The sequence below is a fragment of the Lissotriton helveticus genome, chromosome 2_1, assembly GCF_964261635.1.
Source record: "Lissotriton helveticus chromosome 2_1, aLisHel1.1, whole genome shotgun sequence".
Lineage (NCBI taxonomy): Eukaryota > Metazoa > Chordata > Amphibia > Caudata > Salamandridae > Lissotriton > Lissotriton helveticus.
Window position 1 is genome coordinate 1,572,812,088 of NC_136059.1, and position 288,358 is coordinate 1,573,100,445.

At 45.1% G+C, this 288,358-nt stretch overlaps 1 protein-coding gene across 1 annotated transcript; it reads right to left on the minus strand.

Annotated features, from left to right (window-relative positions):
• Positions 1-29,242: 29,242 nt before the first annotated feature.
• LOC144818791 (N-acetylneuraminate-9-phosphate synthase-like) lies at positions 29,243-222,523 on the minus strand. The gene is made up of 6 exons (XM_078676547.1): positions 222,305-222,523; positions 184,223-184,438; positions 149,852-149,951; positions 105,543-105,697; positions 55,014-55,280; positions 29,243-31,575 (listed from the first exon to the last, which is right to left on the minus strand). The coding sequence occupies exons 1-6, from the start codon at positions 222,434-222,436 to the stop codon at positions 31,381-31,383; spliced, it is 1,065 nt and encodes a 354-aa protein (XP_078532673.1). The 5' UTR covers positions 222,437-222,523; the 3' UTR covers positions 29,243-31,380.
• Between the last annotated feature and the right edge of the window lie 65,835 nt (positions 222,524-288,358).

Below are 288,358 nucleotides of genomic sequence, written 5' to 3' on the forward strand. Positions count from 1 at the left end.
ATTCGGGCTAATGTCCTTGGTCCAGCCTTCAATACTCTTTACCTCTGAGACTCTCCCTCATACCTCTTGCTCCTTGCCAACCTCCTCTTGGTGCCCTTTCACCTACGCCATTACTGCTTTTGCTCAAAATAAGTGTCTTTGGGAGGACCTTAATATAGGTTCTGAGTAAAGGGGTGACCTTAACCCTCTGCTCAGGAAAATGTTTTATTTTCACTACCTTTTTGTGACTTGAAACAGCGCAAGGGACTGGTTTCTCCCTTGCTGGAGGTCTTGCTCTTTCAACTCCTTTTACCTCCCTCCCTTCCTCCTCCTCCACCTTAAGTGCAAAACCACCTAGGACACAGGGCTTGCCAGCCCTTTACCTCTCCCTGCACTCCTTAATGTATACCTTGAGATCCCTCTGTTCCCCTTAACACACACACTCACACCCTCCACTCTCCTCTTACTCTTGCCCACCTTTGACTGTGTATGTTCTGTTGCTGCGCATCCTTCTAGGAGCTGGATCTGAGGTAATGGTCGAATTTGCTGACTTGAAACTACCGTAAAGCCAGACTCAGGCTCCTCCTTGCCCCTGAACGCTTCTCCGTTACCGCTACCACTACCACTTCCTCCTTTGTCCTGGAAGGGGATCCTCGTAGTTGCACTGCGTCCTCTGCACAGATCCAGGGCCTCCCTCTCCCATGGCTGCTCTGCTGCTGTGTTTGCTGCCTCTGTCACCCTATCCGCTCATAAGACGCAGTGGAGGCTGCAGAGGTAAAGTGGTTCACGCTGAAAGTGCTGCTTTCTTTACCCCAAATATGCAGGCGATGTTCTGGCAGTTTACAGGCTGTGTTTTTTAGTATCTCATGCTCGTTTATTTCACCACACACTCCGGGCTCTCCCTTGACCCGCTACTACCCGCCTCCATGTTTTCCTCCTCAAGATTGTCCAAAACGTGCTGGGTATTATCTTGTGATTACTTTGTAGTGCCCAAATAGGAGTCTTTACAGTCCAGACTGATATGCAGAGAGTCCAAATCTAATTTTCCGTGCATTGAGGCCAAGGAGACCATCTTCAATGAAAAGAAACCTTGAATAGTTCAGGAGCCGGTAAAATCTTAGGTACTTACATTTATTCTGAGGTGGGGATCCAAAGGATCTCTGAGTTTAGGTCTGTACACACCAAATTCATGATGACTCATCACACAGCTGCAAATGCATTAGCAAATCTAAAAAAAAAAATTTCTATGGACATCTCAAATCTGTGATATATATTACCTACTGGCGGTCGCCAGTAGGTATATATAGTTAGGATTTTTTCTCTATGGGATTTTTGAAAATTCTATGTCTAATAACTTTGGCGTTTGTGGACGGAATTGGCTGAAATTTTCAGGAAAATGAAACATTTTGTTTCTGAGCAGCCACTAAAAATTTGGGGGGGGTTCGTCAAGGGGGGGCTGAGAAACAAGGGGGGTCCCAAAACGTGTTTTTCCCATGTTCATTTCCATAGGGCGGTTGGCCTCACTTTTAGCCCGAACGGCTGAATGGATTTGCACGAAACTTGGCAAAATTGTAGGGACTGTTAGCCCGATGTGCCTTTGCTAGGTCTCAAGATATGTGCTCCAGTGGATTTTGAGAAATTAACGTTCAAAAAAAGATATATATCTGTAAGCGCGCTCCAGGCAGCGCCCCGGTTCGCGTACCTGACGCGTAACGGAACTTCGCGAAGCGAAGCTGATTGGCTCTCCGGTGTCTGTCAACATTCTAAACAGTCCGGAGCGGCCGCCATCTTGTCTCTCGGTAGGATCGAGAGACAAGATGTGGTGAAAAACGAAGGGGAGAATGAAGGAAAGGGGGCAAGGTAGACCCCTCCTGACCCCCTAGGATTGATGAGGGGGATATTAAAGTCCCCCGCGGGGCAAAAAAAAAAAAATTGCGATTTTTCGCGGTAGAGGCGCTTCCCGGTACGCGAACCGGGCAGCTAACCGGCAGCGTAACGGGAGTCCGCCATCTTGTGTTTTTGGAGCGTCCGGTTCGCGTACCGGGTAGCGTCCTGGTAAGCGTAACAAGAGAAACAGTAAAAAAAAAAATAATGGAATAGATTATCAAGAAAACTTTGAAAAATTGTAGGGACTGTTTGTTTGATGTGCCTTTGCAAGGCCTCAAGATATGTGCACGTGTGGATTTTGGCTAATTAAGGTTAAAAAAGATATATATATCTGTAAGCGTGCTCCGGCGCGCTTACGTTACGGGTTTTGTTTGCGCTGCAGAGCCGATACGACACGGTTATGCGACTGTAAGCGTGCTCCGGCGCGCTTACGTTACGGGTTTTGTTTGCGCTGCAGAGCCGATACGTCACGGTTATGCGACTTGTCATGAGGCGTCTCACGTGGCTACGTGATACGTCACGTAATAAAGAATATATTTTACAGATATAGATATTAGCTTTTAAAAAACCAATGAAATTCACTGAAAAAACCATAGGTTATAGACCATATATAGTTAGGAATTAGCATTTACAAAACCTTCAAAATTCACTGAAAAAACCATAGGTTATAGACCATATATAGTTAGGAATTAGCATTTAAAAAACCTTTTTTTACTCACACAAAACCATTGAAATTCCATATATAGTTAGTTAGTTGCACTAACTATATATCGCGCACCCGCAATCCACTGCTGATCATGTCACATATTACATCATTCATGACATGGTCAGTGACATCACTGATGACATCACTGATGACATCTCAAATGACATCACTGATGACATCACTGATGACATCTCATTTGACATCAATGACCACATTACTGATGATATCATTCATGTGACAATACAATGCATCTCCTCACATTTTAATATAACCTCTGTTACACCCAGTGTTAAATACAGAGTATAATTTTTGAAACCATTGACACACCAATACTAGTTACTACATACGCACTCACTGATTCCTACGTCTACACACACATTCACTCATTCACCCATACAATCATTCATACATACCATCACTCATCTTTACAACACTATCATATGCACTCATACACCTATACAGACACTCAGACTCTGCCACTCATCCATGGAGTTACTCACACACCTAGTCAGTCCTGTAAAGAATCAATCACACTTCCATTTTCTTGTCTATACAGTTAAACATAGAGCACCTTACATTTTCAAACATATACTAACACATACTTACTCTCTTATACAATCATTGATACAAGTACACATTGATCTGCACAGAGTCACACACCTCCCAGCCAGCCACACACACACTCAGTCTCCCATACAAATACTTGGACAATCAATCAATAACCCATATAGTTAATCATATAGCTACTGATCAACACATGCAGCAGTTTACAGAACAACAGACATAATGATGCACAAATTAAGACAGTTTAGTCACTAACCCATGCACTCAGTGAGACACATTTAATCACTCACTCATACATTCAGTCATGCACCTACTAAATCCTTCGTCCAGACACGTATACTTCCACTGTCATTTGAGATGTCATCAGTGATGTCATCAGTGATGTCACTGACCATGTCATGAATGATGTAATATGTGACATGATCAGCAGTGGATTGCGGGTGCGCGATATATAGTTAGTGCAACTAACTAACTATATATGGAATTTCAATGGTTTTGTGTGAGTAAAAAAAGGTTTTTTAAATGCTAATTCCTAACTATATATGGTCTATAACCTATGGTTTTTTCAGTGAATTTTCAAGGTTTTGTAAATGCTAATTCCTAACTATATATGGTCTATAACCTATGGTTTTTTCAGTGAATATATATATATATACATATATAGGCTTGTGAAGAAGAGCTTTTGTTCGAAACGCGTCAGCCAGTAAAGTAAATTGATGTTTACGGTCACCATGGAGTGCGAGTCTTCTTTCCGTTAGGAACAACCTATCACAGGAGCTTACTTTCGTATATATACATATAGTGGAAAAAAGGCGCATATGCCGAAACGCGTCCTGTGCACTTTTGTCTACTGAAAAAAGACTTACTTTGAATTATAAACAACCACGCGAGTGCGGCCATTCCTTCGATGGTGGGGAGGATAATCTGAGCGTATATATATATATATATATATATATATATATATATATATATATATATATATATATATTGTTTTTGTTTTTTCAGTGAATATATATATATATATATATATATATATATATATATGTATACTAGCTGTACCCGGCCACGCATTACTGTGGCTCATTCTGGTCAAATCGAAGAGAAAGAAAAGAGAAAGCACACGTTTCTAATATGTTTAATTTCACAATGCTTGTGGGTAATACAATATGTTTTTGTCCATCCTAATATATGTAGACTATTGTCTATATGCGTCCCTTGTATTTGTTGCGCAGCAACCAAATCGAAAGGGTCTGTTCGGGTTGCAAAGTGAACCAAATTCTCCCCCTCCCTCCACCCACTTCCCGGTCTGCCATCCTGACACCAACTATCCATCCTAATATATGTAGACTATTGTCTTTATGCGTCCCTTGTATTTGTTGCGCAGCAACCAAATCAATAGGGTCTGTTCGGCCTTTCGATTAAAAACACACACGTATTGGACACGCGCGTATTCGAATCCAACGTTGTATATATATAAACACGCGCTAATGTTGCAAAGTGAACTAAGTCCTCCCCCTCTCCACCTACCTCCCGCTCTTCCATCCTGACACCAACTGTCCATCCTAATATATGTAGACTATTGTCTCTATGCGTCCTATCTTAATGTTGCCAAGTGAACCAAGTCCTGCCCCCTCCCTCCACCCACTTCCCGGTCTGACGCGCTAATGTTGCAAAGTGAACCAACTCCTCCCTCCTCCCTCCACCCACTTCCCGGTCTGCCATCCTGACACCAACTGTCCTTCCTAATATATGTAGACTATTGTCTCTATGCGTCCTTTCTTAATGTTGCCAAGACCACTCGATCTGAATTGTGAACACTGCTGTCTGCAGTGATAATTGTAGACAGTACTCACACAGACATCATGAATACTTTCTGTCACTTCCACTTCACAAAAGACAACAACATAAATTGCAGAGAAATCTGCAATAATGAAGGATAAAAATCTGATTTCCTCGTGCTCATGTATAAAATATATTAACCCCGTACTGTCGATATATATTGTATTAGCATGATGTACCAATAAGTATTTGCCTTTGAATTAACAGAATGTATCTTGCATTTATTCGTATTTAAAGAAGTGTATCGATTGTTCTTGTACATAGGCTAGGCCCTCGCAAGCGCCATGTTGATATGTGGTTACTTAAGCTTCAGCGGTGGTCACGTGTTATTCCTTGCACGAATATAATGAGTTATAGTGGACAGCTGAATGTGGGGTGTTCTCCTTTCTGTCCTGGGAACCAAGGTCGCATCTTGCTGCTAGTGCGATAAGCACATTCCTGAAGGCGCCGTTCTTGCCCTCCCTAGCACCAAGACGAAAGGGAGTCACCCCTACTGACCTACACCCACAAGAGCCGTGACTAATAATGAAGCCAATTATGTGTGCCATATATGGTCTTTCCTTGGAGCTCGAGGGTCGGATGGTACTTTTCCTATTATAGTGTTTCATGTGTGTAATGAAAAGGTATATATGCCCTGTTTTGAACATAAGCCAACAGTCTTCTCTGCGGACCTCGAGGGTGGAGGCCGTGGGGAGACTCCTCTGCGTAGAGTGCTTTGCTAATAAATGATTGAATTTCCCCACTGCCAACTGACTGGTTATTGATAATTGGTATAGGGGCTATTGGTAAGTATAGCTCTATAGATATATAATTGTACATACAACAGTTGGAGACTACGCTGGGACTCCTTGCAGGGGTTGTCCTCCCGTAAACGGATTTGAAGAGTACATTGAGGGGGTAGTCTTGCTCGCGGGGGTGGACCGACCTGAGACTTTTGGGTTGCTCTGCTCCCGTGATCAGAGGGCCCCCAACTGCTATTGGCCGCTCACCGGAGTCCTACGGGTGTAACCCGGGAAGGTGACCGTGTATGGGTCACAGGAGTTGGCAGTGCGGAAATCTGCAATCAGACCTGCGTGCACCAGGTGAGTGGATTTGTTTGTTAATTTAGGAAGGTACCTTTTGGAAAACCATTGGAAACGGTTAACCGTATTTGGCATTAGTGGTCAGGAGGACACGGAAAACTTGGAGATCCGACGGGGCGGCAGAGTGGCTGCACGAGTGGATGCTCCACAAGCTATTTGGTGAATTGTAGAAACTTGCTCGGACGCCTAGGTGTAGCACTTGTGGTGTACACCCGGCCAGACTGTTATCGGAAACGCCTGTGGCTGAACCTGGGTAGGCTTCCTAGCATATCCGAAGCGACGCTAAGGCAGCGGGCTTAGTCGGGATAGCTTTGAGGGTGAACGAGGAAGGTCAGAGGATGGTCTGTAGGCCGGTCTGTGGCTGAAATAGAGTCCCTGATACAGAAAAAAATGCTGTGTTTTAGTAAATCATGTTTTGGATGTGGATGTCGACGAAAAGAAGAACGGTTGAGCGAAAGTCAACCAGCCCCAACGGAGGGCAGCCCAAGTCATGATGTGTATGTAAAGCATGGTATTCCCCCTATTTTATTTAATACTTTATGGCACCAATATACCAAAGAAAATGTGGAATTTCAGTGGCCCCTAACTGGGTCCTTTGATGAGAAGAAAATTCAATGTTTGCAAGACTGTTTGTTTGCTAGAAGAAGTAGGCAAGCCATGTTCGATTCTTAAGGAATGTGGCAAAAAGAAGCAAAACAAAGACGCATGCGCGAGTAGAAACTGTACAAAATTAAACAAGGGCAAACAATTACACAAAAGGCTGTCGCCCATGACAGAGAGCAGGTAGAGAAAGGCATTGAAGCTTCTAATAGACAGTTTAGATTGCATGTAGACAAGAGTTATGCCACACGTACAGAGCCTGAGGATGAAATAGAGGAGCTTTTGGATATACGCCCACCACCTCCTTATGCACCGCAACGCGTATATCCTGCTGTCCCAAAGGCACCTCCAGCTGCCCCCGCAGCCCCTGTTGCCCCGCTGCTGCAGCTGACCCTGCTCAAGTGGCAGCTACTTTTAGATTACCTCCCCCTGTAACGGAAGTACGCACCTTATTACCCACAACAGCTATGGGGCCAGGATTATCCCCAAAAGTAATGCCTCCACTAGCTAGTACTTTGAATCCACGGTCCCTGGCAGCGACCACCACGCTCCAAGGTGGCACCCCTATTTTGGAAACCGGAAATGTAGTACCCCGGAGGTTGTTTACGAGATCGTCTGCAGGACAGGAAGAATAGATGAGAATTATAGACCAGGCATCCAAATGGATGCTGAATCCTATCTACACCATTCCTGACGTGTGGAGCACTCTTAGGGATTATGAAGCAATCATGCAACAGTTAGCATTAGAGCAAATGGCAACTTGCTTAATTTCCCGATGGGAATCTAGTTTCCCTGATGAACGAGCACCCCAGGTAATATTTGATGTCTTGGACAGTGTGTATAGGAATGAGATGGGATTGGAAGACGTATATAAAAGAGTGACCACTTTGATAAAGTATCGAGACCGATTACACTTAAAGTCCCTGTTGTTTGATTCCCAACATCCCATGAGAGAAGTGCACCCTATTTATCACCCTGAGGTCCCGGAGGTGAGGGACGGTAATGATCAAGTGACCAGGGCAAGGGAGGAGTTCCAGTTCCAAGAGCAATGGGTATACACCCCATGGAAACGAAGTGAGGTTCTCTCTTTAAAAACACATCTTCCCGACCCCCGAAAGAATCCAACTGCATACTGTAAAGAACTCACTGAGGCTGCAGGATCAGCCGTAATGACTTTAGCAGATATCGAGTTATTCTTTGGACAATTAGTTCCTGTTGATGTATGGCGTCAAGTGCTTGACACGGATCATGCCGCCGAGTTAGGGGGAAAATGGGAACAGCTCAAAGATTGGGAAAAGGAATGAAAACCTAGAGACAAGCCTAGGGCAGAAATCCTGGCTCTTCCAGGGCGAATAATTACCTATATGCATTCTTTAATCCCGCCCCAAAAAGTAGATTGGGATAAATTAACAGCATGCAAACACAAGAAAGACAAAAATGTTTCAGACTTTTTCACCAGGGTTGAGGGTGTATCTGTTGATTTCAGTGGACAGGATTTGTCAGTGGAAGGTGGAGTAAGATTATTTGTAAATCACTTTGTTACGAATCTGCTCCCGTAGGTTTCGGCTCGCTTACAGGCAGCCGAGAGCACTTGGACAACTTCCACTCCCTCGATCATATTAAGTATGGCTCAGTATTATGAACATAGGGAAAATGAGAGTAAGGATAGAACAGAGAAAAAGACTAAAGATCTCAAAACCCGAGTGTTGTTGCAGCAAGTTATTCGTGGACGTGGAGCTGGAAGGGGTGGTAGAGGATTGTTCCAAAGAGGGGTGGGTCCGAGTCGAGGAGGAGGCCCATCCGCCATACTGGGAACAAACCAGTGTTCGTATTGTAAACAGGAGGGGCATTGGTGTGCTCAGTGTCCTCTATTATTAGCCCGAAATGGGACGGAGAGGGTAAGAGGACGAGGTCGAGGAGGTACGGATCGAAATAGCATATATCATGAGGACACTGCCCAGGGTGGGACCGGTAAGAATTACTTCGATAACCCGCAAAGCAGACAATACTATAATTAGAGTTGTAAGTTCGAAGATGATGGTGGGTATGGATATGCATAGGATAGCCAAAGACAGAGAAGGGGCCAGGTGTTAGTACCCGTTGATCAGCAAGGACCTTATGTGAAAGGGCGATTGATGGGAACTTCTGAAAATTTTCTAATGGATACGGGTGCGATGAATATGTTCCATTGCTCATTCACTGGTCCCGGGGGCTAGTCTGCCTGGCCATAATAACGTTTCAGTGGTAAGCCCCATCTTTGCTCCTATCCCAATAACCATAGGCCCTGTGACTGTGGATTCTCAGTTTTTGTTGACATCAAGCTGTGGGGAAAATTTGTTGTGTTTGGATTTGTTAAAAAAGTTAGATGCTAAAATTCATTGTTCCCCAGATGGTGTGTATTTGATGATTCAATCTCCGGAAAATAATACTAAACAATGTTTTACTAAAAATGACCCCCTTCCTCCCGAGTTGGCGGGTATCCCTCCCACTTTGTGGGCTATAGGGGACACTGATGAAGGACTGTTGAAAATCCTGTCCGTTTCTATTACATTAAAACCCAATGTTTGTTTGCCCCGTATTCCACAGTATAAGATTTCGGCGGCTAGTGAACAGGCTTTACTAGGTATTATACAGGATTTCATAGACAAAGGAGTGGTGGAAGAAACAGCATTGAATATTTGTAACAGCCCCATATTACCGATTTTGAAGAAGGCCCCTCAAAATAGTGATAATGATCACATCGATGCCTATCGTTTTGTAATTGAATTACGGGAGATTAACAGGATTGTGGTCCCTCAGTACCCGGTGGTTTCAGACATTACCACCATTCTGACAATGATTCCTCCCACCACAAATTATTTTTCGGTTATCGATCTGAAGAATGCTTTCTTTACCATTCCAATACGCCCCTAGAGCCGACATATTTTCGGCTTCTCGCTATCTGGACGCAGCTTTAGATTTTGTCGTGCTCCCCAAGGCTACACCGAAAACCCAAGTATATACAGTCAAACTCTTAAAGCTATTTTGGATGAATTGATCCTCCCTGCTGGTAATGTGCTTCTCCAATATGTGGATGATTTTTGGTGGCCTCAGACACTCAAGAAGGTTGCAAGGAGGCTAACGTTAAATTACTATCTCATTTGGCTGCTAATGGTAATCAGGTATCACATTCTAAATTTCAATATTGTCGACAGTAGGTGACTTATCTTGGTCATCTACTGTCGAAAGAGGGGAGGAGACTAACCCCTGAACGAGTGGCTACTATTGCTAATATGTCTGTACCTCGTACTCAACGTGATGTTCGTGCATTTCTTGGCATAACCTCTTATTGTCGCCAATGGATCCCTAATTTTTCTTTGCTCACTAAACCTCTCCTGTTCCTAATTACTAAGGAAGTGCATGTACCTTTACCCTGGACGGATGAATGTCAGATTTCTTTTGATGCTTTGAAATCTGCACTTTGTTCTGCACCCATCTTGGGTACTGCTGACTACCGAAAACCTTTTGTACTCTATGTGCACGAGGTGGACGGTTGTTCGCTTGCTGTGTTGACATAAGGATTTAGTGGTAAGCAAAGGCCTTCTGCGTATTTGTCAGCGGAATTGGATAACGTCGCCAGAGCCTTCCCTAGCTGTCTGCGAGCAATGGCTGCTGTAGCGGTCGCTATCCGACAGTCGGAAGGGCTCGTTTTGAATACTGATCTCACAGTCTTGGTACCACATGCTGTGGACACATTGTTAAACAAAACCAACACAGCACCTGATGAGTGCACGATTAACTGGATATGAATTAACCTTGTTTGCTCCACATATAACTATTGAACGATGTGCTACCTTGAATCCAGCCACGTTACTACCCCTCCCTTCGAAAGCACCAAGTAATGATGTACACGATTGTATATTTCGGACAGAAGAGGAAACGAAGGGACGGATAGACCTCACAGATTCTCCTCTATCTGACCCTGAAGGAGAATTGTATGTGGATTGCTCGTGTTTCAAGCTACCAGATGGCACCACAACAGCTGCTTATGCGATCACTACCCTCCGTAGTATAGTAGAAACTGCGCGAGTGCCCTATTTATCAGTGCAAGCAGCTGAGTTAATAGCATTGCTTCGAGCATGCGAACTGAGTGAAGGATTGGAAGTAAATATTTACACAGATAGTCAATACGCCTTTCGCATTGTGCATAGCTTTGGCCGCCTATGGGCGGAGAGAGGGTTCCTCACATCCCATGGTCAGAGAATACAGCATGGTGCTTTAATTTTACGATTGCTGACAGCCCTAGCCTTGCCCAAAAGGGTTGCAGTAATTAAATGTACTGTGCACAAATCAGTGGTGGATGACGTAGGTGAAGGGAATGCGTTTGCAGATCAGGTTGCGAAGGAAACTGCGAAATCCAAAATGTCCTCTATGTTCGTGACCACATCAGCTAGATGGGTAACAGAAACAGGAATGTTCGATAATACGATGGAGAGTGTCCGGGTCATACAAAAGGAAGCAACTCCTGCAGAATTAGACCGTTGGGAGAAAGAAGTAGGGAAATTGGATGAGAATAATTGCTGGGTTGATTTGTTAGATAAACAGAGTTGGTTATTACCAAATGCATTAGTCTATGCTGTAGTCACCATGGCCCATGGGACGGCTCACATTGGGGTGAAAGGAATTTGTGCTCTGTTAGATCCTGTATGGAATAATCCCAATATTACAAAAACAGTGGCTCATTTGGTTAAATATTGTATGGTTTGTTTACAACATAACCCAGGAGGGAGGGAAACTGTGCTTACCGGAAGCTTTGCACAACCCTCCTTACATTTCGAGGTCCTCCAAATGGATTATATTCAGTTGGAGCGAGTTCACAATCTGAAGTATGTCCTAGTGGTGGTGTGTGCTTTCAGTAAATGGGTGGAGGCTTACCCCACCAAAGAGAATACTGCTTTGGTTACAGCAAAAGCTATAGTCAAGGAATATTTCCCTAGATACGGAATTCCTTGAGTGATTTGGTCAGATAACGGAAAACATTTGAATGCAGAATTAGTGAAACACATTTTTAATTGACTGCATATCACACAGAAATTTCATGCAGCCCGACACCCCCAGTCAGCAGGATTAGTTGAGAAATATAATGGATTTTTCAAAATGAAAATGGCCAAAATACAACAGGAAACCCGGTTAAAATGGCCTGATGCGCTCCCTTTAGCATTAATGTCTGTACGAGTTACACCACACTCTCGAGCTGGACTGTCCCCCTATGAAGTTATTTTTGGATGACCAGCTAATGTATGGGGTGTCCCTAGACCGAAATCTTTCCGTGATATCGAGTACCCTATGATGACAGATTATTTGTATACTTTGACTAAAGATTTGCGTTCCATTCATCAACAGGTGTCAGCAGTATTGCAGCCGCCTACAGAGGGTCCTGGACATCGTTTGGAACCTGGTGATTGGGTCTTAATCCGGAACTACCAGCGGAAATCTAGTCTGGCGCCTCGCTGGACTAAACCCTATCAAGTTCTCCTGGCAACCCGAACAGCAGTAAAGGTGGACGGAAAGCGACATTGGACGCATGTGTCGCATACAAAGAGGTTGCCACTTCCGCTTCCGTATGATCAGCAAAGAAGTGGAGACATCCTGACTCAGGAAGGAGAGCGGGCGATACGCTTTGTTCCTTTCTTTGACACCCTCCAAATTGGAGAGGGGCAAGAGGAGGGAGCTGTGGAAACTTTGAGAGCTCCGATAACCGCACCAGCAGAGTTAAATGCTGAAGCTGAAGCCCGTCCTAATCCTGTTGTAGGGAACGCTCCTTTGCCTGTTTTGTTCTCTGATCAGGAGGAACCTGGTCATTTGCGGTACAACCTGCGTCCCAGAAAACAACGCGATACCTCAGGTGAAGGTGTTAGGAGATAGGTTTTATTATAAGATATCTGATATTGAGCGAGACACTGGACTGAACTCTATGAGAGCTTGGAACATTTGATTTTGCTCTGTTCAGAAAGAAAGACAATATTGCATCATTAGGGCCCGGGTCATAAATTCTTCAAGGGTTATATTGCCAAAATAACTCCAATGCCAGGATTGCTTTGAAATTCTTTTTTGATGAACGATAGGAGCCTGCCTGTGAGTCTCTAGATGGACACAGGGAAGAAAAACCCTCTGGCAGGCCGGACTGCACAGCCCGAGATTAGTATTGGACTTTTAGCTATCATGTATCCCTTTGCTCGTTTCGTTCCCGAGGAGGAGCGCCCTTTTGTACCCCGTCATCGACTTGATTATATACCTATCTTTTTCACTTGGACGTCATGTGTAAAAATATGCTTTGTAATCAGCCATTTTAATGAGTGTCTTTGTATATTTAGAATTTCAATATCCAGCGCATAAGCTTATAGGGACTACCATCCCGCCACCTGAGCATATGTTTTATACGATGGCCCCACATAAATAGAGACATTGCCAGACTTATAGTAAAAATGCTTTCATTGAAATGTTACATCAAACTCATAATGCTACCAACACTACTAATTGGTGGGTTTGTGGGCTCTTACCCTCTGTTATGCATCGGCAGGATCAGTTCATTTCTTTACCGTTATCATGTTTGGGAAGTTGCGAATCTTGGTTTAAATTGTTTTCCATAATATACATGCACTACGTTGTAGATCCGCAGCCATATTCTGAAAAGGACTATGATATGATCCTACCGTATATAGAAGTACATCAGGGATTCAACCCTAAGGGAAATGGAGGTCAGAGGTCCTTGGACCCAGAAGCTTGCATGAACGTGTACACTGCCAAAGTGAATTCTACATGGTTCAAAAACGAATTAATGGATTTTGAGGAATTCAACCATACCCAGTATTTTCGACAGTTTAGGGAACGGAATGTCACCAAGGATGAGGCACTCCCAATACCTATTTTAAACCATACCTCACCCTTTTGTATTCAAGGAACTGGTCATATCCCAGTAGGGAGGAGCATATGCAATTATACTTATCGGATGTTGACTTATAGTAGCCCCTCCTTGCTCACTCCTCCCAATGTATATTTTGTGTGTGGAGACTCTGCATATACTTGGCTACCCCGAAGGTGGTCTGGGCGCTGTTATCTGTCTTTCTTGTACCTTCCAGTATATATAGCCCCCTCTGATTATCATAAACATCATCGACTGGAGAAACAAAGTTTGTTTTTGCATAGGTTACCTAGAATGATAGACACTACTGACACTGATCAAACTGATACCCCAGAACAACATTTCGTAGACATTGTAAAAGAGGTATTTCCCATTTGGGGACCCATTATAACCAGCAAAGAAGTACGACGCCTGTCAAGGGTAGTGGAAACGGTGATCAATATTACGGCAGGTATATTGACTAATGTAACTGTAGAGCTTCAAGGTACAAGGCTTGTCTCGCTCCAAAATCCGATGGTTTTGGACGTTATCCTAGCTGATCGAGGAGGAGCATGCCGCATGATCGGCAGCTCCTGTTGTGTATATATCCCTGACTCCGCCCCTTCCGTTCACTTAGCCATTCAGAAACTACACCGTTTGGCGTCAGAAATTCATGCAGATACTGGGACTTGGTCATTGACTGGCTGGTTTTGGAACCTCTTTTCCACTTGGGGATGGAAAATCTTGATGATTCTAGCAGGGATAGCGGCAGTCTTGTTTACCTATTGTCTTTGCATACAGTGCAGACCAGCCTGTTGTTCATGCCTTGCTTCTAGACTTGCTTCTACCATAAAAACCCCTTCACCCACAAAACACAAGGCCCAATTAGTTCTGCAAGAAATAAATGACCTAATGCAAATCGATGAAGGAATTTTTGAGGATTGAGAAATTTGTACTTATTAAATACATCAGGCTAAAAAGGGTGGACCTGAAGGATAAAAATCTGATTTCCTCGTGCTCATGTATAAAATATAATAAGCCCGTACTGTCGATATATATTGTATTAGCATGATGTATCAATAAGTATTTGCATTTGAATTAACAGAACGTATCTTGCATTTATTCGTATTTAAAGAAGTGTATCGATTGTTCTTGTACATAGGCTAGGCCCTCGCAAGAACAGCGCCATGTTGATATGTGGTTACTTAAGCTTCAGCGGTGGTCACGTGTTATTCCTTGCATGAATATAATGAGTTATAGTGGACAGCTGAATGTGGGATGTTCTCCTTTCTGTCCTGGGAACCAAGGTCGCATCTGGCTGCTAGTGCGATAAGCACATTCCTGAAGGTGCTGTTCTTGCCCTCCCTAGCAACAAGACAAAAGGGAGTCACCCCTACTGACCTACACCCACAACAGCCTTGTCTAATAATAACGCCAATTATCAATTATGTGTGCCATATATGGTCTTTCCGTGGAGCTCGAGGGTCGACTGGTACTTTTCCTATTATAGTGTTTCATGTGTGTAATGAAAAGGTTATATGCCCTGTTTTGAATGTAAGCCAACAGTCTTCTCTGCGGACCTCGAGGGTGGAGGCCGTGGGGAGGCTCCTCTGCGTAGAGTACTTTGTTAATAAACGATTGAACTTTCCCCACTGCCAACTGACTGGTTATTGATAATTGGTACAGGGGCTATTGGTAAGTATAGCTCTATAGATATATAATTTTACATACAACAATAAATAAAACAAAACAATTCAAATACCATTTAAGCTATCTACAGTGTAGACTATTCAGTGTTCCTTTGCACTCGCAAATTAAATTTGGTCATTGAAGTAAACCTATAAGTCATTTCATAAAATGTCTTCAAGCAAGTATACTAAAAAGATAACATTTATATACCAATAGACGTTGTAGTTACTTGACTACTGGATTCTATAATTAAATATTCAGCACTCGATGTCAATTGTGAACACTTCTGTCTGCATTGTAGGCCAGACTCACTATTCATTAACGCCTGACAGCCATGTACCGTTCAATTCGAAAGCATGGACTTGGTTGCAGCAGATCAGAGGAGGTACACAGACATAGTAACAAACGAACTTCTGACATCCTCAATCATAGAATCAAGACCCTGTTTCACTGTTTGAACCTGCTGTACCACGGTGTACTGCACTGACTAGTGTCAACCAACCACAATAATCATGTGCAGCAGTTAGCTATGCAAGCACAACGGAGTGAGTTCTATCAAAACTAAGCAGCAAGTATTATCAGACATCTTCCATTGTGGAATCAAGTCACTGTTCCACTGTTGGGACCTTGAGTTGGTTGCACCTGGTCAAAGGGAGTACCTCCATCTCCACTCTCAGATGCAGTTCTAACATCATCCATTGTGGGATCAAGCCACCGTTCCACGTTTGGTACCTAGAGTTTGATGCACCTCATCGGAGGGGGTACACCAAAATCGTCACAAACTTTAACTTCTGACATCCTCAATCATAGAATCAAGACCCTGTTTCACTGTTCGGACCTGCTATACCATGGTCTATTCCAGCAACAGCAGTCAAGCAAGCCCAATAATCATGTGCAGCAGTTAACTACAGAAGCACAAAGTGTGATGCACCTCGACAGAGACAGTTCTGTGAAATCCAAGCAAAAGGTTGTATCGGACATCATACATTGTAGGATCAAGACACCGTTCCACTGACCTAGAGTTGGTTGCACCTGGTCGAGGGGAGTACCTTCATCTCCACTCTCAGATGCAGTTCTAACATCCTCCATTGTGGGATCAAGACACCATTCCACTGTTGGGACCTAAGGTTCGTTGCACTGGATCAGAGTGGGTACACAAAAATCATCACACACTTTAAATTCTGACATCCTTAATCATAGAATCAACACCTTGTTTCACTAGTCAGACCTGCTATACCGCTGTGTAGTCCACCAACTGCAGTCAACCAAGGCCATTAATCATGTGCAGCAGTTAGCTATGCAAGCACAACGGAGTGAGTTCTATCAAAACTAAGCAGCAAGTATTATCAGACATCTTCCATTGTGGAATCAAGTCACTGTTCCACTGTTGGGACCTTGAGTTGGTTGCACCTGGTCAAAGGGAGTACCTCCATCTCCACTCTCAGATGCAGTTCTAACATCATCCATTGTGGGATCAAGCCACCGTTCCACGTTTGGTACCTAGAGTTTGATGCACCTCATCGGAGGGGGTACACCAAAATCGTCACAAACTTTAACTTCTGACATCCTCAATCATAGAATCAAGACCCTGTTTCACTGTTCGGACCTGCTATACCATGGTCTATTCCAGCAACAGCAGTCAAGCAAGCCCAATAATCATGTGCAGCAGTTAACTACAGAAGCACAAAGTGTGATGCACCTCGACAGAGACAGTTCTGTGAAATCCAAGCAAAAGGTTGTATCGGACATCATACATTGTAGGATCAAGACACCGTTCCACTGACCTAGAGTTGGTTGCACCTGGTCGAGGGGAGTACCTTCATCTCCACTCTCAGATGCAGTTCTAACATCCTCCATTGTGGGATCAAGACACCATTCCACTGTTGGGACCTAAGGTTCGTTGCACTGGATCAGAGTGGGTACACAAAAATCATCACACACTTTAAATTCTGACATCCTTAATCATAGAATCAACACCTTGTTTCACTAGTCAGACCTGCTATACCGCTGTGTAGTCCACCAACTGCAGTCAACCAAGGCCATTAATCATGTGCAGCAGTTACCTATGGAAGCACGAACCCTGATGCACCTCAACAGAAGGACCTTTGTGAAAATTCACCTGCACGTTATATCGAACATCATCCATTGTGGGATCAAGACACCATTCCACTGTTGGGACCAAGAGTTGGTTGCAGCTGGTCGAACGGAGTGCCTCCATCTCTACTCTCCGATGCAGTTCTAACATCGTCCACTGTGGGATCAAGACACTGTTCCATTGTTGGGACCTAGAATTGGTTGCACCTGATCGGAGGGGGTACACTGAAATCATCACAGACTTTAACTTCTGACATCCTCAATCATAGAATTAAGACCTTGTTTCACTGTTCAGACCTGCTGTACCACAGTGTAGTCCACCGACTGCAGTAAACCATGCCCATTACTGATGGGCAACAGTTAACTAAGGAAGCACAAAGTCTGATGCACCTCAACAGAAGGACATCTGTGAAAATCAACCTGCAGGTAATATCAGACATCGTTGTGGGATCAAGACACCGTTCCAATATTGGGACCTAGAGTTGGTTGCACCTGGTCGAAGGGAGTACCTTCATCTCCACTCTGAGATGCAGTTCTAACATCGTTCATTGTTGTATCAAGACACCGTTCCACTGTTGGGACCTACAGCTGATATCCTCATTCATATAATTAAGACCCCGTTTCACTGTTCGGACCAGCTGTACCGCGGTGTCATCCAGTGACTGCAGTCAACCAAGCCCAATAATCATATGCAACAGTTTACTACTCCATCACCGAGTCTGATGCACGTTAACGGAGGGAGCTTTGTGAAAAGCAAGCAGCAGGAAATTTCAGACATCGTCCATTGTGGGTCAGGACACTGTTCCACTGTTGGGACCGTAGAGTTCATTGCACCTGGTCAAAGGGAATACCTTTATCTCCACACTCCACACCCACTATGGTATCAAAAACACTGTTACACTGTTGGTTCCTTTCACACTACCGTGTTAGTAGTATACAGAGCACTCCACGCTCCTGGGCCTCAGGCTGGGCGCTGTGTGCCTGTGTCGCAGTATCCAGCGTTAATCTCAGGAGCCTTCCGAGCTCGCAGACCTCGGCCCAGGAGCTTCCGCCGGCACGTGGTGGACCCTCTTTCACATATGGCGGTGTCAAAAGGTGAACTATGCGGCATATATGTGTTGCAGCGGCCATCGCGCTTTCTAGACACCAGCACACTGAAAGCATAATTCACGCAGCCACCTTCGCTCACGGCGTCAGCCTCGTAGCGGTGTAAGCTGCGCAGACCTGACAGACACATTCGCCATACCGGAAGAGAACCACACCAAGAGAAATGTACCTTTTCTACAAACCCATACGCTAGCCTTGCCTACGCCGAGCCAGCCCACTACGCTAAACATTTGGAGGGGGGAGGAGGCACGTACGCGCTACATTTCCTTAATCTTCCCTACTGACTGTACTATCATGGTTGCGTCCACTGTCCACTACACTCAATAGACCATCAGTCTATGTTGACATGTACATCTCATCAAGACTTTGCATTATATACTTTTATAATCGATAATTACATGCCACCTTCGCACATACTTTGCTCTCATCTCTCCCCGCATTCTGCATTGTGAGGCAGAGGTGCCATGCCATGTTTAGTTTGTGTACATAGCTAGCCAGGTTTCCCACAGTATGTAGTCTTGTTGTGTCTCCTAGGTGCACATGTTGTTTGTCATGTTGAATGTGATTATATAAGGTACCGCGTTTATTCACGAGCAGTGGTTTCTCCCATTTACATATCGCTGTCTTAAAGAGCATACAGAAGTTTTTTTTTCTCACATTTGAAAAGTGCGACCACAATGTCAGTCATTCATTACTATCCAAGAATGTCCAACTACACGGTGCTTCTAAGCTTACAGCCCCCAATCTTGCATCCTTATAAAAAGGACGTCAACTCCCACAATGAGACCAACGTTCACACAGCTTTCTAACGGCAGTTATCTGCTTCTGAATAACATGCACTCCTACAGAATGTAAGCTGGCACACCACATGCCCTTACTGTTTCAAACACAGTATTTTTCTGTGGCAATGTCTATTCCCACCCACACAAACTAACTCCCAAACTTCAACTTGCCCTTCAATTCCTAGTTTGAAAACAGTTTAAAAAAACAAACCAAACTAAAAGCGCTTTTGTTCAGAACAGAAGTCTCCCTCACTTCTGCCAAAGAAATGTATGAACTACAGATACCACGAGCTTCAAATAAAATACACTCCCTTTTAAATACGAACCGCCAATTACACTTTGTGAATTGTTACACTATTTTCAACACATGTCACAATCAAAGTCTGGCACACTATTTTAACACGGTCTCCTACAGCTTTCTAAAACGCTTTCAAAGTGTTCTTCTTTTAATACCAGACTACATTCATTCGATCATCTCTGGAATAACAGGAACAGTGCCCATAATTTTCGCTCTCTTTGCGGCCATCCTATTACTAATTCTACTTCTAGAAATGGCTGCGCTCTCTATGTCCGACAGAATACGACTCTACACCAAGCTACATCAATACTGTACAAAAACGGAAACACTTTTCGGCTACCTGCCTCTATCTATTATCCAAGCTAGCTACAACATAACATTTATCTACATGTATGCAATATGCGTACAACCATCGTTTGATTGCAAAACTTGACCATTTGACTGGCGAATGAATGTATGCCTTGCCAACATCCCAACAATCTCTCCCTATATCCAGCAGGTAATGCATTATCTTGAAAACCATGAACTTGATTGTTCTGGCAGTGGATCAATGGCGACTGCAATGCAAAAAGGAATCTCAGCGGAATGGGATTTCTGCGCAGCCGTGAAAGATCTCCTGCGACTTGCGACCTTTCACAACATCGCAGATTGCCTGCCAATTCAAATTGCCACTCCAACATTCGAGGAACATTACTGTCCCTTCAAGGATATGAATTTGATCGCTTCCCTTTTCTCACACGATGGCAACAATAGCCTCTTGGAACATTACGCATCTCAAGCCGCTGAAGAACTTCTGGACTGGAATCTCCAAGACTTGTAAGAAACTCATGTTATTCTTGAATGGATTTTTTTCCATCTTTTATTACTTTTTCCTTTACATTTTTTATAATACACTTCAAACTTACTACTTTGATATAATAACTTTCTAAGTATACTCAGACATTTGAACTCTATCTTCATTATTGCCCCTCACGTCTCCACTCTAACCAGGGATCGAGGATGTCTGGCCTATGCAAATACGCTATTTACTTCCTAAATTAACCTAAACCCGACACCCATTTAGAAACTACGTCTATTCTTTGTACACCCGCCTCTCCGCCTGCCTGTTATTCACAAAGCCCTTTCACACAAATTTACTCAAAGTCAGTCTCTGCTCAGAACCTCACGATAACAATGAAAAAAGATGACTTTGTTTAGGAACTGGTTGGCGCAGTGTGGTAATTGTAAACTACCTTTATTTTCATTATACAATTTATTCATTCATGTCTATTAGCTATTGTGTATGTCACATAGAACTGTAACATATAATGTGCAATTAATTGATGCAGGAGCTTCGAATTGACTACAGCAGAAGTGGTTGGAGTTTGTCTCAGCTCGATGCCTTAGCTCTCTACACAAGAATATTTTTCTGAAACAGCTGAAGACAATAATGTATGATTTGACTACAAAGGTACCGAATGTGCTTCTCCGAAGTGCAATGTTTGTATTCATCCTCAAAGTTCAAATGTGGGTAGAACTAGTACCAATTCTGACACGCACCCCATTGAATCAACTGTACAACAGATTGCTAACTGTTCTACTGTTCATAATTTTCTGTTACTAAAAAGCACTGCCAAGGTACCTAAAAAGTTTGATTAATACATTTTGCAATTTCTTTTTTATTTCCTTCTTTTCTTAAAGGATACATTTGGTAATCGTATCCTACCTTTACTTTCCTTATAGAATGTAGAGTCATTCAAGTGTAATGGCTATTGTTTATGTCACATGCAACTGTAACATGTAATATGCAATTCACTGATGCAGGAGCTTACGTTTGAATACAGCAGAAGTGGTTCAACTTTGCATCAGCTGGATGTCCTAGCTCTTGCACCAGTGGGTCCAATTATGTCACTTAAATAAAGACACTTTTTATATAATTTTAAAACTCCATCCCTTTATTACACACAGCCACTCTCTTAGACACACCTCATTTCACCATTTTTCTTCTGTGGCATTGCAACATTCTGCATTACATTCTTCACGATTATTTCTTTATTCCTGCTTCCTAAAACACTTCATTTGGGCCTTCAGACCGGTAGGGGTGAGTAGTTTGTTTCCCACTCTCTGTATAGGATAAATGCACACTAACACTACTTACACAGGTATGCTACAGCAGCCAGTATCCTACAGCACCCACAGCACATCACTTTACAGCAATCAGCTCACAACTTAGGCTCACGGTTTCATCCCAGAGTCTTCAGACTAGTACCAGTGAGTAGTTTGCTTCCCACTCCCGCTATACTCTAAAGGCATACTAACACCACCTGCACACATATGCTACAACAGCCGGTATACTACACCGCCTAGAGCACATCAGTTTACAGCACTCAGCTCACAGTTTAGGCGCACGGTTTCATCCCTGAGTTTAGCGGTACCTCAACTCTGCACCATCTCACAGTGGGCAAAACAGCACTTTCACACCGGTAGGGGTAAATACTTCGCTTCGTCCGGTATGCTAGAGCGCCCAGAGCACATCACTTTACAGCACTGCACTCACGGGTTACATGCACGCTTTCATCCCGGAGTGTACCAGCACCTTACCTCCTCTCCATCTCACAGTGCGCAAAACAGCACTATCACACCGGTAGGGGTGAATACTTCGCTTCACACTCCCTCTATAGCACACCCGAACCACTCTACAGAGCTCACAGCGCTCAAACCCTACTCTTTACCACTTTTTTCTCCCTTTTTTCCCCTTACTCGCTTCAACTGAATCACAAAACGGCAGCCAACACTTCCTAGTGGCAACCGCTCGCAGCACTCGCAGCCAATCAGCAGCAAGCTCGTGCTTGTAACGTCTCAGCCAATCAGATTGCAGAATTCCCAAATATCGATATCTGTATATTTTGATATTTCTCAAAAACTACTGAAGGGATTTACACCAAATAAACAAAAGTATGCTTTCTAGACCAAGACCATTCTCCCTGCCAAATTGGGGGTAATTCCCGTTCGACCTGTAGTCTTGTCTAAAGTTTTCTATGGAAATTAACATGGAGAAAACACGTTTTGGGACCCCCCTTTATTCTCGGCTCCTCCTTGACGAATCACCCCAAACTTTCAACATAGGAACTAATATTAACAAAGAATTCGTTTTGAAAATTTCCCGAAGATTCGTCTATCGGCGCCAAAGTTATTGGGAATAGAATGTTGCGATTTTCCCATGGTAACTAGGTCCTAACTATAACTACCTACTGGGGACCGCCAGTAGGTTATAGCTATATATCTATATATCTCTATATCTCTATATCTTTATCTCTCTCTCTCTCTCTCTCTCTCTCTCTCTCTCTATATATATATATATATATATATATATATATGAGCTCAAGTGTAGAAAACACCGACCACACTCACGGGGCTTCTGGTCAAGGCGTTATTCTCCCAACAAGTTGCTAAATAGCTTGAAAACAAAGGAGCAAAGTTCATGATAAATCCTGATTCGTCTTATGTCCTGACGCGTTTCGAAGGCGGCTGCCTTCTTCTTCAGAGGGTGACGAAATGATTTTCAGGGTAGTGGCAGGAAGGACCTTTCTTTATATTCATGACACGCCCCTGGATGGGCGCCGTGCCTTATGGTACTTGTATTCCTGCATGTGATTCTTATCGCGTATTGCGTCTAAGCCCTGAGTTTTCGGTTGCGGTGGAAAAGCCCTGGCCTGGAGACCCCTCGCCAGCCAGGCGGCGTCATGGTGTTGGAGCAAGGGATAAGTATATGTCCATATCCCAACAAGCTGGATGCTCGCCGTTACGGGACTCATTCCATCTCGTCGCGTGGCGGTGCACAGCGCAATGCAGTTCCTCTGCGACGCTCATTCCCCATCAAAGCGCTGTTCACTCTTCTGTGGCGGGTGCAGCGAAGAAAGGTGATGGGACCTTTCAAAATGTGTGAGCTCAAGTGTAGAAAACACCGACCACACTCACGGGGCTTCTGGTCAAGGCTTTATTCTCCCAACAAGTTGCTAAATAGCTTGAAAACAAAGGAGCAAAGTTCATGATAAATCCTGATTCGTCTTATGTCCTGACGCGTTTCGAAGGCGGCTGCCTTCTTCTTCAGAGGGTGACGAAATTATTTTCAGGGTAGTGGCAGGAAGGACCTTTCTTTATATTCATGACACGCCCCTGGATGGGCGCCGTGCCTTATGGTACTTGTATTCCTGCATGTGATTTTTATTGCGTATTGCGTCTAAGCCCTGAGTTTTCGTATATATATATATCACAGCTCCAAGTTACACCAAGAAAACGAGTCACTCTTAAAAGGGGGTGCTTTGCCGCGATGGTGTCCGCGTTAACATAACAGCTCCAAGTTCCTCACAATACCCAGCCGGGTTAAGGAAAACAGCACTCACGGGCACAGCAGTATCTCAGCAAGGGGTTTATTTAGAACAAACGCGTTTCAGGAGATAAACTCCCTTCGTCAGTATTCACATCGGAAGGCAAAGTGCGGCACCATTATCTATGTTTGTGAAAGTAGTCAAAACAAACAATGGACTTAGCCACAGACACAACATTACGCGCCATCTTAAAGTGTATAATATTAACACATGCCCAAAGAAATAGCTAACTGGTCAGTTATACCCAAAAGAACACCGTGTATCGGCACAATTATATTCTCAAAAATCAACCACATATAATATATAATCGGAAAAACTTTAAATCCGAACCTCGTGGCCTAGAGAATAAATCGTTGTAAACACAACGCTGTCACCCGACAATGGTCACATATTCAGTGTGTTCAAATCGGGTAGATCTTGCCGTGGATCGGCTATTGCAGCCTCACAAGGCAGCTCAAAAAAGGGGTTTAAACCAAACAAAAGCAATTAATGAAGGCAAATGTAAACAGTTCAGTATGCGCAACTTCAATCATAAACCCGTCTTCTCTCAGTCATAATATATACATCAAAACATCATATTGTACAGTTTAACATTCATAACACTGATATCCATATTTTCAACCCAAGTGAGAAGCCAGGTCTTCCCCCATATTCAGACCTCTAGGTGCCTTGGTCTCTAGATCGATAATGTATCGAGACTCTAGTCTCCTGAGTGTTAGCAGTCTGTTTCCTCCTCTTGGACTCTCATCAACATGGTCCAAGCAAAAATATCTTAGGAGACTCCTGTCACTGTTATGTTTAATGGCAAAATGCCGGGCCACCGGATACGAAAAGTCTTTATTCGCGATGGCCCGCATGTGCTCAAGTATCCTCAACTTGACAGGATTAATAGTGCTTCCGATGTACCTTAACATGCAGGGACATACTAGACAGTAGACCGCATGGTCAGTGTGGCATGACATGAATTTATTGATTTTCTTGCCACCTCTGCAGCCTGTAACCTCATATGTTAGTGTTCTTTTACTGGCTGAACATGCTTTACATTATATATATATATATATATATATATATATATATATATACATGTGTGTGTGTGTGTGTGTGTGCATGTGTGTGTGTGTGTGCGTGTGTGTGTGTGTATATAAATATACACAACACACTCTCAGGACCAGGCAGGATGTGTGACAATCCATTTATTTTCCATGACTCATTTCAGCTGCGCAGAAGCCTTGATCACATGCAACATACCCAAGTGTCCAGAGCCCTAATCACTTCCTAAAGTGAAATAAACAAGGGACTGGTAATGCAAGGGAGAAAATACAGTAAGTAACTGTTTGGGTCATTTTGAAATGCAGTAGAGATCACAGTGTCAAGGAGTTAATGGCCAGAGAGGAGCACAGAATTATACATATGCGCCAACCAGACTATGCAGAAGTGGAGCATACATGCTGTACATTGCCAGCAGTGGTGCCACACATCTCCTGATTTTTTTTGTTGTCCTCATTCTGGCAATACTCTTGTTGGTAATGCTCTTATAACTGTTACCAACCTTGGAGTAGAGCCATTTAACACAAGAACACAGCTGTTCCCTCTTCCCACCTCCTCATGGGTAACCCCCCCCCCGAAACAGAGGGACCAGGACTGACAACTGTAATGGCTTAATCATCGGACCCTCTTTGTCTGTGGCTCCACTCCACCAGCGGCTTCCATACTTTCTCCTGACTCTTAAATTCCGATTATAAGATTTTTTCCGGGATATTAGCTGCGAGGGTTGCCCAGGTGGTTCAGGGGGACATACATCAAGATCAAAAAGGGTTTATCCCTGGGAGACAGCTCAATGAGCTTACTTTCCTGATGATCGGGGTAATCGATATGGTGGGGGTACAGAATCTCCCGCTGTCCATAATTGCGGTAGACGCCGCTAAGGCGTTTGATCGAGTACATTGGATGTACCTTTGGGAGGTCCTTAAATCGTTTGGGTTCGCACAAAACATGGTAAAAGTGATCCAAAATGTATATTAGTTCTCTCTATCCCTCCAGATCTGACATATTCAACATGTAATTTTGCTTTACTGTTTTTAAATTATATGTGATGTCATGATTAGCACCCTGACTCGCTTCTTTTTTACAGAGGTTTATATAGCACAAACTTGACCCGGTAGCGGGTATCAGAGCGCTTTACATAGCACCAGTTGTGTTACATGAGGAAACCTTCATTTTTTTTAGGCAGGGGGCCGATTCACAGAACTAATCTAAGATAAAATCCTTTACTAAATGTGAATACCAAAAGTAGTATGTTTAGGATTTTATCCAACTTTAGTAGTTGTAAAGTTAGGAGTCCTAACTTTACTACTACTAAATGCCTTCTGTGAATACCAAAAGTAGTACATTTTGGATTTTATCTCAGATTAGTTCTGTGAATCGGCACCAGGGAGATTAAGTGATTTGCCAAGAATCACAGGATGTTCAGCGTCATTGCCGAGCATCGAACTCTGTTCCCCAGGTTCAAGGTCGACCGTCCAAGCTGTAAGGCCAACTCATCTTTGCTTCTCTTCATTCCACGGGAGGAAAGGAAGGGACCCACTCATTCCTGAGAAACACCAGCATTGGTTCCCTGCCCTTTTCTTTGAAGGCACCCATGGAACTTTCTTCTCATATAAGATTCACACCATTTTCTTTTTACTTTGTTTTTTTCCAGACATTATGCACACGACGCAGGTGCACTCATCAATTTGACTTGTGCTACCTTTTGTTTTTGTTTAGGATCAGGGGACATGTGAAGTGTATTTGTTCCATACCGGAGGTTTTGTGCAGCAACAGGGCTGACACCTTGCAATTTACTAGGAGGGTAGTATTATATCAGGCACTTGCCATCACGTGCCTCCCACGACCGAGAACAAGACGCAGCAACACGCTATCACCATCATATAAATTTTTCCAATGCAGGACCACTCCGAAACTATGTCATCACCTGAGGTTTTGCTAACCAGCTGCACTTACATTGCTTCATATACATTGTTATGGATGCAAGACCACTCTGACACCACGTCATCACCTGAGGTTTTGCTAACCAGATGTATCTACATTGCCCATAGACTGCTCCTGCAGTATATCTATAGTGAAATGCATTTCTCTGAATTTGGTTTGGAATCTACATGTATTTTTGTACCATATGTATATTTTTGGGATTTTCAAATGTGATACTTATGTCTATTTTGTCAATCAGGAGACGTGTGGCACCACTGCTGGCAATGTACGACATCTATACTCCGCTTCCGCACAACAAGGCCAGCGCATTTGTTTAATTCTGTGCTCCTCTCTGGCCATTCACTCCTTGACACTGTGGTCTCTACTGCATTTCGAAATGGCCGAAACAGTTATCTACTATATTGTTTCCCTTGAATTACCAGTCCCTTATTTATATACTTTTAGGGAGTCATTAGGGCTCCGGGCACTTGGTTATGTTGCATGTGATCATGGCTGCTGCGCAGCCGAAACGCGTCATGGAAAATAAACTGATTGTTGACAACATAAGAGTTTTGACCTAAAAAACACAAAGCTAACTATAAATTGCATCTACCATGCACTACTTACATATGATATCACTCATGACATGTTCTATGACATCTATGACATCAGTTATGACATCACTGCATCTCAAATGGCAGTACCCTTAAGGACAGCCAACAACCACAATGTGCAGGGCCTTTGGTCATGCACGGAAGAGGGTAGAGGGTTGGCCCCAGCCTGTGACTTATATCCCACATGCAGTCAGCCCCATGCTGCGCACTGCAGGTGGTGGGGTGGCCGTAAGGACAGGCCTGTGGCCAGCACCCTTGGCCAACCCCCCCAAAACACAGCCAACCCCACACTGCACACAGCCTTCGAAGTGCGCTGCAGAGAGTTGGCTACAGGGCCTGGAACCGGGGACCACGTCCCCCAGTCTTTTTTTAAAGGGAAGGGGGGACATGTGCCCCCCCGCACCAGGCCTCATTAGGGCTTCTGGACCCCATCCTCCTTTAAGTTTTTGCTGTAGCCAGTCTTCAAGAAGTCCATCTAAAATGCATGGGGATTTGATGTTTTGGGACCCCTCTTTTTTTCTTGGACAGATCTCCCCTAAACTTTCCAGGAAAGAGGTGAGGTGGAGGAACTATTTTTTGGAAAGCTTTGTGAAGATTCGTCTAACACGACTCCCATGCTGTGAATTATTCCCTGTTATCAGAAAAAGAATCACAGAATACTTAAGGTTATATTATTACACTTCATTGAGCCAATGCAGTGGAAAGGATTAAACTTGGCTGTGGAGTATATCTTTACATTCTATCAAGATTTCTTAAGATATTCTGCTGTAACAGATTTCTCTTACACTAAAACTGCAACATGTTCTGTACCTGGGGGTCTCGTATTACCACTTACAGAGTTTTTGTGCTCCCTTCTCATGGTGTATCACTGGATTGGTACTACATGGCAAAGATTGTTCATTCTTCTCCAGTTTTGTTTTTATTTGCCTGATCATGCCCTGCACCCTTCACGTTAGGTAATCACCCTCTAAAGTGGTATAACCCTTGGCCAAAATAATAAAGTAGCCCGAATTGCGGATACTTCTACAGGATGGCTAAGTATCTCATTTTATCCTGATTTATAACTTTTTGATTAAGATGTTTGCTTCAAGAAGTAAATGTACTAACCAAATTCCATCCCTTTTGACATCCTTCAAGTGCCCCGTCCACTTGTTTAGCCATGCTTTGTATGATTACCTTAGATAAAAAGAATCACATCTCCACTAAATTCACTCACTTGCATACATACAGTTTACTCTCACCAACTGCTCTATCAGGAATGTGAATACAATATTACAATAGTTAATATACCAAAAACTGTTAGAAAAGGAAGCAATCATATGAGAATGAACTGTCAGAGAAAAACTGAAAATAAAGATATTCTTGACGAATTGTAAATACTTTATTTATTAGGGAAAAAAAGAGGCTCAAACAATTGCGAAAGGTATTTAAAGAATATATGCTCAGGTGCCTGGCAGCTTCAACCATCAACTTGTAAGCGCTTTACTAAGGAGAAAATTCAGTGACCATAAAGCATTTCGGACGCATCTAATTTCCAAGCCTAAGGGCCTGATTTAGATCTTCGCGGACTGGTTACTCCGTCACAACGGTGACGGATATCCTGTCTTCAGAAATTGAAATCTCGTTATATCCTATGGGATATATATTTTGGCGGGTGGGATCCCGTCACCGCTGTGAAAGAGTAATCCATCCGCCAAGATCTAAATCAGGACCCAAGCTTGGTCAACAAAGCAAAATGCATTCAATAATATATGAAGCACATAGTGCTCCACAAAAAACGAAAGAGCTTATTTAGTTTCAAACGAAGAAAGTTTATTAAAGTTAATTGATTACAGAAGTGAAGAGTCAAATCAGGTTATTGGCAAATCATAATCTGGATGTGTAAGCTTTGATTAATATGCAGTAATAGGCAAAATAAATTATTAGAGTCTTTATAGATGAGAAGACAACCCAGTTAAAGATGTCTCAACGTAAAGAGAAAGGGAAGTCTAAAACGTATTCTATCCCGTTCTCAGGTCTGAATCAGTTTCAAGGTACTCTAAATTTGAAGTGTTCAGTTCAGCTTTGGACTATATTTAAAGCATAATTTAAACATTTCACACACCTACACACTGTTCTCAGGAAACCTATACAATCAGAATAAAACAAGATGATACAATTGCACAGTCAACAGATTATCAAGACGTTCTCAATAGCAAACTTGTTCGACAGCACTGGAAGTTCAGCTTAAAAACATTCATGTGTCATTAAGCAAGATGGCAGCCAACATTAGCCTTTTAAAAGTTCAGGCTTACATTGACTAATGCCAGTCTAGCTCGAATAAACAGGATTACATTCTTCAAATAACGTCTGTATGTTAATGTGTTAATATTATGTAAATGCAAAAATATTGTTTATATAAAAATCCATATCAAACTCACTAGAATGTAGTGTTTTTTTCCTAAGTCATCTAAGATGAATAAGAAATGAATCCAGCAAACTATATGACTCTTCCATACTATCTTCATCTCATTATGGATAACTGCCTCTGAAGAATCTTAACAAGATCCTTTTTCCAAAAGTTCCGAGGAGAAAACCTTTAAACTTTTACAATGGATGAAACTTTCAGTACTTTTAAGTGGGAATTATTTGGACATGTTTCATATTTTTAGCCAACCTTTTTCCCCCACCCATTGGACATGATCTAAAAATATAATTTGGATAGGTGTTTCATTGTTTGATCAAATAGGTTAATTCAAATCTTATTGCAAATTACCAGTGAACAATTATTATGATAGTCATGTCCAAGTTAATCTGGGAATTAATGGAGTCCAAATTGACTTATGTTCTCCGTTCTACAGCACGTTGTTGTCAGATTGTTGATGTTCTGTGCCACAATGTGTCTGTGCTGGAATAGGGCCAGGTAGTCTAGGGTGATTGTTAACTGACAGCTGTATGTCTTCTTGACTAGTCTGCAGTTCTTGGCAACCTTGACACAATCTACTAGAATGTCGGATTGTTCATGTGGGCCACGAATTATGGATTTGGATGTTTATGGTGCTTCTGAAATGAATATAAAATGGGGCTAATAGAGGAGCGGTTTCTTTATGGTGGAATCATTTAGTGAAAAGGCCCTCACGGTTTCACTTTTTCAACTGGCTCGAGTGTCATTGTATGTTAACTCAGCCAATCACATCAACTGCAGGATCCGCATTTGTATGTGAACAACACAACACACAGGCACATACACATTTGTTCGAGATGCCTGTTACATCCCACAAGTTGAAGTCCTGTTTAATAGTGTGGTCTTCTGAACAGCATCCAGCAGGGTTAAATGGACATAAGATCAGCGGATCTTATTGTCTTCTCAGTTCCATGCTACCATTTACGCCTACTTTATTGTACCATCAAAAATTATAAGACAAAAATAGAAAATGCCTGAAATGTTGGTGAACAGAGGTATATTTGTTGAAGCCCCCAATAAAGAAGTGTTTACACAGTTCTATTACTTGAGGATATTACTTTAATTGTCCCTCCCTGCAAAACTCCTTCATCAAAGAGCATGGTAGAACAACTGTGTCCTCTGCCGTTGTCATCTGAAGTCTGCCATGTCCTCACATCATTTCAGATGCAAAACAAAATGACAGTTACACTGCAAAAAAAACGAGAATTTTGTTTTTAGCCCCTGATTTTAGTTGAAAACCTTGACAATTGATCATAACAGTGACATCCATCCTTTTATCCAGCAATCCATTTGCCTGTTGATCAATTAATCCATCGATGCAGCCACTCACAAATCTTTTTTTCTAGCATCATAAAGAATGTCATTTGACAAAAACAATTATCTCCTCAGAAACCCACTTCAATAATATGTGCAAGAATGAACTCATTCAACAACATGTAGCAGAGATGGTGCACTCTAGTCCATTTCCTATTCTGGATATGTTCAAATGTCCTCTACTATCAGTTCCTCTGTAAGAATCTCATCTTCTTCGATGTCCTTCTTGGCTGTTTTACCCTCTAGGTGGGAAATCTGCTCTGGATGTAATCCATGTGGTTCAGCCACTTTCACTGTCAGCATATCAAGAGTCATCACAGTGCCCGCAGGGATGCAAACCTTCGCCACCACTGACTTGCCCAGCTATAGATAAAAAAAACAAAAGCAACTTTAATTCAAAAAGAGGCATGCATTTTTGACAAAATTTTGAAAATGTTACCGTTGTCAATTTACTGTATAGTAAGGAACTGAAAATTATATGTTTTTATCGGCATCTGCATATGGTGCACAAGGGTTCTTCCCTTCGCACTATGACAATCTATCGTAGAACATGGGAACTTGTTTAGATGAGTGGATAGATAGAGGAGTGAGTAAATGGAAAGATGGGTTGGTGAATGGATCAATGGGCAGGTGGGTAAGTGGATAAATGGTAAAGAGGGTGAATGCATAGAAATGTTAAGTGTAAGTTAATAAATAAGGGGCATATTATCAAGAAACAGCATTAACATTATCGCCGCTTTTTCGGCACAAAAACTGCCGCTAAAGTGGCGATACTGGGCTTGACCACAATACGATGCCTAAATCCTTTCAACTTCCCAAGCATATTTGTGAAAACATTTTGAAACCCATCTACATTCATCCATATTGCATACCTCACTGTTGCACAATTCTAATAGGCGTTGTCTAGACAAAAGTAACTCAGGCTGGTTGGGATCAAGAATTTTATCTAGATCCCCTTGCTCATTCCACCCGAACAGGTTTAAACCACCCTTCATAACAAACACAGTTCCCATAGCTGTTTTGCCATCAACACGCAATGTAGCTTCAAATCGACCCAAAACCTCCACCTTTTTACCCCCATATGATTTTTTTTTTACCCGTGACTCACTCAAACCAGGGACACTCAATCTGGCAAAATCATTTTCACGAATCAACATGAATGGTAAACCAGAATCAGCCATCACTCTCACTGTCCCATTGTTAATGGCAATGTCACAAATGGGAGATTTCCTTTTTCTTAACACTATACGTAGATGACACTTGTTTGACCCCACCTTCAGAAAATGGGGATAACATTAATACCACATTTTCATCATTGTCATACATATCTTCCTCAATGGACCTTACCATCCCATGTTACTTCGTCCTTTCTGGCCTTTATATGACCTAGACACTCCGGTGAAATGGCCCCTTTTACCACGTTTGAAGCACACAATATCGGTAGTAGGACAAAACAGTACTGCTCACATGTACTTTGCTTCCACGTATGAAACATAACAATTCAGCACATTCTGCATACTCTCAAGCTGTTTTGACATTACCCTGACCAATATTCGTACAAGGTTTTTCAATAACTTTTTCACTTCCTTTGTTCGCTAGTTTCTCTATCTGATTGACCTCACTCTTCACACCAGTTCCACTCATCTCCTTCATACAATATTGAAAATGTTCTATACTCCTTCTGATGGCTGGTGCTGCTTCCAAACTAGAATCTTATGTACCCAGCAGACGTTCCTGTACATTTTTGTGCTTGTTTTTTCAATGAACTTGTCACATATGATTTCATCCCAGAGGTCACAGTAGTTGCTGGTTATAGCCAAAGTACGTAGTGCAGCCACAAAATCATCAACTGGTGCGCCAGGAGCCTGACGGCGCTACTAAAACTTGTGACAGTCTAATACCACATTCATTTTGGGATTAAATCCTTTATTCAAAGTATATTCTACGGAGGCATACTCATCAACTACAGCAGCATCTCCATTACCCCGAGAGCCAACATTAATCAACACTGTTTCCATAGGAAGAGTTTTGACCCTACTTCTGGCTTCAGCACCCAGATTGTGTACCAATAACGCCCAATTCTTTTTTGAAGGAAAAGTATCCCCATCAATGGCTTCCAAGTAAGCCTCAAATGCATCCTGCCATCCTTCCCATGCCATAGGTGGAGTACCAGGAACAGACAAAAATGATGGAGGTGGGGATACTTTTTCATATTGAAAAACTCTGCAGAAAACTAGTAACAGTGGCCAAAATCTGTTACAAAATTAAATATACAAGATGAGGCCACCGACCTTATTTGCACCGGTTTGTCATAACCAAATTTTAGCACTAAATTACACTCGAATCACGCCTTTGATATAAAATAAACTAATGTACACAAAATCATTTAGGTGTTGACTGTCACCGTTTGGACAAACATTTCTTGTTACTTACAGGTAAGCTTCATTACCCCGATTAGGGTCCTACCCGTCCCAGTCCTTACTACGTGAAAGCAGTCATGCCTCCACCAAGCCAATCAAAATGCCAGCATTCAAAAGTTTACATAAGCCCCTCCCACCTACCGCCATGCCTGTTATCAACAAGACTCTGACACAAACACAGCAGGAGGGAGGGAAGAGTACTGGGATGGGGAGGACCCTAATCGGGGTAATGAAGATTACCAGTAAGTAACAAGACATTACCCCCGCATGGGTCCTCCCCATCCCAGTCCTTTCTACGTGAGGAACTCCCAAGCAGAGAACCAAGAAAAACACAGGACCCCAGGCATCCATGCAAAAGTACAAAACTTTAATCAACAAATGATCAACGAATAGCAGTGTGCAAGACGCCAACAGAAAAACTGTCAGCAGAGGCATGTAAAACATCAAGCCGATAATGTCGCACACATATAAGATAAGCCTGCCAGGTGGCTGCCCTACAAATCTCCTGGCTAGAGACCCCCGCCGCCTCAGCCCAGGAAGCAGACACAGAACGCGTCGAACGACCCTTTACCTGAGACGGAGGAGGGAGATCCAAAGACTTATAGGATTGGCAGACAGCCAAATGCACCCACTGACTGATCGTAGAAGTGGAAATCTTCTACCCCTTAGCCACACCCCCACAAGAGACAAACAGGGCCGGAGAAACCCAAAACTCCAGCAAACGTGAGAGGTAAATCTGGAGAGCCCTGTGAACATCCAAGGAAGGGGGAACAGAGGAATCCCACTCAGCAGGCAAATCAGGAAGAATCACCTCCAGCTGCAAATGAAACTGGAAGAAACCTTAGGCAGAAAAGCAGGATCAAGCCTCAAAACAACCCGATCCTGCAGGAACTGCAAATAAGGAAACAAAATGAGTAAGGCACTCAACTCACCCAACCAGTGAGCGGAGGTGATAGACAGCATAAAAGCCACATTAGCAGACAACCACAACAAATACCCCTCCATCAATGGCTCAAAAGGGGGAAACTGCAGACCCCGCAAAACAGTAGGCAAATATCAAGAAGGCACGAGCACGGGAGAGATCGGTCGACGAAGCTGAAAGCTCAGAAGAAGCCAACTCACCAAAGGAGCAACAGTGTCCAAGTGGGCCCCAGGAACCCGACAAGCACGAACTGCCGCCCACTAAGCAGACAAAATGGAAGGAGAAAGGCCCTTTAAAAAACGATCCCTGAGAAAATCCAAAATAGAAGCATGACCCCAAGCACAGGATCTACCCCATGGGAAGAACACCAAGAGACAAAGGAGCCTCAATGACGACCATAGCACTTAAGGGTTGAGGGACGACGTTACAACTGGATGTCACGAGCGACCACAGAGGAACAGCCCAAAGATTCCAAGGTCAACCGCTCAAGAGCCAAGCTGTCAGCTGCAAACGATGAAGACAAGGCAGAGACAGGAGCGGAAACTGAAGAGGAGGCGGAACCAAAGGAAGCCAGACAAAGCGACTCTCCGCCAGCAGCAACAGGAGAGGAAACCAGAGATGGCGAGGCCAGAAAGAAGCAATCAGTAGGATGACACCCTCTCCCCCCGAATCTTCTGCAGCACCCTCGGGAGGAGGGGAATGTGAGGGAAGGCATATAGAAGGCCCGAAGGCCAGGGAATCAAAAGAGCATCCACAGCCCAAGCCTGAGGACACATCACCACCGTACAAAACCGGGGTAGAAGAGCGTTGTGAGGAGAGGCAAAGAGATCGATCCAGGGAGTCCCGAACCAAAGACAAAGGGCCTGGAACAGAGGAAGAGAGAGATGGTACAGAACAGATGACCGAAGATTGCGGCTCAGAGCGTCCGCATGAAAATGTAACTGCCCCAGAATGTATACTGCCCTCAAGGCCAACAGATGAGATTCTGCCCAAGCACAAATCATGGAGGCCAGCAGGTTCAGAGACGCACACCTGATCCCCCTGACGGTTCAAGTTACAATGAGCCACCTGATTGTAGGTATGAACCAACAGATTCGCCCCGTGGAGGTGAACCTGAAAGAACTGCATCGCCTCCCAGATGGCCTCCAACTCCTGCCAGTTCGAGAAACGGGCGCTGTCCCCCCAAGACCACTGACTCTTGGCTTCCAAGGACCGCAACGTGGCCCCCATCCCCAAAGTCTGGCATCTCTTGTCAACAAAAGGGGAAGAGGAAGACAAAACTGCACCTCTTTCTCCAGATTGGGAGTGCAAAGACATCAGTCCAAGTCCCAAACCAAAGCAGGAGAGAGAGGAACCAAAGTCTCGTAATCCGCCCGGGAGGAGTCCCACCAAGCCAACAGATGAGTCACCAAGGGCGTGAGATGGAGATGAGACCAAGGAACCACAGCAGTTGTGGCAGCCTTCAACCCCATGACCCACAACCAAAAACACGCCGGGGCAGAGGGATGACTCAACAGATCCCACAACAGAGTCTGCAGGGAAAGGATCCAAACAGGAGGGAGAAACACCGCCCTCAGAAAGGTGTTAAACAGACCCCCGATGAACTGAAGTCTCTGAACAGGATCCAGATCAGACTTCACCAGATTAAATTTGAACCCCAGATCCTGGAGCAGGGTCAATGTAGCCTCCACCACCAGAAGATCCCTAGGAAAGGAGGAAGCAGAGATCAAACAATCATCAATATAGGGAAACACTGAGAAACCCCGATGCTGCAAAACCCCCACAGCAGCAGCCAATACCTTGGTAAAAGTCCTAGGAGCAGTGGAGAGGCAGAACGGTAGAACCTGCAACTGGAAATGCTTCCCCTGGACCACAAACCTCAGGAACCGCTTACTGGCAGGATGGACCGAAACCTGAAAAAAGCCGTCTTCCAAGTCCAGAGAAGCCAAAAAAATCGCCCTCCTGGTTAAGGGGAATGACAGACTGTAACATGACCATCCGAAAATGATCCAACCGCACCACATTGTTCAGGGATCGGAGATTCAGCATGGGGCGGAAAGAACCATCCAGCTTTGGCCCTAGAAATAGATGGGAATAGAACCCCAGGCCCATTTTCTCCAATGGAACTGGCACAATTGCCCCCTTCTGTAACAACATGGCGACACCAGACAACATGGCAGACCGCCGTACGGGATCTCTTAACAACGGGGTAACCAGAAAACAACCCAGAGGAAGAGGGCCCTGAAAGGGAATCTGGTAACCCCACCTGATGATAGACAAGACCCACCGGTTGGAAACCAGAGCTGACCAACAGTCCTGAAACAAACGGAGTGGAGCCCCTACAACGGCATAGTCACTTCTGTCCGGCACCAGAGGGAGGCTGCTGCTGAGGCCGGGACTTATAATGGAACACGGTGCCCCGACCATGGGACCGACGACGAAAGGGCTGAGAAGTCAAAGCCCCCCAAAAACCCTGCTTATGGAAAAAAGACTTTTTCTTACACACAGGCTGAAAAGGCTTCAACAACTACTTTTCCTCCTCAGAACATTGAATCATAGCATTCTAAGCGTCCCCAAAGAGACGAGGACCCTCAAAAGGAAGCTTATAGATCAAAGCCTTTTGCGCAGCCTCAAGATGCCAAGGCTATGTCCAGGGAGACCTCCTACCAGCCACCGACGCCCCAGCAGCCGAGGAGAAGGCCCACAAGGAATCAAAAGTCATATTCGAGAGGAATTGTGCCAAGACCTCCATTTGAGCCAACACAGGAGTAGGGTCCCCCTTATCCTAAAGACAGTCGAACAACTTCTCAAAATCCTTCGGCAGGACCTGCGAGGCATTGGCCACATAAGTGCTAGCACGCACCCCAAAGTGAGAAGCGGCGTAAGAACGCTTGAGAGCAGACTCCACCTTTCGCTCCACCAGATCTGACAGGTATGCATCCCCCGATGACAAAGAGGAAGAGGAAGCGGACGCCACAGATGACAAAAGAGAATTGGCCTTTGGAACCGCAGGAAACTGGGAGTAAAAGTCCGCCAGGCGATACTGCTTCCCTAGAAAGCGAGGAATACCCTGCTTATCCACCTCAAGCTATTCTTTAGTCAGGATATACTTCAGGACATCATGGAAAGGAAGGTTATACACCACAGAGGAACTATACTGTGTGTAAAACCCCTCATCAGCCAGAGACTTAGGGTCATTCCCAAGCACCTCCCGTATATGGACCAGTATATCAGAAAAAGCCTTGCCCTGGACGTAGTTCCCTTTAGAGGAATTGTCCATGTCCTCCTCACCATCCTTAGCCCTTTTTGCCGCAGGCTCCAGCAGCGTAGACTGGACAGCTGAATTTATCAAGTCATGTAAATCAGCCCTAGAAATCTGCAAGTCATCGTCCTCTTGCAGGTCCAGGACATTATGCTGCTTGGAAACCGCCTTTGCAGGCATAGGAGAAGAAGCCCCTTCAGTCATGATGAGCCGAAAAGAGTAAACCTCATGGGAAATTGTAATATACAAAAAAGGAAGTGCCCAGCAACCTCTATTAAATACTGCCCCTTAAACAGCAAGTCTCGCAATGTGAGACCTGGAACATACAAACAGGGCTGCCCTGCAGTCTCCACCTATAGCCACGTACTTCAAACATGGCGGCCGGACACTGCTCATAAGCCCCAGCGCCGGAACGACCCGAGGCCAGGACACCAGGAGAGCTCCCAGCACCAGCCCAGCACATGCGTAGGGAGCTTCCTGACCTCAGCTCAGGAGCGCGGCTAACCGGAGCACCGGAGCGGCCGTGCCGACAGAAATATTCCAAACATGAAACAGATTTCAAGAAAAACAAGAGAAAACTCTCACAGCACCGCAACCCATCTGGAGTAAAACCGGAAACAGAGACAGGAACCCGGAGCACCAGTCTTCCAACAGCCATCGGAGCAGGCAAAAAACAGGCATGGCGGTAGGTGGAAGGGGCTTATGTAAACTTTTGAATGCTGGTGTGTTGATTGGCTAGGTGGAGGCAGGACTGCCTCACATAGTAAGGACTGGGACAGGGAGGACCCATGAGGGAGTAATGAAAATGCACTTTAATAGTGATCCTGCCCACAAAATGACATGTGCTCCAATACACGTTATTTCCATGAAAATGCTTCACAAACAAAAATGGCCACCGTCATGCTGGCGTGATGACGCACGTGCAGGTTGGTTTCCAGCTGAAATCACTAAACACAGAAGATGTGCTGCTCGTGCTCTTTACCACTGCTCTCCGCTACTCTCGCTCGTTCCTGCTCCTCACGCTGTAGGAGGGTTGCTACTGCTCGCACTCTACTCACTGCGCCACTCAAAATATGAATGCCACAAACACAGCACAGAAAACAGGCTCTGGTGCTTATCGATTGTTACAGCAGGGGAAAGGCTCCAATTAGGTGCACAGCAAACCGTTTTCCACAAGAGATCTGAGAGAAACTGCCTCCAGTACTCTTTGCACGCAATAACAGTAATAGTAAAAGACTGTCACACACGGGTTCCTTGATGTTGTCACTCATCGCCACTGAAAGGATGACATCAAGGGGCATATTATCAAGAAATGGAGTTAAAATTATCGCCACTTTAGCGGCAGGAAACTGAGGCTAAAGTTGCGATAATGGGCTTGATAACATGCCCATGTGAATTTCCATAGAAGCCCATGTTCTGGTGTGAATCTGGCTTCTATTGGGATTCTTCATGCCTTATTATCAAGCCCATTATCGCCGCTTTAGCTGCAGTTTTCTGCCGCTAAAGCGGCGATAATTGTAACGCAGTTCTTGATAATATGCCCCCTGGTTCCGCAGGTAAGTTTTATGCCTCTGACAACACTGGAAGCAGGCAGCAACTGCCGATCCCCAGAATGTACTCTTTCTCCTCATGAGCCAGCATTCTATCCAGACCACTCTGGAATGTAAGCACGCGATCCCCACACCCTGGCGTTTCAAATCTGCTCCAGACAAAGAATTTGCGATTTAGGGAAGCCTAAATAGATGTTATTAGTGTCATATCATCACAAACAAGACCACAGTAGATATTATCTTGTAGGGAGAAGTCAGTGGCAAAAAGGTTCTACTAATTTGGCATGGTAGAAGCATGACTTCAATTTAAAATGTTATCAGACTCTATGGTTCTGGATTGAGTTATGAGTCAGTAAGAGTATGGGCATAGGGAAGTTCTGGGAATTTCAGGCCAGATTGAAGAAACCCACTTCATGGCACATTCTTCCATTACTATAATTTCAGTCTGGTCTTTTCTTATTTTTAGACTATTTAAAGACATCCATTACAAACAGCCATGGGCTATTGTGAAAATGAAAATGTAACTTCAGATTTTGAGTGAGATAGGCTCAAATTAACCAGCAACTGTACATTGTTGAAGTAGCAGTAAAATGGTATGCCCTACAAATGAATATGGGCAATAAGTGACACAGTGTGGAGAGTAACATCATTGGCAACATCAAAGGAGCTTGCTTATAATGGAAAACACATCTTCAATGTTGATTGTAACTTTGTGAATGGGTGAGGTGGTATTGTAGGAGGCAAATGGGTGAATCCAAGAGTGAATCAATGGATTGATAAATGAAAAAATTGTAAATTGATACTTGTATAGCGCACTACTCACCCGCAAGGGTCTCAAGGCGCTTGTACGAATACCGCTGTGGAACCCATCCTGGCTTTCCCTGTGAGGTGTCCACTCCTGGGCACCCCCAAGGTGGAGGCCAGGCATCCTTAGCATTGTGGGGGCCGTTGTGGAGATTAAGCAAGCTATTGCCCAGAGTTGCAGAGTGGGACTCCATGATTGGAATAGGCACCGAGGCAAGAATTATCAGGTCTGTGCAATTTTTGAGCCCAAGACCCGCTGAGGCGGGGAATGGAACCCTGGTCCTGGGCTAGACCTCTGTATCAGGGTCTGCCACTCTAACCATTGAGCCACAGCCACAGATCGAAAGCGTTGATCCATGCACTGAAATACTCCTCATTCAGGCACTCTGTTATTCATCCCTACACTTCCATGCCCATTCTATGGGGCATTCTTCATACTACCCACTTTCCCCACTACAGTAGCACAGATAAACTCACCAATCAATGAAAAGGCATTTTCACTTTTCCAGACCTACTGTTAGTCACTGCACCCAATACACAAAACACACAATACTCACAATAGTAAATACAACATCAAAATTAGGCTTTAGCCTAGTTCAACCCTGCTCAGACATTGGCAAATCAAATTCAGGTCAGCCCCTCCAGGCTTTGGCTCAATGGGTTGTTCATTATAGTTTGGATCAGTCAACAGCACTTTGCAGATGTGTATAAATATATGTTGTTTTTTACAATGTTTCGACTTTGAATTGGTGATTGGTGGTAAACTAGTCAATGTTTCTTTCTTTTTCATGCTTTGTGGTGCTGCAGTGTGAAGGCAGCAAGAGCCACAGATGCGGCCATGTTATCCCCACATAAGGGCCATAGACTACAATCTAAAGCACTTTTGGGCGACTGCCCCACACTCTGAGAGTGACTAGGGGAGGACTATGAACTCAGGGGTGCTTAGAGCCAACCAGTCTGTATTTGCATCACAGCTCACAATGACAGCCTTCATTGGTTGGTGCTCTTCCCCACCGGAAGCCTACTACTTGTTATTGGGAAGAATGATCACTGGTGTCCGCTAATGCAACCTTTACACAGTCCCATGTTGCATCCCACAGCCCGCACAGCAGAGCTCCATGACAGGTGACCGCAACAAACTCAACCTGTTGCATATCATTTTAGTTTTCATTTGAATATAACAATATTGATGGAATATAAACATGCCTCAACTCGCAATTATGAATTGCTTTAATTGCTGGTTAAGCAAAGGTGCCCAGAATTGGTATCCTGCTGCCGCTCACATACTGTTGGTAACTGAATATATATTATGATTGTTAGAAAATAGGTCCCTATTTGGCAGATTTATGCACCCTGTCACAATCCTAGTCAGGCTAAATCAGATACACGCCCTAAATTATGTGTGCTTACCTTCTCGTACCTTGGCACAGAGCAGTCAGGCTTAACTTAAGAGGCAATGTGTAAAGTATTTGTGCAACAGTAAATCTGTGAAACTACCATATAAAAAGATACCACATTCGGATAGAAAAATAGAGTTTAATTTATTGAACACAGCAAGACCAAAATGGAAAAGATCCAATAAGTAGAAACAGAGTTATGAATTATTAAAGAATATCTGCAAATATAGTGCTTTAATCATAAAGCGCCAACCAGGGATATCTGGTCGTGCTTGACCGGGGTGAATCCATAAAGTTCAGGTTGACCATAATGGATCACAGGTAGGTTACAGGGACCAACCTTGTCTTGCTGAAAAATTACATTTGGATGGAGGATGCATCATCACCGAAGACCCAATGCGATGAGCAGAGGAGACAATGCATCATAGTTGAATTGGCTGGATATAGACAATGAGTTAATTCTGATCCACACAGTCGGAGATGCGTCATCGGCAAACCTTTAATGATGAAGCCGATGCGTCGTTGTCGAGCCATGCAGCTGGCAATATCTTTGTCCTCAGAGGAGATGCTTCGGCTTCGAGGGGACATTTTGACAGGGAGGACTCACATTTGGCAGAGTCCATAAGCTGTAGAAGGGTTGTTGGAAATCTATGAAGTCCCTGAGACTTCAGAACAAGATGCAAACCAGCAAGCAGCATGACAGGCACAGCAAAGAAGAAGTCCAGCAAAGTTCAGCAATATCAAGCAGAGCAATCCTTCCTGGCAAAATGTCCTCAGGTCCAGAAGTGTACTGGGTTTATGGTGTCAGAGGTCCAGTACTTATGCCCAGTTGTGCCTTTGAAGTCAGGGAGACCTCAAAGAAAGACCTTTGAAGTGCACAAGGTCCCTGCCCTTCCTGTCCTGGCTCCAGACTCACAACAGGGATGTGTGGAGCTCTTTTGGTGGGGATAGACACAGCCATATTCAGGTGTAAGTGTCAGCTTCTCCATCCCATCCTGCCCAGGATGGCCCATAAGCCGGGTGATGGCCCATCAGAATGAGAATGGCTCATCAGTCACGCCTAAGCTCTCTTTGAGAGTGGCTGTCAAGAGGGAATGCATAAAGCCCAGCTGTCACACACCCCAGACTTGTATGTAGAGACAGGCAGAGACACAGAATGGTTAAAGTAAGAAAATACCAACTTTCTAAAAGTGGTATTTTCAGACATGCAACTTAAAATCCAACTTTACCATGAATTGTGATTTTAATTGTGAGTCCAGAGACGCCAACTTCAAAATGGCTATCTTTTCCCAATTGGAAATTACACTTATAACATGTGATAAGGTAATCCCAATGTGAACCTGTAGGTTTAGTTTATTTTATTATGCTTGATTAATTAAAACCATTGCATACACCAAAGAATAAAATATCTTACAGTTTTTGTAAAATCATTATAAAAATTCCCAACTTATTATCAGCAACAATAATTAAAATGATTTGTAAAATTTTACAACATGTTAAAGAAGGTGCGCACATTTTTGAAACATTCTGCACGTTAGTCATATTGACTGTAAGTATTGTTTCGACTGTGTCCGTTCTTGTAATGATTATGTCAGTTCTTGTAGTAAGTAGTCATTGGGCCGCTCGGTCCGGCGTTTCAATCTTTTTGCAGTTATGTCAAGGTATTTAATTAGCTGACAGTTTAGCTGGACCAGCTCAGGGTTGAAACACAACATTGGCTTTAGCAGGGTGACCCTTATACATTTTAGCTTATTACAGATGCCTATGGCGTAAATTGCGTCTTCGACACCGCTGCCGCATGGACGATAAGGCTGGTCTCCTCCCTTTCACTTCCAAGGTGGCATGAATTGATTGAAGGGGCCAACCCCCAGCCGGAGTTTTAGGAATTTTTCCTTAGTATTCATTTTTATTCCCATTTTCAGGTAGAGCTGGGGTTTTAGCATTTTGTATGTGTTTAGGACCATCCAGCCGTGTGATCGTTTAGTTAATTTTTTTTATCCTCTATTGCGGATGATAAGCGGGTTACCTTTGTTACGTTTTTTTGATATGTGAAATGATTTGCTTGGACGTCCCACAAGTCTGTTAGACCTAGATGTATAATATATTTCTGGGGGTATTGACTAACTGGTGATTTTCCTGATTGGGAAAGTTCCATCCAAAGGTGGTCATTCAGGGTTCTTTTTTCATCACCTTTGATTTTGTGCCAACATTTCACATATGCTCCCATGCGTTCCAGTGACTGTTTTTGGAGCCCGAATTCCAATCGTATTTGGGCCAGGGATACCATTCTATGGAGCTGAAAGATCGCTTGGTACGAGTTGGATATTATATTGTCAAGGGTTGCTGTATCTTTTTCCTTCAGTGCTTCACTCCCATAAGTTATTGTTGGCTGGAATTTAGCTTGCAGAACCCTTAGCAAGGGGTCAAACGTCATATCTGGTAAAAGCTTCTTTAGGGGCTTTATGGCTAGGTAGGTCATTACTCCCTTTCTCCGCAGGGATTCTATTTGCGGTTGTGACTAATTGTGTTGATCCAGTATTACCCCTAGGTATTTGTACCTTTCTGCTTGCTCCAAACGATGGCTGTCGTAGAACCAATTAATATGTTTCTTCTTGCGATAATTGACTGCCATAATTTTTGTTTAATTGAAATGTATTTTTAGTGAGTTTCCTTGTGAAAATTTATGAGTTACGTTCAGTAAGTGCTGGAGTCCAATTGGGGTCCTACATATCAAGACTAGGTCGTCTGCGTATAGCAGGTTTGACAGAGTGGAATTCCCTAGTTTTGGTGCGTGGGCTACACAGCTGTTCAGCTCCCCCGGAAGATCTGCTAAAAAAAGATTGAATAGCTGGGGGGCTGGAACGCATCCTTGTTTAAGCCCTTTTGTAGTAAGGATTTTTTTTATATATGTAGTCCTGCGCTGAGCTTTATCCTGACTCATTTATTGGTGTGGAGGTTCATTAGTTGGTGTAAGAGAGTTGGAGGAATCCCCCAGCCATCAAGTTTTTGCCAAAGTTTTGTTCGGTCGACGTGGTCGAATGCTGCAACAAAATCTATGAAGCAAAGAAAAAGCAGGTGTTTTCCCTGTTTAGCTGCATCCATGAGCAAGGTCAGGGCCGTTATGTTGGTTATTTTACCTTGCCCTTTCTGGAACCCTGTTTGTGTTGGCGGTATTATGTGTTTCTTTCCGGCCCAAGTGGTTAAATCGTTTAGGAGGAGCCCTGCAAAGTATTTTGCCTCGATGTCAATCAAGGTTATCAGGCGGTAATTTTGCAGCACAGACCTCGCCCCTTGTTTATAATTTGGGCTTATAATTGAGCCTCTCCATGACTCAGGAATTATAGAGTTTCTGACTGCATACTTGAAAACAGGTTCAAGTGCATTGCTCCTGAAGTCCGGGTAATTTTTTAACAGTATTGGTGGAATGCCATTGGGGCTGGGGGCTCCAGCCAGTCGGCCCCTTGCTATTTGTTTCTTTATCTGTTGGGCTGATTGGGAGTTGTGCCCCTCCACTAGTCTCTGTGTTTCATTTTGTGCAGAGGTTAAAGTTGTTACCCGCTGTTGTTGGTATGGCACTGTTCTTCTGCTATCCTCAGAAGAAGGTGGGCAATGTAGTGTTGGCTCCTTTGCAATCCTGCTGGAACTCTAAAATCCTAGGCGTTTGGGGTGTGTGGGTATTTGTTCCGTGCCATTAAAATGGTTAGAGAGGAAGTCCATCCAGGCCTCCTCAGTGATATGAGAGTTGATTACATGGTGATTTGACCGATGTAATTTGTTTACGGATTGCCAAGTTTTGACGCTGTTTTTCTGTTTTGTGTCATAAAGAAGTTTACCCCAAAATGTATTATTCATGGTCGTTTTCCTGATCCATCTTCTTCTCTTAAAAAGGGCCTTTGAATCACGGTGAGACTGCTGCACACTTTGATTTCACGGTGTTCTCCGCAGTTGTCGTAATAATTGGTTTATTGTTAGTTTCAGTTTCTTAGAGACTGGGCTCTTCACTATCGTCATTGGTGGATCGTTTGCGTTCTTTCGTTTTAGGCCTGTTTTGGTAGGAAATTTGTTGCCAAGGGTACAGATGAATTTTTCCCAACTTTCCAATGGTTGACTTAGGTTATCCTGTACTTGTATAGGATTGGTAGGACTTATAAGTATTAAGAAGGACGTCTTGAGCCTCGCAAGAAGGTTACCACACCAGGTCAAAATAGCAGTTTAAAACTGCACACACAGACTCTGCAACGGCAAGCCTGAGACATGTTTAAAGTGCTACCTGAATGGATGGCACTATCAATGGTGTAGGCCCACTAGTAGCATTTAATTTACAAGCCCTGGACACATGGTGTGCACTTTCCTAGGGACTTATAAGTAAATTACATATGCCAATTGTGGATATGCCAATGTTACCATTTTTTTAAGTACAGAGCACATGCACGTTAGAAAAGGTTAGCAATGTAATCTGTTTGGAGCAGATGCAATACATATTTTCTATTTCTGTACTAAACTAACTGCTATACTGTCAGGCATTCAGAAATGTATCCAGAATATATTGGGAAGTAAAGTAAATCTTACCCCGGAATTGATCTTATTTGGACTATTATCAGACTCTCTGGAAAAAGAAAAACGGTATTTGATTTTTATTATGATGTCTGAGTTTCGTGCATGTATCACCCAGGAATGGATTAGTCCTGATCCACCTTCTTTTTTTATGTGGAGGGCTCGGTTATTAGCTAAATTTAATTTTGAACGTGCTATTTATGCAACAAAAGGATGGAAAAGAAAGCAGTTGGGGTTGAAAATTTGGGCGCCAATTTTACAATGGATGCAAGGGGAAACGAATGAATAGACATTTATGAGACTGTTAAATCTCTTTTTCTTTTCAAAAGTGAAATGGGACTATTTTTAAGGGAGAATCTCTCCTTTCTGCTATGTATCATATGCTGAATACTATGCTTTTCAATGTAATCAGATTTTGTTTGTAATAAAAAATAAAACCTTAAAAAAAAAGGTTAGCAATGTTAAGGTGCCCAGACTCCTAAAACCAGCAAAAATGAATTCAGCCAAAAGATGAGGAGGAAGGCAAAAAGTGTGGGGGTGACCCTGAAGAAAGGGCCAGGACTAAAAGTGATACTTCTTAAGAAAAAATGCTGGATCTGTTGACATTGCCAATGGTTGTTTATAACTAGTATGCGAAAGATTACATACCTTTCAGAAAAAAAAAACTTAAATTCATTGCAGATGTTTGGCTTTAGGGCATACTGAATGCATAAACAAATGTAAACTAGCAGAGATGGACCCCACTCCCTCATGTACAGTTTGTATCAGCAGTGATTCTTACATATCCATTCTTTAGCCAGTGTTGTTTAACAAGCAGTATGATTAGTAAGCATTTGTTTATTATTGAAATGTTGCTTATCTATAGTTCCTTCAATATATATTTATCTGCGCCAAGTGTCAGGGCTAGGGCGGGCCGCTGCTGACTGACAGCACCAGGGAGGTGGGTGGGCAATGTAATGCACTGTTTAAAGTGCACATGTCTTTTTGGCTGGCCGTAGCCGGCCATCTTGCGACGGACAGCCACACATATGATCTTTAAACCGCTCTTAAGACAGCTGGGTTGACAGTAAGTGCAGGCCTCCGGGGCACTGAGGAGCGCTGAGTGAGGCCTCTCTCTCCAATCTGGGTGCTGCTCACGTGCTGCATGTGAACAGCACCAGGATTGGACAAGGAAGTTTCGGCATCCAGTTCCAGTTCCTGGATAAAGAGGAGGTCCGGAGCGAGGACGTCGTTTTATGTGAGTTTGTTTTGTTTATTCATTATAATATTTTGCGCTTGTGCGCCCCGCCCCCTTTCCCCGTAGATGCCAGCCGTCACTGAGAGTAGTTTTTTTTTTTATTAGATAGTGACAAATGGCAGCCATGATGTAGTTATGTAGCAGGTTGCAGGCATAACCCATTTTCTGAGGTGACTCGTATGTAGTATGGAGGTGACAGGGAAGATACTTTATCCTCCAAAATATTTGTCCTGGCATGTCACGATTTCTGGTTGCAGTATGCATCACAACATCTGTCTAGTACGCTAGGGTGGCAGATGTCACACTACTCACTGCCCCTTGCCGGAAAAAATGTGCATTAGGTGTTTGCATGATGAGAGCATTGGGCATTTCTCAATATCTACATTTTTGATCTTCTGTTCCTAAAATTATATGAACCTGTGGAATCTCTGCATTACCCATGCATCCTTTATGGCAACCATTAGGCAGACACAGAGATATATTGATCATATTGGCCCTAATTACTAGTGGCCGGGAAATTGGGCTGGGATTTACCCATCCCAGAGTCACTGATACCTTTGGTACTGGTAACCACAGGGATGGGGAAAATCTACCCCAACAAAAGTTGAACCATAAAGGTCTACAAGTAGAAGGGGAGTTACCAGAGGCATAAGTATATCTAGGCTACATTCCTCCAGTAATTCCTCATTTTGACCCAGACTTTCAGATGGAAATTTCAGGTGCTGAAAAGAGTTCATTACATCGCCTTAAGGATGAATCTGCCTTGTCTATACCCCAAGCACTCCGCTACTTGCAACTGAAATACTTTAGCATCTTAAGGTGCATTGCCATTAGTTAAACTGCAACTGTTGCCTTGTTGGTTGTGACAGATCCCACGTGTTTAAAATTACCCGTGCAGACAAGATAAGTGGCTGTGATGGTGTCTACTTAATCTCATGTGATTTATTAACGTCAGTTTATATTGTAAACACACCACAACATCTACGCATATTGACATGGTGGAGGAATATTCTAGTGCGATGTACACCATTCGGCCTCTCCTTGGGGTTTCGTCCAGATTTGTGAAACCTTTTTGGATGTGCAAACACTCCAATTCTGAGTTTGCAACTGCAAAACATTTTTGGGCTATGTACCCCATCCCATTTTAGGAGTTGATAAAGTTTTACCAATTCCCAAAATGGGATTGTGACTGGATACTAGCTAGGTATTTGGAAGGTACATGTTGTGGGTGTCTCTTTCAAATATCGAATTGGTATGGCGCCGCGGCCAGGGTGACTGACTCCGGAATCTGGGGATCAAGGTTTGATCCCCGGCTCCGGCGGCAGATTAGCCCAGCACCATGTGACTCTGGGCAATAGCTTGCTTAATCTTCCCGACGGCCCCCAGCGCCTAGAGACCCTTACGGGTGATTGTGCGCTTTACAAATGTGGATTATTATTATTACCAGATGTATCAATGATTTGTAGCCGGAATCATGTATGCAAACCACTATAAAGTAACCTACTCCCAAGTTTGGATAGTTGCTTATTCACAAATGGGAAAGGGTCCCTTTGAATCATTTCTTCTTTGTGAATTTTTGAAAAACTTTCAGGGGAATACTGCCAACACGCACAGAAAGGAAACGGGGTTGTATTCAAAACTAATTTGTCTTTTTGTAAAAGCAATCATGGACATGGTGGTCTACTGACCATTGCAGGACACCATTCTTGTGATTGCCATCAATCGGAGTAAGTCACAATTTGAGAGCTACCTTATGAATATTAATGAGGGACGGCAAACTGCGACCAACTCCAATTGAGAATTTTGTGAACCTATATGTCGAGTCGTTACTGACTCAATGACCACGCGGACAACGGTTTCTGGGGAGCTTCTTTATTTAGGTCCTGCAGCTATGGTGGTCAGTGGTGAACTGCCCCTTCTTCCCCCAGCTCCTCCCTTTCCTCCCGCCCTTGGCTTTCCCTGGGGCTGGTCCTAGTGCCTGACCAGTGTGGTCACTGGGCACTGTCCATTCCTAGCCATTCACAACATTACATCTCCCCCCTCGGTGGATGATGACACAGTGGCATTGTCCCTGGTCAAGTCACGAGTTCGTTTCTTTACGGTTCTTCAATCAGGCGCGATGGTTTCTTGATCACCCGTCTGGGGCGTACTTGGGGGTCGGAGTTGTCACTCTCATTCTCGTCAGTGAGTCCACTGGGCAATGGGCTGTTGATTGTCAGTGTCTCGCAGTCTTCTGGCTCCGCTTTCGGATCAGCCAGCAACTCGGTGACATTGGGTCCGCACTTTTTGAAGTATGTCACGTTTCTGGTGAGTCGCTTCCCTTCGGCCTCTGCTGTGATCATGGTTCCTTTCTGTTGGATCACTTTGAGGGGAATCTCACTGTATCGACAGTCTGTCTTCCGGTGTTGCTCTTGTCTCGCTAGCACCCAGTCTCCTTCCTTTATTTGCAGGGGGGCCGCGTGGCGTCGCTCATCCGCATAGTCTTTCATCTTTTCCTTCTTTTCTTTGTCTCTTGCCGCGATCTCTTCGTGCTCAGAATCAGTGTCCAGTTCTGGCGCCGTTGGGGTCATCATTGGTATTCTAGTGCGCACCGGGCGTCCTAGCATGACGGTAGCGGGACATTTGCCCGTGGTAGAATGGGGCGTGTTTCTATATGCCCGCAGCACTTCGTCAAGTGCTGTCTGTATGCGCCTCCCGGTGATTTCTGCTTGCTGGAAGGTCCTCTTGATCGTGGCCATGAAGCGTTCAATCATTCCATTGGCTTGTGGCCAGAGCGGCGTGATCTTGCGGTGCGTGAAGTTGAGGTGTTGTGCGAACTCAGCAAAGTCGTGGCTATTGAACGGTGGTCCATTGTCCGACTTCACCACTAGGGGGATTCCCCATGCGGCGAAGACCTCGTCTAGGATGGGTATGGTACTTGATGCTTTTGTGGAACCGCACAATTGGGCGATGGGGAATCTAGAGTACTCGTCCATGATGACTAGGACGTATTGGCCCGATTTGATTGGCCCAAAGAAGTCAATGGCGATGTGTTGCCAGACGCCCTCCGGTAGTGGGGACATTTGCAGTGGTGCAGGGGGGTCCGGACGACTCACGAGTTGACATTGCGGGCAGTCCTTCAATGTCGCCTCCACCATTTGGTCTAGGGTTGGGAACCAGACTCTTTCGCGGAGTGCTCTTTTTGTAGCTACCACACCCCGATGTCCTTCATGCGCTAAGTGAATGACTCCTTGTCTGAGTTCTCGTGGTATTACTATTCTCTTGTCTCGTAGAATGAGTCCATTGGCAGCGATCGACAGGTCTTCATGGACGTGTTTGAATGCCGCCATGTCCGTGTCGTTTTGTCCATTGCTTGGCTGGCGTCTCCAGCCATTGGTTTGGATCAAGTTCTTTACTTCCTGCAAAGTGGCATCCTTTTGGGTCGCGTCGCAGATGGCATCCAGGGGTACCGCCGGAGGTCTCGCTTGATTCACTACGAAGTGAATGTATTCGTCCGCTATTGATTGTTCTGATTTGTCATCTTTGATGGCGACGAAGGTGGGATCGCAGCCTGCGCGTGTGGACCCCTGCAGTGAAAGCCTACCGAGTGCCCACCTCGGCGGCAACAGCGGACCGGAAGCGCCCACCGAGTGCCCACCTCGGCGGCGAAATCAGATAAGAAGCGCCCACCGAGTGCCCACCTTGGCGGCGGAAGGCCCACCGAGTGCCCACCTCGGCGGCAGAAGCGTGGCGAGATCACCACCCACCGAGTGCCCACCTCGGCGGTGAAAAAAGTAAGGAAGACGGACTGTTACCTGTCTCCAGCGGCCCCGGTGAGTGAAACAGCCGACCCAGCCAGACTCCCGGCAGCCAATTGCCTGAGATCGGCCGAAATCCCGCCGGAAACGAGATTCCCGGCGGCCATCTTGAAGTCAGGCGGCTTCAACCAATCCCCTGCGAGGGATTCCCGGCGGCCATTTTAGGGTCAGGCAAAGGCCCTAAAGCACCAAACAAGCACTGGTGAGTGCATAGAAGAGGATAAACAAGCACTGGCGAGTGCACAGAAGAGGATAAACAAGCACTGGCGAGTGCAAGAAAAAAAAACCGGAAACACCAAACAAGCACTGGCGAGTGCAACGCAGCTCATTAACAAGCACCGGCGAGTGCATAGAAGAGGATAAACAAGCACTGGTGAGTGCAACGAGACCGAATCAAAGAGGATATACGGACTGAAGTAGGCGGCAGACACTACGAGCAAACAATGCCCGACCCTCTACCTGAAAGCATGTCGAGAGCATCTCTCCTGCGGCGCCCTGAACCCCTCATTATCGAATCCGGCAGGAGCATGAGCCTGCGGTGGCAAGAATGGATTGAAGACTTCGACGACTTCATAAAAGCCTCCAAGATAACTGACGAGGAAGGACAACTACTTTTCCTCAGGAACCTGATTGGCAGGGACGGAGGCCGGGTCCTGAAAGAACTGCCAGAAGAAGCGTTGGAGTCCTACACAAAAGCACGAGAAGCGCTGAATGGTAAATTCCTGCACAGAAAGAACGTCGACTTTGAGAGGTACACCCTCAACAGAGCGGTGCAAGAGCGCGGGGAACGGATGGAGGCGTTCGTGACTCGTCTGAACCGCCTAGCGAAACACTGCGAGTTTGACAAATTTTCAAAGGAAGACGCTCTGCGACTAAGAGTCATCGAAGGCTGCCTCTCCGAACCATTAAGACGCAAGCTACTGAAGAAAAGCTACACACTAGCACAAATCGTGGACATGACGAGAGTCGAGGAGCAAGCTGACGACTACGCCAAAAGCATGGAAAGCGGGAAAAGCGAGAGACCGGAACAAGCATTCAGGATGCAATCTCGGCACGAACACAGGCGGTCTCCGCCACGTGACCGCTCGTCCAGGTCTAACAAACACCACCACCAGTCTTACAGAGGGCACAAAGACACGAGATACACGAAAGGACGCTCGGACAAGCACAGCAAATGCTTCCGATGCGGATACGACTATCCACATGCAGATGCATGCCCAGCGCTGGGTGAGAAATGCCGGAAATGTGGGAGAGACAACCATTTGGAAAGCATGTGCGGGGCAGTGCCGAAGAGTGATCACAAGGGAAGTCACCGACGATACCCAGAAAGTCGCCATCATGCCAGAGCCGTCGAAGCCAAACGCGACTCATCGTCGGGGTCGTCACAATCAAGCGACCGCTCCTGCAAGACCTGTCGGTCTCGGCGATCCTCCTCCAGAGGATCTCAATCTCCACCACCCGCTCCTCGAAAAGAATACCTCAATCGAGTGGCAGACCTTGACCAACTAAAGGAATACCCGCGTCTGGATATCAACATTGGCTCTCACCCCACGCAGTTCGTGCTCGACAGTGGGGCAACGTTAAACTATCTGCCAGCCGCTGAATATCACCGGATGAATCCCCAACCCGAACTAATGGAGGCCTATGTGCAGGTGTATACATACATGGCCGAAAAGCCACTGACATGCCTGGGGAAGTTCGAAACTGACTTGTCATATGAAGGTCAGACAATACCAGCATACATCCACGTCATTGAAGGGCCCGAGGCTGACTGCCTACTGAGCCTAGCAACAGCCGAACGTCTGAAACTGGTAGACATCCTATTCAGAGTCACTGACAAACCATCACTCATCCGAAAGTTCCCAAAGCTGTTCCAAGGACTAGGAAAATTGAAGAACTGTCAAATAAAGCTACACATAGATGACCAAGTCACGCCGGTGGCGCAACACCACAGGAAAATACCATTTCATCTACAAGAAGCCGTGGAGAAGGAACTCAGCGACCTGCTGGAAGCAGACATCATTGAGAGAACGGAAGGGCCGACGCCGTGGGTCTCCCCGGTCGCGGTAGTCCCAAAGAAAGGAGAAACGAGTCAAGTTCGTCTGTGTGTAGACATGAGAACGCTTCATGGCCACGATCAAGAGGACCTTCCAGCAAGCAGAAATCACCGGGAGGCGCATACAGACAGCACTTGACGAAGTGCTGCGGGCATATAGAAACACGCCCCATTCTACCACGGGCAAATGTCCCGCTACCGTCATGCTAGGACGCCCGGTGCGCACTAGAATACCAATGATCCCACCCTCGTCGCCAGTTGTCGAGTCGTTACTGACTCAATGACCACGCGGACAACGGTTTCTGGGGAGCTTCTTTATTTAGGTCCTGCAGCTATGGTGGTCAGTGGTGAACTGCCCCTTCTTCCCCCAGCTCCTCCCTTTCCTCCCGCCCTCGGCTTTCCCTCGGGCTGGTCCTAGTGCCTGACCAGTGTGGTCACTGGGCACTGTCCATTCCTAGCCATTCACAACATTACACTATATATTAGAACAAAGTTTGGTTCACAAAATTCAATACTGGTCACCAAAAACTGGCTGCAACTGAATCCACTTTTTATGACCAATATATTGATACATCCTATGTTCGGACTTTAGAAATATCCACACTAATGTAAATAATGCTGACCATTGGCCATCGTATTGGTACATGCTGTGCAGGTTGACAAAGCTTTATTACAAGCAATGTCACTTCCCTTTTTAGGATAAAGTTTATGCTAACATCATCAACTGCCCTTTGGAATTTTAATGAGGTTATTTATTTTTTTTGCCTTTCAAATGATTTATTCTGTACCAATTGAAAATGTATACAATTTTGCAATTCCTTATCACCACATATGGGGTATTATGTATTTGCCCTTGCAATAAGCAACATTGCAGTGTTCTTTTTTTACGAGCGGTTCTAACAGGGTTGTATTTAAATACGTCAAAACGAGAGTGCCTATTTTAAGTCTGGAGTTAGATAAGACCTTTAGCTTTTACTAAAACTAGATATAAAATACTTACTTACAGAGGCTTTTAGCAATCTTCATTCTCTAGTCTCTTATTGTGTCCTTCACATTTGCTTTCTGCCCACTACAGCAAATAGCAAAGGGTAGTAGGTCAGCCCACTTCAGCCATTGGCATTCCCGCTCCCCAAAAAGTAGTCCCCATTAGTACCATGGACTGCTATGGCAAAGGGTATTTTGTGACATTAGAACATTTTTTTCATTTTAACCATTGTAAGGGCTCAGCAGCTCTTCAAAAATAAGGTTTTTCTAATACCATTACAAAACAAAACAAACTTTGACAAAGCCAAAAGGCTGGTAGTCAACGCCAGACCTTTTGTCTTTGCCAGTGCTTGTTAAATTCTGGGGTCACATGAATTTGCGCAGCACAGATGCCCCTTTAAATAAGGTGTTATTTGCATGTAGTGTTGAAAGGAAAGACTCCTGAAAACACAAATTATTCTCCTATGCCTCACTTTAAACAAAAGCTTTACCTGCTGATGTTCATATTTTGGCAGTCAAACTGATCATTTATGTAGATTTACAAACCTAAAGTAAAACGAATTGCAGAACATAGGTGCAAAGCATTGGGCTAACTGCTCAAAAGATTTCTCACAGGGCACTTATTTGGAAATAGGATGAAGTTAGAAGGAAAATGCTCAACAAAGATTTTGTAGCAATTAAAAGATAATTTCTACGCATTTCATATTTACATGTGTATGACAATACAATACTCTGACACATTTGTCTCTATTTTTGAATTTTTAAGAACTAAGTGAAAAGTTCAAATTTTGAATTCCTAAGGACGAAGGTGAAAATACCTTGTCATGGCATCCTTTCTCACATGGCAAAAAATGTTTAATCGGAGATCCCATGGCCATTTCCACAGTGCGGATTGATCGTACAAGCTCAGCCAATTCGCTTGGCTCCAGAGATGCCAAGTGGTCACTTCCTCTCCAAGTTTTGTCCAAAGTGACGTGGCGTTCCACTACCTTGGCCCCCATTGCTACTGCTGCAATGGAAATGGCGATGCCACCTTCATGGCCAGAGTATCCAATTGGGATGTCAGGAAACTCCTCTTGAAGCGCCTTGAAATAAACATGTGAGAAAGTGGGTTGTTAGTTGGGGTGGATGGTAGTCTGCCACAAGTAATAATGTCACTCTTCTTATTAGGTCCAGTAAAAGCTTCAGTAATTTAAACTTAGGTTCAAACCCTGGTCGGTAAGGCACAGAACAAACAGGCTTAATTTAAATGTGCAAAGCATTTAAAAATACTAAAACAGTTAAAAAGTTGGAAACACAACAAAATAAAAATGTATAAACGTATTAAATATTTTAACGAACCAAATGACACTGAAACAACAAAAATCCAACATGGGAACAAAAGATATGAATGTTTAAAGGTTTAAAAAAAAATAGCACCAAAAGCTCAAAACGCCAACCGCTGGCAATTGTATGTATTAGCCTCGAACAAGGGTAAGGTTTAAGGCTGACCGAGATAGAGCACAGGGTGGATACATTGGTTGGTTTCACCTTCATTGCTTAATTCCCTTCACACTTAGAACATTTTCAAGATGGTTGAGTCCTCAGATGGGCAAGGCTGCCACTGGATTGGAAAATGGGCTCATCAACAATGGTTTGATGAACAATGAGGTCTCAGTAAAGCTGTAGTTGAAGGCCGGAAAATCTCTGAGATAGAAAAGTCTGGAGTTTACGCTCAGGAGGTCATTAACACTGATTGGATGGGGCTTGAAGTCTGGCCAAGTGAACATTTTCTATAAGTGAGATTTCCTTAGTAGGCCAAGGCTGCGGGCTGGGGCCAAAGAGGATTCAACATCATCATTTGCTGTTCAGTGTCAGACCCGCAGAACAGGATTGGCTGTTGCAGAGAATAGCATAGGGGGAGCTGCGTTGAAGTCAGGCCCACTGACAATGCACCCCCAGTAGATTGGGTCCTGGATAACACTGAATATAATACAGACCTGGTTCCACAACAGTTCTCCAGGCATAATTTTGGCAAAATGTTTCTAAGTCCCAGCTTTTAGGGTTAGGAAGGATGAGTACACTCTGACACCAGCCAAGGGTTCCAGGACCTTTGACAGAGTACTTGGGGGCGGGGGTTAGGACTCACTTCAACAGAAGTCAAAAGCAAGGTCCTGGGAAGATCCAATGGAAGCTGTTGAGCTGGGCTCGTCCCGGAAAATGGCTTCTTACAGCTGTTGTGTCCCTATAGCTTAACAGGAGGTCAGCTCACTGACCCTTGAATTCCACTTCTTTGTCTTGGGTACCATTGGGAGCAGCTCTAGCCCTTAGGGGTTGCCTAAAAAAGTCTCAACAGCAGGTGCAGTCCTTCTTCTGGCTTCCACAGGTCCAGCAGTGATCTGAAGAGGGTGCCTAGGGGTGCCACATTTATGTCTGGTGGTAGCAACTGGGTGGGGTGTGACTCCTAACCCTTCCCTAACTAACAGGGAGAAAGGTCCCAGGGGTCGCTCTGCCCACTTTTGTAGCAGTTACTGTGTGACCTACTGCAAACAATCCCACAGTGCTCCTTTCTAAATAAAGCCAAGATGCAAGAACCTTTCTTGCCACGTTTAGAGCTCCTGTGTTCACCCTAGAAGAGTGGCCATGGAATTGAGCAAACCCTCCTCTGTGATCACTCAAAACTGTTTATTTATGTGATTGGTGGCTGGCTGGCTAGAAGGACACAAGATGTGCCAGGCCCATGCAGGAGCTATACATGTGTATGACAGGATAGGCCTCTTTGAAAATAATTAAGTTGCTGAGCACTGCTTAGATGATCATCCGGTCGCAGAAAAGAACACCTCCCACATCCAATGCCTTTATCTCAACTCTGCGCGCAAGTTTACATTGCATCAAGGAGCTCCTGCAAATGGGTTTCTAGAGGCCGTAGGCAGACAAAAGTTGAGTTTTCAAAAGTAACTTTTGTAAAATATTTAGCACACATCTAACTTTACCAATGAATTGCATTTGTAATGAATATATAAAAATGACCAAAACTGTGATGTGTAGCTGGTTACTAGATAGAGATAACTTTATTTAATTACATATCCTGCTTATTAACCCTATACACCCAGCTGTATTGGGCATTAGGCCTACTTATGAAAGACATTAATATTTAAAAGGATGATTTTGGTGTGTCAAAAGTTGTTATTTTAACAGTCTGAATGTGCAGGTTAAACTTGCACTGGTAGGTTATTGGTGGCAGGGCTGCAGTCATGTTTCGTACTGTCACTTTAGTGGTGGCACTTTGCACCACACACTATAGACTTTCAGATAAGCTAAATATGCTAATAGACAAACTCCACGTGTCTTAGACATCAGAGCACATGCACTGGGGCCTAGTTGGTTTTGGCAAAAGGTCTCGCCTACGAGAGCTATTGGTTTTGTCAATATTTGTTTTGCTATGTTGTGCAGTATGGCTAAAGTTTTTTTTAAAAGTCCTATCAGGCAACTACGCGCTGGCCGCATCAAGGCCGCAACAGCACCAACACCAACACCCACCGACCATGCACGCAACCTAGGATTCATCCTCGACTCCTCCCTCTCCATGTCCAAGCAGGTCAACGCTGTCTCCTCCTCCTGCCACAACATGCTCCGCATGCTACGCAGGATCTACAAGTGGATCCCGACCGAAACAAGAAGAACTGTGACACAGGCCCTCGTCAGCAGCAGACTGGACTACGGCAACACACTCTACGCAGGAATCCCAGCCAAACACCTATGATGACTACAACGCATCCAAAACGCCTCCGCCCGACTGATCGTCAACGTCCCCCGCCGCAGCCACATCACCCCCCACCTGAGAGACCTACACTGGCTCCCTGTAGACAAGAGGATCACCTTCAAGCTCCTCACCCACGCACACAAAGCACTCCACAACGCCGGACCAACCTACCTGGACAGCAGACTCAGCTTCTACACCCCCACCCGCCAGCTCCACTCCGCCAGCCTTGCCCTCGCCGCTGTTCCCCCGCATCCAACGAACGAACTCCGGGGGCAGATCCTTCTCCTACCTCGCGGCCAAGACCTGGAACACCCTCCCCACCCACATACGGCAGACCCAAGACTTACTCGCCTTCAGAAGACTCCTCAAGACCTGGCTCTTCGAGCAGTAGCAGCACCCCCCCTCCCCTCAGTGCATTGAGACCCTCACGGGTAAGTAGCGCGCTCTACAAGTACGCTGATTGATTGATTGATTTAAAAAACAATTGTTGATGAGGCCAGAGAGATGAAAGGATAGGAGGAAACACCAATGGAGGGAGGATATGTGGAGGTGGCAACACCCTCAGCAGTGGGTCAGTGGAAAGAAAGGGCTATGGTGAAGTCAGAGCTGACCCAGTCATATCACTTTTGTTGTGTATTGCTCGAAGGGCCATGAGAAAGGAAGGGGGCAGGAGACTATGGAGTGAAGGAGGTTGCTGGGAGGCAACACAGAGGGTGGGAGGGAGAGAGGCAACAAAATATACAGCAGGAGGATGGCGAGGTGTAAGTGATTCTGCACTATGTGACAGGTTCTGTTGTGCACCATGTTTCATCGGTAGCTTATAGAAAGCTGTCTGTAAAACGAAGTGCAAAAACAAGCATAAGAGAACAGTTTCCTCACAATAAGCAATAGATGGAAGTATAAAAACATGTGCAAAAACAGTTTGTTCTCTTTTTCCATTTTATTGTGACCTCTAAATTTGGCCCACAGCCTGAAAAATATCCAATTCAAGCTTGTGCTTGAAAGCGCACAAAATAAACATAAATCTTCAACGCCGTGGCACATATTTTCCATTTTATCACGGATGATACCTCATTGTGACAGTTTTTTAACATCTTTTTTCTAAATGCACCTTAAATTATTATTCAAATGTCATGAAAAAACAATTAACTTTTTGCAGTACCATCTTCCTTTTTGTTTAAAACTGTGCTGACTATTTTTCACATTGTAACAATTGAGGGCGCTTGGAATCTCATATTGAACAAGAGAAACTAACGCTAATACATGTACTTAACCCAATGTATATTTTTGCATTCTAATAATAATTTAGTGCTTGTTGTCATTCTTTATTAACGCATAAAGCATGAAAAGAAAAAGAAAATATTAGACCTGGCATCCTTGTTGTGGTTCTCCTGACTTTTTGCATTCTGACCCATTGTTTTGTTGACTTCATTTTTGCTGGCTTTAGAGCTCTGGGCACTTTACCAATGCTAGCCAGTGCTAACATGCATATACTCTGTAGTCTAAATATACTAAAATTGGCTTATTCACAATTGGCATCTTTAATTTAATTAGTAAATTGCATCACAAGAGCCCAGGGACTGTAAATTAAACACCATTAGTAGGCCTGCAGCACTGATTGTGTCACCCACTTCAGTAGCCCTTCAAACATGCCTCAGCCCTGCCATTGCAAAGCCTGTGTGTGCAGTTTTAAACTGCCATGTCGACCTGGCAAGTTAACCTTCCTAAAGCATAGGATACGGAGAACCTCCATTCCAGCTCACAGTGCACTGCAAAATGTCCCTAAGGTTTCTATAATAAAGTACACATTTCAAATCTTTTGAAAAAATAATACCAAATTATACACATGTTTAAAGTAGAAGTCAATTATTTCATTAATTATTTTGTATCAGAAAGACTTTTGAACTTAAAACTAGCAATTCATATACATTACAGTGCTTGTTGAAATTCACAAGATTCACAGTGTGCTTAATGTCAAGGCAACCAAACTTAAAGCAACCCCAATGCATTTCGGGTTGAATAACCCTTCTTCAGGGGAAAAGTTTATGCGAATAGTAATACAATAATGCACAAGTATATATCAGTCTTCAGTAGCCTCCTCCAGAAATAAAAACGCCGGAACTTCGCAAAAATGCAAAGATGACTGTTGTACTCAGGAATCCTGAGGATGCGGCTCTATCTTATGCAGTTATCCCCCTTGGTCACAAGCACTGTAATGTATATGAAATGTGTACGTTATCATAGAAAACTTAGGGACATTTTGAAGTGTGCTGTGAGCAGGAACGGATGTTCTCCGCATCCTATGTTTTAGTATTTCAGTTTGCAGGGTCATAGGCAGATTCCTCAAAACGTTTATCGCAAAAACGTAGTCATATTCATTTTAGGTAGGTGTGCAGGTACACTTTCTCATAACAAGTTAGCCTTTCTGCCAGGCCCAAACCGTCCTTTATAACACATATAGGTCACCTCTAAGGCAGGCCTTAGACAGCTCTAAGGGCAGGGTGCAGTGTATTTAAAAAGTAGGACCTGTACATTTAAGTTTTACATTCCCGGGAAGTGAAAAACGATTACATTTGTTTTTCACTACTGCAAGGCCTTCTCTCCCATAGGTTAACATTAGGATTACCTTATTACATTTTATAAGTATAATTTCCAATTGGGAAAAGAAGGACATTTCAAGTTTGGTATCTCTGGTCTCACAATTTAAAACCACAGCTTATGGTTAAATTGGATTTTAAGTTGCAAGCCTGAAAATATCTTACTTTGGCCATTCTGTGCCATCTGCCTGTCTCCGAATACACATCTGGAGTGGCTGACAGCTGGGCTTTAGGCATTCCCTGTACAAAATAGTGGACAAGGGTCTGAAGGGTGGAGATCGTCCACAATATTGGAAGAGGGAAACGTTCGCCCAACTAAATACCAACAAGTCAGAAAAGTATCCTGCCCAGTAGAAATATCAACTAGGCACAGTTCTCTAGTCAGGAAGTCTCTTCAGATGTTACTACTATGCATGGGAGCAATTACTTTTTGTAAGGCAACCCTCACACACTCAAGTTGTGACATGCTTCATCATCGTGTTCACCCTGGCACCTAAAGGCCAGGTGGGCTCGACCATATTCGAGGGAGCCCTTTAGAGAAAAAGGCCAGGGGGGTTAGAGATGAAAAATTCTCCAGGTATCCGTTGAATATGGAGTATTGACAGGATATTAAAACAAATCATAGGGTGTCCCAATGATACAATGGTCCTAAGACCCTACAAACGTTGCCAACATATTTCGGTCAGTGAACGGCCCCGATGGGTCCATGGCTTTCATCAGAGAAAATTCCCTGCCTTGATCCAATGTAAAATCAAGGTTATAAGTAGTGGAACAGAAAACTGTTACACCTTGTGGATATACTTATCCTAAATGAGGGCGTTCAATCTTGTAATGAGAAAAGGCACAATTTGTGCAGTGACTCTAACAAGAGCCTATGTGCCTGCCTCAATGTGAACGCCCACCCATCCAGTGTATGTATAGGGAGCTGTGCACCAATAGAGTACTTATGGGTATGTTAAATTAGCATACTCCAAATGTCATGTATAGAGAGATTGAGAAGGAAACATTACTCCAATGGAATCATCCATATAACCAGTTTTCGTGACATGCACGTATCAATAGGCACACCCACAGTGAAATAAGAGTCCCTCGTTTATCGCAGGACATGTACACATATTATTAATCACACACAATCACGCATGATTTAATTCTTAGCAAGCAAAAATGGAGAACACCCGCCATGGATTGAAGCCCAGAGCCCATTGTGCACAGTAGGACGAAATTATTAACATAGTTCTTACCCAACTTGGACTGACTACAGAAGTCTCAAAGAGTGCAGAGAGGCTGGGCAGTCCTGTAGTCAGACACTATGCACAAAGAATAAAAAACAAGGTAGAAAAGCAAGGAAAAGTTATACTATCAAGGCACGTAGTGGCCAAGTTTCTCATGTGCGGGCCAGACAACATCGTATTCCCATTTATGCTTTCTTACAAACTCACCTCATCAAGGATCCTGGCCGCGCGACACTCGGTTCTGCATCTCCCGGCGCGTGTGCCGGTGATGGGGACTGCGTCAATTTAAAGGGATCCTACGGGTGACCGGGCCCGCGTTTGCAAGTCAATTGGGCCGCACCCATTAGGGTGCACGGGAAGCACATTATGTTCAAACCTTAAAAAACTACAACAACTACACCAGAGGATCAGGGGAGTTGTGGTTTCCTTGTAGCAAAATAATAAACGTTAGGTTAAAACCTTCCAACAATAACAGAGTTTCCCCAAAGTTAATGGGAGACGTGGGGAATACTTGAAAAAATACAAAGGCCTGTACATACCGCTTAGTGGCGTCATGTTTGCAATTTACAAAGTGAATGAGCCATTGAATTTGTATAATAGTTTATGGGGCTTCCGATTCTGCTGAGCTCCCCAGGAAACATGGGACTTGTGGTGTCCTTCACAGGAAAACAAACCTGTTAGGATGCCTGGCGTGTTAAGGTCATGAGGACATAGTGAACACGTTGCTAGATAATATAATAGTTTGAGGGAGAGGTTATCCACATGATTAAGGATGTATATGTGAGGAGTATATCTAGTGTGTTATATTATAAGTATGTGCCTGCCAAATAAACATCTAGCGCAACTTTCTAAACTCTAAATTCTGTGTTGATGTAACCAAATACGTTTCGTCCTTCACGGACTTCTTCAGGGCAGAAAAAGAGCTTGTGCTATAACATTATCATGTGGCAATTTCAGTACATCCTCTCTCAGATTCGGCTTGATCATAAATATCTTGACAGTATTCTCTTCTTTTCTTTTTATTTTCTCAACACAGATGATGAACTGCTCTCACGTTGTGGAATCACTCCTGATTTGTATTTTGCATTTAATAGTGTATTAAAAGTGGGTTACGGCTGGCTCCATGGCGTGGTGTTCTCCGTAATGGCATTTATGAAGAAGAAGTCCGTGAAGGATGAAACGCGTTGGCTACGGCTACAGTCTTTTACTGAAGAATAAATAAAGAATGAACTTCAAACAACACTACTGATTCTGCTATGAATGATTTATATCTGTACACAATAATTATGGTTATTATTGAATAATTGTGACAAAATGAGTGTGCTGGACCAATTTGTGTCAGATCTTCCAAAATATGCGAGGTTCATTGTTGACCAACAATTCCCGCTGGTGCTGCATTGTCACGCAAATATTCGGTCATTATCGCTCCGTGGAGGAGGATTTTCATTTGATTCCTTTTGAGCTCCATTAATTCATCCCAATTCTAAGACTGGTTAAGGCATTGGGTGATGTTAATGTCTGGTAGCAAGGACATGCTGCCAATATGGCTGATGCCATTCCGTCAGTGTACCCAATCCCCAGCATTTCCATAATTTTCAAAAATAGATGGAGTGTGTATATAAATAGAACTGTGTGTATTAAAATTTCAGATGACATAAAAGGCTCCCACTTATATATCTTATGGGTGTGTATTGGAATTACCAAATCATAAATACCCTGCATCTGTGCCCTGCACTAATACTGTAAAAAATAGTGGCCAAGGGCCTGAAGGGTGGAGAGGATCTTCTACAATGTTGGAAGAGGGACGGAGGGGATACGTGGCCAGGGTGGGCTCAACCATATTCCAGGGAGCACTTTAGGCCTGGAGGGTTAGAGATTAAAAAGCCTACAGGTACTCCAGGTATCCCATTAATACGGAGTACTGGCAGGATATTAAAACAAATGATAGGATTTCCCAAGGATACAATGGACCTAAGACCCTACAAACATTGCCAACATGTTTCAGCCAGTGCAAGGCCACTATGGGTCCACAGCTTTCATGAGGGCAAACCACAGAGAAAATTCCCTCCCTGGATCCAATGTAAAATCAACGTTATAAGTAGTGGAACATAAAACTGTTACACCTTTTACGCCTCATGGATATACTTATCCTAAATAAGGGTGTTCATCCTTGGTTCATCCGACCTGTAATGGACGAAATGCGTTGGCTACCAATCTCATGCTGTGATTTTAAAGAAAAACAAATGAATAAAGAATAAAGGGAATTTTGGAAGAAGGAACAACCCTACACTTGTCCAACATGATACTGTTCTATTCTATTTATTTGCATAATATGGACTGAAAGAACATGTGTCACATATATTAGTGACTGGATAATTGTGCACTGAACCATTTTTGAGCATTTTGTTTAGCAAAATGTTTTTCCTATATGTAGGTGTAGGGGGTCACATCTCTGGTTGTTTGCACCACTGTATAGCTCATCATCACTTTTAGTACTCCGTGTAGACAAGTGCAGGACTACTGTGCCTTGACCATTTATTTTGTTGTTAGGTTTGTTACATTTCACTGATGTGACTTAGGGCCCGATTCCCAGAACTAACTCAAGCAAAATCCTAGACTTACTACCATTTTGGTATTCACAGAAGGCACTTACTCCTTTGGTATTCACAGAAGTTAGAAGTCTTAACTTTAGGACTCCTAAATGCCTTCTGTGAATACCGAAAGTCTTAAAGTTAGGATTTTTCTCAGTTTAGGAGTAATAAAGTTAGGACTGCTAAGCAACTCCTGTTTTAAGTGGGAGCGGCATTGGCTGTCTGCATATTTGCTTCAGCGAAAAGATGCAACATATTAAAGATATCGTCAGATTGTTGATTGTTGTGTTGGCTGGTGTTAAGCCTAGACAAAGCGAGCAAAGGCAACGTCAGAGGCAGGGGGAGACATGAAAGACACAGAGTTAGCCCAAGTGGCTTGTCGCAAACCTCACCAGGGATGAAGGAGATGGTAGAGAGGCCCTCCATGGTTTCTATAAGGCCAAAATACTCTCCCGCGGGGAGCATCAGGATGTCAGTCGCACCATCCCAAAATAAGTCCTATTATAAATTTATTTAAAACAGTGTCTGTGAACGCAGGTTCTACGCTAATTCTGCTTGATATACTTAATGCTCCCATAGATATTACTGTCTCAAGTGAATAGACTGATTCAAGCGCTCCTGGTTCTCTAGCTACTTCAACTGCTCCTACAGTTGGGTTACTGAGCCAAGGCCTCAATGAGTCTAGTGTGGCTGGAGCTTCTCCTGGAAACCTAAACCCTCAGCGCACCTCTCAAGGGTCGCCAAATCAGTTAGTCACCATTTCCAAATATATGGTGGCAATATCAGGAGAACTAGATGCTCCTGGTTAGCTGGTGATAACAAACGCTAATAATAATATTGCAGCTACGTCCACTTTGGAGGCGCAGCCAGCGGTCTCCAGGAACACAAAGCCACAACAGCTGCTGTACTGCCCATCACTGACTTTTTCTGAGGGGGAGGGAAGTCACGGATAACTTAGATCATTCAGAAGCTATGGTCCCTCATGAGCCTAGACCTACTGGAGGCATCGGAAGTACTAATCTTCTCCTGTTGAGACATAGCTTGCTGAATCTTCTGTGCTTCACTCTGGAAGAGATTGAGAATTCCAAGCCATGCACTCAGAGATCTCTTTATATCCTATCTAAAGCCAAAGCCCAGGAGACCATGATCTGGATGCGCCAGCACCAAGACACTCAGTCAAATTCAAACACCCCTGTATGTTTTGCAATCTACAATCAGCGGGCCTAATTCACAAAGGTAATATTAGACCAAAAGTTTACGTTTAGACCTGAAGTCTAAGTTTAGACCTACATTCTAACTTTACTACTAGTAAAGTTAAACTTTTGGTCTAAATTTGGACCAAAAGTCTAATTTAGACCAAAACTCTGACCTTACTACTACCAAAGTTAGACTTTTGGTCTAAGTTTAGACCAAAAGTCTAACCCTAGACCAAAAGTCTAACTTTACTACTGCTAAAGTTAGTCGTTTGGTCTAAGTTAGACTTTTGGTCTAAACTTAGACCAAAGGTCTAACTTTACTAGTAGTAAAGTTAGACTTTAGGTTTAAACTTAGACTTCAGGTCCAAACTTAGACTTCTGGTCTATGTTTACCTTTGTGAATCAGGCCCAGCATTTCTTGAACCAAGGTCGAAACTAGCTGGCCTTTACCAGCCTCTCCCCAAGTGGCATGTGCTGAGAGAAGTAGACTTGAGACTGATCAAGATAGGGATTCTCGGCAGATTAAGCCCCTGTCTGCTACGCGTACCTCCTTCACTTCACTTTAATTACAATGCAATTGCTGCATGGCAAACAAGCAAATTACTCAACTGGAAGGTGGCAGGAGGGGGATCAAATTTCTGGGATTATTTGATGACGAGTAAGCATTGATACTCCCACTATAGCCTGGATGTCAGATGTGACATCTCAAGGGTCTGGGTGGTCTCCATTCCCTAGCTGTGCCAGGCTAGAGGTTGTTTGGTGGCCCAGTGGGTTTTAGGGAGGGGAAGAAAGAGTGGGTGGGGGAGGTGGATAGCGGGAGGCAGGGAGGGAGGAAGAGGAATGTGAAGAAAAGGGTGGGAATCGAGGAGGACCAGGGTTGAACCAAAAAGCAAGAGTGAATACATGCTTTATGTTTGGGAAACTAGTCAGGAGTAACAACAAGTAAAAAAAGAATAATTGTTAACGGTATATCATGGAATATAAAGGGTTTAAAAGGGAGAAGGAAGAAGACCTAGATATTCTAGGACGCTGTTCTATGTGGTCCAATGTGAAACCTGATATTTTGGCTCTTTGAGAGATGCATCTCACCAAAAAAGATGCCAATATTTATTGTATATCTAAATGCTGTCAATGGTGAATCACACCTAGAATACTCGATCTAATAAATGCCATGTACTGTTCAGGCCAGCGAGGAGTCTCTATCTTTATTTTTAATGAATCACTTAGACTCATACTATCTAAAGTTGATCACAAGAGCGGGTGGGCAAGGGTGGAGATGACCGACAAACAAAGTAAAAGCCATTTTGTCTTGGTTAATGTTTATGCAATGAACAATCAGAACCTACACTTTTTTGCCAATATGGTGCAGAACTTAGCCATATTAATTTACCTATTAGTATAACTGGCCATTTCAACTGTATTCTGAACCCAGCTCCTAATAGGACCAATGCTTCTCATATAGTCTGGATGGGCAGTTCTAGAGCTAGCATATTAGATATGATGGCCAACCTGAATTTGCTCGATATTGGAGAGAGAAAAATACTGACCGTTGGAATTATACATTTATAATTCAGCCCCACTGACAATATTCCCACATAGACTTCTGCCTGAGCAGTGTCCCAATTTCCTCGATATGTAAAACTGAGATTTTACATTTATTACATTCTGATCATTCTACCATTTAACCATAATGGGAAGGCAATTGCTGTTCTAATATCAATCCACTCAGGTCTTCTTTTCCCATGTATGTGTTAGATTGTGCTGATTATATCGAATATCTGCTTACACTTATGTAGGAATGTCTTGCAACCAAACAATGGTCAGCCCACCCCTTTGTGACATTGGACACGCTTAAACCAATAATAAGGGAATCTCTCTATCATTTGCCATTCATATTTCAAGGGCATATAGCAAAGAAGAGAGATCAATTAGAGGTTAATTGAAGAATTTAATTCAATTGCACATGACACAGATTACATCTTGCTCAGTGCCCGCTCAAGCCACATAGTTAGAAAATGTTGGGTCTATGAGACTTAATTTCTGCCTTACTAATGGCTCATAGAAATAAAAAAGCTTTTCAGTCATGAGTCATGAACTGTGAGATAGGCATTGAAACTGCAGGCTTGTCTGTGAAGAGCTGATATGCCAAGAACTGCTATCAAATGAATAAAAGAAGCCTCCGAATGGGTCCATATTTAACACTCCGAGATCTTATGCACCTTTATGGCCTAATATTCTGAGCTGTACCAAGAGGAGCTGGAGTGTAGCCCTGATAACATTAAGGATTATCTTGACCCCTTAAACTTCCCCAAACTACCAAGGAGTAACAATGACATGCTGGATGATGAATTCCCAGCAAATTGACTTAGAAGGGCCATCGTTAGTTTACCAACAGGAGAAGTTCCATAATCACTCCACTTCTTTTGGAAGAGTTCAAAGAAATACAGATTGCAGGTGGGGTTTCAGCCTTCTAGAAGTAAGGCATTATCACAATATTTCTCAAAAAAGGTAAAATTCCAACAAAACGGAGCTGCTAAAGGGCAATATCATTTTAACACCAACTCTAAGGGCCCGATTCACAGAACTAACTTAAGACAAAATCCTAAACTTACTACCATTTTGGAATTCACAGAAGGCACTTACTCATTTTGGTATTCACAGAAGGCACTTACTCATTTCGGTATTCACAGAAGTTAGGAGTCCTAACTTTAGGACTCCTAAATGCCTTCTGTGAATACCGAAAGTCCTAAAGTTAGGATTTTTCACAGTTTAGGAGTAATAAAGTTAGGACTTCTAACTTTAGGACTCCTAAATGCATTCTGTGAATACCGAAAGTCTTAAAGTTAGGATCTCAGTCATAGTTCATGTGATAATTACATTTGTGTGAAAGGTCATATCCTTCAGTGGAATGAAGCCATGATGTTTGGGCAATTCAAGCTTAAAAATAACTGTATTGACTCAAATGGCCACGGGGTCAATCAATCAGGGATTTGTGAAGTGCACTACTCACGCGTGAGGGTCTCAAGGCGCTGGTGTGGTTTGGTAAATATTTTAGGGCCCGATTCACAGAACTAACTTGAGACAAAATCCTAAACTTACTACCAATTTGGTATTCACAGAAGGCATTTGCTCATTTTGGTATTCACAGAAGGCACTTACTCATTTCGGTATTCACAGAAGTTAGGAGTCCTAACTTTAGGAGCTGAGACTCTCCAGGAAACTCTTAACATCATTTTACTTGATGCTGAGAAAGTCTTCGATTGTTTATCCTGGAAATTTCTTTTGGAGTTATATGTGCAGTTTAATTTTAGCTCCAAATTTATTGATATGGCTAAAGCCATCTACAGGGCTCCTAGAGCTCAGATTAACATACCACAGAAATTAACATGTTATATTCCTATTTCACATGGCACTCGAAATGACTGGCTGCTCTACCTCGCTCTGCATGCACTATATATGGATCCTTATATTAGGCATTTCACGCAGAAACATCCCCAGTAATCCAAATCTGTCACCTGTCTCTCCCATAGCTGTCTATGTAGACAACATATTAATATTCTATCAATGCTCTGAGCCAATGATTAAGTGTGTTTAGCGTACTGTGTTAGACTTTGGCCAGGTTTCAGGGTACAAAATAAATGCTCATAGAAAACAATTGATCCTAGTGAGTGGAGCGGTTAGTTGTGATCAGAGGGTGGCAAATTGAGCAAGGTATTTGGACATTATTTTGCCACCTACAGTAAATTATGGTATGAATACAATTAAACTGCACAACTACGGCAGCCAAGATCATTGTTGGATACATGGATGCACTTACCCATCTCCCTAGTTGGGCGTATTAATTTATTGAAAATTAATATTCTTCCGAAAATCTCGTATCTCTTTTGATCATTACCTTTGTAAATCTCTTTTAGGTAGTTTAAAATGCTGGACTCCATAATTATAAGATTCATATGTCAGAGGAAAAAAGAGTGGAGATCTCTAAAACCTTTAAAACTTTCAATAATTGAAGTTGGATGGGCACTTCCTGATTGCCATTTTTATTAAGGGGCTAGCATGGCTCACTGTATTCATATGTTGTGTGATTCGTTCCCAGATAATTGGCTTCAAACCATCTCAGTCATGAAGGATCCTATCAATAGCAGTACTACATTTAAAAGTAGTTAATTTTTCAAAAAAGTTAGACTAAAGACCTTGGTAGTTCTTGAAAAGACCGGGACTTATATGAGGTGGTTTTTGAAAATTCAATTTTTCCACGGCTATACACTGCTAGATACATCTGACTTACATGAATGTCCTACCTCTTCTTATTTTGGTGCTTGGTCCTAGGCTGGAATTAAGCGGCTAGGTGATCTGATGTATGATTTTGGGCTTTTATCTTTCTCGGACTTACAGGCAGAATTCGGGATACACCACAGTGATTTTTTTAATTGCTTAGAGATTCAGATCTTTCTACTGAGCGGGAATATAAACATCAGTACTCCACTAGCCCAGCCTGATTTTGCACATTTGATATTCTGCAATCATTCATCTCGGATCTCGGTAAAGTACAGCTGTCTTGTTGAGTATTCTTCCAATCATCTGGGAATGTGGGCTGATAAATGGACACGCAGTGTAGACGAGGTGGTTACGGTACAAGAAATCTCCAGTATCCTGGCACAATTCTGCAAGGTTGTCACTTCTACTAGATTGAGAGGCAGATTTATTGCACAATGTTTGATTTCCATATTAGTCCCTCCAAACTGTGCAAATGGTATAATAGATCGTACAGCTGCCAATGCTGCCTAGTTGAAGCAGTCGATAATGCCACTATGTTTGCTACATGCCCTAAACTCATACCATTTTGGTCTTCAGTCCAGTGACAAATATCTATGGTACAACATCACAAAGGGATACTTACTACAAAAATGATGCTGCCTGGCACAGGGACTAATGATTGGGTCTTTTGCATTCTTTGCATTGCTAGACTGAATGTTGCCAGAAATTGGAAATCCACATCCGTCAAAGTATGAGGAATTGTAGAAAGAAGTAATGGAGACATACAACATGGAAGCCCAGATAGCTAAGGTTAGGGGATCTACTTTGAAATTCAATTGCATATAGGAGAATATGAGAGATTATTTGGCGTCAGCGTAGATATGGTTGATTATTTTAGTTATGTTATTTTTAATGATTTATGTGAATTTTGTAAAGTGTTCATGATATAAATAATGAATTAACGTTCTCCTGATCTATGTAATATGATGAGGTTTTTTCGTATTCTATTGCTTGCACTCTCAATAATATAATTTAAAAAGTAAATCAGCAGTGCATGGCGGGAGCGCAAGTTATAGTTAGCTCTGTTGGTGAATTTCTGTGTTTTGTTGAGTTCAAAACATTAATGTTGTCACTGACATATTGACTGAAGGAAAGTTAGTTTAAGCTTTGGGGTTTTCAGTGAATTTCTAAGGATTTTGCTTTTTTAACAAAAACAGATGTTTCATCACACCTAACTATAATGTTACTTTAACATTTGTTTTTTTCAGTGAATATATGTATATATATGTATATATATATATATTCACTGAAAAAACCATAGGTTATAGACCATATATAGTTAGGAATTAGCATTTACAAAACCTTGAAAATTCACTGAAAAAACCATAGGTTATAGACCATATATAGTTAGGAATTAGCATTTAAAAAACCTTATTTTACTCACACAAAACCATTGAAATTCCATATATAGTTAGTTGCACTAACTATATATCGCGCACCCGCAATCCACTGCTGATCATGTCACATATTACATCATTCATGACATGGTCAGTGACATCACTGATGACATCACTGATGACATCTCAAATGACATCACTGATGACATCACTGATGACAACATCCAGTGACTGTATTTTTCTGTAAAGTTAAAATATGTCTTGAGTGGATGTATAAGTGTCTGGATGAAGGATTTAGTAGGTGCATGACTGACTGTATGAGTGAGTGATTAAATGTGTCTCACTGAATGCATGGGTTAGTGACTAAACTGTCTTAATTTGTGCATCATTATGTCTGTTGTTCTGTAAACTGCTGCATGTGTTGATCATTAGCTATACGAGAGGCTATATGTGTTATTAATTGGTTGCCCAAGTATTTCTATGGGAGATTGAGTTTGTGTGGGGGTGGCTGGAAGGTGTGAGACTCTATGCATAGATGTGTGAGCAGTTTATTCACTAGGTGTATGAGTTCAAGAGTGCATGTGGAAACAGCTACATGGGCAGTTGACTGTGTGCATGAGTGTATTGATGAGTGAATGGATATCTCAATGCTACATGTCATAGTAAGTACATATGTAAAACACAGTACATGTGAGAGTTGGCATATATAAATAACTGTGCATGAGAGCCACTGAATGAGTGAGTGGTTGTATCGATCATTGTGAACTTGTATCAGGGATTGTATAAGAGAGTAAATATGTGTTAGTATATGTTTCAATAAGTAAGGTGTGTTTAACTGTATAGTTGAAGAAATGGAGGTGAGATTGTTTCTTTGCATGACTGACTGGGTGTGTGAGTAACTCCATGGATGAGTGGCAGTGTGTGAGTGTCTGTATACACTGAGTGTATCTAAGGTTATATTAGAGTCTGAAGAGGTTTATCGTATTAGCACAAGAATGATGTCAAATGAGATGTCATCAGTGATGTCATCAGTGATGTTATTTGAGATGTCATCAGTGATGTCATCAGTGATGTCACTGACCATGTCATGAATGATGTAATATGTGACATGATCAGCAGTGGATTGCGGGTGCGCGATATATAGTTAGTGCAACTAACTATATATGGAATTTCAATGGTTTTGTGTGAGTAAAATAAGGTTTTTTAAATGCTAATTCCTAACTATATATGGTCTATAACCTATGGTTTTTTCAGTGAATTTTCAAGGTTTTGTAAATGCTAATTCCTAACTATATATGGTCTATAACCTATGGTTTTTTCAGTGAATTTCAATGGTTTTTTAATAGCAAATATCATAAGCTGTCGAATGTCAAGTACGTGGTAAGTAAAAACATTTTCGTGTTTATGCACACTGATCTGCTTTGAATGCTGCCCCCCACCCCTCATTTCTATTAGGAGTACTCTCTCTTTGCAGATAGTGAAGGGTAGTTAACGCAGCCCTTTGCCCCCTTTGTAATCCGTCGTGCCTGCTTCTCTCTCCATTTGATTGATTGTTCTCTTTGGTTCATTCTCTATTTACAAACAAGCACAGAGTCGCAATACTCTGTTTAGTCTTTGCAGATAGCGAAAAATCGTGTAAAAAAACAAAAGGAATCGAGCAAAATCAGTAGGCCACTAATGGGATCTCTTTTTGACCTCGCTAAAATAGAAACATTAGGAACAACCTGTTGAAAATAGCAATGCGTATGTACATAAGCGGCGTTCATTTGTGTTCACAGTACCCCTTGTTGATTGTTTCAATCGAGCATTGAATTGTTCGAAGTTAATTCTCTTAAGGATCTTCTCTACCTGCAAACGAGGAAGAATAGGAATATTCTCTCTCCCTTTGCAGATAGTGAAGGGTAGGTAACGCAAGCCTTTAACACGTCGTACCTATTTCATTCCTCATTGATTGATTGATTGTCCGAACATTGACTGTTTGGGAATTAGTTCTTTTTGGAGGTATTCCCTGTTTGCAAATAAACGTAGGAAAATCTTTGCAAGTAGTGAAAGGGTACGTAATGCGGACCTTTCTCCCCCGTTGTAATCTGTCATGCCTATCTACTCCCCACTGATTGATGCACCTTTTTCACCCGGACCATTTACTAGAGATACGTCATCTGGCCCGACCAGAGAGCACCCCTAGTGAAAAGGACATATGCAATAATAACGAAGTGATCACTGTATCCTGTTAACAGAAACTTTACCATGAAACAACCTGGAAAGAAAAAAATAGGAAAACGAAAATCAGTAGGCCACTGATGAACATGAACTTTTATTAAACAACGAACAAAGAAACGATAACATAACGTAATGATAAAACCTATTAATGTCCTAGAAACAAGAAAACGTTAAAATATGCCAGTGGTGAGAGACCAGAAAAACAGTAAGAGAAACCAAATCACCCCTCGCTGTCCCACCGCCTGCCACGCCAAAAAAATCGATAGACTAGGGAAAATGCAAGTCAGTAGAACATCCACCCCCACTCTGGAAACTTCCAAGGTGGGGCAGGGTTCCGGCTACGCCCAGCCGGGAGCAGCCCATATAAGGCAGGTCCTGCTGCCACGCCTCGGCCAGGAGATCCTAACGTAGGGTGTAGCCGGAGGAGAGGCCGAGGCCAGCGGGACCCGGCCAGGGGATTGCCTTTACAATGCTGAACAGTTGCAGGGGGGGGGAATGTCTCCTCGACCCTCCCCTCTCTCTCCCAGTCCGGCCGCGGTGGCCCTTGAGAGTTGCAGGTAGTCCCGCCACATGCTCTTCCGGTCCGGCCACCAACGGTCGGGGGGCCGAGGCCGACGGGATCCGGCTGCAGCCGATAAACCAAGAAACCCGTTCATGGGGCCAGAGCCAGGGGCGTCCTGCCGACATCCACCGGAAGCCCGGCCCGAAGACGGACGGGACACTTCTTTCTTTTATAATGGCTGCGACAACACTGGGGGGGGATGTCTTGCACATGCCTCTGACCCCCCCCCCTCGTCCTCATCGCCTGGTCCGGCCATAACAAATCTCAAGCGAGACGCCGTGGGGTGCACTGGGAGGGAGAGACGGTGCGAACAGGCCTCTCCTGCCTCCCCAGGTGGAGGCTTCCCAGCTGCACCCTCAGCGCTCCAGGCGCCCGGAAAAGGGTTCTTCCACTGTGGCCATGCTGCAACGTCTCGCCCGGCAGGGTGGAGCCCGTCCGCTCATGTGACCCCGCGATCGCCGGTAGCTGCCGAACTCTCAAAATGGCGGTCGACCTGGCAAGAGCGGGCCCAGCATAAAGAAATGGCCCGGTCACTGGTTGACTCCACCACCGTAGTCCTCCACGACCTTGAAAATTCTAGAGGAGCCGCGGGAGTCTCCGACCCCCGATGGGGAATGACTGCCATGATCGCCCGTGGAGTGACGAAACTGTATCCGCGGGACGTCGGCGCTCCCATGCTGGCGCCAGCCTCACTTTGAATTACTAGAATCCTGCAGACCTCACTTCCGGTGAAAGCACAGTGTGACCCGGTAGGAAAAATTACTGCACCCCCTCCCCTTTTTGACTGATAGTTCAAACCACCGATCCTTTCCTTTGCCCTTTTAACGGAACTTTGGACTGCCTCCCCCTCTTTTACATTTTCTAGAGAAAACAAAACATTAACCACTACATTAGCATAGCAGTTGACACCAGAACTGTTTTCAAATTGAAAACCAACAACATCTTCAACAGAATCCTTTTTGTTTCTGCTGTGACCCTGCTACAGCACAGGCATTGTCCCCAGCAGTAATTCTGCAATGCCGGTAAGAATAGCTGTGGTGCCTACTGGACTCACTCACCCCCGCGGCGCCCCACGCCGTTTTTTGCTGGGCGGCAACTTACTAGACATCACTTTCGTGCCATCTAGATTTCAGCGCGTTCTGCTGCCTTGGAACTATTCGCACAACAGACCGCTACTGACAAGAATATTTCATTATTGGTGCTGTCAATTTCAATAAATCTATTGGATAATTCAAAAGAAATTGCCACGGTCTCTTCGTTGTTTAAATGTTTTTACTGTTTTTGTTTTCTTGTATATATTTATATGTTATTAAAGTTTTATATTCCTACTACTTTGTTGGAGTGCTATATATTTTTAATGTGACACATAATTGTAAAAACTTTGATGTACAAAGAGTCATTCCTGGAATTTTCCGCTTCAGGCTCGGTCCCCTCCCCAATCACAATACAGGATGGTTTTCAGATAGTAGGAACACGTGTGGTGTGACGGATCTCATCGGGTGTGGGCCTTGATCTACTATAACTCCTTTGATGAGGGGTGATTCTTTACAGCTGGGGCCATAAACTACATCTGCAGGGCTAGCTGATAGCCTGGACAATCGGACACAGAGAAAGAGGAGTGTCAGAGGGTGCGGTAGTGAATAGGGCGAAAGGGAGGTGTCGGGCGGGCACAGAGTGTGATTCTCAGGGAAGAGCAGCGCAGATGGGGGGAGGTTTATTGCCCATGCATAAGACAGAGAGCGGTGGTGACCAGTGCCTAGGGAAGATGCTTGCGTGGGTGAGGAGCCATGCTACGAATCGACAGCGTGCAGAGAGTGGGTCTGGTCAAGACATCTAAAATGGCTGCCGTGCACGACAAAAGTGTGGCATTTCAAAAAAGGCAAGATGGCGCAGACAATGTTTTTCAACACTTCCTCATTTCCTTCGAATCGAACGTTAACAGACGTTGGGGCATATTACCAAAGTTAAGCGATATTTATCGCTAACGATGCTTACCAACCAATTTTTTACCACTAAGCATCGTCAGAAATTATCGAAGATAAACCTTGCTATTATCAAGGTTTATCGCAAATGCGATAATAAACGGCCGCAATGCATGAATATCGCTAAAAACTCAGCGATATTCATGCATTACCGAGCTAATGCTCTTAGCCATGTTATCCACCTCCCATTGGATAACATGGCTAAGAACTGCTCAGGGCAGGTGTTACTTTTTGGAGATATTCGCGCTTAGCGCGAATATCTCCAAAAGTTGGTAATAGGAGATAGATATCTTGCATGTTGTAATGCAAGTTATTGTGGTATATGGAACTCATACCATAATCTCTCAGGAAAGCAGAAACTGATGCTTTTGGGACCGCCTAAAAAGGCCTAGGGGGTGAGGAGTACTCTACTTTGCCCCCTTTTCACGTTCCGAACTATTTTATTTTACTCTCTTCTGTAATTACACAAAATAACAGCGATAAGATGCATCGGAGACACACAGTGAGAGAAAGGAGGCCGGAGATGAAGAAGAGATGTCAAATACACATTGGAGATAATATAGTGGCAGAAGGCAAGTAAATATGAGTAAACTTACCATGTAACATAAAAATGTTGCACTCTATACTATAAGTCTCATTTTATACTACAATCACTTCGCTACAACCTCATAAATTAAAAATAAAAATGAATAATGTCTCAAACAATTTTTGATTTCTAAATATAAATGTATTCTTCAGAATTTTCTAAATTTGAAAGAACTAGTAACATGTCCTCATCAGCAATGTCCTCATTAAAAGTCTCCAATGATGATTCTTGTAACTCTATGGTCTCCAAACACTCGATAAATTCGCCATCAAGAGATTGATCAAAAAAATCATTCAAGTCATCTCCTCCTTGTGACAATATTTCATTATTGGTGCTGTCAATTTCAATCAATGTAGTGGAATCATTCAAGTCATCTTCTCGTGACAATATTTCATTATTGGTGCTCTCAATTTCAATCAATGTAGTGGAATCATTCAAGTCATCTCCTCCTTGTGACAATATTTCATTATTGGTGCTGTCCATTTCAATCAATCTAATGGAATCATACAAGTCATCTCCTCCTTGTGACAATATTTCATTATTGGTGCTCTCAATTTCAATCAATGTAGTGGAATCATTCAAGTCATCTCCTTGTGACAATATTTCATTCTTGGTGCTGTCCATTTCAATCAATCTAATGGAATCATACAAGTCATGTCCTCCTTGTGACAATATTTCATTATTGGTGCTCTCAATTTCAATCAATGTAGTGGACAATTCAAAAGAAATTGCCACGGTCTCTTCATTGTGAGCCATTTTATTTTGAAATTGCTTGCTGTAAATTGCAGAAAAAAATAATCACTTTCATTTATCGTTTTTAGTAATACATAATATAAAACTAACTTCATCAAGTATTTAGTATAACAGAAGGACTGCAAATAAATAACAGAAAACATTTTTCAAATTATCTTCAAGTGTACAACATAGTTCCCCTTACAAATTAACAACTCACCTTTTTAAAAGTAGCAGAAGTGTTAGTACTGTGTAAATCAAACACCAGAAATTCACCACCAAAAATTCCTCACAAATGTACCTCAGACAGTAGTATCACAAAATGGCTGTGGTTTCCTCTCATTTGACATATATACATAACCAATTAACTTTCATCACACACAAATACAAAACCAAAGTAACATTTTAATTGGTTCTAAATTTCAACACTTTCAAATGTGTTTTCCCCATGCAATTTTCCATAGGACATTTAGATACGTCTACAGCCTGAATGGCTGAACGGAATTACACCAAACTTGACAAAATGGTACATCAAACCTAAGAGGTCAGGAAGGATCTACTATGCCCCCTTATGGTCATTTCCCCCTTCGCTTTGGCCTCCTCTTGTCTCTCAATCCTACCGAGAGACAAGATGGCGGCCGCTACGGACTGTTTGGAATGTTGACAGACGCCGGAGAACCAATCAGCTTCGCAAAGCTCCGTAACGCGAAAAGTACGCGAAGCGGAGCGCTGTTACAGATATATATCTTTTTTTGAACGTTAATTTCTCAAAATCCACTGGAGCACATATATTGAGACCTAGCAAAGGCACATCGGGCTACCAGTCCCTAATATTTTGCCAAGTTTCGTGCAAATCCATTCAGCCGTTCGATTATTATTATATATTTTTTTTTTGCCCCGCGGAGCCCTTTTAAAACCTCCACATCAAACGTAGGGGGTCAGCGAGGATCTACTATTCCCCCTTATGGTCATTTGCCCCTTCGCTTTGGCCTCCTCTTGTCTCTCGATCCTACCGAGAGACAAGATGGCGGCCGCTACGGACTGTTTGGAATGTTGACAGACGCCGGAGAACCAATCAGCTTCGCTTCACAAAGCTCCGTTGCGCGAAAAGTCCGCGAACCAGAGCGCTGCCCGGTCCGCTGTTACAGATATATATCTTTTTTTAAACGTTAATTTCTCAAAATCCACTGTAGCACATATATTGAGACCTACAAAAGGCACATCGGGCTACCAGTCCCTACAATTTTGCCAAGTTTCATGCAAATCCATTCAGCCGTTCGGGCTAAAAGTGAGGCCAACCGCCCTATGGAAAACTCAATGTTAAAAACACGTTTTGGGACCCCCCTTTTTTCTCAGCCCCCCCTTGACGAACACCCCCCAAATTTTCAAGGGCTGCTCAGAAACAAAATGTTCCATTTTCCTGAAAATTTCAGCCAATTCCGTCCACAAACGCCAAAGTTATTAGACATAGAATTTTCAAAAATCCCATAGAGAAAAAATCCTAACTATATATACCTACTGGCGACCGCCAGTAGGTAATATATATATATATATATATATATATATATATATATATATATATATATATATATATATATATATATATATATATATAAATATTTGATGAGAAAAACAAATCTTAAAGCTTAGTTGTAGTTCTTTTTCCCTACACAAACAAAAGTTAAACTACACAAACTTCAGAAATTGTAAGGTTATTATTAGAACTTTCATTTACAATTCATCTACGACCTTCAAATTATTACAAGTAGCGTACCTCCATAAACACTGTTTTCAGCTTGCTAACCAGACAACACTAAGGGCCCAATTATGATTCTGGCGGTTCGAGGACCGCCAGACTTGTGGTGGCGCGGCAGTGTCGGGTCCATCCAGCGCCGCACTGGCAGTCCAACTGCCCCATTAGGAATGGTCAGAGGCGGCAATATGCTTGGCGGGACCATTATGCTTGACGGGACCGCCATAGTCCCGCCAAGCTTATTATGAGTTTCCTTTCCTTCAGGGTTTATATGGAGGTTCTTCCTCCATGTAATCTTTGGAGGAGAGGATACAAAGAGGTCCTACAGGGCCGAATGTACCTCAACCGCCTGTGGATGCAGACAGGGAGGGGTAACATGTGCCCCCTGTGTGCATGCCCATAGGTTCCTGCATGGCATGGACTTTCGAGTCCATGCTGTGCAGGAACCTTTGGAGTGCGACCCCCTTGCTGTGTCTTTTCCAAAGGCACTGCAGCCTTTAGAAGAGGCACCGCCATGGGACCACCTGCCAGACTACTTAAATGTAATAATCTGGCTGGCAGGCAATGGCCACCTTCATCAGAGCGGTGGCGTGGCAGTTTGCACCGCCGAGCCACCGCTCCACCAAAAGTCTTAAGCGGGCCTAAATATAATCGCCACACTACCATGCACTGTGTTGTGATACATGGTGACACTTGTTGACAAGTATTGTTATGAATGCTATGATTTCACATGCTATATGTTATGCAGTATGCAAGGGTATAACCAGTGCATGGAAAAGGCATGAGTTATAGTTAACGTAGTGTGGCGAATGAGGTAGCAAGACTGTGTTCGGAGGTGAGCAACTTATAGAAATTTGAAGGTGGTGTGTAATTTATAAATTGAAGTTCTAATTATAACTTTGTCATTTTTAATGTTTGTGCATTTTAATTTGGGTTTGTATAGAAATAAAGTATTTCTAACTATACATTATATTTAACCTTTTGTTTTGTTCATTGTATGTTAATGGTTTTAATTTTTAATACAAAATTGTTTCAAATCGTAGTGTGGAGTGTTATTCATTGGAGTGTCCTTAAGTGGAGTGCTGTACAGTACAGTGAAGGAGCTTGTTATAAAGTCTAGACTCATAGAGCAGAGTATTGTAGAGTGGAATAGAGTGGAGTTGAGTCAAGTGGAATGACGTAGCATACAGTGGAGTTAAGTGTTATACAGTGGAGTGGCATTTTGTGCCGTATAGTGGAGTGGAGTATCGTAGAGTGGAGCGGGGTGTAGCACAGTGTTGTGGTGTGCGACCAGTAGAGTTGAGTGTTGTACATTGGAGTGCCATTAACTGAAGTGTCGCAAACTGGAGTGTGGTGAAGTGTCATTGAGTAAAGTGCCATACAGTGGAGTGTTGTAGAGTGTAGGTGCACAGAGTGGAGTTCAGTGGAGTAGAGTGACATACAGGTAAGTGTTGTCGAGTACAGTGTTGTACAGTAGAGTTGCGGTGAGTCTGGTACAGTGTAGTGTCATACAATGGAGTGTCATTATTTGTGAGAAGACAGTGCATGGTGTAGTGGCGTGTTATACTAAGTGTTGTCTGGTTAGCCAGCTGAAAGGAGTTTGGAAGGAGGTGCGCTACTTATAATAGTTTGAAGTTGGTGGATACATTGTAAATGAAGTTCTAACTATACCTTTATAATTTCTAAAGCGGTAAAGTTTTCCTAACTGTAACTAAGTTGTAACCTTGTTTTTTTCACTGAATTTCAATGTTTTTTTAAATTTTTATTAAAAATGTGCTTCAACTCGTAGAGTCCGATGTCGTTGAGTGGAGTGTAATTATGTGGAGTATCGCACATTACAGTGGAGGAGAGTGTTGTAAAGCCTGTTGTCATAGAGTAGAATACAGGGGACTAGAGTGGAGTGGAGTAGATTTGCATAGAGTGTAGTAAAGTGTTAAATAGTTTAGTGGCATGTTGTCTCATGTGGTAGAGTCAAGTATCATAGAGTGGAGCAGCAACTTGTGCAGTGGACTGGCGTGTCGTACAGTAGACTAGGGTGTCAGACTGTTGTAGAGCGGAGTACAGTGTTTTGGAGCAGAGTGGGGGGAGTAGAGTGTCATACTGTGGAGTATTATTTAGTGGAGTGTCGTAGATAAAAGTGGAAGAGAGTGTCGTAGAGTGGAGAGCTGTGCCATATATTGGAGTGGCATGTCATAGAGAGGAGTGGAGTGGCATGTCATTGAGTGTCATATGATTTAGTACAGTGCCATAGAGTGGATGGGCATAGAGTGGAGTTGAATATCATAGAGTTACATAGAGTGTAGTACAGTGGTGTGGTAGAGTGCAGTTGCATACAGTGGAGTGGAGTGTCGGACAGTGGAGAGACATGGAGCAGAGTATGGTACTGTGGCTTAGAGTGGGATAAGGTGTAGTAAAATGGAGTATAGTGAAGTGGAGTACACTGGAGCAGGGTAGTGTAGAGTGGAGTAAAGTATCATGTAGTAGACTATAGTGACGTGAAGTGCAGTAGAGCTGAGTGGCATAGCATAAAGTCAAGTACAGTAGAGTGCAGTGGTGTTTTACAGTATTGTAAGGTGCTGTAGACAACAGCAGAGTAGAGTGGCATCCAGTCAAGTAGAGTTTGGTACAGTGGAGTAGTATACGGTACAGTGTTGTAGAGTGTGGTAGATTGGATTGGCATACATTGTTATAGAGTACAATGGCATAAAGTGGCTTAGAATGGAGTAGTGGAGCACAGTACAGTACTGTGTCATAGAGTACAGTAGAGTAAAGTGGGGTGCAGTAGCAAACAAAGAGTTTCACACGGTGTGGTATAGTGGACTATAGTGGCATAGAGTGGAGTAGAGTATTGTACAGTGGCATAGAGTGATTGAAAGGGTATAGACTGGGATAAAGTGTTGGAGAGTGGCATGCAGTGTAGTAGAGTGTTGTAGAATGAAATTGCACTGAGTACAGTAGTGGGTCAAACAGTGGAGCTGAGTCGAGTGGATTTTTGTACAGTAGCGCAGAGTGAGGTAATGTCTACTACAGTGGAGTAGAGTGGGGTGGAGTGGCATAATGTAGTGTGGAGTATAGTATAATAGAGTGTATTGGTGTGTCGTAAAGTGGCATGGAGGGGATTGTAGTGGTGTAGTGTAGGTAGTAAACTGTTATTTATTGGAGTGCGGTCTTATACAGTAGAGCTGAGTGATGTGTCAATGAGTATGGAAAAGTGTTGTATAATTCAATGGAGTATTTTACAGTGGAGTGTATGGGCACAGATTGGAGTATAGAGTTGGACAGTGGAGTGTATGGGGATATAGTAGAGTAGAGCTTTATCCAGTGACATAAAGTGTAGTAGACATTAATAGAGTGGAGATAAATAGAGGGAAGGAAAGTTTTGTACATTGGAGCTGTGTTGACTGTAGAGGCGTACACTGTAGTGGCCTAGAGTGGATTACTTTACAGTGGAGTAGCATACAGTGGAATAGCCTACAGTGGAATACAGTACAGTGGTGTAGAAGAGTAGAGTGGCATATAGTGGTTTACAGGAGAGTGGAGCGGTGTACATTCAAGTGGCATAGCGTAGAGTCAAGCAAAACTTTAAAAATTAGAGTGGCCTCTCATACAGTAGAGTGCAATGCTGTGTTGTACAGTGATGACAACTATTGCAGAGTTTACAATAGAGTGTATGGGCATAGAGTAGATTACAGATTTGGACAGTGGAGAGTAGGAGGATAGAGTGCAGTAGAGTCTAGAAGAGTGGCATACAGTGTAGTAGAGTTTTGAAGAGTAGAATTATATGGAGTGGAGGAGGGTACACTAGAGTGACATAGAGTGGAGTAGCATACTGTGAAGTGGCATATAGTGGAATAGCGTACACTTGGTGTTGTAGAATAGAGTAGCATATTGTGGAATAGGTAGAGCGGAGTGGCATAGAGTGAAATAGTGGATAGTGCATTAGAGTACAGTGGAGTAGAATATCCTGGAGTGAAGTTGAGTGGAGTAGAGTGGAGAGGAGTATTGTACAGTGGAGCGACGTACAGTTGAGTGGGGTATCATGTACTAGCGTACAAGCGAGTGGCATACAGTGTAATAGCATACAGTGAAGTGACGTACAGTGCAGTGGTGTAGACTGAAGCACGTACAGTAGAGTGGAGTGGCGTAGAGTGGAGTGCCGTCCAATGGACTGGAGTATGGCGGAGAAGCATACCCGGGAGTGCATTGAGTGAAGTAGCATATAGTGTAGTGGTATACAGTGGATTAGTGTAGAGTGAAGTGATGTACAGTGGAGTGGCATAGAGTAAAATAGTGTAGATTGAAGTAGCATGCATTGCAGTGGCTTTCAGTGTAGTGGTGTCAACTGGAGTGGGGTAGAGTGTAATAGCATATAGTGGAGTGGCTACCACAGGGATAGTGTAGAATGGAGTGGCGTACAGTGTAATTATATACACTGGCATGGCATAGAATGGAGTAGCTTACAGTGTATGGGCATACAGTGAAGTGTTCTAGATTGTATTGGCATACAGTGGAATAACATACAGCGGGGTGGTGTAAAGTTTGATGGTGTATAGTGGTGTAGCATACAGTGGAGTGGCATATAGTGGAGTGGTGTGGTTTGTAGTGGAATGCAATGGAGTGGAGTACAGTGGAGTGGCATCCAATGGAATAGTGTACTTGGAGAATGGAGAATGGAGTGACTCAGAGTGAAGTAGCATACACTGTAGTGTCATACAGTGGATTACCATACTTTTGATTGTGGTACAGTGGAGTGACATAGAGTGGAATGGTGTAGGTTGGAACGGTGTAGAGTGGAATAGCATATAATGGAGTAGGGTATAGTGGGGTGGCATACAGTGGAATGGCATATACTGAAATGGCATAGAATGAAGTTGCATACAATGTAATAGTGTAGAGTGAACTAACATAGAGTGGACTTGTGTACAGTGTAATAGCATAGAGTAGAGTGGCATACAGTAGAGTGTTGTCCAGTGGATTGGTGTAGAGTGTAATAGCGTATAGTGGAGTAGTGTATATTGGAGTGGAGTACAGTGAGGTTGTGTAGACTGAAGTAGCATATAGTGGAATTAGGTGGAGTGTTATAGAATTCCGTGGAATGGAGCACATTGGAGTGATCAAAGATATAACTAAGTTTAAATTCCTTGTAACTTAAAAAATACTTACCCTACTTACCTGCAGTACCCAAAAAGGATCATCTGTGCGCCATAATGTATAATTCTGCCAAATTTCATGCAAATCTTTTCAGTTATTTTCAGACTACGTTGATTAAAATAATCAATGGAAAATGCTTCGGTGGAAAAATGCAGTTTGGGATGCTCTTTTATATTTGCACCCCCTTAACGAATCACCACAAAAGATAACATCATAAAATGTAGAAAATGCTATAGGTCTTTAAAGCTCTGTGGTGATTCGTCAAATTGGTGGAAAGTAATTAGGAAGCAGAAATCTGAGAAATTCATTTCCCTGGGAATCCTAGCTGTAACCAGAGTGGAAATCAGGTTTAATGTGACTTTGTTCCTTTTATCTATTGTATTTGTTCTGTATTTGCTCATTGGTTTACATAATCATGAGAACATAAATGTGTCTCAGTTGTTCATGTAGTAATTCTGAAATTCTACATATGCTGACTAGTTTATTTTGTGGGGTTTCCTTGCAACTTATAGTCATATAATGCCACATATGAAGTCCAAAGTGAATGAAAGCCAATGGTTGGTATAAAAATCGTGTATAGTGTTTCCCTAGTGGTCAATTATCATGTCCTCCATACAGTAGTTGTGTAGCTCACTGATAGGTCACATTTACATTTTGTTGCACAGGAGTGCATAAGGAAGATGGTCTTTGATTGGCTTGTTGAGCACAATTTTTGTTTGTGAACCAGAGATTATGCAAAGAAAAGTTATGTAGATTAAGATGTATTCTATTTGTTATGCATTTGATTATTGGCTTCCATTAGCATGTAACCTTAAATGGGTCTTTCAGTTGTCCATGTAGTAAATCTGAAACTTTACATATGCAGTTTAGTTATTTTGGGCTTCCTTGCTACTTTTAGTAGTATTGTGCTACATCTTTCACTAAGATTTGACCCCTATTACTTCATAACCACTTCATAACATCAATTGCAATAGCAAGAAGCATTGGCATAGCCAATAGGTCTCGCCTTTGGGACCTTATACGTGGTTAGTTCCAAATTATAATGCCGTAGTCGGAGCATATTTGCTTCCGAAAGATAAGAGACACAACATTCTAAAAACCTGAGCTTAGGCAAACAAAGTAAACTGTGTGTTTATAAACTAAAAATAATGTGAGTGGTTACAAACATCAGCTGTGCGAGTCTGCTTTCGAAAAGCCATCAAACACAAAGTAAACTCTGTGTTTCTGCATGTTTTAGAGATAACAATATAAAAACATCTTCCAGCGAACACACCAGCACTGCTCTGCGCAGGTGCCTACTAATGCCGGTGGGAACGAGTACCCAAAGAGCCACCAGCGTCTTGCACATCATTCATCTGAAGTGCACCTTAGAGAACAGTTGGCAGCCCGAGAAAAGATGTGTGTAACCGGACACTGGGGCTTGTGGGTCACCAAACCATAGGAAATTAATTAAAGAAGGCCTGACGGCAGCAGCGTATGCTCCCGCCCTTCACAGGCCCCTCGACTCCCATGAAAAATACACGCCAGCTCCTCTCACAAGGAAATTTAGTTTCGCAGGTGAGCAGATCCACGACCTGCAATAAGAACTCGAAGGAAGAGGAAGTACGTTTGTGGGAACAAACTCACCCAAACAAAAGACGTTTTTCAAACCCGCTGGTTGACACCGGTGCAATTATAACACAAGCAGATTCGTGTCTATGTGAGGAAAATCAAACAGGAAACAAAAAAAGGAATTTGTACTATATAAAAAAATCTGTGAATTAAATACCAGGTGTTGTATTAAATATTTTCATTGAACATGCTAAAATTAATTCCATAGCGCTATAACAAAAAGGTAAATTTTAGATATAGTTAAAACAAATAAACACTTACAGTAAATGTACAGAAGCGCTTTTAATGCAACAGTTTCTTTGCGTAGTGCGAGCTGTGAAATGAAACGCCCCGAGGTACCCTGCACATGTTTTCTTGGCCAAGTAGGGACAAGAGTCATGCAGAGGTCACCGCTCAGTTATAAAGCAAAAGTAAAAGCATTTGATCCAGGAGAAATGCAGCTGTCACCCTGCGTGTCCCTGATTGCTCCCGCGAGCAAAATGCAGTGGGAGTGAACAGTTGCCAAAGCGGTGGGGCATGCGCCTGCCTTTAGCCATTTGCAGCCTTTTATTTCAAATTGACACAGCCAACCAAATGCGTGGGGGGAGTTAGGACCCACACAGAAAAGTTTCGAGTGATTATATGAAGCCTCTCATAGTGCAGCGCATGCGCGCTGCGCTAGGCTTGACATAAAATGGATAATCTACCCTGTCTAATGTAAACTGCTGTGAATTTTCATGACAATCTGTTCCTCTGTTTTGTCTCTACTTCCCAGAAAATAGTCTACATAAAATGGATTGGGGTCAAAACCTGTTTTGGGAACCCCTTTTTCTTTGCTTCCCCTCGACCAATCACTGTGAAACCTTTGATCACCCATCTATGTAGAAGGAAAAAAAGGTCTAGAAAATTTCGTGGAGATTTGTGAAATGGGCGCAAAATTATTAAGGGTCAATCATCTGAGGAATTTCTAACCCTAACTATAACTATAGAGTGGCTACAGCTACTCTGTAATATACATACATATTACCTACTAGTGGTCACCAGTAGGTTGTTGTAGTTAGAATGTAGTTTCCATTGGAAGAGTGTTTTTTATTTGCCAATAACAGAATCCTTACAAAGTTTTCAAAGCTAGTTTGCCGCTCACTTCAGCTGCTGTCTTGAATGTTTCAGGATGATCCGTCAAACAGGGGTCGAGAAAAAGGGGTGGTCCCAAAATGCGTTTTCCCAGGTCAATTTCTATAGGAACTTCAGGCACCCCTATCGTCAGAACTGCTGAACGGAATTACCCCAAAGTTGGCAGAAAGGTAAATGTTGGATCAGGGAAGTGCCTTTTTGTGATTTGGTGTTAATCTGTTAAGCAGTTGCAGAGGTATTTAAAGAAATGTCCAACTGTATATATAGGTAAGTGGAGGATACATGACCCCCGATCTCATGCTGAGATCTGATTGGCAGCAAACACAAAAAAATCAGGAAGTGTTGACAGCTATCTTGAGACTCAGCTTGAGCTGACCCCCTAGGCCTATTGTGGGGGTCCCACACGGACCATGTGGGGCATAAACAGCATTTTTTTAAAATAATTCAGCGGGAGACATGGTACATCCGCAGCCCTCACTGAAAATTAAGAAAAGAAATGAAGTTGGGGCTCCCACTCATCATTAGTAATCGACACCCAGGTGTACCAGGTCCTGGGCCATTTTTATAATAAAGGAGGGGGTGCATGGGCCCTCGCTCCTGGGGCATATTAATGCCCTGTGATCACTATTTCCTCAGGGCTTATTTATTTTAAAATGGGGGCCTCCTGGAATCCCTGGCCTGAGGACCATCACTTCCCTAGGGTACATGTCAAAAACACATAGGGGGGGCTCTTGGACCCTCCCATGTGCCATGGACCACCACCTCCACGGGGTAATGCATTGTTTTGAGAGGAGCTCTTAGATACCCACTGGCCCCGGGGACTACCCCGGGCCCTGGGGACCACCACTTCCCCAGGATAAACTTTTTTTGAAAACATTGGGGAGGGTGGCTGCGCGGCCCCCCTCAAAGCATGTTCTCGGCCCCGGGGACCACCACCTCTCTAGGACAGGCCCTACAAATAAGAAAGGAGGGGGGCACTATGTCCTCCTCCTGGAGCATTAGATGGCCTTGGGGCCACCCCCCAGGGCTGGCTCCTGTTATGTCCCAGGGTGCCCACCCACGGGACATAGATGTTTGCTGTGGATTGGTGGGAGATTAACCACTCCCACCAAACCTCAGCAAACACTCCAACTTCAGCAAAAAAAGCATTAAAAATGCCCTCCTTTGCTGGAAGCTGAGCAGAATTGCTTTCACACTCAAGGTGCTGCCTTTCCAGCAGTTCCCTGAGTGTGAAAGCAATGTCGGCTCCCGCAAGAGGAGAGGAGCTGGCAGTGACCGTGGGGGCCTTTGTTGAACAGAAATAATAAGTACTATGATACTCTTGCATAATTCCCCAGTTTGGGTTAATTATGTGTATGTACGAACAAATGTTTTGTTTAAACAAGTACTGTATTTGCTTTTGAAGTACTTCATCTGCAATATGGCAGTTATCTTGGATTGAGTATTCATACCAGAATGAAAGTCCTTTGTCTGTTTTCCACAGAATGATTCCACCAATGAGTATAATTTTAATTTTTAAAATGATTTTCATGTGGGGCTGCTTTTTATATATATGAGCACTGAGAAAGGCATCAGCCGAAACTAGTCTGCTCTATTGATTTAACCGCATCGCTGAGGCGGCTATTCCGCCGTAGCGCTAAGGGGGCGGGGCGGCCGCATGCTGGTGACGGAACCGCTCCGTCACCAGCCGCGGTTGGGCTGTGCTGACGACGGAGCAGTTCCGTCATGGCCCCGCCCGCTCAATAGAACGCCCAGCGCAGGCGCGGAATACGCGCCGCGCAGGCGAGGCAGCCGGGCCATGACGGAACCGCTCCGTCATCAGCACAGCGCCACCGCAGCTGATGACGGAGCAATTCCGTCATCAGCATAGAAAGGGCTAAAAGTTAGATGTTTCTTTTCAGTGCAAATCCGTTCAGTAATTTTTGTGAAATTAAATCCGGACAGTATAGTGATATCTCTGCCCATGGATATTTCGCTATGGTTTCTCTGTGAAATCGCAATGTTTTAGCGGGAATTTACGAATGCGTGTGCATGCGGTAATGCTCTAATTGGCAAGTCTCAACCTGCACAGAAAGTTGCGGCTGCCATTTTATGTATCGGGGACGATTCCTGGGGCTGAAATGTTATGTTATATGACTTTTATATAGCGCAAATCACCTACAGGTCTCTAATCGCTTAAAGAGAAAAGTGAGCGAGTCACTAAGCAGCGGTCTAATAGCAGCCACAGATAGCAGAGATTATGCGGAGGTTAACACCGCTCTAAACAGGAACGTTTTAAAAAGCTTTCTAAAGGTGAGCAGAGCCGGTTCCTTACGTAAGTACTCCGGCAAGTCATTCCAGATTTGCGGGAGACACACAGAGAACGCTCTACCCCCTAAAGATTTAGAGGTTTACCTAGGGCGGCTAACCTACAGTCCTCAGACGATTGCAGAGACCGGCCAGGCACATATTTCACCAGGCGATCTTTTATATACTTAGGAGCCTGACCATCGATTGCCTTATGAGCAATGCAGAGACCCTTGAACTGTGCTCTCTGTTTAATGGGGAGCCAATGAAGTCTGTATAGCAGAGGAGTAGCGTGTGTCTTTCTAGGAAGTCCAAAAATGAGCCTGGCAGCATCGTTCTGCAGCCCCTGCAGCCTCCTAATGAGCTTCTGGGGGAGGCCAATATAAAGGGCATTCCCATAATCCAGCCTGGAGATGACAGTGGCGGAAATAATTGACTGAAGTGCAGATGATGACAGAAGAGGAGCAAGCTTCCGCAGCTTCCTAAGTGAACCAATACAAGTTCCCACAACGGTGGTGACCTAGAAAGACATGGATAATTCAGAGTCGATTTTCAGCCCTAGGCTTTTTACAACCGGGACTGGAACGGGAGCTACACCTAGTTCTGAAGGCCAAAAAAGTTCAAACCATGGGCTGTTCCTTGTTGGGATGACAAGCACTTTGGTCTGAACCGGATTTATTTTCAGTGAATTAGCTGTCACTCAGTTCACCGTGAGCCTAAGCAGCTTTTTGGCCGACTCCTGGGCCTGAAGGGAGTTATTTAGCCGGATAAGAAGTTGAGTATCATTGGCGTAATTAAACACCTGACAGTCCATATGAGTCAGGGTCTCTGCCAGGGGTTGCAGATAAACATTAAAAAGAAGTGGGGAAAGTGCCGAACCCTGGCGAACCCCGCAAACCAGGGAGCCCAGGTCGGATATCTGCTCACCCAGACGAGCTCTCTGAGTGCGGTCACACAAAAATGATTTTAGCCATTGATGTACTTGGCCACAGATATCCAGATTGGTGAGACAACTCAGCAAGATATGATGTCTGATCGTATCGAATGTCGCTGACAGATCTATTAAAATCAGGGCACTTGGCTGTTTGTTTTCAGCCATAACTCTGAGCTCATCCAAAACAGACACCATCACTAACTCAGTGCTATGATGCGCTCTGAAGCCCGCCTGTCTAGCTTGGAGTAGCTGGTGGTCCTCCAGATACTTTGAGAGTGTCTTTAACACTTGCTGTACCAGCACCTTTGCTAGAAAGGGGAGCTGATAGATGGGTCTGTAGTTCTTTAAAGTCTGAGAATCCGCACCCGGCTTTTTCAACAGGGGAGTGACCCTGGCTTCTTTGAAATTTAACGGCAGATAGCCCAAGTCCAATGAATTATTTATTAGTTCCAGGACCTGCTTCTCCAGCCCAGGCAAGGCCATTTGAAAAATCCTCGGCGGACAGGGGTCTGCTCGAGATCCAGATTTGGTATGATTTACTAATGACACTAAGGTAGTAGTGTCAATTTTAGGAAAACTAAAGAGATGACTGCTAGGGCAGGGAAGGGAAGTAATCTGATGAAAGGAACTGAGGTCAATGGGGGTTCTAGCAAATTCAGAGGTAATATCCTTGACTTTCTGCAGAAAAAAGTCCTGAAATGAGTAACTATCCAAAGATGCCTCTGCGGATTTCATTCCCGTTTTCTGACTCAGTTCCTTTAAAATAGCGAAAGTCTCTTTTTGTTTGTTCTCTGCCCGAACAATCCTCCCCTCATAATATTCAGCTTTCCTAGCTAGAATGGCTATTTTATAGGCGGAGAGAAGAGCTTTGTACGCGGATAACTCTGGTGGCTCATAGCTTTGTCACCACCGCCTCTCAGCTTTGTGAAGGAGTTGTTTTTTTTCCCCTCAATGGTTCGTTGAACCACGGGGTCCCCTTTCCTTTATATCTAACTCTTTCTTTCCACTATGGTGCCACTATATCTATAGCCTGCCGTAGGTGAGACAGTAAGGCTTCACTTTCTTGGTCCAGGTTAGCTATTTCCATAATAGAGGGCAGAGTTGAATGCAAGGTATCTATTAGATGATCAGCCTCAATATTTTCCCAAATTCTTACCCTTCTCCACAGAGGTAGGGGCTGCACTAATTGACTGTCACTCGGGACCCAACATCTAAACAGCGAATGGTCGGACCAAGCACAGGGGCTAATATCTGTTATTTTTGCCTCTGGCTGCGAGGTCCAGATAAGGTCAAGAGTATGGCCTTTTTCATGGGTAGGACTATTGACCAATAGCTGAAGGTCCATTGCGAGCATGGCGGTCTCAAATAGACCTGCTGCTCCCTCTCTCTGTATTTTATCCCAATGGCAAATAAAATCCCCCACTACTAACAAGCGCTTATATCTGGAGCATAGATCAGTGTTGAGTTCCAGAAAGAGCTCATTAAAGCTAGGGATGGTCCTTGGGGGGTGATGGACTACCATGAGGACAATGAAAGATGATTTAAAGGAGATTTTTACCCCCAGAATATCTGCATTATCGCAGCTTTCTGCTAATATTTTAGTAATCACTAGACTCTTTTTAAACAGGAATGCCAACCCCCCCTCTAGTGTTCCCTGGTCTGTTTTGCCAAAAAGCCTCAAATAATTCTGCTGGGAGTGCTGTAATTATATCTGGGGCTGACGCGTCCCCTAGCCAGGTTTCCGTAAGTGCCAGAATGTGAATGACTCCATCTTGTAACAAGGAGAACACCTCAAGATGGTGCTTTTGTAAAGAGTGTGTATTTAATACTGCTACCTTTAAACGCCGTGTTATAGGAACAAATGACTTTTCCTGAATCATCAGAGGGGATGGCCTGCCCCAGGCCTCCATGCTATTTATCCTCAGTAGATTTTCAGCTAACAGCCTCCCCTGAGCATTGGCTTCTAAAGTGTGCTTACCCTCAGAGAATGACCGCAACAATTCTGCAGTATAGATCAATGGGGGTACAGGGGTTCTGGACCTGGCCGGGCGCAGACGGGCTTGCCTTTGGCGCCTCTCTCGCGCGCCCACTGTGCGTCGGCCCCTTCTGCAGTTTTTTAAGCTGCGGTAGGCAAGCCAGTAGGAAAAGCTTGAGCGTGACCGGAATATGCTGCCAAAAGTAAGGATTCCAATGCGGCTGTAACCTTCACCCGTGCTCCCTCCACTCAAACAGCACTCTCTAGCTGTGGTGAACTGGGGAGAGGTGACCAGCACACGGTAACAAACGCAGCAGAATTTAAAAGGATAAAATTAGGCAAATTTCCCCAAAGTAACAATTTCACGAGTCCCCCGAAGTCACAAAAGCCATCCACTTATGCAGATTGTGAAGCTACCTGTGCTTTTCTCTACTAGGCGTCAGCCCCATCAGCTGTTTTTGAAGCTGCAGTGGGTGAGCCAGTAGGAAAAGCAGGAGCCTGACCTGAATGTGCTACCCGAAGTGAGGATTCCAGTGCTGCCGTAAACGTCACCCGTGCTCCCTCCACTCAAACAGCACTCTCTAGCTGCGGTGGACCGGGGAGAGGTGACCAGCAAATGGTAAGGGGATGAGCAACACAAATTAGTGTATGCCCCGGAGTTTATAAAAATCAAATAGTAACAACAAACGCCGCAGACTTTAAAAGGATACAATTAGGGCTGATTTCCCCAAAGTAACAATTTCAGGAGTCCCCCCAAGTCACAAAAGCCCTCCGCTTATTCAGCTTGTGAAGCTACCTGTGCCTTTTTTCATAGTGACTTAAGAGGTCAGGGTACCGTGACCAAGACCTGTGTGGTTGAAATGAGTAGGTGGAGCAAGATGGCTTGATAATTAAACAAGTAAAGAGAACTCCTAGAAGAGTGCTGCGTTATATTTGAATTAGGTGAAAAATATATATATACTGGCTGTACCCTCCACCACTTCATCCTACATAGTACATAAAGAGTTGGATATGCCATTCATAAAATATTTAATCGATCAGAGCTCTGATATCTCTTGGTACAGCATATGCAGCGGGCAGCTGTGACAGCACCTGCCAAGTGGGAGCAAACACTAACTTTGCTCCCAGCAAGCAGGATCTGTCAAATTGCTAAGTGGAGTTTTCATCTGCTACCCTGCTTGCTGCCATGCGGGCAGGGAAACAGATTTCAGAATTGCTTCGGCATGCAGGGAACTGCATATTTAGCAATACAGGCTTCTGCAGGAGGCGGGGATCTGGAAAGGATCGCAGGGGCATTCAGGCTTCCCCGTGGTTCCCATCAAAGCACACTTGGTGCCCTGGGTGGGGTTAGGGCATCCAGGTAAATTTGGATGGGCCCCAAAGGATGGGGTCCTGGGGCAGAAATTGGCGCTGGGAGGTGGCCACATAACCTCCCTCCTCCTTTGAAGTTTGGCTGGGCTCCAGTGGATGGGGTCACCAGGGCCAAAATCAGCCCGGGCAGGTGGCTGCGCGGCCCCTCACAGTATGATCTTTTTAAATAGGCTCTATGGAGTTGGTTGTATGATGGCCACCTGCTTGTTTTACAATTTAGGCCCAGGGAGGTGGTGGTCCCCTGGGCCTGTTAAAGCTCCCCTCAATTTATAAAATTAAGCCCCAGGGAGGTGGCGGCCCCAGGAGCTCAATAAGCCCAATGGAGTGGGTCCTCGCGGCCCCCTCCCATATTTTCTAAAAAAGGTCCTGGGAAGGTGGTGGCCCCTGGGGCTAAAATAGCCCAAGGAAGGGGGCCTGTTCACCCCCTCGATCTTTTTTTCATGCCCCTAGGAGCTGACCCACCCGGGGGCAGTAGTATAAAGAAGCACAGGAGACTGTGCTTGGCTTTATTTTTCCAATTTTGATGTGAATTTGCGGATCCACCTGCAATTTTGCGGCAAAAGTGAAAGAATGTTATTTTGTCCCGTGGGACCCTACCACCAGACCTACGGGGGTAGCATATTCCTACCCGGCCCTTTTATTTTTTTTCTCAATGCTTTTTGAGGAGCTCTAGGAGGGGGACTTCTTGTGCACCCTCCTTCTTTAGCACACACCCACTGACAGACCCACTCATACATTCATGCACCCACTCCTAGATCCACTCATGTACCCACTGACAGATCTCACTAACAGACTCATGCACCCACTGACAGACCTACTCAGACACAGATGCACTCACTCACACATCCATTCTGGTGCTCATGCATCCACTGACAGACCCACTCAGAGACTCACACACCCACTCACAGAACCATTAAGAGACTCACCCACGCTCTCACAGACTCACTCAGACACTCATGCACCCACTCACAGACCCACTCAGCGACTTGTGCCCTAACATTACTTGACACGAGTTATAGTTTCTTCAAATAAGTATACCTATAGGTGCTCAGATAAGTACAATTGCTAAATTTCTATGACTTTATGTGTGTGAAATGTGAACCTACCTATAACATCCCTGTAACATTTGTTTTTTCCAGTGAATAGTTCCCTTTATCTATCTATCTATCTATCTATCTATCTATCTATCTATCTATCTATCTATCTATCTATCTATCTATCTATCTATCTATCTATCTATCTATCTATCTATCTATCTATCTATCTATCTATCTATCTATCTATCTATCTATCTATCTATCTATCTATCTATCTATCTATCTATCTATCTATCTATATATCTATCTATCTATCTATCTATCTATCTATCTATCTATCTATCTATCTATCTATCTATCTATCTATGTATCTATATTACCTACTGGCGCTCGCCAATAGGTACTTATAGTTAGGACCTAGTTTCCATAGCAAAAGCGTTTATTGATTTGCCAATAACTTTAGCGCCATTTGACGAATTTTAGCGAAATTTTCAAACCTAATGGGGCAGTCATGTCAGCTGCTTCCTTGAAACTTTCAGAGTGATCTGTCAAGCGGTGGCCGAGAAAAAAGGGGGTCCCAAAACGCTTTTTCTCCATGTTAATCTTTTTTGGACACTGTTGACGCAGCTACAGCCTGAACTGCTCAATGGAATTACACCGAATTTGTCATAAAGGTAGCTCTTGGTCCAGAGTGAACTCTTTTTGTTAAATAGTGTATTTCCATTAGGTTTTGAGAAATGTAGAGATTTATCAGATATACAAATATGGCCGCTGTGGATCCGTGAACCCTCCTGATCTCGTGCCTGAGATCTGATTGGCTGCCAAGACTTCAAACCAGGAAGTGTTGGCAGCCATCTTGTGACTCAGAAAAAACGTGAAAAATAAATTTTCTGCAGTATTCGCGGTGGATTCGTGAAGGAGGCTGTAAAAAAAAGCACAGCCTCCCGCACTTTGCTTCCTTTAGGCCCCACCGGTGGGCCAGGTCCCGGGGCTATTAAAAATAGGGATGCAGGGGCCCCCACAGCCCCAGGGACCGCCATCTCCCCAGGGCTAATCTTTGGAAATGCAGGGGGCCACGTGGCCCCCTTGCAGCTCCGGAGCCGGCCATCTCCCTGTGGCTATATTTAGTTAGAGTCCATGGGGGCTCAAGCTCCCCGTGCAGCCCCAGGTACCGCCACCTCCCAGGAGCTAATTGTTTTTATATGTTATTCGAGGAAGACATTAAAAATCTGACTCTTTGCTACAATATGCTCCCTTTTCCAGAACCTGCAGAATCTTCCTTCTGTATTCCTCTAGACACTGACAGCATAAACTACACTGACACATTTGATCTCATACAGGTTCTGATGACCTTTTCTACCATCTCTTGAGTAGACAATTCCTCTCTTAATTGCTTGCCATATTCCCGTAACTCAACAGGCAAGCAGCGATTATTTGAAATTGCAGAAACATTCCAGTCTTAAAACCTAAGCCTGCTATTCCTGACAAGGACTAGGCTTTCTGATTCCTCCAGGATACACAATCATTTGCCACAACTGTGAGGGGAAACCAAGTGGTGGAATTGCTTTTATCCACAATTTTTCCTTATCTTCTAAAATCATAAGTATAGCTCAACCTTCCTCCTTTGAATTTCTTTCAGTTTAAATCAACACATTAGATTTGAAGACCACCGATGTTCACACAATTTCCTGCATGCCTGGAGGTAATCTTCTCTTGTTGAAGAGCCCATGGAACTAATATCAGGAAGATATAACTCTAATAACATCTTCTTGTGAAATTTCAATATTCACTGAAGAGACATGAGCAATACAGTTGCATCACAGATGTATTTTTCTGATCATTAATATTGTAAGGCATTCTATTCTTCACCCACACACAAGAAGGACTCTATCCTTGGCTCTATCCTTGCCTTTCAGAGAGCCTGTCCGCCATACCTTTGAATTGGTCTGCCCATATCCTCATACCCTTTTCTCTAATCTTACTGAAACCTACACTTGGAGACTAACAAAGAAAGTAACGTTTTGGGAAATGGACTACAGAGACATTGATCATATGCTAATAAAAGCTAAAATAAATGCAAAACGAACAATGTGTTTGACAGAATCTAATCTAAACTTCTTAGCAGAAAAATACAACTTACTCTCTGACAGAGGTGGCAAATTACCTTGCCCCTTTAAAACTAAAAATGCACAATACCAATTAGTCCACACAATGAAAAACTCTCAGAACGATAGAATGAACATAGTGCCAGAACCCATCAAAGCAGGATTTTGAAACGTTACAAATCAAATCCATAGAGTACAACAACACATCTACATGGCAAAGCAATTTTTTCATAAAGAATTAACATTGCTAAATATCAACCTAGAAACATTTTAACCACATCAGGAAATTCACCAACCCTGCAAGATCTCTGGATTTCCTAAACACAGGAGAACACTGGAAAATGTCCCACATTTTTCAAATAGGAATTAAATTATTACCCTACCTTCCTTACCTAGCTTAAGTTCTTGAAACCTGTGTAGCTAACAACTAAATAAAATACTTAAATGAAAAATAACCTTCCCGATGACCACCAGTCAGGCTTTAGGGCCGACTGCAGCACAAAAAAGAAAGGTCACCCGTAGTGGATGATACAGTGCATATCCTGGACAATGACAAATCCTTCTTCGGCATTCTTCTTGACTTATCATCTACATCTGAAACATAGTCAATCACTCTCTCTTTCAAAAACACTTGAAGAACAGATGGGCTTCAATGGATCAGTTTGAGTCCTATCTCATAAATCACTCACAGCAAGTAAAGTTTCCAAACTCTCTCTCCATTGCTTTACCTCTTCACCATAGAGCACCCGGAGGTTCCATCCACTCTTCAACACTTTTAAATTTGTACATGGAACCTCTCAGCTCTCTCATGAGAAACTCAAACATATCTTTTTATCTTCACACAGGCCAGATACAATTATACCCCAAAGTCTCAGCAACAAATTAACTCAAACTGAACAAAAAAAAATGAAATTTGAATTCCTTCTGTTTTTTTCACTAGACTGCCCCATCAAAGAACAAGCCTGGTTGTATATGTATATCTTGCAAGAGTGGAACCGTACATTACTGAATTCGCTAAATTGTTAGGATATACTCTGGATAAAAAAAACTAATTGAATGCCTGCATTAACACAGAAGAACAAGGTTGCTCAATACCACATCAGACTCCTCAGAGGACTAAAGTCTCTTATCCCAGCAGATAACTTCAAAACAGTGCTTGAATCACTAGTTCTCTGAATACTTGATAATGCCAACCACTTATTCATTGGAATTTCCAGTGTTGACCTGACTCCATTGAAGGCTGCCCTCAACTCTACAGCCTGACTTGTCTCCGGATCCAGAAGATCAGAGCACAGCACCTCAATTCTGATTTCAGTACAATGGCTATCAATTAAGGCAAGTGTTGTCATTAAGTTTGCCTGCAAAATCACAAGGAAATCCATGTGAGATCTGCTAACTATGTGACACACAAACTAGTCATTCAGTCCCAGTGAAGGGAAGACTGTGTATGACTTGAAATCCCCTCAATCAAAAAAGCAAAAACGCTGAAGCATGCCTTCTCCGGTAATGCTCCCAGAATCTGGAACACCATCCCTCTTGTCGTTTTGATGAATTCCCCATATAAGACCTTCAAGTGAGAACTTAAAGCCCTACTTTTCCAGCAAATTCTCCCACTGTGATTGGGATTAACCCTCCTTATACATTTCTCTTGAGCCAGCAAAACAGAAAGAGACTTTTAAACTAGGGCTAATTCTGTTGATGTCATAGATATTTCACTTTAGGTCAACCTATATATTTCTGTCTTGCTGCTATACTGTGATGAGATTGTTCCTCTTAATCCTGTGTAAAAAGTTTTGACGCTGTGGCCGTCTAGTTCATGCTATATAAAACTGCAAATAAATAAGTAAATAAATATCCAGAAATTACTGAACATTTGAACGTTACCATACTTGCTGTAATATGTGTGACATTTGCTTTACCGTCAGGGAGGGCACATACTCAGAAATGGTGGGGTATGCAGTCAAAATATCGATTTTTTTATATCGACCTACACTAATATCGATTTTTTAACATCGCAGGGACACACTATTGATGTCAAGAATATCAGTGACCTGAATATTGACCTTAAGGTAAGTAATTTTTTTTTTTTTTAGCGAAGTAAGTAATATCAAAGTAAGTAATATCGAAGTAAGTAATATCGTTAGCAAAAATATTGTTGGTAATAATATTGCTATTTTAATTAGTGTTATGTCTTTTAGTATGTATTTTATATGTATGTTTAAAAAATGTTGTAATGTATTTTTATTCTTTTTAAATATATGTATGAAATGTTTAGAAATCAGTAATTTTTTTTAAGTAAATTTTGCGTTTTAGTATCAGAGCGGGTTGTGGGTTTATAGGGTAATAGGGCGGGACATAATTTAATTATAATTAATTAATTATTATGTTTTTATTTATTGTTATTTATTATTAATTTATTGTTAATTAAGTATTAATTGGTAATAACCCCTACGCTATCCAACTCATTCCCCTACAGTTGCACTCACTGGATTGGGAATAGTTATTTGGTACCCCTATGCTATGTTATGTTATGTTAATTTAATTTGTATAGCGCACATATACCCTTAGGTGTCTTGGTGCTACATACTATGCTTTGAACTACTACTTCTAAAAGAGCCAGGCCTTCAGTTGTTTTCTAAACTCAAGAAGAGAGGGAGTTTTCCTGAGATATAAAAGGGAGTTCCATTCCTTGATGGTCTTGTAGCTAGAACTCCTCCCCCCCAGTTCGACTTTTTAATTCTGACGGTAGGCATCAGATTTGCATTGGCTGAACGCAAAGGTCTGGTATGGGAGTACCATCTAAAAAGGTCCCATAAGAATTTTGGACCTTCTTTATGTAGTGCTGTATGAGTGATACAGAGTACCTTAAACTTTACCCGCTGACCAACTGGCAGCCAGTGTAGGTCCCTAATTGCTGATCTAACAGACTGATGTTTAGGTATTTCCAGAATAAATCTTGCGGCAGCATTCTGTACTGCCTGTAACTTTCTGAGGTGAGTAGATTGAACATTGATATGAAGTCCATTACAATAATCAAGTTTAGATAAAACTAAAGAGGTTACAACCAGCTTTCTGGAAGTTTTGGGAATTAATGTAAAAAAATTTCTTCTGGTTTTGGTCATGAAGTACATGGAAGACACAACCTTGGAAACTTGAGATTTAAAACTGAGTTTCTCATCTATGATAACCCCAAGGTTCTTAGCTTTAACCACAGGAGTAGGGGGGGCCAAGATTGTCTGCCCACCAGGCTGGGGACCATGGTGGGAAAAGATTACCGAACATGATCACTTCCGTTTTTGCTTCAATTTAATTTCAGGCAATGAGTGCTCATCCAGTGACTCAGAGGGAGCATACAGTCAAGCAGTTTTAGGGAGTGATTGGTATCCTTATCCACTGTTGAGATTACCAACTGGGTATCGTCTGCATAGGAGGTGGGAATCAGATAGAAACTTCTTATCAGTGGTACCAATTCCGCCACATAAATGTTAAAAAGCGTAGGGCTCAGTGAGGAGCCCTGCTGGACGCCACACGGGAGGGTGAAAGGTGCTGACTTGAACTTGCCAAGATGGACTGTTTGAGTTCTCTCTGATAGAAAAGATGTTAAAAGGGAGAGGGCTTTCCCTCCTACCCCTATTGATTTTAGTCGATGTACCAGAAGGGTGTGATCCACAATATTGAATGCAGCGGATAGGTCAAGCAGAACAAGAGCTGTCGACCCTCCGCCATCCAATGAGGAACAAATTTCTTCTGTTGTTTTAATCAGAGCCGTCTCTGTACTATGATTTGTTCTAAAGCCAAACTGACTGTGATCTAAAATCTGATTATCAACAACAAAGGCAGAAAGTTCTGCATTTATGGTTTTCTCAATTATTTTCGTAGGTATTGACGGATTAACGGAAGCGTCTTTTGTAATTGTAGTCAAATTTTTCACGCTTCAAAATAGTTCTTTGCTGGAATTACCAGCTTTTACTATCTGCGCTGTGTTGTAATTACTTTCCTCCAAAATCAACTTTTTAAAAAAAATCTGTAAGCATGGATTTGTACCGATTTTATTTACCGGGCTTCATAATTTTTGCGCCAGATCTTTTCTTGCCTTCTGCAAGCCTGTTTATCTACTCTCAGGGATCTGAGAACCACGGGGCTGATGGAGTTTTTCTATTTTTATTAGTCCATGTAGTAGGAGCAAGCTTTGCGAAATTAATCTCCAGCCATGTAGTATAGTTTATGACTGAGGTTTCCGCATCCTTCTCCAGGTCCAATTGGCTTTGTGCTAACTGGTTGACCAAAGCCGTGGAGTCAATTTTGTGCCATGCTCTACCAGTGGTCTTGGAATCGACTGTTGGGTCGAGGGAGCTTATATCTAAAAAGAATGGCATGGTGATCACACCAGTTTAGGGGAAGGGTATATATATTGGAGATGGCTGGGTTGTTAGTAAAAAGACCATCCAGAGTGTGCCCTGCAAGATGCGTAGTTTCTTGAACAAGCAATCTGAGGCCTAGTTCTGATGTCATTTCGAGGAACTCCTCGGTATTCCTGTCTTCGTTTATTTCTAGGTGAAAATTCATGTCTCCTAAATTCGTAAAAAAATTGGAATGGAGACTGAGCTCTAACAATGAGTGGAAGTTAGCCAGAAAATTGTATCTGGGGCCTGAAGGGCGGTAGATCAGAAGGCCTGTAAAAGTATCTTGGTCCTAGGGAGTAATTTTAATGAGAAAGGCCTCACATTCAGGCATGGGGGTTATTGAACAGTGGGCACTTAATTCAATCCTGTGTATCAATGCAAGTCCACCACCTATTTAGTTGTTTATCGTGTCTAAACACTTTGTAGCCATGCAGAACAGCGATATTAAAGTTGGAGTCAGATGTTACATCACCCCAGGTTTCTGTTACAAATAGTGCTTCGATTTTGTTATCTATGATAAAGTCAGCTATTTCGTATTTGTGTTTAATCAATGACCTAGCATTGACAAGGGCTAACTGCAAGTCGCTGTACGTTTGATGTAGAGTCATGGATTCTCTCTGTAGATTTGGCAACAAATCTAGAATAATGGGGAGTTTGGTGTCGCAACCTGAACATTGAAGGTGGTCCGGACTTATTAGGTTTTCACAATTGAGAAAATTACAGTCCTGACGCGTCGGCGGGCATAAGGCTTTTAAGCTTTCACCTGAATAGTATAGAGTAGGTTTACATGCGGTGTACGGGCCAGGATCCTTGGCCCTGGGCCTGGTCCAGGCATGGAAGGACGCAGACGGGTTTGCCTTTGGCGCGCCTTCGGTGTGCCGGCGGCGTGCACGCTGCGTGTCCGTTCCAGTGATCACCTAAATAGGTGCCTCTGGAATCTGGACCGCTAAACAGGCCATAAGTGAGTGCCCAGAAGTAATGCCTGAAGTGAGGTCTTCCCTCTGCAGCAATCAGCGTGAATCCGCGGCAGACCGCGGAAGCATAGCAACAGCCAAAAAGTCTTTTTACTTCGCCCAGATTGAGCAAGCTCAACACTCCAGTAAAAAATTGTATGAAATTACCAAAATTTTGTCCGGTAATCTTCCCGACCTTATTCCCCCTCCATCCCAAAAAATGTGTGATGAGCTTGCTAGTTTCTTTTTCTCTAAAGTAGACGATATTTACCAAACGTTTACGTCCAAGTCCAACACAACTAACCTCCCGCTCCCCAATAAACATACAACCCTCTTAAATAGCTTCAATCTTTTAACCGATAACCAAGTAAAGACCATTGTCACCTCTATTAAAACGGGATCTGCTTTAGATCCCTGCCCGGTATCAGTCCTTCTCCCTGCTGTCGACGTCTTAATACCAGTAATTATTCAGGTATCCAATGCCATCCTCAGTTCAGGAACCTATCCCATTGTTTTAAAAAAGACACTTCTGAAACCCCTTTTAAAGAAACCGGGCCTTGATAAAAGTGACCTGAAGAATTACAGGCCCATTGCCAGTCTCCCCTTCATAGCAAAAGTGGTCGAAAAGGCTATGAATTCACAACTGTCGGAGTATCTTGAGAATTATAGACGGCTTGATGACACACAGTTCGGATTCCGGAAATATCATGGGACCGAAACAGCCTTAATCAAGGCGGCAGATGAAGTGCGAGCTATACGAGACCAGGGTGGGACAGCACTCCTGGTAATGTTGGACTTGTCTGCAGCCTTCGACACGGTCGATCATAAGATCTTGATCGACCGTGTCGGTAATATGGGCATTGGACAAACGGCAATAAAATTGCTCGCCTCATTCCCCAAGGACAGAACCCAGGCTGTCGCCTTGGGGACATACCAATCTGCTCAGTTGTCTCTGCCGTGTGGAGTTCCTCAAGGCTCATCCCTAAGTCCGACACTATTTAATATCTATGTGTCGGACCTTGCTAGTGTCATCAAAAGCCACGGGATGAGCCTAACTTCATACGCAGATGACACGCAACTGGTACTAGCCATTAAAGGCGATGGTCTGGAGGTGGCTCAACGCTTTCAAGAAGGAATGTTGGCCATAGAAGATTGGATGGCGATAAACAGCCTAAAACTTAACTCTGAAAAAACCGAGGTGGTCATTTTTGGACCACTTGAACCACCTTGGTCCTCAGCCTGGTGGCCATCTACTCTCGGAGCTCTCCCAACTCCAGTGGCTAAGGTTAGAAATTTAGGAGTCACCTTCGACGATGCTCTCATTTTCATAGACCATGCGAATAAAGTAGCATCAACGGCACACTATAAGCTACGCATGATCAAGAAAATAAGTCCGTTTTTACCAGCAGCTGCCATTAAAACTCTGGTTAGCTCCCTGGTTCTGTCGGCCCTTGACTACTGCAATGGTTTATTTTTAAACACTCAGGCCAGGGTCCTTAAAAAGCTGCAGTCGATACAAAATGCTGCTGCACGTCTACTCTCCGGACTTCCAAAATTTGCGGCAATATCAGGAACAATAAAAGATTTACATTGGTTGACCATCCACAATAGGATTAAATTTAAATCCTTATGTTTAGTCTACAAGTCCTTAAACAATAGAGGTCCCCAATTTCTAAAGGACCAGTTGGTTCGATACCTGCCCCCTAGACAGCTCCGGTCCTCCAATCTCAACCAACTAATGGTCCCTCGGTCCAAAACTGTTTCATGGGGTGATCGTCGTTTCCTCACAGCGGCACCTAAACTATGGAACACCTTGCCCCAAGATATTAGACTAAGCCCATCACTCCTGCAGTTTCGCAAGAAACTAAAGACATGGTTGTTTAACCAATAATTGTTATCTCTGATTCAATTTGGACACTACAGGCCGCACCGACCAATAATTCTGCAAATCTCAGCGCCAAGACGCCCTCGGGTATAAGCCGCGCTTTATAAATGCCAAACATAAACATAAACATAAGCCTCGCTAATCAGGTGGGTGCAAAATGCGAGAAGAAACACAATTATTACAGTAAAGAGCTTAAAACAGTTGATGATTAAAAACACAAGAAATGCAGAGCAATTTTAAAAACCTGGGGCGATTTTAACCAGAGATGTGCTAAATAGCGAAGTGGCAGCGTGTTAGGAGGTTGAAAGGGTCAGGGAAAAAGACCTGTGCAGGTTTTAGAAGCGTGTCGTGGTCTTGGCAGCAGCAGTATGAGACTGCTATCCAACACTTTCCCTACTGTTGCACTCACTGGGTTGGGAATAGTAATTTTTACTCCTACGCTATCCAACACTTTCCCTACTGTTGCACTCAATGGAGTGGGAATAGTAATTTTAACCCCTACGCTATCCAACACTTTCCCTACTGTTGCACTCACTGGAGTGTGAATAGTAATTTTTACACCTACGCTATCCAATACTTTCCCTACTGTTGCACTGTTTGGAGTTGGAATAGTAATTTTATTTCCTCCGCTTTCTAATATATTTTGTATTATTTTAGTTAATGTAGAATATAATTAATTTTTTTGCGAAGATTAAAAATAATTTTAATGTTTTAAATGTATTATATATATTTATTCAATTTTTATTTATATTATTGTTTTATGTGTATAGATGTATTTATAATTTATAAGATATTTTTAAACAATGTATAAGTTATTAAAATAATTGTTACAAAATATTTATAAGTATATATTATAAACTATATGTATATGTTTAATTAAATTTTATATTATATATTACTTATAATTTTTAAACATTTTGGAATATTTTTAACTATGTTTATTTTAATTATATGTATTATTTACTTTATTTTACATTATATTTTTACTTATATAAAAACGATATTTTTAACAACAATATTTTTGACATCAATATTTTTTTTCTCGCTATTTTTGTACTTATCATAATGTAGATAGGAGGTAGATGAGATATTCTTGACTTCGATATTCTTGCTTCGATATTTCTGTAGGTCGATAGTCTGTCCTTCGATATTCTGTCAGTGATTCATATCATCTAAGTTGATTCAACCAATGCCCCTATCCACTGCACAAAATGTTCATGATATCAGCAAGGGGCATGCAAATATGTAATTTTGACAGACAAGATGGGCAAATTACACAACATTTGTATTTAACGAAGTTGCAAAGTTTGTGTATATTTCCCACATTTGCTTGAGACAATAAAACATTTTTTTAACACAATTTTTTGGGGAAAAAGCATTTTATGGGGTGTGGGACGGAGTGGGGTTCCAGAAAAAAGGATCTTACCAAAATTATATTTTACTGACTTTTTCACGCTAAAATTACTTTTTACTTTCACCAGTTAGTTTTTTAACCGCCTTTGTAACCTCGTGGTATTCACAATGTTTACAATAATGAAACAAAAGTTCAAAAAATTTGACGTAGCCCTATTGCTTAGACTGAGATGAAGAATTTTGACTAAAACCATTCCCCCCTATAGTACCTCTGCATATGCATCTATTATTGCTTTATTATACAGTATCTTCAGTTCACTGACCTTTATCACTCGGAGGTTGACATGTGCGGGATCTAAGGGGTATGCGCTGGTGCACTGGAGGATGCAAAAGTTTGGATTGATCGGTTTCACAATCTGGTAAACTCGACGCATTGTGTCCATCGACTGCATGCCACTAGAGATTACCATTGGACGTCCTGAGCAAAAAAGGAAAGAAAGATGAATGCCCTGAGTAATAATCATTCCAGATGTTATAGTGGTGTTTGTGCACAAACACATAACAACAATATTTTCAACACACATTTGACACAATGCCTAATAGATGTTGCACATAACCTTGCATTGAAAGCCTGTAGCTATAGGCCCATACTTACTAAAAAAAAGTATGTTTTCAACTTACCCTTAGTAAAGCAAATTATTATTTGTCACTTTGTTATTTTAAGACATTCTAAAATTTTGATAGGATATCAAAGCTGATAGAGGTGAGAAAAAGAGGAGGCATTTCTGCACTTATATTCTCCTTTCCTTTAAAACGTGTATGGTGATTAGTAGAGTATAGAAATCAATTACATGTGCAAATTAGAGGAATGAAAACAGTTACTTTCTGACTTTCCGGTTTCTTCTGCGTAACAGACTGGGAATGGGGATTGAGACGTTATGTTACTAATAAGAAGATGAACATATGGTAAGTTTAAATTGTGATATTCTTTAAATAATTCTCATTCTTTCCATAAAAATAGTAGTTACTTGGTAAAATTCACCAGGACTATAAAGATCAAAGCTTCTTTGAATTGCTAAGCAATCGGTTATGTTTGAATGTGCGTGGTGTGTTTTGTTCAGCCCAAACCTAACCAGAAAGCAATGCCGCCCATGTATGCATTGAGCTGTTGACTATGCTTTGTTGTGTTTTGACAGGTGTCGATTATGCTTTGTGGCTTTGCCTAAGTTGCCATAGTGAAATGAGTGCAGCCTTCTGTGGTAATTAATTACCACTTTGGATAATGAGAGACTCACTCAAAGAATACATAATGCTATTTCTATGCTACGCCAAGGACGGCTCCTCCACGTGGGCGGAGGAGCGTCTCCCCACTGCTTTCTCGCAGTGTGAGAAGCAGAAACATAAAATTGTGTTTTAAATACCATTTTATGTTTCTGCTTCTCGCACTGCGAGAAAGCAGACGGCAGGGTTTGGTTGGGGACAGGTAGGTGGGCGTTGCTGCTCCAGGCAGGGGAGGCGTGGCTTGCCCAATGTTTTGCATGCTGAATGTTTGGTCAGCCCCAGGGCAGACGAAACCAGTCATGCACACTCTACATTTTCTCTGTGTAGGCTGCATGCGGCCTACATAGATAAAATGGTCTCCCCATAAACGCCTGTGGGGTCGACGTCCCAGCTAACCACAACGCTGCCATTGCAGCGTTGTGATTGGCTTCAAGGGAGGAGAGGGAGGCGGCCTGCTTCCTGTAGAAAAATAAAGAATGGTCGCAATAGCAACATTTACGAACAAAAAAGGAATATTAGCATTCATGAGAACTTGCTTGCATGAACTGCAAAAAATGCAATATTTTCCAAGTGATGATTGCCATCTAATGCAATTATTATTCAAAGCATTCATCATTTAAGGCAACACAGTTGCTCATACAACTGACAGTGCGGTTTGTATTTACATTGCTCTTAGTGTGGGTAGAGGGAGGTATGTGGGTTGGGGTTCTAGTGAGTAAGTGAAGGTGGTGGACAGGAAAGAGGTAGCATGACATATATACATCAATTGTACAGGATATAACATTTCCAGCCTAAATCAGGTCAATTGTTCCCATATTTACACATAACCCTGAAGGACATCAACTAATGAGAATTCTGTCATCAGAGGTTGTGGAGTAGATGTGTATAGTCAACGTTCCGACCCCTGGGAAGAAGGGTAGGTTGAGTCCTCAAGATGGGGTCTTCATCAGGACAAAACTGAGAAGAGCACCTACTCCGGAAAAACAGCACATAGGCTCAGCTGTACAGTCAGAGGAAGTGGGCTCATATGAGCTCTAATTAACCCCATGAATGCGTCGAACGGCCCCAGGCCATCCAACGCTGCGGTGGGTGTGTGCGTTGGGCGGCAGGGAGCTGTCTAATCTGCGCACGCGTGGAATTTTGACGCACCGCAGCAAAATTCCAGCAGCGCCCAAGGGGTTAAGGAGAAAAAAGAATCAGCATCCGTTGTGTGGACTGTGGGTCAACCAATTACTCGCAGTCAAAGGAACAAATCCAAATGTATTCCTTGCTGCACTCCGAGAGTTGATTCTTTCTTCTCCTGAATTAGAGCTTGTATGAGCCCACTTCATCTGACTGTACAGCTGAGCCTACCCGCTGTTTTCCAGAGTAGGTGCTCTTCTCAGTTTTGTCCTGATGAAGACCCCTTTTTAAGGACTCAACCTACACTCCTTTCCAGGGGTCAAAACGTTGACTATACACATCTACTCCACAAGCTCTGACGACAGAATTCTCATTAGTTGATGTCCTTCAGGGTTATGTGTATGTGTATATATGGGAACAATTGACTTGATTTAGCCTGGAAAGGTTATGTCATGTGTAATTGATGTATATATGTTGCGCTACCTCTTCCCTGTACGCCACCTTCACTTACTCACTTGAACCCCAACCCACATATCTCCCTCTACCCACACTAGGAGCACTGTAAATACAAATCACACCCTCAGTTGTGTGAGCAACTGTGTTGTCTTAAATGATCAATGCTTTGAATAATAATGGCATTAGATGCCAATCACTTCGACAATAAATTGCATTTTTTGCAAGCAAGGTCTTGTGAATGCTAATATTCCTTTTTTGTTTGTAAATGTTGCTATTGTGACCATTCTTTATTGTACTGAAACTGTAACCCAGGTCGGGTAGCGTTTTTTTGGGGTAACCCCATTAATACTTAATGCTTCCTGTTGAAGCAGAGGGAGGAGATGTGAAGCAGAACCGGAGGACAAGGTAAGTTTAAATATTTTTATTTTTTATTAACTAGACGCGCAACCCTCCCGCCCCCTACCCACGAGTCATGCCGGCTGCGACTGCGCTACTCACTGCGATAACCGCCCATTGAACGGGTGAAACCTAATTATTAGAGATGAAGTCGAAAGCTTTTAGGCATTTGGCCAAACATGAAAGCTACATTGTAGCCTCTTACTGTCATTACATTGCAACTTATTGTTTTAAAGCACATTTGTGCTGTATTTCCATCCGGAAAGGTGTTTTTAGTTTTGGGGCCAGCAGCTCTGACCACAGCACCCAGTATCTGCCAGTAACTGGGACAAATATTGCAGTATTTGGAGTGGTTGCTCTTCCAGGTTTGCACTATTTTCTCTTGTCCCAAAATACCATCTGGAGGAGCCGCAGACCTGCAAGACTCGCTGGCTGTACCGGGCTTGGGCGTTTCCCCGAGAGGCTAGCAGGGTGAGGGGCTGGGTTTGGAGCAGTGCAGCTGTTTCAAAAACACTGCAGAGTTCCTTGTATATCCAGATGTTTTTGAGGTAAACAATAAAAGTATCAGTTTAACTCTGGTGATTAATGTACCTGCTGGACAGAGATTTGAGTGTTGCTTAGTGACAGTTTTGACTCCTCTAAGGTAGCTCAGAGGGTTAAGCATACCTGTTGCAAAGAACATGTACCGTGCATATCAAAGAACAATATTTTTTATGTGATAGCTCAGTGGATTACTGATTTTCTCACAGTGATTCTTTTGTGACTGCGTAGTTCATAAGTTAAAATCGTAATCTAGCACAGTGAGCTATGAACTGCCACTAAAGAGCTGCATGCAAGCTGCATGGTGCCGGTTAGAAAGTTATGTTTTTTCCCAGTCTTTCATTATCCTTATGTTGCTAAAAAAATGTTCGTTTGGGTATAAAAGCATTCTTATTATTAAAGTCAACCCTAACCACTGTGTTAAGTTCTAAATCCAGAGTTTGTGCTTCTTTAGACCAAGCACACGTACAATGTGCCTATATGGATGGCATGTGAATCTACACCTTGTAGTCCCCTGTTCCTTAGTACACACTGATTTACACATGTATGATTCATTCTCTCTGAATGTGTGTGTGATCTAAAGTGCTCCAACACCCTACACTGGTATAAGAGGTGCTATAAAACAAATAAAATACATGTGAGAGAAGGGCTATGGAGAGATGAGAGGCACTGTTGGTGGGCGATAGTCCCAACAAAGATTGTTGGAACCTGGTGCATAGTAAGGCCATCATTGACTATGCTTTAATAACTAATACAATTGAATACATCAAGACAAATGTGTTGTAGAATGCACCATTTTATCCACATTTTTCTTGGGGGGAGAAACCCCCTAAACCCTGCTTTGTACTTGTCAGGCTCGCTAGCTGCACTCGCTATACCCCGTACATTGGCTGGTCTGACAAATTTGGCATTGACTGCTTGGGTTCCGAGGCCGGCCCTGCAGACCTGCCAACTTCCAAACCTTTTTCATGATGTGAGATGAGGGGGTGGGGACTCTTTGGAAGGTGAGCGCTTTGTGCCTTGCTCTGCGGTGGATACTACTGAACACCTGCTCCACGCACAAACACGCCGTCGAGCTCTGGAACCTTCTCGACACAACATCCCCAGACGTTGCCTTCCTTGCCAGATACCTGGTTGAACGACTCCTCTGCATCCGACATCGCCATAGCCATCCCAGACGGCTACAAGATCACCCGCAGAGACCGCACCAACGGATTTGGACGAGGAATCACCGTCACCCACAAGAACAGCATCAGGGTCTCGACTAGCACCGACAACTTGCTCAGCACCGCTGAACACATGCACTTCCAGATCCACACAGACCCCAACTCCACCCTCAGAGGCAACCTCATCTCCTGACCCCCCGGACCCCACCCCCAGTTCAGCGACTCCATCGCAGACTTCATCAGCACGCACGCCCTGACCTCCACTGACTACATCCTCCTCGGAGACCTAACCTTTCCCCCTGAGAACAACAACAACTCCACAACCCTGATCGATAACCTCGCCAGCCTCGGACTAAAGCAACTCGTCACAACGCCCACCCACTCCGCCGGCCACACGCACGACCCCATCTTCTCCTCAAGCCGTGTCCGGCAGCCACACCACCGAACTCCTCGGGACCGACCACCGCTGCATCTACTTCATCTTCCAGAAACCCACCACACACCACCGCACCCAACAGATCCCCCACCGCTGCTGGAGCAAAATCACTAAAGATCAACTACATGAAAACCTCGCTCTCAGCCCACCCACTGAATCCTCCAACACTGACGACGCTGCCCACAGCCTTAGACGCTGGATCGGAGACTGCGCCAAAACCCTCGCCCGCTGAATAAACCCCCCCACAGAGACACCAGCAAGAGGGCCAGATTGTTCACCCCAGAACTCCTAGCCTCCAAGCAAGCCTGCCGGAAACTAGAGAAGAAATGGCACAGCGAACAAACTCCGGACAACCGCGCAGCACACAAGAACGCCATCCGCAGCCACCACCACCTCATCAGTGCCGCAAAGAGAACCTCGTTCAAAGACCGCCTCGACAACAACGCACACAATAGCAAGGAGCTCTTCAATATCGTGAAGGAACTCTCCAACCCCAGCTCCAACACCAACGACATCCTGCCGTCACAAGCCCTGTGCAACTCCCTCGATACCTTCTTCCACCGCAAGATAGCAGACATCCATGACTGTTTCAACACCCAGGCAGACCCAACAGACAGCAACACAACAGACCCTCTGCACACCATCGACCACGACCCCCTGCTAGCCTGGGCCAGTGTGAGCACCGATGACACCATCAAGACCATGAGCACAATCCACTCCGGTTCTCTGTCAGATCCCTTCCCGCACCACATCTTCAAAAAAGAAAGCAGCTCCATCGCACCCCACCTGCGCAACGTCATCAATCCCTCCCTCAAGACTGCGACCTTCCCAGAGAGCTGGAAACACGCCGAGATCAACGCCCTACTGAAAAAACCCAAGGCTGACCTTAGAGACCTCAAGAACCTCTGGCCCATCTCTCTGCTCCCCTTCTCGGCCAAGGTCATCGGGAAAATCGTCTACAGACAGCTAACCTGATACTTTGAAGACCTTTCCCAGTCAGGGTTCCACAGCAACCACAGCATCGAGAACGCCCTCATCGCCGCCACCGATGACATCAGGACCCTGCTGGACAATAACGAGACCGCAGCACTAATCCTCCTAGACCTCTCCGCTGACTTTGACACCGTCTGCCACCACACACTACGCGCAAATGACCACAACACGGCAGCAGGGATCCGAGACAAGGCGCTGGAATGCACCTGCTCCTTCCTCTCCGGCGGAACCCAGAGTGTCCGCCTCCCCCCATTCCGGACTGAAGCCTCCGAGATCATCTGCGGTGTACCCCAGGGATCCTCCCTCAGCCCGACACTGTTCAACATTTACATGGCTCCGCTCGCACACATTGCCCGACAGCACAACCTCAGCATAATTTCCTACGCCGACAACACTCAACTGACCCTCTCCCTCACCAAGGACCCCACCACCACCAAAGCCAACCTCCACGAAGGAATGAAGGCCATCGCCGACTGAATGAAGACCAGCCATCTGAAGCTGAACTCGGACAAGAAGGAGGTCCTTATCCTTGGCTCCAACACTTCAGCCTGGGAGGACTCCTGGTACCCGAAGGCTCTGGGAGCAGCCACGACACCCACCGACCACGCATGCAACCTGGGAATCAACCTCGACTCAACACTCTCAATGACCAAGCAAGTCAACGCCGTCTCCTCCTCCTGCTTCAACACCGTCCGCATGCTCCGCAAGATTTACAGATGGATCCCAACAGATAAAAGAAAGACAGTCACCCGAGCCCTCGTCAGCAGCAGACTCGACCACGGGAATGCCCTCTACGCGGGAGCCCCGACCAGGCTCATCAAAATACTACAACGCATCCAAAACGCCTCTGCATGACTGATCCTCAACGTACCACGCTATGGCCACATCACCCCCTACCAGAGGGACCTGCACTGGCTCCCCGTCAGCAAGAGGATATCCTTCAAGCTCCTTATCCACGCACACAAGGCACTCCACAAGACCGTCCCAGCCTGCCTCAACAGACGGCTCTCCTTCTACTTCCCCAACCGCCAGCCATGATCTGCCGACCACTCACTCGCCACCGTCCCGCACATCGGAAGAACAACCACCGGCGGGAGATCCTTCTCCTACCTCGCCGCCAAGACATGGAACACCCTCCCATTGAGCCTACGACAGACCCAAGACCTGCTGACCTTCAGGAGAATTCTCAAGACCTGGCTGTTCGATCAGTAGCGGCCCCCAGCGCCTTGAGACCCTCGCTGGTATGTAGTACGCTTTACAAATGACTGATTGATTGATTGCTTGTGAGTCTCTTCATCACTCCCTCACAAAAATGGCTTCTTCCCAATCTGCCACCAATGTCCTCAGGTCTTTCCACATCTATTTATACATCAGCTTTGCAGAAGGTACAAATATGAGAGGAGAACCCTCTCTGCTCAGGAACTTCCAGCCCACCTTTTGATCCACTGTGTTATGTCGGCAACTCACTGCGTGACGGTGAGAAGGGAGCAAACGGTTTGTGAAATGCAGTGGCACAGTGAGTGTTGGCTGATCTGCAGTGGTTCTCCATTGGCTGCTCATATTGCCTGTATAGATCATCTCCGCTTCTCCTGCTGCACGATAAGTTCTCTGCTACAGTACCTTGGCCATTTTCTATTCAAAAGGCTGGTGAGCCTGCAAAGATCCTCTGCGCAGAAATCAGATGATTGTGGTTCCAACAGTAACCTCAGTGAAACGTCCTACTTACAATGGGTTGATGCAAGGTTATGGATTGCTGTCTGCAGTGGCAGTATTGCAGGCTGTTGACCTGGAACACTGAGGGTTATGGCATTGAGCTATTCTTTCTCATATGACTAAGTGCGGGTTCTAGTGGTTCAGACATAGACACCATTGTGCATTTAGGTACCTGCACAAAGACAGGATGGCAGTCATTTTTGTTGCATCAAACATGAGAAAACAGAAATAGAAAAATGATTGTGCAAGCTGTCTGTAAGCCATATTGGAGTACTGTTTCAGGCCATTCAGGTGCACTGTGCAGGCACTTTGCAGGAACACTACATCTATAATATGGAGTCCAGTTGGTGGGGCAGGGATACGTGCGTTCAGCCTTGTGAGAAGTTAAAGTTGAGATAAAAAAAATAAAAAGGAATTATTATCTTTTGCTGTCAACTTTCAAGTATTTTTTTTCCAACTTGCCTACTGCTATGCAATACGCTTTTAGCATTAGTATGATAACTCCGCAGTCAGTGCGGAGAGCCCCAAACGCAAGAAGATAGGCACGTAGTTTGTAAATATAAAAAAAATAGTAAACTTACACAAAAGTGCAAGTTTACCTTTGTGAATCCAGACCTCTGTCTATAAAATCTCTCTGCTTATGCGATAATGACCAAGATTTGAGTAAAAAAATGAAGACAGGTAGAACAAACAGTCGTTAATGTTATGTTATGTGGCTTTGTAAAGCACAGCTAACGACCTATGAGAGTATTCAGGCACTGAATAATAATAAAGAGAGGATGAATGCGGAGAATTAAGCTGGTCAAAAATAAAATATCAAGTTGCTAAAAAGATCTCCAGAAACTGTCCAGACAAACAATATTTACCTGTTGAGATGAACAGAGAGTGCTGAAAAGGGGCACATTTCCACCTTTCAGTAGATCTTCATATCTCCTCGCTTCACTAATCTTAAATTACTTAAACACACAATGTTCAATAAGACATATTGAACTCATTCTGAGATGGTAAGCATGCTCCATCCATAGGGCAATAAATATTTACATGATTTGCTGTTTAAGCAAGATCAAGATCGTCCCTATTGCAATAAACCAGAGAATTATAATGTATGTGAAATAAAACTATGGTTCTATCCTGATTATACGGTTGATACACAAAAGAAAAGAGAAATTGCACTGTGTGGAGCACAAAACCATTGACAGTGGCCTCCTGGAAGTCTTCTTCTAAGTCTTCCGAGAAGATGTCCTTATAAAGACACTGCTATTACTAGAACCCTGAGCCCACAATGTAGAGTTCTTGGCTGAAAAGCCTTATTAATGGTATGAGCAAGAGTTAATAGTGGCAAATATATTTATGGTGTATAAACAGCGCATTCCTTTTGTTTTCTATAATCATGTGTGCCTGCCACTAGTTGTGGTATTGGCAACATAATTTGCACTTTGAAGTAGGAATGTGGCTTTGTGCCCAACTCCAGATAAGTTGTTACTAGCTGTAAACCCCTACCTCTTTGGGTAGTGTGGTGCAGAAGGGGTACCATTGCTCTGGATGGTATCTGGTAATTTGTAGGGCTGGGCGGAATTTGCATAATCGTGTTACGCAAATCTCCGCAAAATGGTGAAAAATCTCGCAAGCACGCAGAAATTCCGCGAACACGCGGAATTGCTTGTTCGCGATGCTTTTTTCCTGTTCGCAATTGCTGTTTGCATGCTCGAGGGGAAAAATCTCACGAATACGCATTTTGAGAACGCAAAAAAGCAAAACATTTCGCGAAGTCACAGAACGCAGAATTTTGGGCAATTTCGCGTTCTACGCGGAACGCAAAATTACCCAAATTCCGCGAGCGGAACGGAATTTACTGCCCAGGCCTAGTCATTTTCTCTATCAGTGCATAACTTATAAAAGTCCTGCTGCCTTAAAAAATACTCATGCCCAGCAGCAAACCTTCTCAAGCCCTGCTTCACTTCTGTGGAGCTTACTCCCATGCGTTCTGTGACTTCTGACGTCTTTTACCAAACATCTGAAAAAAAAATCTTTTCGGACTGTATCTGTCAGGCTAAATCAACCTATCTGTGCATGCATATCTTACCCGCCCCTACAAAAAACTGCTACGATTGCTCTTCAATAAATAGCGATTGCTGTGTTTCTATCGTATTCTATTCTTATTATAGTGATGCTCTCTGTAGAACTTACATCTTGTTCTTCTCATAAGTGATGTTCTTTGAAGACTTCTCACTTTGTTGTTATATGCAAATTGCTCTCATAGCTGTCGGTGATGCATGCTATCAACAACTGTTAAATAAATAAATAAACAAGTATTGCAATACCCTTGTGGGTGTGATTAACAGCATGCTGATTCCAAGATGCAGACATGATTTGGCATTTATGGACTTTTTGAGGTACTGATTTATTACTGTTTCACCTATCACTGTGGCCATGTGGGCTTGAATTATACTCCAGATATGAATAATATATGGGGCGGCAACTTAACTGCGTTATTAAAATCCTGAAAGACAGCACTGCCAAAAAAGTTAGACAGGTTGGCATATGTTTTTTTAGAATTACTCATTCCACAGTGAGGGATAGGTCAAGTTGTGGATGGCCATACAAACGAATAATATACTAGTATGAATGGTCGAGATACTTTTGTAACTATTGTGTATTAGATTATCGAGTGAGGATCAAATACTATTGCTCAACTGATAGACAGGGATGTATTTCAAACAACGGTATCTCGTACACTAAAACCATGGTAATAGTTAGGACAAAGGTTTATTGGACACTTTTGTGATAGAGGGTAAGAAAATAATGTATGGCAGTCCACATGTAGAGGTCCCAGTGAAATAGATGTGGGGCCTACAATATCATATAACCAACAGAGGGTATAGAGTCAGTGAAAGCATGTGCGAGAGGTAAAGTAAAGGAAACGTGAATGGGGATGTGTGAATACCCTCACCAGGCATATAGGAAGGTTCAGCGGTCTTCCAGTCCAGGGAAAAATGTACAATGGGCAAAGGGTGTGTTTCAGGATTCACTTGACATACTGAAGCTCAGCATTTTAATGATGAAGACATGAGGCATTAGTTTATAGTGTATTATAGCATAATGTGTGACCCAGAGGAGGAGATTCTAACGAAAGTATATGGAAAGGTAAGAGATTTGCTGTTTCCGGGAGTCATCAGAAGCCTATGACTTGGTGCCAAATGTGGTTAAACATTGTCAGTTGGGCCATAACTATATTGGACTGTCTCACAAGCCGCATTGCTCTACATGTCTGTTAACCATTTCTCATAAGGTTTATGTTCTAAATTAGACATGTTTCTCACCAACAACAAAAGATCTCATAGGATTGTAGATTCAGAGCTATCCCTTTCTGATTATTCCAAACCAAAGTATTCAATCATTTTGTAGTCACCAAGGCCCATGGTCCTGAAGGAGAGAATGTTGACTTCTGTGCACCACTGTTTGCCATTTACTGTTAATTTTACCTAGACTAGAATGAAATTCTGTAACACAGAAAAGTCAATGAGCAGCGCATGTGAAAGATTTAACATGCTGGTGTGGAATATTTTATGTCAACTACTTGGGGCATCAGCAAATCATTGCTAAACAAATACCAAATAATAATCAAGGTGTTGTGTAGTTCCTAGGAGTCCCCCGGGACCTGTGTATTTTGGATGCCCTAAACTGAGGGCTTGGTATCCAAACCGACTCTGGACACGCCCACAGGATATGTCAGCCTTTACACCAGCTAGCTCTACAGTGCCACTGCCACCCCCTGTATTCTACAGTAGTGTAGGTAGTTTCTGGCAACCACTGAACATGACAACCCTGATTCCTCAGGGATCATGGAAAACAGTACAGTACGTTTTGCTCAGACACTGGTGCTTGCTTTCTCTCATAAAATACACAGGTTGGCAATTAGGACATTTCAATAAGTATTTATTGGTGCAGCGACAGCCTTCTCTGAAGCATATGTGCGCAACAATCAGGAGACAGAAGCAGATGAAAGAGATTGCTAAGTACCAATATAGTAAATAGTAGACACATTTCTACCATAGCACTAATAATATGACATAAGCAGTTCATATAAAAACAGAACCATTTGCATTTTCCTAAAATGTGCGCCCTAAGTAATTTGCCTAAATGTACCTAGCCTAGACCTGTATGTGTATCATGGATATGTGCATATGTGTATGTAGCCAAGAAAACCCCTAGGGAAGCTCCAACCTGCTCACCTGATGGTTGATAATGAAGGATCCGTCTCTGCTTTGTGGTTGACACCCCGCAAAGGATGTCAGACCGCTGCGTGTCGAAAATTCAGCATGCAAGACCCCGTCTCAGCTTAGAAGGAGATCTCCTCTTCTTTGTAGGGGGGAGTGAGGGTCTTTTATACTAAAGTGGTCACTCCAGGTTTTTTTAGAAGCAATATGTTTTCAAAGCACTCATAAGTGTTTTGAAAATAATCACCAATGTTTTTCCAAACAAATGTGATTGTGCACATCTGGCTGTTGGCCAAGGATGAAAAAATTGGTGACCCTTATATAGGCCTTGTCTAGGGACATGTTTATGTACGTCAGGTACAGAGATTATGATTGTATACTAAGAGCCTGGTGTCAAAGAGAGAGGAGCAAGCTACTAGGTAATAAATAAATAAGTTAACAGTCTCGACAAATACAAGTATAGGAAATATAGCATTGTATCAGTGAGAAGCCACTGAGATCTTAAGGGGGCAAAAGGAATACATATAGAACTAGAAGAATAAAAGGCTTGCCCATCATTTTTTGAATTGGAAATAGGGTATTAAGCAGAAGGTTGAAATTGTAAAAGTCTTTTAAAAGACTTGGAAGTGAAGAAATTGAGATCTAGAAATTTCAATATATGTCAATATGTGGTCATTTAGTGGGACAGTGAAGGATCAAACCATAGAGGAGAGTTTTGGCTTTCTGAATATAGTTACCTGTTTACTTTGAAATATCCATGGCGCTCATTTAACTTGGAAGCCATTTGCAAGTAGTACCTGAAAATTCATCATGTGGTAGCATTCATTTTAATGGACGCGCATGTAACAAGTAGTAAATAATTTACCCTGATCTCAACCCTTAGCAGTTATGGCGCAGAGCAAATAGGCTTAGTTAGAGACAATGTGTAAAGCACTGTACTAAAACAGGTAAAAAGTAAAAAACAAAACACAATAAAAATTTCACACCAATTTATACAAATAGGGAAATTTAACAAGCCAAACATAAAAAATCCCCATAAGGGGATCCGGAGATATGAATTTGCTAAGATTTAGCTGGAAATAGTACCAAAACACACTAAGCCTGTAATACTCTCTGGAACTGTAATCTAGGCACGATTTAAGGCCACCACGACAGAGCCATGGTCGGATACACCAAGTGGATTGCTCCCATTGAATAGTATGGAAGTCAAAAAGTTCATAAAGCTTCTAAGTTCCACTAAAGGAAATAACTTTGTCACTTTTTGAAGAAAAGCATTGACATTTCTTCTAAGTCCCAATACAGAAAGGAACGTTGTCACTTTTTTAGAAGAACAGTTCTCCCTGCTGAAATTGTAGCCACCACCATTGAACCCAAGGCCAGATACACGAACCAGCTTGGTTCCACTGTGACTCTGGAGCTTTGGAGATTTCTAATTGAAAATGTGCTACATTCCAAACTAGAATGGAGTATAGTCCTTTTTTCAGAGATGCCGGGAGCCTTGAGCGGGACACAGCTGAAATTTAGCACAATGCTGTGGAACAGCTAGTTGGATGCTTTTTACGGTGGATTCAGCTGGAACTCTGGAGGAAAAGACCAAACAACCACATGAGCCTTGTAGCCCACCTTTTTGACATGGATACAGGAGAGAGCAGATCCAGGCCTCCAGGCCTCCTCTCAGGTCATAGACAGCAAGTCCGTTCCTCTTCTGGAACCTGTTCTGAGGAGGTGCCTTGGAGTGCATAATTTTTGCACGGCACCAGCTAATGGTTGGGAATGACTCATGGAGAAGTGCCTAACCAATGGACTAAAAGTTGAAAGGGCATCCCTCTCTACTTTTTCAGCAGTTCCTGTTTTCCCCACTTCAAAATATCTCACAATGCCCCTCACACTCGAAATCCAAAATGGGGAGGCTCTTCTCTCCTTGTACAGAGCCTGTGTGTTCCCACAGACGTGTGACAAGGGCAACGAGTTGTCCCCTCCTGTGGCCCCTGAAGTCCGTTTCTGGGGCTGGCTTTCCTCCCACTAAGTTTAGAGCCAGCCTGATTATGGCTATACAGTCTGAGACTTTCCAAATGTCACCTAACATTTGCTTGTGACATGGCCATTTGAAGTTAATTAAGTTTCTGTGCCCACCCCAACTGGTTTTCCTGCTAGGGGAAGAAACCACCTCTCCACACTCAGACCAATGTCTCTACTCTAGACGCAATTTTCACACATCTTTCACACCTAATTTGAGCTAAGTACCAGCTGTCCAGTTGCTGGAGAGCTAATGCAAATTAGCCTCCAGCAGCATCAGACAGAGTAAAGGTAATGTTCTAAGAGTTACATATCCAATATATTTAATAAAAATTCAACTTCACGTCTAGGCTGGGTTATTATAAAATATATATACAAGTCTTTGAATGGAGTCTGTAACTGGTAAAGTTCAAAAGTTATAGATGTAAATATAAAATCTTCTTGAAATATCTTTATTCGGTTGTATTGTTTAACCCCAAGCATGCTGCACACATTTTGCCCTTTGCAGGCTTTTTAAATAGTGGGCTGGATTTGGATGGCCCCCGGCCATCCTCCGCACACACCCACCGTGACACATGATGGCCGGGGCCGTCCGAAGCACGCGTGGGGTTAAACCATTAAAATATACAAGGATAAAAAGCTCCGTCATTTTTCAATGGAATTGATTTTTAGAGAGTAAGTTTAAAATATGCAATACAATGATAAGATAAAAAAATGCATTAAAAACATAAAAAAACAAGGTTCTGATTAACAACCTTCCAGTTAGAATCACACCACATACAAAGGTATTAAACAAAACTATATACAGTACACAAATTCATTATTTCCATTAGCCAGCATATCACAGTCAAGGAAGATTTGTTTTCTATTACTGGCAATCAGTGCAACCTAGGGTAAAATCTTCTGGCGAGTGATCCAAAAGGAGAATAAAAAGCAACTAACAGCAAAAACTATTGGCCCAGATGTATCTGTTTTTAGAATTCTAAATGCAGTCTTGTATTGTCTAGCTTCAAGATTTTGAGATATCGGTATTATTCACCTCATGCGTATCAGTTTGTATGTGGCTCAAAAGAGGAATACGTGTTCTTCGGTCTCTTTAGTCCTAGCACAGGCAGGACATAGATCTGGAAATATCCCAGTGGTCTCCTTGCTGGGAAACTTTAGGAGCAGGTTGCCATATCTAAATCTGGCATGTAAACTTTTGGCAAGTGGTGGTGTGATTTGATCCAGGAAAGGTTCAAATCGCGGCATGGCTAAGCATTTAGGAATAACGTTGTTAGATGGCCATTTGATGATCTAGTAGCATAACGCTCGCCCCCTACCTCCCAGTACCTGGATTCAATTTTTGGTAGATCGCCTCTGGTTGCCTTCTCTGGGTGTTCCCATAGATCCAACATATTCATTAATTTGCACCAGCCTACGATATGTTTGAATCACAGTCATTTTTTGGCACCGCTGGTCGTCAATACCTCCCTCATAGAGTCACAATAGTCAGAAAGCTGGGTAGTTGTCCACATACGTAACCAATAAATAGGAGGTTTCAGTAAGGCCATGTCACCTATTCTCTACATCCCTAAATCACAAAACAGGGGAACCAGTGGGGTGGTAGTAGGTACCGAAAATAGTGACCTGACAAAAATATTTTCGCAGATAGTTAGTTTATTAACATTTCTGTGGCCCCATATCTTTGCTCCAAATAGGGCACCACTTTGGGCTTTAGCATGGTAGACTTCCAATGCTGGAGTTACGGTTTGAGTGTAAGACTGTTTGTGGAATCTCAATATTGATTTGGACCTGTGGCATAGGATAAGGTAGCTCTTGTCTGTTGGTTGTTCCCATCGCTTAATCTTATCCCAAGATAATCAAAGTTTTTAGTCCGATCGAGAGGTTCACATGCAATCCTAACCACGCGTGGTTCTCCCCGTACTTTCCCAAATACCATGTATTAGGCTTTGGCAACATTAAGTTCCAAGCTCCTGTCCCTGCATAAATCTAATAATGTATCCACAAAAATTTGTAAACCCATCGGTGTTGTGGATATAAGTAAAGAATCATCTGCAAAGAACAGGATTGGGACTTTCGAGCCATTCATGGTGGGTGAATCATTCCTACAATCCAGCAGTCTACACGCCACGTCATTAATAAACAGAGAAAATAGTGTGGGGGCGAGCACACACCCGTGGCGCACCCCACGATGTATTGGTATCCTCTCTGTCAATTCACCATTTTTCCCCCACCTGACCTGGGCATAGTTATCCTCATTCAGTCTAGCTATCAAGGTTACCAGATCAACTGGGTGCCTAGATCAAGCTTTGTTTGCCATAGCAGTTCATGCGGTACTAATTTGAATGCAGCTCTCAGGTCGACAAATGCTACATAGACTTAAATATAAAATATATGTTTGACTCTTTCTGTGTACGAGTTACAGCCTAACTAGTGATAATGTTCTTTTGGGTCTAGCCATTTCTAATGGTATACATGGTCCACTCTTAAATATTATACACACTACCTTAAAGATACAAGGTGAGCTTACAGGTGATATTTAATATATAAAATCAGGGTTTTCTACCTATCAAAAAGTGATTTTGACATGTTTAAGCTGCTGCTGTTAGGCTACACATGGTAGGCCTGCAGCCATATTTTCACACCTAATGTAGAGGATGGCACAGTAGGTGCTGCAGTCCACAAGTGGCTTTTAACTTTCCATGCCATTGGTGTAATTCTGAAGCAAAAAGTTTAGCCTTAAAGGAAAGTCAAATGTGCCAGTCAGGTTTTAAGCCAATTTCAACATGTTAGTTGCCGGATGAAGATCCGATGTATGACTCAAGCACACTGGCCTTGGGAAAGCAGTGTATCAGTGTTCAAGTGCAAGATTCCAGCAGGTCAGTCCCATAAAAATTATGAAAACTGGGGGTGACCAACCAAACTTTGCAACAAGACCCCATCCCCCAGAATAAAAGTGAGGAGCAATTATCTAACCCCTGGCAATTATCATCCACTGTGAAGTTCATAACATAGAAATGGACCCCCTCACAAACTTTAGGCCTATGCTCTGAAAGCCTATCCAATGTAGACCCCACTTGCTACAGACCTAACCCTAGCCTTCGTTCAGAGGCCCACCTGCAAGTAAATAGTACGGGAGGGCATAACTTGTGGAGTTTCACTCTGTGGAATTCTGCAGAGTTACCTAAAAACACTGCAAGATTTTGTGGAGCTCAGTGAGCGGCAGAATTTCAGCACGTCACACTGCTCACACTAATTCTTTTGTACCAGGAGCCTGTTTTGCGGGATTTACAGCACAAACTGCACCACGCTGTGCACTGGAAGGCACTGCTTCTTTCTGCTGCTCGAGTCGATTTTCTACTTGAGTTTCAGCTTTCTCAACGTGAATGATGGTGACCTGCTGCAACTGCCCGCACTGAAAAGTCTTGCCAGAAGTTGTTCTGGTGCTCGAAAATCACGCTAGGGGCAAACATTCTTGCCTGCCAACTTAATGTTGGCGAGCCGTGCACAAGAAAAAAACTCAGCCACTCTTCATTGGAGTGCTGAGTGGCCAAAACCCTGTGAACTCCGCCGCCGGCAGCGGCATTTTAAGCCCACTCCTAGTGAATAGGACTAGCATGGCCAACAATGTGGTTTGGCTCATCCTGCCACCTTTGTTAAGCTTCTGTCCCCAAGTGAGAGTCAACTCTTCCAAAAAACAAGCAACAAACACAGGCCACTGACAGTGTCAGGAAACAGGTCCCTAGTAATCTACTGATACGTAGATGCTCTAATCTGGTGCTTGGAGAAGACCTTACTTGCAGCCATTGGGCTGGTAAGGAGTCATCCACTTGGTCCTGAGGTTTCTTTGACCTCTTAGGTTATTCATAGTGTGGGGCTACAACCTCAAGTAGAAGACACCCTTCTTCCAAGCTCATGTCTGCAATCTCAGGGACTGTACTCTGAGATTGACCATGTATATGGCAGTCCAGGACTTCTAGGTTGGACACACAGTCCCTTTTAAGAATGACACACACTGTGTTTTGTAGAAGTCTGTCTGGTACAGTTCCCCAGTCTCCTGTCACTGTAAGAGTACAGGTACTACCTTTAAAACAGAAGTGGCCTGACCAGTGCCAGTCTTGAGTCCCTCTCCCGTCAAAGAATGCATCAATTGGCCATCAGGTCTCACCACTCTGGATGGCATCCACCTTCTACCCCTTGATATTCGACAGGGCCTCTTTATATTATGCTTAGGGACAGCGCCCCTAGAAATCTTTGATGTTGGGGTTGCTTGGGTTCTGCCCCTCCTGGCTCTTTCTTTGCTTAGGATGCAGGCTATGGATACGTGGGGTCTGACAATTACCATTCTCTGGGCCAGTAACCTCTCCCATTCTAAGTATAATATGGCCATGGGGCAGACAGATTACATTTAAAAAAAAAAAAAACGTTAAAAAAATTTACAAAAAAACCCATCCCAATTTCTAAAATAGATAAACATATAATAAGCAAAATTACACAAAAAGCACCAAAAAAACACTAGCGCAATGATAGTAATTGAAAGTGGTATATTGGGATTTAGGCACCATTTGAGGCCGACCATGATGAAGCTCTTGTCAGATAAACAGTAGTGGTTAGTGGTAAACTCCATTCCGCAGGAGGAGTTTTCCCCCTCCGCGTTCCACTTGGCGCAAGGAGTTAGGCAAAAACTCTGCTTCTTAAAGGCTCCCACCTATTTACGAAGTCTATTATTCTATTGCAAGAAATTTGTTTGCAGGTCACATTACATCTGGACAACGCTTGATTCTGTATTTGTTTGTAGAGTTTTGTTTCTCTTAGCATTGTGTGCTCTGCTAATGGATTTCGGTTAAGAAGCTGGGCATTTATTCAGATCCCTTGCAACGAGCTGGAAAATGTGTTGCCAGCAATCGAGGCCTCTGTGGGGTGCGGGAGCACCCCCTGGCTTCCGTACACAACTGCCTGACACATGTCCATGGCTCTGGGTTTTATACACCCACTGCCCTAGTAAAATTAACGGGGAAGCTTTGCATGACCCATCTGTTTCACTGATTAGGAAAGTGGTGGCAGTGGGTGGATTCATATACCCCTGGTAAATGCCCTTGTTAAACAAATTATGCGATGTTGAGAAGATATCAAGGTCTTTAGCATTCCCATTTAGGCAAACCTTTACACTAGAAACACTATTGTGTTCCAGCTGAGAACTGCTGGTTCTCTCCCTCTGTACCGGACAGTACTTGACCATATAAAGCACTTGTTATGTGTGACTGACGATGTTTTCCCTCTGCCTGTAGTGCTGTATGTCTATGCTTGCACTACAGGAAAGCTAGACCGGTTTGCTAATAGTTGTTTTCCGTGTCACTTTGAGGGTACGGACCTGCACGCGTGTCACTTATGACCTTTCACACGTGCACGCTGCAGTGGCTTCAAGCCCAATGTAACCAGGAAATATTGCATTGCATTTTGTTACATGCTGTTTTACTTAAAACTGATTTGCATTGAGTCGCCGGCATTATATAGCAGTTCTGTGCCTTTTTGAGATGTGCTCTAATTTCTGTGAAACATTCGTAATATCTGAATTAAAACCGGGAGCCATGCCAGCTGTCTTATACTAATATGACCGTTGTTTTATTTATTCATTAAATATAAATATTAAGGAGGGGTGTGTCACTGTCAACTCAACATCACAGAGACGCACAGGAATGATTAATTAAATGTCCCCATTGCATCTGTTTTTATAATTTACCACGAGAAATATCAATAGTGAAACAGCCATTTGCCCTGCTTTACAATAACATATTGTATTGCCATCTTTTACACACATAGGATACAGATTGTCCTGCAAGATCAATGAAGCTGCAGTCAGTATATCTGTAGAAGCATGTTAAAGGGTATAACACACAAGTCCTCCATAGCATCATAAAACCTGATATACTAAAGTTGCATTTTGGACACCTTAAGTTACAATTAGCCCTATGCCAAGGGTGAGTGTCAGTCTGTGGAAAATAAAGGAGTTATAAAGCAAATAGACACGATTTTCCAAGGATCACACAATTTATTCAAAGGGGGAAGCCGAGATTACTTTATAGGTCAGATAATTCCATATCCGCACATCTCTTTATATCAGACACTGGAGAAACAGCAAAACGCCAGAAGACCACACCACCTACAAGAACGCCATGACGGAATACCACCAGCGCATCAGATCCACCAAAAGACCTTCATCCAGAACAAGATCCTCGCCAACACCAGCAAATCCAAGGAACTCTTCAGCGTCATCCAGGAATTCACCAAAACCCTGAACGAATCCACAGACATCACCCCCTCCCAGGACCTATAAGAAAAGCTCAGATCATACTTCCATCTGAAAATCAAGGGCCTCTACGACAGCTTCAACGGCCAGACACCTGACTCCGAAACCATCCGCTCCTCCAGCAACACCAGACAGCCCACCGTTTTCTCCAGGACCCCAGTCACCACCAAAGACAACACCTCGACCATGAAAGGCACACACTCGAGGCCTCCACGGACCCCTGTCCACCACACATCTCCCACAGGGGCCGCCATCGACCCTGACCTACGACGCACCATCAACAACTGCTTCAAGACTGGCACCTGCCTCAACGACCGGAAACGTGCAGAAGTCAAACCCTTGCTCAAAAAATCCTCAGCAGACCCCACGGATCTCAAGAATTACAGACCCACCTCCCTCCTCCCCTTCACGACCAAAGTCACAGAGAAGATTGTCAATGTCAAGCTAACAAAATTCATCGAAGAAAATTCCATCCTTGACCCCTCCCAATCTGGATTCCGCAGCAACCACAGCACCAAAACCGTCCTACTCGCCGCCAAAGATGACATCTGCACCCTCCTCGACCAAGGACACACTACAGCCCTGATCCTACTCGACCTCTCGGTAGCTTTTGACACCGTCTCCCACCGCAAACTCACTGCCAGACTCCACGAGGTTGGCATACAGAGTACTGCCCTCGACTGGATCCGCTCATTTCTCACTGGTAGAACCCAAAGGATCAGCCTACCACCCTTCCTCTCCGAATCCACGGACATCAACTGCGGAGTACCCCATGGATCATCACGCACCCCACGCTCTACAACATCTACATGGCCCCCTTTGCCGCCATTGTCAAACAACACGGACTCAGCACAGTATCATATGCCGATGAAACCCAGTTCAACCTTTTCCTTACCAAGGACCCAGTCAATACCAGATTCAACTTCCAGGAAGAGATGAAGGACATCGTATCCTGGATGAGCAACAGCTGCCTGAAGCTCAACTTGGAGAAGATAGAGGTCCTCATCCTCAGACCCTCCCCCTTTGCATGGGACAACACCTGGTGGCCCACCGCCCTCGGACCACGCCCAAAGCCTCAGCATCATTCTCGACTCCTCCCTCTCCATGACCTGACATGTCAACCCCGTCACCTCCAGCTGCTTCCACACCCTCTCCATCCTCCAAAAGACCTTCAAATGGATTGCCCCCGAATCAAGGAAGACTGTCACCCACACACTATACATTCTATACATTCGTAAATAAAAAACATCAAGAGTATACCAGTGTGTCCTCATTAGTAAGTTTCTTGCGTGATTTAAAATGTTTTAGTTATTAAAATGATATCTTCTCCATCTGGTTAATGGGGCGAGTTGGGTTATTGGACTGAAGTAGCTTTCATCATGCCTGACCCCTCGTCTTCCATAAATCTGTTTCGAAGCTTGGCCATATATTTCCCAAACCTGGCCAGGTCCGATGGAAGAGTACAGGAGAAAAGTACTGAAACGGCTTCTTTTACTGTTCGAACCCCGTGTCGTAACCAAATTTGTTTTAACAAGATCTGTCGGGGCAAGAGCATCGCAGGGCAGCAGCAAATCATGTGTAGCAGAGATTTGTGTTTGTAGTGGCAGAGTCTGCATCTTATTTTGTGTTCAAGGGACCTCCACCCAGGGTTTAGCTCTTTGATTTGAAGGGGCACTAGTCTGGCCCATATAATGTTTTTGAGTGCTTTCCTTCCTAGTGCTTGGCTAAGATAGGGCTGTGTTTTATGCCCTATATATGATGTTGCCAACCCAGATGGCCCTCTTCCTGCTACAAATTCTGCTAGGTCATTTGTGTGTGACAGATGAAGACATTATTTGTTTATTGCATTGTTAATCCACACACTAATAACAAGCAGACTGGACTACAGAAACAGCCTCTAAGCCAGGATCAAGAAGCCTCTGCTCCACAAGCTCCAGACCATACAGAACACCACAGCCAGACTCCTCCTCGGCATCCCTCAACACGAACACAACACCCAACACCTGCGTAACATACACTGGCTCCCTGTCGAAAAGAGAGTCACGTTCAAGTTGCCCACCCATGCCTACAAATGTCTCCACAACACTGGCCCCCGATACCTCAACATGAGAATCTCCTTCCACGTACCCAAGAAAAACCTCCAATCCACCAACCTCGCCCTCGCTGACACCCGCACATCCGTAGGGCCAGAGCAGATGGAAGAGCCTTCTCCTACATCGCAGCCAAATCCTGGAACGGGCTCTTGATTGACAGCAGGAGCCCCCCCTCCCTGAACATCTTTAGTAAAGCACTCAAGAACTGGATTTTCAACTGAGCGGAGCTACTCCCCCCAGTACTTTGAGACCCTCATGGGTGAGTAGTGTGATTACAATTCCCTAATTGAGACACAAGGCCAATTCCACTGTCTACTGTAGCGAGAAAGAGAAGTGAGAGAAAAGGTTGGATGACACCAATTGCTGAGGCCACTCTTGTGAAAAAATGCAGTGAAAGAGGGCCTAATTATTCATTAGTTACCCCCTCACTCCTCATCACCCAACTAGAGAGAAAGAGCCTGCACCCATTAACAAAATTAGAGTAGATAGATTAGGCTCAATTGACGAAGGCACTATTCAAGTATCTGATCTTCTTGTTAAAGACAGGTTGGTGCAGCAGGCGCTGAACCCACACAGATTCCATTTGTTATTTTAAGAGGCTAGGGAATGGTTCCATTCATCATAGCACATCGTGACTCCAGTCACCCGAATTCACCCAACACACCCTGCTATTTCAGACTGTGCCCTTTAGTTTGCTACAAAATCTTTCCAGACGCACAAAGATGGTAAAAACTAACAAGCATTGGTAAATACATTAGGTTTCGCCTGTATGATTTATAATACGCTGTTTTTGTCGTAAGTTGTAGCTTGCTGAATAGTTGTACAATATAAGTTACAGAAATTCTGTTAAAGTGTTAGGACTTGTTTATGTACTAAAAGGCAATATGTTGTTATGTTACTTGTGGTATAGTGTGGGTAAGTTATAGCAACATTTTGAAAAATGAAAGGAAAGAGGGAAATAATAAATATAATTGGTGTAATATCAATATTATGTGTTTAGAGGAGTTCTGACACCTTGTGGGCCTGGTGCCACTGCACCTGATGCACCATTCCAATCATGCACCTAGTGCCTGCAAGATAACTGCATTTGTGACTGCCTGTATAGCAGTAAAATACAGCAATATTTAGTGTTTAGAGGAGTTATAACAACTTTTGGCCCCGGTGCCACTGCAACTGCTGCACCATTCAAATTATGACCCTATTGCCTGTACGGTAACCACACTTGTGCCTGCCTGATTGTTAGTAAAATAGTGCAATATTTGGTGTTTAGCGGGGTTCCTAGAGCTGTGGGCCCTGGTGTCACTGCACCTGCTGCACCATTGAAATCATGACCTGAGTGCCTGCAAGGTAACTGCACTTGTGGCTGATTATTTAGTAGTTAAATATAGCAATATTTAGTGTTTAGAGGAGGTCTGACAACTTTGAGCTGCGTGCCGCTGCATGTGCAGCACCATTGAAATCATTGCCCTAGTGCCTGCTAGGTAGCTGCACTTGTGACTACCTGTTTAGTAGTAAAATGTAGCAATATTCTGCATTTAATGGGGTCCATGGAGTGTTTGGCCCCAGTGCCACTGCACCATTCACATAATGACCCTGTTGCCTAGTCAAATACAGCGATATTTAGTGTTTAGTGAAGTTATGACAACTGTTTGCCCAGGTGCCACTGCACCTGCTGCACCATTAAAATCAAACCCTTCAACTGCAAGGTAACCACAATTGTGACTGCCTGTTTAATAGTAAATTATATAGCAATATTAGGTCTTTAGAGGCTTTCTGACAACATTTTGGCCTAGTGCCACTGCACCTGCTGCACCATTCAAATTAGGACCCTTGTGCCCGAAAGAAAACTGCACTTGTTACTGCCTGTTTAGTTGTAAAATATAGCAATTATCGGTGTTTAGTGGGGTGCCTGAAGCTTTTGGTCCCGGTGCCACTCAACCTGCTGCACTATTCAAACCTGGATCCTAGCGCTTGCTAGATAACTGCACTGCCAGTTTAGTTGTAAAACATATCATTAGGTGTTTAGAGAAGCGTTGATAACTTTTGGACCTGGTGTCACTACACCTGCTGCACCATTCAAATAATAAACCTCTTGCCTGTAGATAACTGCACTTGTGACTGCCTGTTTCGTAGTAGAATATAGCAATATTTAGTGTTTTGTTGAGTTATGACAATGTTAGGCACAATTTAAATCAAGCCCCTTTTAACTGCAAGGTAACTGCAATTGTGACTGCCTGGACTGTAGTAAAAGTTAGCAATATTCGGTATTTAGAGGAGTTCTGACAACTTTTGGGCCTGGTACCACTGTACCTGCTGCACCATTCAAATCATTTGATGTTTAGAGGAGTTATGGCAACTTTTTTTGCCTGGTGCCACTGCACTTGCTGCGCTACTCGAATCATGACCCTGGTAGTGCCTGAAAGATAACTCTATTTAGTTGTAAAATATAGCAATAATCTGTGTTTAGTTGGGTGCTGGAGCTTTTGGTCCCGGTGCCACAGTACTTGCTGCACCATTGAAATCATGATCCTGTTGTCTGCAAGGTAACTGCACTTGCGACTGCCTGTTTAGTTATAAAATATAGCAATATTAGGTGTTTAGAGGAATTCTGGCAACTTTTGGATCCGGTGCCACTGCTCCTGCTGTTCCATTTAAATAATGATCCTGTTGCCTGCAAGCTAACTGCACCTGTGACTGCCTTTTTAGCTGTAAAATATATCAATATTTGATGTTTAGAGGAGTTATGACAACCTTTTTTTGCCTGGTGCCACTGCACCTGCTGCACTACTCGAATCATGACCCTGGTAGTGCCTGAAAGATAACTGCACTTGTCACTGCCTGTTTAGTTGTAAAATATAGCAATAATCTGTGTTTAGTTGGGTGCCTGGAGCTTTTGGTCTTGGTGCCACTGCACCTGCTGCACTATTCCAATGATGACCCTGTTGTCCGCAAGATAACTGCACTTGTGACTTCCTGTTTAGTATAGTATAGTTTATTTGGTGTTTAGTGGGGTTATGACAACTTTTTGCGCCACTGCACCTGCTGCACCACTCATAGCATGACCCCAGTGATTGCTAGATAACTGCACTTGTGACTGCCTGTTTAATTGTAAAATATAGCAATAGTAGGTGTTTAGAGGAGTTCTGATAAATTGTGGGCCCGGTGTCACTGCACCTGCTGTACCATTTAAATGATGAACCTGTTGACTGCAAGATAAATGCACTTGTGAATGCCTGTTTATTAATTAAATAGAGCAACATTTGGTGTTTAGAGGAGTTATGACAACTTTTGGCCCCGGTGCCACTGTACCTGCTGCACAATTTAAATCAAGCCTCTTTTAACTGCAAGGTAACAGCATTTGTGACTGCCTCTAAAGTAGTAATATATTGCAATATTAGGTGTTCAGAGGCCTTATGACAGCTTGTGTGACTGGTGCTACTGCGCCTGCTGCACCATTCAGTTAATGACCCTGTTGCCTGCAAATTAACTGCACTTGTGACTCACTTTTTAGTACTATAATATACTAATATTAGATGTTTAGAGGAGCTATGACAACTTTTTGGCCCTTTGCCCATGCATCTGCTGCACCACTCAAATGAAGTCCATTTTAATAGCAAGTTAATTGCAATTGTGACTGCCTTTTTAGTAGTCAAATATAGCATATATTATGTGTTTAGAGGAGTTCTGAATTTTTTTTAGCTCGTTGCTACTGCACCTGCTGCACCATTCAAATCATGACCCTATTGTCTGCAAGGTAACTGCACTGTTTAGTAGTAAAATATAGCATAGCTATCTATATTGACTTTATTTTTAACACGCAATGTGTATTACAGCATTTAGAATTTGATCATAATGACCAAATAGATCACGTTGAAAAACTCAATCTGATAATGCCTACAAAGTGCAAAGAAAGGTACTTAGGCATGAATCGGAAATGCCACAAACGTTCCAAGGCTAAAGCATCTGCTTTACACAACTAAGTAATACAAGGCAAGCATTCCAGCATACTGTTTGAAGCTGTCTGCCTTTTCCATGGGAAGATATCTTATCTTGCCAGTCAATGGGGCTTAAAAAGCGTGAACAGCTTTAGTTTAAGTATCGTAAATGCATGCATCCAGGGTAAGTTAACAAAAAAACAGTTCCACACATAAGCTAATGAACGTAGTAATTCACTAATGGAACTGATAAGAACCCCCTTTTAAGATATATGAAATAGAAGAGACTTCATGCAGGTGAAACCTAAAAAGGACAATAAGTTTCGAGAATATGCTGGTCCCTTTTCCATTCCATGTGTCTGAAAATACAGGGCCATCTAAATTTTGGCACAGCTGGTGTTTTGTTCTCTAAAGACTCAGCTCCCCTGACATGGGAAGAGGTTAGCACAACTGGCAAGACTGGTCCTTTTGAAGAACTGAAAACATTCCTCTCTTGGCGTGTGGGCACCCTGGGTGGTGTTTGACAGCCGGGCCCCGCTTCCTGGTGTCACTGTCAGGTCATGGAAGACCTCTGCAGGTTCCTTGAGTTGAAACCTGACACTAAGTCAGGAAGTACTGCGAAGAAATGAGAGACAGCACAGAGTTAAGTAGACATCTTCATCTCTCAGGGCTCTGACAACATGTAAGACTTTCTGGGCCTCGTCCGTGGTGTTTCCATTTCCTGCTGTTCAGATGGAAATGTGCTCTCTGGTGGGTTCCGGGGCACCGACGTGCAGGACCTGGCACCGGGGATAGCGATGCACTCGCTGGCGGGATCAATGCCCAGAAGCAGCAGAACGCACCCTTCATCTGGGCCGAGGCGTGGCATCATGAGGGGGTCAAGGCGCACCTCAACAGGCTATCTCGACTGGTGGAGAGGGTGGGGAACCCTCAGCTCAAGGTGTTCACGAAGAGCTCACAGCTCGGGTATGAGGTGAGTGCACCTGCTGCTGCTCTGATTTGCATATGGCCATGTCTGAACTGGGGTGGCGGAGTGAGCTAAAGAACGGTGATGGATTAAACCCAGATCAGTTGACTGGAGGTGAGTGTTTGTATTGTTAACGCTCCGTCCATCATCCCCTTTGGTTTTTCGCTGCTCTGGGAGTAGCAGGTTTCACAGTGAGACCTGCGAGCAGTTCTGCATTTGCTGCTTAGTTGCATCATGTAGTACACTGTGTTTGTAACCCTGTCCTTGTTCCCACACAGCTGTGGATGAACAGCACGCTAATCAGAAAGGATGGCAGAGTAGCAAAATGAGTTCAAGTGCAGCTTAGACCCAGCATCCCACGCCCCGCACTTGTGCCAACACCACTTGCTAGGGGCGGCGGGACAGCATGACATTTTGCAGAGTTTTAATGTAACTCCGCAGAATTCCGCGGAGTAAAACTCAGTGAGTTCCGCTCAACCCTAATAAACACCAGGGTGATTGATTGGTCCTGGTGAAAATTTTGGAAGTCAAAAAGTTACAAAAAAACTTTCCAAATCCACTACAGAAAGGAACTTTCTCACTTTTTTCAACACAAGTAGTAAAATATCTTCCAATCCCAACAATGAAAGTGATTTGTCACTTTTTGAGAAGAACAATCCTCCCATAATGGGCTGCCATTAAAATTGCAGTTCCTACCATGGAACCCAACGCTGGATACTTGAAGCAGATTGGTTTGGTCCCATTGGCGCTCTGGAGCTTTAAAGATTTCTAGCTGAAAATGTTCCAAGTCCTAACGCAGGATGGGGCTCACTCATTTTTTCAGTGCTGCTGAGAGCCTTTAGCAGGAGAAAGCTCAAATTCAACCTGATGCCATGAAACTAATGGTCAGATTATTGTTCCCACAGTGCCGCTGGAGCCCTGGGTGAAAAGTTACTAAAAGATTCTGTAACACGGCAAGGTCCAGTTGAGGTCTTGTTGCTACTCGTTAGCTGAGCCCTTCAGGGTAGAGGCCTCCTGTAGCTTGTTGTCTCCTTGTAGACACACAGTATGGCAGCCAGCGGACCCTTGGAGATCACGTCTATGTCCTGGATACAAGCCAAAGACAGTCATTCCTACAGAGCTCCTCTCAGGTCACAGACAGCAGGTCCAGGCCTCTTTTGATCAAACAGTTTGCTTTGTGGAGGTGGGGTCTTGAGATTCAGGGGTTCTGGCCTAATGATTTGGAATGGTAGAAATGGGTGTGCATTGCCAACCCCTTGGAGGAATGCCCCCTCCCCACTATTAATAATGGTACGTTGTAGACATGAAAGGAAATGCTTGCACTATAGGAGTTAGATGTGGGAATAAAGCCTGTTTAACTGTAGTAACAGTAACATTAAATAATGTAAACCATAGAAGAGAATAGCAATACGCCTGCAGATTTGTTGCTTGAGTTATTTTAATTTTGTTCTTTTCATATCAAAAGGTCACAAACAACAATGTTTCACATGTTCGGTGAGCAGGCCTGCCGGCTTTTTATAGACTACAAAATAACATTGGAACGTATAAGGAATGTTCTTTGAATAATGCACACACATTTTTATCAGATAAGTGGAAGGCCATGCTCCTCTTAAAGGCACATGCTGTGATCTGATTCTAATCGGACTGCTAGCACTGCTCAGAGGCACAGCAAACTGTGAGATACTGCAAAATGTGAAATGCAGGTCTCGTACAAAAAGTGAAGGCACACTGTGAGAGCAAACCAGTTGAGGAAGGGAACGTTGGGCGGAGACCACATATTAAATAGAGTAACAAGTAGTGTCCCTATGGTCAAATGGAGCCAATATCAACTCAGACGCAAGATGTTTAATAATAACATTTCAAGTAAAAGTAGATCAATAATGGTTAAGGAAATTCAGTCTGGTCATTATCAAGTCAATCTGTGAGAGAGTTAAAGGAAAAGTTTCGTCTTTGGTAAGATTACTTTAGCAATGTATTTCTTGGAGGAGTGGTCAAGCATGGGCAAAATGATAGAGTGGGTGGGGTTCTGTAAAGAAAAAGTAGGGACCCCACGGTAGTGGTTGGGATTTTCAGGATCTATTTTGTAGGAAGTCTATTGTGGCCAGTGATTCATGGGATCTATTGGGTAGGAATATAACAGTCAAGGCAAAGAATTCATAAACAGTGCCCAAACATATGGTTGGTGGTGTTCTATAGTTCTATAATATCTAAACCCGGGTAAACTACTTTTCAGAGGAGAGTGGATAGTCTAATTGGTAAATATCTATTAGTAGAGAGTAGGGTAGCCAAATACATTTAGTTGTGGTTCCTGTGTTCTATGAAATTCTAAGAGTTAGAGAATGTAAACAGTGTAAGCTGGTGGGTACTAGATAAGCAGGTGGCAGGTTGGAAAAAAATGTTTTCAGCCCTACTAGGTGCAAATTGTGAAGAAAGTCCTAACATGGAAGAATGGACATGCAAAATGTTTGCATGCAATAAGTGGTGCCTCTCAGCAATGTAGACTTAAAGCTAGGAGGTCAGAGATAGAATTAGGGATAACTATAGAGAATGCCTAGGTCGTAGTGAGCATAACCATTAATTAAGTGCCAAAGCCTGAATCGGTAAGGGAGACCATACCTCAAAAATTAAGCTAGTGATGTCCTTTTTTTGTCAGTGATTGTGGTGATGATCCAAAACTTCCAATTTGGTCTGTAAAGTTGGTCTGGGGGATATCAGTGAACATAGCTTTTACGTTTCCAAACCAGTCAGTGACCCGGAAGTGAAGTTTCAATGGGCTGTCCAGACGGTAGATTGTAGACAGCAATTTTGTAGTGTAGTTGTCTTAAGGAAGCTCAATTAAAGATTAGTTAGGTAGAGAGCAAGTTGATTTCCATATGAATACATCCTTTGCGGGTGAGTTGGGGCATATGGTTCAATCATGTGCTTGAAGGTCGACTTAGGGATAGTATTACCAGCGGGCATGTTGAAGGATGATAGAGCAATAGGCAAACTATCTTAATCAGTTCAGGGGTAAGCAGTTAAGCTGTAGTTATATGTGAAGTTCCACTCAACAGTAGGTAGGGGTGCATGCATCTGTTATGTTTCAAATGTGTCATCCTGTGTGATTAGTGGGATGATACTATCTCCTGCTGACCTTCACACACACGATTGAACCATACTGCCAACTCACACAAAAGGGACATATTCATACAGAAATCGACTTGATCTCTAACTTACTCATCTTTCCTTGACTTCCATTGAGACAACTACACTACAAAATTGCCTCTCTAACTCTAAGCTCTCACTAACCTCATTTCTACTATCAAGACAATCCTCCTTTTTTATTAATTTTGCTTATTCCTGGTTGAGACCTATTACCCACCCTCCTGCTCAAATTAATCTAGTCTTTGCATGACTTCCATTGAGACAGCACACTACCTACAAATGGCCGCTGACCATCTACTGACTGGACGGCCATGGCAAGTTCACTTCTGGGTTACTGCCTGGACTGGGAACTTAAAAACAGCAATAACCACCATTCCCCAGACTGACCAGACCAACTTTACAGATCACATAGAAACTTTTGGATCTTCACCATGACTGCGGACCACAATTTGACATCACTGGACTCATCTTTAGGGTACGGTCTCCCTTACTAATGCAGCCTTCACAACTTAATTAGTAGTTTCCATCTGCCTGATTCATCATTCTCCCGTTTTGCGAGGCCCTAATAGCGATTCATAAGGAATCGCTATTAAGGACTTGCAAAACAGGATTCATGTAGAAATTGCATAAAGAAATGCGATTCCTACACATTCCTTATTTGCGATTAGCAAATTGCTAATCGCAAATAAGGAATAACTCCCCATTCATTCCTATGGGCCTAAAGGCTCATAGGAATGAATGGGGAGTTATTCCTTATTTGCGATTAGCAATTTGCTAATCGCAAATAAGATAGCGATTTCAAGGGTGCCAGGGGTGTCCACAGGACACCCTGTAGCACCCCTGAAATGTAATCTACATTGGTGTTGCGCACACACTTGTCCAAAGGACATGTGTGTGTGTAACATGCAACTTAGAAAAATGCATTTAAATGCATTTTTCTAAGTTTTCGCTATTTACCACGAGGTTTGACCTCGCGGTAAATAGCGGCCCAAAATAGCGATTTCGGTATTTTAAAATGGTTCATGAATTGCATTTAAGGAATCTCAAATAGAGATTCCTTAAATGCAATTCCTCACACATATGCGAATTCTTTAATAGCGAATTTTGCATTTGGGATGATGAATCCCAAATGCAAAAATTGCACTCGCAAAGGGCCAGATTCTCAGAATCTGGCCTTTTGCGAGCGCAATTAAGCTTGATGAATCAGGCTGTATGTCTTAGTGGTTAGGCTTAGTACGAACTTTGCATTCCCCATACTTATTTATAATTCTTTTCCTTTCCTCTTAACCTTAATTCTACATTACAGAGAGGTAACACCTATTGCATGCAACCTTTTTATATTTCCATTCTTCCACATTAGGACTTTTTCTCCAAGTTGCCCTTAGGGCAGACAAAATGTTCTTCCATCCTGCCACCCCCTTACCTAGCGCCCACTGGCTTACATTGTTTACTTCCTCTGACTCTTAGATCTTTATGCAACTCAGGAAACCTCAATTAATACTTTGTGATTCCTCACAATGTATCAGGCTACTGCACTCTCTACTAATTGATATGTATTACTTAGACTAGGCGCTCTGCTATGAAAAGTAGCTCACTCTAGCTCTGATATCACAGAACACCTCTAGCCATAAGCTTAGGGCTCAGTTTCTAAATTCCTCACCTTAACTCTAACTTCTTACCCAATAGATCCCATAAATATCAGGCTGCAATATAATTCCTACAAGATAGATCATAGATACATTTCAGGCCACTACCATGGAGGCCCTAATATTCCTTCCCACCACTCTTTCCGCTCCATCACTGTGCCCATGTTTGACCACACTCCTCTAAGAAATAGCTTGCTAATGAATACCTCTCACAGACTGACTTGTTAATGACCAGACCAGATATCCTTAACCATTATTAATCTACTTTTACATGAAAGGTTGTTATTACACAGCTTGCATTTGAGTTAATATTGGCTCAATATGATCACAGAGCCCTACAATACGACTTGTAACCCTATCTCGTGTTTGATTACATGTGCAGTTTCATCTTTTTGTGTTTCATAATTACTCATACGTTTAACACTCATTTTGCAGCCTTGAAAAAGCCCCAAAGCGATACAAAAGGGGAAGATGGATGGAGCGTTTGAGCAAATCAAACACTCACCCCCAGTCAACTGATCTGGGTTTAATCCATCTCCATTCTTTAGCTCACTCCGCCACCCCAGTTCAGACATGGCCATATGCAAATCAGTCTGACCCTGTGCCTCATGGAAACAGTCAAGCTTGAACTGCCAAGCCATGTCTTCCCTGGACCGGAAACAAGCATTGGAAATACATTACCATAAGGAAGGGCAGCCTCTATATTGCTTTTATAGATCTGAGGGCTGCCTTCGATCTAGTCCCTTGAACCCTACTCTGGGATTCTTTAAAAGATATTGGGGTCCCTGGCGAATTGCTTGTTCAATTGATTAGACTCCACACAGGGAATTACGCCAAAGTGAGATGGGGACCAAGGGTGGAATTATCTAAGGCCATACCAGTGAGACGGGGTGTACGACAAGGATGCGTGTTGGCACCAACTCTCTTCTCACTGTATGTAAATGATATCCCCAAATATTTAGAAAATTGTAGACATGACTCCCCAAAACTTGGGGGCGAAGTTATCACAGAGTTATTATTCGCTGATGATACTTTTCTCATTTCCCTGACCCCCAAGGGCTTACAATGTTTAGTGAACTCTTTCTATAATTATTGTACAGAGAAGGGGCTTGAAATTAACTCAACCAAGACCAAATACATGTCCGTAAATCCATAAAAATCATTTAGGAAGAATCTAGCACTAAATAATCAAAAACTGGAATACGTGGAAAGTTTTAACTACTTGGGAATCACTTTGGACAGCAAATTATCTTGGAAGGGACACTTAGAGAAGAAAAGGATAACGTTCTGACAAAATTTGCAGCCAATACTGAAAAAACATGGAGACAGCCAATCCAAGGCTATCTCACCAGCCCTCGAAGTGTTTAAAGCTAATGCCCAATCAGCGGTACTTTATGGGGCAGAGATTTGGGGGCCATACTGCAAAAAGAACTTTGAACGGGAAGAAAACAATTTTATTCGGAAATTGTTAAAAATGCCGACCAGGACACCCCTAATACCGGTACTTTTGGATATTAATATCAAGCGTGCCGATCACCAAGCAATTTTAAGACCCCTGTTATATTGGGTTAGGTTATGGACTACTCCAGAGCTGATTAATTATAGAGATGGCCTGGTGGAGATTATGCAGATCGATGGATATAAGAATATCCCCTGGCTAAAACATGTTTTATCTTGGGCAAATAAGTTAGGCCTATCTTACTACTGGGAAGAGGCCTTAAGATTGACACCCCTCTGTAAAAAGCTATTAAAGTCCACCTTCTGGTCTTATATGAATAATAATATGCTACACAGCTCAACTACGGGGTCACTCACCCTGAAGTTCCTATCTTTCAAATATGCCGTCTCTTTTGAACCTTTTATGGATGAGATAGGCCCCCGCTAGCGAAATCCCTATTTTTACAGTTCAGATATGGAGTGTTGCACACAAATGTAACTACGGTTAGATGGGGGGATCTAATGAAAATTATTTATGCACTCTTTGCACGCAGAAGGTTAAAGAAAATGACGTTCATATATTTTTCTTTTGCCCGGCCTATAAATTAGCCAGGGAAAGATGGATTAGACCTCTGTGCAGGAACTTGGGTGTAGGGATTTGCAGTGAAGCAGAACATATACTGAAGTCCAATACCTCACAAATGGTGTTTTTTTGTGTAAGTAGATTATTATCTACTTGATTAGAAAGAAGGTTGGACTAAAATTTTAGTGCCATAAGTTTATATTATACTGAACCCTAAGCTTAGGAACTACCCATCTGTATTTTTTAAACTTGATTAGTTACTGTGATTATATCCCTATTATATGCTAAATCCCAATTTTTAGTTTATCAGTTTTTAACATGGTATAGATGTCTAGCTTTCAAATGTTTTTTAATGTATTTTATGATATTAGATGGTAGGTTTTATGGCGTAATTTGCACCTGATCACAAAAGTTGTATAACTATTTCTGTCCACTGTGCATTTTACCTGCTCTATTGGATTACTTGTTATGTACAAAATGTATTTTAAAATGTTTTTCTTTTATGGCTAAAAATAGCCGAAATAAAGACTAACGAACGAAGGATTTGCTCAAAGGCTCCGTCCATCATCCCCTTTTGTATCGCTTTGAAAAAGCCCCAGACCTGCACACCATGAGGGAATGATGGAATGAAACAGGTGTTGTCTGTGACCTTTTGTTATGGAAAGAACAAGATTAAAAGAACTCAACCGCCAAATCTGCAGTAAAATTGTTATTCTTTTCTATCATATACGTTGTTTAATGTTGCAAGCGTTAACTGGGTTTTATTTCAACAAGTAACTCCTATAGTGCTATCATCTCCTTTCTTGTCTGATCTTACACCACCAGTTAGTGAATGGGGGTTACTCGAAGGCACTCACTAATAAGTATGGGCGAATTTTGCGAATTCGTGGTTTGCAAATTCGCGCGAATTCGCAAGTAAATCTGCGGATTTCCCCGCGAAATCGCAGATTTTTTTGCAATTGCACTATACTCAACTGGAGTACTTTCTATTGGCTAATCAGTAAGTGCTACCTCTTTGGGTAAATGTATCGTGCTTTTCCTACACTACAGCTGCGTAAAGGCCCAGAAGAGTTGTCTCCAGTGACCCCGTGTGCCTGTAACTTTGCCACCGCGCCCATAGGCGCCGAGGTCCCTCGAATAAGCAGTCCATCACAGTGGGGGAAAGGGCAGGAAGAGGTTGCATAGCCTAGTGTGTGTGGGGCTGGGCTTCTGTGCGAGTTCACATGCCTCTTGTTTATAAAGGTCAGAGACCGATCAGCGCAGCAGATGAGGAGAAAGCAGTAAGTGCTACCTCGTTGGGTAAATGTATCGTGCTTTTCCTACACTACAGCTGCGTAAAGGCCCAGAAGAGTTGTCTCCAGTGACCCCGTGTGTCTGTAACTTTGCCACCGCGCCCATAGGCGCCGAGATCCCTCGAGTAAGCTGTCCATCACAGTGGGGGAAAGGGCGGGAAGAGGTTGCATAGCCTAGTGTGTGTGGGGGCGGGCTTCTGTGAGAGTTCACATGCCTCTTGTTTATAAAGGTCAGAGACCAATCAGTGCAGCAGATAAGGAGAAAGCAGCCTCCTGGTCACTGGAAGTACAGGGGGATTGCGCTCGAGAAACTCGTGGATGCCTAGACCTTCATCACGGATTACAGCTATTTGTAGGCGGTAGATTTGGGGAGAAAGTACACCTGCCTAGCATCGACCGTGCTCACTAGATTCTTGGGCTGATTATCAGTTTCAGTTTCAGTTTTTAACGTCTTTATTTCGAATTTTCTTCATAAAAGACATGCATAATAAACAAAACATATAACAGAAATATTTTTACAGACAAAAAACCAATTTGTTTAAAAACTCAATTAAATGTACATATAAAGACGTCTATAAGAATGCTAAAACTTGAATTTATGAGAAACAATACATTAATACTGCCCAAATATGATAGATAGGCTATAGCAGACTATTTTGGGTTTTTCAACTTGAAGTACTACGAACATACCTAGTTCTAATTAACCAGGCCCACCCTAGGAATTTTGCCAGCCCTATGGATAACCATTCGGCTGTGTTAAATCTCAGGATAATCAGTGCTTCTCTGCTCGCCCGGGTGTTTAATCTATTACAAATTGGTTTCAGCCACTTATATCGTGGTTCGTGGTAAGCAGTACATGCGAATAAGAAATGACCTACAGATTCATTGCTTACAGAACAGCAGGGACAAAATCTGGACTCCGACTTCTGCCAACCACTAGTAAATTCCCTTAGTGGCAAAGTACCTATACGGAACTGATGGTAAAGTTTCCTGTCTAAACTTTTTGGGATAATATCCCAATAGGTCTCTGTGTGTGGAACTACTTTGTGAATCAAAAACAAGCCTGTCAGATTGGGTTTCGCCGAAAGCGCAACGTGCTCTTCTTTGACCATGGACCAGAAGAGAAGTTTAAAATCTTTCTTTGATGGGAAAGTGTGGGAACCCGGCTCGGACCAAAGCAATGGAAGGCCCATTCTAGTAAGAGTGTTCTTAATAAGCTTAAACCAGGGTATTTCTCCTGCCCCTTGTTGCGCTCTATATCTTGGGCTGATTATAATAATAATGCGTTACTGAATTTGAGCTTCAACTCGGGCACCTGCTTGATTTATATCTGTAAGTGCTTCCTGCTGAGGTTTAATTTTTGTGACAAGAGCCTCGTTGCCTAATTGTAACTATTCTCTGACCCTGCTTCGAGGCTCAGAGCAGGGTCAGAGAATAGTTGCAAGTAGGCAACGAGGCGCCGCTCAGGAAGCACTTACAGGGTTACAGCAGGTGCCCAAGTTGAAGTTAATTTCTTTGTAACCCTTTTGTAAATGATTACAAAGAAATTAGCTTCAACTTGGGCACCTGTGCTTCCTGAACAAAATTCGTCCCGCTCGCGGATTCGCAGATTTTGCTGCAATTTCGGAACAAATTTTCGGCCCATACTTACTCACTAACCAATATGGTATAAGTTCCTGTGGGCAACTTAAGCCACCTTTTCAGCAGTTTCTTTTTGCCCTGCTTCAAACAATCCCACGGTGAGCATCACTCTTAAAATCCAAGGTGGGGATACCCTTCTTCCCTAGTGCAGAACCTGTGTGCCCCCTGAAGGTGTGGCCGGGATAAATAGAAGTTCCTTACTCTGTGGTCACTCAAAACCAGTTAGTGAGACAGCTTTCCTCCCGCGGGGTTGGTGCCATGCTCATTATGGAGACTAAGGCTGGCATTTCCAAGTGGCTCCTAAAGGTTACTTGTGACATGGCAAAATTAATTAAGTTCCTTGGCTCATCCCAACTGGTCTTCCTGCCAGGGAAATAAAACTCCTACCCACTCCAGGAACATTGTGTTTGATTTGGGAGCAGTTTTCACACCATTTTCATACTTGAATCATGCCAAGTACAGACTTGGGGCCAGATGTATGACCAGTTTTTGTGTGTGCAAACTGGTTTGCGACCCATTTGCGCACACAAAAACCTACATGGCCATGTACAAACATTATTTTCGAACTTGCAAAATAGTGTTTTGCGACTCACTATTAGGAAGGGGCGTTTCCTTCCTAATAGTGAGTCTCTAGCCATATATGAATGTTTTGCAACCGTAATTGTGGTTGCAAAACACTTGCAAATTACCGCTCTCTTCAAGAGGGTGGTAATGGAGTCGCAAATGGAAAGGGGTCCCCAAGGGACCCCTTCTCATTTGTGAGTGGCTCTAAAAATATTTTTTAAGGACAGGAAGTGTTTCCAGGGACCACTACCTGCCCTTAAAAATTGAAACGAAAATGTTTCATTTATTATTTTTTTTAATGCATCTCATTTTCCTTTAAGAAAAATGGGCTGCATTTAAAAAACTGTTTTATTGACAAGCAGTCCCAGAAATGGAGGTCTGCTAAGCCCAGCAGGCCAACATTTATTCCCAATGGGGTCGCAAATTGCGAGTGGCTCATTAATATTCATGAGCCTCACATTTTGCAACCCCATTGGGAATCGCAATCAGTGTCTCTGACACTGTTGTACATTCCAAATTGTGACTCGCAAATGAGTGCAAGTCGCAATTTGGAATGGTCGTACATCTGGCCCCTCGTGATTGCTGGAGAGCCAATGTAAATTAGCCTCCAGCAGTTTGAGGTATAGTAAAAGTAACTTTTTTCCAGTTACCTTTCCAATATATTTGATACAAATCCAATTTTTATTTAATATACAACTAATTCTGTAAATAGAGTCTGCAGCTGGTATAGGTTAAAAGCTTTATGTTCAAGTATATAAACTATACTTTGACTATTCCTATGTACCAGTTACAGCCCAACTAGGGACAGTGTCATTTTGTGTCTAGTCACTGGGGCAACATGCCATTTCTAATTTTATACATGTTTCACTCTTAAATATTATGCACTCTACCTTGTGATCAGAAAGGTGCTCTTAGGTGTGACTTACTTAATATTCAAACTCAGGTTTTCCTACTTGTCAAACGGTTGTTTTGACAGGTCTTTATGGTAGGGTTCAAGCTGCTTCTGTTATGCTGCACAGGGTAAGCCTGAAGCCAGGTGTTCACTGCCACTGTAGTGGATGGCACAATAGGTGCTGCCGTCCACAAGTGGCATTTGTCTTTTTAATGCCATGAGTGTATTTCAGTGGCCTTATAGGAAAGATAAATTGTGCCAAAAGTTCTTAAGGCAATTTTGACATGTTTTAGGGGTCAGAGCATGTACACTATGCACAGGATAGCAGTGTGCCAGGGTTATAGGTGAGTCTCAGAAAAATGGCAATGTTGTGGGGACCAGCCAAAAGGGGTCACCCTGCAACACTAAGCACTATTTTACTTACGTTAACATGCAAGGCTACGGCAATGCTAATTTATGGAAAGGGGCTACAAACAAGTGGTAACCCTCAGATTTCTATAGGTGTAATTGGTTTACTATACCTAGGCTAACATTCTCACTTGGATCTATGTTCCAGACGTAATCTAGCAAAGTATGTATATCAGACCCTTAAATTTCTGGCGGCAGCTATGGGCGATTCCGGAATCGGCCATCTATTAATGGGAGCTTAGAGAGTTCCTGAGCTTCCCAGACACTACAAAAATACCTTGGTTTAAGCATATAAGGGACCTTTGTACCAAACTGGGTAAAATAGACTTATGGAGCTCACCAGAGTAATCATGTCCATTGATCTCAAAGCTGGAATTAGTGAGATCTTACAGAACATATAAACTTTCAGCCACTCAGGAAAGCTTGTCTTACGGACGTTTGACAGACGAGTATAGCCTGGAACCTTTCCTGGATGACATCCAACCAAATATGGCCAGGAAACTGTATGTGCAGTTTAGACTAGGGACCCTACCACTCCTCGCCTTTACAAACAAATGGTCCAATACCCACTCTGGTGGATGCCCTGCTTGTAATTGTAAAGAAGAGACAAAGCTACATGCTCTTTTCTTCTGTCCTGCCTATACACTACCTCGGCAGCACTGGCTCATCCAATTATGTAGGAATCTAGGTTTTGTGCACTTCGCTGTGGCATTGAGAGTCTTAAAGTATGACACTCATGCCCCCATTGTTTTCGCCGTATCTCGTTTTTTAAATTCGATGTGGCATTTACGGCGGACCTTTCTAAGCTAATGTTTATGATTGCAGCATTTTAATCCCATTCTCCATTCATTCTTCTCTGGTTTTAGTGCCTCAATTTTAACTGTTTTTTGGGAAATTAATTTTTGATGATGATCTTTTAACCACTTGGATGCTAAGGCATGTTCATGGGGTCAATGTAATTTCCATTGAAATCAATGGAAACTCCATGACGAGCTGGGCTCGTCATGAGCGTCGAAGGGGTTAACAGATGAATGTACTGCACCTTACTACCGGCTCGGGACCAGGTCCAAGAAGAATCAAAAATGCACTTTACTACGGTCAATATGTTTTTAAATATACATCTTATTTTTAATTGTAAGGTCATGTATTATCCATTATTCAATTGTACATATTTCTTGTATTTTTATGACAATGCACTTTTTATGGTCTTTTCGATCGAAATAAAGGTATTTAATGAATGAATATATATCAGTCTTTTAGTCACAACTCTACATAACTCTGGGTTCAAGCAAGATAGCTCAGCTTGAATGTGCCAATGCTTCCGTGATCGACCAACACCAAAGATTTCATCAGCCAAAGGTGAACAAGGTTTGCCAAACAAGACAAGAATGGGTTCTGGTTTAGTTGCAGGAAACTGGGCCGTCTGCCTAGCAACCATTGTGGACAAGACGTCCTATGTTAGTTTAGGGTACCGCTGGACATTGAAACCATGATGATGTGAAAGTGGTGAACCGTATAAGAATAATGCTAATCGATCAGACCACGGCACAACCATTCCCAGTGAAGCAATTATAACGCAGAGGTCTTGACTTGGAAATGTAGAGGAAGTAGCCTTACGGATAGAGCGGTTGACCTCAGACCTGCGGAACCGGGTTCGAGTTTAGGCAACGACTCTCAACTTCCTGTGGTTCTGGGCAAATCACTTAATCTCCCCGTGCCTAACAAAGAGGAATGTGTGCATCTGTAACGAAACCGGTGCTCAGGTAAAGTGCTCAGATACTCGATGTCTCCGGTCTAGTTGGGGCTATTTAAAGCACTAAAAAAATTCAAAGTCTCACATTTTATCCCAGGCTCAAGCATTGGTGATACAGGTTGACACTAAGACGAAAGGAAGCTTCTGTGACCTTTGTGCTTTACTTGTTGTGACTCATTGGGTCATAATCCCAGATGTTCATGTAAGTGGAACCAATATGGTAAGTCAAAGGGCACAGTCCTTGTCTCTATATTACATTTTTAAAACTCTTATGAATCCTGAGAAAGAAACTAGACATGGGTAAATATCAATATATCAGAGTTGCAGGCCTTAATGGCAGCTCGAAGGACTGGGAATCTAAAATGCCCTATTATTCATGCTGGGAACCACCATTTTGTGCACCATGCACCGTATCCTTGTAGAGGACACTGCTCATACTACGTATTGTTGCATGCAAAAATCACGTGGGCACAATGACACCGCACATACTTGGGGGGAGCACAACGTCCACATTAACGGAAGACTGCACATACAATTACAAAAGGCTGAAAAATAAATCTTCAGGAAAAACGTGAAAAGAAACCCTCAGCTGTAAATCTCCTATATCCAAATAATAATCTCCTCATATCCAGGAAATGAGACACTAGTCAACCTTCACCATGGGTGGGTATGTGTTTTTTTTAACCTGTGATTTACTAGCTTCAATCTCTCTGTTGTGGAAGCGACTACAACTAATGTGAAGCATGTCCCAGTAGCTTTGAGATGTCTGGCATCTAGAAAAAAAGACACACAGGCTCGTCCAGAGTGCATAAAATAGAGGGAAATGTGACCCCATGAATAATGTTCATCGCAACAACCAATCTATGAAGTTGGATTAGCTAGGCGGCACCAGTTTTGTACTGTGAAATTTTAAGAATCAAACCAACAGTGGACACAAATCTTCCTGAGTGCATTGTCTTCCAGGAAAGCCTGAATCTAATAAATACAACAGCTTGGATCTGCTTGCATTTTTATTGGGTGCAGGTATCCTCAAACTGAGTCTATGCTAATGGTCTGCAGTGAAGTATAACAAATCTGAAAGAGGGCAGCGGAGTGTTTTTTGATTTTAGGAAAATGGAAACCCAGGAAAAGATAGACTCTCTTTCTTGGGAACTCAATCATAGTGGTAGGCAACTCTGTGGGGAGATAACAAGACTGGAATTAATATTTCATGGAGGTACCTAGCTTTGTGTTTATGGCAATCCGCACGTTTCATTCCCTGAACTGGGCAATAGCTGGATGTAACATGCATGTTTTCCTTATGCCATGTGATGTCTGAGCCCATATTTACCATCTGCTCTGAAAAGGTAGTGAATGAGAGGGGGTGGGTTAAGGGTCACAGTGGGTCACTCTAACGGTGTCGTAGAGTAGGGAGAGTATAAAAGGGTAAGCTCTAGGGATACTGGAGGGAAACTCCCTTGCTCTTCTCATTGTGTTGGTACGGGCTGGACAGTTTCTCAGCTCTCTTTGGTCTACCTCTATGTCCCTGTGACTTTACCAGATGAATTTCTAAACCCAGTAAAACTGGGCCTGTTATTCCTGCATCTGAAAATTTTGAGAGAGGAAACATGGGGCCACTTGTAGTTGGTGGAACAGTGTCTCTAGGGTGGGATACTGTTCCATCTGACTCATAATCAGCCCATGAATGATGTAGCATACATTAAATTATACCTATACTGAATGAGGTAGTGGCGTCAGTGTATATTTTATCATCATATACTCCTTGCTAATTATAGCCTTTCCCATTTTTTTGCTCAATTGTTCAAGAAACCCCACAAGTCTCTCTTGTTTAATGTAATCAGGTTTTCATAGATGCTAACTTGACAACAAACTTATGTTGGCCTGTTGCTTCATCCCCAAGAACTGAGTATACTTATTTGAAATGTGATCGTAGTAACAACCCATTTTTACTAGTGCCCCCCTATTGACAATATTAAAAGCTTACATAAGCCAAATTACAGAGCCTCTTAGTCTTTCTGTTTGACTTGTATTGACAGGTTTTAGCACACAGAGATTGCTCAGCTGGAGGCTGCATCTTGGAAGGAGCTAGACCTTCAGGCTTTCTTTGTAAATCATTTTTCTATGTCCTTATGTATATTCAAAACTATATATTTTATCAAATAAATATGTGGCTGAATTGGCAAAGTTATTGAATGGAATGATTGTGTTATCTGTGTTCTGAATGTCTAACCAACATCCCCTCCATGAGTCAGCCTTCACCTATGCTTCCTCACAATCCCGTGTTGAAGGGTAGTACTTGAGTATCTTGTTTATGGTCCATTATTGCAGTGACCTCAGGACACCAGTGGTAAACAGTGTCAATGTTCATAATTGACCCTACTTATCAAAGACATTAACTATTAAAAAACTGTTACCCAAATAAACAGTGAGAAAGCAGAATACATGGGAAACTTTCCTCTTACAGGACTACCACTGAATTAAAGAGATATTTAACAGAATCATATCATATAATTCACTCAATAACCAAGCTTTGAGTGGGGCCTGGTTAGTTGTGGATGTTGACAGTCCATTTATCTAATTCTGAGACTTTAGGTGATGGTTCATGCAAGAAGAAGAACAGGAACAGCTGATATATGATTGTAAATGCTTATACTACAGTAATTCAAATTCCACGTGAGGACAGCATGTGATCATCAATGATTCATGGCTATTTGATCAATCATCAAACACACAAAATGTGATGGAATCAATGTTTGCAAGAAGTCTAACCACTGGCTATGGCTCTAGGTGGCATTCCACCCAATTGCTCTTTCACCCACCTGGCTACCTCAGATTACACCCATCCATATGCAAATCAGTTTGGATCCTACTCCTATAGGAAAAGTCCAGCTCAAACTGCATTGGTCTTGTGTTTCTTGTGTTCCAATTCAGAGAGGACCTGGCTTTTCAGTTTGACTGGACTGTTCCTAATGGGGGCAGACCAAGAATGATTTGCATTTAGCTGGGTCTTATCTAAGTTTGCATGGTGGGCAACAAAACAATGAGTTGGAATGCTATCCTGAGTGATTTACAGTGGTTAAAAATATTGCAAGCATTCCTCCCATCGCCTTATGTGTGTTTGGTGTAAAGCACTAAGTGGCTAAGGGTACGCCCAAGCATGGATCCCTTGCTCACTGTGTCACTGTAGCCATGCTAGACCTGACTGAAGAGGCTGATTCAGGTTGAAATTGGTCCTGGGTTGCTTGTGTTCTATTACATAGTGGGCCCGCTTTAACAGTTCATGCTGGACTGTTCCTATTAGAGCAGGACAAGGGCTGATTTGCACATGTCTGGGTCTAATCTGAGGAGGCATGGTGGGCAGAAGGATGGATGGGAATGCTACCCCGAGCAATTTCAAGTGATTAGACTTATTGCAAGCATTCTTCCCATCACAGTTTGTGTGTTTTATTTGAGCAATCATGCCAAGACAAATCTCACCGAAGCCCATCCGAGAGTCTCTGGTTCATCGGAGTTCGATTCAGGCTTGATACAGCATGTTGAGGTTTTGTCCATAAACAAAAAAAGAGCAAGAAAACTAGATTTCATTTCATTATTTCTGTTGGAGTAACCTCATCAAAAAAGGATCACTTACCTTTCCTTGCTGTCTTTTCTAAGTATCCAAAGTTGCTTGCATCCGCTGATGCTACTTTAATAAATGGGACTCCTAATTCATGAAGAAACTCAACTGCCATCTTCAAAGAAAAGAGGAGAAACGTGTTATAATAATAAAACATTGAAGGCAATCTTAAAATTATCCTAATTTCAAACTAGCAATAATTGGTGCTTGGAAAAATTCATTATTTTGTACCTCAACGTTTGAGTGGCCTGCTTTCTGTGTAAAGTGGTGAAAAATGTTCTTTTGTTCAGTGCAGAGAGCCATCCTCATTAGTTTGGGTATTAAAACTGTTATATGTAGCTTTTGGAAATAACAAACGTATACTATTAAGCACTATGTACAAATGTATAATAAATTGAATATTAGAAGTCACCTGCACTCAATTCATAAAAGGCCTCTCTGGATAAAAGAATAATAGTAATACAAAAGTGTCCATTGGTTTACTAAGCAATGGATGCTTGTATTGTACTCTTGGACCTCATCCACAAAGCCCTTTTATGCCCAGTGTACTAGGGAAATGATAATTATCAATCCATAATTTCTTGTTATAGTGTAGTGTTAAAGGCATATCTGAATAAAGGTACTTTTCAGTGTAAAACAGGATTCACTTATACTCTGCACATCATTCATTCAAATCACAGTACAGATTAATCTTTGCTCATTCGGCATGTGGTATTCACAGAATACTTAATTATTTTCTTCAATTTCCCCTCTAAAGGATAGTGACTTTTTATGAGAACTGACCCAAGTCTTACCCAAATCAGCCAGCATCCTCTTCCAAGGAAAACTGCATTCCTTCTGGATTGATTACCCCAGAACATCTGGAATCCATTAGGCATTGTAAAACAGAAGGCCATTCGGAATCAACCCCAGAATGCCTGCACTTTGGATGAGGTCAGACTATATCTATACTGCTTGCTATTTTCCAGAAATCCTCAATCGCTAATTAGAAACAAGAAAGAACCATTGAAAATCAACTGTACATGGTTGATCAGGATATAAGTGTGGATTCAGGCCCAACATGATGGAGTAGATGTTGGATACACCAAGTGGGTCCTCCTAGTCAAAGTTTTTACTTTGGGACTTTGTCTCTGAAATGAAAGTCAAAATCGTTCAGTGGGCTAAGTTTCAATGTTGTAGGAGATGAGGGTCCCTCAAAATGTGATATGTTATTATCATTAAACTCCTGGAACTGTTGGTTTGGTGCCAAAAGCTTTGTATGGAACAAAGCTGAATTTTATGGCTTCCGACGGTGTTTTGCTGGTAAATAATATATGCTGATTGCCCCAGCTCCTAAATTGGGAGTCAAAATGGATATTGATTCCATATCTGGAAGGCACATGTTGTAGGTATCCATTAAAAATACTGAATCGTTAGTGTTAATATTTTGAACTGAAATCAAGTCGCAAAGCAATAAAAATCTTCCTACACCTCAAAGCAATGGATAACCCTTTTATAAAAGATTGTGAATGTAAAATGTAACTCTTTGTGAATGTAAAATAAAGTTTGTTGAAGAATAGACAGTGGCCCAGAGAACCACTGCCAATTATGAAATGTTAAAAAAGCAAAACACTTTTTAACAAATTCCCATTTCCTTTAAGGAAAATGTTCTGCAATAAAAAAAAGTTCACAGGTCTCAATTCCTGGGACTTTAGTCAATCAGATTGAGTCACAATTTGAGACCTACCTAATAGTTATTAATTAGGAGGATCAAATTGCAATGCTGTTTTTATGAGCCAACCTAATTGTACATATGAAGGTTTGTAAAAATGTGTATTGGTCAGAAAAATGTAATTGCAATTAGTATTTTGCACGCTGCAACGGTACATCTGTCCATTAGTCACCTGTATGGAAGTCAAAATCCTTCTGCTGGGCAAAAATAGAAACTAGCCAGACAAGGCTCCATAAGGCAGGATGCCTTTACAATGAGGCCCCACTGAACCTGTTTTCAGTGTAGCAAAAAGCTCCCAGTGGTGTTTGCTTAGGGTGCCACCTTTCTGTCAAGCCTGTGCACCATGTTCTGGTTCCCCAAAGACGGGTAAAAATGACTACGTCCAACTTTTCTCCAACTGTTGGGAAAGTTCCTTATGATCAGTCATGTAGCCCCCAGTTCCTTGGGGCAGAATTCTCTGCACCATACCTCTTTCCAGCAAGGTCTCATGCAGGGCACAGTGCTCTTTAGTCAGATGGAACCTCTAAGATTCAGGAGTCTTTCCGTTTTTTGTGTCCTGAAGCAGGAACATAGGAGAGCCGTTCTAGTCACTGGGTGGCAGCAGGAGTCAAATGTCCTTAAGTCTTGACTGAGTCCTCTTCTTCCAACAGGAGTCAGTAGTCTTCTTTCTTCCTGCAGGGCCTTTTTTTCCAGATAGAGATTTTCCAGGTCAGGATTGTTCTGAGGAGGTGGGGAATGGGATTCCAGTGCACTAGTTTGTGATTAGAGCAATTCCTTTACCCAATCCTAGCTATTTTCTTAAAGTTACCACATCCACTTTAGCTTACTGTAGAAATATCCAGACCACTTTTCAACATTGCCGAGCCCTTCTGCCACCATGGAGGCCTGACTTCAACTCCTCAGCCATTCCCCTATTTAGATGAGAGTTCCTCCCACCTCACAGGGTCCAAACCTCTTTGGTGTCTCAGACACTCTTGTGCATCCCAATTTGCAAGTCTCAAATTGCGAGTCGCAAATGCGATGCAATTTGCGACTTGCAAATTGGCGGGTCGTGCATCTCGCCATTTACTGCTCCTCCTGCTGTGTGGTGGCTCACACAAGGAGCAGCAGGACTCTATGAAGGTGAGTGAGTTTATTCTTTTTTAAGTATTATTTGCAGTTATTTACAGTTATTCATAATGTCTTACATTTTAGTCTATAAATCTACACCTCATTAATCCACGCATCACGGCATCTGGACTGTATATCGACAGTGTAGCCAGGAAAACCCCCAATTTATTTCTAAACAAAGACAATGTAAGCTAACGATATATGATGTATCTACCAAACATGCTCTAGAAATTGTGAGATGATTGTTTTTGATTATGCGTAAAACTCCATAAAGATAATACAAATAAAAAAAATCTTAGGTCTTCCCAGTAGCAGTGCCTAGCTGCCAGAAAGGGTATACATCTGATGCTGAATTTCACTTCCAAAAAAATTCAAATTCGGTCATCAACTATCATCCTTCAGTAACTTATTGTGGTCAGATCAACAGAGAAATGTGCCATCTTTGCAAAGTTCACCAAACTGCCTTTTTGCAGAGCACTGTTCAGACAGGATACTAGAAATCACCATATTACAGAGTCTCCGATCTGCACCATCACTGGTAACTGGCATTTTCACCTAAAGAGACTGCAGATTTCCCAGATAGAAAATTTCAACAGCTCTGTAAGTTTCAGTGGCTCTCACTGGTGTAGCAAGACACATTTCAGACACTTGCTCTGTTAACTATTATAGGGATTTGAAACATTTGAAGGTCAAGCTAAAATTCCACAAGCAGTGCAGGCCTCTATTATCTCTGGTCAAATAATGGTTGGTCGTTCCAAGTAACCATAGGACTATTTTTGGTGGCAAACTTCACAAAGTGACAGGTTTTTCGTTGGTTTAATATTCTTCCTTCGGGCATAGAGAAATCCTGTAGCCTTGCCCAATTCAAAAATAGTTTGAAGATATATTTATTTTAAGCTAATACCTCCTGCTTATGATCTCTGGATATCTTTTGGACTGGCACCTTATACATGCTTTTGAGTTTGTAGGTTAATGTTTGCATCAACTGGAACAGTGACTGTCTTTTACCATTCTGTGGGGTGATCCACACATTTCAACAGGTCTTTATGTCTGGCTATGATTTCTAATCTAAATGATAATGACAATGCTAATTAGCTTTGTGAGAATCTGTGTTGTTGGTTGACTGGGGTTTTTGACCTGGTCAAGCAACAACCACAATCCCTTTCAGCAGGAACCTCAAAAACGCGCTAAATTAACACATGCTTATCCCTGGTTAACTTGGCACAAAAAGCAGTCAGACTTAGCTTAGGGGCAATGTGGAAAGTATTTCTGAAGCACACAAACAGTAATAAAGTGAAAACACAACACAAGAAAAACCCTAAACTAATTTTGAAAAATAGAGTTAACCGTAATCATCTATTTGATACCAAAACAACAAAAATACAATCAGTAGGACAGGAGTTATGAATTTTAAAAGTTTTAAGTGAAATCTAGTGGCTAAATATTCAATTTCTAGTTGTGCGAGACTGGGTCAAAGTCAAAAGTAAAAGCCAAGAGCAATAGAGCTCAGTTTGGACAGAAGAAGCGGAATGACCCTTTCAGCGTTTGCCTTTGACAAAGAACATTTCTTGACGGAAAATATCTGAGAAAGTAAAATTCAGCTGGACAAGGCTGCAGAAGGTGTCTGAGAAGGAAGCGTCATCATCAGATGGCCTTGGGTTGAAGCCATGGTCAAGATTTCTATGTTCGAACTTAGTCACTGACATTGAAGTTGAAAAATTCCAGCGTGACAAGGCTGTAGCCGTAGTCAATTCCATGAGGTCCGAGACCCCTTTGGTGAAAGACCGCTGAAACGGATTTGCTGAGATGGAAAAAACTTTTTTTTTAAATAGAGCTACAGTGGGTTTTATTAGGAAGCCCAATTTCTTTGCTTAATTATAGTGCTCATGTCATACACCAACATATAGACCAACAAATGATCAATATAGCTCCTACAAGTCAAGGCTAATGCCAGTTTTATGTGAAAGAGACCAGTTAATCATTTGACACAACACTCAAAAGTCTGTGATTACTCAGTATATTCTTAATCATGTATCCAAGTTATACACAAGATTGAGAATTGTAGTCTCATATGTGGCTGTTATAAAACGATAAATGAACTAGTGCACAAGTAGCAACACAAATCAAAAAAGAACATAAAGATAGAACAAAAAATAATCAAGATGCTCTGGAAAAATGTCAGTTTTTCAATCTAATCAGATCAACACAATAGAGCCAAGGGTGTAGATACTTAATGTTATTGTCGATGGTTCGGCCCTGTAGGTATGTGTTTCTGTAAAATCTTCACAACAGGTTTTCCTTGGGACGATAACTATGTGAACAGCCTATGTAAAAAATAAAATTCAGAGTCAGACTGTGTGTAATGTTCACTATATGTGAGTATCACAGAACAGCAGACTGGGACTTGCCTGGCTAGAGAACGGCCAATTGATGGGTGTTTAGAAAGAAATGGACCCCTCCTGGGCTAGATGGAGTTAGGAAAATGGATCAAATGTGTACACATTCCTGCATGGGAAATATTATGCAATGGTTCAGTGTGAGACGTATGACATAATGAGGAAAAGAAAAAGCACTAGTGGAAAGTGCTCTGACCTATCCGGGACTGCTTGTATGTAACCCAAGCAGCTCACCTCCAGGATGGCTTGTTGCAGCGTAGTCTTCCCTCTGCGTTTCAGAATCGAATGTGGCAGAGAAGACACAACTAATAAAGGCAGGAATTAATTAGCAGCCACTGCATGCACAACTGCACCCATCTTTGAGTTTACTGTAAGATGGCTGCACAGAGATTTGCGGTATAGTCGGGAAACATTTCTTGTAACCAATAAGGATACACAGTAATCTTGTGTGATGCACAGTGCTGGAAAAAAATCCAGGCGTGGGCCATTATATGAAAGCCCTCAAAAGAGCCAAGAGATACAAAAGTATAAAAGCGGATAAATGTGTGGTGTCATAAATCAACAGTGAAACATTTATTAAAACTTTCGGTGGGCGATGTGTAATGTAAACAAATTCCTGTGGCAAAAAAGGGAGACAATTTGACAAGCTATGCCGAGGTGATCAAGGTGCGGAACGTCATGCGGAAACCCTTACGGGAGCAGAAAAGTGTCAAACATGGTTTGGAAGCTAACTGATCTTAGCTAGCTTCTACCATTATTTCTAAAGCCTAATAATGTATCAAATGATGAGTATGCATATTCCGATTACAGCATTAATTTTAAATGGTCTTATATACATATACCCACACTTCAAAGGACAATGACCCATACCATAAAGATTAACCGTTGTTCAGTATGGCTGCCTGTCTGTTGATCTCCTCAAACTTGTTGAGACCATGATTTACAGTATCCAGTGTATGCATCCATTTTCATTCCTTTAAACTCAGAGTGGATGAAAGGTTCCCACCCCTGGGATTGCGGACTACTTTCTGCCGGCTCCACCATCTCAGATTTTTGGGAGGCAACCTGTACCCCACGTTTTATCCTGCTACAGTTCTGGAGGACCCTGGCGTTCACCTTCTGGCAGATTTGACTCAAATACAGTCTGTCACACAGACACTTAACCCCTTCGATGCTCATGACGGAACGGTTCCGTCATGAGCGACGGTTGAGCTGTGCTCATGACGGAACCGTTCCGTCACGACCACACCCGTTTCTTAGAACGCTCAGCACAGCGCGAACATTCGCGCCGCGCTGAAGCGGTTAATTACATAAATCACATCAGAGCTGTGGCAGTTTGTGTGATGCTTCAATGTGTACTTGTGATTGGAGTGGGTAACGTTTTTTGTCTCTATGTAGAGTTAACAGGCCTAACAGTGTTCACACTTATAGTGTCCCAACAGTTGTGGTAGGCTCAGTGTGCTCTCAAGTGAGGAGCTCACGGGGTTCTCAGGAGAGGACTGATCACATAGTCTCTGACATTCCATCCTCTTTTGAAAGCTAAGAGTCTTTTCTCATCCGAGTCCACTTCATCTGGTACCAAACCCCAATACTTGTTGGTCACCTTTTAAATCTCGTGACTTCTCATGCAGAATGTGATGACACAGATTAATCTACTCTCAGTGGCGTCTGTTCTCTCACGTATCTCAAGCAGGGCATCATGGGGCAGTACCATGCTCTTTCTTGCTCTATACAATAGCTCTTTGTGGCACCCTCTCTTTCTCAGTCTACCAATCAGTAGATCAGTTTCCCTGAAGAACTCCATTCTCTGGGAGCAATTTCTAAGGAGCCTGAGAAATTGTGCATACAGTAGGTTGTCCTGTACGTTCCTCAGGTTGTGGCTACTATATCTGAGAAGCTTGCTGCATTCACTTGGTTTTTTGTACTGACTGGTGTACAATTTTATGCTTTCTACTTTGCGGGTAAGGTCAAGGAAACTGATCTCTTCCTTGCTATGTGTGATGGTAAATTTTATATCTGGGGATCTCTTATTGAACCACACAAAGAAATCCGTGAGTCTTTCTTCATTGCCAGTCCAGATCATTAGTACATCATCAACGTAATATTTCCACAGTGCGTGTTGTTAAGAAAAGTGTTGTCTAGATTATATATGTTGGCATCCTCATGTTTCTCGGTGAGTTTATGAATGCCTATGTTGGCCCTGACGCATTTTTGCGTGGTTTTACTCTCCTGTTGTGCATGTGAGCACTTCCCTGACTAGTCCTTCCCTGTAAATACCCCCATGTCTCTATGCATTCTATTAGCGGATTTATTTATGACATCCCAAGTGTTCCATGGACGGCATCTTTTCCAACTTCAGATAGCCGCTATGCAGGACTTTCACGATTCCCTCTTGGAATCGTCATTCTGAGCAGTTATATCCGTACCCAGCTAGCGGTTTATCCATGCTACATATTTAACCTCATCCCCTATTCAGGTCATTGCGCTTCGTGGTAGAGTAATCATAGCCTATCAGTCTTGTAATTAGGTTGAGGCCTAATGTGTGTCACTGCCTTGACCTGTTTATTTATTTTGTCTGTATCCTTTTGTATGTTAATTTTCTGTGATGTATTATGACCCCTCTTCCCCGTTTGACGTCGTAGATCCTTTTTGAAATCCCGTAATAGTCGCTGAAAAACCCTGTGACCCTTGGACCTTGGATATGAATAGCGGCTTGCTTTCTCTGCAGCTTGATCTTTATTTGCGCTCAGAAACTCTGTTTCTGTATCAATTCCCAGGTAAGGTCCTTGTTGGACCCGGCCTCGTGGCGTGGTCCTACCCCTCCCGCATGGCGGGCCCCGGACGACATCGGCCCTCCATCCAGCCTGGGTCGGCCTCGGGCACACCTCTGCAAGCCCTCCAAACCACCAGATCCGCCACCCGGCGGCCCACAACCACTGACACGGCACCCTCGGGCCGCCCCAGCATTACCGGTCCGGTGCCCACCCCGGACTCTCATTCCAGGCCCGACGCCATCTTGGGCCCATCACGTCACAGACACGTGGTCCCGGACCAGCCGCGGCCACGGCCCCAGCGAGCCCGCCATCGAGGCACCAAGAACCCTCCGGGTGGTAGAGTGGCCACTCCACCAGAGACAAGGAGAGGGGAGTTTCGATGGCTCTCCAACTGTCCCCGGATGCCTGGTTTCGATCGCCCTCCGGCCTCCCTGGGCTCTGGCTCCACCCCCCTGCTGGGTGTCTGGACACCCTCATCCCGGCCCCTCTGACCCCCAGGCGAGAGGGTCCGGACATCAAAGGACTCCAGAACTATATCTGGGCCAGCCCCGGAGTAGGACGGCAGTTGTATCCCGGAGTCGAGAAGCCCTGCTGATGCTATCGCGGCTGACCCTGAGACAAACTCCCCTTGCTGTTCTCCCTGGAACCTGCTGGCGCTGCCGCGGTCCATCTTTGCTGTAACCCTCTTGGAGCCTGCTGGCGCTGCCGCGGTCCACACTCGCTGAACCATCTTGGAACCTGCTGGCGCTGCCGCGGTCAACACTCGCTGAACCATCTTGGAACCTGCTGGCGCTGCCGCGGTCCACACTCGCTGAACCATCTTGGAACCTGCTGGCGCTGCCGCGGTCCAAACTCGCTGAACCATCTTGGAACCTGCTGGCGCTGCCGCGGTCCACACTCGCTGAACCATCTTGGAACCTGCTGGCGCTGCCGCGGTCCACACTCGCTGAACCATCTTGGAGCCTGCTGGCGCTGCCGCGGCCCAACCTCCCGGAACTCCCCAGCTCGAGGATTGAGAGCTGTGCGTAGAGTCTCCTTGCCACCGACCATCTATAAGACTGTCCCGCTACCTTGCCCCTTTGTCACGAGACTTTCCAGATCTCGGGATCTGCTGTATATATTGAAACGATACTTATTGCCAGATAAAGATTGAAAACTCTATCTACGTGTGGTGTATATTTGTAGTGGTGTGGTTACTCTGCTGTACGATTCTAGGAGAGGGCCCTCCCGTCGGAGGCCTCTCGACCTCGCTCAGTCCCTTCTCTGAAGGAGGGGTAGACCTAGGGGTGGTCAGTCAGACACCTTCTGCCTCCCCCGGGTTCGCCTTTCTAACATTGGTGGCAGGCGCTGCGATCCGAGCCAACGCAAAATCGTACAGAGAGTGATCTACCCGCTACGACGGAAAAACACACAGAGACCATGACGACCCAAGGAACCAACCTACCTGCCGAATTCCAGAAAGAGAAAGAACTAAAACAATTCTGTAAAGACATGGGTATCGCTACCACTGGCCTGAGCACAAAAAGGACTTCAAATCGGCCCTACAAGCCTGGGTGGAAACCCGAGACAGACCACCCCAAGAGGAGAATAGCCCGAACGGGCAACAGGAAACCAGCGCACCCCCGACGGGGGAAAGAACCGCAACACTAAACGTGGACCTCATCAATGAAGATGCTCGAGAACGAGTGCGCAACCGGCTACACGAATTGGAGCTTGCACGACTCCGGCTAGACGGAGAACTCCAGCTAGCGGAGAGAAAGATAGCCCTCGAGCAACTACGGCTGGAGGGGGATCTAGAAGAGAAACGGAGACAACGTGACCTCGAAGAAAAACGACTAGCATATGAACACGAACGAGGCCTGAGAGAACTAGAAATCAAGGCCAAGAGCAACGAAGATAGCGCGGCCGGGGCCAAGACCTCGGCCCCTCCCGTGGACACCAAGGTTCACCTACCGAAAGATGTAGTCAAAGAATACTACAAGAACGATGATATCCAGCAATGGTTCAAAGCCTACGAGGTGGCCATGACCGCCCATCGGGTGCCCCTGAAGGATTGGGGCGCCGGCCTGTGGGGAAAGTTCGTCAACGAAGGGAGGGACGCCCTGCTGGAACTCCCTGACACCGAAATGACCTCCTATGAACACATGAAAACGGCCCTACTCACGCGCTACGGACTCACCCCCGAAATGTACCGGCAGAGGTTCCGAGACTGTAAAAAAATCCCCGGTACCACATGGGTAGAATATGTGAACTTTTTTAGCAGAGCCTTCGAGGGGTGGGTCAAAGGCAGTCAGGTCACTACCTACCAGCAGTTGGTCGACCTTATGTTGTGGGAGCACCTCTCCAACAACTGCTTCATTGAACTACGACAGCACCTCCTCGACAGCAAGTTGACCGAGCCGCGAAAACTAGCGGTCGAAGCAGATCGGTGGGCGAGCAACCGCGTCCACCGGAACACCACATGAGAATACGGACGAGGGTCCCCGGGGAACCACCGGCCGCGATGCGGCGGGTCTGGCATCAGCCGATGCCGAGACCTCCCGCCGGGGTCTTCGCCCGCCTCCTCTACACCAGCCTTCAGCCCGAGGGAGGCCCATCCAGCACGACCGGGGCCACGCCCCAACGTTACGTGCCACAGATGCCAGCGGCTGGGTCACTATGCCAATGATCCTCTCTGCCCCATGAACCAGCGGCCCGGCACCACCGGGCCCCCCGGTCGACAAATCACTGCAGCTGCTCTGAGCGAAGAAAAGGAGGAAGAAGAAGAGGTCCCTATGGAACCAGAAGAATGGGAGTCCGCGGCCATGTGCCTCGCCTCCCTGGGCGACAAAGACATGATCCCCCGAGACCAGATTCCGATCAACACCCAGAAGTACCGCCAGTGGGTCACCATCAACGGACGCCGGGCCGAGGCTCTCCGTGACACGGGGGCCAGCATAACCGCCGTCCGCTGCCATCTGGCGACCCCAGAACAAATCTTGCCCCACGTTCTGTGCCCTGTCCGGTCAGCGGACAATTCCGAGAGCCTGTGCCAGATGGCCCGCATCCCCTTCGAGTGGGGAGGAGTGTCCGGCATGCTGAAAGTCACCGTTCGAGATGATGCCCCGGTGGACTGCCTCCTAGGGAACGACCTGGAAAGTTCCCCTTGGGCACAGATCGAGCGAAGAGAGCATCTGGGGATGCTAGGCATTCCTGAATGGGTTTGCGTAATGACCCGATCCATGTCCACCCGGGACACCATCCCAACCGAAGACAAACCCGAAGAACCTGAATGGCCGGCACCTCCGCCACCCACCACTGCCACGGCCGAACCCGAACTGGGGCCGCAGAGCCCCAGCCATGAAGAACTTCCCGAGCTCGGGCCCCTTCCCGAACTAGCCCAGTGGCGCCAAGAAGGGGGCCCCACCCGCGAGCAGTTCCGGCGGGAACAAAAGACATGTCCTTCCCTTAAGGGACTCCGACAACAAGCCGCCACGCAAGCCACAGGAGACTCCTCGGGGTCCCACTGGATCTATTGGGACCAGGACCTCCTGTACAGTGAACAAAAGATCGCCGAGCTGGGGGCCGGCCGAGTGCTAGTCGTCCCCCTCCACTTCAGAGACTTTCTCTTAAACCTGGCACATGACGTGCCCCTCGCCGGGCACCTGGGGCAGGACAAAACCTACAGCCGCCTGGTGACCCACTTTTATTGGCCGAAGATGCGCCGCGATGTGTACAACCACTGACGAACCTGTCCGACCTGCCAAGCCAGCGGAAAGAGTGGGGGGAAAATCAAGGCCCCACTCCAACCGTTTCCCGTGGTGACCACTCCCTTTGAGCGGGTAGGGATCGACATCGTGTGGCCCCTGGATCCTCCCACCTCTCAGGGGCACCGCTTCATCCTCATCCTGGTGGACCATGCCACCCGCTACCCAGAAGCTATCCCCCTCCGGACTATCACAGCCCCGTAGTGGGTCGGGCGCTAATGGGGATCTTCTCCAGAGTCGGCTTCCCCCGATAGGTCGTCAGTGATCGGGGCACAAACTTTATATCGAAATATATGCGGTCCCTGTGGCAACAGTGCGGGGTCGCGTATAAGTTCACCACCCCGTATCACCCTCAAGGGAATGGACTAGTGGAGCGATTTAATAGGACCCTGAAAGGAATGATCAAGGGCCTCGAAGAGCCCCTCCGGCGCAAATGGGACGTTCTGCTGCCATGCCTCCTGTTCGCCTACCGGGAGGTACCCCAGAAGTCCCTGGGGTTCAGCCCCTTTGAACTATTAGATGGACACCCGGTGCGAGGCCCCCTCAGCCTGGTCAAGGAAGGCTGGGAGCTGGCCGCCTCCGATACTCCGCCCGATGTTTTCCGATACCTCTTGACTCTCCGCAACCAGACTCGGAGGTTCCGGGAGCTGGCCGAAACCAACCTGAAGGCCAGTCAAGAGGAGATGAAGCGCTGGTATGATGAAAATGCCTCGTCCATTGAATTCGAGCCGGGCAGCAGGTCTGGGTCATGTCCCCGGTCGACCCCGGCGCCCTCCAGGACAAATGGACGGGGCCCTTCAAAGTGGTGGAGCGCAAGAGCCCCGTCACCTACCTAGTGGACATGGAGTCCCCCCGGAACTCCCTCCGGGTCCTACACGCCAACTGGCTCAAGCCCCACTTTGTCCGCACCGAACTGAGCCTGTTGTTGGCTACCGATGACGGAGCAGAGGACAACCCCGAGCCTCTACCAGACCTCCTGGGCACCTCCGAGAAAGATGGCTCCGTCGAGGGAGTCTCCCTCTCTCCCGCGCTGACACCCAAACAGCGCCAGGACTGCCAGAACCTGCTGGGTCAATTTGCGACTTTATTTTCCCTCACCCCCGGAGTCACCCAGTGGTGTGTTCACGACGTCGACACCGGGGACAGTCCGCCCGTGCGGCACCGAGCCTACCGAGTCCCCGACTGAGTCCGGGCCTGCATCCAAGCCGAAGTTTCCAAGATGCTAGCCCTAGGGGTAGTCGAGCCCTCAGACAGTCCATGGGCCAGTCCCGTCGTCCTGGTCCCTAAGGCCGCCGCCCCCGGGGTGCCTCCGGAGCTGCGGTTCTGTGTCGACTACCGGGGACTGAATGCCGTCACCAGGACCGACGCCCATCCCATTCCCCGAGCGGATGAACTGATCGATCGCCTGGGAGCCGCCAGGTACCTCAGCACCTTCGACCTCACGGCCGGATACTGGCAAATCGGCCTCACGCCAGGGGCAAAAGAACGATCCGCTTTCTCGACCCCCGATGGCCACTTCCACTTCAACGTGATGCCCTTCGGCATGAAGAATGCTCCGGCCGCCTTCCAGAGACTAGTGAATCGGGTGCTGGCAGGGCTGGAAGAGTTCAGTGCCGCCTATCTGGACGATATTGCGGTGTACAGCCTCTGTTGGGACGAGCACCTGACCCACCTCTGGAAGGTCCTGACGGCCCTCCAACGGGCCGGCCTAACAATAAAAGCCAGTAAGTGCCAGATCGGTCAAGGGTCCGTGACCTATCTGGGACACCAAGTGGGGAGCGGCCAAGTGGCTCCCCTTCAACCCAAGATCGACGCCATCCAGGCCTGGGAGCCCCCCGTCACCCAGACCGCCGTCCGAGCCTTCCTGGGGCTCACTGGATACTATCGGCGGTTCATAAAGGACTATGGGAGCATTGTGGGGCCCCTCACAGAACTAACCTCCAAGAGACTACCCCCGAAGGAGCACTGGACCCCCGAGGGCCAAGTAGCCTTTGAGACACTAAACACTGCCATGTGCACCCGACTACAGCCGAGAGTTCATCGTCCAAACTGACGCCTCGGAACACGGTATTGGGGCCGTACTGTTCCAAATGAACTCTGACGGAGTTGACCTTCCTGTGGCCTTCATCACCTGGCGCCTGCTGGCCCGAGAACAACGATGGAGCACCATCGAGAGGGAAGCATTCGCCGTCGTATGGGCCCTAAAGAAGCTCCGGCCCTACCTCTTCGGCACCCACTTCCGAGTACAGACCGACCACCGGCCCCTGCGGTGGTTGATGCAGATGCGGGGCGAGAACCCGAAGTTGCTACGTTGGTCCATCTGCCTCCAAGGGATGAACTTCACCGTGGAGCATCGCCCTGGCAACGACCACGCCAACGCTGACAGCCTCTCCAGATTCTTCCGCCTTGGCGAGGAGAATCTCCAAGAAGATGGGTGACTCTCCCCTTCCTTCAGCTGGGGGGGACGCGTGTTGGACCCGGCCTCGTGGCGTGGTCCTACCCCTCCCGCATGGCGGGCCCCGGACGACATCGGCCCTCCATCCAGCCCGGGTCGGCCTCGGGCACACCTCTGCACGCCCTCCAAACCACCAGATCCGCCACCCGGCGGCCCACAACCACTGACACGGCACCCTCGGGCCGCCCCAGCATTACCGGTCCGGTGCCCACCCCGGACCCTCATTCCAGGCCCGACGCCATCTTGGGCCCATCACGTCACAGACACGTGGTCCCGGACCAGCCACGGCCACGGCCCCAGCGAGCCCGCCATCGAGGCACCAAGAACCCTCCGGGTGGTAGAGTGGCCACTCCACCAGAGACAAGGAGAGGGGAGTTTCGATGGCTCTCCAACCGTCCCCGGATGCCTGGTTTCGATTGCCCTCCGGCCTCCCTGGGCTCTGGTTCCACCCCCCTGCTGGGTGTCTGGACACCCTCATCCCGGCCCCTCTTACCCCCAGGCGAGAGGGTCCGGACATCAAAGGACTCCAGACCTATATCTGGGCCAGCCCCGGAGTAGGACGGCAGTTGTATCCCGGAGTCGAGAAGCCCTGCTGATGCTATCGCGGCTGACCCTGAGACGAACTCCCCTTGCTGTTCTCCCTGGAACCTGCTGGCGCTGCCGCGGTCCATCGTTGCTGTAACCCTCTTGGAGCCTGCTGGCGCTGCCGCGGTCCACATTCGCTGAACCATCTTGGAACCTGCTGGCGCTGCCGCGGTCCACACTCGCTGAACCATCTTGGAACCTGCTGGCGCTGCCGCGGTCCACACTCGCTGAACCATCTTGGAACCTGCTGGCGCTGCCGCGGTCCACACTCGCTGAACCATCTTGGAACCTGCTGGCGCTGCGGCGGTCCACACTCGCTGAACCATCTTGGAACCTGCTGGCGCTGCCGCGGTCCACACTCGCTGAACCATCTTGGAGCCTGCTGGCGCTGCCGCGGCCCAACCTCCCGGAACTCCCCAGCTCGAGGATTGAGAGCTGTGCGTAGAGTCTCCTTGCCACCGACCATCTATAAGACTGTCCCGCTACCTTGCCCCTTTGTCACGAGACTTTCCAGATCTCGGGATCTGCTGTATATATTGAAACGATACTTATTGCCAGATAAAGATTGAAAACTCTATCTACGTGTGGTGTATATTTGTAGTGGTGTGGTTACTCTGCTGTACGATTCTAGGAGAGGGCCCTCCCGTCGGAGGCCTCTCGACCTCGCTCGGTCCCTTCTCTGAAGGAGGGGTAGACCTTGGGGTGGTCAGTCAGACACCTTCTGCCTCCCCCGGATTCGCCTTTCTAACAGTCCTCATTTGGACTACCCTTATAACTAGACCCCTGATACCCTCACAAGTATTCTGATTGATATCTACATCTATTCTCATAGTTATCTGTTGTTGAGCTGGACTCAACATGGTGTTCTCCCAATTGCCGGGATAACCTACATTAAGGTAGATTTTGTTCACATGTACATATGTATATATTTTTTTCTCGGTTGCATGGTCACCACTGTATGTGATTTTAGGGTGTCTTCACACAATCTCTTGTGCTCTTTCTTTCTTTAATGTTGGCATTATCTTACTCTTTTATTATTCTTCTGGTTTGATTGTTCATGTTGATGCACTCTCCCCCAACTCATTTGTTGAAAATGTATCTCTAATCCTTACCATATTTATTATTACGGGCATTCATGTGGCTGACATATGCACCTCTTTGAGACATTATGTGTTGAAAAATTATGTTATCTAAAAACAATGTATACCGTATACCCTTTATAATTTGTATTGGACATGTTGACTGTAATTTTATACAAGATATATATTGACTGTGTGTCTATTTTTCATTTACCTCACCGTGCCCCCACCTCATCAGGTTGTTGTCCTGTGTGTCCCACACTATATATCTGTGCTGCCCTGATGAAGGTGTAGCCCACATTGGGCCATACACCGAAACGCGCGTTGGTGCCGAATTAACCTTGTGTGTTTGGATTCTACTACTATCTACAACTGGGAGAATACGCAAGAGCCCCCCATGCCTACATCATCTGGCTGTATAGGATTTTCGATTGTTCTGTGAATGTATGGATTAGTATTTTCTGCCTGAATGTGTTTGATTGTCTAGTGATGCCTGTGTATGTATGTATCTTTGGAATCTTGAATGAGTGTTGGTATTGAATGTATTTTTGTGGTACCCAGTCTATAGGTTTTGTTTCATATATGTGTTATATTTATCTTTTCTTTGTTTCTTTGTTAACCCTGATAAAAACCAAATGAATTTCAACAATGATAATAAAAATCTATATATATAAAACAAAGTTTGTATTAAACATTTTCAGTAGGACCTAACCTCATTCATATGACTATGTCACCCCAATGTTGCTTGTTATTTATTGACTCTATATAGGGCACCATAGATCTTAAATATAGGCAGGTTGATCTTCTCTGTATTGGCCTGGCATCCTCATGTTTGTCCATGTAGATGTTTGCCAAATCTGGTACGAACCCGGACCCATCACTAATCCTTCTGGAATAAGAACTCATAGCATAATACAAATTAGTTTTTACTCATGGCAATGTTTATTAGCTCCACTATGAAGTCTGTAAGGACCCACATAGAGTTGGCTCTCTTGTTAAGTACTTCATGTATGACTTTTAGTGCTTTATCTTGTGGTATGCTGGTGTATAGAGAAGCCACATCTAGGTTCACCAAGAGTTGGCTTGCTGGATCAATTGTTTGTTTTCTATCATCTGAGTGATTCCATTGTATCCCTCACATATGATTGTGTTTCGAGTACCCATGATTTGAGGAACATTTTGATATATTTACAAAGAGCCTCAAGTATAGTGCCACAACCAGACACTATGTTCTTCTAGGTGGTTGTTCAAGGTATTTATGTAATTTGGGGAGGATGTGGATCATAGGTATTCTAGACATTTCTTTTTCAGAAATTCGTAATCATGTTCTCTGAGACAACCCTCAAACAGTCCCTCTTGTGGCAGTTGTGAGATTAACTTTGTGACGTCATGTGTGGGATCCCGCTGTACCTTACAAGTACTCTCCTGTACACTCAGTTGGGTTAGTATTTCTTTGGTGTAATCCTGAGTGTTTTGTATGACTATTGCTCCACCCTTGTACCGCAGCCTTTATATCAATATCAGCATTTCTTTTTAGAAATTCCAAACTCTGTCATTCATCCTTACTGGTATTGTACTTAATGTACTCCGTGTTCTTCATAAGGTCCATTACATCCCTGAGTATCACATGTTCAAAACCCAATATCTTGTGTGACATGAGATGGGCAGGGGTTGTGAACATGGATGGGGATTTTAGGTCATTTGTAGTGAAGGGTTGGGGTTCTTGGTGAAAATGTGCCTCAGGTGTACCTTTCTAAAAATTGCTGTTGTTCAACCTTAAAATTGAAACTATTGGATTGTAAGATAGGCACATATTACAGCCCTATTGCCAAAGTATCACGTTCACCCTTAGTGAGCATGTAGTTTGAAAGACTGATGACTGGATTGTTTAGGTTGGTGAGTGAGGTTTCCATCTGTAAACCTGTCTCCAGGTTTGTATTGCCATATATCCAATTGAGATATGTCAGAAAAGAAGATTTAGCGTATAGTGAAGAATACATCAATAAACTCATATAGGGCCGGGGGAAACTCTGTTTTCTAGGTTCCACAACTGCACCCTTGGGCACTACTCTAAAAGAGTAATTGTTAAAACTTGAGAAACAATTGGTACAAACTAGGCTACATGGACACTTATTAACTAAATACTTAAAATCCAATATCATTCCTATAGGCATCCACATTAGAAACAAACCTGCAATCTTTGTCGATGATCCCAGGTTCTATGAGAATATTAGTTTTGTTATGAATAACTACCCAGCGCATTGAATGGTTCTGGGGGTTGAAATGGCCCTCGAGTAGATAAAGAGCAAGTGGTTCAGAAAGTGACACAGAGGAACCTAGTACTAGCACAGGGGGACAAATGTACAATAGGGTCCAAAGGACGGGGCAGAGACAGGGGCTGGAACAGAGGGTGGAACTTGCATAGAGGGAGGAGCGGTTTCAGATTTTTCCCTCAAGAGATCCACGGGCGATACACACCTGGAGACAGGTTTACAGATGGTGACCTCACTCGCCGATTTAAAAAATCCAATCCCTAACCTTTCAAACTACATGCTCATTAAGGGTGAACAGGATATTTTAGCAAAAGGGCTGTCCTATGTGCCCACCTCACCACCCAATAGTTTCAATATTAAGGTTGAACTACAGCAATGTTTAGAAAGGTACACCTGAGATATTTTTTTCACAAAGAACCCTAATCCTTCACAATCACAGGCAAACACTGCAACTGACCAAAGACCCCCATCCACTTCACGCCCCCTGCCCATTTTATGTCACACAAGATATTGGCTTTTGAACAAGTGGTACTCAGGGATGTAATGGACCTTATGAAAAACAGGGAGAATGACTTGCTGAACAAGAAAAGTGCTAGAATACTTATGATCTACACCCTCCCCAAAGTATATAAAAACCTTGAACATGCACCTGGAAGACCAATGGTGTCTGGCTGTGGCTCTATACTTGAGCCTCTTTGGAAATATATAATCATTTTCCTCAAGTCATGGGCACTTGAAACAAAATCATATGTGAGGGATACCATGGATATCATTCAGATGATAGAACATCAACCATTTGATCCCACAAGCCAACATGCGCTAACCCTCAATGTGACTTCTCTGTACACTAGCATACCACAAGATCAGGCACTAGAGGTCGTAGGTGAAGTCTTTAACAAGAGCGCCAACCCTATATAGGTCCCCACAGACATCATAGTGGAACTACTAAATATTGCCATGAATAAAAATGGTTTGGTATTCCACAGTGAATCCTTCTTCCAAACAAAAGTAGTAGCAATGGGGGCCTGGTGTACTCCAGACTTGGCTAATCCCTGCATGGACAGGAATGAAGGTGTCCACATACACAATCTGGTCAACCTTTTTCTTGACAACATCACAATGTGAAAATGTAACATTAATGATGCACCAATGATCTGGCCCAGCAATGAAGAAAGACTCACAGATTTATTTGTGTGGTTGAATGGAAGATCCCCAGATATAAAATTTACCAGCACACATAGCAAGGGAGAGATCGGTTTCCTTGTCCTGACCCTAAAAGTAGACTACATGAAATTGTAAACCGCTCTGTACAGAAAACAAAGTGAATGTAGCAGACTCCTCAGTTACAGTAGCCACCAACCGAGGAACTTACCTGACAACCTATCATATGGACAATTTCTCAGGCTCTGTCGAAATTGCCCCCAGAGAAAGGATTTCTTCAGGGAAACTTATCTACTGACTGGTAGACTGAGAGAGAGAGGGTACCCCAAAGGGCTATTGCATACAGCAAGAAAGAGAGCATGGTACTGCCCCATGATTCCCTTTTTGAGATATATGAGAGAACAGATGCCACTAAGAGTAGACTAGTCTGTGTCACCACATTCTGCATGAGAAGTTGCAAGATTAAAAAGGTGATAAAAAAATATTGGGATTTGGTAGCACACGAAGTGTACTCGGATGAGAAACCACTCTTAGTTTTCAAAGGAGGAAGGAATGTCAGAGAATATGTCCTCGGTCCTCTCTTGAGAACCCACAGGCCCCTCACTTGAGAGAGCATTTGATCCTACCACCACTATTGGGACACTATAAGTCTGGACACTGTAAGGCCTGTGAACTCTCCATAGAGAGAAAAGCCTTAACTCACTCCAATCACAGGTACACATTGAAGCACCACACAAACTGCAACAGCTCTAATGTGGTTTATGTAATTAAGTGTCCATGTGACAGACTGTATGTGGGTCAGACATGCCAGAAGGTGGAGGCCAGGATCGTCCAGCATTATAGCAAGATAAAATGTATGTAACAGGGTACCCCCTTGGTTGAGCACTTTAATGCCATGGAACACCAGGCCAAAAATCTGAGATGTTAGGCCCTAGAGAAAGTAATCCGCAGTCCGAGGGGTGGTAACCTTTATCCACTCTGAGCTTAAGGTATTACAAATGGATACCTTCACTTGATACTGTAAATCAAGGTCTCAATGAGTTTGAGGAGATCAACAGACAAGCAGCCATACTGAACAATGTAATCTTTATTGTATGGGTCATTATCTTTTAAAGTGTAGGTACCGATATGTATATAAGACCTTTTAAAATGAACGCTGTAATATGATTATGCATACTCATCATTTGATACATTATTGAGCTTTGAAAATAATTGCAGAAGCTAGCTAAGATAAGTTAGCTTCCAAACCAGGTATTAACCACAATGAGCGGTTTACTGGATGGATACATAATTTTGCCATATATTCAAGTGCTGTAATACCTCTCAGACACCGCAAGTAGTACAAATAATGACTTTGAGTATGTTATACGTGGTGTATACAATATATGATGCAATCTTGATGATTCCGGTTTAATTTATAAGCAGCATTATGCTTCAAGTATGATATGTCTAAGCTTTTGAGTAAACCGTTTCTATAATACACGTGTTACATCTCACATCTGACTTTTACCACAACTGTTCGCTTCAGGTGCTCTACACTCACAAGACCCCCGACCCCAGGGTGACCAATTATTGAGAAACATTCAAGCACCCGACCTTGTGCTGCTTTGCTATCTTTATTTTTACTTTTGGAAATCAAATCCTACCGCTGTGCGCCTTCCTTCACATGTGCGGTCTCCAACACCGGCAAAGCTTTCTGATACACTGTATCTTTCAGGTGCATTGCCGTCACACCAGTCCTTGAGGTATCTTTTTCCAAATCCGCCAACTTTATTGATTTTAGGCACGACATGTTTGATGATTTTCTGCTCCTATGAGGGCTCCTACATGATGGCCCGCACCTTGATCACCTTCTCACGGCAAGTCATCTTGTATCCATTGTTTGCTACAAGGATTCATATACATGACACCACTTTCCATGTGGGGCATTTCCAAACCAGCATACTTGACCGTCGACAGTTTTATTAAATGGTGCACTGTTGATTTATGACACCGCATGATACACACCTTTGTATCTCTCAGCTCCTTTGAGGGTTTTCATATGACGTCCCGGCCTGGATGTTTCTGGCAGGGTGCATCAGACAAGATTACTATGTATCCTCATTGGTTACGAATAACTTTTCCCAACTATACCAGTAATCCCTGTGCGGCCATCTTAAAGTAAATTTGTAGACAGGCTCACACAGCAGCCGTCAGTTCATTCCTGCCTTTATTGATGATGTAGTCCCTTCCACATTTGCTTCTGAAACATCAAGGGAAGAAAACTCTGCAGCTAGAAAACCTGTAGGTGAGCTACTTGAGTTGCTCTCACTTTTGGCATTTATGCTTGGTCTAACAATTTTTTTTTCTAAAACAAACATATTTATTTATTTTATTCCTTAGGGAATCCCATGGAGGTTGTGATGAAACTTTGCCCTCGTCGCAGGTTTTATTTTAAAACAAGGAATGTTGGCAGCTGCATGTTAAGGTGAGCAACATGTCTAATTTCCTTGTATGTGACTTGTATACCACTTCTGGATCACAGAATGTGCACATTTTTTATTTAATTAATCTCTTAACAGGGCATCCCTTTGAATTTCATTTTGGAATTTTGCACTCTTGGTAATCTCCATGCATCTATATTCTTATGACTTACATTCAAGCAGTCTTGGATAGGTAAGAGCGCTTTCCACTAGAGCTTTTTGTTTTTCTCATTAAGTTACATTGAACTGTTTGAATAATATGTCCCATGCAGGACTGTGGATAAGTTTGGTACATTTCTCCGACTCCATCCTGACCAGGAGGGATCCTTTTCCTTCTAAACATCAATTAATAGGCTGTTCTTTAGCCAGGTGAGTCCCAGTTTTGCTCTCCTGTGATTCTCACATATAGTCAACATTACACACAGTCTGACTCTGAATATTCTTTATTAAACAGAGTTCTTAACACACTTATAGTCCTGAAGAATATACAGTGATGATTTTACAGAAACACATACTTTCGGGCCGTAACGTTGACAATATTAACATTAAGGATCCTTACCCCTTGATATCGCCCTATATCTAGGGGATCCCAGCATCAGCCTCAACCCAATTCTTCGGGAATTTATAAGGTTTGGCAACATTTCGGGTATAAGACAGAACTGGAATAAATCTCAAATATTTCCACCCACTCCTACCACTGTACAATTTATCCCTAATTTCCCGCTGAGCTGGTGTGATCAGTAAATAAAATACCTAGGTGTGGTCATCACCAGAAATGAATGAAATGAAATGAAAAGAAAATTTATAAAGCGCTAACTGCCACTCCTAACGGAGTCTCCTGGCGCTATGAGACCACTAGTCGGGAGGTAGACAAGAGTCTAAATGAGCTTTAGGCAACAGGCCAGTGGCAGATCTAAGATCCACGTCTTTAGCTGTTTCTTGAAATGCCCCTCATGTTCCAAAGTTCTAAGTTCCTTGGGCATACTGTTCCAGGCCTTAGCTCCCAAAACGGTCGCTGATCTTCCGCCTCTGGTAACTAGCCGATTTGCTGGAACACTGAGCAGGTTGGCCTTGGATGACCTTAGAGTTCTTGCCATGATATAAGGCCTAAATCTTACTGAGAGATATCCTGCGCCTAGGTGGCAATGGGCTCTAAAAGTTGTCAATAAGAGTTTGAACAGGACCCTTTTACAGACTGGGAGCCAGTGAAGGGACTCCAGTGCGGCCGAGGCCGATGCCCTGCGTGGTAGTCCTAGGACCAGTCTGGCTGCAGCGTTCTGGACCACTTGAAGTCTCCTCAGGATAGACTTGTTAGTTCCTGCAAGAAGACTATTACAGTAATCCAGTCTGGATGATATAAGTGCCACTGCTACCGTTTTTTTGGCTACTAGGGGAATCATATTAAAAAATGTTCTCAAGGTTTTTATGAAACCAAAACAGGACCCGGTCAGTTTCAGGACATGGGGCTTGAAGGAAAGGGAAGAGTCAAACCACACAACTAGATTTTTGGCCATCTCTACCGTTGATGGCGGTGCTGTGGTGTCATCTGGCCACCAGTCCTTTGGGCAGAAGGGGTTGTCTTTTCCTATCGGTAAGATTTCTGTCTTGCTGGTGTTGCAACAGAGATGGTTTTCCTTCATCCATTGCAACCCAGCCGTCAGACAGGCTTTACATTTTGCCTCTGCATTAGTAGAGGCCTTATCCAGGGAAAGAATCAGTTGAGTGTCGTCAGCATATGACGTGATCTCAATCCCATAATTCGCAATCAGGGTGACAAGAGGGGCCATATATACATTAAACAGCAAGGGACTCAATGAAGCCACTTGCGGCACCCCTGTGGTGATAACTTGTACTGGTGACGTGAAGGGTCCAGCGCAATTGATTGTGTCCTGTTTGTCAGAAAGGATGTAATTCATGCCAAGGCCCGATCCGATATGCCACACAATCTTAATCTGTTAAGCAACATTTTGTGTGAGATCGAATCGAACGCTGCTGACAGGTCTAAAAGAATCAGTGCTGCCCTCTTGCCCTCGTCCAGGATGAATTTAATGGTATCTGATATTTCCAGTAGTGCCAACTCCGTAGAGTATTTTGAACGGAAACTGGATTGGTGGGGATGGAAAGCCTGAGTTGCCTCTAGATAATTGGAGAGCTCCTTGTAAACAATTTTCTCTGTAATTTTACCCAAAATGGGCAGCAGAGATATGGGTCTATAATTTGTAAGATCTGATGAGTCAATGTTTAATTTCTTCTTTCAAGGTTTTACTATGGCGCATTTCCTTTCGTCTGGGACTGTCCCTGTAGCTAAGGAAGAATTCACAACTTCGCTTATCACCGGGCCCACAATCAATATCTACTAAATGATGTAAGAGCAACGGTGGGCAGGCGTCCAAAGGGGAGCCGGATTTACAGGACAGGAATGCTTCCTTAGTTTGGAGGAGAGTGGCCACTTTGAAGCCTTGAAGGACAGCACCATTCTCCTCATTCGGAGTTTCCTGCACCTCCAAAGGCCCCAGATGATCGGGAATCACAAAATTCTTTTGGATAACCTTGATTTTTACTTCAAAGTAAATTGCGATGTCTTCGCATAACTTTTGGGAAGGGAGAATATCAGCATGTAGCCCCTCAGGATCAATGAATGATTTTACGATTGTAAAAATGTCCTTTTCATTATTATTTGCCTTGGTGATTTGGGCATGATAAAAGGACTTTTTTGCTGATTTGATGGCTATATGATATTTTTTCCTACATTTTTTGAAAATAATGCGATCGGATTCCTCATAGCCCCTTCTCCATCTGCGTTCCAACTGCTTGGATTGCAGATGGAGTTCTTCTTATTCTTTCAAGAACCAGGGGTCTCTATGGGGTTTTCGTTTTCTTAAGCCGGTTGGGCGACCGGCTGGAAGCAATTCTTCCCCTATTTAATACATCCAGTCATGAAACCTGCTGGAGATCTCCCCTGTTACACCTATAAGGGTAGGAACCTTATCTTGTACCACCGCATGCAGCGCATTATTTATGAGCAGAAGCTGCCATTCTTTCCTAGGGGGACCTATCACTGACTTACCTTCTCTAGGCCCCTTCCCTGGGATCGGAATGTATAGTGGGATGAAACTGTGGTCGGACCAAATCTGAGGGGCTGGCTTACATAACTGGAGCGTACTAAGGTTGGATCAAACTACATCCAACGTGTGACCTGCCCTATGGGTTGGACCCTGGACCAGCAGTTCCATGCCCAGCAGCTGTATGGTCTCCACGAAAGGTGAGACCCCTGGGCTGTCGCTGCGTTCCAGGTGGGGATTCACATCCCCAAGGAGCGTAAAGTTGGCGTACCTGAGCATGGCCTCACTGAGCGCATCACCGAGGGAGTCCAGGAAGGCCTTGCTACTGCCTGGAGGGTGGTAAACTAATACCCCTGAGAAGGAGAAGGTGTGTGATGTTACAGCTGAAGCCCATATGTTCGGCTCCACTGATACCTGGGAGTGAAATTACTTTCCACGGCAGGGTCTTCTTGCGTAGTATTGCTATCCCTCCCCCTCTCCCATTTTTCCTGTCCACCCTACATATAGTAAAATCTGGCGGCAGAGCAACTGCAATGTCCGGGTTCGAGCCTTCTTTTAGCCAGGATTCCGTTATTCCCAAGAAATCCAAGTCATTGTCTGTAATCAGGTCCCTGACTTCTAGTGCATGAAAGCCTAAAGAGCGTGTGTTTATTAAACCACCCTTGATGATGTGCTGAGGGCCATCTCCCTTAACTTCCTCTACTGTCTTCTGCTTAGCCCAAACAGAGAGCTGAGTCTTACATTTTAGGCATATCAGTGGACCCCTAATTATGTCCACCTCCAATGAGTGAGCGCACTTGGTTTTGAGACATAAATCTAATAATTGTCTGGCTGAATACCTCCTGCCTGGTTCTGAACGGGCAGGGTGGCTGGCGCTGAACGTGGCACGAGCGCGGACGGGCGCAGATGGGCTTGCCTGCGGCGCGCCCACTGCGCACGCCCGCTGCGCGTCCGGTCCAGCGTGGCTCTAAATAGGCACGCCTGGCCACTAGAGAGCTAACCTGGGCGGAAGAAGGTGCCCGGAAGTGGAGTTTTAGTGAGGCCTTCCCTCCGCATTAATTGGCAAAGCCGCGGCGAACCGGGGAAGCCTCTGAGCAAGCCAAGGTAGGTGTGCAAATAACAAGAAATAGCAGCAGCACATAAATGAAGTTAAAAGAATTTCTTTTTTAAAAATCAAAATCTTTTTTAAAATCGAAGGAGCAGTAAATACAAAACATTCATCTATTTCATGTGCAAGATTTAAGCAAGCAGCTTACAGACAGCTTGTAACACCTAACGGTAGTCTGACCAGCAGTAAAGAACCACCGCGCGTCCGGTCCAGCGTGGCTCTAAATAGGCACCCCTGGCCACTAGAGCGCTAACCTAGGCAGAAGAAGGTGCCCGAAGTGGAGTTTTAGTGAGGTCTTCCCTCCGCAACAATCGGCAAAGCCGCGGCGGACCGGGGAAGCCTCTGAGCAAGCCAAGGTAGGTGTGCAACTAACAAGAAATAGCAGCAGCAAGTAAATGAAGTTAAAAGAATTTCTTTTTTAAAAACCCAAAATAGTTTTTAAATTCGAAGGAGCAGTAAATACAAAACATTCATCTATTTCATGTGCAAGATTTAAGCAAGCAGCTTACAGACAGCTTGTAACACCTAACGGTAGTCTGACCAGCAGTAAAGATCCGCCGCGCGTCCCGACCAGCACGCCTCTTAATAGGCACGCCTGGCCACTAGAGCGCTAACCTGGGCGGAAGAAGGTGCCCGGAAGTGGAGTTTTAGTGAAGTCTTCCCTCCGCAACAATCGGCAAAGCCGCGGTGGACCGGGGAAGCCTCTGAGCAAGTCAAGGTAGGTGTGCAAATAACAAGAAATAGCATCAGCAAGTAAATGAAGTTAAAAGAATTTCTTTTTTAAAAACCCAAAATCGTTTTTAAAATCGAAGGAGCAGTAAATACAAAACATTCATCTATTTCATGTGCAAGATTTAAGCTAGCAGCTTACAGACAGCTTGTAACACCTAACAGTAGTCTGACCAGCAGTAAAGAACCGCCCAGAGATAGAGAACAACCCTCTGAGCCAATTATGGTTCAGCGAATGAGACTATTGATCATGGATAGATAGGTAGATCACGCTGCCACTCTCCCTATCAGGAAGGGTGGCGCTAATGAAAATGAACATCTTACACAATTAATTGTACTTGCTCGTCAACATTCCCTATAATCCTGACCATCCCTTTTTCAATACTATCCAATCCTTGCTCATTAAACTCGCATGGGGTGGAAAGCAACCAATAGTGGGATAGAAAGTCCTGACACAACCATTCTCTAGAGGGGGTTTTGAGGATCCGGACATAGAGCTGTGTTTTCTTGGCGGGCAGGCCCATTATGCTACTTATTGGCTTCATCCCCCCCTTACATGCTGCATCTGGCTACTGAGCAGGGGTACATGTGGCCCACACCTCTAAACTCCTTCTTTGGAAAGGCAGTTCCGGGCAAGCGGGTCGCTCACTCTACTGTTAGCTGCACCAACCCTGCATTGAAGAGATTGTCCAAAATAATGGGAAAATCCATACTATACTCCCCATTGTTGCCACTCCCGGACTTGCACATCGCGCTGGTCACCCAGGAAGCTGCATCCCGGGAAATGTTCCAGAAGAAAAATCTTACAGTATGGGGGCACCTATACCGTGAGGGGCAATTTCAAACCCAGCAGGAATTGCTAGTGTAGGTAAGGACTTCTCCCTTGGAAGTGTTTCTATATATAAGGCTCAAATACGAGATTTGGGCCAATGTCCCTGGCTTCCCAATAGAACCGCCCACACTGGAAGTCCCCACTCAGCGTTGAAAATGTTGAGGCCGGCACATGCTGTTTCCCATATTTACCAAACTGCGTTGACTGAAAGGTCACAAACGATTCACGGCGCCAGAGAAGAGTGGGATATTGACTTGGGGAAACGACTTAGTGATGAGCAATGGGTTTACTGTTGCTTGCAAACAGAGGCTATCACTGCAAGCAGCCGACTACACATAATCCATTTCACATTCTTGTAAATAACCTACTATACCCCTACAAAACTGCACAAATTCAAATTGAGGGAGGATGATAGCTGCTGGAGATGCCGTTGGGAGGGTACAAACTTTCTGCACCTCTCATGGCATTGCCAGGCGTTATGCAAATACTGGGGAGAGGTGCTGGAGGCGATATCCAAAATGGTTGGCGCTGCTATTCCATTCACCCCACTGCTGGCACTCCTGGGGTACACAGCTAATATACAACAATCCTGCAGGAAATTGGTTGCATTGGGCCTACTATTGGCTAAGCGCAGACTGGTGTGCAGGTGGGGAAGGGTGCGAGCTCCCACATTTAACGCCTTCAGTGCGCATGAAGGCCCCGGCTGTCATGTGTCACGGTGGGCATGTGCGGAGGACGGCCAGAGGCAGTCCGAATCCTGCCCACTATTTAAATCGCCCGCACAGGGCGAAAATGTGTGCAGCGCCGAAGGGGTTAAGGAATGTCTCTCTGACTTTGTATACTGCAGAGACCAACTAATGACATATGCTGACCTCCTGCTCATCATCATCATCCTGTCCTAGAGACATTTGGGAGTCATTAATGGACTACTTAAAGGACACTACTGAATGATGTCATGTTTAGCTGTGTACACTTATGCATACATACTGGGGAATGAGCTGCTATAAAAGGCGAGATGGGCATGGGGCAGATGATACCCCCTTCACTGACTTGTGTTCCATGTATCATTATACATAAAAGTCAAGGATATGTGTACTGTGTACTATTTCGCTTTACATTATGTGTTATATACTGAAACTTGGGCCAATACATAACAAGCAGACAAATGTGTCGAAGCATATTATGATTTGACCATTTTAGTCCTCTTTCAATATGTAATATGCAATGTCTCTCTGTTGGACCTGGCCCTCTTTTAAAGGCTAACGCCTAAACTTTGCGAGACATTTACCCTTTTCTCTAACCTATTTGGGTTCCTTTAATACATATCAGGCACCCCTATGGTCGGCCCTTGGGCAGGGTGCATTGGCAGCTGAAGATAGGTCATGCCTGATGTGTGTGGCATGACCTAGTAATGAATTACAATCATCTTAGTTTTATTATTGTAAGGATACCTGTCTCCCTTAGGCCAGAATAGGTAGCTTTTGATTATTACCTCTTATTATGTATCTGACCCAGGGAACATGGTAAAAATATCAGACTTGAGAGACCCTTGCACTAGAGGGGCGGACTACTTTTGGAAACTCAAGAAGACTGCCGGACGGCAGTAGGGGGGAACTGTAAGGCGAAAGGCCTTACATGGAGACTTGAGAAAAGGAAGATCTCCCAGGGCCTGGAACTGAGCTAGTCCCCTGACTGAAGTCTCAGGAAAAGTAGACTTGACCTTCCTACCTTCCCCTGAAACCCCTTTCTGTGGGGGTGGAGTGCCAGAAGCCGCTAGACCACTTCCCGATGACCCCTCGTCACTGGCAGACTGGAAGCTCAGAACGCAACAACTTCAAGAGCCCTGCTAACTTCGTCGTGGCTCCCAAACCTCTCAACTTCAAGAGCCCTGCTGACTTTTTTGCGGCTCCCAGACCTCGCAACTTCAAGAGCCCTGCTGACTTCGTCACGGCTCCCAGACCTCACCCCTTCAAGAGCCTTGCTGTCTTCATCACGGCTCCAGACCTCGCAACTTCAAGAGCCCTGCTGACTTTGTCGCAGCTCCCAGACCTCGCCACTTTAAGAGCCCTGCTGACCTTGTTGCGGCTCAAGCCCATCGTCCTCATAGAAAGTATCAGCGTGCGCTTCGCATATTATCGAAGACGTCCCCTGTACGCACCGTACTCTCATGGCAACCTAAACTATCAGCGTGCACTTCGCACCTCACCAAAAGCATACCCTGGATCAAACTCAAACTCAAACATCAAACTCTTATGGCAATCTGAGCATCAGCGTGCGCTTCGCACCTTATCAAAGACGTCCCTGGTGCGCATCATACTTCAGCCTGCCAGTAGCACCAGAGTACGCCTCGTACTCACTGCACGCACCAGCCGGTGCGCTTCGTATTCCAGCCTTCTCCATCACCAAGTATGCCTCCTACTGACTGCACGCACCAGCGGTGCGCCTCGGATTTAACTATATCAGCCTGTATGCCTTGTATCGGCCACCAGCACGAGCTGGTGCACATCCTTGCTTCTCCATGTCACCCCAGTTAAACGGGCCTTGCTTCTCCATGTCGCCCCAGCTGAAGGGGCCTTGCTTTCCCACGTCGCCCCAGTTGAAGGGGCCTTGCTTCTCCACGTCGCCCCAGCTGAAGGGGCCTTGCTTTCCCACGTCGCCCCAGTTCTTCCTTATTCCACATTTATTGTAAGACACAGTGAGTACAAGTGGCGCTGCTCAAAGACTTACCCTACCCTGACCTGAACTAAACCAACCTAAGCATTTTTTTGTATATGACTCAACCCCTTTTAAATTAATATTGTGGATCTTCGTTCACGTGATTGGTCTTGTGATAAAGTTAGATAAAGAAACAGATATTTTTACATAAAACCTGTGTAGTGTCCATCTGTAGTGGGTCTCTTGTATTACTGTATGTGGTCATAAATGCTTTATACACTGCCTCTGAAGTAAGCCTGTCTGCTCGTACTACGTTACCATAAGGGTGCGCAGGGGTTATTTTGGGAGAGTACCTCCCCCCTTTCCTTGGGAGTGGGGGTTCCTGCTTGGCTTTGGTGCAAACCCCAGGCAACTGGGAATCCCATTTCCAACACTCTCCAATGTTCTCTCCTCTCGACTGTATGTTTGATTGAAAATGTCATAAATAAATTTAAAAGAAAGGATCCCTACCCTTGGCCAACAAGCCTCAAGAAAGTGCTATTATTACAATAGACTTTATCGTGTTCAGCTGATTAGATTGAAAAAACTGACATTTTTCCAGAACATCTTTATTTCTTTTACACTTGTGTAGGTCATTTGTTGATTTTTGTTCTTAAATGTATTTGTTCACTTTGTTTCACCCTGTCACAAAGTTACTTATCTTTGTATTACAGCCACATATGAGTCTACAATTCTCTATCTTGTGTATAAATTGGATCTATGATTAAGAATATACTGAGTAATTGCAGTCTTTTGAGTGTTGTGTCATATCATTAACTGATCTTTTTCAAAGTCAGTCAGCACAAGCCCTGAATTGTAGCTGTTGTATTGATCATTTGTTGGTTCATATGTAGGTGTATGACATTATCACCATAATTACGTTAATAAATTGTGTTTCCCAACAGACCTCACTGTAGCTCTATAAATTGTATACCCAGGGTATGGGGAACACAGGGGAACCCCATTATTATTAATAGTGAAGAAGAAAATAGCAGTGGAAGCTGCAAAGTCAATCTGACCGGCGATGCACCTCAGGCGGATAGGCGAGCAGGTTTGTCCCAGTACCTTCAAAGCTTTCATAGCACTTTCTGGCCAAGTTTTGTTTGTCCTCAGTTTTTTAAATTGACCATCTGTGCACCTTTAGCACTAGAACCAGGGGTCCAGGATTGGTGTGACACATCTTGGGGGGTTCAAGGCTCATTCAGGCTGGGTCCAGGTGAGGGTTTAAGATGGTTGGAGTCTTTTATGTCCCTGCAGCTCTGAACAGGAGGCCATCAAACTAGATCTCAGAGGTACTTCTGGTAATCCTGGGTGCAGGTGAAAATGCAGGGCTCAACAGAAGGGCTGGCCTCTGATGGCTCAAGGCAGAATCCAGGCATCAAAGCAGTCCTTCCAGGTACCTCGGCAGTCTGGATGAGCACACAGCAAGTCACAGCAGCAGGCAGTCCTCTGAGAGTCCTCCGCCGGCCCAGTAGTGAGCAGAAGAGTGAGTCTGAAGGTCACATTTTTAAAACCCTGGTGTCCTCCTTCTGGGAGGTAGGAGAAGCTTCTGGAAAGGTTATTCGATGTGCAAGGAATTTCCTGACTCCCCTGCCCTGGCTCCAAGCTGGCTGCACTGACAATAAAGGGTTGTTAGGCCCTTTGTGTGAGGGCCGAGCACAGGCTATTCGGCCGAATGTTGGTCTGTGCTTAACTCTGCCCCAACCCCCATCCTGCCAGCAGATGGCCCATTGAGTTACAGCTAATCCCTCTATTGTGTGACTGTCTGGGAGGCACTCCCAAAGGCTAACTGTCAGCTGCACCCAGTCATGTTCCCCAAGACAGGCTGCAGGCACAAAGGGCAGGAAAATGGCAACTTTCTAAAAGTAGCATTTTTTTAAAATGTAATGAGAAATCTGACTCTACCATTAAAGATGGTTTATCACTGCGATTTCATAGGTACCAAACCTGACATATCTACTGGATCCCAATTAGGAATCACAGCTTACTAAACATAAAATGTGATCTATAATTTTATCCTACTAGAGGGTTAGACCTTACAGTAGTTTTTCACTACCAGGACATGGAAAACGTATAAATACATGTCTAACCTTTTAATTAGGGCAAACCCAAAGGGGATTATGGATGGAGTGTTGAACATTGCAAGCACTCACCACCAGTCAACTGATCTGGGTTTAATCCATCATCATTCTTTAGCGCACTCCGCCACCCCCAGTTCTGACATGGCTATATGCAAATCAGTCTGACCCTGTGCCTCATGGGAACAGTCCAGACCAAACTGCCAAGCCATGTCTTCCCTGGACCGGAAACAAGCATCCTGGGTATTCCTTAAATGCAATGCAAGAACCATTTTTTTAAGTAGTGATTTTGCTACTAGGGTCGCAAATTACCATAGAAGTTGAACTTCATGGTAATTTGCAAAAACTTTGAAAAATGCCTAAAGTGCATTGTTCAAAGTTGTAGGTTACACACACACATGTCCTTGGGACTTATGTGTGCACAACATTTGTGCACAGATCAGTTTCAGGGGTGCAACAGGGTGTCCTTTTGACACACTTGCACCCTTGAAATTGCATGCACAATTTCCTATTAATTCCTCTGGGCCTGCATGCCCATAGGAATCAATGGGAAGCCATTCCTTATTTGTGAATCGCACTTTGAGACCCGCAAGTAAGGAATGTGTAGGAATCGCTATTTTAATAGCGATTCCTACATGCATAGGCTTTTGCGAGTCCTTAATTGCAATTCCTTAATAAACGCAATTAAGGACTCGCAAAATCCTAGCTTGATGCATGTGCCTGTGTTTCTGTGAAAAAGCCACTACATTCATACAGTAAAAAAAGCTTTTGGGACAAGACACCACTGAAAAATGCCAACCTTAAATTCTTATATGCTCCATGGTTAAATAGTAGGCACCCCATCTTATGGACTGCAAGGCATACTGACGGACGACTTACTTAATATTCTAAAGTAGGTTTCTCTCATTTCAAAAAGGTATAACTGCAGATTTAAAAGTTGCAGTGGTTAGGATACAAATGTAGGCCAGAAGCCATATTTTTCTTGTCAGCCTAGTGGATGCCGCAACGTGTGCTGCAATCCACAGGTCAATTGATCAAATGCTCAACCTGTTCTTTTCCATAGGTTCTGTTTGCTATGGCTTGATTCTGATGCTTGTGAGGAGATTAATTTACCCTGTGGTTTCATGGGGGATGTTGCTTGTTCATACTGTGATCCGATGGCCTATGCCTTACAGTGTTTGCACCCTTTTAAAGGCTTGCCTAAGCAGTTCAGTTTTAAGGCCATTTCCAGAGAACAGATGGCTTATTTACAAGCCCTTGCACTGCCTGTGAGTCACGTTTAATATGGAAAAAAGTGACGCACAGCGGCGCACGGAACTTGTAAAAAAGCCCCAGAGTGTGTTCTGCCCTGAAGGTTGATTTGCGTGCATTGTAGAGCATTGGACCTTGCACATGGGGCATATCTACATGTGATTCTGCTGCTTAAGATGTGTTCAAAATGTTGTATGTACCTTGTCAAGTGAAGGTCCTTAGTGAGTACATACGATCTCATTTACGAGAAGTGGCACAGCGCTGCATGAAAGCAGCGATGCGCGACTTCTCAGTGCGCCCTCCTTGCGACACTAATGATGCGTCATATTTATAATATGACACATCATGTCGCAAGGAAGGACAGATACGTCAGTATAACTGACGCATCTGTCAGTGCAAAAGTGGCACATTGCTGGAGTTGTATCTGAAGCCTGACACAACTCCAGCAATGTTCCTTTCACATGGGGCAAGCCCCATGTGAAAGGGCCTGCGTCACCATTGGCGTCCTAGAAGTGGTGCAGCAAAATTTCATACATTTCGCTGCGCCACTCCTACGACCCTTTCTTGCGGGGGTACACCCACCCTGCATACATTATACCTGGCGCAGGTATAATGCAGCGGAGGGGTTTACGAAGTGACGCATCTACCTAGATGCATCACTTTGTAGATATGGCGCAACATGGCACATTTTTTAGGCCACTGGTGCGTCAAAAAATGTGACGCACCAGTGGTGCAAAAGTGACACAGGGGTTCATAAATATCCCCCTTAGAGTGCAGCCAGATTCTGTCACAGACAGGACATTTACTCCAGTAGGCCTTTTTAGAAAGATTGTCACGTAGAATTCAGTGATAGCATGTAAATACAATCTCAATAACTCACCTCATCCATTCCAGAAGCTGTGAAGTAAATCCCAATCTCATTGGCATATTTCTGCAGCTCCCTGTACTGATCATGGCTGAACTCTAGGTGACGCTTGTGATCTCCATATGTCTTCCCCCAAGAGTGTTTGGATGTGTATGGTCTCTCCAAGGCCGTTTTTATGAACCTGTGTTCAAGCTCACTCTTCTGGAACTTGGCGCAGTCTGCACCACAATCCTGAAAAAAAAGTAATACTCCAATTACATAAGGTTTCATTCAAAAGCGTTAATACACATCTTAAAATGTCCTCTTGATAGAGATTCCTGTCCTTGACAATGCCACATATACGTCCCTTCACGTCTCAAACTTTTGGTTTTAAAGAGATGTTGACAAAGTAATTTCTACTCCTATGAAAGAAGCAGAATTCTTGTCTGTGCGCCGGTCCACAGGAAAGAAATAATTATATTAAAGACACAGAGGCACGCCCTAGAAATTTTCCATCTACTTGAGGACCAAAACCTTAACATCCTTTTCCTGACGGAAACCTGGCTAGATGATTACTCAGACCCGGACATTATCCAGGCCATGCCCCACGGCTACTCCCTTTCTAGATTGGATAGGAAAGACGGTAGAGGAGGCGGCATTGCCATAGCTACGAAAGCCCCTCTAGTCTGCTCCCTATCGTACATACAGGTTGATCACAGTGAAGCCGGATCTTTTACAATCAACACCGGTCCCAACCATTCTATATCAGGCATCTTGATATATCGACCACCTGGTAGACTGTATGACTTCACGTCTACCCTAATGGAAGCTATTACTCATTTAGCACTTAGGAAATCCAGAGTATTAGTGCTAGGAGATCTCAATGCTCATTTTGAAGATCCCTTAGACAAGGACGCTACTGATATTCGAATGGAACTTCTTTTGGTTCAGCTCGAAATAAAGAACAAAGAACCATCACATCAATTAGGGCATTTATTAGACCCCATCTTTGGGAACTGGCAGGGAGTTTACACCTCAGATCCTATACCCATACCCTGGTCGGATTATTATATCATCCCCATCACGGTTCAACTTGACAAAACCGAGCATTTCCGACATCAATCCCTGCGATATAAACGCAGAAAATGGAAGAACTTTTCATTAGATTCTTTCATTCAAATTGCCCAGGACGAAGGCCCTCCTAAAGGGGACGACTGTGAGGCAGCTAACAAGAACTTAAATAATATCGTCACTAAGGCTCTTGACATTACTGCCCCCAGTCGCACCCTGACCAATGCTAGGAGATCAAAAAAAGCTGCTCCCTGGTTTGGCCAAGCACTGCAAACTTTGAAGACGGCATGTAAAAAACTTGAGAGAGCTTGGCGCCAGAACTTCTGTGCAGATACTAAAATGCAGTATAAAGCAGCACAGAGAGAATACTATAAATCAGTACGTCTGGCCAAGGCAGAACACTATCATACTCGTATCATGGAAGCAGGCAACTCCTCTAGGGAACTGTTTCAGATATATAAAGAAATATCTATAGTGGATGTGACTTCCTCCGCCCAAAATGATTCTGTGGAAACTTGTAATAAAATTGCACAATACTTTTCAGGCAAAATTAATAAAATCTATACAAGTTTCTCCAATCAGCCAGAGCCGGCCACGGACTTTACTGAAAATGACAACCGTGTAAATACACCTGAGTGCCTAAAATCTTTTGAAGTTCCCCCTTATGAAGTCCTGTCTAAATTGTGCAATAAAATCAAATCGGGGTCTCCCCGAGACCCGGCGCCTCCTAAAATCTTAGCTGAAGCTTTCCCTGCATTAGAACCTCACTTCAGACACTTACTGCAGATCTCCTTCTTCACTGCCTGTTTGCCGACGGAATGGAAACAGGCAGTAGTGTTACCGATTAAAAAAAAGCCGAATATCAGCCAAGACACAATGGATAACCTCCGGCCAATATCCTTGCTACCTTATGTGGCTAAGCTAGCTGAGAAAATTGCCAACAATCAACTCATGGAACACCTTGAGGCCCATAATGTCTTCCATAAGTCCCAGTCGGGTTTCAGATCTGGTTTCTCTACGGAGACAGCTCTCCTGAGGGCCACGGAAACCTTACGAGAGGGAGCAGACGGGGGCAAGACTATGGCCCTCATCATGCTCGATCTCAGTGCCGCGTTTGACACTGAAGCACACTCCATCTTGCTACAGTGTCTAAACAAAGCTGGAGTCACTAATAAGGCACTGGGATGGCTGAAAGCATTTTTGATCAATAGGAGCTTTCAAGTCCAAAGAGGGACTTCCCTCTCAGACAGGGTGCTGCTTGAACAGGGGGTACCTCAGGGCTCGGCCCTGAGTCCCACCCTGTTCAATCTGTACATGGCCCCCCTGGCAGAGGTGGTGCAATCGTTCGGCGTGGAGCTTGTCTCTTACGCCGACGATACGCAACTTTTTATATCTCTGACCCAAGCCCCGTCCATGGAAGCTGATAACTTTAATGCCTGCATGACTAAGCTGGCCACTTGGATGACAGAGCATTGTTTAAAACTGAACGGTACAAAAACGGAGGTCCTCATCATTGGAGGCAATGAGGCCAAATGGACAGCAGAATGGTGGCCCAGTTGCTTGGGTCCTCTGCCTCCTCCTAACCGAGAGGCGAAGAATCTAGGCGTCTGGGTTGACAACAAGCTGTCCTTTGATAGCCACATAAAGAAAACTGTAGGCAAATGCTTTGGGGTGATGAAAACGCTCAATCGCACCCTTGACCTGTTACCTCTTAACTCCAGACGTACCATGATGCAGGCATTAATAACTTCCCGCATTGATTACGGGAATGTACTGCTCCTGGGTACATCGGAGAAAAACATCAAAAAACTACAGGTTCTACAAAATTCGGCAGCACTACTGGTGTTAAGGCTTCCCCGCAGAGCCCCCTCACGACCCTCTCTGGCAGCCCTCCATTGGCTACCTATTAGTAAGAGGATTGTTTTTAAAGCTATGCTATGGTGCCATAGGATAATCCATCACAGAGAACCCGGCCTATATGTTGGATCTGGCATCCTTGTATGAACCCAACAGACCACTCAGATCCAAAGGAATGGGTCTGCTCAGAACTGCCTGCCCCAAAAAAGCTAGAATGGGAGGTAGATCATTCCGCACTTTAGCGGCTAGGCACTGGAACCTCCTGCCTCTGGATATCAGGCTAGAGATTAATGAATCCTCTTTTAGAAAGAAGTTGAAAACTTGCCTCTTTACTTTGTGATTGTGCTCTCTCTGTCCCTCTAATATGCTCTCTCCACAGCGCGGGGACACGCCGGGAGGCGTCACCAGGCGCTTTACAAACTCCTTTAAATTAAATTAAATTAAAAGAGGCAAATATGCTTCCCAATCGAGCAACTTTTTCATGGCAGGCAGGGTTAGATTAGCCACTACAGAGTCCAGCAGCACTTAGGTAAGGACTGCAAGACAAGTGAAGTGGATGAACCAGCACCATCAAACAATGTCTTTTCTTCCTGAGCTACATCAAATTAGAAGATGTGGAGAACGGGAAAGAAATTCATCCACAAGAAAAGAGTGGAGATGATTGGAGATAAAAATAGAAAACATATACACATGTAGTAATAGGGCACTAGGGCCCAAAAAACATATTTTATAAGAGTCTGTGGTGGAATAATATTCGCCACCGTGTCTTTAATAATTTAAGGGATTACCTTTAATGATCGTGTTAGGAAAATCTGCATTTTATGAATAAATCTGAGGTACATATTATGCTTGTTTAAAGAAGGTTGACAACTACCAAAGATGCTCGAGGCACCAGTTTGTAATAAAATATGTTAAACGCGGAAACTCTTGACAAATCAACCGAGAACCGATGTCCTTTATTCAGGCACCAGCGAAAAAGTGCCCAGGGGTCATGGTCCCTCAGATTAAATGGGCCGCAAATGATTGGGTGTTGATACCAGGAGAAGCCATAATTCATCTAATCCTATGGGACAGAGTGAGGGAAGGCACCGCCCATGAGATTATTTCACAGATATGAGCAAATGTGGAAAAGACGTTCTTAAAACAGCAGGTTGCAATTCACAATGCGTTATACATCGTATAACACATAACTTATGATGTTCAGGAAAATACCGATTTCAACACTGTTTGAAGCATTTTTTTTACTCTTCCCGTTCTGGGGCCTCGTGAGTTTTGCGCTTCCGATGCGTCACTTTTTGTGACGCATCGGCGGCGTAAAACATGCCTCCTGATGCGCACTATTTACAAAGTGACGCATCTAAGCAGATGCGTCACTTTGTAAACCCCTGCGCTACATTATACCTGCGTCAGGTATAATGTATGCAGAGGGGGCGTTCACCCTCAAAAAGCCTCGTAATAGTGACGCAGTGAAATCTATGAGATTTCACTGCGTCACTTTTAGGATGCTGTTGCGTCAAAATCTTGCGCCTGCCTCACAGCAGGAATAAGACTGACGCAAGCCCTTTCACATGGGGCTTTCCCCATGTGAAAGGAAGCATTGCTGGAGTTGCGTCACTTTTGTGACACACTCCAGCAATGCATCACTTTTGCGCCTACAGATACGTCAGAAATACTGACGTATCTGTAACTCCTTACGACATGATGCGTCATATTATAAATATGACGCATCAATCATGTCGCAGGGAGAGCGCAGTGAAAAGTGACGCATCACTCTTTTCACGCAGCGATGCGTCACTTTTCATAAATGAGGCCCCTGGGGTACAAGGTTTTGCAAATCGCAAACGTTTCGCAAAAAGCTCTGCAACCATTAAAATGGCATAATGATGTGCCTTGAAACTTGCCCACATACCGAGTATTTGCCAATTTCTTCATTTTCAATTTGCATTTGTTTCCCACATAGAAACTTACAATTAACGGTTTGCAATTTCTGTGTATTAAACAATTGTAAATTCATGCAAAACAGCACATAGTATATTCAATTTAGTATCAGATTGAAGCAGATGTTAAACAGGTGCAAAGTGTAAAACATAAGCCAAAAAGCAAATAACTGCAAATATTCACAGTTGCACCAATCTATGCTATGGTGAGATGGATGCTCGTTCTAGGAGCACAGCCGATGAGGAGTAGGCAGAGGGTGACCTTGTTCAACCAAGCAGCTGAGGACATTATATAGTCAGAAGGTGATTTTTAACTTGACTGCAGAGTTGCAGCATGTTTAAGAGAGGTACACTCAGTGTGGTTTAGTTATCCTTACATGTGCTGAAATTCTGTGAAGCCTTCACGTTTGCATCTAGTGCTTACCAGCGTGCATTAGCAGTTGCTGGGGAGACCTCTCAGAGGCTCTGTCTAGAAATTTCTGCACTTTTCTAAATGTTATGTTGGAAAGATTAAATGTATATATTTTTCCATAGCACTCCAGATGCTTTGAATTCTACAAAGGTAGATTTTTATACTATTCATGATTTTCTAAATGTTATTGGATGCGTGGATGAAGCCAAAATCCTAATTTGCCAAGCCTCCAACATTTATAGACATCATAAAAGTCACCACTGTCTCAACATGCAGGCGGCTTGTAATGTGCCACACTTCTTCACTGACATAGCAGCACATTTTAAACACACATTTTCATCACTGTGCATTATATAACCAGAAAGTTTGGTAGGCTACATGTTTAGTTATAGTATGTAGGACTTTTAATTTAGATTACTTAATTACATATTTGTAAATATATAATTACTACTACAGTGAACATTCCTTATGTCTACGGATGGTGACGCCTAGACTCTGCCATCTGTCTACGCTGCCAATTGGTGCCTCTCCAGTCATGGGCCCTTCGAAGTGGGCCTATGGCAGATGCAGCAGAACCGACACATCTCCCTTGCTGTGAGATGCACCCCCCCCTTAAACCAGTGCATATCCTTAGCTGTTTAGTGCATCCCCGAGCAGAACTGATGCATCGCCACAGCTGCATGGACTGAACCCATCGCAAAAAACTTGCATCGCCGTCACCTCCCTCATCTTGGTACCAATGCATTGCCTTTTTTAAATCCGCAAACAGCAAGTGAGAGGAGATACAAATATGTTCAGAAGCAAAAATGTCTGTGAGGAAATGAAGATTTGGTTTTTACAAAGAGAGGTGTTGGAAATGGCCTTTTATGCAGGGTCACCCACAAGCCTTTTGCCTACTTCCTCCCGGTTTTTAGGTCTCGCTGAGCCAGCCCATGAGCTGCTCGAAGAGACCTTTAGATGGGGAGTTTTGAAAGTGCTGCTGGCTGGCCTAGAGCTTGAACCGCCAGCCTTCCACACCATCTGTCTTTCCTCTCACTTTCTCCCTGCCTCTGCCCTTCCCCCCTCCTCTCTCACTTTTCTCTTGCTTCCATGCCTCCTCCGACGATCCACACTAGCTGTGCTTAGATCACAACAGCAACCTCACTAATACTTTCAATGATTGCCAACGTAGACCTAAACAACCACACAACCACACACACACAACCACACATACACACACAACCACACATACCACAAACACAACCACAACCACACCCACAACCACACACACAACCACACCCACAACCACACATAACACAACAAAACCACACACACAACCACAAACACACAACCACACCCACACCAACACCCACAACCACAACCACACAAAACCACACACACAACCACACACACACAACCACACACAACCACACACACCAACAACCACACACACAACACCCACACAACCACCCACACCCACAAACATACACAAAATCACACCCACAACCACACAAAATCACACACAAAACCACACACGCACAACCACACCGACACACACAACCACGCCCACAACCACACAAAACCACCCACACCACCACACACACACAACCACACACACCCACAACCACACACACACAACCACACCAACAACCACACACACAACCACAACCACACACACAATCACACCCACACCCAAACACAACCACACAAAATCACACACAACCACACACACACCCACACCCACACAACTGCACACAACCACGCACACATACACAACCGCACAAAACCAAACACTACCACACACACAACCACACACATCCACAAGCACAACCACAACCACAATCACACACCCACAACCACACACACACACAACCACACGCATAACCACAACCACACCCACAACAAAACGAACAACCACACACAACCACACAAAATCACACAACCACACACACAGCCACACCCATACACACACACACACAACCACACACACAGCCACACCCATACACACACACACAAAACCACACACACAACTGCACCCACAACCACATACACACAACCACAACCACCCACACAAACACATACCCATGCAGACAACCACAACCACACACACAACCGCACCCACACCCACACAACCACAACCACCCACACAACCACAAAACCATACAGACAACCACACCCACAACCACACATACAACCCCACCCACAACCACACCCACACCCACACCCACATCCACACACACACAACCACACACAACCACACACACAACCAACCACACACAACCACTACCACAAACAACCACAACCACTCAAAACTACACACAAACACAACTTCACACACACCCACAACCACACACACACCCACAACCACACACAACCACATACACAACACCACAACCACCCACACAACCACACAACCATACAGACAACCACACCCACAACCACACACACAACTGCACCCACATTCACATACACATAACCACAACCACACAACCATACAGACAACCACACCCACAACCACACACACAACCGCACCAAAAACCACACCCGCACCCACATCCACACACCCACAACCACACACAACCACACACACAACCAACCACAACCACACACAACCACTACCACACACACAACCACAACCACTCACAACCACTCACACACACAACTTCACACACACCCCCACAACCACACACACAACCACACACACAACCACACACTCACACAACCACAACCACTCAAACCACACACAACCACACACACAACGACACATACAACCACAACCGCTCACTACCACAGACAACCACACACACAACCACCCACACACACACAACCACACACAACCACACGCATAACCACAACCACACCCACAACAAAACGAACAACCACACACAACCACACAAAATCACACAACCACACACACAGCCACACCCATACACACACACACACACACACAACCACACACACAGCCACACCCATACACACACACACACAACCACACACACAACCACACACAACCAACCACAACCACACACACACAGAACCACACACAACCAACCACAACCACACACACAAACACACACACAACCACAACCACACACAAAACACAACTGCACACATAAAACACACCCAACCACACAACCACACCCACACCCACTACCACACATACACCCACAACCATACACCCACAACCACCCCCACAACCACACACAACCACACACAACCAACCACACACACACACAACCGCAAACAACCAACCACACATACACAACCACACACCCAGGCACAACACCACACACACAACCACACCCACAAACACAACCACACCCACAACCACAACCATACCCAACCACACACACAACTGCACCCACAACCACATACACACAACCACAACCACCCACAAAAACACATACCCATGCAGACAACCACACAACCACAACCACCCACACAACCACAAAACCATACAGACAACCACACCCACAACCACACATACAACCCCACCCACAACCACACCCACACCCACATCCACACACCCACAACCACACACAACCACACACACAACCAACCACACACAACCACTACCACAAACAACCACAACCACTCAAAACTACACACAAACACAACTTCACACACACCCACAACCACACACACACCCACAACCACACACAACCACATACACAACACCACAACCACCCACACAACCACACAACCATACAGACAACCACACCCACAACCACACACACAACTGCACCCACATTCACATACACATAACCACAACCACACAACCATACAGACAACCACACCCACAACCACACACACAACCGCACCAAAAACCACACCCGCACCCACATCCACACACCCACAACCACACACAACCACACACACAACCAACCACAACCACACACAACCACTACCACACACACAACCACAACTACTCACAACCACTCACAGACACAACTTCACACACACCCCCACAACCACACACACAACCACACACACAACCACACACTCACACAACCACAACCACTCAAACCACACACAACCACACACACAACGACACATACAACCACAACCGCTCACTACCACAGACAACCACACACACAACCACCCACACACACACAACCACACACAACCACAACCAGACACACAACCACACACATAACCACACACACAACCACAACTACACATTACCACAATGACACACAAAACCACATGCACAACCACACACATGCACACAACCACACACATGCACACAACCACACACACACAACCAAACACACAGAACTACAACCATACATACAACCACATACACAACCACACACTCACAACCACAAACAACCAGACACACAACTGCACACACACACAACCACACACACACACACACACACAACCACACACACAACCACACACAACCGCACACACACAACCACAACTACACACAACCACACACACAACCACACCCACACACCCACACACAACCACACACACACACACACAGACACAACCACACACACACAACCACAACCACGCACACATACACAGACACAACCACACCCACAACCACACACAACAACACACAACCACACACCCAGGCACACAACCACACACACGACCACACCCCCACCCACAAACACAACCACACCCACAACCATACACCCACAACCACACACCCACAACCACACACCCACAACCACACAACCACAACCACACACCCACATTCACACACCCACAACCACACACACAACCACACACAACCACACACAAACCCGCACCCAAAAACCCACAACCACAACCATCCACACAGCCACACAACCATACAGATAACCACACCCACAGCCACACACACAACCACACCCATGACCACATCCACACCCACAATCACACACCCACAATCACACACACAACCAACCACAACCACACACAACCACTACCACACACACAAACACAACCACAAGCACACATATGACTTCACACACAACCACACACAAACACAACCACACACAACCAAACAACCACACACAACCACACACACATACACAACCACACAAACCATGCACAACCACACAAACCACCCACAACCGCACACACAACCACACACACAACCACAACCACTCACAACCTTACACAACCATACACACAACCACCCACACACACAACCACACACAAAACCACAACTCACACAACCACACCCGCAACTACACATAACCACAATGACACACAACCACAAACGCACACACAACCTCACACATAATGACACACATACACACACGACCACACACACAAACACACAACCACACATACACACACACAAAACGACACACACAACCAAACACACAGAACCACAACCATGCACACAACCACAAACACACACACACAACCACACACACAACCACACACAACCACACAACCACACACACAACCACACACACACAACCACACACACAACCACATACAACCACACACACAGCCACACACAACTAACCACACACACACAACCACACATACACACACAACCACAACAACACACACAACCACGCACAACCACACCCACACACCCACACACAACCACACACACACAACCACACACACGACCACACACACATCCACACACACAGTCACACACACAGCCACACACACACAACCACAACCACACACACACAACCACACCCACCTCCACACCCACAACCACACACACACACACACAACCACACACACACAACCACAACCACATACACAACCATACACACAACACACACACAACCACAACCACACACGCAACCACCCACAACCACACACAACCACACCCACAAACAACCACACACACACAACCACACACACAACCACACACACAACCACACACCCAACCACACAACCACACACACAACCCCACACACACACACAACTTCACCCACAACCACACACACCCACAACCACACACAACCACATACACACAACCACAACCACCCACACAACCACACAACCATACAGACAACCACACACACAACTGCACCCACAATCACATACACATAACCACAACCACACAACCATACAGACACCCACAACCACACCCACAACCGCATCCAAAACCACACCCGCACCCACATCCACACACCCACAACCACACACAACCACACACACAACCAACCACAACCACACACAACCACTACCACACACACAACCACAACCACTCACAACCACACACACACACACACAACTTCACACCCACACCCACAACCACACCCACACCCACAACCACTCAAACCACACACAACCACACACACACACAATGACACATACAACCACAACCGCTCACTATCACAGACAACCACACACACAACCACCCACACACACAACCACACACACAACCACAACCACACACCCACAACCACACATAACCACACACACAACCACAACTACACATTACCACAATGACACACACAACCACATACACAACCACACACATGCACACAGCCACACACATGCACACAACCACACACACAACCAAACACACAGAACCACAGCAATACATACAACCAAACACACAACCACACACACAAACGCAACCACAACCACAAACAACCACACACACAACTGCACACACACACAACCACAACCACAACCACACACACACACAACCACACACACACAACCACACAGACACAACCACAACCACACACAACCACACACACAACCACACCCTCACACCCACACACAACCATACACACACAACCACACATACACACAGACACAACCACACACACAACCACAACCACACACACAACCACACCCAGAACCACACACACAACCACACACACAACCAAACCCTCAACCACACACAACCACGCACCCAGGCACACAACCACACACACAACCACACCCACACCCACAAACACAACCACACCCACAACCATACACCCACAACCACACACCCACAACCACACACACACACAACCACACACAACCACACACACAACCGCAGCCACAAACACAAACACACAACCACAACCACCCACACAGCCACACAACCATACAGATAACCACACCCACAGTCACACACACAACCACACCCACAACCACATCCACACCCACAATCACACACCCACAACCACACACAACCACATACACAACCAACCACAACCACACAAAACCACTACCACACACACAAACACAACCACACATACACACATAACTTCACATACACACACACACAACCACACACACAACCACACACAACCACACACACAACCACACACACACACAACCACAACCACACAAACCATGCACAACCACACAAACCACGCACAACCACACAAACAACCCCACACACAACCACAACCACTCACAACCTTACACAACCATACACACAACCACCCACACGCACAACCACACACACAACCACACACTCACACAACCACACCCACAACTACACATAACCACAATGACACACAACCACAAACACACAAACAACCTCACACACAATGACACACACACACACACACACACACGAGCACACACACAAACACACACACACACACACAACCACACACACAAAACTACACACACAACCAAACACACAGAACCACAACCATACACACAACCACAAACACACACACACAACCACACACACACAACCACACCCAACCACACACACAACCACACACACACAACCACACCCACAACCACACACAACTAACCACACACACACAACCCCACATACACACACAACCACAACAACACACACAACCACGCACAGCCACACCCACACACCCACACACACCCACACACACAACCACACACACACGCAACCACACACTGACACACGACCACACACACATCCACACACACAGCCACACACACACAACCACAACCACAACCACACACACAACCACACCCACCTCCACATCCGCACCCACAACCACACACACACACACAACCACACACACTACCACAACTACACACACAACCATACTCACATCACACACACAACCACAACCACACACACAACCACCCACACAACCACACACACAACCACACCCACACAACCACACACACAACCACACACGCAACCACATACAATCACACAACCACACACACAACCACACACACAACCACACACACAACCACGCACACACCCACAACCACACACAACCAACCACACACACAACCACACAACCACGCACACAACCACACACACAACAGACACAACACCACAACCACAAACACAACCACATGCACACAACCACACACAAACACACACACACAACCACAACCACACACACAACCACACACACACACAACCACACACAAACACACAATGACACACACAACCACACACACACATACAACCACACACACACAACCACAGCCACATACAAAACCATACACACACACACAACCACACAACCACACACACAACCACACCCACAACCACACACACACAACCACAACCACACACACAACCACAACCATACACAACCACGACAACACACACAACCACAACTACACCCAACCACAAATAACCACACAACTACACACAACCACAAACACACACACACCCCACCCCCTTGCTACTCACTGCCTATCAGCCTCCTCTCAGCCAGGTAGCGCAATTAAGATCAGTTTCACTTTCACACAATCGCGATCAGTTTCACTTTCACTGGCGCGTTCGCCGTGAAAGTGTTCACGTTTCTAGTTTTATTCAGCATTCACTCCTGTTTCCTAGTGCTTGACAATCAAATCTCTACAATATTTAAGCAGCCTGCATGTCTCCTGTCAACCGTACCACTCCATGCATTTTCTCCGATCCACATAGATATCAGTGGTACAGACAAAGGTAACCAGGTTTCTTATCCTTCCTTCAAGCAATAACCAGAATACTAAACTGCACATGTGTCCCACTTAGTTTTAAACAGCAAACAGTTATTCTAATCGTTTTTTTTTCACAGAGGTTGTGTCTTAGGAGAAGGGCAGTGGTACTCGCATGGCACTATACGCTAGTGTGTCCAAAAGAGTTGTTAAAAAAAAAAGTTTTCTGAAAAATTGACTCTTTTAAAAAATCTGATTCCACCAGAATCCGAGTCCTCCACAACACCCTGTTTCTTTGGCTGTCAGCTGTGAAAAGGAGCAATACAATAAGAAGACCCACTCCAATGGCATACGTCTGTATCAGTGACTCAAGGGGGGGTGTTCAGAAGTCCCACTCCCCAACACTCTCTTATCCACTTTATAAGAAAAACGATGCACTGTCCTCCGCCAACGTTTAAAAACCTGTTCTCCCGGGCAACACCCCAGAACACCCACTCACGGTGCACCAGACTATCATTGGTCACACACAAGTCCACACCCAACGTTGGACACTGCTCTTAGTAGAGCAAAAAATGTGAGAGAAGCAAATGACACCTCACGGAAACACCACCATCGGGGTAACTGGTATATAATTTCCAGACAGGCCCCTGTCTCATCATCGGTTGTCACTTGCGTCTCAAAGAAAAATAAGTGGAAAGGAAAGAGGTGTCCAAAACAAACAACATATAAAGTGACGAATTGGTGAAGGTGCAGAAATATCTGCTAGTGACAAACACACACACAAATAATAATAACAGAGTGCATAAAAACACACACAAGGATCACCCGTCCCTTACCCAATTTTATTCATAGGGCGGTGATTGTGTGCCGTAATTATTAAAAAGGCTGGTAGTTATTCATGCCTACCACAACCTGCTGCCAGTGCCGACATGTTTCACTGCTATGTTGCATTAAAGCAGTTTCATCAGGGCTGCACTCGAGAGCTGCCACTTCACTATTTTGGACACTAGTTCTATAGCGTGCAGGGGACAGACAAGCCACTCGTACCGGCCGCTCCTGTTTCTTCAAAGGCAACAGACACTTCCAACGTAAGTATGTCACTTGTTGCTTCAGTAAAGAATCGATATCGTGACGTGCGTGGAAGACGCCTTTCCTCAGGAAAGGCGTCTTCCTGGCACGTCACGATATCGATTTCCTCAGGAAAGGCGTCTTCCTGGCACGTCACGATATCGATTCTTTACTGAAGCAACAAGTGACATACTTACGTTGGAAGTGTCTGTTGCCTTTGAAGAAACAGGAGCGGCCGGTACGAGTGGCTTGTCTGTCCCCTGCACGCTATAGAACTAGTGTCCAAAATAGTGAAGTGGCAGCTCTCGAGTGCAGCCCTGATGAAACTGCTTTAATGCAACATAGCAGTGAAACATGTCGGCACTGGCAGCAGGTTGTGGTAGGCATGAATAACTACCAGCCTTTTTAATAATTACGGCACACAATCACCGCCCTATGAATAAAATTGGGTAAGGGACGGGTGATCCTTGTGTGTGTTTTTATGCACTCTGTTATTATTATTTGTGTGTGTGTTTGTCACTAGCAGATATTTCTGCACCTTCACCAATTCGTCACTTTATATGTTGTTTGTTTTGGACACCTCTTTCCTTTCCACTTATTTTTCTTTGAGACGCAAGTGACAACCGATGATGAGACAGGGGCCTGTCTGGAAATTATATACCAGTTACCCCGATGGTGGTGTTTCCGTGAGGTGTCATTTGCTTCTCTCACATTTTTTGCTCTACTAAGAGCAGTGTCCAACATTGGGTGTGGACTTGTGTGTGACCAATGATAGTCTGGTGCACCGTGAGTGGGTGTTCTGGGGTGTTGCCCGGGAGAACAGGTTTTTAAACGTTGGCGGAGGACAGTGCATCGTCTTTCTTATAAAGTGGATAAGAGAGTGTTGGGGAGTGGGACTTCTGAACACCCCCCCTTGAGTCACCTATACAGACGTATGCCTTTGGAGTGGGTCTTCTTATTGTATTGTAGATTTTGAGTGGAGGGCGACCCTCTCCGTAATCCCTCTATGCTCCTATATTGTTTGAAAAGCTGTGAAAAGGAGACCAATATTGCCACCAATTTTATTATTCTGTATCCTCGGTTCAATTCTGGGGTGCTTTTTTTACTTGTCTCTAGTTCATTACGAATCTTACTGTTACTAATTCAAATTGTGTTAGCTTTGGCTTATTTTCAATGCAAACTTTATCTCAATAAGTTGCTGTAACAAGCTGCAAGTCCGCTACGAAAGCCCATTCATTTGCTAATTATTTTCCACATAAGGTTGTAAGACCATAAAGTGGAGTTTTCAGGATTTTGAATAGTTTCTTGTTTGAAGATATTACTCTCTCCTGCACACCCCACTCCTGTACTAAGGTTACAAGTGACCTGGCACCCGCCTTTCAGAGGTTATTGAATCCATCCAAGTCTGACCTGGCACTGGTGCTTCCCAGCCTGGCACACACCGGGTGATGATCTCCACACCTCCTTCTAGACCCCAGCTCACTACTGTTTGCAGTCTGTCACTCACTCTTCACCCCTCAGGCCTGGCAGTCACTCCTCGCACCTGGCACTCACCCTTTTCCCTCTTTGGTACTGAGCATTGACTCTCCATGACACTCAACTGTCACCTCCGTGACACTCACCCTCGACCCTCGGGGTACTCATACTTCCCCTCCCTGGCACATATTCATCACCTCCCTGACACTGACCCATGTCCCTTCTGGCATTCACTACTCGCCCCCTTGGCACTCAGCCTTCTCCTCCATGGCACAAGCCCTTCATCCTCCTGGTCTGCAGCTACCTTTCACCCCTTGCACTCACCCTTCCCCTTCCTGGCACTCACCCTTGACCCTCCTGACTCTTACGTCTCACCTCCTTGGCACTCAACCTTCATCTCCCTGGCACTCACCCTTCATCCCCCTGACCTGGCACTCAACCTTTACCACCGTGGCACTAGCCCTTCACCGCCCTTGCCTGGCAGCTACCCCTAACCCCTGGCACTCATACTTTCCCTTCTCCGCACTCACACTTCCCCTCCCTGGCACTCACCCTTGGCCCTCCTGACTCTTACAACTCATCTCCCTGGTACTCACTCCTCACCTCTCTGGCACTCACCTTTCACCCCCATGGCCTTACAGTCACTCTTGTCCCTCCTGGCATTCACTCCTCACCTCCCTGCCACTCACCCTTGACCCTCCTGGCACTAGCCCAGTTTCCCCCAAGAACAAAAAAAACAAGCGTTGGCATAGCCAATAGGTCTCGCCTTTGGGACCTTATAAGTGTTTAGCCACGCAACAGTTAATGTTGTTGCACCAAGGATATTGTGCTGCATAACTAACTACTTAGAAGGTCCCAAAAGCGAGACCTATTGGGTAGGCCAATGCTTGTTTGACCTTGTTTTTGTTGGCTTTAGGACTCTGCATGCATTACCATTGCTAACCAGTGTTAACGTGCTTGTTCTCTCTCCCCCCTGAAAAAAACGTTTGATTGACTTGTCCGCAATTTGCATATTTAATTTCCTTAAGAGTCCCTAGTAAAATGCACTACATGTGCCCAGGGCCTGTAAATTAAATGTTGCTAGTGGGCCTGCAGCACTGATTGCGCCACCCACTTAAGTAGCACTTACAACATGTTTCAGGCCTGCCACAAGTCACAACAAAAGGACACAAAGCGATCAAAGCACATTCACTAACAATAAAATCTAAACCATATCAAATTCTTTACACTTGACAATACAAATACCACATTTGACAAAAACGTTCAAAGACAAAAACAAATGATGACAGAAAAACAAACAGCACTTTCTTTTGGAATGAGTAGCAGTTTTGGATAATACTGTGTCTTACACACTAACATTTACTACTCCTACTACACCTTAAGCAAACAAATACTAGGTGTATAGGGGAAACATTGGGAGATTCCTAAAGGATCCTGGTCAAGTGGTGTATCTAATTATGGTAGCACCCTCAAAGAAAAAGGAAAATAATGCAATACTCCTCAATGTTTGACGAATTGCCAACGCGTTTCGCGTCCCGGGCATTAAGTACAGGGGCTCTCATCAGGGCTTCTTAATTTTAAATAGATGATGTTGTCTGTAACAAACAAATATACAAAAATAGATTATGAGTCAGTCAACATGAGGGATCCCAGCCCACTAAAGGTTCTAATATAAATGTAAATGTTACCCACTATAGAGGGCTAGTAGCCAATGCTTTCACACGGTTTTCAGATGGGGAGTCGGCGCAGCAGATTCTGTTGGGAACAGAATCAACTCGTTTGTTAGCATTTTGGTTATTATACTCCGCATATTTGTAAGAGCACAAAATGCCATATAGCCTTCATTTTTCACTTTTAGAGGCGAAGAAGACAAGTCTTGTTTTAATGGGGGTGCAGTCCATCAGTGGACCTACAAAATAGACTGTATTATAAATATATTTTTCAACGTAGTGAGGACTCGAATAATCTTCATACAATTTATGGGAAGCGACATACCTGGCGGTTAGGCGTTCGTTCCCTCCGCCAAGCCTTCTCCCCCTTGCAGCGGGGCAGTAGCCTCTAGAACACGCTGTACAAATAAATGTGTAATAGCGTCTAATTAGCTGGGCTTGTGTTTGAATCCTAAAGAGGCCGATAACTATTAAAGCTCGTTCAAGAGAACACCCCGCTAAAGGAAAAGGCAAACATACCTTTTGCTAGCGGGACGCACACTCGATGCGCCGTGTAGCTTCCTTATTAAATTAGCCTTTTACACATCTTTATGGAACTGCCGGGAAGAAATAAGCATGAAAATGCGATTGATGTGTGTGATCAAAGTTCGAGATTTTTTTAATAAAGTTTTGTGCGATAACCCTACGTGGGCTGCTACCTGCTGATGTATTATTTCGCAATGCAACAAAGCTTCCTTCCAATATAAATCACAGAATGGCGGCGCTAATGTGGCATTGTGAAGGTGTACTTGGGGATTGTAGTACAAGCGGGTTAGCCAATAAGATCATTCAAACCTCACAGTGGTTTCCCACAGCCAAGACAATGCATTGTGGTGTACGCGGTCTATTATGATTATTACCCTTTAAGCGCGAACCAACGCATTCTACTAAATTCGTTCTCTAAGGTGTTTTTAAGTATGCACGTGAGGGTTGTCCAATCGGATGGCCAATACACATTCTACAATCATCATATTACATTCCAGTCTACATAGTTTTTAATTTTTAAATATTGGACTCACGACAGCTCAATCAAGCCATTAGGGACACTAAAGCGCAAAGCAGTTTAGCATATTGAATCGTTTTAACATCTTGGTGGTTCGCCTCACCGAAAGTGGTGCATAGTGATGTTTATGATTTATTGTGATGGTAAGCCTTTTCACTTGAGTGGAAACATTGTACGATATCAGCTCTGTGCAGCGTGTTTGGGAGGTAAGGTCAAGAAATCAACAATTCAATGATTCCAATGACTGATCAGCACTATTCAGTATACATAGTGCATTCTGATATATGCAGTTCTAAAATGCTAATCATTAAACTTGCAACAGCTCAGTCATGCTATTCAAACCAGTCAGTACACTATTACATTTTAAGAATCAAGTAAGCCTCTTTTTGAAGCAATGCATTTTCAATATCAAACACTCGCTGTGACATATTGAAAGACGCCAATACAGTCCATTTGAATTAGTGTTCATTATGCAATTTTTCAACAAAATGATCAACCATGGGAGCAGTTATGATTTTCTTCTTAATTCTAGACCGGTGTTGTGTAATTCTTGTGTTGATTTGTTGGTTTGTCTTCCCTGTATAGATCTTTTGGCATGGGCAAACAATTGCATAAACTACATTTTTCGTTTTACAGTTGGTAAAGTCTGTGTGTTTCCATTTGATCGTATTGTGAATAAACTCAGTAGCTTCAATTGTTGTGGTGCAAGCCACACAGTTCCCACACTTACGGTGGCCTCTGACTGGTTTTAAATTCCAATGCGATGTGAGATCATTCTTCTTTTTTGGAAGTGAACTGTCTGCTCGAACGATTTGTTGGCCTATGCTCTTATTTTTCTTCAACACGAAAAGGGGTTTTTGAAAAGGACATTCTAGATTTTCTAGCAAATGCCAGTTTTTCAGAATGATCTGCTTGAATTTGTTAGTATCTGAAGTAAATGTAGACACACAGACCAGTTTTTCAAAGGCAGGTTTTTCTTTAGTCTGTAAGAGAACTTCCGGGGGGTATATCTAGCTCTTTTGGTTGAATGTTAGAGCAACTTTTTGGGATAACCTCTCTTGGCCATTTCATTACAGAACACTTCAGCATGCTCTTAAAAATCAATGTTCAAAGAACAATTGCGTTTAATTCTTAATAGTTGGCCATAGGGCAAGTTTTCTTTGAGACTTTTCGGATGAGCACTTGTGTGGTGTAAAATTGTGTTCTTGTCTGTCTTTTTTCGATAAAGCGACGTCTTAAGCACATTCTCAATTGGGAAGATCTCAACCTCTAAGATGGTCAATAAAGTTTTACTGTAATCAACAGGAAACGTAATTTCTTCATGACGTGTATGAAGCCAATCATCGAATGCTACTAACTCGTCTAGAGACCCCTGCCACAGGCACCAGACTTCGTCAATATAACGTAACCACTGTTGGATTTAATGGGCAACTATTAAGATTTAAACGTAATTGTTCTTTGAACATTGATTTTGAAGAGCACGCTGAAGTGTTCTGTAATGAAATGGCCAAGAGAGGGTATCCCAAAATGATGCTCAAACATTCAACCAAAAGAGCTAGATATACCCCCCGTGAAGTTCATGAGAAGAGGATCGAAGAAGGCGTGTAGGAAGGTACGGGTGTACCAGAGCACTGAGGCACTGTGGCGCTGCACCTGATTTAATCCTATGCATGAGGCATAGGGCTTTTAATTTAGTGCGATTTTCCACCCTAAGCAAATGAAAGTCGCGGAGGGATCCTGAGATGGAGGCCTTTCCAGGAAATTGGCAAAGTAATCTGGCAGTGGAATTCTGGATGACTTGCAGCTTATGAACCACCTCTTTGTTGGCTCCCAAATATAGGTCGTTGCCATAGTCCAGTCTAGAAACAATCAGGGCCTGTATAACTATTCTTTGAGTAGACCTAGGCAACATCCCCATTTTTTTGGGAGCCATCTTAGGATTGTAAAACAGGTCGAGGCGACCTTATCCGCTTGCTGCCTCATAGAAAGTTGGTCATCTATGATTATACCAAGATTATGGACTGATTGAGACGGTTGGGGAGATCACCCATTTGAGGCGGCCAATGTTGGGGAACCCAGAGATCTTTGTTTCTGCCGAAGATGAGAACTTCAGTTTTCGCACCGTTTAGTTTCAGCCAGTTGGTATGCATCCAGTCAGCTATCTTTTGCAGCTCTACCTGGAGAGATGACACATTGGATGTCTCCTTAGTGGACAAGGAGAAGATAAGCTGGGTAACATCTGCATAAGAAAAAAATGTTTAGCCCAGCCTCTTCAGCAATTGTGGCCAGGGGGATAACATAAATGTTGAAAAGTAACGGGCTTAGTATGGATCCCTGTGGTACCGGGTAATCATGGGCCTTAGAGCTAGCGGAAGAGGAGAAGACATGAAAAATCCTGTCCGACAGAAAGCTAGACAGCCACTTCAGTGCTGATCCGACAATACCCCAAGAATGTAAAGCTTGTAGAAGGTCAGTATGAGACACAGTGTCGCAAGCAGCACTCAACTCAAGCAGTATGAGTACCATCATTTCTCCCATGTCCAGACGTTTGCGAAGGGTTTCTGTGACACCCAAGAGTGTGGGTTCTGTAGAGAAGCCAGCTTTAAATTCAAATTGTGGTGAGTGGAGGATTTTTTGGGAGTCCGCAAACTGTGACAGCTGCTGATTGACATGTTTCTCTAAGATTTTAGAAAAGGCTGGGAGTAAGGAAATAGGGCAGAAATTAAAAGGTTCCGCCGGATCAGCATTCCCTTTTTTCAGCAGGGGTAGAACCATAGCATGTTTCCACACTGCTGGTCTTATTGCTTCACGTAGCGATGAAATAAGCATGTCCATAATACCTTTAAGTAGCGATAATTTGAATTTTTGAACAATGGGGATGGGGAGAGGGTCCTTGGGGGAGCCAGAACAAAGACTGGTTAGGATGCGACTGAAAGATGGTATATCTAGAGGCAGACAGTTTTCCAGCACCTTACTCGGGGTTGCAGTGGTGGCCTGTGTCGTAGAAGAAGTGGTACAGCCCGATGTAGGTGCATTGAGCTTTAAGTGCAACTCTGCATTAGTAGTTATGATATTAAATTCTGTATACATTTTTTCAATTTTTTCAATAAAGAACTCAGCCAGGTTTACACATTGCGCTGTAACTCCGGTGGCGTGGGTTGGCAGGATGCGCCTGACAACTCTTTCACAACTTTAAATAGTACTTTAGGATTGTTATGAGCCAAAGTGATGGTGTTATTTGCATGCTTAGCATGAGCAGCTTTACATAGTTCATGGTAATCCTTTTTTGCCCATTTATAAGTAAGTTTTGACTCTGGCGCATAGTCCTTCCTCCACCGTCTTTCCAGAACTTTAAATTAGTTTTTTACTATTTTTTATTTATCAGAGAACCATGGGGCAGGAGGACGATGATTGTTCATTTTTTTGTTAGACATAGGTAGACATGCATCAATAGATGCCATCAAATAGGCTTGAATGTTGTCTGCATCCGCTATCTTTGTTGGGGGGTGGGTGGCAGGGATGTTGTTTAGAGAGATGTTGATTAAATCGTTCAACATCTAGATTCTTCCAATTTCTAAACCTCACTTTGGAAGAAAAGGTAGAGGAGTATTTGCACTGCATCTCCAATTTTACCCTAAAACCAACCAAAAAGTGATCTGATCAGATAATGGGGAGGGCTGCCTGGCATACAATGCTAGTTAATTGGAAAATATAGGGTCTAGCAAATATCCAGCCTTGTGAGTGGGACCTGAGTTATAAAGTAGAACATTCATGGCTGCTAAATCAGCAGTCAAAGTGGAGCTGATAGTGCATGTAGGGTCATTAAAATGAATGTTTAAGTCCCTAAAATAGTGAAGTTCGTAGCTTCGATTAACAGAGGGGCAATAAATTCAGGAAGCATCGATGCCCATGGTCCAGCAGGACCCGGCGGTCAATAAATCAGGATCCCAGAGAATGTAGATTGAGATGTAAGCGAGAGCTTAAAGGAACTGGCTTCACAGCCTATAAAGGATGGATGTATGTCAGTACAACGCGATCTTTAATATTGCGGTACTTTACAACGCGGTTATTACAACGCAAGTCGTTACAACGACTTGCGTTGGAGGGCGCGGATTGAGGAATCTTATAGTTTTATATTCCAACACCAGTCCACGTAACAGTAGGGAAGGTGTTGGAATATAAAATTACAATATTCCTTAACCAACAGCGCCATCCAGAGCAAGTCGTAGTAACAACTGGCGTTGTAATGGCAGCGTGGTAAAGGTCGTGCGGTGTAAACACCGTGTTGAAACGATGTTTACCTGAAGGATAGGTCCTCCCATTTACAAGTGTAAGTGTTTTTAAAATAAGTGCAATTCCCCCTCCGATTTTATCTAAACAGTCTTTTCTGATGATTGTATTGTTGGGGGGCAGGGCGATTGCCACATATGGTCCTGAACTCTCATTTAGCCATGTGTCTGTAAGGAAAATGGCATTGGGCTGTGTGTTCAATAAGAGGTCATGCATACCTTCCTTATGTTTGGGAAATGATCTGCAATTTAGGCTAAAGAAGGTGAATTATTCTGAGAGAGCTGCTTTCACTGCGAGAAATCAGAAAGGTTTGGTTGGGGGCGGTCCTGCTCCAGGCAAGGGAGGAGTGACTTGCCCACTGTTGTGTGTGCTGACTCTTTGTTCGGCTCCATGGCCGACCAAACCAGTCATGCACACTCTCTGTTTTCTTCTTGTAGGCTACATGCAGGCTGCATACAGCCTGCTTGGAGAAAACGGCCTCCCCATAGACCCCTGTGCCGTCAGAGTCCCAGCAAATCACAACGCTGCCATTGGAGCGTTGTGATTGGCTTAGGGAAGGGGAGGGAGGCTGCCTGCTTGGCTGCTTCCTGTGTGTAGAGGACGCGGGACCAGACCAGAGAAGGCCGCGAAGGTAAGTTACATTTAAAAAAAAAAAAAATTTTAATTAACCCTTTGCACGACTCCCTCTCTGCGCGACCCCCGCACCCCCGCCCACAAGTCATGCTGGCCGCGACTGACAACAGGTCACAAGGAAATTGTGCCTGTCCTTTTTTAAACAATATATAATGACAAGTCATAGAACTCGTGACTGTGAAAAAAAGTCCTTGTAAATAAGGATATGAACCACCTGTTTAGCAATAAATATCCAGTGCACGTAAGTATCATAAATGATAAAGATTGTATAGCCAAAGGTCCGACTAAGTAGGAGCCAAAACTCTGGAATGCCGGGGTGGTGTGAATTGAAGGAATGATAGTCGTGCTTCAGTGGGGGCTTCAGCAATTAAGGAATAGGACCGTCATTCTTAAATAATCCTCCTGTACGCAGATGTTTATTTAAGAATGACTTCCCTATTCCTTAATTGATCCTTGCTTACTATAACCACCCTTCTTTCTGTATGTGGCACGTCATGGTGAATTAACTGTACAGGTGATTGACAGTGGAGAGTCCGTTGTAGCTTCGCTGTTTCACGTGTTCTTTTTCTGTAAGCTACTGCACTCTCTAAGGCTGTGCCTTTACACCTAATGCTAACAAGCATTTACAATGCAATAGGTCTTGCAATTACTTGATTTTGAGCTATTGGCATTGTAAATGGCAATGCCTTTTATAATATTAAAAGGCATTGTCATTTACAAAACCAATAGTTTAAACTTTTGCAAAAGCGCTCAATTTCCATTAAAACACGGTCGTTTTTAGAAGTGGCATATTAAATCAGGCAAAACGTTGTCTTTCCATTTTATACTTGAAAAGGATAGTTAATGTGCCTTTCGACAGCAACCGTCCAAACTAAACACCATAACAAATAAACACTGCTTAGGAATGGGTCACACTTGTGAAGAGACAATCTGAAAGAGAGGAGCATACAAAGACACATGCACACAGTATGAGCAACGGAATTCCAAGCATTCCTGTTTTGTTTGATGGGATTGCGCCCCATACCGAAGATAAGCCTCAGGACTATCACTGTGCTTTAGAGAGCAGTGAGTGGTGACAACAGTACGGTTACCTTCCGGGTACCCGTAGCTGCCAAGGTTTAAGATTGCTTATGTGTGACATTTTCATAGTGTCAGTGTACTTATGAGTGGCATTTAATGGACAAATTTGTGACACTTAAGAGTGGCACTTTCTTGCGAGTAAAATCCGGCAAAGAAGTCCATGGGAACAGATAAATACCACAAGCCAACACCCATATGAGCAATGAAAAACTGTAGGATCTTCAAACTGCTACAAAGCACCTGAAATGGAAGAGCACTAATCTGTCTCTTTCACGTGTTTCATTTCTTTTATAGCGCTCCTCATACCAGTGTAGAGTGTCAGAGCACTTTACATCATACACACATTATACAGAGGCAACAAATCATACATGTGCAAATCAGTTTATAGGAAATATTACATAAGACAGTGAGGATTACAAGTTGTAGAAATCACACATCATCCTTATTAGCAGGCAGTATATTTTAAGTGTGTGTGGTCCAGAGAAGCACAAACTCAGGATTTTAAATGTACCACCATGGTTGGTTTTACTAAAAAGAATGTATTTCTACCCAACCTAACCCTTTTAGCACCATTGGGATAATGAAAAACTGGGGGAAAAATAAATTTCTGACCTATACCACGCAGTTTAAATGCAGCTCCATGATTGCGTTTCATATGTATATGTGTTATATTGGTATTGTAACATATGAACTGCAAGTAATAAAATGATCTCTGTGACAAGAACAGTATCCCACTGAGCTTGCCACATAAAACGCAGTGTAGTGATCTGTCTGGCCCACGTTCCATGCATCATGCACATTAACCATCTGCGCTACTTCATGATGGGTGAAACTGCCACTAGACAAAAAGCTTATCTTGCTCCAGCAGGAACATTATTCATGAGATTTATCTTGACATTTAAATTGCTTCCTGAAGACTCTTGGAGTGACAAGAAATTTAGCAGAAGGTGGTTTTATTCCAGTGTACACAGCACCCCAGGGGAGAGGGATCCCCACTTCATTGTAGTTTGAAGAGCCGACTCCCAAGCGGCCTGATCGCCAACAGAGACAGAAATTGGCCGTGACACTCTTATCTGCTGTTTCCGTGCAGAGCGCAAAGAGAAAGGAGAACATGAACCATGGTAGCATGCTTCTGACTCGCAGATGAAGCCAGAAAAGAAAAGTAAGCGAGCCAGCACTGCATCGCTTACAATACACAGAACACACACCCTCTCCATTGCCTGAAGTAAAGTAAAAGTAAACTGAAAAACAGTCAGGAGAGGGAAACCTGGCGCACGTAATGTGCACTGGGCCCCTGCACCACAACAGCTGAAACAGACAATACTTTTGATATTAAAAGAAAAGCCAAACAATTCCTACCTTGGCTGTCAAAGCAACAAAAAACTATAGTGAAAAGGAGGCCCTGCACTTGTAGATGAGGGCACCCGGCAGCAATCTTCCCAGAACGTGCAAAGTTTAACAACTCTGTGCTGCAGCGGCCTGATGCCCAGGGCTACCCTGAAATGTCCGTGTGTTGAGGTTAGGGGGCACAGCCAACCTCGGCTGGCAGCAGCATTTCCTGGGGACTAAAGTCTGTTCGCAGGAAGCTGAAAACACATCCTGCTACCGCAGCATGCACTGGCTCCGGACCCTGGAGCATAGCGAGACTGTCTGCCCACGTGCACACTCAGACCTGATGGTACTGATTCGAGAGCAGTATCTGACTGACGATTTTGATACTATGTTTTGCATAGAATAAAGGGACGATGGGTCCGACTGTGAGAGAAAAGCAGCACGGAGCGAACAGGAGTACACTGTGGGGTAATGCTTCAATTGTATTTGCAGCTTTGAAGCAGTAGGAACACGGGGAGTAAACAAAGAGAAAGCGCGCCATGCGCACGTTCTGCTCAGACGCTGTCAATACAAGAAACGTCCGGGGAAAGCAAAGCAGCACATGCATATGTCCTGTCCGGCACGTTCACATGCTGTGTCCGGGCAGGCACGCCGAAGGAAGACAGGGAGGGAACCAAATATGCTTCCCCCCAATAGAAAGCAGGGATTTGGCAGATGCGCCAGTAAGAAGTGTGGGTGGAGCTTCCACCCTCGCTTCGCAAGAAAAAGCGACAAGAAGAGACCTCGCCAGGAGCGGGCAGCGCATGCGCTGCATTACTTGACGAGACCTAAAAACACGTTATGTCCCAGTTAGATGTAAATTTTAAACTCACTAATATCAAGAATGAGAAAAATAAATCTATATTTGGAGCATCTTTGCAATTTTTGGGGATAATTTTGTTAACTCTTTGAACAATAAAATGTGTATATTTTGAATGTGTATGTTATAGCTAAAATAATCTCATTTAAAAGGTGTCCATTTCACAGACAGGTCCCATGTTGCCTTGTGTCCATCAAAGCAGCTCGTACATTCAAATCTTTCTATTTCCAATAATGGTGCTTGGAGCATCAACACGCATGAGGGGTTAGAGCTGCTGCCCCCTAGGGTCTTTGACTTGTGGTCCCATGTCTACATGAAGACTGGAACAGCACAGGGAACTTTAACATACTCAGCGGCGACTGATGACATTTGAAAGTGGTGAGGTGTAAACTTTCTGTCAGAGTGCACCGCAGCGAGTGAGTGGAGCGAGCGAGCCTGATCAACTTAAGGGGTGTTCAGGGGAGTTCTCCCCCCAGAAATTCTTTGAAAAAAGAGTGGGTAAATGGTGCATTCCTGGGGTGAAACTTTCACCCCAGGTCTGCAAATGGCAATAGAGTAGTACAGCATAAAATAGGGTAAAATTATACACCTGCGCGAGCCTTCCTCATCCTGCATTGTGGATTTATATACATGAGCCAAACGCAGCTCTGCCAATCACGGAAACACGATTACAATGAAAAACATGCCGCTGCCCGCGTCCCACGCAGGGGGACATTGGCAGGGCAGCCACCTTAGTGGCCACTAGTCATAGCCCCCCCCTGTCCAGGGCTTCGAAGGAGGCACGGCGAGCCTCGTCTGCCCCTCCCCGGGGTCTTCCATGATGGGCGGCCAGGGGAGGGCCTTCCAGTGGGGGCGGGCCAGGTACTTAAGCTCCGGCTGCCCCTAGCTCTGCCTCTGTCCTGCTTCGGTTCCTGTCCGCCTGCCTGAGCGCTGCACCCACCCTGCACCCACCCTATCCTCGTACCCAGCGGCTGGACAGGCGGCGCGGACATGTTGAATATTTTTAATGTTTTTTCTTGTGTTGCAGGCGGAGTTACAGGGTGATCTGGAGACCATAAGATAACCCATCAAACATCATACGCTTGTTGTATGAAAATAAACCTGCAGCAGTTCTCACCCATAAACAATGTGTCCAGTGTAATCATTATATGGGCAAAATGTTTATGATGTTGGGTGGGAGCGGATGACGGTGTGGACACTATGCTTTTCACCTCATTTGTTTCCAAGAAGTGAAATTAACATATTGACAATGACACAGCACTTTGTGTTTCTCAGTCTCAAATTTGGTTTCTTGCAGGCATTACGCAGACTGAATTATTCATGACGGGGACCAATGTAACGGCACAAAACATACTTTTGCGAGCTGACTACAGTCGCACTACTTAGGAGCGGCCGCCGAATTCACACCAGCAGAATACCGCTCTGTGTTCAAAATAGCTCTACTTCTCATGACCGAGCGGCCCACACCCTCATTAAAAACAGTTCTTATAGTTATCGCCCGGTGCTACATTTTACAGAGACTGAATTATTCATGATCATGACGGGGACCAGTGTAACTAATGACACAAAACTTTTGAGAGCTGACTTCAGTCACACGCACTACTTGACGAGGCCGCCAAATTCACACCAGCAGAATACTGCAGAAAAACATTAGGATCTATTTTTGTCAGGCATGTGGGAGGGAGAGGGTAGGGGACTGGTGATTTTTTTTATTAAGTGACGATTTGCCCAGAATCACAGGATGTTAATCTGCTGACCATGCCGATACTCGAACCTGATTCCCTTCAGGTCGTGAACCAGGTTTGGGTCTCAGCATCAATGATGCAGGCCCTGGGGCTCAACATTTATCATGTGACCCAGCACAGTGTGCAGTGCAGTCATGGCCGTAATAATGTCCAGAGCAGACCTGCTGACTTTAGTTTGGAGCCGAGAGAGACACCAAATTCAGCAGCTGTGCTGTGGCCACAGTACCGTCATGGCCACATGATTCAGTGCACAGTCAGTCACACGCATGATACACTTCACAATAAACTGAATACAATGGGGCCTATTTACAAGCCTCTTGCGCCACTTTTGCGTCACTTTTAACATCGGAAAAGTGACGCAAATGTGGCGCATGGGGCTTGTAAATTTTCTCCAATTTTGCAGCGCTGCACAGCTAGTAGTCAGTACTGAATCGATCCTCTTGCCTGAGTCTGACTCTAGTCTGCGCTCAGCCTCAGGTGCAACTGACAGCAGCTCACATTGCCAGCAGGGCTTGCAGGCTGCCCATAATGATCATGAAGTAGAGGCCTCCAGGGTAACGAGGTCAGGCAAAGCTCTCTAAGTGCTCCTGACAATCGCTCACTCCCTTCCTTGTGTGTGCAAATGGCATGCACATACGGAGGGGGAAGGGGAGTAGAGAGAGGCTGAGCTAGGGCAGGAATGACCAATCACTGCAGAGCTTCACAATAAAGCCATGCAGTGATTGATCAATATGCCCTCCATGCTCATGGACATGCCCAGTCACAGGCTCTGCATTCTCTGCCTTGGATTGGCCTGGGCAGGAGAACTCGCCGCACCTTAGAGGCCGGGGGCTGCGCCTTCTACCCACCCACCCCTTCCTCCATTGTACAGGCAAGAGTGGCAAGATCCTGAAGCCTGCGCATGTCGGGCTGGCCAGGGAAAGGCACCCGGCCAACCCGACGAGCACATTGTTGCTGCACTGGCTCAGGGCTCTGACTGAATGCTTGAGTCTTGTTGCAAGTTGCTCCAAACCCGACCCCCCGTGTGAGTGAGGTGAGTGACGTCAGTGACGTTATTAATGCCCGCAGCTGAGTGAGACAGCTGACTGCTGCTGTGCCGCGGGCTGATTCTGAAATTAATTTTATGAAGTAAGTGCTGCTGGTGGACTCTGGGGCAAAATATTCAGTGGGGCGATGCCCTAACGCTCACACAAAGGAACCGCCCCTGGACATACTTACACAGCAAGTTTAGTCTCTAGCTTATCCAGTCTGGAAACACAACATACTGAAATGTGCCATCTCTTTCCCTTTACCCTCTCTTTACCTCCTGGCACAAGAAAGCTGAGTCACACAAGAACGCTTTACAGAAATGCTTGCACTGAGCACGTGCCCCCCTCCCTGGCAAGTGGCTGACATTTCAGGGCCAGCATGTCACCATGAATACATAAGACAGATTTGAACTGCTGTCCCATCTGGTAGATTAAGTGAATTGCAGTATCATGATGTCCAAAAGACTTGGACAGCATTAGAACTTTAGCATACTTGCACAACAAGTTCAGGCGCCCAATTATTAGGATTTGGCACAGGCAGCTATGCAGGGCTTCATGCTCCTCTGCCCTTCACCAATTTGAAAGGGCAGGAATGCACCGTATTTATGAAATGTGGTGCATACTTGCCTTTACCCCCGCGCTGGTGCTCAAATTACTGCCTAGCACCAACGCAGGCACCCTTGCACGGGGTGCCTGTATTGCATGCAGGATTGATTTTGTGCAGGAAGGGGCACCTTTTTGCACAAAAACAATCCTGAGGGGCATGTTCCTCTTTCTAATGCTATTGCAGAATGCAGCACACATGGAAAGAGGAAAAATACAACTATTTCGCCTTGTTATGCCTTCTGTGGGATGTGTAAGGTTTTGGTGCTGCCCCAGGTTTACATGATTAAGAAAATCTGGGGAAGCGTCAAAATCTCTGGGTGTTGAGTGGGATAACCCACTGCAACACCCATCGAACACCTCACTGATGCAGAGTAAGGCTTTGTCGTACTACATATCTATGAGGTCATGCAAAGCCACGCAAAGTGACTTTGCGTGGCCTCATAGATATGGCTGAGAAGCTTGTGCTGCCGGAGTGTAAAAAAAAAAAGTGACGCTCCAGCGGAGCAAGCCTCTCATAGAAGAGCCCCAAAGTCTCTAATTTGTCCAGGCTGGATAGAAATATTTTCCTGACACTGTCTAAATAGTGCTTTTTTTTTGTCTCGTTTTTCTTGGTTTATGAGGGCCTTATGCATGGATGAATGTAGCCTGTGTGGCCTTCTTTACTCTACCATAACAAACAGTAAGCTGAACTGCACTTCCAGTTTTTCAAACACACTGCCCTCCCAGAATTAAATTAACTGCACTTCCGGTTTCTCAAACACACTGCCCTCCCGGGATTAATGAACGCTCATTCTGGTTTCACTTTTGCAGACCCTGCTGCTTTTTAGCCCTCCACAGGCGAGCTCATCTGTAGTTCTGTCTTGGCCTTCTCCAGTAACATGTTTGTGTGTGATAGCCTGAGTCTTTAGGAACAGTTAAGTACATTATTTGGCTCAACAGCCTATTTAACATAATTAGACTTCAGTTGCCCACTCCCATAAGGCATTGTCAGTGTGCCGAAAAGGGCCTCTTACTTACTGCTTTGCATCTGACTGCTTCCCCTCCAAGACTTCACCACCCCATCCTGCTCCCAATTTCCTTTTTTTCTGTGTTAAACAGATAACAACTGTGGCATTCAAATTAAACAGCTGGGGAGCAGGGAACTGAGTTATTTAGTGATTTACGGCATGGGTACTCATAGTACGGCCCGCGGGCCACCAGCGGCCCGGCAAGCGTTTCTTGGCGGCCCGCAAACCTTGCAGACATCGTATCTGTGTTTAAAAAAAACATTAAATTGTGTCAGCAACCACTGCCGTTTGCAGCAGTGCGGACTCTCAGAGACACTGCTCTGTGTGGGCCAGGGGATTCCAGTGATTGTCAGAGTGGAGATGCAGAGGCCTAAGAGGTGAAATACAACAAAGCTTAATTAACATTTAAATTGTCTTTTAAAGACCTGTGAAGTACTAGGATGCGGCTGTGTGTGCGCGCCTGGGAAGCTGTCTCAGCTCGCGCTGAGGGCTGACACACACACACACAGGTGTGAGATGACAGAGGGAGGGAGAGAGAGACAGAGGGAAGGAGAGGGAGGGAAGTAGAGGGAGGGAGAGGGAGGGAGACAGAGTTTGACAGAGGGAGGGAGGCAGGGAGGGAGACAGATAGAGGCAGTCAGAGGGGGAGAGAGGGAGAGGGAGGGAGATGGGGTGACAGAGGGAGGGAGGAAACAGAGGGTGACAGAGGGAGGGAGAGGAAGGGAGACAGAGAGGGACAGAGAGAGGGAGGGAGACAGAGGAAAGGAGAGGGAGGGAGGGAGGGAGAGGGAGACAGAGAGAGACAGAGAGAAGGAGGCAGAGAGGGAGGCAGAGTGGGAGGGAGGGAGAGGGCGGGAGAGGGTGGGAGGGAGAGGGAAACAGGGAGGGCGACAGAGGGAGGGAGACAGGGGGAGGGAGACAGATAGGGACAGAGAGAAGGAGGCAGAGAGGGAGGGAGACAGAGGGAAGGGGAGGGAGAGGGAGACAGGGTGGGAGACAAAGGGAGACAGAGGGAGGGGGACAGAGGGAGGGAGACAGAGGGAGGGAGAGAGGGAGGGAGGGAGACAGAGGGAGGGAGACAGAGGGAGGAGGGCAACAGAGGGAGGAGGGCGACAGAGGAGGGGGGAGACAATGGAGAGAGACAGAGGGAAACAGAGGGACGGAGACAGAGGGACAGAGACAGAGGGGAAGACAGAGAGAGAGAGATGGAGGGAGACAGAGGGAGGGCAACAGAGGGAGACAGGCAGAGGGAGACACACGGAGTGTTACAGATGGAGGGAGACAGACAGAGGGAGACAGATGGGGGAGACGGAGGGAGACAGATGGAGGGAGACAGATGGAGGGAGACAGACGCAGAGAGAGCGTTGGAGAGGGAGGGGGCGAGAGGGTTACAGAGAGAGGGAGAGGGGGAGGGAGAGAGAGAGAGAGAGAAAGAGATGTGTGTATGCCGGGTCTGGTGGCTCAGTGGACAAAGGTGTCCGCTGCAGAGGCTAGTGTTCAACCTCATTGTCACAATTTTGTTTTGCTTTAGCCCTGCCCCCTCCCCCTCTGAACCCGCCCCCACCGGTGCGGCCCTCAGCCACAAACCACACTAAATTTGGCCCCGAGAGAAAGTTTGTGAGTACCCATGATTTAAGGGAAGAGGTGTGGCGCCCCGGCCAGGGCGACTGATTCTGGAATCTGGGGCCCATGGTTCGATCCCGGCACTGGCAGCAGATCAGCCCAGCACCATGTGACTCTGGGCAATAGTTTGCTTACTCTTCCCAACAGGCCCCAGCGCCTGGATGCCTCCGGGAAACTTTTTGCGCCTCACAAATACTGGATTTATTTTATTAAGGAAATAAACTTGCAGGGAGTTGACATAGCGATACAAAAGGGGATGATGGCCGGAGCGCTTGAGCAAATCAAACACTCACCCCCAGTCAACTGATCTGGGTTTAATCCATCACCATTCTTTAGCCCACTCAGCCACCCCATTTCAGACATGGCTATATGCAAATCAGTCTGACCCTGGGCCTCATGGGAACAGTCCAGCCCGAACTGCCAAGCCATGTCTTCCATGGACCAGAAACAAGCATCCTGGGACCGGTTTCGGATTCATAATCCTCATCAGCCAGGCTATCTTGAATCCAGTGGCAAGTGAGCAAGGGACTCACGTCTGAGCATACCCTGCCACACTTAGGGCGAACAAAGCGATACAAAAGGGGATGATGGACGGAGCGCTTGAGCAAATCAAATACTCAACCCCAGTCAACTGATCTGGGTTTAATCCATCACCATTCTTTAGCCCACTCAGCCACCCCATTTCAGACATGGCTATATACAAATCAGTCTGACCCTGTGCCTCATGGGAACAGTCCAGCCCGAACTGCCAAGCCATGTCTTCCATGGACCGGAAACAAGCATCCTGGGACCGGTTTCGGATTCATAATCCTCATCAGCCAGGCTATCTTGAATCCAGTGGCCAAGTGAGCAAGGGACTCACGTCTGAGCATACCCTGCCACACTTAGGGCGAACAAAGCGATACAAAAGGGGATGATGGACGGAGCGCTTGAGCAAATCAAACACTCACCCCCAGTCAACTGATCTGGGTTTAATCCATCACCATTCTTTAGCCCACTCAGCCACCCCATTTCAGACATGGCTATATGCAAATCAGTCTGAACCTGTGCCTCATGGGAACAGTCCAGCCCGAACTGCCAAGCCATGTCTTCCATGGACCGGAAACAAGCATCCGAAACCGGTCCCAGGATGCTTGTTTCCGGTCCATGGAAGAGATGGCTTGGCAGTTCGGGCTGGACTGTTCCCATGAGGCACAGGGTCAGACTGATTTGCATATAGCCATGTCTGAAATGGGGTGGCTGAGTGGGCTAAAGAATGGTGATGGATTAAACCCAGATCAGTTGACTGGGGGTGAGTGTTTGATTTGCTCAAACGCTCCGTTCATCATCCCCTTTTGTATCGGGAGTTGACATAGCAGCAGTAATCATTTGGAAACAATGCTCCTGTGGCAGGGCACAAGTCCTAAAAAAAGAAGTGGGGGGTCTAACCTAGTTAGGCAGTATGCAAATGACAGCCCAGCACGTGACATCATGCGCATGACATCATGGCGCACAACATCAGGGCGCATGACATCACACATGGCATCACAGGAATTTACATCATAGAAAGTGGTATCACAAGCCACGACTTTACAGGAAGTGGCATCACAAGAAGTGATAACAGATCTAAAGCCCTCACATATATGTTTAGCAGGTCTATCATGTGTACGTTTGAGCGCATTTCAAGGATAATAGCACAGTGAGCTATGGAAGATGGTACGTGACTTCTACACCTTGCAATCCCCCAGTTTTATGTAACAAATCATGTACATTAATTTTCAAAATGCTATATTTTATTGTACATGTAATATGCACATGATGGTGTAAAGCACTCTGACACCCTGCATTGGAATGAGTAGGGCCTCACAAGAAAAATAGTGGTACTTAAATTATTTCAATGCCTCCTCAGTGAAGTAAGCTCTATATAAATTCAATTTGCTTTGTGTAAATACTAGGAAAGACCAACAGAACTGATATTCTCACAGTGCATGCCTATCTCCTAAACAGGGACTGAACAAAGTGAAAAGCTGCCTCTCGTAAGTATGTGTGAAGTTCTAACAAGGTGTGAGCCTTTGTTTCCCCTCTGCTTCATTTACATCAGGCGTGAGGCTCCTGACTGCTCCCAGCCAAGAGACTGGAACAAAAGGAGGCCTGATGACCCCTCAAATTCGGCCTTTGTTATGAGCCTAGCAGAAGGCTTAAATAAGAAAGCCTTTTCCTGCCTGCACGCTTGTTTTCAGTTTGGAAACTCATGTATTAGGTTAACACAGCCTGCAGAGTGTCCTGTGTGCGTGGCAGGATGGTTGAGAAGTTATCCAGATAGTACATGAGTTTTCAAACTAAAAACAAGCATTGCCAAAGCCAATAGGTCCCACCTATGTGAGAACTATTCGATCTGCCAACGTCTTTTTGCCAAGTTGCAGTGTAGCATGACTAAAAGTTATACCAGAAACCCTTTTAGTCATGCTCCACAGCAGTCATGCCAATCTACTACAAGGCTAAAACACGATGGCAAAAGCCAGTAGCTCTCACATAGGAGAAGCAGCTTTGCCAGTGCTTGTTTTCCCTGTGTACAGCGCACAGCATCCTCAAAATCGCTTCAAACTTGTTTGGTATTTAATTATCGTGAGCGAAAAGAGAATTATCCTGCCGAACCAGTCCCGTTAAACCCTGAGGAATGCTGCCGGAGGGACCCCTAGGTGCAAGCGTCAGTCTGAGGCGAGCCCACACCCACACGGTTGATTCTCTATAGAACCAGTCAGTCGTGTATCTCCTAACAGTCAGTCCCTTCGGGCGCTGTGCCGTCTGTCTAACTGTACGATTACAGGGAAAGACCAAACACACCCAGGCGTACTTCTCTGGGTTCATTTCAAGAATTTTAGCCAGCCGAGTTAAGATGGTTATGGCTGCAAACCATGCACGCCCATTTGGTGGCGTATTTTTCAAGGGGCAGTGCAGTCGCAACCGCACCTGCTTGTAAACAACATTTCGCTTTTCGTTTGGGAATAAAACGACAAACTCGCTTGTCTAGGGTACACTGGACTGGCTAGGTTGTGGCGAGTGTACGAACCCACCGGTCGGAACTCACGGGTCAGAGAGCAAAGGCGCAGGTCACCAGGGCACACTCGAATTCAAGCGCTCAGCACAAATTCAAGGGACATGTATTTACACCAAAGAACATGTCTAAGTGGAGGTTGCGATGGATGGGCAGCTGTGCCCGGTGGTGAGTTCCTCCTGCAATTTTAGGGAATGCTTGCAGTTTTCGCCTCTAGGTGGGATGCTGGTGCAGTGGGGCTGAACGAATTGGTGGAATTGCCTAGGTCACGTGGCAACATAATTTAATAGCAAATATTTATGCAAATCTTTTCTGCATGCTTGGGCGGGGCACTCAGCTTCATTTTGTGGCGAGGAATGGCGAAACTCCCATTGAGGGCCTGATTTAAGTTGGGCGGACAGGTTACTCTGTCCCAAAGGTGACATATAGGCCCAGATTTATGAAAAGTGACACATCGCTGCGAGAAAACAGCGATGCGTCACTTTTCATTGGGCCCGCCTTGCGATAGCAATGATGCATCATATTTACAGTATGACGCATCATGTCGCAAGGAGTTACAGATACGTCAGTATTTCTGACGTATCTGTAGGCGCAAAAATGACACATTGCTGGAGTGTGTCACAGAGGTCACATGGGTGTTGCGTGGAAACACCCACAGCAACACTCATGGAACGCCCCTTCCACGCAAAGTGCTGCGTGTGAATGGGCCGTATTTACAAAGAGAGGAAAAGTCACACAGGGTGACTTTTCCTCTCCTTGTAAATACGGAGGAGCCACCAGTACATCACAGAAAGTGATGTACAGTTGAGTACATCACAGAAAGTGATGTACTGGTGGCGCAGGGGGCTTGTAAATCTGCCCCATAGTCTCTACGCCATATTGCACGTCTTATATCTTATGACAATGTCATTAAGGTGGCTATCCATCACAATTGTGACTGAGAATCCCGTCGGACAAACTTTAAATATATCTCTTGAAAAAGTGGTCCGAAATTGCGCATCTACTTCTTGCGAACAGACTTTGACAGAGCGACTTACCTAATTAATATTAATTAGCAGTTTGCAATTTGCACTCCCCTGTGAATGTATACAAACTCAGGGGCTGGTGGGCTGCGATGAACAGCAGACCATCATGCCCCTGTTTGCATTTCCAAACGGAAAAGGTTTGTTTTTCAAGTAGCCCGTGTTCCTCAAAGGAGCTGCTGTCGCTTAAAAAAACATCAATTCGGCAAGGGCACAAACAAACATTTTTACGAGCAGTTTCAAATCTACTTGTAGTTCTTTTGCTTGGCCCCATTTCCAAAGCTTTTCCTTATTCCTCCATCCTCGACATATCCCCAGGATCCCAAAAGCGGCGGGGCCAGATTAGGAGTTTTGAAGTAAGGAAACAATTCATAATTGAGGAGGCAGAGCGACACTTTGTGGACAGTATGCAGACGAAATTTCATTCACCGTACTATAAAGTGAAGGAAATCCCACCAACACCGTTTCCTAGGGATTTAGGCACTTTAATCAACAAATTGTCAGATTTTCCGACTGCACTTTATCATGAATTTGTCCCCGCTCATTACCTTCGCCATCCGGATCATTTTCTTGGCTGTCTCCAGGTCGCCCTGGTGATTCTGCCCGATTTCAGCGATGACGAAGCAGGGATGGTCGCCACCAATGGAGCGACCAGGGCACAGTTCAAACTCAAGAGGCATGTTTACACCAAAGAAAAATGTCCTGATGCCTCGTGAAAATATGGGTGCAGTAGCAGCCGGTGTCAGATTCTATTTTGGCGATGGCGAGCGGACGGGGAAAGAGGAGGCGTAGTCTGAGAAAAAACTGCTATTTAAAGAGGCGCAGGGTTGTACGGTGTAATTTGGCAAACCAATCAGATACTCTGGCGAGCGAGAGGGCTGGCTCTAGAGCAGTGTGACCGGTGCGACAACACCGGGCGCTGACTTTGGGTGGGGGCGTCATGTTTGTAGGTATATCATGGTTCGAGAAGCACCTGCGGCCGCCGGTCCTGGCCTCCAGCAACTTTCAGGCAACAATGCTAAATGTGAATGAAGATAACTTCTGTGGTTAATGTTCTTCCTCAAGAAAGATCGGAGGTTTGTCTAGCGGAAGTTTCGACTCATGGTGAAGTAGCTCAGAGGGTTAATATGCCTACTGCAAAGAACTTGTACCATGCGGTTCACAAAGTGCATATAATGAAAATAGTGAGGTTACATTTCTGCGTGGGGTGGCTGAGTGAACTAAAGAATGGTGATGGATTAAACCCAGAACAGTTGACTGGGGGTGAGTGTTTGATTTGTTCAAACGCTCCGTCCATCATCCCCTTTTGTATCGTGGTGAACATAATAAACAGGTTTGGCAAGCCAAACGAGATCACGAAGAACCACTTCAAATTAAATTGTTCATGGCATGTCGGTACAGAAAAGCAAGACGTTTTTGGATGATTATAAATAGGTTGTACAGCGACTCATCGTTCACCGCCACAAATGGCAACAATATTGCAGTAGAAAAATGGATAAAGCATGTGACCATGTTATATGACGCTTTTTCCATTAATTCCACCCAAGTGCTAGCCTTAACCAAACATAACCTGGCACAAACATCGCCATCATCAACTGCGACCAGAAGCCTCGAATACTCAATAGCTATAACCTCGGGCAGAATTGAAATGCTAATTCGAAAAAAAAGGGGAGACGGTGCGCAACGCTCGAATGGCATCCCGGCATTAAAAAATCAGGACATCGATTTCTGGTCTGTGATATTGCAAAATGTATTCAAGAGATGCATAGTGTAGCATATAGTGCCCTCCTCCTGGGGGCAAGACGTGATTCTCCACCCGATATAGAAAAAATGGCCCTATCTCGCCCAGACAGCTACAGACATATTGCATTATTGGACATTGAAGCAAAGTATTTTGCTTTGCTATTACTTGACGATTTAGAAGACTGGGCTAAGTCAACCTGTTTTGTCTCAACCAAACTGGGTTTAGAATGCAAGCGGGCACCACGGACAATCTGGTTGCCATAAGGATGCTTACCACCTGACAAATTCAGAAAAAGGAAGAGCTGTTCTGCTGTTTTATTTACTACAGTAGAGCTTTTGACCATGTCAATCATCACCTACTGTGGGCTAAACTCACAGCTTGGAAAATCCCAGAACCATTACTGCAAGGTATTATACAGCTCTAATCCAACATGTGGGCAAGAGTAAAACTAGGACGACACATAGTAGTTTCGGAAAAAATCAACATGGGTAAAGGGGTCCATCAGGGTTGAGTATTAGCACCCACCCTTTTTAATCTGTATATGTGTGACCTGGTTCCTGCACTAAATCAAGTCAACAGTCATGCACCCAAATTGACAAATCAACACATCTCTTCACTGTTGTACTCGGACGATGTCGTCTTGCTCAGCCAGCCACCGGTAGGGTTACAAAGACTTCTAGGTGCCCTGGCGACACACTGCCTGGCAAATAACATGCAGATTAACTATGAAAAAACAAACATAGTTATCTTTGGCCGGAAAAAGAGAAAACAACATCAATGGCATCTTGACAACCATTGCCTGGCCATCGCGAACCAATATAAATATCTGGGCTGGTGGTTGGATAACCAAGGAGGGCACCTACTACACCTGAATTCATTAAAACCAAAATTAGCCTCTCTGCAAGGAGCTTTTTTAACAGTATTTAAGAGCACAAACAAGTTCTCTTTTGAGGCACTGTTGAAAATAGTTTCTACTAAATTATTGCAAACACTATCATACTGTTCAAAAGCCTACTCGGGAAAACTGGGGACTTGCTTAAACAGGGCACACAGTACAGTGCTTAGATCTTTATTTCGACTGCCTGGCAACACCTCGCCAGCTCAAATCAGGTTGGAATTCACACTACAGGACCAATTGCTTGGGCAAAGAGCCTGCATAATAAAATACTTTCATTCCACAAGATCTGCTGAGCAAGCATCGGTGAAACATCTCATTTTGCTGGAAACTGCTTGTCATTACAGCACGTAGCAGAAAAATGACTGGGTGCATGCCATAGACAAAGCACTTGTGCAAACTCGATTAAGGGAGCTCTGGAACTTAAAATTATCTCATCCACAGTTCAAAACAGCCATGAACAGAAATATAAAAACTATATCATGGAAATCTGATCTAAGAGCATTTGCTAAAAGAAAACAGGCTCCTCTGGTCCTGGGCAGCTATGACAGAAAAGGCCCACAAACATACATTAATAAAACATTTTCCACACACTATAAGATGACATTTCTGCAGCTTCATATGGGCTCTTTTGTGTCATTAGATCTGTCACCACCATGGGCGCTTACACCAGAGTAAAAAAGATGCCGACTATGCAATCTATGGCAGGAGTCACTAACTCATCTGCTTTGCCTATGCCCTATACTATTGGTGGACTGCAGAAGATTGCTTAGCTTCTTATGGATTAAGGAGGGGACACGGATATTACCATCTGCCGTCAGTTTCCTATTGAACAATGAGCAGCCGCAAGTGATCACTAAACTGGTAAAATTTCTAGGGTGTGTGGTGAAGCAACTAAATTTAACTTCAGAAGCCCAAAAAGTAGACGGGGTGGATCCCTGAACACTATCAGTCTTAAAACAACTAGCTTTAAACAGAAACACTGTACTGCTTCTCTTTTTTTTAACCAAAGGCACTTTTATTAAGTTGTTAGCCTTCTAGTGAACAGACTTTTGTCTGGGAGATCCCTTTGGGCAATGGTGCAGCACAGTCCACCATCATGCTCTTATATGTGTGAAAACGGCCGCTTTATTGAAGACAGGTGCACCTCACTATACATTGATTTACCTATCTAGACTCCTCTCCCACCCCTAAGGTTTCCCCACCCTTATCGTTTCTTTGCAACTATTTAAAAACCCCTACTCGGTCATTAACTGTTGAACTTTAACCCTGTAACCTCTTCTTTACTTCTCTAACCTTCTACCTAACTTAGGGGCATATTACCAAGGGTGGCGATAGGCAATTATCGCCGGTTTAGCGGCCGTTTTCGGCCGCAAAGCGGCGATAATTCTATTGCTCTATTAGCAAGCTGTCGCTAACTGATGTTAGCGACAGCTTTTAGGCGATAGCGAGCGGTTTGGGGCCCGCTTTGCATGTCAGGGATATTTATCGCTAATGACATGCAAAGTTGGTGTACCCAACCTGTTAGCGACTGAAAGCAGTCGCTAACGTTGCTATCGCCTATTAGCAGGGCAGGCGTAGCGATGGAAATATTCCCGCTTTCGCCAAAAACTAACGCCTGCTCAGACCAGTTCTTAGCCATGTTATCCAATGGGAGGTGGATAACATGGCTAAGAGCTTTTCGTCGTTAATACGTGAATATCGCTGTATTCTAAGCGATATTCACGCATTTCGCCGCTATCGCTGGATATTTTAGCACAATGGAGAAAAACGTTGCTAATAGCATGTTTTCTCCGCTAACATATCCAGCGATAAAAAAATTGTCGCTAAGCCTATTTAGCGATAATTATCGCTACTTGTTGGTTATATGCCCCTTAGTATCTCCTATCTTAACCTTATTGCCTGCACCCAGAGTAACTTGGTCACAACTATAAAGTTAAACTGTAAACATTTAAAAAGTAACTACCAGATGCCACTCAGAAAAGTACCTCCCTTTCTATGACTTTCCTAAGCCACCCACCTTGGAAGATCTACATTTGTATGCCAAAGACTTTGTCTAAAACCTCTTTTATCTAAATCAGGTATAGCTCCATTCCAAAGCGAGACAAGTGTCCCCCTGAAAAAATGTATGGCTACATACTTCAATTCAGGATACTCTACCGAAACCTTCATTCCAACAAAATAATCTCATGTCCTTATTGATCTTCCTCGGTGCCTTATCAATAGCGGTGGTTCTTTTGCCCCCCCTCCATTGTCTTCTAGGGATACATTTCACCCAAAGGATAAAGCATCCTGACCATTGCTGTCTGATCTCCAACAAGTCCCTTTTCATCAATTCAGTAAAGCTAGTCCTTGCATACCATCAGATCATTCTCCTCTAGGTGTACAATTAAGACGTCACGGCTAATGTTTTGTTCTATTAATTTATTCAAGGAGGTCAGGAGTTTGGGCCATCTCATTCCACCTTTTCCATTCCAAAATATGTTAAACAATTAAAGAGTCCAACCCAAGGTTGAAACCTTTCTCATTCTGAAGTTCGTGTCTTTCTGCCCATTTTACAAAGGAATGACCAACTATCCAAATAGACCGCGCAGCCAACTATGGCCCGCTACTGCACCTGAAAAGACACTTGCGTGAGTACATAGAAAACTACATTTTGCAATCTCCAAGCTCCTCTAATTTGACATATCTCTGAAAACAATCCGAAGTCCACTGCCCCAAATGCATGATTCTGTCCCAGTACTAACCCTGCCTCACTGCATCAGTTGCTACACCGATCCTGAATGAATGAGTGCCAAACTCTCCCTAGGCCTACCCCAGCTGTAGAACAGATCTCAGCATTACCCACAATAGCTGCACAGCAGTTACCTTCTGTCCAGATACCCTGCAAAAACTTCCCTAGACCCCCTGGCAGTCAGACCCTTCAATGCATACCCCCAATGTACTGGGCTAACAAATGAATCAGCACTGGCCCCCATAACTACCACTTTCCTATTCGCCTTTGGTCTGTCTTAGAGTGTTTGAGCATGATCGTTACCGCACCTATTCCCCCCAACGTGTACCCCAGTCTAATTTAGTCCTGCAACTCATTTCACCCCCAATAGCTCTGAAACTCTGGATGCTCCAAAATACATCCATGACATTAATGCAGAGTACAACAGTTTCTTCAGTATTCTTGCAGATCCTTGTTATAACCCTTAAGAGCCTAGCCAAACGTTTTCCCTGACACTGGCCTCCTAACCCAGGGCCCAGGCCAGAGTCTCTGGCCTAGCTCTCAAGACTACATCTGCCCTACTCTCCTGTGGAAAGGGCCTAACCCCACCACAGCTTGCCCATAAATGCAATCCCTTCCAGCTTGCATGCAATGGTGACCTTAAACAGGCCTCTGTCAATCAAAGACAAAATAAACTGAACAACAATTCCACCCTCGCCCATGCTTCTGCCCTCTTCTGTGTCCCTCCCTCTAAAAACTCCTGCAAAGCTTAACTATACGCACTCCTGGTGGAAACGGCCAAAGACCCTACCACCAATTGCAGCATCCTTTGTCTCCTATGGACCACATCCATGCAGGCACTGGTGTCTTGCAAATGTCCGCACAGTGGTATGCAAACTACAGGGTATAGATTAGAGCGTTATGATTTTTCCCTAATGTTTCATTACCCTAATTCTGATTATTAAAGAAAACCATGGTGTTACGTTTTAAATTATAAGTTTGTACTTCTCCAGACCAACTACAATTAAACTATGCTGTCTACCAGTATGGATGACATGTGACTCCTACTTGTTGTAGTCCTCTGTCTTGCGTAACACTTCCTATATACTGATTTACAAATATATGACGATCCATCGCATGCCATTACATCGCAAGCCATTACAACGTGGTTGTTACAATGTAAGTGGTGTTGCAACGCCTTGCCATTACAACGCAAACTGTTACCACACATATGCCTTTACCACGCATGCCATTACAACCTCACAAAAAAACTTAAATTACCCTTACTACCCCAATACCCATACCCCCTAAATTTCTAAAACTACCATTACTACCACAGTACTCATGCCACCTAAGTCCTAAAATTACCCTTGGCACCCCAAAAGCCAAACCCTCCCTTAACCCTAAAAATACCACTGACTCCCCAAAACCCATACCCACCCTGGACCCTAAAATTACCCCTGACACCCTAAAACCTATAGCCACCCTGAACCCCATAATTAACCCTGGCACCCCAAACCCCTAATACACCGTGGAACCTAAAATAACCCTGACACCCCAAAACCCAAACACACCCTGAATCCTAAAATTTCTCTTGGCACCCCAGAACCCATACACACCCTGAGCCCTAAAATGATCCCTGACACCCCAAAACCCATACCCATCCTGAACCCTAAAATGACCCCTGACATCCCAAAACCCATAGCCACCCTGAACTCCCAAATTAATACTGCACCCCAAACCCCTAACACACCTTGAACCATAAAATTACCCCTGACACCCCAAAACCCAAACACACCCTGACTCCTAAAATTACCCCTTGTACCCCAAAGCCCATACCCACCCGGAACCCTAAAAATACCCTTGGCACCAAGTCCAAGCATCTTAACAGCAGCTGATGTTGAATTATTAGCTAATCTATAGCAGTTGAAGTACGACAATATAGCAGAAACATGGGAAATAGCCAACCAATTGCCTAATACCTTTGGAACTGTACGTACAAATTTTAAACCAAAATCAACATTTTAGCCAATCATGTTTCAAGATTCACTTGACTTTTTCAATGATCATGTAAACTCAGAGGTGAAAAAACTCAATCACCAAATTTCACACACACAAAATAGGCTCAATCATCAGAATCACAAATATCATCAATTGATAAAGAAACTACAAGGCAATGATCAAATCATCATATGCAACTCTGATAAAGGAGGTAATATAGTAATTAGGCCAAAAAGGAACTACATGGAAGAAGCAATGAAGCAAATAAATGATCACGAGTGCTACAAAAGGAGTAAGCTCCAGACACTTCGGGCTTCTTGGAATTATTTTCACTCCAAATTACTAGGTTGGGAAAGTGCTGACCTCCTCAATATGGATGAATACAGATATCTAAAAAATGATCATCCAATCATGCCTGTGATTTACTTTATCCCAAAAATACACAAACATGCCACCAGGCCACCTGGAAGACCAATTATTTCAGCATGAAAAAGCCTCCTAGAAAATACCTCCCACTTGTTAGATTTGGGTGTCTCTAGTTGGCAGAGGTAGGTATCTTTGACCAAATAGGGACCCTTGCGTCTAGTCAGCGCAATGGGGTATACTCCTAAAATAACCCCTGCTCACCACCTTGGTAGCTTGGCACAAGCAGACAGGCTTATCTCAGAGGCAGTGTGTAAAGCATTTGTGAACACATACAGTAACCCAGTGACAAAACTACAGATGGACACCACACAAGTTGTAGTATAAAAATAAGTATTTTTGTATAGAGTTAACACAAGACAACAAACGACACAAATCCACAATACTGTACTTCAAAAATGGTAGAATTACCTCAGTTCTCTTAAGATGTAAAATGCGACACTTTGAGTTCAATGTACCTTAGGATGCGTAACGCTATACAACTATAGTGTTGCAGGGAAGGTGATGAGTCGGTTCCTTAAACGCAAGAACGGTGATGCGTCAGGTCCCTACTGATCAATAGGGGATGCGTCGGTTCTTCTGTGTTAGGGGAAGTGATGCATCGGTTTCTTACTACGCTTCCGTGGCGATGTGACCAGCAGCACTGTGATGCAATGAAGATCCCGTGCAATGAAACAAAGATGGCATCTTCTTCTTGATGTGACACGATGCGTGCACGCTGATGTCCGTGCGGCAACTCAACTATTCTTCTGAGCCTTGATAGGCCCTGCAACATGGTTCCCGGTGATGCGGCGGCGTATGATGTGACATCAATCCTCTTCTCCGGCGATGTGAAGCGCTTCGGCAATGAAGCGACAGCTGCAGCGGTGACACGCTTTCCCAGTGGTGCGACGACAGCGGCTGTGGCGTCAACACCCTTCTCTTCTTCGTGAGTCGTGCTTACAGCTCCTTGTGACGCGCAGTCCCTCAGAAAGCCCAACACAACTACAGGCACTTCCAAAGAACACTTGGGGAGCTTATGGTTGAAGTCTGTTGTCCCTGAGACTTCAGCAGGAGGCAAGCTCCATCTCAAGCCCTTGGAGGGAGAAGGTGAACGGTGATGCGTCAGGTCCCTACTGATGCGAAGGGGATGCGTTGGTTGTTCTCTGCGAGGGGAGGTGATGCATCGGTTTCTTACTGCGCTTCCCTGGCGATGCGACTAGCAGCGCCGTGTTGCGATGAAGATCCGGTGCAATGAAAGAAAGATGTCATCTTCTTCTTAATGCGACACAATGCCTGCACGCCCGATGGCCGTGCGGCGAATCAACGATTCTTCTGAGACACGACAGGCCCTGCGACACGCTTCCCGGTGATGCAGCGGCGTCTGATGCAACGTCGATCCTCTTCTCCTGCGATGCGAGGCGCTTCAGCAAACATGCGCAGCAGCGACATGCTTTGCCAGCGACGCAGCAACAGCGGCTGCGGCTGGGACATGCTTCTCCGATGATGCAGCAGCGTCTGTTGAGACGTCGATCCTATTCTCTGGCGATGCGATGTGCTTCGGCGTTGTGAAGCAAACAGCGACAGTTCAGCGAAACGCTTCTTCTTCATGAGTCGTGCTTCCAGCTCCTTGCAACACACAGTCCCTCTGAAAGCCCAACACAACTGCAGGCACTTCCAAAGAACTCTTGGGGAGCTGGTGGTTGAAGTCTGTTGTCCCTGAGACTTCAGCAGGAGGCAAGCTCTATCTCAAACCCTTGGAAATACATCACAAGTTGAACGAAAGTAGCACAAAGTCCAGGGCTTGGATTTACAAGCCTTGGGCACACTCAGTGCACTGTACTAGGGTCTGATAGGTATACCAAAACAGCCAATCATGGAGTCACCACTCCATACATCAATTTGCCATAGGGAGCACTTGCACTGTGGTACTGGACAGCAGTGGCACATAGCCCAAAGCTTTTGTAACCAACAAAAACGCATGAGGCAACAGCAAAAAATGGAAGGGAGACCCACGCCAAAGTGCCAGGTCTAACACGTGTCCCCTCCAGCTGAAACGTGGGGAGAACTACCCTACCTCCTGAGAGTTCTCATCACTAAGGCAGAAAAATCTGGACAGACCATCAGCATTTGTGTGCTTTGTACCAGGGCGGTGTTCCACCATGAAATCCATCCCCTGTAGAGAAATGGACCACCTCAACAGATTTGGATTTTCACCCCTCATCTGCATCAGCCATCTGAGGGGCCTGTGGTCTGTCTGAACCCGGAAGTGAGTCCCAAACAGTTATGGTCTCAGCTTCTTCAGTGCCCAGAACACAGCAAATGCCTCATGCTCAATCGCACTTCACCTCTGTTCCCATGGAAGTAACCTCCTACTGATGAAGGCTACGGGTTGATCTAGGCCCTCCTCATGTATCTGTGACAAAACAGCCCCCACACCATGGTTTGAAGCGTCTGTCTGAATGATAAACTCTCTGGAGAAGTTGGGTGCAGCAGCACGGGCACCGTGCACATGGCAGTTTTCAGGGCCTCAAAAGCTATCTGACAGATGTCAGTTCAAATCACTTTCTTGGGATGCTTCCTGGAAGTCAGCTCTGTAAAGGGTGCAAAAATGCTGCCATACCCCTTGACAAACCTCCTGTAATACCCAGTGAGACCTAAAAAAGCTCTCACCTCTGTCTGGGTCTTGGGGGGCCCCAAGCCATGATGGTTTCAATCTTGGGCTGTAGGGGTGCCACCTGGCCGCTCCCAACCTGGTGTCCCAAGTACACCACAGAACCTTGCCCGATCTGGCACTTACTTGCCTTGATCGTGAGGCCTGCCCTCCGTAGAGCCATCAACACTTCCCAGAGATGGCACAGATGTTCTTCCCAACTGACGCTGAACACTGCAATGTCATCCAGATAGGCGGCACTTAACTCTTCCAGTCCAGCCAACACCTGTTTGACCAACCTCTGAAAGGTGGCAGGGGTATTCTTCATCCCAAAGGGCATAACCCGGAACTGGTAGTGCCCACCTGGTGAAGAGAATGCTGACCTTTCTGATGCCCCATCAGTTAAGGTGATTTGCCAGTACCCAGACGTAAGATCAAACGTGCTGAGGTACCGGACAGCCCCTAACAGATCGATGAGCTCATCAGCTCTGGGGATGGGGTGCACGTCAGTCCTCCTGACTGAATTGAGCCCTAGGTAGTCCACACAGAACTGGAGTTCTGGTGTGGCACCCGGTGCGGCATCCTTTGGGACCAAGACAATTGGGCTGGCCCAAGGACTGTTAGAGGACTCAATCACCCCTAACGCAAGCATCTTTGAGACCTCCTCCTTGATGCAAGCACTCACCCAGTCAGTCACCCTGTATGTTTTGTGCTTCACAGGCGGACTATCTCCAGTGTCCACATCATGTATGCACCAATCTGTGACACTGGGAATCAGGGAGAACAGATCAGAAAACTGTCCCAGCAACTGGCGGCAGTCATTCTGTTGCTCAGGGGTCAGGGTGGAAGAGAGGTTCACACCATTCACTGACCCATCTTGCTCTGTCGCCGACAGGAGGTCAGGAAGAGGCTCGGTGTCCTCCTCCATTCCAGCATCTGTCTATAAGAACATGCCCACTTCGGACCTCTCCAAATGGGGCTTCAGGTGGTTGACATGCAGGACCTGCAGGGAGTTCCTGGGAGACCGCAAGTCCACCAAGTAGGTAACAGGACGTTTGCGCTCCACCACCTCAAATGGTCCAGTCCACTTATCCTGAAGTGCACAAGGATCCACTGGGGCCATGACCCACACTTTCGGACCAGGCTGAAGCTCTACCAGATTTGCATTCTGGTACTAGCCCGCTTCATCTGGCTGGCTTCTAGATTCACCTCAGTGAGTTGCCTGAAACAACAAGTCTGGTTACTGAAGGCCAGCATATAGCTATATACATCCTGGGGATCTCTGACTAAACATCGAGGGACAAAATATAGACTACCCAAAATATAGATTCCAAAATATCGACAGACAAAATATCGAATTCCTATCTCCAAACAGGTAAGTACCAAAATATCGACCCCAAAATATCGTTTATATATATATATACTATGATAAAAATATCGAATTTCTTAAAATTAATGTAAAATTAAAAAAATATTAAAAATAAATAGATAAAATATACTTAAAAATACTTAAATTACCTTAAAATTATTAAATAACTAATTTAACTTATATAAAAAAAATACAATCATATCTGTTAAAACATATATATATATATATATTAACATAATATTAATAAAAAATACACAATATTATTACCGTAGGATAGCGGAGGTGTAAAAACTACTATTCCGACTCCGGGAAGTGCAACAGTAGGGAAAGCGTTGGATAGCGTAGGGGTAAAAATTACTATTCCTACTCCAAAGAGTGCAACAGTAGGGAAAGCGTTGGATAGCGTAGGGGTAAAAATTACTATTCCCACTCCAGAGAGTGCAACAGTAGGGAAAGCGTTGGATAGCGTAGGAGTAAAAATTACTATTCCCACTCCAGAGAGTGCAACAGTAGGGAAAGCGTTGGATAGCGTAGGGGTAAAAATTACAATTCCCACTCCAGAGAGTGCAACAGTAGGGAAAGCGTTGGATAGCGCAGGGGTAAAAATTACTATTCCCACTCCAGAGAGTGCAACAGTAGGGAAAGCGTTGGATAGCGTAGGGGTAAAAATTACTATTCCCACTCCAGAGAGTGCAACAGTAGGGAAAGCGTTGGATAGCGTAGGGGTAAAAATTACTATTCCCACTCCACACAGTGCAACAGTGGGGAAAGCGTTGGATAGCGTAGGAGTAAAAATTAATATTCCCACTCCAGAGAGTGCAACAGTAGGGAAAGCGTTGGATAGCGTAGGGGTAAAAATTACTATTCCCACTCCAGAGAGTGCAACAGTAGGGAAAGCGTTAGATAGCGTAGGGGTAAAAATTACTATTCCTACTCCAAAGAGTGCAACAGTAGGGAAAGCGTTGGATAGCGTAGGGGTAAAATTTACTATTCCCACTCCAGAGAGTGCAACAGTAGGGAAAGCGTTGGATAGCGTAGGGGTAAAAATTACTATTCCTACTCCAGAGAGTGCAACAGTAGGGAAAGCGTTGGATAGCATAGGGGTAAATTTTACTATTCCCACTCTAGTGAAAATAAATTAATATAATTCACATAATAATCAATTAATCAATTAATAAAAATTAATTATCAATTAAGAATTAATTAATTACCAATTAAAAATCATTAACAATTTATTCAAAATAAATACCAATTAATTAATTAACATATTTAATTAATTATAATTAAATTACTTCCCACCCTATTCCCCTATAATCCCACAACCCGCTACAGAAAATAAATTAATGTAATTCACATAATTATCAATTAATCAATAAATAAAAAATATTTATCAATTAAGAATTAATTACCAATTACAAATTAATTAACAATTTATTCTAAATAAATACCAATTAAATAATTAACATATTTAAATAATTATAATTAAATTACTTCCCACCCTATTCCCCTATAAACCCACAACCCGCTACAGAAAATAAATTAATTTAATTCACATAATTATCAATTAATAAAAAATAATTATCAATTAAGAATTAATTAATTACCAATTAAAAATAATTACCAATTTATTCTAAATAAATACCAATTAATTATTTAACATATTTAATTAATTATAATTAAATTACTTCCCATCCTATTCCCCTATAAACCCACAACCCGCTACAGAAAATAAATTAATTTAATTCACATAATTATCAATTAATCAATTAATAAAAAATAATTATCAATTAAGAATTTATTAATTACCAATTAAAAATTAATTAACAATTTATTCTAAATAAATACCAAATAATTAATTAACATATTTAATTAATTATAATTAAATTACTTCCCACCCTATTCCCATAAAAACCCACAACCCGCTACAGAATTAAATTACACAATAATTAAATAACATAAAATTAATTACTTAAAATAAATTACAAAAATATCTACACTTTTCACACATATACTAACATAAAAAACACTTAAAAAATTGCGATATTATTAAAAATTCGATATTTTTTATAAACTATATTATGTACTTCGATATTTTGACTGTCTATATTTTTAAAATCGATATTACATTACTTACCTTCAAAACGATATTTTTGATGTCTATATTCTGTCCATTCGATATTTTGTCCATTCATTTGTCTATATTTTGGATTCGATATTTTGACCATTTACCACATCCTGGGGAGGTTTCCTGGCAGATTGCTCCCAGCCTTCTTTGGCTTAGACTCATAGGTCCTCTCACTGGGTGACCATAGAGAAGCTCAAAGGGGCTGAACCCTAGAGATTTCTGTGGCACCTAACGGTATGCAAACAGCAGGTATGGTAAGAGGATGTCCCACTTATGCCTCTTATGTTCCTCAAGACCCATAAACGTGCCTTTTAGGGCTTGGTTGAATCTCTCAACCAACCCATTTCTTTGGGGGTAGTATGGAGTGGTAAACTTGTGGGTTACCCCACACTCCTGCCACAGAGACTTCATATACTTGGAAATGAAGTTTGTATCTTGGTCAGACACTACTTCTCTAGGTAATCCCACTCATGAGAAAATTACCATCAGTGCCCATCCCATTATGGGGGCTGTTACTGTTCTCAGAGGTATGACTTCCGGGTACCGGGTGGCATGGTTCACCAAGACCAGGATGAATCTGTTGCCCATGACTGTCTTGGGGTCCAGTGGCCCCGCAATGTAAATACCCACCCGTTCAAAAGGGATGGCTTACCATAGGGAATGGCCTCAGAGGAGCCTTCTGCTCCCTTCCACTCTTTACACTTGCTTGGCAAGTCTGACATGTCCTGCAATGAGTTTCTGAACTCTTGCTCATTCGGGGCCAATAAAAGTGGGTGACAAGCCTCTCAAAGGTCTTGTCTTGCCCCAAATGTCCTGCCAACGGCACATCATGAGCCAGACCGCAGTAGGAAAGCTCTGAAATGATGGGGTACCACCAACACACAGGCTGACCCAGACTCAGCAACCTTAGGGTCAGTATACAGGAGATCATTCTCCCAGTAGATCCAATGTGATCCAGACTGATCACCTGCTGCCTGGTCTGCAGCCTGCTGCCGTAGACCCACAAGAGAAGGGCATTCCTTCTGCTCCTTGCAGAATTCTTCCTTGGAGGGTCCTCCTTCTTGCTGCCAATGGGTCAGCTCAGGCAGGTCCCCCAGGTCAGCTACCTGTTCCCCTGTAGGCTCCAGGGCATCCCCCTCAGGGTCTGTCTCCTCCTGGACCGTGGGAACTTTGGGGACCAGTTTCACACGCCCCCGGCCTCTTCTCTTTAAGGCAGGCACCTGGGCCCCCTCTCAGGCTCCAGGTCCTCTTGAACACCCTTACTACCTGCCATGGACCGTGTGGTCACACATGCCTAGTCAGGCAGACCCAACACCTCAAAATGAGCACTTTGCTCCACCATCGCCCAACGTGAGCTCTCCGTTCCCTAACAAACAGTCAACAGGCATGGCGGGCCTCACAGCTACCTGAAGAGTACCAGAGACCCCCCCAACTTAACCTGAGCCACCTTGCAGTGGCTCTCTGTGTTGTCAGCGGCAATAACTGGGTAAAGGCCATTGATGGTCACCCACTGCCTATACTTTTTAGTGTTATCAGGCAGTTGGGTCCTGGGGACCACCTCACAGTCTCCTAAAAAGACAAGGGACATCTCTGCGGGGCCCCACCCACCTTGGACACCCATCTCCTCCCCCAGGGCTACACTCGCCATCGTCCGGGGTGGAGCACCAGTAGGTGCTGTCTTTCCAAACTGTGGGCACCGGGGATCTATCAACTTATGACCCACTTCAGCACATGTGTAGCACTTCAGGGGTCCCCTGGGAACAGATCTACCTGTCGGGCCCCTTGCTTCTTCTCAGTGGGAGGCTCGGAATACTTCCCTAGGTTCCCTTGGGAATTACTTTGGGGCCCTTTCTGAAACTCCCTCTGTTTACCATTGTCTCCACCACTCTTCTGCTGGGAACCCTACCCACTCTTGACTGAGGCTCCCCTTCACCCAACCATCCAATGCTCTGCGAAAGAAAGTTACATATTCTTCGCATGTACTTGACTCCACCTTCTTGCAATTTCTAAACCTCTGTCTATACAATTCAGGAGTGAACCCATACCTGGAAATCAATGCATCTTTCATGTGGCTATAAGAATTATGGACTACAGAGGGCAAGTCTAACAGTGTGTCCCGCCCATCACTAAGGAACCGTCCCCTCAACCCCACTCCTCAATCCTTCTCAGTGACCCGTTGGGAAGACATGGCTACCTCATATGCCTTAAACCACTGCCCAATGTCATCATTCTTATAAAACTCTCTCACCACATCTTTAGGAATATACACTTTAGCTTCCACAGGCATTGACGGTGTGCTGCCACCAGAGGGAGTCATCTCTAATTCCTAGCTTTCAACTCCAACTCCCTTAAACTTTTTTCATGCTCAAACTGCATCCTCTTTTCCTCTAGGGCCAATTTCCTAGTTAGCAACTCAAATTCTAACTGCCCACTTAACTTGAGCTTGGCAAGCTCCAAATCGTGCATCCTGTTTTCTTTCCTGTCCGCCAACTGCTCTAGGGACGACATGCCTTTAGCAGAAACACTGCTACCTGCTGAGGAGGTTGCTGTCCTCCCCTCTGGACCCAATGCCCCCTCCAGCTGCTCATCTGCATTCTCAGCCCTCTCCTCATTCTCAGGGGTATTCCTTGCTTTGACCCAGGCCCTCAGCACCTTTCGGAACTCATCCTTCTTGGAGAGACTGGTCATCGCAACTTTAAATTTCCTGCAGTAGTGCTTTAGCTGTTTTACATTGTAGCATTCCTGTTTCTCCTCTTCCCAATCACAATACACAGATGATATGGATGCTGCTTTCTCCATGGTGGTTAAACTTGGCAGTTCTTTGCAAAAACAGAAAATCCCAGGAAAAACAATCTACCAAAAGTATGTGGTTGTGTTTTGGTCTGCACTCACTAATAGTGTTCACCAATCACTGTATATGAGTCACAAATGCAAGTGCAAAATCCCACTGCTGCCACCGATGTTAGATTTAGGGGGCTCTAGTTGGCAGAGGTAGGTACCTTTGACCAAATAGGGACCCTTGCATCTAGTCAGAGTAAGGGGGTACACTCCTAAAATAACCCCTGCTCACCCCCTTGGTAGCTTGGCAGGAGCAGGCAGGCTTATCTCAGAGGCAGTATGTAACACATTTGTGAACACATACAGTAACCCATTGACAACACTACAGATGGACACCACACAAGTTGTAGTACAAAAATAAGTATTTTTATATAGAGTTAACACAAGACCACAAACTACAAAAAATCCACAATACTGTGCATCGAAAATGGTAGAATTAGCTCAGTTCTCTTAAGATGTAAAATGCGACACTTTGAGTTCAATGTACCTTAGGATGCGTAACGCTATACAACTAAAGTGTTGCAGGGAAGTTGATGAGTCATTTCCTTACAAGCAAGAACGGTGATGCGTCAGGTCCCTACTGATGCGTAGGGGATGCGTCGGTTCTTCTCTGTGAGGGGAGGTGATGCATCGGTTTCTTACGGCGCTTCCGTGGCAATGCGACCAGCAGCGCCGTGATGCAATGAAGATCCCGTGCAATGAAACAAAGATGGCATCTTCTTCTTGATGTGACAGGATGCTTGCTCGCCGATGTCCGTGTGGCAACTCAACGATTCTTCTGAGCCGTGACAGGCCCTGCAACACGGTTCCCGGTAATGCGGCGGCATCTGATGTGACATCAATCCTCTTCTCCGGCGATGCGAGGCGCTTCGGCAACGATGCGACAGCTGCAGCAGCGACACGCTTTCCCAGCGATGTGACAACAGCGGCTGTGGCGGCGACACGCTTCTCTTCTTCGTGAGTCGTGCTTACAGCTCTTTGCGACACGCAGTCCCTCAGAAAGCCCAACACAACTACAGGCACTTCCAAAGAACTCTTAGGGAGCTGGTGGTTGAAGTCTGTTGTCCCTGAGACTTCGGCAGGAGGCAAGCTCTATCTCAAGCTCTTGGAGATGCTTCACAAGTTGAATGAAAGTAGCACAAAGTCCTTTCTCCTCTTTTTGGCAGTCAGGCAACCACTGCAGGCCAATCCCTCACACTACGGGATAGTCTCTCCTCAGTTTCTCTGGTTCCTCTCCTCAGCAAAGGTTTCTTCTTGTTTCCCAAAAGTGGTCTAAAGTTCTGGGGTCTGTGTCCCCCTTTTTAATCAATCAATCAGTCCATTTGTAGAGTGCACTACTTACCCATGAGGGTCGTTTTGCCTCCTGATACTCCCAGGGTCTTCTCAGGATGGCCCCTGCGTCGCTTGGGAGGGGGGGCCCTGCTGCAGGGCCAGTGGGGTCTGAGGACTCACCCCTCTCGGTGGGCGCCAGGGAGGATGGTGAACTGTCATCCTGTGGCCCAACAGAGGAAGGTGGAGGTGTTGTTTGTGGCGCAGGCCTGTCCCTCCGTACCGCCACTTGCTGGCCCAAGAGGTCCACAATTTGTCCCATGCGGGTGTCGATGAACCACATCAGCAGGATGAGGTCGCGTAAAAGATTGTCCGCCCAGCCCATTTGTCCCTGGGGCTGTTCATAAGTGCCAAGGACTCTGGTGATGTGTTTGAGGGATTGGGTCCCAGCCTCCTGGTGTCTGTGGGTGACCCTGACCCTCCCACCTACCCTGCTGCCACGGACCTGTTGCCTCACCACTGTGGGCCCCCGCATCCTCTCCCTACCCTCCTCAGTCGGTGGTATGAGTTGGTCATCCACTGGGACAGGGAGGGTGTTGCAGGCAGCACTAGTGGTGGTGGTCGTGGTGGACGCACAGGCCGTAACAGCAGGGGTCTGCAGTAAAGTTCTTATTGCAGCAGATGTGGTGGGAGGGATGATGAGGGGCTGGGACCTGTTGCTCCCTGGCACACCAGATGGGCTGTCTTCGAGCTCATCGTCCAGAGGATCCTGGGAGTCAACATCCGAGAGTCCATGTACCAGGGGTAGAGACTGGCTCTGCAGGATGCTGGCGTTGTCCTCTGCAGTGAGTTCTTGCTCACCTGTGGATCAGATGATAAATGGTCATTGTAGTGCACCCTGCATGCTTTGTGTTACCTCTGTGTCATTCACTGTTTGTACACTTCACAATTGACTGATCATCACATTGTTTCATATGAGCACCACTGTGCCTCCTGACATGATGCAGTGGTACATGCATTACTTGTACATGGTGAGAGGTGTCAATGCATACCATGCGATCCGTGCAAAATTCATGATTACAGGTACCTGCTGCCATCCAGGGACTGGCACAACATGTTTTTCAGTGAAGACTCTTTGTTGATTTGTCTGACCTGGCAGACATCACATCTGGCCATGGACTGGCCATTGTCATCTCCTGCCTACCTTTGTCCTGACATGGCCATATCTTGATTTGTACCACCACACATGCTTTAATATTTTTAGAACATTCCTTGTTGCTCCGGCCCCATGGTGATGCACTTTCAATCGGTGCTGTGCATGATTGTGCCCAGACTTCCTTCTACATGTGCATTTGTGTGTCACACTTTGGTTGTTGTGACAGTTTCTTTTGCTTACCTGTGTGCACACGGCGCATGGCAATGGGGTCTGTGTGCATATTTGTGCAATGAGGGGATTGTTGTTCTCATATGGCACCATTTCTTTTGTGACAAATGTGCGGGTGCACGTACTGGCTACTTACCTGTTACATATTCAGGTTTGGCTTTGTAATGTGACACATCTGTTTGTGCGTGGTGGAGGCTTACATCCTGCTCAGTGGTGTCACCTGCCTGTTAGTTTGATGAGGATAATGTAATGGCTGACACATGCTTCTGGGTGGGGTGGGGGTTGTGCTCCGTCCTGCTGATGCTGTGGGCCAAGGGGCATGGTAGGAGTAGTAGTACAGGCCTCCCACCCACTCACACCCTCCCAGGGAAGATGGCTACCTGCCTGTTAGTTTGTTGTACTGTAATGGCTTCCAAGTGCTTCTGGGTGGGGTGGGGGGAGGGCTCCATCTTGCTGATGCTGTGGGCCAGGGGGCATGGTGGAAGTAGTAGTTCAGGCCTCGCCCTCACTGACACCCTCATGAGAAGATGGCTACCTACCTGTAAGTTTGTTTGGTGTACTGCAATGGCTTCCAAGTGCTTCTGGGTGGGGTGGGGGAGGGCTCCATCTTGCTGATGATGTGGGCCAGGGGGCATGGTGGGAGTAGTAGTGTAGGCCTCCCACCCACTGACACTCTCCCAGGGAAGATGGCTACTTAGCTGTTAGGTGAAGGTGAACACTGCAATGGCTTCCAAGTGCTTCTGGGTGGGGGAGTGCTCCATCTTTCTGGGTTGTGGGCCAGGGGGCATGGTGGGAGTAGTAGTGCAGACCTCCTACCCACTTACACCCTCCCAGGGAAGATTGCTACCTACCTGTAAGTTTGTTTGGTGTACTGCATTGGCTTCAAGTGCTTCTGGGTGGGGGAGGTCTCTATCTTTCTGATGCTGTGGGCCAGGAGGCATGGTGGGAGTATTAGTTTAGGCCTCCCACCCACTGACATCCTCCCAGCGAAGATGGCTACCTAGCTGTTAGGTGAAGGTGAACAATGCATTGGCTTCTAAGTGCTTCTGGGTGGGGGAGTGCTCTATCTTGCTGGGGTGTGAGCCAGGGGGCATGGTGGGAGTAGTAGTGCAGGCCTCCCACCCACTAACATCCACCCAGGGAAGATTGCCACCTACCTGTTAGTTTGGTTGGTGTACTGCAATGGTTTCCAAGTGCTTCTGGGTGGGGGAGTGCTCTATCTTGCTGGGGTGTGGGCCAGGGGGCATGGTGGGAGCAGTAGTACAGGTCTCCTACCCAATTACACCGTCCCAGGGAAGATGGCTACCTACCTTTAAGTTTGTTTGGTGTACTGCAATGGCTTCCAACTGCTTCTGGTTGGGGTGGGGAAGGGCTCCATCCTTCTGAGGTGTAGGCCAGGGTGCGTGGTGAGAGCAGTGGAATAGGCCTCCCACCCACAAACACCCTCCCAGGGAAGATGGCTACCTACCTGTTAGTTTGTTTGGTGTACTGCAATGGCATCCAAGTGCTCCTGGGTGTGGTGAGGGGTGGGCTCCAGCCTGCTGAGGTATGGACAAGGGTGCATTGTGGGAGTAGTGGTACAGGCCTCCCACCCACAGATTCCCTCCCAGGGAAGATGGCTACCTACCTGTTCGTTTGCTTGGTGTACTTCAGTGGCATCCAAGTGCTTCTGGGTGGGGTGGGGGGTGGGCTCCATCCTGCTGAGGTGTGGGCCAGGGTGCATGGTGGGAGTAGTGGTACAGGCCTCCCACCCACAGATTCCCTCCCAGGGAAGATGGCTACCTACCTGTAAGTTTGTTTGGTGTACTGCAATGGCTTCCAAGTGCTTCTGGTTGGGGTAGGGGCAGGACTCCAGCTTGCTGATGCTGTGTGCCAGGGAGCATGGTGGGAGTAATAGTGCAGGCCTCCCACCCACTCACACCCACCCAGGGAAGATGGCTACCTACCTGTAAGTTTGCTTGGTGTACTGCAATGGCTTCTAAGTGCTTCTGGGTGGGGTGGGGGGAGGGCTCCATCTTGCTGATGCTGTGGGCCAGGGGGCATGGTGGAAATAGTAGTGCAGGCCTCCCCCCCCCACTGACACCCTCATGGGAAGATGGCTACCTACCGGTAAGTTTGTTTGGTGTACTGCAATGGCTTCCAAGTGCTTCTGGGTGGGGTGGGGGAGGGCTTCATCTTGCTGATGCTGGGGGCCAGGGGGCATGGTGGGAGTAGTAGTGCAGGCCTCCCACCCACTGACACTCTCCCAGGAAACATGGCTACATAGATGTTAGGTGAAGGTGAACACTGCAATGGCTTCCAAGTGCTTCTGGGTGGGGGAGTGCTCCATCTTTCTGGGGTGTGGGCCAGGGGGGCATGGTGGGAGTAGTAATGCAGACCTCCTACCCACTTACACCCTCCCAGGGAAGATTGCTACCTACCTGTAAGGTTGTTTGGTGTACTGCAATGGCTTCCAAGTGCTTCTGGATGGGGGAGTGCTCCATCTTACTGGGGTGTGGGCCAGGGGGCATAGTGGGAGTCGTAGTACAGGCCTGCCACCCACAAACACCCTCCCAGGGAAGATGGCCAACTACCTGTAAGTTTGTTTGGTATACAGCATTGGCTTCCAAGTGCTTCTGGGTGGGGTGGGGGAGGTCTCCATCTTTCTGATGCTGTGGGCCAGGAGGCATGGTGGGAGTATTAGTTCAGTCCTCCCACCCACTGACATCCTCCCAGTGAAGATGGCTACCTAGCTGTTAGGTGAAGGTGAACAATGCAATGGCTTCTACGTGCTTCTGGGTGGGGGAGTGCTCTATCTTGCTGGGGTGTGAGTCAGGGGGCATGGTGGGAGTAGTAGCGCAGGCCTCCCACCCACTAACATCCTCCCAGCGAAGATTGCCATCTACCTGTTAGTTTGGTTGGTGTACTGCAATGGCTTCCAAGTGCTTCTGGGTGGGGGAGTGCTCCATCTTGCTGGGGTGTGGGCCAGGGGACATGTTGGGAGTAGTAGTACAGGTCTCCTACCCAATGACACGTCCCAGGGAAGATGGCTACCTAACTGTACGTTTGTTTGGTGTACTGCAATGGCTTCCAGCTGCTTCTGGTTGGGGTGGGTGAGGGCTCCATCCTTCTGAGGTGTAGGCCAGGGTGCATGGTGAGAGTAGTGGTACAGGCCTCCCACCCACAAACACCCTCCCAGGGAAGATGGCTACCTACCTCTTAGTTTGTTTGGTGTACTGCAATACCATCCAAGTGCTTCTGGGTGGGGTGAGGGGTGTGCTCCATCCTGCTGAGGTGTGGGCAATGGTGCATGGTGGGAGTAGTGGTACAGGCCTCCCACCCACAGATTCCCTCCCAGGGAAGATGGCTACCTACCTGTTGCTTGGTGTTCTGTAGTGGTTTCCAAGTGCTTCTGGGTGGGGTGGGGGGTGGGCTCCATCCTGCTGAGGTGTCGGCCAGGGTGCATGGTGGGAGTAGTTGTGCAGGCCTCCCACACCCACTCACACCCTCCCAGGGAAGATGGTTACCTACCTATAAGTTTAGTTGGTGTACTGCAATGGCTTCCAAGTGCTTCTGGGTGGGGTGGGGGAGGGCTTCATCTTGCTGATGCTGTGGGCCAGGGGGCATGGTGGGAGTAGTATTGCAGGCCTCCTACCCACTGATCCCCTCACAGGGAAAATGTCTACAATGGCTTCCAAGTGTTTCTGGGTGGGGGATGGCTCCATATTGCTGATGCTGTGGGCCATGGGCATGGTGGGAGTAGTAGTACAGGCCTCCCACCCACTGACACCCTCCCAGGGAAGATAGCTACCTGGCTGTTAGGTGAAGGTGAACAATGCAATGGCTTCCAAGTGCATCTAGGTGGGGGAGTGCTCCTTCTTACTGGGGTGTGGGCCAGGGGGCATGGTGGAGTAGTAGTGTAGACCTCCCACTCACTAACACCCTCCCAGTGAAGATGGCTACCTATCTGTAAGTTTGCTTGCTATACTATAATGGCTTCCAACTGCTTCTGGATGGGCTGAGGGAGTGCTCCATCCTGCTGAGGTGTGGACAGGGGGGCATGGTGGGAGTAGTAGTGCAGGCTTCCCACCCACTGACACCCTCCCAGGGAAGATGTCTACCTACCTGTTAGTTCATTTGGTGTACTGCAATGGCTTCCAAGTGCTTCTGGGCGGGGGAGTGCTCCATCTTGCTGGGGTGGGGGCCAGGGGGCATGGTGGGAGTAGTAGTGCAGGCCTCCCACCCACTAACACCCTCCCAGTGAAGATGGCTACCTACCTATAAGTTTGTTTGGTGTACTGCAATGGCTTCCAAGTGCTTCTGGGTGGGGTGGGGGAAGGCTCCATCTTTCTATGCTGTGGACAAGGGGGCATGGTGGGAGTATTAGTTCAGTGCTCCCACCCACTGACATCCTCCCAGTGAAGATGGCTACCGAGCTGTTAGGTGAAGGTGAACAATGCATTGGCTTCTAAGTGCTTCTGGGTGGGGGAGTGCTCTGTCTTGCTGGGGTGTGGGCCAGGGGGCATGGTGGGAGTAGTAGTGTAGACCTCCCACTCACTAACACCCTCCCAGTGAAGATGGCTACCTATCTGTAAGTTTGCTTGCTATACTATAATGGCTTCCAACTGCTTCTGGATGGGCTGAGGGAGTGCTCCATCCTGCTGAGGTGTGGACAAGGGGGCATGGTGGGGGTAGTAGTGCAGGCTTCCCACCCACTGACACCCTCCCAGGGAAGATTGCTACCTACCTGTTAGTTTGTTTGGTGTACTACAATGGCTTCCAAGTGCTTCTGGGTGGGGAGTGCTCCTTCCTGCTGGGGTGTGGGCCAGGGGGCATGGTGGGAGTAGTAGTGCAGGCCTCCCACCTACTTACACCGTCCCAGGGAAGATGGCTACCTACCTGTAAGTTTGTTTGGTGTACTGCAATGGCTTCCAACTTCTTCTGGGTGGGGTGGGGGGAGGGCTCCATCCTGCTGAGGTATGGGTCAGGGGGAATGGTGGGAGTAGTAGTGCAGGCCTCCCATCTACTTACACCATCCCAGGGAAGATGTCTACCTACCTGTAAGTTTGTTTGGTGTATTGCAATGGCTTCCAAGTGCTTCTGGGTGGGATGGGGAGGGCTCCATCTTGCTGATGCTGTGGGCCAGGGGGCATGGTGGGAGTAGTAGTGCAGGCCTCCCACCCATAGACACCCTCCCAGGGAAGATGGCTACCTACCTGTAAGTTTGTTAGGTATACTGCAATGGCTTCCAAGTGTTTCTGGATGGGGTGGGGGGATGGCTCCATGTTGCTGATGCTGTGGGCCATGGGCATGGTGGGAGTAAAAGTGCAGGCCTCCCACCCTACCTAGCTGTTAGGTAAAAATGAACAATGCAATGGCTTCCAAGTGCTTCTGGGTGGGGGGGTGCTTGATTTTGCTGGGGTGTGGGCCAGGGGGCATGGTGGGAGTAGTAGTGTAGGCCTCCCACCCACTAACACCCTCCCAGGGAAGATGGCTACCTACCTTTAAGTTTGTTTTGTATAATGTAATTTCTTCCAACTGCTTCTGTATTGGCTGAAGGAGTGCTCCATCCCGCTGAGGTGTGGGCCATGGGGCATGGTGGGAGTAGTAGTGCAGGCCTCCCACCCACTGACACCCTCCCAGGGAAGATGGCTACCTACCTGTAAGTCCGTTTGGTGTACTGCAATGGCTTCCAAGTGCTTCTGGGTGGGGGAGTGCTCCATCTTGCTTGGGTAGGGGCCAGGGGGCATGGTGGGAGTAGTAGTGCAGGCCTCCCATCCACTACCACCTTCCCAGTGAAGATGGCTACTTACCTGTAAGTTTGTTTTGTGTACTGCAATGGCTTCCAACTGCTTCGGGGTGGGGTGGGGGAGGGATCCATCCTGCTGAGGTGTGGGCCAGGGTGAATGGTGGGAGTAGTGGTACAGGCCTCCCACCCACAAACACTCTCCCAGGGAAGATGGCTACCTACCTGTTAGTTTGATGAGTATAATGTAATGGCTGACAAACGCTTCTGGGTGGGGTGGGGGTGTGCTCCATCTTGCTAGGCTGTGAGACAAGGGGGCCTGGTGCGAGTTGTAGTGCTGGCTGCCTGTACACGTGCCCCCATGGTAATATTGGTAGCTACGTTTGGGGGAATGAGACTGGGTGAATTTTGGATCTGTGAGACATGTTTTTAGGAGTGTGTGGTGCAGATGAATAGGATTTTTCCTAGGTAGTGTAGCTTTGTAGTTGTGCAAGACAGTACATATCAGTGTGGTGGTAGTCATTTGTTTGTACTTACCAGCCTCCACTCCACAGGCTAATCCTGTGAGACTCTCTGGATGCAGTATGGCAAGCACCTTCTCCTCCCATAGTGTGAATGGTTTTGGTGGTAATGGGAGGGTCCCCGCCAGTCCTCTCAGCCAGCTCCCGTTTCAGGCTCCTCCTCTCTTTGACAACCCTCTTCAGATCATGCAACCGCTTCATGATCTCCTTTTTGGATCCTGGGGTGGTCCCTACTGCATTGACCCTTTGGACTATCTTTGCCCACATTTATGTCCTTGTGGCTGATGGTGTCTGTTGGACCAGGCTCCCAAACAGTTGTGGTTCCACTCTGACTATATCATTTACCGTGACTGTCAACTCACTCTCTGTGAATTTTGGCATTTTCTGTGCTGCCATGGTGGTGGTGTGCAAAGTGGTTGTGGGTTCTGGGGTGTTAGTGGTGGGTTTGGTTGTGATGTGTATGGTGTGTGATGTGCAGGGGGGTTAGTGGTGCTGTGTGTGGTGTGAGTAGCGCCAGTGTGTTGCTCTGCCTATCCTTTGTTGTGAGAGTTTGTGGCCTTCAGTCTTGGAATGTTGCAAAGGATTGTGGTCAGGGAAAGGGCTGGTTTTATACTCAGCTATGTGGGTGTGTCCAAATGGAGTGTTGCTGTCAGGTGTGTTGTGTGTGTGGTCCTGGGAATTGTATTTTTCTTTGTGCCATGTGTTTGTGTCATTGCGGTGTGTTTTGTCTATTTGGGGGGCATGGCTTGTTTGCTATGTTCACTTTTTGGCCTTATTGTGGGTTTTTTGCTTCTTCTTCCATATGTATTACGGATCGTTCACAGCGGTGGCTATGCTGCAGCTCTTCCGCTGGCTCTCCCATTCATTCCAGTGTAGGTCAGAAACAGAGGAACATACCACGGGACATCGGGGATATCCTAATTTCCCAAGCAGTGTCTCCTCTATGCTTGCAACGAGTTGGTGTTTTTCCGCTGCGTATTCGACCACTGCGTACTGATTTTGACCATCACTGCCCGCAATGGGCAGTTTTTCTTGGGCCCGTTCCACCGCGGTTAGTGTTTCTTGGTGGATGGTCCTAATTTGGCCACCGGTTTATCCACTTACTGGCAGGCGGCTGTTTTCCGCTTCCGTGGCGGGTGGGGTGGTTTTCCGACTGCCATCCTCATCGGCCCCTTGTGTTTAGCTCTTTCCTTTAGGGACTACTTCTTTTGTTTTGTGCTAGGGATATTCTTTCACCGTGGTGCCTAACGTGGCACCCGTTTCATGTTTTGTTGTTTTATCTATCGCCATGGTACCGGCTTCATGGGCTGCCATGCACATAACCTAAATATGCACAGGCGCCGCGCTTTATATTTTAGCATGCCTAACGTGGCACCCGTTTCATGTTTTGTTGTTTTATCTATCGCCATGGTACCGGCTTCATGGGCTGCCATGGACATAACCTAAATATGCACAGGCGCCGCGCTTTATATTTTAGCATGGAGCCCGCCTTCATCATTATTGTTGGCTGCTTTCTTCGGATCCATGTTAAATTATCAATGAAAAAAATATTGGTGTAAAAATATCGATAACAAAAATATCGACTCCCTATACTTAAACAGGTAAGTACAATATTATCGACTCAAAAATATTGATGTAAAAAATATAGAAGTAAAAAATATCGACTTAAAAAAATGACATAACTTAAATAAAATGAATTCAATAATATTAATGTTATCAACAAATTAAATCACATTTAATATATATTTTAACTAATTATAACATAAAAACTTAATTCAATAAATATCCAGTGAGTGCAACAGTAGGGAAAGCGTTGGATAGCGGAGGGGTACAAATTACTATTACTACTCCAGTGAGTGGAACAGTAGGGAAAGCGAAGGATAGCGGAGGGGTAAAAATTACTATTCCCACATCAGTGAGTGCAACCATCGGGAAAGCGCTGGAAAGCGTAGGGGTAAAAATTACTATTCCCACTCCAGTGAGTGCAACAGTAGGGAAAGCGCTGGATAGCGGAGGGGTAAACATTACTATTCCCCCTCCAGTGAGTGGAACAGTAGGGAAAGCATTGGATTGCGGAGGGGTATAAATTACTATTCCCACTCCAGTGAGTGCAACAGTAGGTAAAGCGCTGGATAGCGGAGGGGTAAAAGTTACTATTCCCACTCCAATGAGTGCAACAGTAGGGAAAGCGCTGGATAGTGGAGGGGCAACAATTACCATTCCCACTCCAGTGAGTGCAACAGTAGGGAAACGCTGGATAGCGGAGGGGTAAAAATTACTTTTCCCCCTCCAGAGAGTGCAACAGTAGGGAAAGCGTTGGATGGCAGAAGGGTATAACTTACTATTACCACTCCAGTGAGTGCAACAGTAGGTAAAGTGCTGGATAGTGGAGGGGTAAAAATTACTATTCCCACTCCAGTGATTGCAACAGTAGGGAAAGTGCTGGATCCCACATCAGTAAAAAACAAAAACATCAACATTTTTATTAAATTTCATTTCCAATATTAACATAATTATTATTTACATTTAAATATTTTATTATTAACAAAGATAATAAAAAATCATTAATTGCACATGAATTAACACTATCATATTTATTTATTTATTTATTTTAAAAATTTATAAAGCGCGGCGTATACCCGTGGGTGTCTTGGCGCTATAATTTTGCTGAAAATCCCAGAATAAGGTGGTATCTTTCTTCAAACGTATCGTTTCTGAGCGGATTATTGATCGAATAACCAAGTTTTTACCAGTTTTCTAAACTGAAATAACGATGGTGCCAGTTTTATTTCCTTTGGGAGCGTGTTCCAGATTTTGGCTGCGGCATTAGTAAAGCTTCTGTCGCCCCATGTCACCGTCCTGGTGCGTGGCACTACCAGTAGGTGGCTATGTTCGGAGCGTAAGGATCTTTTTGGTGAGTAGTATTGAAGTTTTCGTTTGAGAAAGGCTGGTCCAAGACCCTTGAGAGCTTTGTAGGTGAGACACAGGGTCTTGAATCTGATGCGATTTCTCACTATTAGCCAGTGGAGATTTCTAATCGCGTGCCTGGTGGACTGAAACTTAGGAATGCCAGCTAGTAGCCTTGCGGCCGCATTTTGTATAAGCTGGAGTTTGGCCACCACCCTTGCCTGGGCGTTTACAAACAGTCCGTTGCAGTAGTCGAGTGAAGAGAGTACTAAGGAGCTCACCACTGTTTTCTTAGCACTCTCCGGGAGATAGGGCAGGATTTTTTTAATTATCTTAAGCTTATAGAAAGCAGACGACGCAACCTGGTTGGCATGGTTGGAAAAATTAAGATTGTCGTCAAATATAATGCCTAAGTTCCTGACCTTTTTTACTGGTTCTGGAGGGGCTCCGAGGGGTGTCGGCCACCAAAGGGTGGACCACTGTGGTGATAAATTTCCGAAGATCACTACCTCGGTTTTCTCCGAGTTGAGGCGCAGGCAGTTTTCCGACATCCATTCCTTGATGGCAAGCATGCCTTCTTGGAATCTGGTGGCAACCTCCTCCCCGTTGTTCTTAATAGCGATCACCAATTGGGTGTCGTCGGCGTAGGAGGTAAGGCTCATCCGGTGGTTCTTAATCACCCTTGCTAAGTCCGACACATAGATGTTAAAAAGTGTCGGACTTAGGGATGAGCCTTGCGGGACGCCACATGGGAGGGCGAGCTGAGGGGATTGAAATGCGCCCAATGTTACTGCCTGTGTTCTATTGGACAGGAATGATGCCAGAAGCTCTTTGGCTTTTGAACAAATGCCCATCTCCTCGACACGGTCAATCAGAACGGTATGGTTGACCGTGTCGAAGGCCGCCGAGAGATCCAAAAGGACCAGTATAGCTGTCCCTCCTTGGTCCCTAATGGCTCTGATGTCATCGGCGGCCTTAATGAGGGCAGTCTCCGTCCCATGAAGTTTCCGGAATCCAAACTGCGATTCGTCCAGGAGACTGTTTTGCTCAATATATTCGGCTAGTTGAACGTTCATTGCTCTTTCCACTATTTTAGCCAAGTAGGGTAGGCTAGCAATGGGTCTATAGTTTTTGAGAATTGTTTTGTCAAGACCCGTTTTTTTCAGTAAGGGTTTCAGCAAAGTGTTTTTTAACTTATCCGGAAAGATCCCCGATTGGAACATGGCGTTACAGATGGGGGTTATGACTTTGCTCACCACATCAGTTACTGGAATAAAAATTTTAGGGGGGCAAGGATCCAAGGCTGAACCTGTTTTAACCAGTCTCATAATATCTCCTATTTCCTGTTCCGTCATATCCCTAAATCGGGAAAACGAACAGTCCATACTATTTTTTGATAATTTGGGATAAGTGCTGGTGTTCGATGGAGTGACCGAGAATTCTGCATATATATCGTCTACTTTTGAGAAAAAGTAATCTGCTAAATTATTGCAGAATTCCTGAGTGTGTGGGGGATTCAGATCTACCACCTTCCCTGCCAGAGTCTTAACTACTTCAAACAGTTGTCGACTCAAATTTTTTGATTGCTCAATTTGCTGCTTGAAGTAGTCCTTTTTTACCTCCTGAATCATTTTTTTATAGATGATGAGTTCATCTTTATACTGAGCTTTGCTTAAGTTATCATATGTTTTACGCCAGGTTCTTTCCTTATTTCTACAAATCTGTTTTTGCAGTCTAAGGGTTTTTGAATACCACGGCGCTGAAGGCACCTTTCTATTTTTTGATATAGTTTTTAGAGGAGCATGCATGTCTACCGCCTTGCCTACCCAGTTATGGTACTGCTCCACTGCTTCGGTGGGGTCAGACTGGATATTCGGACAGGTGTTGGCCAGGGACATCTTAAAGGTTTCATCATCGATGTCCTTCCATACTCTGAATTTGTTTTGATAAAGGACCTGTTTTTCCGGTTTGGGTCGTTTGAACGGTAAATGACAGAAAATGGCATGATGATCTGTCCATGTGAGCGGCAAGATTTTATATACCTCCAGATCACTGATGTTAGAAAAAATAGCGTCCAGGGTATGTCCTGCATCATGTGTTGGGGCTTTTATGTACTGGGTTAAGCCCAGTGTGTTACAATCTCCTAGTAACGTTAGTGTGTCCGCCTCATCTGTCCTGTCCAGATGGAAATTTAAGTCTCCTAATGCCATAAAGGAATCCTCAATGGCTAGGGGTTCCAACCAGGAGGAAAAAGTGGAAAGAAATTCTGAACGAGGTCCAGGTGGCCTGTAGATAAGCACTCCCTTAAAATTATGCGACGCGTTCAGTTTAATGGCAAAGTGCAGCGCCTCGCATGCCGACGATGGTACCGGGGAGAGTCTAACTGGGAAGATGACCCGTGTAATGATAGCCAGGCCACCTCCTCTTTTTCTCCCCTGTCTGTCTTGCCTATGCACCTTATAACCTTCCGGTACAGCTACCTGAAGGTCAGGCTCGGATGTATCATCCATCCAGGTCTCAGTTATAAAAAGGATGTCTATTGCGTGATCTGTAATTAAATCAGCAATGTCTTGCCTATGCTTAGCCAGGGAGCGAGCATTAATAAGGGCGATGAATATCGTGGGACGCGTGGGGGTAGCGTCGATCCGATGTTTAACTTTGCTGTTAATGAGGGGAATAGTAGTTTTACAGCTCCTACAGCTGATGGTAGCTTGATCTTCAAGAATCTCTGGAGTATATAGACAACAAATCGGCAATGGCCCAGGATTCAGCTTGCGGATTTCATCAGCGGTGTATGTAATTCTTTCGATATGGCATGACACAGGGGGTATGGCGCTAGGCGCGTGTCCGGCGCGGACGGGCGCAGACGGGCTTGCCTCTGGCGCGCCTCCGGCGCGCCGCCGGCGCGCCCGCTGTGCCCGCCCGCTGCGCGGACGGGTGATACTGTGATTTTTATACATACTTCGGGCTGGGCGGGAGGAGGGTGGGAGGGGCGTCGAGCTCTCCGGCGAGCCTGCCCAATCAAAGATGGCTGCCAAAGTTGTCTTTCACTGTTCCCAGCGCCTCAGTGGATCGAGGCTTTGAGAAAGGGTGTGCCCAGCGAATTAATCTCGCTATAGGGGTGTCAGGGCGGTTAAAAACGCTCCAATTAAAATATTTATACAGTTTAAAAAACAATTGGCAAAATCACTCGTTTTTCAATAATAAAGGTGCAAGAGAGCACAAGGTCCTCCGGCTTCCGCCTCAGAGGGGAAAACAGCAAGTTATACCTCGCGGAGCCTGACAAATGCACTATTAAATACCCTGGGAGGGCGGGAGGGGCGTCGAGCTCTCCGGCGAGCCTGCCCAATCAAAGATGGCTGCCAAAGTTGTCTTTCACTGTTCCCAGCGCCTCAGTGGATCGAGGCTTTGAGAAAGGGTGTGCCCAGCGAATTAATCTCGCTATAGGGGTGTCAGGGCGGTTAAAAACGCTCCAATTAAAATATTTATACAGTTTAAAAAACAATTGGCAAAATCACTCGTTTTTCAATAATAAAGGTGCAAGAGAGCACAAGGTCCTCCGGCTTCCGCCTCAGAGGGGAAAACAGCAAGTTATACCTCGCGGAGCCTGACAAATGCACTATTAAATACCCTGGGAGGGCGGGAGGGGCGTCGAGCTCTCCGGCGAGCCTGCCCAATCAAAGATGGCTGCCAAAGTTGTCTTTCACTGTTCCCAGCGCCTCAGTGGATCGAGGCTTTGAGAAAGGGTGTGCCCAGCGAATTAATCTCGCTATAGGGGTGTCAGGGCGGTTAAAAACGCTCCAATTAAAATATTTATACAGTTTAAAAAACAATTGGCAAAATCACTCGTTTTTCAATAATAAAGGTGCAAGAGAGCACAAGGTCCTCCGGCTTCCGCCTCAGAGGGGAAAACAGCAAGTTATACCTCGCGGAGCCTGACAAATGCACTATTAAATACCCTGGGAGGGCGGGAGGGGCGTCGAGCTCTCCGGCGAGCCTGCCCAATCAAAGATGGCTGCCAAAGTTGTCTTTCACTGTTCCCAGCGCCTCAGTGGATCGAGGCTTTGAGAAAGGGTGTGCCCAGCGAATTAATCTCGCTATAGGGGTGTCAGGGCGGTTAAAAACGCTCCAATTAAAATATTTATACATATATATATATCCACAACACACACCTACAATTCATTACACAATTACAATTAATGATTACTAATTAATAAATGGAAATGAATGTACAAATATTTAATAATTAATCAATAAAAAACTAATTACTTACCACCCTTCGCACCATTTACACATATAAACACCACGACACATACCTAAAATTAATTAAGCAATTAACATAATTAATTATTCATTGATTAATAGAAATGAATTAACAACTAATTATCAAACAATTATTAACTAATCAATTAACACATTTAACAATTATACATATTAATTATTCAATACATTTTATATAATTAATTTACTTCCCACCCTATTCCCCTATGCACCCACAATCCACTACAGAACTAAAAACACAAAATTCAATTTAAAGAAAATTTGTTAACTACTATAAATAATTATTTAAATGTATATAATTAAATTACTTCCCACCCTATTCCCCTATAAACCCTCAACCCACTACGGAACTAAAAACACAAAATTAAACTTAAAATAAGTTAATAACTAGTAACATTTTAAAAATATAATAAAATGACAAACAATTCTCATTGAAAACACTAAAATACAGAACATTAATAATTTGATATTTTTGTCAACTATATTTTTGTAAACGATATTTAAGACGTTGATATTTTTGTAAGTGATATTACTTACCTGTCAGTCGACATTCTTGTCAATAATATTTTTGTTGTCGATATTTCTTCCCCACGATATTTTTGACTTAATATTTCTGCTCTGCACCCTTTCTTCTCATTGTCTGTTGGATACTCAGCAGGAACCATTTCTCATGAATCCAGCACCCCCTCCATGAGATTTGCAGTTACCAGACTTCAGCTCCTTACGTGTCCCTGCTGAGGCAGGGATGGGGGCGCACTGGTTAGAGCAGATACCGTTTCATGGTAAATGTGTGTAATTATCCCTCTTGCCTTACCTCTTTCACCATGAGAGATAGCAGTGCCAAGGCACTGACTGCGTGAACCTGCAGTAGAGGGGCCGAGAGTAAAATACTAATAGCTGCCAAGAAGGAAGCTGTGACAGTGAGCTTTACATAATTGGGAGGGAGGTGGGCAAGTCAAACTGAGACCAATTTTTTGTGTGTGTAAAAGGCTTCTTTATTGAAACAGGTGCATATCACAATTTATTAACACTGGCAACTGCCTTACAAAACTAAAACCAAACTATACATAGATTTCCTGACCCCTTGTTCTTCCCACCCCTACGATTCCCACATCAAATACCCCACCCTGCCAAATATAAAATAATATTACATAACAACAATATTACACAATCTTACACAACATTGCATTTACAAATCCTATCCTCCAATGACCCAAAGCCCTACCTGCCTTTGTGCAACTATAACTAACAAACCTCTAGTCTACACTTAGCCTACTGTTGTAGGGAAAGATAAATCGCTACACAGAACTTGTTACTTGATTAAAAGTATATTTAATATGAGCTACAGAGATAAGCTGATGTCCCCATAAAGGCTAACAGGAAACTGATCCTACAAGCTGCAAACCTGGAATACGGATGACACAAGAATCTAAATGGAATATTCAAATTAAAGGGAAAGACCCCACACAGGTAATAAGTGAATACAACATATCCTCTTCCCTTCGCTCATTAACTATACAAACTTTATGTTATACCTATTAAAAAAAAAACTGAAATAATAAAGCACACAAATTACAAAGCAAAACAGAGCAAAAGACAAAATCATTAATAAATAAGAATCTCATGGATAGTCACACAAGTAATCTTTTAAATAACCAGGAGGACGCCTGCATCTCTGGTTAAAATGATTTCTCCTCCTATCTGAAGACACCATGGTATTATCTTCTTCCACATTCTGAAGAAATCTTTGAACTCCATGTACACCTCTTGAATGCACCATGGTATCTCCTTCATTATGAATCCGATGATATTTTTGTCCAACATCCCCCTCACACTCTCTACCCATTATCTTATTCTTCTGATATAAGGCAACTCTTCTTAAGTTCCAATGTTCTCCATTAAATAAGGTGATAAATCCATTGTGAACTGATTTGACTTTAAATGGGCCCCTGAACTTCGTCAAACCACAACCAACGCGTCCAGGTTTAACCTTCACTAAATCATTTACCGATATCTTGCTAATCCTTGATTTGTTACCTTCTCCTTCTGGTCTATCATATCTTAAATTCGCCAAAATAATGCAATCCTTCATCCATGCTGGCATAAGTTTAGTACCAGCAGAACGTCCTCTCATCATTCTGAAAGGAAGCTCCCCAGAAATACTATTCTCAGTGGTGCGGTAAGCCCACACCAATTCCTCCACCATCTCTTTAACAACACCACCAGTCGACACAGGCATTTGTATTGCACCTTTTACCATTCAATTTGCCCTCTCCACAATTCCGTTCCCTTGTGGGTTATACAAAGGTGTCCTACAATGAACAATCTCACAATAATTCAAGTACTTGACCATCTCATCAGATGTCAATTGTGTACCATTATCAGTTATCAGCTTCGCTGGAAAACCCTCTTCCCTAAAAATTTCTGACATCAACCTAATGATACACCTGGTAGTTATCTCTCTACAAAACTTCACAGTCAACCACTTTGAGGTAACATCAATCATCACAAGGGCAAATTTCAAATCTAAACCCAAACCATTAAATGGTCCTATAAAATCCATACACACCGTGTTCCAAGCTATTCCCGGATCCTCTATCTTCCCAAATGTAACCTGACTACCTACTTTCAACCTTTTCTCACTCTCAAAACACTCAGAACACCTTTCAACCCATTCTGAAATCTGTTCATCCATTGTCGGCCACCAAAAATACTCCCTCACACGCTTTTTTGTAAGAGACTGACCAAGGTGCCCTTCGTGTGCTAACTTGAACAAAGCAAATCTTAAATCCTCCGGGGGAATAAACTTATCCTCCTTCATCACTATGTTTTCATCTTTATCAAAAATGGACAAGTCATCCAAAACCTTCAAGCATGGCCTAACAGCAATCGGAAGCGTGCTCTCACGCCTTGCGCCCTTAACTATCAGTTCTTTTACACATCTCATAACCTCATCTTTTGCCATACTCTCATTCCACTGTGTCTTCCCTATTGCACCACAACATAACTCCACAATCTCATCAATAGTCGCAACTGAGCCCTCACACTGAGATAACTCCACACCAGATTTATCTACCTCGTACCACGGCAATGGTAGTCTTGACAAACCATCCGCTTGTGCATTCTTCCATCCAGGGACATATTCCATCTTATAAATAAACTCTTGCATTCTTGCTGCCAACCTTGCCAACCTCGCAGAACCTTTCCCTGCACCACCCGGTGACAAAATCCTCAACAATGGCTTATGATCTGTTTGAAGTTTGAACTGAAAACCCCATAAGTACATTCTAAAGTACTCACAACCCCATGCAGCTGCCAATGCCTCCCTTTCAATTATTGAGTAATTCCTCTCAGAACTAGTAAGAGACCTCGATGCAAATGCTACTGTCTTAATCCCAGAACCATGTTCTTGTGCCAAAACTGCCCCTATCCCGACTGCACTAGCATCTACAGTCAGTACTGATTTCAATTTTGTATCAAACGGAGTAAGTATGTTTGCTTCACATATCTCTCTCTTAATGTTCTCGAAAACCTTTTCTTGCTCCGCTTCCCACTCAAACTTACAACCCCTCCTTAACAATTTTCTTATACCCTCAGTTTTATCAGCAAAGTTCCGCACAAATTTCACATAATATTCTATCAGACCTATGAACGATCTTAATTGGTCTTTATCGACAGGTGTAGGAGCCTTTCTTATGGATTCCAATAAATCTCTCTTCGGTTTCACGCCATCTTCTGAAAGCGTGTAACCCAGGTATTCCACCTCCTTCACACCAAATACACATTTTTCTTTCTTTAAAGTTAATCCTGCATTCTCCACCTCATTCAAGATCATGTTGTGATGCTCCATTGTTTCCCCAAACAACAAAACATCGTCCTGAAAGTACACAACATTCTCCAACCCCTTCAAGACTGAACCCATCATACGCTGGAAGACTCCTGCGGCAGACGCCAGTCCAAATGGCATGCGCCTAAATTGAAACACCCCTTCAGGAGTTATGAATGCAGTCAACTGCTTTGATTCTTCATGCAACCTAATCTGATGATACGCACTGCGTAAGTCTAATTTCATAAAAAACCTTCCCCCCTTTAACATCTAAACTAATTCATTGATATTCGGTAACGGAAAGTTATCTACAATTATATTCTGATTAAGCGTGCGTAAGTCCACACAGAATCTGTATTTGCCGTCCGATTTGGATGTGTTAACTACTGGTGAAATCCAACTTGATGTTTCAATTTGTTCAATCACACCTTGCTCTATCATTTCACACACCATCTTCTTCACTTCCTCTATTGCTATTATGGGTACTTTCCTCACCTTGTGTTGCATTGGAACTGCATCCGGTTTGAGAACAATTTTGTGTACATACTCCTTCAATTCACCAATTTCCTCCTTGAATAAGCTAGTCATCCCTTCCACAATTGACTCTGTTGTCATTTCACTCACCACCATAACCTGGTCCTTTGCCCTAGGATTTATTATGATGTGTAAATCGTACTGATGGCCCCACCCCAAAATCGGTGGTCCTGATTGAGCTACATATACTTTCCCCTTCACTACTCTTCCTTTAAAAATAATGTCTGATAACATGTATCCAATTATATCTATTCTCTCGCCTTGATAACCACTCGGATTTATATCCTTTGGTTCCAAAATTACCTCAGGCCAATTTCGCTTAAACAAGTACTCTGGAATGATGGTCCAAAATCTACCATCAACTCTGTTTCTTTCCCTTCAATAACAAACATAGCACTTGGTCTCTTCCTCCTCCCAGGCTCCATTTCCAACTCTTCATCACTTATGCACAATATTTTGTTCTTTCCCTCAACACCGCATCCTGAGACCTCACTCCCATCCTCACCTTAAACTACGGCTATTTTCGTTCTACCCCCAGATTTACACATTTTATAGAAGTGACCTTCCTGCCCGCATTTCTTGCATTATTTGTCTAATGCAAAACACTTTTTATACTCTGCTGTGTGATATGTGCTTCCGCACCTACTGCACATTCTTCCCATACTTTTATACTGATCTGAGATGTTGAAGACATTCCCAACGTATTTCTTACTACCTTTCTCACCCTTTTCACTGCTTTTTCTACTATCTACAGCGACTACCTCCTCTTCTTTTTCCACACAAGACACAATCTCTTTCACCTTCTCTTTCCTTTCCATCTCGCTCATACATGCATCCGACTCCTCCACCACCTTTGCTATTTCTATTGCACTATGTAGTGAAGGATTCTTCGCCGCCCACAGTTTCTCTCTTATCATATCATCTCTAATCATCCCAAAGTTACACTTTATCGACAACTCCCTCAAACGTGTCACAAACTGGTCTACTGTTTCATCTTGTCTCTGTGGCTGTGTATAAAATTTGTGTCTTGCCATAACAATATTCACCTCCTTAGAATACTGTTTTTTTAATCTTGCCATTGCTTCAAGGTATGCATTCGAGATGTTCCTTCCTTCTGCATTCGTGCCTGTAGGTAAAAACTTAGCTAGGGCGCTCGACCTCGGACCTGCAGGAACTGGGTTCGAGTCTCGGTAACGACACCAAACATCCTGTGATTCTGGGCAAATCACTTAATCTCCCCGTGCCTAACAAAAATGAATGTCTGTCCTCATGTAACGTAACTGGTGCTATGTAAAGCGTTCTGATACCCGATTCGGTTTGGGTCTAGTTCGCGCTGTATAAAACTCTGCAAAAAAAAATAAAAAATGCATGCTGCCCCTCTTTTTCTAACGTGCTCAACAGTAATGCTTTTTTTCTTGCTGCACTGAAGTCCTTCCTATCCAATGCTTCTATATAATTTTCGAATATCTCAATCCATTCGTCCCATTCTATCGGCGGATCTCCACTTTGTTGCAGGAATAATGGGGGTGTTATTACATTGAGATTTTCCATGACGTTTTAAGTATTGCTCTTAATACTCGTACACTACAAGCAGTTCTGTGCTTGTTGTGTCTCTTCAATATACTTTGTTCGTTTCAGTGTTTGTTGTGTCTCGTCAATTTACTTTGTTCAGGTAACCCTATTGCTTACTGCTCTGTTGGATATCCTAAAAACAAAGTTCCCCTCACGCTGTCAGTCTTACCCAGTTCACACCTTCGTTTCAATCCAACGTTTCTTCCTGATTCTTCTCCTAGTAACCTCCCGTTACTTTCAGCTTTTCCTCTCTGCCGACTTGATCCGACGTCGCCTAGCAACCTCTTGCTATTTTCAAGATGGCCGCCACGTCGTTCATTACTTATTACGCTCCTTTGCGTAACACGTCAGTCCGTACGTTACCCTTTGCGTTGCCTTCGTCACTGCGCCACTTCAAGCGCTGCTCTGTGACGCTCTCTCTTTTCCACAATGACACTGTTGGGTTCTATCCAGCTTCGCTGTCCTCACGCTCGAGAACACATATTCTCCCCAACGGACTTCCAAGGAAGCATTTTCTGATTTTTTTTAATGTAATCGCTCGACTTCGACATCATGCTACAAGTACATTTTCATGCTTTTTAACTGAGTCACTTTTCGTTTCCACTCGTACCTTATACTCTAGCCACACGTTTTCTTTTCCTTTTAATGGTTCGTCTATTTCAAATGCTCTGTTTCAATTATTTCTTTCTTTCTTGCTTCATAACTTGCTCTCATGTGCCTTAACTTTTCTTCACGCAATTTTCTTCTATGTTCATCATACGCCAAGTATCTTTTAATTCCTCACTTTTTCTTCTTCTTTCTTTTCAATTTTCACGCGTTGTTCCATCAGCTGGGTTACTCATAACACACTCTGTGCTCCAATCCTCTGCTAGCCATCGTCGCCATGTGTTGAAGGGGAAGATAAATCGCTTCACAGAACTTGTTACTTGATTAAAAGTATATTTAATATGAGCTACAGAGATAAGCTGATGTCCCCATAAAGGCTAACAGGAAACTGATCCTACAAGCTGCATACATAGAATACGGATGACACAAGAATCTAAATGGAACATTCAAATTAAAGGGAAAGACCCCACACAGGTAATAAGTGAATACAACACCTACCCGGTTACTCTTTCCCTGCCCCTGCTCACAAACTACCAACACTTAACTAAAAACTTCAGCCAGTCTTGGCCAACTTTCAACAACCCTGCCACCCAAGAAAAGGTGGGAGGGTAGGTGGAAACACCACCTCCCCAATTTTTCGGCCCCTCCTGCCTCCTAGTTCTGACCCATTAGCGTCATTGCCCATTCAGTACCTGACCAGGACTGATTTCAAGTAAGTACAAATCCATGTCCAACTTGGATAAATGAACACCATCCCCCCTGAAAAAATCTGGTATATCACATTTAATGTCCCTGTGAACAATCCTAGAAAAACCCAAATGCTGACAAAAATGCACCATTTCCATGTTGAGCTTTCTCTTGGCCGTGTCTACCACTCCTGGGTTAACCGCTCCTCTCCAGACCCTACGAGGAACAAATTCTGTCCAAAGTCGAGCCAAAGTCAAGCCCGTCTGCGCCCGTCCGCGACAGGACGGGGCGCGGGGCCAGGTACCCTGGTCTCATATTATCCCCTACTTTGCGCTATGATAGAGAAGAGCTGCTTGCTCTGTGTCCTGAGATCTCCCTTAACTGCATACACTCCATGGAGGTGCTATCACTACATGCTTGTCCTATATGTTCCTTCAAACCTCCCAATCCATCTCGGATGGCTCCTGCAAATAGGAAGGCCAAGGCTGGATTGATTAACTGCCGCTCTCTCGGTAAACACAGTACTCAAGTTTACCATCTACTCGAGGACGAGGAATTTGATATACTGTTTCTTACCGAGACATGGCTGGGAGAACTCTCTGATCCTGACATCATAGAGGCTTTGCCCCCTGGCTATTCCCTTGCCAGACTGGATAGGAAGGAGGGCAGGGGGGGGGGTATTGCCATTGCGACTAGAGCTGCTATGCAATGCACCCTTTTGCCTCTGAATATTGATCATTGTGAAGCTGGTGTTTTCACTATAAACATGGGACCGCAAACCTCCCTTTCAGGCATCCTAGTGTATAGACCTCCTGGCAGGATGTACGATTTTATTGCCAACCTGTTGGAGGTCACTGCTCACCATGCGATTAGGAAAAAGAGCTTCCTTGTGCTTGGCGACTTGAATGCCCACTTTTATGACCCCTTAGATAGGGAGGCGAGCGACATTAGGTCCGCACTCCATTCCCTACAGCTTGAGCTTTTAAATCAGAACCCTACTCACAGACTTGGGCACCTCCTAGATCCCATCTTCGGTTACCACTCTAGAGTACAATCCTCTACACCGATCCCGGTCCCTTGGTCCGATCATTTTGTCATTCCTTTCTCCATTCAGTCTTCCGAGGATGACCTAAAAAAAGACTCTGAGCAGTGATACCCGCGGCGGAAGTGGAAATCCTTTTCTCAGGCTACCTTCAATGAACACCTCACATTAGGTGGTCCGATAGGAGGCACGGACTGTGAAACTGCATACAGTCACCTACAATCCCGCATTTTAGGCGCCCTTGATAAAACCGCCCCCATTCGTGATGGGAGTAATCCTAAAAATACGAGGAAAACCACTTCATGGTACACTCCTGAACTCCAAACGCTCAAATCTGCTTGCAAAAAGCTGGAGCGTGCATGGCGGGTTAACTTTTGCCCAATGATTAAAACAAAATATAAAAAATTGCAGAGGGAATATTATAGAGAAGTTCGCATCTCTAAAGCCACCCACTATAAAAATCGGATTGATGAGGCAGAGAACTCCTCGAAGGAGCTTTTTAAAATCTTTAAGGAGATCTCTGTGCTCTCGACTGATAATAGGTCCGCCAGTGACTCAGTAGACACCTGCAATAGGATTGCGAGATACTTCGCAGGAAAGATCTCGGATATCTACGCAAGCTTCTCTGGAAACCTGACCGCCACTTATGATCTCATGGAAGACAGAGAGGTTAGCCCCACGGACTCATGTCTTCACAGTTTCCTGGTCCCCCCACCGGATGTACTGGTAAATGTCTGCCAAAGTGTCAAATCGGGCTCTCCTCGAGATCCGGCCCCTCCTAAAGTTCTGACTGCTAGTTTGGATGTACTTGAGCCCTATTTTAGGCACATCATTCAACTTTCGTTCTCTTCGGCCTCTCTCCCGGGAGACTGGAAGAAGGCTATAGTGCTGCCAATAAAAAAGAAACCAAATGTCAGCCAGGACTCACTAGAGAACCTTAGACCTATTTCCCTCCTGCCCTTTCTTGCTAAAGTGACCGAAAAACTAGCCAATATACAGCTCATGGATCATCTAGAGGCTAATAAGGCACTACACAGCTCCCAATCGGGCTTTCGGAAGAATTACTCGACCGAGACGGCCCTCCTGCGAGCGACCGAAACTCTGCGGATTGGTGCAGATGCAGGGCACACAATGGCTCTCATCATGCTGGACCTCAGCGCTGCGTTCGACACTGTGGCTCATTCCATCTTGCTACGGTGTCTGCGCAGTGCTGGGGTCACCAAGGCGGCTCTGGGCTGGCTCAAGGCCTTCCTTTCTGACCGCAGTTTTCAGGTCCAGAGAGGCACGTTTCTCTCGGACAGCATAGCCTTAGAACAGGGGGTGCCCCAGGGCTCTGCCCTGAGTCCCACCCTGTTCAACCTTTACATGGCTCCACTAGCAGAGGTGGTCCAATCATACGGCATAGAATTAGTATCCTATGCCGATGATACCCAACTGCTCATTTCCCTATCACAGGCACCCGTCCTAGCAGCGGCCAATTTTAAAACCTGCATGCAGGCGCTTGCAGGCTGGATGAACCAACACTGCCTGAAGCTCAATGGCTCTAAGACTGAGGTTCTAGTGATAGGGGGCAAGGATGCCAGCTGGACTCAGGATTGGTGGCCCCCCTGCCTTGGCCCTACACCTATCCCGGGCAGGGAGGCAAAAAATCTGGGAGTCTGGGTGGATCCGAAACTTTCTTTTGAGGGCCACGTCAACAAAGTAGCAGGGAAATGCTTTGGGATAATGAAGACCCTTAACCGCACCTTGGACCTTCTGCCCTTGGAGGCTAGACGTACTATGACCCAAGCACTAGTTACTTCCCGCATAGATTATGCTAATGTACTGCTACTGGGGACCACTGAGAAAAACCTAAGACGGCTTCAGGCGTTACAAAATACTGCAGCACGGCTAGTTCTCAGACTCTCCAAAAGAACGGCATCTAAACCCACTCTGGCTACCCTTCACTGGCTTCCTATAAAAAAAAGGATCCTATTTAAGGCACTCTTAATCTGCCATAGGATCTTCGTTTCAAAAGCCCCTGAATATCTGAAGGACTTAGCGATCCCCTACCAGCCCACCAGAGCACTCCGCTCCTCGGGCATGGGCCTCCTGAAAGTACCCCGTATAAAGAAGGCCAGAATGGGCGGGCGCTCCTTCCGAGTGTTGGCAGCCAACCAGTGGAACATTCTTCCCATCGAAATTAGGCTGGCCAAGACCGAAACGGTATTTCGGAAACTCCTAAAAACTCACCTGTTCACCCAGTAGTCCGGATCCTGCTTTTTTTTCTGTTTCCTCCACTCTCTACACAGCGCGGGGACACGCCGGGATGGCGTCACCATGGCGCTTTATAAGCCCCTTTATTATTATTATTTTTTATTAAATGATAGCACAACCTGACCACTGCTGCTTTATCAAAGCCCAATCCTGCTTCATGTTTCTCATTAAAGCCAAACCAGTCTCTTTTACCATGTCATTCTCCCCAAGATGGATCCAGCACGTTGGGGCACCTACCAGCCACCAAGACGCCATTCAGAAACTACAGCAACTCCTTTCAACGCATGCCCACTCAGCCCCTCCAAGAAACTTTAAACAAATCTTTATTAAATCCAAGATTTTATCCAAAATAACTGGGGCGGGTCTAGACCTGTGCCCACTTCACAAAGGAATGTCCTACAATCCAGATAGACATCTCCCTGGCGAGGGAACCTATCACCGAACCTGAAATGAGAAAAATGAACGAGCAGGAGAAGACAACAGAACCGCGCTACATCACCCCGATGCGCTGCGCACGTAGCGCCGGTAGCAATCAGAAGACCATCTGCCCAACTTCATGATTTCCCCTCGCCCTCAACCCCTGTTGTTTGCTTCCGATGCTGCCCGATCCTGAATGTGTCCCAAAACTCTTGTCCTCAATCCCCAGCACCGCAAGTGCTTTCCACAAAACCGCTACAAGCTGGGAGAATTTTGCACTCTGCCCGTTCGCATGTATGTACAAAAATTAAACCCCCCGGGCCAGGGACCCGATACCACCACCTCACTTCTCACCCACATGGGCAAGACAGTTGTGGTTCGGCCACCTGCAAGGACACCCATTTACCCTCTCCCCTCTGATCTGCCTTATATTTCCACAGCCAAATGCAGATCCTATCCTTGAAAAGAGACACCTCACTCCATAAAAGCCCTTCCCCAGACTTCGTTCCTAGCATTTCGGAGACCCGAAAGGCCCCAAAAAGCATCCACACCATCAGAGTGGAGAAAAGACATGCTTCATATTCGTCTGAACATACCCCAGGCAAAATCTGAATAACCCTCGCCAACAAATCCCAAGACAGGGGGTTCCTAGCCCTGCTTGCACGGCCACATTCCCAAACTCAACCTTCCAGAATCCGCGTTACGATAAGCCCAAAACAATTTTCCCACAAATGCAATCCCTGCCAGTTTGTCTGCAATTGTAACCCAGGAAAGTCATCTATCAATCAGATCTAAGATTAACTGAATCACGTCCTCCCCTTGAAGAGCTGGTGAGTCCCGCCGCTTAGCACCTGAGCGCAAAAAGTCCCACCATGCTGTCCTGTACGCTGTCTTTGTGGATTGCCCAAGAGACCCTAAAACCAGCTGCAACATCCTGTGTTGCCTATGTACCACAAATGCTACAGCATGCTGGTCGGGGTCCTGTCTGCGTTCTTGGCTAGCCCATGGAATCTCTCCCACTGTGAACGAGACAAAGCACCGCTATGCCATAGTCCACACCTGGCACATGCACTGCTCGAAAGTCAATATCATGATGTAAGCAGCCCAACACAAACACCCACAGCAATTTCAAAACATGTTCATCCCTGACCGACTGGAGGTACACAACTTCCACCACCACCATGTTGTCAATTCGGAAAGTTACCTTTCTGTGTGCCAGCTGCTCTCCCCATATAGTGATCGCCACCACCAGCGGGAAAAATTCCAAAAAGGCTATGCTCCTACCCTCTCAGGTGGCCACTGCTCCGCACACCATTTCCTTTGCCAGTAGAGTCCAAAGCACTTGCTCCCTGCTGCATCAGAAAAAATCTGGACATCAAAAACCATGTCACCCTCCCGCATCAATCTAATGCCATTGAAGTTTTACAAGAAAAACTGCCACATTTGCAAGTTTCCCTCACACCTGCAAAACACTATGCACAGCACTACATGGCCCCTCTCTCCCTCGTCTTCCATGTCCCGTAACTCACCCTCCTCCATGCTATCCTCATCGTAATCTAGTTCCTCCTCCCCGAAACCACCAGCTTTCTCAGCCGGAGGTGCAGACTGCACCCTCTTAACACCACTCAAAAAGGGGTCCTCGGCGCTTCACTGTCAGTGGTGTCCCCCGGACCGTTGAGGCCCAGTGGGTGTTGGGACCGGCGAACCCGCCTTAGGCCTACTTATGCCAGCCATGACAGGATCCCCCACCAGTACTGGGTACGCCAGGCGAGGCTCCACTCTCCCTTCTCCTTGGTGCCAACGGGCTGCTCCCAGCCCTACCAAGTCTGCTCCACCGCCTGAAAAAGAAAGGAATGGTCTGGTGTGCTGGGCCTACCTCTCTTCTCTCTCCCATGCCAGTTCCTCTTCCTGCCTGCCCCCAAAGTACTGGCAGCCCAAGCCCACCCCACCATGCTAAGACCTACCGCCTCCCCACACACCCCAAGATCCTCCTCCCCCTCGCTCCCCTCCAGGCCCACTGCGCCCTTCACCCTGGGCCAACTCGGCCTGGCAACTACGCCCATAAATCCTTCCCCCGTCACACCATTCGCCCCCCCCACCAGCTCCCTCCTCCGGAAACACCTCGTCCTTCCCTCCCAAACCCGACCCAGCCCTCCAGCAGTGTACCTCCAACTGGCCCACCCCTTGTGGCCCCTGAACCTCTTCATCCCAAGAGGAGAAGATGTCCAGGCCTCCCCAATCCTTTTCACTCCCATCGGACTCAAACTCGGAGAGGGGAAACCCCCTCCTCCTCCCCCTCCTCTACAACCCAGGAGCAACTCCCCCACTTCCCCAACCGGCTTCCCCATCCCAGAGTGACATCCAGTACCCCCCTATCTCTGCCCCGCCCCTACCACCTCCCTTGGCCCCCAGGTGACACCGAAGGCACAGCCTGTGTGATCCCACCAGATTTTGCAGGAGTGCCTTTTATTGCCCATTTTCCCGTGTACCCGGCCCCCAGCAGCTCCGCGGACTGTGCGGGTGCTAGGGGCACTCCTACTTCTTCCCTCTGCTGTCCAGAGACTGCCCCAGCACTTGCGCTTGACCACCCCCCGCCGGGAAGTGCTCCTGCCTCCGTAAGCAGGAGCTTTAATAATCAGAGGCCCCGTAACCTCCTTCACTTTTGGGGCCGCTCTCCTGACGTACGAGTGGCCCCTGGAATCCCGTGACCTAGGCGGGGAGACACGGGACACACACCCCCACCGGGCCCCTCTGTCCATGTCTTCAAAGCCCCCAGTCACCCCTCCCACCACAACGAGGCGCAGAAACAACAGACGGGGCTCGCACATGATGCCTGCGCGGCCCCCAGCACTCACCTGCCCCTTAATAGCTTTCGGGGGCGAGCAAGCCGCTACGGTGGCCGCCACCCCCGCAGCCGCATGCATCACTGGGCGCATGCCTCCCGAGGCCTTTGGCATAAGCAGGTCCAGCTGTCCGGCCTCGCTCAGCAACCGCACCGCCTCCATCACGTGGTAATCCTCACATGACATGCTCTAAATCCTGCGATGCCTACAAACACTGCCCTCACAAACTACCACCGCCACAAGCATACATGCCAACATTTTAGGACAAGGACGTGGGAGATTTAAAATAAAAAATTGGGAGAATGAAAATTCCCCATTGACTTCTATTGTAGAAAATGCAATTCCGGGCGGAAGACAACTAACATAAAGCCATTTTTGGCTAGAAAAATCAGTAGTCTCCTGCCTGAATCGGGTCTATTGCCATGTATGCACAAGGCTCTAAAAAAAAAGCTAAGCTCTCAACGCTCCCAGCCACCAGGTCACCAAACCTAAAATGGTGGCTGGTGAGGCATGAAAACGGCCCATATACCCCTTGGGCTACAAATAAAATTGGACTAGAATTGGGCTAATCCCAATGTAGCCCAAAACCCCACAAAATGGCCGCTACTCATCCAACCCCACCCCCTCCCAATCTGCGAGGGGGGGCAGACTTCACATTGCTCGGCTGCCCCCCAAAACCCCCTTCATGAGCCTTGCTACTGGAACGCATTATGGCGTGTGTATTCTTTTTTAGTTTTTAGTTTTTTTTATTTGCGAACACGACCCAAAGGCATTTTATACGAACAGCAGTTATATTACACAACAGCACATTGATTTTTCCTAAGCATGGAGAGACTACGTGAGTTGACCGGCAACATAGGATACTGAGCCACCGCTGAAACTCGAACCTGTCTTTTCAGCTCCAAAGTCATAGTGCCAATATCGGCCCAGCCCCAGACCTTTCATCATACAACACACCATTCCACCAATAACCGACACAACACAAGTTTGATAGAGAAAGTTGTTGCAGTTTTATTAGCATATACATTATGCTCATGTTGGGTTATCTTACGGGTCGATCCAGAGCAGGCCGCCTCTCGCGACCCGCCCACCTGATGAGCCATAACCCCCCGGGGTGTTAACCGCGGGGGCGTTGTCAGTTTGGAGGGAAGGTCTAACCCCTCCCCTCGGCGGACCTCTATTCCGCCCCTTGCCCACGATCCCCCCCTCGGGGGGGAGCATTGTGTCAACCCCCGGTTGCTCAGGTCTACAACCGCCCGAAGGACTAACGGGGCGCCGTCACTCCTCCAGGGTCCAACCCAGCGTGGACCTCCCTAGGGATAATTCTGCTCTCGCACCCACCGGTGCTCCTGTAGAGGGTGCCCCTCTGTACCTTTCTGCATTGGATCGCCCTGTAACTGCGCCTGCAACACAAAGACAGTAATATTAATAGCAACCCCCCCCCCACTTACTGCCCAAAAGCAGGGTAAGCAGAAGGGAGGGAAAAGGCAACGGGCAGTACCCGCTCAGGGTCCAGGCCGGGGAGGGCGAGGGTCAGCACAAGCAGCAGCCAGGAACAAAGAGGGCGCTCGACCCTCGCCCCCTGGGCTATATAGTCACTCCCCCCTCCCCCAAGACACAGGAAGTGACATCACGGGGGGACCTCCAATCCCCCCAACCACTAGACCGCTCAGGGTCTGTGCCATCCTATGGCACTAAGGGTGGCAGCCCTCGTAGGTGGCCACCTTTGGTGTCCCGGGGCAGCCAATCATAGTGCCAATATCGGCCCAGCCCCAGACCTTTCATCATACAACACACCATTCCACCAATAACCGACACAACACAAGTTTGATGGAGAAAGTTGTTGCAGTTTTATTAGCATATACATTATGCTCATGTTGGGTTATCTTACGGGTCGATCCAGAGCAGGCCGCCTCTCGCGACCCGCCCACCTGATGAGCCATAACCCCCCGGGGTGTTAACCGCGGGGGCGTTGTCAGTTTGGAGGGAAGGTCTAACCCCTCCCCTCGGCGGACCTCTATTCCGCCCCTTGCCCACGCCCCCCCCCTCGGGGGCGGAGCGTTGTGGCAACCCCCGGTTGCTCAGGTCTACAACCGCCCGAAGGACTAACGGGGCGCCGTCACTCCTCCAGGGTCCAACCCAGCGTGGACCTCCCTGGGGATAATTCTGCTCTCGCACCCACCGGTGCTCCTGTAGAGGGTACCCCTCTGTACCTTTCTGCTTTGGATCGCCCTGTAACTCCGCCATGGCTCTGGGTGTGGCCGCCGCCGCCCCAGAGTCCCCCCACCTACTAGCTTCCTATTAGTACAACCTGCTGCTCCTAGTGCTTTCCGCTATATCAACCCAGGAACGTCCTATCAACTTCGGGTAAATGAACCCCGACTACATCAAAGCACACAGTGCATTTGGCGAGTAGCGACCCAAGCCTGATGAAACAAGTTTTCCTATGTTTCAGGCTACTCACAAGTAGTCGGGCGACACTATCCACCTCTCGTTGGCGCCAAGGACCTATTGCATTACAATTGCAATCACCGGCCTCCTCAGCTCAGGCAAGGACAAGCCTGCTCTCTTCCTCAGCACCGCCAAGCTGGCACGCAACCAAACTTCCTTCTCACTTCTGTCGCCCTCCGGACAGGGAACTGTGACAGTGATGTCCATGAACTCACAACTAACTACCAACTGTGCATAGAGGTGTCCATCAAGTGTGCCATCCCCAAGACTGTACCTATTCTGTACCGCTGGCTGACCAGCAACCAACACGCCCCTATCAGGTAACAACACCACTGCCACTGGCATGGTGTCCCCTGTCTAGCAACTGGCCTTCCAGCCTCACTTATACCTACTGGGGACATATTCACCATCAATGTCACGCCAGGCGGCTCACTCCCCTGACGCCGACCCTATTGTAGGCTAACCAACTCCTCTCATGTTTAGCCTCACTGGAAAGACACTTAACTTCCAAACCCATGGGAACCTAATTGTAAGACCATCACCTCTCAACCATGCCTGCCCACTGCGTTCTGGTGTCGGCTTAAAATACTGTGTAGAGGATCTCCTCCTCATGTTTGACACTTGTACAAGACGTCCCCCTGTGCCTGGCCTTCAATGGACCCTATGAAGCTTGTAACAAGCCGCCTCGCTCTTACTTCCTGGCATATGCACACTGCCAAAGGAATCCTTACTTTAGTACCTGAAAACAACTAAGTAGATACTATCTAGGTGAAAGCTTACCCTAACACCTAGCCACGGGCCCTCCACTGCGTGACAACCCCTGTTGTTGATTTTTAGCTGTTAAAATTGCCTGGCCCCTAACAAAGCCTTCACGTAAAAGCAGCCAAACCAAACGCTTACATGGCCAACTAAGTGCCAACATGTGGCCCATGCATTACAAGTTAGAGGCATACTGTATCAGCCCGATCCAAAGTGGTTGCCGAGCTGAGAGGTCTTAATGGGATCAGACTGTAGGAGGTATGTGAGTGGCTCATGCAGGCCCAAATTTTTGTGCAACCTGATAATGCATCCCCATGGTGCCAAAGGGCCAGAGTAAAGGAAACTGGAAATGCTGTGGTACAACTGGTGATTGTCTCAGCGTGGGCCAAGATGCAGCAGTTAATGTGAGGCCTATGCCGGCCCACTAATCTGCAGGGCTATCCAGCTCGTTCAGGTAAAATGCTGAATATTGCCTGGTATATAGCCGCTGTGCCAACTGCATCCCTGTAATTTACAAAAGGAGCACTTCACTACAACAGTCGAATTGCTTAGTTGCCCAAGATGAGGAAGCCACAGTTAAAGCTTTCTTGCATAGCCAACCACGAACTAGCCACCCCCTTCAGAGCTACACGCGTGAAACTGCTATGTGTGACGTTTCATATTACCGTGCACGATGAGTGACATTGAAGGACTAAGAAAACACTTTCATGCTAGCACACAACATTGAAGATGAGGGAGACCCAATGTCAGCATTGCACCCCTCAGACCCGCAAGCATTCTAAACAGACCCAGGATCAGGCTGCTTTTGTCAGACATTCCATAGGTTGGAGTGTGCATGTGTGAGGCAGTAACCTATGCACGAAAACGTGGGCGTAAAAGTGCCTAGTCTTGAATGAGACTGCGTAGCTCAAATGGAGCAGAGTATCCCAAAATTACACAGTCAGTCAGAACTGCCTGGCCCCGTGAGACCGGAGATTTTAAGAGAAGTCCTCCATGTACCCACAATGCGGACCCGCCCAGTCGTCTACCATTCTACCCATGAGGTTACTTGCCCAGTGGATGGGGCCTCGTATGTTCAAACTACTAATAAATTATAAGAGAACAAACGGCACAGCAAACCATTAATGCCAAAGAGATGCATTATATGCCCAAATCAACCCGTTGTTGAGCTGAAAACACATTTCCCATTTGCTTTCGCATTAAATGCATGCGAACACCCCACTTATTGTACCGTAAAACACATAGCCCAGACCCAAGTGAGAGAGGACATCCAATTCTGCACAGGGCCGCCTAATGAGTCCCAGCTCCTAGTTACTATCCATGTATTACTTCCATGAGTGAAACCAGCACGCGACCCACACCCCGTATAGTAATGACTACTGGGGAGAGCACGGGAATCCCAGACCCTAACACACTGTCCCCAGTGTGCTATGACCCTTATACCTGTTGATAATTCAGGTGGCAGCCAAGTGGGTGGGGCGGCTCTCGTGCGCGGTTCCTGCATAGAGACAGAAAACATTGATTAAAATTGTCTCCCCCCCCCGATCCACGCTTTGCATTCTCTGCACGGACACATGGCCCTCAATGCCCCACACGCTACACAGGCCAGTTGTGGTTATGAGCACTAATTGGTCAGCATTACCTGCACCCTTCCACAATAAGTTGCCATCTCTTAATAATTGAATAACGCCCATTCATAAACAAAACACTCCTCTCCTTGGCTCTGCAGGTGTCTACCCAAGTGTTCTGATGCCAAGAGAGGCTGCCCATGCTTGCAGTATTATCCCTCTAACTGAGTGGATCCTCTGTTGTCGCATGCGCCCATTACCAATTTCTGGTAACAGACAGCTTGCTAACAGTCTGTATTGATCCGAAGTTTGCACGAGTTGCCCCAATGCTTGAATAACGTTGAATATTACGTCAGACTGACTGCCTAGAATGTACCTCACTTGTACTATATACGCTAATGTAATAGGCACCCAAGATCCATTCTCCTCTTCTAATGCCAAGTGCAGACTTCTTCTACTATCAGCTCTTGTAGAAACTTTCTTCTTCCCCAAGAGTTCGGGTCCAAGGTGTTAGCCCAATTCCTCCTGGTAGACCTGCAATGTTCTTGTTAAACTTTTAATTACTTGCTAGCATGGTTCCCCTCGCACCAGCATAATATATCAAGAATGATGGATGAAGACACTAATTCCGAAACACCAGGAATATGCTCATTTTGATCATTGATGCTAATAGACATCAGTTATTAACGAAGTAATTCGTAGGATATGCTATATACACCCCACCTAGACAGTTTTGTGTGGACCTTACACGCCATGATGGACAATGACGTTAAGTAAATTGCAACAATACATGCCCCACCATCAATTTACTACTTTGTACACGTGCCAAACCACAACACAGGTCGCTTAGATGGCTGCCATGCAGTGCTCCACAACGTCCTCCTCTGACCGATACCTACCTGGAAATAAATAAAAGACATCCAAGCCCACTGGCCGTGCTCGAGAAACCCCATGGTGTTGAGTTACCTTTGGCGTGTACTCATATAAATGACCCAACCCTTCCCCACATGCAAAGGATCCTAAGGCATGCCTGATGCCTATTCATTTAATAACACCAACTCAAACCCGGTGAAGCATACCATGTTCTCCTTAACAGCCATACTAGTCTCGATGAGCAAATGACCACTGGAATCATGTTAACATTGGGTACAGCCGCAATGTGTTGCCCAGTTTAAGGAGCTCTCCCTAGTAGCAATAACGCTATGTAATGAAATAACACTACAATTAGACGCTCCCGCCGTCTTACATGTGTAGTGTCACACGCATGTAGAAAAGAGTACTATTGCCCTCTCATGTCACCATTAAAGAATGCTTTTTAATCTTGTACGTTGTCAGTCCCCAAGTGGTTACTCTATGTATCGTACAGCCATATATCATGCGGATGAGGAGGGGGAGGTCTAATGTCACAATATGTTGATACCTGCAGCTAAAAGTTAAAATTGCCAACGTACCATCCGCTATATTAAGAGCTCCCTGGGTATGTGTTTACCATGGTATGGGTAAAAACACACCAAGAAAGACTGGGGAAGCAAAGGGAGATTCAAGTTGCTGAGTGTAGTAGGGCGCACTGGCCACTGTAGAAATAGCTTGCATACGTAAATATGGTAAGTATAGTATCAACTCCACAGGAGCATATATGTTTACGTCAACTCCCCACTTTTTTGGCAATGACCAATATAAAAATTACGTATGAGAGAACTGTCCTAGAAATAAATAAACAAAATTAGCAGGTCCTAGAGATGAAGCAACACAGGGAGCAGGCACACAAATTCAAGCGCAGCAAGCACAACTGTACAAGCAAAGTAAGGATAACATGCCAAATTTCCCATGGCAAACGCACTCCCCGGCAAACAATCAAGCAGCAACTGAGTCCAATATAGCCGGCCCACTGAAACAGTGGGACAAACCAAATTACCCATGCGATTTCCGCCAAGATGTGGGATCCTACATATTCCTCTCGCTGAAATCCTGCAGTGATAAAATGCAAGTGATCAATCCCATCAGATCACACCCATGACACAGACTCCCCAGGTCTGCCGCTAATTAATGCCAGCCTCCCCCCTCAACTCAACCCTGTCCAGTTAATTATGGCCCAAGATCAATTACTTAAATCTTGCACAAAATTGGTTGTCAATTGCAATCCAGGTGAAGTTAAAATTAAATAACACGGTAGCTTGTTTGAATTAATACATCGCAATTCTTGAGCCACATCGTGTGTGTGCTATATATCCTGCGTCGCCATCCTCTGTTGCACCTGCCCTGAAGTAAGACAAAACAAACAAATGAAATTCCCCAAGGCCCCCCCATACTCCTAACACCAGAATATCCTTGACCCCACGTATGCATTGTCAATGCCTCCAACCCATAATTTGAGCCTATCCTAGCGTGTGTCGCTCTTCTCATCCAGCTGTCCTGCAGGAAGACAAAACAGAACGCAATATAGCCGGCCCACTGAAACAGTGGGGCAAACCAAATTACCCATGCGAAGCAGCCAGGGGTTAGGGGTAATGGGAGCCGGCACCGCGGGCAGGTGCTCTCAGAACTGCCTTGTGCTTGTCCCGTCCGTGCCGTCCAAAATAGCCCCCAATGAAATAAAATGTTGGGTCCCACGTCAAGGAGTCAGTGACCGGAGAGAGTCTAAGTAGTCTGCTGCCCAATAATGCCTGCACCCCCCCAACTTGCCTTCCAGGTCAAGTTAAAATCAAATAAAACGCTAGCTTGTTCTAATTAGTGCATAGCAATTCATGAGCCACGTCGTGTGTGGGCTATATAGCGTGCGTCGACCTCTGTTGTAGCTGCCCTGCAGTAATACAAACAAACAAATTAACTTCCCCCAAGGCCCCCCCTCCTCATAACCCAGAATATTCTTGACCCCACGTATGCATCATCAATGCCTCAAACTCATAGTTTGCGTCTATCCTAGCGTGAGCCGCACTTCTCATCCAGCTGTCCTGCAGAAAGACAAAATAAAAACGTCAAATTCCCCCACACCCCACCCCCCCTACATCATCGATGTACTGATGCAACTCAAGTTCCTATGCATAAAATTCGCTGTCCCGCTTTAAAATATACTTAAGGCGAATTAATGTGTGCTACTGTAGATTATTCACGTGCATAGAATTCCACTTTAGTGCTAATGCTCGGGCAATGGAGCCCTCGAGTGGCTCTGCAGCATACCGAAGGCAAAAGGAAACAAACGCCTACTACAAAATATATAAAATAAAAGATAATTATAAACTATAAAATAAAAGAGGTAGCACCGTTTGCTACCTCTTTTATTTTGTTGGTTCACGTTTGTCACTTTTGTAATGCACCGTTTGCTACCTCTTGTATGTTGTTGGCCCACAATTGTCATTTGCTTCATATAATGCAACGTCCGCCTCTGCATTCTGCTCACCCGCAATGCTCCCATGCACCAGCCCTGCCCACATTGCGAAGCGCCCTGACACCTTCGGGTAAAGTCCGCGCGAGATAAAAATGCACAAATAAATACTAATAAATAAAATTACCCCCACTAAGGGACAGTGGCCCGGGGCCGGCGCGAGCAGAGCCAGCAATGAGGTAAGCGCTGCGAGGCCCGGCAGAAGGCACTGTTCCCCGCCTGTGCTGCCTGCCGAATATTTCAGAGTGCTGGAGGCCGGGCTAAGGTGCTGCAGGAGGGAGGGAGGAGGGTGGAGGCCGCGCGCCGGCACCATGGTCTGAGGCCGAGGCAGGCCGAACCGGCAGCTCCCACCTCACCAACGTGCCTTTCACCGGGAGCGGAGCCCCTCCTCAGTGCAGGCCTGCTGCTGACCGGATACCCCTCAGAGACTTGGGAAGCATTCTCGGGTGAAGGGGCAGAGGAGGGGGAGGAAGGCTCCGACCCAGGACAATGAGAACCTCCCGCCCGCCACACCTCACAGCCCCCACCCCGAACCCTAGGCCCCCTCACCCCTGACGGGGACCGCATAACCAGCCGCCCCAGCAGCCTAACGCGCCACGTATAAACCTCACACTCCCAGCCGCAGGAGAGGCATGCGGCAAGCAAGCTGTCCGGGAGAAAGTAAAGGGGCTCCGAGACCTGAAACCCACGACCCCACAGAATGGTCCCCCCCCTGTAGACCCATCCAGACTGCCCACCCCAAGACGAACCCCCATAACCCTGCACACAACAACCAGCCTCATTACCTAAAACAGCAACGGGCAGTACCCGCTCAGGGTCCAGGCCGGGGAGGGCGAGGGTCAGCGCAAGCAGCAGCCAGGAACAAAGAGGGCGCTTGACCCTCACCCCCTGGGCTATATAGTCACTCCCCCCTCCCCCAAGACACAGGAAGTGACATCACGGGGGGACCTCCAATCCCCCCAAACACTAGACCGCTCAGGGTCTGTGCCATCCTATGGCACTAAGGGTGGCCGCCCTCGTAGGTGGCCACCTTTGGTGTCCCGGGGCAGCCAATCAGCAGCACTGTGTGTGTGTTAATACTTTTGCACAGCAAACTGAGTTCTGGTGCAATCTCATGCTCGTCACCTCTGAGGGCTTGGCAGGAATTTCAAGATTGTGCATAACAACTGTTTTACGTGTTTGGATTGCACGTTGACATTCCACAGTGCTCGCTTTCATCATTATTGTCGGCTGCTTTCTTCTTGTTGCCTCATGGATACACATGAAACCAGCACACCCTCCCTGAGCTTTGCGCTTACCAGACTTCAGCTCGCTATGTGTCGCTGCTGGGGCAGGGATGAGATTCAGAAAAGGGGGGTGGTGATGAACAGAGTGCCTGAATTAAGCAGACCACTCTTACCCAGTCCAAAGATCAGGGCTTGATCCATCACCGTTTTTTAGCTCACTGCACCATCCCAGCTCAGAACTTGGCTATATGCAAATTAGTCTGTTCCTGTCCCAGTGCATGATGGGGACAGGGCAAACCAAACTACCAAGCCAATTCTTGTACTGGGAAGGAAACAAGCTTCCGGGGACCGGTTTCTGCCATTTCAGGCGTCTTCGGCCCGGCTTGCTTGAATCCTGATGGTGCAATGAGCAAGGGACTCACATCTGAGTATACCCTTCCACGCTTATGGTGGACAAAATGATTCAGAAAAGGGGGGTGGTGATGAACAGAGTGCCTGAATTAAGCAGACCACTCTTACCCAGTCCAAAGATCAGGGCTTGATCCATCACCGTTTTTTAGCTCACTGCACCATCCCAGCTCAGAACTTGGCTATATGCAAATTAGTCTGTTCCTGTCCCAGTGCATGATGGGGACAGGGCAAACCAAACTACCAAGCCAATTCTTGTACTGGGAAGGAAACAAGCTTCCGGGGACCGGTTTCTGCCATTTCAGGCGTCTTCGGCCCGGCTTGCAGGGATGAGAACACACATTTCATAGTAAACGTGTGTAATTAGCCCCTTGCCTCATCTCTTTCACCATGAGAGAAAGCTGCGCCAAGGCACTGACTGGGTGTGCCTGCAATGGAGGGGTCGGGAGTAAAATACTAACAGCAACCAAGAAGGAAGCTGCAACAGTGGGCTTCACATAATCCACGAGCCCTGTTACTGGAACCAGTGGTCTAAGTGGGGAATAAAAAGTAGGGGAACTGTGGGTGGAGAATCAGGGGGCAGTAATAACCGAAGATTTCATCAGTGGGCGGAGTAAGGGGTGTGGCTAGAAATCACAAAACATACTAATTTTTCGTACGTTTAGCATTTCACTGACCAGTTACAGCTTATAACGTTATTTAATTCAAACAATGGATAAACATGTTTATTTGAGGTTTAATTCAGGAAAAAGCAAATACTCTTAGGGAATACAGGTTTATGTAAAGCATGCAAAATATAAACAGGAACAATGGCATGGGCACAAATTCAGGATGGTGAGTGTAAAAATTCAGGACAAGGGGTCAAAATTAAGGACAAAAATTCAGGACAGGAGGTCAAAATTCAGGACAAAATTTCGGGGCAACAGGTATGCTTTGCAGACACATCAGTGGATGTCATTCAATAGTATATAAATAAATAGGCAAGCAACATAAGTACAAGTTGTGATGACCTGTCTTCCTGGGTATTCTAGTTCCATGTTGGAACCTAGTGTTGGGAACCACATGTCACCAAGGTTCCTATAACTGGTAATGCCATGATTGTCAGTTGTTAGCTGACTGTTGGTTGGGGCTGAATAAATATTACTTATTGAACACAATCCTGTGTAAATCCCACTTTATTACACTGGCGACGTTTTTGGATGGGATCTGCTCGTGCAAGAAAGCCTCAACAACAGGTGAACAGTTAAATGCTAAGAGAAAAACTCACGTGGCTGCTATGTCGATGAAGGAAGACTAATCACTATCTTCAAGGCACAACTGTGGCCCAGCGAAGGAAGCGCGGTGAAGGAGGCAAACAAAATCGAAAACGCGACGAAAATCGGCAAAGGTAGTCTTTTACAATGTTTTTTGGAAGAAAATAGAGGAAAAACGGAGTGTATAACTAACGTCGATTTTCGAGGGTGAATTCCCTTAGAAAAAAGACTATTTGTTTAAAGAAAAGGTGGTGGACATCTTTGAATGGGCGAGTTCCAAGAATGGAAGAACAAGCGAAATTGGCCATAGAAAATGATGCAATTGTTTCTTAGCGGCCATTTTAGGTCGGGAGAAAGAAGAAAACAAGCTCGAATAGCTAAAGAAAGAAACATTTAATGTTATGGTGGCCATTTTGACTTGGTTTTGAAAAAAGAAGAAAAGAAAGCCCAATCCACTTTTGAAACAAGACTGAATGTTTGTGATGGATTAGTGGCGGCCATCTTGAATTTTTTTATCGGTTTTTTTTTCCGTTTTTCGGTTATTTCGAGAGGATTGCAACGGGTGGAGCAGCAATTTGGAGTGAGACATTATATGTGTATCAACTTCAATGGTAAAGGAGGACAGAAGGACCTGTTGTAAAAAAAAAAAAAAACGAGAGGAAGAGAAAAATCGGAGGAACTTGGTGGAAGGAGTAAGTGACTCATACTTAAAGAAGTACCGAGAGGTGCCGACAAGGAAAATCAGACTCCAATTTTTTATTCTACATTGAAGAACTTGAAGCCTGTCAACGGTGATAGGCACACCTTTGGTAGAACTTTGTTGTTAAAGGTTAAAAAGTGGAATAAGTGTAAGAGTGTTGAGTGGAACTGGAGCAGTAAAATGCAGAACGTAACTGCTCCTCCTTTTTTTCTGATGGAACCAGGGGAACCACTGATTAGGTAGAAAAAATGGAAAAAAATATTTGAAAATTACGCAAGGGTGTGTGGCGCAAATTTGAGTGGTGAAAGGAAGCATGCTTTGTTGATGCATTGTTTGGGCGGAGAAGGTCAGGAGATTTTGGAGACTCTTCCAGTCATTCCACAAGCTGAACAAAGAGGATTGAATGAGTATGAGGTGTGTGCTAGGCAGTTGGATTTACATTACCTTCCTAAAGTGAGTACGATCATGGAAAGGTACTATTTCGGGTTACGAGAGCAGGGTAAGGAAGAGAGTGTTGAGGAGTACATTACTGCACTAAGAAAGTTAGCTTCAAGTTGCAAGTTTGGGGGTTTGGTGAAAGAACGAATTAGGGATCAGTTTGTTTTGAGATGTGTGAGTGATAAGATAAGGGAAGAGTTGTGGCTAAAGGACGAACCTGCACTTGAAGAAGTGGTAGGTATTGCTAAAAGGGTTGAACACATGTTAAAATGCGTTGGAGAACTAAGCAAGGATAAAAAGGATGAAAAGCCAGGTAGTTCTTCAACACGAGAAGTGGTGTGTCAGGCTGTGAAGAGAGAGGATGAGAAGAAAAAAAAAGAAGTGTGTGAGGAGGAAAAGTTAAAAAGGGAGGTTGACGGTGGTATTTCTAAAACACAGACAAGTAAGAAATTCACAACTCCTTTTCAAGGAACTTGTTATAGATGTGGGAGATATGGGCATATGGCAAATGCGAGAGAATGTCTCGCTCTTAAGTTCAATTGCAATGTGTGTGGTAGAAAGGGACACATTGGTAGAAATTGCAGAACAAGAGTTGGGAGAGATACGAAGACTGAGACTAAGTTAGTTAGCTTTCAGATTAATGATGATGTTGTAGAACATCCTTCTGATTATGTGTTGATTGGGAAAGCAAGTGTGTTAATGAAATTTGATTCTTGCTCACATGTTACTTTTATTTCAAACGAGGTGTTTGAAAATGTGTTTGGAAAGGAAAAGACTTTGTGTAAACCAGACATAAGACCAACAGGTTATCAAGAACATCCCATAAAAATAATGGGTTACTTTTTTGACTGCATTGAATATAAGGGGAGGTATACAGAAGCAAAAGTTTATGTGGTAAACAGGGGGGACAACTTGTTGAGTTGGTCTCATCAGGCAAGGTTGGGTGTGAGTCTCAATCCTAATGCTCATCCAGTTATTCAAGTACAGACTGTAGACAATGAGGAGAACAAGTTCATAAAGAACTTTAAAGAGTTGTTCAGTGAAAAACTATGATGTATAAAGGGTTACAATCACAACATCAAACTGAAGTTGGGTGCAGTGCCTGTTGCTGCTAAAGTAAGGCGCATTCCAATTTGTGTAAAGGATGCCGTGGGTAAAGAGATTGAGAAGTTGTTGTCGACTGGGGTTATACAACCAGTAGAAGCGACTGAGTGGCTCGCACCAATTGTGGTCGCGAGGAAGCCTAATAATGAGATTCGGCTGTGTGTTGACCTTCGTGCATTAAATAAAGAGGTAATAGTCGACAAGTACCCTTTGCCAAACATAGAGGAGTTGGTTTCTACTTTAGATGGGGCATGCTATTTCACCACCTTAGATATGGCTTTGGCTTATCACCAAGTTCCGCTAAAAGAAGAGTGTCAAGAGCTTACTAGTTTCATTACACCAATGGGTGCATTCAAGTTCTTAAGAATGCCTTTTGGGCTGGTTTCGGCAGCCTCGGTATTCCAGAGAATTATGGAAGATCTGTTCAAAGGAATACCGGGGATAAGATGTTATCAGGATGATGTTCTCATCTCTGGTAAGAATGAACAGGAACATGATGAGAGGGTTTGCCTGGTGTTGAAGAAAATGTTGGAAGTTGGTTTAACTCTGCGCCAGAGTAAGTGCAAGTTTGGTGTCAATGAGTTAGATTATTTAGGCCACCACATCTCAAGGAAGGGCATAAGTCCAAAAAAGGATCTTGTAGAAACAATTGAAAAGTTGAAAGAACCATGTTCAAAAGAAGAGGTTTCATCATTTTTGGGCATGGCAGAATTTTACAATAAGTTTGTCAGAAATTTCGCAGATAAGACTGTTAATCTGAGGAAAATCATGTGTAAAAATGCTGTGTTTAATTGGACTGAGGAGTGTAGCAGAGAGTTTGATCAGGTGAAGATGGATCTGAGGAATGCACCAAATTTGCAGGCGTTTGTTCCAGGGGATCCGACGTTTATTGTAACAGATGCTAGCAGTAAGGGTCTGGGTGCTTTGTTGTTACAGGTGAGGAAAGATAAGGAGGTCCTGATAGCTTGTGCTTCGAGGTGTTTGAAGGGGGCGGAGTTGAATTACTCTGTCATAGAGAAAGAGGCGCTAGGTATATATTGGGCTGTGAATAAATTCAGAAAGTTTGTTTGGGGCTCCTCCTTTACCATCAGGTCTGATCACAAACCACTAAAGGAAGTGTTTGAAAAAAAGGGTTTGGACTCCATCTCAGCAAGAATAAGGAGATGGGTAATTTCTTTGCAGGAGTTTGTGTTCAAGTTTGAGTATATCCCTGGTATAACTAATGTCTCGGCAGATTGTCTGTCTAGGCTGGTGGATGTGGTAGAGAATGTTGAGGAAGTTTTGGCTGACGATTTTGAGGGGGAATTAAAGGTGTGTGACGTTACCTTGGGGGCAGTGAAGGAAGATGCTTGGAGAGAAGAGCTAAGTAAGGATGAGGATTTGAGGGAAGTCATTAAATTGTTGGAAGGTGGTAGGTCTCGTTCTTTAAAGAAACCTTGGTCTTTGATTGCTGATGAGTTGGCAGTGGTGGATGGTTTACTCATGAGAGGTACTAGGTTAGTTCCACCTGTTAATCTCAGAAGTGTTCTGGTGGACATGTCTCATGAGGGACACTTAGGTATTTCAAAGACGAAAGAACGCATACGAATGGACTTCTGGTGGCCAGGTATCGATTTGTTGGTGGAACGCACCGTTAGGGATTGCTCTTCTTGTCAGGCAAGTGATAAAGATTTGAGGACGAGGTCTTCTCCAATGGTTTGCAGGAGGTTGCCTAAGTCCCCCTGGGATGAAATTGCAGTTGATATTGTGGGGCCTTTACATGGTGAGTACCAAACTCCTTTTATGTTAGTTTTATTGGATTTGTATTCTAGATGGGTTGAGGTTAGTTTGGTAAGGGAGATTACAAGTGAGTCTGTAATCTCCTTTTTGGAGTCAGTCTTTAAACGTGAGAGTTTTCCGAACTCCATTCTGTCTGACAATGGGCCACAATTTTGTTCAGGGAAAGTTGAGGAGTATTTCAGTAAGTGTGGCATTATCCACAAGAGGATTTCTTTGTATCACCCGGAGGCAAATGGTGCTTTGGAGAGACTCAACAAAACTTTGAAGGAAAGTATTCAGTTGGCAAGGGTCAGCAATTTGGACTGGAGAAAGGAGTTACAGAACAGAATTTCAGCATATCGATTCTCTCCTCACTCAACTACAGGAAAAACACCGTTTGAACTTTTCAAGGGTAGAGCGCCTAACACTTGTTTATGTCCTGCCTGGATGACTGCAGACAAGGGTGTAAAAAATAATGAGGTGGGTGCATGGAGAGAAAGAGAATTGAAGTTACAGAAGAAAAGGAAAATATATGTTGATAGGAGAAATTCTGCAAAGGATTCAAGATTCGTGGTGGGGGAGGTAGTAAAGATCAGGGCTCCTGTGGGCTGTCAAAATTGGTCGAAATTTTCTGTTCCTAGAACCATTGTGAAAATTTTCAAAAATGCTGTAAAGACGGAGGATGGTCGTATCTGGAACAATAGTCGTGTTTCTCATTTTGGGGGAAAAGGGAAAGGTGATGGTATTGTTGCTGTTCCTGATCTGAGTTCTAATTATTCTCGCAAGAGTGTGAGAGTATGCAGGCCTCCTGTTCACTTGCGTGATTATGTCTAGGTAGTTTCTTCTTTGGGTTTTCTTTATCCTTCTGTTGCCTATTTTATTGCTGGACATGTAAACCTGTTTAATGTTTAAGAGGGAGAAGTGTGATGACCTGTCTTCCTGGGTATTCTGGTTCCATGTTGGAACCTAGTGTTTGGAACCACATGTCACCAAGGTTCCTATAACTGGTAATTCCATGATTGTCAGTTGTTAGCTGACTGTTGGTTGGGGCTGAATAAATATTACTTATTGAACACAATCCTGTGTAAATCCCACTTTATTACACAAGTCACTTCTCTTACCCCGTCATCGCTCCTTCCCTGTTATTTCCCCTGCCCCGTCACCACTCTTGCCCGTTCACCGCTCTTGCCCGTTCACCGCTCCTGCCTGTTTACTGCTCCTGCCCGTTCACTGCTCCTACCCATTCACCACTCCTGCTCATGCCTAATCACTGCTCCTGCCCAATCACTGCTCCCGCCCAGTCACTTCTCCTGCCTCGTCACTTCTCCTGGCCCGTCACTTCTGCCCCATCACTTCTCCTGCCCCATCACTTCTTCTGCCCCGTCACATCTCCTACCTGTCACTGCTCTTGCCCCATCACTGCTCCTGCCCCGTCACCTCTCCTGCCCCGTCAGCGCTCCTGCCCCGTCTACCGTTCCTACCCATTCAATGCTCCTACCCATTCACCGCTCCTGCCCCGTCACTTCTCCTGCCCGGCCACTTCTCCTACCCCGTCACTTCTCCTGCCCCGTCACTTCTCCTGCCCCATCACTTCTCCTACCCCGTCACTGCTCCTGCCTTGTCCACTGCTCCTGCCCCGTCCACTGCTCCTGCTCTGTTTACGGCTCCTGCCCCGTTCACTGCTCCTGCCCCGTTCACTGCTCCTTCCCCGTTCACTGCTCCTGCCCCGTTCACTGCTCCTGCCCCGTTCACCTCTCCTGCCCCGTTCACCTCTCCTGCCCCGTTCACCGCTCCTGCCCATTCACTGCTCCTACCAATTCACCGTTCCTACCCATTCACTGCTCTTACCCATTCACCACTCCTGCCCTGTCACTTTTTCTGCCCCATCACTTCTCCTGCTCCGTCACTTCTCCTACCCCGTCTCTGCTTCTGCCCTGTCCACTGCTCCTGCCCTGTCCACTGCTCCTGCCCCATCCACTGCTCCTACCCCGTTCACTGGTCCTGCCCCGGCCACTGCTCCTGCCCCGTTCACTGCCCCATCCACTGCTCCTGCCTTGTTCACTGCTCCTGCCCTGTTCACTGCTCCTGTCCCGTTCACTGCTCCTCCCCCGTTCACCTCTCCTGCCCCGTTCACCGCTCCTACCCATTCACCACTCCTACCCATTCACCGCCTCTGCCACATCACTTCTCCTGCCCCATCACTTCTCCAGCCCCGTCACTGCTCCTACTCCATCACTGCTCCTGCCCCGTCACTGCTCCTGTCCCGTCACTGCTCCTGCACCGTTCACTGCTCCTGCCGCGTTCACTGCTCCCGCCCGGTTACTGCTCCTGCTCATGCCTAATCACCACTACTGCCCTGTCACTTCTCCTGCCCCATCACCTCTCCTGCCCCGTCACCACTCCTGCCCCGTCACCACTCCTGCCCGTTCACTGCTCCTGCCATTCACTGCTCCTGCCGTTTACTGCTCTTGCCCGGTCAGCACTCCTGCCCGTTCACTGCTCCTGTGGCAGCACTCCAGTCCGATCACTGTTCCTGCCCCATCACTTCTCCTGCCCCACCACATCTCCTGTCCCACCACTTCTCCTGCCCCGTTCACTAGTCCTGCCCCATTCACTGCTCCTATCCGTTCACTGCCCCTATCCATTCACTGCCCCTATACGTTCACTGCTCCTGTCCGTTCACCCCTCCTGCCCGGTTACCTTTCCTGCACATGCTTAATCACCGCTCCTGCCCCGTCACTTCTCCTGCCCCATCACTTCTCCTGCCCCGTCACCTCTTCTTTCCTGTCGCCTCTCCTGTCCCGTCACTGCGCCTGACCCGTCACCTATCCTGCCCTGTCACTTCTCCAGCCCGTCACTTCTCCTGCCCGGTCACCTCTCCTGCCCGGTCACCTCTCCATCCCTGTTGCCTCTTCTTCCCTGTCACTTATACCTGCCCCTTCACTTCTCCTGCCCTTTCACTTCTACTGCCCCGTCACTTCTCCTGCCCCATCACTTCTCCTGCCCATTACTTCTCCTGCCCGTCACCTCCCATACCCCGTCACCTCTCCTGCCCCGTCACCTCTCCATCCCTGTTGCCTCTCCTGCCCTGTCACTTCTTCTGCCCTGTCACTTCTCCTGCCCCGTCACTTCTCCTGCACATTACTTCTCCTGCCTGTCACCTCCCATGCCCCATCACCTCTCCTGCCCCGTCCCCTCTCCATTCCTGTTGCCTCTCCTGCCCGGTCACTTCTCCTGCCCGGTCACTTCTCCTGCCCCGTCACTTCTCCTGCCCATTACTTCTCCTGCCCATTACTTCTCCTGCCCGGTCACCTCTCCCGCCCCATTACCTTTCCTTTCCTGCCTCCTCTTCTGTCCCTTCATTGCTCCTGCACAGTTGTCTCTGTGTATAGCATTCACAAATTTCACATGGTGGCAAGTTCCTCACAGTACTCTGTCTTGGGAAAGTTCCTCTTTAATCACTAACTCAGCATGATATGCTAAAGGCAGGCTGTGGCACATTGTCATTCGAAAGGGGATAATCAGCCTCAATTGGAATGACAATGGGCCTGCCCTCATAGTACTTTTATCATTACGCCGCCACCCACAGCAACCCACACATTACAAAAGACACAAACACAGTGATGTTTGGAAAAAGGAGTTGCAGGTTTATTTGTAACACAAATAAAAGGCGGGTTAACTTACAGGCGATCCCTATCCGCCACGCAACCCCTAGTTGCTGGGCACCTGAAGTTTAGCCAAAAATTCACCAGCGGCCATAGCCCTGTGATGTACCCTGGGAGCACTTACACTCCCACCGGTGAACCTAGCGTCCACCATAACTCCACCCCCTGAACAAGGGAGAGTGACTCACACCTTCTCCAGCCTGGCGGAGCTAAATATGGCAAGCCCCCGGTTTCTCAGGTTTACAACCGCCCTAAGGACTGACGGGGCGCCGTCGTACTCCAAGTTCCCAAGAAGGACCCCTTAGAGCATGTATGACTTCTGCACGCGTGTGCTTATCCTGGAGGCTTCCGATCCTGTTTCTGCGCCTTCCTGTTGTGGGATCGCCCTGTAACTCCTCCTGCAACATAGCAACATAAGACAGATGTTATGACAGTCCCCCCCACTTCACACCCTTACTCCGGGTGAGCGGTAGGGAGGGGAATTCGATGTAAGGGGGGATCCTAGTCCTGGTGGGAGAAGGAGGGGGGGAGGCTACCCATGGGCCTAGAAAATGGAGGCCTGGAGGCAAACTGCCTTTCGTGACCTGTTTGGCGGGGGGAGCAGCGGCAAAGAGGACGCGGGTGAGGAGGGGGAGCCCTTTGTACCTGGAGCCACGCCCCGTCACCGGCGACCTGCCCGCGCCGCCCCCAGGGTCCTGCTGCCCGGCTCCCTCAAAGGTACTACGGGGGGCTGCCCTCCTACGGGGTCCCCTGCAGGGACCACGGGCATCCTGCATAGTACTTTTATCGTTACGCCGCCACCCACAGCAACCCACACATTACAAAAGACACAAACACAGTGATGTTTGGAAAAAGGAGTTGCAGGTTTATTTGTAACACAAATAAAAGGCGGGTTAACTTACAGGCGATCCCTATCCGCCCCGCAACCCCTAGTTGCTGGGCACCTAAAGTTTAGCCAAAAATTCACCAGCAGCTATAGCCCGGTGATGTACCCTGGGAGCACTTACACTCCCACCTGTGAACCTAGCGTCCACCATAACTCCGCCCCCTGAACAAGGGAGAGTGACTCACACCTTCTCCAGCCTGGCGGAGCTAAATATGGCAAGCCCCCGGTTGCTCAGGTTTACAACCGCCCTAAGGACTAACGGGGCGCCGTCGTACTCCAAGTTCCCAAGAAGGACCCCTTAAAGCATGTATGACTTCTGCATGCGTGTGCTTATCCTGGAGGCTTCCGATCCTGTTCCTGCGCCTTCCTGTTGTGGGATTGCCCTGTAAATCCT

What these genes read in the sequence shown, in the direction of transcription:
- LOC144818791 (XM_078676547.1), bottom strand. Translation starts at nt 222,436, where the DNA reads ATGCCTCTTGAGTTTGAACTGTGCCCTGGTCGCTCCATTGGTGGCGAC. An exon ending in AAATGATCCGGATGGCGAAG is followed by an intron (nt 184,439 to 222,304) that starts GTAATGAGCGGG and finishes CTTTTTTTTCAG; the next exon opens with GATTGTGGTGCAGACTGCGC. An exon ending in TCAACCTCCGAGTGATAAAG is followed by an intron (nt 55,281 to 105,542) that starts GTCAGTGAACTG and finishes GTTTATTTCAAG; the next exon opens with GCGCTTCAAGAGGAGTTTCC.